This window comes from Acipenser ruthenus, chromosome 46 (genome assembly GCF_902713425.1).
Source record: "Acipenser ruthenus chromosome 46, fAciRut3.2 maternal haplotype, whole genome shotgun sequence".
Lineage (NCBI taxonomy): Eukaryota > Metazoa > Chordata > Actinopteri > Acipenseriformes > Acipenseridae > Acipenser > Acipenser ruthenus.
In genome coordinates, this window is record NC_081234.1 from 4,702,407 (window position 1) to 4,959,754 (window position 257,348).

General features: G+C 42.3%; 6 protein-coding genes and 1 long non-coding RNA gene across 7 annotated transcripts; 5 read left to right on the forward strand and 2 right to left on the reverse strand.

Annotated features, from left to right (window-relative positions):
• Positions 1–9,074: 9,074 nt before the first annotated feature.
• Positions 9,075–46,646, forward strand: LOC117397888 (U5 small nuclear ribonucleoprotein 200 kDa helicase). Its single transcript, XM_059013508.1, has 45 exons — positions 9,075–9,399; positions 12,532–12,695; positions 13,229–13,400; positions 13,836–14,028; positions 14,651–14,706; positions 14,873–14,971; positions 15,096–15,248; positions 17,177–17,276; positions 17,790–17,926; positions 18,560–18,643; positions 21,098–21,271; positions 21,484–21,621; positions 22,273–22,428; positions 24,558–24,728; positions 25,231–25,424; positions 25,801–25,924; positions 26,153–26,302; positions 26,791–26,901; positions 27,033–27,164; positions 27,341–27,529; positions 27,998–28,195; positions 28,630–28,782; positions 29,028–29,108; positions 29,389–29,472; positions 29,704–29,810; positions 29,954–30,072; positions 30,280–30,434; positions 30,868–31,057; positions 31,179–31,352; positions 32,028–32,188; positions 32,965–33,192; positions 34,134–34,325; positions 34,715–34,893; positions 35,195–35,346; positions 36,569–36,677; positions 37,405–37,513; positions 39,132–39,321; positions 39,703–39,867; positions 40,340–40,461; positions 40,932–41,075; positions 41,413–41,589; positions 41,733–41,893; positions 42,702–42,783; positions 43,050–43,142; positions 45,659–46,646. Exons 1-45 carry the CDS (start codon positions 9,355–9,357, stop codon positions 45,806–45,808), a joined length of 6,417 nt encoding a protein of 2,138 aa, XP_058869491.1. The 5' UTR covers positions 9,075–9,354; the 3' UTR covers positions 45,809–46,646.
• A 1,689-nt stretch (positions 46,647–48,335) lies between these two features.
• LOC117962608 (probable cytosolic iron-sulfur protein assembly protein CIAO1) lies at positions 48,336–59,582 on the reverse strand. Its single transcript, XM_059013663.1, has 7 exons — positions 59,171–59,582; positions 57,741–57,889; positions 54,469–54,580; positions 53,992–54,080; positions 51,641–51,842; positions 50,422–50,509; positions 48,336–48,968 (listed from the first exon to the last, which is right to left on the reverse strand). Exons 1-7 carry the CDS (start codon positions 59,307–59,309, stop codon positions 48,734–48,736), a joined length of 1,014 nt encoding a protein of 337 aa, XP_058869646.1. The 5' UTR covers positions 59,310–59,582; the 3' UTR covers positions 48,336–48,733.
• Positions 59,583–59,830: 248 nt separating this feature from the next.
• On the forward strand, positions 59,831–71,617 carry LOC117397810 (transmembrane protein 127). Its single transcript, XM_033996686.3, has 3 exons — positions 59,831–60,749; positions 62,116–62,280; positions 68,688–71,617. The coding sequence occupies exons 1-3, from the start codon at positions 60,506–60,508 to the stop codon at positions 68,996–68,998; spliced, it is 720 nt and encodes a 239-aa protein (XP_033852577.1). The 5' UTR covers positions 59,831–60,505; the 3' UTR covers positions 68,999–71,617.
• A 5,349-nt stretch (positions 71,618–76,966) lies between these two features.
• LOC131720976 (stAR-related lipid transfer protein 7, mitochondrial-like) lies at positions 76,967–96,479 on the forward strand. Its single transcript, XM_059013588.1, has 8 exons — positions 76,967–78,506; positions 82,553–82,728; positions 84,815–84,864; positions 88,918–89,028; positions 89,880–89,962; positions 90,200–90,299; positions 91,850–91,934; positions 94,494–96,479. The coding sequence occupies exons 1-8, from the start codon at positions 78,076–78,078 to the stop codon at positions 94,664–94,666; spliced, it is 1,209 nt and encodes a 402-aa protein (XP_058869571.1). The 5' UTR covers positions 76,967–78,075; the 3' UTR covers positions 94,667–96,479.
• Positions 96,480–117,972: 21,493 nt separating this feature from the next.
• LOC117969782 (vitamin K-dependent gamma-carboxylase-like) lies at positions 117,973–159,307 on the forward strand. Its single transcript, XM_059013560.1, has 15 exons — positions 117,973–118,229; positions 121,305–121,511; positions 131,018–131,176; positions 134,109–134,274; positions 135,704–135,782; positions 138,876–138,982; positions 140,185–140,348; positions 144,205–144,491; positions 145,527–145,658; positions 147,511–147,662; positions 147,931–148,100; positions 148,555–148,685; positions 149,406–149,553; positions 151,110–151,305; positions 155,166–159,307. The coding sequence occupies exons 1-15, from the start codon at positions 118,199–118,201 to the stop codon at positions 155,323–155,325; spliced, it is 2,289 nt and encodes a 762-aa protein (XP_058869543.1). The 5' UTR covers positions 117,973–118,198; the 3' UTR covers positions 155,326–159,307.
• Positions 159,308–159,702: 395 nt separating this feature from the next.
• Positions 159,703–189,951, reverse strand: LOC131720995 (uncharacterized). Its single transcript, XR_009319803.1, has 3 exons — positions 189,806–189,951; positions 176,576–176,663; positions 159,703–159,901 (listed from the first exon to the last, which is right to left on the reverse strand). It is a non-coding gene; the product is annotated as an uncharacterized LOC131720995 (long non-coding RNA).
• Positions 189,952–209,254: 19,303 nt separating this feature from the next.
• On the forward strand, positions 209,255–216,023 carry LOC117397934 (S-adenosylmethionine synthase). Its single transcript, XM_033996907.3, has 9 exons — positions 209,255–209,468; positions 211,423–211,500; positions 211,664–211,786; positions 211,892–212,004; positions 212,112–212,255; positions 212,518–212,736; positions 213,152–213,334; positions 213,568–213,701; positions 214,436–216,023. The coding sequence occupies exons 1-9, from the start codon at positions 209,375–209,377 to the stop codon at positions 214,536–214,538; spliced, it is 1,191 nt and encodes a 396-aa protein (XP_033852798.2). The 5' UTR covers positions 209,255–209,374; the 3' UTR covers positions 214,539–216,023.
• Positions 216,024–257,348: the final 41,325 nt, after the last annotated feature.

Sequence of the window (257,348 nt, forward strand, 5' to 3'; positions counted from 1 at the left end):
ACTGATACATTTTCTACATGTTCTATACATGCTTAGCATTTAATATCAATCTTTGGAAAGCCTTTGCAGTGGTCATAAAAGGGGTTGGGTGTATAGGGATAAATATCCATGCTATAGTTATAACATTTCATATGTCTACCTGGTGGCACTGTGTGCTAGTCTAAATTACCCAAGAAGGGCAAGTTAAAAAATAATCATTGCAATACCATTGGAATGGCAGTATATCAAAACTTTGCATAACCAGTAACACATCACAGCATGTCAAGTAACACAACAAGACCTGCAATGGCAACACAACTGATATGGAACAAATATTGCACATGACTAGTCCTGATAAAGTTGCACACTAATCCATATCCTGCCCTGCAGGATGCCTGGATGATCCAGCACTGCAGTGCATTGTCTACAAGGAAACATGCCTCTTCCCCAGGGTTTTTCTTCCAGGGTTTTACATGCCTCTTCCAGGGTTTTACATGCTTCTTCCAGGGTTTTACATGCTTCTTCCAGGGTTTTACACTTCTTTACACTCTGTGTGAAGAAGTGTCTCCTCTCTGTCCAAAGTCTATCTCCACTTCATTTCCAACTGTCCTCTGGTCCTGGTTTCTGTTTGTGCTTATTGTAAGTATTGGTTTGGTTGCTATATATAAATGGCCTCTCTCCGTACATATCCATGCAATTGTATATTTAACAGCTCATTTAATTATGGCAATTAAGAAACGTCTCTCAAAACAGAAGCCAGATCTACTCTGGGACACATGCTTTCTTGTTTCTGGAAATATAAAGGGTCAAGTACGCATCAGTTCATGATGAAGGTTACAGTGACAGTTTAATAGGAACATGTTTGCAATGTACAATGGGGTTTATCTCATACAGAAAGGAAACCAGATGCAAATTCTTATGTAGTTTAATTTCTGTATATCTGAATTGCCAGCTCTTACTTTCACTGAAAATAACTGACAGAAAGATACAATTGATGACAGGCAAATAGGTTCAGGCACATGAAGCCTGATGAAATATGAAAACCCCACCTTTCAAATTTAAGATAAATTATACAAAGAACTGTTCCTTTGTGATACATTCCTTCTTTAAAGGTGGGTGCAACACTGTAGCTGTCCTCTCCCCCATCCCTTTGCAGTTTAAATTCCTCCTAACAGTAACACACGTACAATGAAATGAAATGAGGGTATGGAAAGGGCTCCCTAGTCCTGGTGTTGAGGCAAAAAAATGGGATGCCTTAAACCCAGTTTGACAAAGTTTTGAGAATGATCGGCTACTAAGAAACGGACGAGCTTAGCTGGGCTGAATGGCCTCTTCTCACTCGTACATTTTCTTAAGTTCTTAATATTTCATCTGGAAGGGACACCAATAGAGACTTGGATACCAGTGGTCCGAAATACTGTATGTTTCAAAGCTGATAAAACTTTGAAATCAAAAGTCTAAATCTAATTTTACACCTTAGTTGCAACACCTTTTTAAAAGAATGAATTGCTTTGGGGGTGAAAGGACAGCTGCCAAAATTGTTCTTTTACTTTGAAAAATTGTTGTTTTATCGAATGTAGTTTTGCCAGGCAAACAGAAAAGCACATAACTTTATTTTAACCTATGTTTTCAAATATATTGTTTGTTCAGAAACTGGACCTTTTAGACTCAAAATACAAAAGAGCTGATAGAAAACAATGATAGTTTTTAGGTAGCTTCACAATGTGAACAAAGATACTTTTTTATTTCTGTTTTTCAGGAGGAACAATGGAAACTGCAGGTTTCATTCCTTTTTGAGGAACATTACAACATAAATGAGATGGTATAGCACAGGTTTCAGGAGAGATACTGTATAGGCTCCTTACCTAATGCTTAGCTTTGTTGATGTCCCATAGCAACCATGTCACAGATATATACAGTATGTAATGGAGGCTAGATCAGTCAAGTTTATTTTATATTAGTGAGCCTCAGCGCCATCTAGTGCTCAGCAATGTATTGCCAGCAATACAAAAGGAAACTTCATACGAAGTAGCTGATCACTAGATGGCACTGTCTTTCACTTCTCTGAATCACTGATCTAGCCTGTGTTACACAACTCTATGGCAGGCAACAAGAACTGAAGAGCAGCTCCTGAACTTAAATACAGACTTACATTAAACACACACACACACACACACACACACACACACACACACACACACACACACAATTTTAATGATCTTAAGAGTGAGTGGGGGATGTTACATTTTTTCAAGCATCAGTTCACTGTATTTTCCTTGTATACCGTAATGTTAATAAGTGACTCTTGCTGGTATTTACAGACCTCAATTAGCTCTCTAATGTTACCATAAGTAAAGCAGTCCAGGATCAGTACTACACTGGGACTATGAAGCCAGCCGTTGATGAGAAATGTTTCAAATGTAACTCTTTCTCAATGTCTTCAAAGACTAATAGTCGAAACGTTTGTCATTGCAGTTTATTTTAGTAACTCTAAATTTACCACCACTGAGCGTTTTTTATAGTAATGGATGGAGGACTAAATATGCTTTCATTCAAAATTCACACCTCATCGAATTGCTCTTTGTGTGAAACAGCTAAATCATGACTAAACTCCAAAGTTTTTATTTTCAAGTTTGGAAACACCAGCAGTCTTATTTTCAAAGCAATGTCAATGATGTGGTCCTGCGTTCAGCACAGTCAGGGAGGGCTCCTTCACTTTGTATTGAGATCACTGTGAACAGCACCCTGTGTTCAGCACAGTCAGGGAGGGCCCCTTCACTTTGTATTGAGATCACTGTGAACAGCACCCTGTGTTCAGCACAGTCAGGGAGGGCTCCTTCACTTTGTATTGAGATCACTGTGAACAGCACCCTGTGTTCAGCACAGTCAGGGAGGGCTCCTTCACTTTGTATTGAGATCACTGTGAACAGCACCCTGTGTTCAGCACAGTCAGGGAGGGTTCCTTCACTTTGTATTGAGATCACTGTGAACAGCACCCTGTGTTCAGCACAGTCAGGGAGGGCTCCTTCACTTTGTATTGAGATCACTGTGAACAGCACCCTGTGTTCAGCACAGTCAGGGAGGGCTCCTTCACTTTGTATTGAGATCACTGTGAACAGCACCCTGTGTTCAGCACAGTCAAGGAGGGTTTCTTCACTTTGTATTGAGATCACTGTGAACAGCACCCTGTGTTCAGCACAGTCAGGGAGGGTTCCTTCACTTTGTATTGAGATCACTGTGAACAGCACCCTGTGTTCAGCACAGTCAGGGAGGGCTCCTTCACTTTGTATTGAGATCACTGTGAACAGCACCCTGTGTTCAGCACAGTCAGGGAGGGCTCCTTCACTTTGTATTGAGATCACTGTGAACAGCACCCTGTGTTCAGCACAGTCAGGGAGGGCTCCTTCACTTTGTATTGAGATCACTGTGAACAGCACCCTGTGTTCAGCACAGTCAGGGAGGGTTTCTTCACTTTGTATTGAGATCACTGTGAACAGCACCCTGTGTTCAGCACAGTCATGGAGGGTTCCTTCACTTTGTATTGAGATCACTGTGAACAGCACCCTGTGTTCAGCACAGTCAGGGAGGGCTCCTTCACTTTGTAATGAGATCACTCTGAACAGCACCCTGTGTTCAGCACAGTCAGGGAGGGTTTCTTCACTTTGTATTGAGATCACTGTGAACAGCACCCTGTGTTCAGCACAGTCATGGAGTCAGTGAGGGTTCCTTCACTTTGTATTGAGATCACTGTGAACAGCACCCTGTGTTCAGCACAGTCAGGGAGGGTTCCTTCACTTTGTATTGAGATCACTGTGAACAGCACCCTGTGTTCAGCACAGTCAGGGAGGGTTCCTTCACTTTGTATTGAGATCACTGTGAACAGCACCCTGTGTTCAGCACAGTCAGGGAGGGCTCCTTCACTTTGTATTGAGATCACTGTGAACAGCACCCTGTGTTCAGCACAGTCAGTGAGGGTTCCTTCACTTTGTATTGAGATCACTGTGAACAGCACCCTGTGTTCAGCACAGTCAGGGAGGGCTCCTTCACTTTGTATTGAGATCACTGTGAACAGCACCCTGTGTTCAGCACAGTCAGGGAGGGCTCCTTCACTTTGTATTGAGATCACTGTGAACAGCACCCTGTGTTCAGCACAGTCAGGGAGGGTTTCTTCACTTTGTATTGAGATCACTGTGAACAGCACCCTGTGTTCAGCACAGTCAGGGAGGGTTCCTTCACTTTGTATTGAGATCACTGTGAACAGCACCCTGTGTTCAGCACAGTCAGGGAGGGCTCCTTCACTTTGTATTGAGATCACTGTGAACAGCACCCTGTGTTCAGCACAGTCAGGGAGGGTTCCTTCACTTTGTATTGAGATCACTGTGAACAGCACCCTGTGTTCAGCACAGTCAGGGAGGGCTCCTTCACTTTGTATTGAGATCACTGTGAACAGCACCCTGTGTTCAGCACAGTCAGGGAGGGCTCCTTCACTTTGTATTGAGATCAATGTGAATAGCACCCTGTGTTCAGCACAGTCAGGGAGGGCTCCTTCACTTTGTATTGAGATCACTGTGAACAGCACCCTGTGTTCAGCACAGTCAGGGAGGGTTTCTTCACTTTGTATTGAGATCACTGTGAACAGCACCCTGTGTTCAGCACAGTCAGGGAGGGCTCCTTCACTTTGTATTGAGATCACTGTGAACAGCACCCTGTGTTCAGCACAGTCAGGGAGGGCTCCTTCACTTTGTATTGAGATCACTGTGAACAGCACCCTGTGTTCAGCACAGTCAGGGAGGGCTCCTTCACTTTGTATTGAGATCACTGTGAACAGCACCCTGTGTTCAGCACAGTCAGGGAGGGCTCCTTCACTTTGTATTGAGATCACTGTGAACAGCACCCTGTGTTCAGCACAGTCAGGGAGGGTTTCTTCACTTTGTATTGAGATCACTGTGAACAGCACCCTGTGTTCAGCACAGTCAGGGAGTCAGTGAGGGTTCCTTCACTTTGTATTGAGATCACTGTGAACAGCACCCTGTGTTCAGCACAGTCATGGAGTCAGTGAGGGTTCCTTCACTTTGTATTGAGATCACTGTGAACAGCACCCTGTGTTCAGCACAGTCAGGGAGGGTTTCTTCACTTTGTATTGAGATCACTGTGAACAGCACCCTGTGTTCAGCACAGTCAGGGAGGGCTCCTTCACTTTGTATTGAGATCACTGTGAACAGCACCCTGTGTTCAGCACAGTCAGGGAGGGTTTCTTCACTTTGTATTGAGATCACTGTGAACAGCACCCTGTGTTCAGCACAGTCATGGAGTCAGTGAGGGTTCCTTCACTTTGTATTGAGATCACTGTGAACAGCACCCTGTGTTCAGCACAGTCATGGAGTCAGTGAGGGTTCCTTCACTTTGTATTGAGAACACTGTGAACAGCACCCTGTGTTCAGCACAGTCATGGAGTCAGTGAGGGTTCCTTCACTTTGTATTGAGATCACTGTGAACAGCACCCTGTGTTCAGCACAGTCATGGAGTCAGTGAGGGTTCCTTCACTTTGTATTGAGATCACTGTGAACAGCACCCTGTGTTCAGCACAGTCATGGAGTCAGTGAGGGTTCCTTCACTTTGTATTGAGATCACTGTGAACAACACATTGGATTCTAACTTGGCTGCAGTTACCACACATCACACGTCTCTGGTCTTTATTTGATTTCAGCTCATGAGCTCATTGTTTTGAAACAACTCTCTATTCAGCTCCCTATCTGCACATTTCCCAGTACAGTACTACTTGGCATGCAAATCGCTGGCGCTCCAACAGGTGATAACGGGGACACAATGGGGCCATTCAATATGCTGGGAATCAGGTTAAAAACAGCCGGCTTCATGAGGAGCCAAAAGTGTTAAAGTAGGACTTAGTTATCTGATAGCAAAACAGTTTTCAGTGTGTGCTTATTCCAGGAGTTCATTCCTCCCCCATCCTTTTTTAATGCACTTTTTACTGAAGTAAAAGCATAGCAAAGTGTAATAAAGCATAGGGAAAGCAGGCAAAGCAAAGGTAAGCATTCTAAAGACCAGAGAGGTATGGTAAAGCATATAAAAACCATGGCAAACTATGGTATATTATAATGGGGAAAGCATGGGGAAACTGCAAACTAACCATGCAAAATTACTGTGGTAAACTTTCATAAGAGTGATATCATTGGTAATGCTTTCAGATCCATTGTCCTGCAGTACCCTTTTCACTGTAACTTTGTATCTTAACATTTAAAGATGTTTGAATATACAGCATTACAAAGCTGGGGTATCTAACTTGCTTAGGGCTTTTTCTAATTTAATATTGGCTTTGCGGGTCATTGCCATTGATTGGTATTCAATTGTAAAGGTGAGGGAAGGACAGCTTTTCTTGTTTTGAAATCAACACATTCCCATGGTGAACTCCCCAAGAGTGCAGCTAGTATTACTATTACTAAGACCAATGTGTCATTCCAACCTGCAGAGCTGCAACACACTAACCTGCCAACTCTAAAAACGCTGCTCGAGACTTTTAAATATCCATCTCACCCAGGAGGAGGCTATGACACTGCTGAGAATAGTGATGATAAAAACTTCAACAAGAACATGCCGTTTCCGTGTCTTTCTTCAAATAACCCCGCCCCCTCCTACAGTTGTAACCCCACCCGCAGCGTGCCCTGAAGCCTAAAGAATGGAAGAATGCTGTCATCATTCCTATAAGTAAGGCAGGAAAGGATCTGGGTAAAGTGGGATCTTATCGACCAATAGCATTGACAGCTACTATATATAAAATTATGGAAAGGATGGTGTGTGAGAGAATGTGGTATTAATGAGTGATTATCAAAGTGGCTTTCGTAAAAATAGATCGATGACAGATCAGCTGGTAAGATTGTCTTCTGAAGTCAAGGAGGCATTAAGTGAGAATGAGGTGGTTGGGTGGGGCAGTTTTTATTGACATAGAGAAAGCGTATGATATGGTCTGGAAAGAAGGTTTAATATATAATGTAGCATCATTGGGGATAAAAGGGAGGACTTTGTGGCGGATCAGAGAGTTTCTGAAGGAAAGAGGATTTAAAGTGAAAATGAAGGGGAAGTTCTCTGAAAGATTTGAAATGCAAAATGGAACTCCTCAAGGAAGTGTTATCAGCCCTTTGCTATTTAATATAATGATAAATGATTTAGCTGAGGATATTTTAGTAGGATCAGAAGTATCTGTAGGTCTGTTTGCTGATGATGGGGTTATTTATAAAAGGAATAAACATACTGAAATAGTTAGGAGGGAATTGCAGGAGGCAATGAATAATCTGGAAAAGTGGTCAAATAAATGGGGCTTTAAAAATCAGTAACATTATTTTCACGAAGAAGAAGAGAGCAGGAGAAGTTAAATTTATTATACCAAGATAAGATTCTTAAAGAGGTGGAGGAATTTAGATACTTGGGAGTGTGGTTTGATAAAAAATTAACTTTGGGAAAACAAATAAATTCTGTAATAGATAAATGTAAAGGAAGGATAAATATTCTAAGAAACATTTCAGGGACGAGTTGGAGAGCAAATAAAACTAGTATGATGATGATATACAGAGGGTTAATTAAGAGTATAATAGATTATGGAAGTCGGATTCTAGTGGGAACTTGTAAAAGTAAGATGGAAAAATTGGATAATTTGCAAGCTAAAGCAATAAGGGTGTGTATAGGAGCTATGAAATCTGCTCCAATAAATGCTATGCAGGTTTTAATAAATGAGAACTAAGGAGAAAATGGCTAAGTATAAAACATTGGATAAAGGAGGCTGTGTGGTCCAGTGGTTAAAGAAAGGGGCTTGTAAACAGGAGGTCCCCGGTTCAAATCCCACCTCAGCCACTGACTCATTGTGTGACCCTGAGCAAGTCACTTAACCTCCCTGTGCTCCTTCTTTCGGGTGAGACGTAATTGTAAGTGACTCTGCAGCTGATGCATCGTTCACACACCCTAGTCTCTGTAAGTTGCCTTGGATAAAGGCATCTGCTAAATAAACAAATAATAATAATAATAATAATAATAATAATAATAATAATAATAATAATAATAATAATAATAATAATAATAAAGGCTAACTCTCTGCATACAGAATTTACTCCTTGGAAAAACATGGAAGATAGGTGGATTAATCATTATAAAAAGGAGCGGTGGGAAACAAATGGGGGCACGCTGGAGTATTGGGTGCAAAAATGGATAAATGTGTTGGGAATGGAAAATCTGAAGTTGGTAAAGAATGTTAATATAAATGTGTTACCAGGATGGTTGATGGAAAAACAAACTGTTGTATAGAATTGAGTGAGCAAGTGAAGAAAGGAGGGGAAAAATGGAATTGAAAAGAAAGAGTCAAGCTTTTGTAGAGGAGAAGAGTATGGAAGCAATATGTACATATACAGATGGATCCAAATACAGGAAGAGTTGCAATGGCATATTATATCCCAGAACTAGATATCTGTAAAATAGTGAGGATATCAGACCATTTATCAGTATATGTTGCAGAAATGGTAGCTATACTATTTGCAGTAGTTAAAATAGCTGAAATAAAGCCTAAAAAAGCAGTCATATTTTCAGATTCTTTAAGTGTACTTATTGCATTAAAAGGGGAGTTTACTAATAGAAGAGATATCATGTTTGAAATAATGCAACAATATAAGGAATGTGCAATAATGGGGATCAAAGTGATTTTAGTTTGATAGGTTAAGGATTGGGCATAGTTCTTTAAATGAACATCTGTTAAGACTGGGGAAACATGAAGATGGAAAGTGTGAAAAATGTAAAGTAGCTGAAACAGCAGAACATTATTAAAGTGTGAGAAATATGAGGAGCAGAGAAGGAAAATGGAGAGGAGGCTGAGAGAAATGGAGGTATATGAGGTCAATATAAAGAACTTGCTGGAAAAAGTGGAAGGGAGACTGAATAGAGAAAAGATACTGACGAAATATATAAAGGAAACAGGAAAAGAAGTGAAGTTATAATAAATAAATATAACAGAAAAATAAAGTAAAACAAAGACAGACAAAGGACTACAGATAGAGGGCGCTAATCATCTAAAATAATAGCTGGAATGCGCCCTATAGATTAACCAGAAGAAGAAGAAGCGTGCCCTGGAAGCGGAAGTACTCTCTTGGCTCTCCCCGTGGTGGTGTGTTTTTGAAACGCAGCACCAACGCGACTAACAGAATAGAGTGGGGATTTTCAGTCGCTTATTAGCGGAATACGTGGAATAGGGATAATATAGCGATACACACACCAACTCGGAATAAAAAGAAGATCAAAACCACACAGCACAGATTATCTTTTCCCTGTTCTCTGCAGAAACACGGAGCCGGCAGGCCGGCCACATAGTACCAAACAGCAATGGCGGATGTTACCGCTCGTAGCCTGCAGTATGAATACAAGGCGGTAAGTAGCAGAAACAACATCGTTATGCATGGAACTGTAATGTAATATTCATTCATCTAACACACAGCCGAGATCGGGCTTTTAGAACTTGAGTTCAAAGTCGGACAACCGAAGTCTGTAACCCGTACTGCTTGATCCAGACAGTCATATAAATAATACAACGATGCTCTGTTTTTAACCATAGTGTGGGTTTAGATCAAGGAACATCTGATTAAGAGCGTTGGAATTGCAAATCGAATAGGCTTCAACACACTTCAACATAACACACTCCTAGCATAGTACTACCAGTCTGTGTACACACACTCACACTCACACACTCACACACACACACACACACACACACACACACACACACACACTAACAGTAGCAGTTACTGTGCTTGAATAAAACAGTTCACATTGTTTACTTTCTTTCAAATCGGCGCTTGGTCTTTACTGTATCTGAGAAATTCTGGAATAATAATGTAAGGTTTATTACTTTATATGCGTAATGTTAAAAGGGAAATGGTATGTAAAGCGGACACTAGCGTGTTGTGAACTGGCACCCCCTTCTATTCACATGTGGCACACTGGCCTCAAATGTGCAAACACTTGTACAATCTGAGGAGCATACCCAGTCGGCTCTTGGCCTGGTTGTGGTAACACCTTTGGGTGGAGGAATCACCCACCCTACATAATTCCTCACAGATCCGTTTGAAAGGGGCAAATTGAACCACAACCGCCACCAACATTTATATATTTTGCTCTTGAAGTGGCTGCCGGTAGCTCTTGCATCTCCAGGGACAGAAATAGGATTCATTGCATAACAGGATCCATTCCTGGATTTGATACGAGTTTAATAACACACCTGAGTTTACCTGTTAACTGGGGCTAATCAAGCTCCTAGTAAAACCTGGAATGTGTGAAACTGTTGTGCAGTAAGAGTTTTATTTCTATCCTTGAGCTCTCTGCATTTGACAAGTTACATCAATAAACTGTTAAACAATGGACTATTCAACTAAGTCTGTGTTTTCTTATTTTTTATAACATAATAGTTAAAACACTAACCTGAAATACTAAACTGTCCTGTGAAACATAAAATGTTTTTTTTTTTAAAAAGTGATAATGTCTTGTTAATTATAATCAATTCTTTTTATGAACAAATATGTATGTATTCACATTCTAGACATGTTACAGAGAACAATTATTTTGTCCCCACAGATGTGTAGCGTATAAATGTGGGCTTCAGGTAAAACAAGTTTCTAGTCTTTCTCTGTGTTTATGAGTTCTGCAGGAAGTCTTTAGCCTTTGGCATTTTTATTTGTACATCACTTCCTGTTCCTGGGACAATCACAAATGTTTTATGGGACATTTTTATGCAAAAGGTTTGGGAATGCAATAGTTTAGATTACCCCATAACGTTTTAATTGAATAATAATGAATCCCACAAAAGTAAACTCTGCAAAAACTTTGGTTTTATAAACAGGGACAGAGTTTCAGTGACATTTCTGATATGAACACAACATAAAAAGTAGTACATATGAATGTATTTCCAAAAGTCAGTGTGTCCTGGTTAGATCACATCTTATTAAAATATAGACTACAGACTATACAGGCTGTATATGAGTCAGGACTGGAATCCAGAACCGCTCGCACAGTATTATGCATGGTTTGCATAGACTCATACACATGATGAGCTATTTATCCTTTAGCTTTAGAATAACTTACTACGCAGGGAAAATGTGTAACATTACAGTACTGCATGTTCATTATGTCTAGTTTCACCAAATATAACAGCTTTGATTTCTACAGCACATACAGTACGCCATCCTTTATCCTCAGTACCAGAATGTTGGTCATAAATTCACTTACAAACTTTTGGATAAGAGATTTACAGAGTTGGGGTAACTCGCTACTTAACAGGTTACTGCAATAATATTACTTTTGTCAATAATGAAGTATCATAACGAGTTACCTTTGTAATGGGAGTAATAATATTACTGTTACTTTTCGCAAAAAGAAACTCGTTTGTCTCGTTACCTTTTCTCTGCTGTACACCTACATTAGTGGTCTTTATTTTTTAACCCCGACGCACCAGACTGCTCTGATGTCCGTGCCTCACCACCGGTGGCGCCATCTCTCTTCTGGGATGTCTCATGGCAATAATAAGCCATGGGGCAATCATATCAGTCTTTCTGAGCCATTTGAATAAGTGTAGGCACTAGGAACAAAATAAAATGGTGTGCCTACAGGCCAAATTTGAGTATATATTTCAAAAACGTTGTACAGGAAACGCGCCTACCACCTGATATTTTGAAGTTTAATACTAGGACAAGATGGAGAGCGTGCACACTTGACTCCGTACCACGTTGTATGCTTGCTTGCCTCTCTTGCTTGCAGAGGTGGCCACATTTATTGCATCACCCCGTCATTTTTACATTTACTTTTTTGTTGATTTGTGGTTTTATTGAATTCTAACATTTGTTGATTTTCTCTTCATACTGAAATTATTGGAAGTCAGGAAATATACAGTACATTGTTTATGCCAAAAATGAAATGTATTTATACTACAAACATTTTAAAAACCTGTTTGACACAGTTAATGAGTGAATTACCAGACGTATAGTTAAAAAGTAAACAGTAGTCACAACAAGAGACAAGAGAAAGAAATATAACCTAATACAATGAGTAATATAACACGCTACTTTTTTATTAAATAAGTAAGGACATTATATTGCCTTTTCCTGAAAAAATGAATAACAAGTAATCAGTACCGTGCCCAACTCTGGAGATTCAGCCTTTTTATAAAACCACACACAAAACAGTACTTGTCATTTCCTTCTTTCTTTATAAATATGAATTTAAAGTATACCTCTTTGCCCTTGTTAAGAGTTTGTGTAGTTTCCAGTGTGTTTAAATATTTTCACAGTTTTTCACCTCTCCTTTTCTACTAGAAATCACAAAAACACTGACAAGGATAACACCCCAATATTTTGTTTCACATAACATTTAAAGAAATATTGGAGATGAGAAGTTTCAGCATGAATAAAATGATCATCTTTAAATATTTCGGGTATATGAATGTAGCTAAACAGAATGCTCTGTCAGGCATGTGGAGGCCAGTTTGGGTTGATGCTCTTTTTCTTCCCCTAGAACTCCAATCTTGTCCTGCAAGCAGACCGTTCTCTGATCGACCGCACCCGGCGAGATGAGCCCACGGGAGAGGTGCTCTCCCTGGTGGGGAAGCTCGAGGGGACGAAGATGGGAGACAAATCCCAGAGAACCAAACCACAGCTGCTGGAGGAGAGGCGGGCAAAGTAAGGGCGATGCTATATTGAAATGTGTGCAGGCTTCAGTTTAGACTGCTCAATGCTAAGCCATCCCTCAAAAGTGCATGGAGTTTATCACAGTATATTATATAGCTGGAATGAACATGGGTTTTTCATATTAGAATATTCTTTCAAAGTACAATCGTATTATAATTCCCACTGTGTCTGCGGGGTAAGAGAGTAGCACTCTTGTGTGCAGTAGCATGTTTAATTCTTTCCGACGTCTTTATGCATTGCTTTCTTTTGCGTGATATATTTGATACACGTATTTATAAATCAGTTAAATGAACACACGTGTTATTTTGGTCACTGAATCCATTCCAAGCAGTCTTTAGTTGAACGTTCCAATATTTGTTCTAGCACTTATGTGTGAGTAAATGGGAAGTCCGTTTTCACAAAAGTTACAGTACTATTTCTATACAAGACTTCTTTTTGATCTGTTTTTGTACCTAATGAATTTGGATAAGTGTTGTATTGTTTCCCATTCAATTCCTCACTGTGTGAACCTGTGTATTGTGCAGGAGGAGAAAGAGAGACGAGGACAGGTATGACATCAATAAAATGAAGGGGTTCACACTGCTGTCGGAGGGCATTGATGAGATGGTCGGGATAGTCTACAAGCCAAAGACAAAGGAGACCAGAGAAACGTATGAGGTCCTGCTCAGCTTCATTCAGGCTGCTCTAGGAGACCAGGTGAGTTTTCATTCCCGCTTTACAAAAAACTACACTTAGCACTTGGAATTTAATATATAACATTGAATAAAACAGTGACCTCTTTAAGTCTGGTCCTATTTAAAATCCATTTTGATATAAATACACTCTTATGTTAAACAGTGCTCTGACAGCTAATAATCCCTCTCTAAAACAGTTTACATGAGATTCATGAACTGCAAACCTCATTTAAGTAATCAAACTTAATCTGAAAAAACAATCCTTCACAAAATAGGCTTTTAAAGTTTTGTGAATAAGACCCTATTTCACAAACTCTGCAACCCCAGCACATTCATTCCATTTTCAGAACGTTAACCATGGATGCCAGCTGAATAAAAAGCTGTGCAAATGCAAAGAAATATAATGTAACGGAATTGGATTGTGATTCTGTGAGCGGTTTGTGTTCCACCCTGGCAGCCCCGTGACATCCTGTGTGGAGCCGCAGACGAGGTCCTGGCAGTGCTGAAGAATGAGAAGATGCGTGACAAGGAGAGGCGCAAGGAGGTGGAGCAGCTGCTGGGCCCCACAGACGACACGCGCTACCACGTGCTGGTCAACCTGGGCAAGAAGATCAGCGACTACGGAGGGGACAAGGAGCTGCAGAACATGGGTGCGCTGAGCCGGGTCCTGCTGCCGAAGCCCTTTGTCTGATTGCACCTTGATGTGGCGTGACCCACAGAAAGAGGACATGCTTTCAATTATTTTAAGATGAAAGCGCTGTTGCTGTAAAACTTCCTGTCTTAGCCAGGCTTGAGAGTTACATTAAGCCTAAAAGCTCTAAATTTGCCAGTGTAATTAGACCTTTTTAAAGTAACCTTTTATCATGATTACATGTTTAACCATGCCTTGCAGGAGATGCATATCCCCAGCAACAGGGATAAAGCTGAGACATCTATCTAAATAAGTGTCACACTTTAGAGAGGTGGTTATCCAATGTGATGACATTATGTTAGGGTAGTCTTTAGCACCCGTTAATAAGAGAATCAGAATATAATGAGGCAGTCGTTACCTAACCGCGAATGCCACTCTTCCATTAGAGAGTATTAGTCTTGTGTAAAGAGGAACCTGTCCATCCATACGGCCATCTGTACTGCATGTCACACGTGACATTTTTACATGGCGATACAAGAGGTGGATGTGATCTACTTTTTCATTCTACTGCTAGCTCTGATTTAGTCTTGCTACAGCAGTGCCATTGGATGTACATTACTAATTGTTTTGTTGTGTTGCAGATGACAACATTGATGAAACCTATGGAGTTAACGTACAGTTTGAATCTGATGAAGAGGTGAGTTTATTTTCTAGGTTCTGTATAACCTAATTTATGGCTTTAATGTTATATTCAGCATAATGTGGTATCTCCCTAGTAGGTACCCTTAAGACTGACTGACTTTATCGGGATGGCCCAGAGTGCTGCCCTTGTATATCTCTAATGTTTGTGTGTTTTCTCTCAGGTGGTGGATGAGGATGCGTATGGAGAGGTGCGGGACGAGGCCTCTGATGAAGACACAGAGGGAGAGGAGGCAGACGAGCGCTGTACCCTCACTGCCAATGTAAGTAGTGCTTTTTTGATTTTATTCCTCATCCTCTTCACACTTATTTTCAGCTGTTATTACTCTAGCCTGTAACGCTCCTCTATTCCCTGGAATTGAATGAGTTATTCTTGTATGTTTGAAGTTGGGTGCAGCCGGAGATGTGATGAGCACAAAAAAGAAGGACCTCCACCCCAGAGATATCGATGCCTTCTGGCTTCAAAGGCAGCTCAGCCGTTTCTATGATGACGCCATTGTGTCTCAGAAGAGGGCAGATGAAGTGCTGGAGATTTTAAAGGTAAGAGCGTTTAGGCTGAAATACAAGGGACGCAGTTGTGTTTGTGTGTTTTGAACAGGTGCAGTTTCTGATCAGCCAAACCTCTCTGCCAGCTATTGCTGCAGAGCCTCAACATAACAAGCATCTGTCATAGAGTTTACTTTAAAATGAAACTGCAATGAAAGGATGGATGGTAGAAGGAAGTAGCTAAGGTAATCATTATACAAACACGCAATGTTTATAATTAAGGCCCTGTGAAAATCGCAGAAACTTTCTTTAAAATTCACGGCATTGTCACGGGTAGAGTATCGTATTTCACGGATTGTGCACGGAAATATAAAATAAATTACGTGTACAGATTATTATTTTTTTTTAAATGAATATACAGATAAATGCACTGATACCAAAATTAACATCAAAGTTATTCAAGCACTTTACAATAGCTTGTGAAACGATGTTGTAATTAACAGCCTGTAGGTAAAGTGCATCTGCAAGGACAGCTTTCAGTTCTAGTACGTCAGGTGCATGTTCACCATAGGTCTTGCAAAACAAATAAAATGTGTAACCCATGCTGATCTTGTGCATCTGCCGACTCGTCAGTGTGACCTCTGACAAGCAACCAGACTGTTTTATCAATTCCATAATCTCCTGCTTGTGATACTCGGCAACTTTAGATAAGTATTCTCGTCTCAGCTGGGCTGATGAAGGAATCACCATTTGCTACACTCTGTCTGAAGAATTTCCGTAACTTTTGGTAGTCCCATTTTTCAAAAGGGATATTTGCACAAACGCCTCTGTCAGGTCAAAATTTAATAAGTGGACTTTTGGACTATGGAAGGGTTAGGGTTAGCGTTTTTTGTTTCTTTGCAAGTAAAGCATGCCTGTCAACAGACGAGTTTCGGTAGTGATCTACAGTAACGTTGCAGGACACAACAAGAGCTTACCTCCATCGCTATGTAAAACTCCTGCTGGATACTGCTTTATGTGGTCTGCTGCAGACACATTTTTAGCCTCCATCCATTTTCTTGTTTACAGTGTGTATTATTTTAATTTCCCGCTTAGATTGCTTATAGTGATAATCACTGCACAGCACTGTGTGCATGGCGAATATTACACGCAGGCACAGAGCTGTACAGTTTCGTTAATGTGACTTTTTTTTTGTATGAAATACAAATAATTATGAAATTGTTATTCTTAAGAATATTGTAAGAATCGTGGTATTGGGCTAATTTCACAATTTCCGCGCAGCCCTTGAAATTGCAATTTTCACAGGGCCCTGTTTATAATACAGTAATCCGTTGTGTATCTTCTTCCAAAATGGCTACAGGAAAGCGAGTTGTGCTTATAATAGAAAAAAAAAAAATTCTAAACCTATGCATTTTGCTACTGTGTAAATTAGACACTAATGTAAGTGTATACAGCACTGTGACAGGGAGGATCTTGCGAGATGTGTGCCTTTGTGAAAGCAGCTGGGACACGTAACAGTAGACGCGTTTCTAGGCAACCAATTGAGCAGGAAGGCTTGCCCGGTGCTGAGCTGATCAGAAGGTCCTGATTGGTTGGGGGGCGTGTCCGGGGAGCCTGTGCGCAGCTCGACGCGATTGCACTCATAACGACGCAGACGGGCGCTGAGCAAAATCGAGGAGAGCGTCCGCTCCAAAGGAAAATGACAATAAGGGACCTAGAGGAGCTCCCTAAGAAAAGCTGAATCTCAAAACAATAGTAATTGTTACAGCTGTGTATAATGGTATTTAAAACAGGATTCATTTATCTGTCTTTTTACATATCCACCCTTCCCCTGTCCCACCACAGTCGGATACGCGACGGACTCCTGTATTTTAAGGCAGCAACTTGAAAAAAGCACAATGTTTTGTTTATTAAAGCTATAGCGAGATTGTAGATGAATTTTGCTGCTTGTTAGTTAGTCTTTTTTTATTTTTTTTCCCCAGACTGCCAGTGATGACAGAGAGTGTGAGAATCAGCTTGTCCTCCTTCTGGGCTTCAACACCTTTGACTTCATCAAGATCCTCCGGCAGCACAGGAGGATGAGTAAGGCTTTAATATTACTGTATACAGTGTGGGGAGGGAAAGGTATCATGAAGTCTTACTCCAGGTGACTAACCCCCCCCTTTCCCAATGGAGATTATAAGTGATCTTGGAGTTGGGTCGCTTTTGAAAGTGATTCCAGCTCTTCAGACCACAAACTGAGACCAAGAACCCTTCCTGTCTCCTCTTCTGAAATGCACTCTTGCATCTGTCTCCAGTTCAGCTATCTTTCCCAGAAGACATTTGATCTAAGCTCTGCTCATATTGTTCAGGCAAACAAATAATTGAATATGAAAAGTTGTCCTCCTTATCAAGCACATAGGCTCAGTGCACTCGCACCGTTTGCTGTACCCTACAGTAATGCCAAGTATCACACTGTACTAAACTGAATGAATGAATGGTGTTTCAAGCTACGTGAAAGCTGAGATCGTAACTGTTAAAATGTATTCTGTAAACGAATAGCCATGTTTTATGTGTCGTCTCTCTTAATTCATTTTCTGCCATGTGTTTCTTCAGTCCAGTACTGTACCATGCTGGCCAGTGCCCAGAGCGAGGCTGAGAAGGAGAGAATCATGAGTAAAATGGAGTCAGACCCGGAGCTTTCCAAGGTCCTGTACCAACTGCAGGAGACTGAGAAAGAAGACATCATTCGGGTGAGAGTTAGATTCATCCTATACGTGGAACAGTGACTTAGCACTACCTATTCTGTCATATCCTTGTGATCTCTATACAGTACACAGTCCAATACAGAATGTATTATATAGGCATCTGGAGTTGCCAGCGAATAGAAAGTTAATGCTTCCTCATTTTAAAATATTGTTTAACCCTGCTGAGAGAGTGCAGTGGCACTAGAGACTGCAGCCTGCTTGTGCCTGATCCGGTGCAGGCATCACACACGCACTGCTCCAGCTTGGGGGAGTGATTCCAGGTGAAACCTGGCTCCCCTCGCTGGGGATGCTTATCCCCTGGCCACTAGATGTACTGGAGGTGCCTGGAATCCAATTCTGATGAAACCTGGATTCGCATTTTCATGAAACTGATGGCTCTGATTTTGTCTTTTTAGACTTGGTGGAGGTGGTGTGTGTTACTAACTTATTCATAAAATATTTGTTAGTTGTTGAATTTGTTGTGTGGGTGTTAGATTTGTTTTCCCCAGGACGAGGGAATTCAAATATGAAGAGGTGCTACGATAAATTAAATTAATCTGTAGAGGTGCTAACAAAAATGAAATGAATTCACTGGATACAATTGCTTCTGTCCTGACTCCAGTTACCTTTTCCCTACAGGAGGAGAGATCCCGGAGAGAGAGGGTTCGGAAGTCCCGCATGGATAACGACCTGGAGGCCGTGGACATGGACCAGCAGGGAGAGGTGAGGAGTAACACAGGCACTGCTCGCCTCAAGCAGGTGTCTGTGGGTTTTTAAATATTCATCTGAATTGCAGATCCTTGCTAAATGCACAGTAGTTTCAAGCAACTTCCTTATGAAAATGCATAAATCTGTTCCTCAATTGCATATTACAATTAACCCCTTCACATTTTTACTTTTGTTTTGTAAGATCATAAAATAACAACAAAAAAAGAAGCTTACTCTTAAATATATTCTACCTTTTTTAGGATGTATTTTTTCAACAGGAGCACTTTTTAAAAATAGTTAACCCTGGGGTAAACTAAAGGGATTTAGTTTTTCACAATTTTACATTAGTTATTATTAGTATATTTTTAATTGGTCATTAGCAGACACTTTTATCCAAAGCGACTTACAGAGACTAGGGGGTGAACTATGCATTAGAACTGCTGCTGCAGAGTCACTTACAATCGGACCTCAGTTTTACATCTCATCCGAAGGACTGAGCACAAGGAGGTTAAGTGACTTGCTCAGGGTCACGCACAGGCAGTCAGTGGCTGAGCTGGGATTGAACCAGCAACCTCCTGATAACAAGCCCCTTTCTTTAACCGCTGGACCACAAAGCCCTATCTAAATGTAATTATTGAACCGATAGTTCTTATACCCAACATGACCAACCTCACCACATGAGGAAACAGTAAACAACAGCAATGAAAATGTCACCATTCATTAATTAAATATATGTAACAGATAGCATCACCTCTACTTCTTAATCATTCAGCAAATGCATTTACGTCATTATAATAATTAGGACTTCTATTTTTCGTTTTTTATTAATTTCATTTTTCAGTGCTTTATTTTTAGCTATTTTCGAGTTTCTATGTAGATTCCCCGAAATGTTTTTTTTTTTTTCGGGGTTCGTTTTTTATATACTGTATGAAATTATTGTTTTCGGTTACTTTCCAAAATGCTTGGACAATGTTTTCATTTACAATATGTATAGTAACTTGACAGTACTTGCACATTTAAGTTGTACCTTCTTTCCTTTGCTGTCTTCCACAACGAAATCCCTACGGTCACGGGCACATTCTTCTGGGGTTTTTGTGTGTCTAGGCATTTTTTTTACATTTCAACACAATTTGTAATTCTGCTTTAAATCCTCCCTGTCTAACTGTAATACAGCTTTAAATCCTGCGAACAAGCCTCCATTTCTAATTGTAATCTCGTTTTAAGTCTTGCAAGCGGAGTCTCAAATAAATGTAGAAATTTGAGAAGGAATCAATGATAGATACAAGAAGGAGGGACATTGCCCAGCTGCACTGCTCAGCTGTCTCATTCACTGACCCACATAGCTACTCGTAACTGCTGTGTGTACACAACCAACCAATTCACAGATACTCGCAGTACTGCATTTCATGCAAGACATACTGCATTTTTTAACGGAAATACAGGGAGCGCCTAATCAAGTGTTTTTACATCCATTTTCGGATTTCACTGATTCTTTTCAAATTTGCGATTTCTGTGACCTTGTGTACTAAGTACTTGTATGTTATCTTTATTCTATACATTATTAAAGGTACAGTAATAGTTATTAATACCTGTTTGATTATCCATACAAATCCATTATGCGAACACCTTGTTTAAAAGATTAGTCTGTGCATTGCCAGAGGCTCTCTTGGCAGCCATTTCTGTGTTTTTTTGTAACCTAGATAAGCTTTTTTTCACAGCTAGCCAAACAGAAGTGATAGGGGTGGGACGTAAAACACGTTTTAAAATGTTTGTGTGTAGGTGCTAGACTTCCGCAATTCAGTTTTAAGAAACTTGCATGGCTCTCTAAAAAAAAATACCTGGAGTGCCTTTCTAGCAACAGAACGAACAAAGGAAAAATAAATAAAAACTGCTGTCCAATGAGCAAAGTATAACGGCAAAACTTGTTGTCCCGATCGTCGGGCAATACGAGTTGCACACCCCGAGTAGCTTTTTATTATTTATTTATTTATTTATTTATTTATTTATTTATTTATTTATTTTTATAATGGGTAACCATTTGCTGTGTTTCTTGGCTATACGCCAATTACATTTTTTTGTATCGGGTGTTTTATCATTTTTTATCAGATATTTTTATAATACAGCTCTAATGCATATAAAACAATGTCATTCCCTGCTTTCTACATTTGGTTATTACGTTATGTGTCCGTCCACAATACAGATTTAGAAATACAAATAAAAATATGAATCATTCATAGCCTCTCCTCCTGCTTACATTACATTCTATTTGTGTTTGACATGTATAATAAACTGTCACTATCGAACTTAATGAAAAAAAAACACGGTATAAAACAAAGTCTTATTTTCACAGATTATATAAAATAAACTGAAAGAATGAATATGCTCAGAGATTGGTGTACATGCATATACTACCGACTGGTACTCGTGTTAAATGCGTTGCATGTCTTTGTGTTTGTCTGTTTCCCGCAGTCGCTGGCCCCCCGGCAGGTGCTTGACCTGGAAGACCTGGCCTTCTCACAGGGCAGCCACTTCATGGCAAACAAGCGCTGCCAGCTCCCCGACGGCTCCTTCAGGAAGCAGCGCAAGGGCTACGAGGAGGTGCACGTGCCCGCCCTCAAACCCAAACCCTTCACAGAGGACGAGGTACGAGCAGCAAGCAAACACGGGAAGGCTGAGTCGCCACACCTCTCATTAGAAACAAAATGTATTGACCTGCCCATTTAAGTGCATGCATTACACAATATATAAACAGATAGGTTGAATCTCCATATACATCACACTTTGCACTGTATCTACTTTGTATACAATTCAACTTTATAACAAATCTGCTTCATTTGGGTTTGCTTGTTTTTTAGGTACTGCTTCCTATTGAGAAGCTCCCCAAGTATGCCCAGGCAGGGTTCGAAGGGTTTAAGACTCTGAACCGCATCCAGAGCAAGCTGTTCAAAGCAGCCATGGACACTGATGAGAACCTGCTGGTCTGTGCCCCAACGGTGAGCATCCGCCTGCTGGTGGAATACAAAAAACACAATCGCAGAAACTGCAAGGCTTGAAGCTTTCCAGAACCCCTGGAGTGTCTGCAGGAAACACATTGCTTTACCTTTGCTGCCTTCCATGTTGTTCATATCACAGCAATATATTTTTCAATGTAATCCAGATTGTTTTGGTATTTTTATACTCGCGTCATGGGTAAATTAATTAATTAATTTTTTTATTTATTTTAACTTTTACTCTGGAACTTTTGTCAAGGGGATCATTTTCTCCTGAACATTGCAGTGTATCCAGATCATGTTCCCACGTGCAACAATGCCGTGCTCTGATTGAAATGAGTGGGAACAGAAAACCAGCTCTGTTGCAGAAGGGAGCGTGATCTACATACACTGCCATCTTTATATAACAAATTCTCTTTCATCTGGCGAACGCTCCCTCGTAGGTGTTGAAATGTATTCCCCAGTTATTACAAATAATGCTGCGATACTGACAACACGGGACGCAGCAAAGGTAATGTAATGCGTTTCTTGCAACCGCTTCAAGGTGCTCTTGAACAGTGTGCAGTGATTTCTGTGCTTAAGTTCTTGCTCATGTTTAAAGCGCACCCCTATGAAAGCCCCCTCTCACACAAGACTCTATGTGCTGACCTGTAGGGAGCTGGTAAGACCAACGTTGCCCTGATGTGCATGCTGAGGGAGATCGGCAAACACATCAACCTGGACGGCACCATCAACGTGGACGAGTTCAAAATCATCTATGTCGCCCCCATGAGGTCCCTGGTACAGGAAATGGTGGGGAGCTTTGGGAAGGTAAGTCTGTCCGTTACCTTTTAAAAGCAGTAAGGTAACCCTCGCTAACCCTTCATGCGCAGCACAGAAACCAGGACCAGAAGACAGTTTGAAATGAAGTGGAGAAAGACAGGGCAGAGGGTGGGACACACTTCTTTAACCCTTTGCGGTCCATTTATTAATTGCGCGTCAGGCACGCCAGGTCTAATTAATTTTCACACGCGCAGTTAATTTTATACACGCTGTTTAAAAGTATTTTTTTTCACAGTCAAACGGGTTTAAATGGCCCTGCATATCAACAAAGCACTCACTAGGCATCTCCAGCCCCGCCCCACCCTTTCGTTTGCTATAGCGTTCACCTATGTAAGAAATAAATAATAATAATAATAATAGTCGTACATACCGATCGATCATCTCCGGATCACTCGTTTTATCACCAAACTCCTCAATAATGCGATCCAAGTCATTATTTTATTACTATAACATCTCAAAAAAGCTCTGCAAATGTCTGTGTTTTCTGTGTGCTGATTCAGTCAGCCAACTTGTTCACTTACGTCCGCCCCCGTTATCTGATACCTGATACCATGTATGACTATTCATGAGATACGCCTTTTTAAACAGAGTGGTAAGGGTATGGAGTGGGTTGATGCTGGGGTTGGCCGATATAGCGGTATTGTTGTTATCTGTGCTTTCCAATGCCGATAAAAATATAGTCGCAAATAAAATGGAATGATTTTTTAAATTTTTGGTCCACCCTTATCTTGTGCATAAAGTGAACTGAAAGTATTAAGCATTGGACTAATCCTTTTGAACTTCATAGGGCGGTCAATAGGTAGTACATATTAATATTTACATTACAGTCTATTTCAATTTAATTACAGAACTCCTATTTTATTGAATGCCAGGTCAACCATTTAATCAATCAGGAGTCACGTTACCTTTTTAAAAAGGTTCATTTAAATTGTTCGATGCAAGCGATGTATAGATTCCAGTGTTTAGAACACAGGTTTCAGTTTGCTAACGGCAAGTCATTTACCTTATTTTCTTAACAATGTGAATTATCCGTCTTTGTGTTATGTAGAGTATTTCACTAGTGTTACTATTCCATTGTAGTAAAGCAGCCTACAGACCAAGTGCCTTGAACTTGCCCTAGGGCGTTACACTAGCTATATAAAAAAAGACAATTAAAAAAGTGAATGACCAATTATTATTTTTATTTATTTTTTCACCCAATTTGGAATGTCCAATTTTATGTTTTTTCTCCTCAACGCAGCGGGTCCCCACACAGCACAGCTATTCTGAGGGCGTGTGAGCATCCTTCGATCTCACAAGCCTAAAGCCATAATCGCTTTTATGCCGAGCAAACGAGAGCACAGGTGGGCAGGCTGCCGATCTCGGAGAATAGAGATCAGCCTTGCTTTTTATCATCTCTGAATGTGCTCCAGTAGGGTTCGCTGTTGCGCGATGAGGGAAGATTCCCTACCGGATTCCCATCCCCCACCCCGGGAGCATCAGAGCCAATGTGACGCCCCCCTTGGAGTCCCCAGCAAAGTGCAGCCTCTTTGCACAGCCCGGACACGAACTTGCTTTTAATAGAATATTAAACTATTTACTTGCCCACCGTTTCTCTTGTTGTATGTTAATAAACGTACTTAGTTTATACTTAGAATCCAAGTAACTTACGATGATAAAATATGTATGTGTCGGCCATGGCCTTAATAGTATACGTGAAAAAGCTTAGAAAGGAAAGCTTGTTCTGATTTGCCAATTATTTAGACGTACAGTATTAGAAGCATTTTGGGCCTGTAGTATTATATGAAAACAGCTTTTAAAAGTGCTCTAATTCTATGTTTTAACGTACAGTTGCGATATATATCGTATATATCGTCTTGAACATCTAAAATATCATGATCTGTTTTTTGAGGTATATCACCCACCCCTAGCTGATGCCGAGTCATTGGGGTCCTTTAAGAAAGAACTAGACCGGGATCAATCAGCTGTTAAGATCTGGACAAGCACTGATGGGCCTCCTCTTGTTTGTAAATGTTCTTATGCCGCCTCCTGTGTGTATTAAAAAGTTATTGAATAGAAGGTGTTAATACACGACTCTTTCAATCTGTTCCAACTAATGCGGTTTGCTTGTGATTCAGCGCTTGGCGAGTTACGGGATCACGGTGTCGGAGTTGACTGGGGATCACCAGCTGTGCAAGGAGGAGATCAACGCCACTCAGATCATTGTGTGCACCCCTGAGAAATGGGACATCATCACCAGGAAGGGAGGGGAGCGCACCTACACCCAGCTAGTGCGCCTCATCATTATCGTGAGTCCACATGCCTCCGTTCCTCTTAACATGTTTCTCCTGGATGTGTACGATTAAGGTTACAGCCCACAGAAAAACTGCAAGACCAGCACACATTTTAAAACTTACCATCCTGGTTTACTGCTCCACACATACAGAAATGTGCAACGTTGATCATTTTTATACTTGTTTAATTGTTTGTTCTACATTGAACTGTAACCTGAGTCATAGGTGTATTGAAGTTGATGAACCCTATGCAAATGTAAACATGATGTAGGAACTTTTTTTTTTTTTTGGTGATACCTTAATATAATCAGATACAATATGTATAAAAAATAGTTATACAGGTATACAATTTAACATTATAGCTTATCCTGTTAAAATATATATATTGCCAAAAAAACCCTTGTTGATGTATCTTCTGTTTAAAAAACAAACAAACAAAAAAAAAACTTTTCAATGCACTGAATGAGGGGGAGACTGACTCTGCACAGTGAGGTTTACCTGCTGTACCCTTTCCCAGGATGAAATCCACCTTCTTCACGATGACCGTGGGCCAGTGCTGGAGTCTCTGGTGGCTCGAACCATCCGCAACATCGAGATGAGCCAGGAGGACGTGCGGCTGGTCGGCCTGAGTGCCACGCTGCCCAACTACGAGGACGTGGCCACCTTCCTCAGAGTGGACCCGGCCAAGGGGCTCTTCTACTTCGACAACAGGTAACGTACCCGCCTTCACATGTAGCACCTGCTTTTTGTTAGGATGTTTACAATTAAATAGGAGGTGTACAATCTCTGTCCTGGACGGCCATTTCACTCCAGGTTTGACAGATTAAAGGATATAATGAACTTCTTCGCAGTCTGGATGGAGGTTAAATGACTCCGTTAAACAATTTAGAACAGGGCTGGAACAAAGATCAGGAGTGGAAGGGCAAACTTTGGCCATCCCTGATAATTAATGGATCCAGGTTTTGACAATTTTCAGAGCTAATCTGTGAATGAAAAAATGATTCAAAGGAAATTAAACAAAGTACATACGCACTCCTGAGTGTTTAATAGTTCTGGACCCTGTTAACACTGAAGGGTTTGTTTCCAGTTTCCGTCCAGTACCCCTGGAGCAGACATACGTCGGCATCACCGAGAAGAAAGCCATCAAAAGATTCCAGATCATGAACGAGATTGTCTATGAGAAAATCATGGACCATGCTGGCAAAAACCAGGTAGGACTGACCAGAAGACATACTATTCAGCCGTGTAAAGACATATAAAGTATGTTCCATGTTGGTATTTATTTTTCTGTCCTTATGATGCCCTGTTCATTTATTTGTGTAGAGACACACATCTAGACACACACCTACAAGCACTGGTAGAACCAGAAGGATTATTATAGGGTAAACAACCTCAGAAGTGTGGGGAGTAAGAATGAGAGCTAATGCCCTTGTTTGCAGGTGCTGGTGTTTGTCCACTCTCGGAAGGAGACTGGGAAGACAGCTCGAGCGATCAGGGACATGTGTCTGGAGAAGGACACCCTGGGTCTTTTCCTCCGGGAGGGCTCTGCCTCCACTGAGGTCCTGAGGACTGAGGCTGAGCAGTGCAAGGTGAGGGGTTCTCAAACCCACTTTCATCTTATGAAGGTTCCTTGACTGTATTGAAAGCTTGTGTTTTATATGTTAGTCTAATAAATGTATTCATCAGTGGACATGTGATGAAGAAAAATGGCCTACTTGACAGTGATAGTTTTTAAGTCCTATTAAGAGGTTCTATTTACTTGTATAAAAGTGGAATATACATATCCTACCCCAGATCAATTTAAGGTCATGTGATTTTTTTTGGTTTCCAAATTTAATATTTGTAGGTTTCTGCACTTTGACATACTGTACTGTCTTCATATTTTGTACAGAGCTGTATTCTATGATTCTCCTTTTTTTGTTCCGTTATGGGTGTTGTCCAGTAAACATGACATTGTGGAATACACCTTAAAAAACAATGGAAAATGTAACATTTGTTTCTACTGGGTAGAGAAAACAATCAAATAAAATGACACTTGTGCTTTTCCACTGAGCCCGTATGTCCCATTTATTACCAGAACCTGGAGCTGAAGGATCTCCTTCCCTACGGCTTTGCGATTCATCACGCTGGCATGACAAGAGTGGACAGGACGCTTGTTGAGGATCTGTTTGCTGACAGACACATTCAGGTAGAGTCACAGCTCTCCACAGAGCATCATTGTATCTGTTTAAATCCAGGGTATGCTCTTCAGAGTACTGAGTGTATCTGTTTTAGTTAAAGTTCAAAGTCAGACTATGCTAACGTGCCTTCCTGTTGTAGGTGCTGGTGTCGACTGCCACTCTGGCTTGGGGTGTCAACTTGCCAGCGCACACCGTCATTATCAAAGGGACACAAGTCTACAGCCCTGAGAAAGGGCGCTGGACTGAGCTTGGGGCTTTGGACATTCTGCAGGTAACTCTTTCAGTGCATTGTTTAAACCTGCCACATCAGGTCTTCTATTCAGAATTTAGATTATTAATCGAGGTGAAATATGAGCTGTGTTTGTAGTTTGTAAGTTGAGGGCAGGTGATTTTGTTTCGTTTAAGTTTCATGAGGAATCCTCCTGATTTTGTGTGTGTGTTTTTCAGATGCTGGGTAGAGCTGGTCGCCCCCAGTATGATACGAAGGGAGAAGGTATCTTGATCACCTCCCATGGTGAGCTGCAGTACTACCTCTCCCTGCTCAACCAGCAGCTTCCCATTGAGAGCCAGATGGTCTCCAAACTCCCGGACATGCTCAACGCAGAGGTGGTCCTGGGAAATGTGCAGAGCGCAAAGGTAAGCCGTATCCTGTGTTTTAACCCCGGCAACTCGATGATAAAATATGTTGGTTTGTAATAACAAGAGATCCTGTTCATATACATTGATGTTGACCTATGTCATAAAATGTTTTATATTTTCACAGAAGGATCTTTGCCACCTCACACCGATGATTAGGTGTAAATAGTATGTTAATGTCTGATTTAGATTAGGTGAATAACAGTAATTCATCCAGTCATAGTGCAAGCAGCAAAGAGCATGTGAAACAAAACCGTCTGTCACTACCATTATCAACGGGAATTGCCCTGAAGTTGCCTCATTAAATGCAACAATAGTCTTGGTCTACACAGAACATCTTGAAGTGTTCTGTTAAAGTGAATGGTATTCTACCCTGGATATTGAGCTGCAGCAAATAAAAACTGTAAATGCTAAATAAATTTGTAGGACATCCTCCTCACCCTGTCTTGTCTGCGTGTGTCTCTTTAGGACGCAGTGAACTGGCTGGGCTACACCTACCTGTATATCCGCTTGCTGCGTAACCCTCCCCTCTATGGGGTCTCCCACGATGAGAAGATTGTGGACCCCCTGCTGGAGCGCCGCCGCCTGGACCTCGTTCACACTGCCGCCCTCGTCCTGGACAAGAACAACCTGATCAAGTACGACAAGAGGACCGGCACCTTCCAGGTACGCTCGCCACCTCCAGCTGCTCTGCATGCTATAGCAAGAGGAATGCTGGGAGAAATTTCAAATCGTACCTTTTATATTCCTGTTCAGACACAATTTCCGTAAAAACATGGTAGTATTTCCAGTTCCAGATTTTACTTTTGTATTTATTTCAAACTGTACATTGAAGTCAGTGTACAGTGCGCCATAATAGTTGTTTCCCATACATCAGTGTACTACAAAGACTGAAAGATTTTTGGACTATAGACTTTTTTTTTCACAAAATCAACATCTTTCACAACTGTGATTGAACATCAAAAAGCAGTGGGCTTGCCTGTACTCTGTTGTTGCTGACTTTTCCACTGTAATGAGTGCTATACATGGACAGGCCCCAGTATAGTGGTTTGGTAGCCCTGAAACTGAAGTATGTGACTGTGCTTGTTTCTTTTGTGTAGGTGACAGACTTGGGCCGTATTGCCAGTCACTTCTACATCACCCATGACAGTATCCAGACCTACAACCAGCTGCTGAAGCCCACGCTGAGTGAGATCGAGCTCTTCAGAGTGTTCTCCCTCTCCTCGGAGTTCAGGAACATCACCGTGAGAGAGGTAACAGGCTGTTTCATTGTGTACTTGGTAAAAATATTTTATCTCCTGAAACCTGTTTGTGGACCATCTTATTCTTACGAAGCATCGGCAGGAATCAAACCATACTAATGTGATTAGCTGTGCTCATGTTTTCTGTGCTGTCCCAGCTCAGAGTATCAGAGAATTCACCCAGATACAAAGGGGTGATCCAGGGAAAGAATGCCCAGCAGACCTGGCCTACATTGATTCCCTTGTTTTTATTACAGGAGGAGAAACTGGAACTCCAGAAGCTGCTGGAGAGAGTCCCCATTCCTGTGAAGGAGAGCATTGAGGAGCCCAGTGCAAAGGTATGGCACAGTAGGGAGCTCATACTGTCTAATGTATTGATGCTTTGAAAGGTTGTCTGCTGTCAAGCGCCATGTCCACACATGTGTTTATGGTTGTACGCTATGCATTGGGCAATACACTGATACAGTAGATTGCTTTTTAAAAAAAAAAAAAAAAAACATTGATCTGATGGGGCCAGTGTAGTGTTGCATATTAGTCAATTACATCAGTTACACAAAAATAAAACTGCCGGCTGTCCTGTATCTGTGAATGTGACCCTGGGATTGAAATGTGTTTCAGATCAACGTGCTGCTCCAGGCATACATCTCTCAGCTGAAGCTGGAAGGCTTTGCTCTCATGGCTGACATGGTTTATGTAACGCAGGTGAGTAAAAAAAAAAAAAAAGCAACTGCGCTGAGACAGGGAGGGGTAGGGGAGTGTACAACTACTCACCATTACAGGAATGAGAAGAAACATGCCATACAGTATATATGTACAGCTACTGGCATTGGTATAGGACTGTTAGGACTTAGAACCTAGTCTTGTGGCTTAGCCTGTAAACTCTAATTGTTTCCCCTGTAAACTCTAATGGCTGTACTGGCCCTTCCTCTCCAGTCGGCAGGGCGGCTGATGCGAGCGATATTCGAGATTGTGCTGAACCGCGGCTGGGCCCAGCTCACCGACAAGACCGTCAACCTCTGCAAGATGATAGACAAGAGAATGTAAGTCACTTACTCCTGCCTTCCACCCCTGTGTGGCAAAAGTGAATGTTCACATCCAGCCGCTTCCATTTTGAGTGCATTGTCACTGTTCCCTGCACATGTAATCAGGCTTTTTTGTTCTCCTCGTCCCTTCCCCATTGCAGGTGGCAGTCAATGTCCCCGTTGCGTCAGTTCAGGAAGCTTCCTGAAGAAGTCATTAAGAAGATTGAGAAGAAGAACTTCCCATTTGAGCGTCTCTATGACCTGAACCACAATGAAATAGGTAACCAATCTGTTTTTCAAACCACCTGTTACAGCAAATCCAGGCCCTAAAGTATCTCCTGACTCCTCTAATAAAGCTGTTCTCATGTAAATTCCAATATTGTGTTCATGGTTTTGGACACTGGAATCTAAAGAGTTGACCTGTAGTTTAATTCTTATCTTGCTTTCAACTTAATGAACTCACAATTATCTCTCTCTCTTTCTTCAGGAGAGTTGATTCGAATGCCTAAGATGGGCAAGACAATCCACAAGTACGTCCACCAGTTCCCCAAGCTGGACCTGTCTGTCCACCTGCAGCCAATCACCAGGTCCACCCTGAAAGTAGAGCTGACCATCACACCCGACTTCCAGTGGGACGAAAAGGTGAGACCCTCTTCCGATTCCGCTGAATTCTGTATCTACTAAAATTACTGGCTTTTGAGTTTGAATGTATTCTAAAGTATTTCTATAAACATAGGGTAAACACAAATGTTAAAGGGTGCATAAGGACCTTTTTATTTTATTGTGTTACATGTTCCCATGTGTTACTACACCTGTTTACATAAACGTAAACAGTTGTAGCAACACATGGGAACATGTAACACAATAAAATAAAAAGGTCCTTATATACCCTTTAAGGCTAGTGCCTTCATCAGTATAATTCATCTTAGATTTTTATGTTGACAATTGTATAACAGTTCATCCAGTTACTAGTATCTGCTCTTCAAATGTGTTAAGATGGCTTTGCTGTGGATTGGAGCGAGGCACAGGCAGGTGCAATGTGTGCTCATGTGCTGTGTGTTTGTCTGCTCCCCAGGTGCACGCCTCTTCAGAGGCATTCTGGATCCTAGTGGAGGATGTGGACAGTGAAGTGATCCTGCACCACGAATACTTCCTGCTAAAGGCCAAGTACGCTCAGGACGAGCACCTGGTGACCTTCTTCGTGCCGGTCTTTGAGCCTCTTCCACCCCAGTACTTTATCCGCGTGGTCTCCGACCGCTGGCTGTGTGAGTGTCCTCACGATGGTTGCAAGTGCAAAGGGATCCTCAAATTGAATTACTACGTTCCACGTTTTGAATGGTTACATTGCATATTAATATAAATATGTATTTTATTTGTATTCTATAGCCTGCGAGACCCAGCTTCCTGTATCGTTCCGCCACCTGATCCTGCCAGAGAAGTACCCACCTCCCACTGAGCTGCTAGACCTGCAGCCCCTGCCAGTGTCTGCCCTGAGAAACAGTGCCTTTGAGAGCCTCTACCAGGACAAGTTCCCTTTCTTCAACCCCATACAGACACAGGGTAAGCCAGGCATCCGGAAAACAAACCGCTGCTGGATCAATACATGGGATTTTGTTAGTTTGTAATGACAATCCACATCTTCCAAATCGAAAAAATACTGAAATATCCCACCTGTGTTGTAAGCCCTCCAGGCGTGTGTGTGTGTGTGTGTCTATATAATTAGGGCTGTAACTCAATTTACATTTTGATTTGGTTAATTTAAGGGCATTGGTTGATTTACCAGTTGATTTAATCCGTGCACATTTTTAATAAAGTTAACAATCCTATAGCGTATGTCCTGCATAGTCGCACTTAAACAATCAATAGAATCTAAATAAATAAGCCCAATGGGAATTTGGTCTTTTTTAAAAGCTTTTTTTATTATTATTTTTATTTTAGTAACGGAACACATTTTCACTTTCGGGCCACTGTCAGTCAAATACCTGAAAACACAAGACAGCTGAGCCACGCTTCCATCGTCGCTTGTTTAATCTGCCATTACAGCTACCTACGTGGCTTCCTGTATTTCTGCTTTTATTCATTCGGAATCTTGTTTGAGGATACTGTGGCTATTGACAAGCGATTGCTTAACATGCTGTCAGTCAGAAGTCACAGAGCATATTATGACTTCAGTGAGCCGTTGCATCTCTGCAGGGTGGTTGGCAAGTTCATCTTAACTTGTTTGTCTCTCCCCAGTGTTCAATGCAGTGTACAACAGCGACGACAATGTGTTTGTGGGCGCCCCGACTGGCAGTGGGAAGACCATCTGTGCTGAGTTTGCCATCCTGAGAATGCTGCTGCAGAACGCAGAGGGGCGATGTGTCTACATCACCCCCATGGAGGCCCTGGCAGAGCAGGTAACGTGGGGTACCCTGGCATGGGGTTACTATCAGACAGGCATTTGGGGAATTGAAGGCTGTTGCATGGAATTGTACTTCAGTCAATTCTCATTAAGACTAACTTCAAGGGACCAGAAAAAAGTCTTATCAGAAATCCTTATCATGAACCTATGCCAAATATTCCTGTCGACGGCTGTATATTGAAGATATGTAGTACATTGATATTACTGCACATACAGCATTCACTGAACTGATACTTACATGTATATTTTACATAAACCACTTAAACTGGAAATAAGGCACACATACAGAGGTCTGTGTTGCAGCAAGATGGACTCTGGGCTGTAGTTCTGCTACAGCAGTTGGCAGCAGAACAATGATTCCATGCGTCTCCCAGTGCACCACATTTACTGTACTCCAGTATGACAACCACCGTCCTTCTTATCCAATTACATGCTTATTGATTTGTACCTGTTGGGGCTATGGAAATAACTTGAGCTAAAAGGAAATTAGCGCTAAGTGAATTTGTATTACAAGGTGCAATTTGTGTCATCCGAGTTTATATTAAGGAGAGTTGACTGTAAAATTAGATTTGTTTTACCTCTAATTTAATACAAACATTTTTCTGGCTTTTTGTCTGTTTTGTAGTCTATGTACACAGAATAATGTGAGTTTGAAATAAACTCCTGGTTGAAACAAAAAAGTGGAATGGATGATACAAAATGCTTGATATTATTGTGAAAGACAGAAAAGGGGCTTGTGTTTTAATGTGTTCTGCGGACCGCCTCCCTCAGGTGTTTGCCGACTGGTATGACAAGTTCCAGGAGACGCTGAATAAGAAGGTGGTCCTGCTGACTGGAGAGACCAGCACTGACCTCAAGCTGCTGGGGAAGGGTGACATCATCATCAGCACCCCTGAGAAGTGGGACATCCTGTCCCGGCGCTGGAAGCAGCGCAAGAACGTGCAGAACGTCAGCCTGGTCCTCATCGACGAGACGCACCTCATCGGGGGGGACAATGGGGTACGCTTATATACAAAGTTAAAGAGATACTGGGGTACGCTTATATACAAAGATAAAGATATACTGGGGTACGCTTATATACAAAGATAAAGAGATACTGGGGTGTGTTTAAATACGAATTACTGTCATTTCTAGGATAAAACCATAATGTGTGGATCTTTTATGTGTGAATGAAGTGGTGGCAATACATATTAGGTAAGATTAGCTAGAATTATTTTGTAGACTCTATGTACTTTAACACTAGAACCGCTGCCGGCAGTCATGATGGTTACATTTTAAACAACATCAATATTAAAATGAAAGACAAACTATCAGATACAACTCAAAAGTTTTATTCAAGCACATCATATCAAACACCTGCACAGCTGAAACGCTGTATTTAAATGAACAATTAAACAAAGGTTTTATTTTGTAACTTACCACATATAAGCACTACTTAAAAAAAATGAAAAAAATATAATAAAATAAACATTTCAAAAGAAAATATTCCAGGTTGAGCTGCAGCACTCTGCTGCTCTGCAGTCTTCTGATTGAAATGTTTTGAAGCGCTGTGGCTAGCTTCAAGATGAAATCTCTCCTATTGATATTTTCCCTGGAGCATTCATTGTACAAAATGAAGGAACTGATGGCTGCCAGGTCCAGTAGAGAACAGACTTGTATATCAAAATAAAATAGAATATTGTAGGTTATATTCAAAATAAAAACATGTATTGTAAAAGGCGTCAAAAAGACGGCTCTGGTGGTTCTAGGTAGAGGGGATTATAACTTTTATTTTATTTTTGCGATCCTGCCTTTTAAAAGTGAAAACCGTCAAAATGACTGCTGTGGCAGTTCTAGTGTTAAATGCTGTATTAATGAGGAATATACATATCTTCCCTCCCTGTGCAACTGGGTAAGCAATCTGGCAGTTTTTTTTACTTACTTTTTCTTCTTTTCCCCAGCCTGTTTTGGAGGTGATCTGTTCCCGTATGCGTTACATTTCATCACAGATTGAGCGTCCAATCAGAATCGTCGCTCTCAGCTCCTCTCTTTCCAACGCCAAGGATGTTGCCCATTGGCTGGGCTGCAGCACCACGGCAACGTTTAACTTCCACCCGAACGTGAGGCCGGTCCCGCTGGAGCTTCACATCCAGGTATGTTGTGTGTGTTAGCCATGGGGCTGCATATACACAGGGAGCAGTGCCCTGTGGAACCTCCTTCACAACTTATACTCAAACTTGTAACAAGTGTCTGTTTTCAACGGAATTTGTTCTAGTGCATTGGCCATATTTATCAAGGCTTCTTACTCTAGCAATGTCACCTTTTTTCTTCTAGTTTTGTAGCTATTGGTGATTACCGCCTCTTTACTTAGTTACTTCATTGTGCTCCGTCTTTAACAATACATTCTCGTTTGCTTTGTATTTTTAAAATTGAGCTTCAATGACCAAACAGTTTTGTTGTAGCCGAAGTCTGTTTGAACCAAGGAAAGAATGCATGGTGTACAGGTTCTCTACCTTGCCCTACCACTTTCTCTGTCCCCCAGGGTTTCAACGTGAGCCACACCCAGACACGCCTGCTGTCCATGGCCAAGCCTGTGTACCACGCCATCATGAAGCACTCTTCCACCAAACCAGCCATCGTGTTCGTCCCCTCGCGCAAGCAGACTCGCCTCACAGCCATCAACATTCTCACCTTCTGTGCCTCAGATGTCCTGCCACAGAGGTAAGCAGAAGAAAGAAAACAAGAAATCATTGATATTAAACCCAGACCTTCACCTTGACCACTCTGCTTCGAGGCGTGGCTTATGTTATTTTAATGTGGTGTTTTGCGAATGTTAATGTTAAAAACCCACTGTTAAACATCAAGGCATAAAGGTCAGAAGCACTGGGAAATGTTCCATGCAATGCTTTTTAAACTGAAAACCTTAACTCGCACGTACCTACATTTTGAGATGGGTGTCCTAAGGGTCTCTCCAATGTAAATCTCCTTGCGTTGTCTGACCTCTCCCCTGGCTGTCCTGCAGGTTCCTGCGCTGCACAGAGAAGGACCTGGCTCCCTTCCTGGAGAAGCTGAGTGATGCCACCCTGAAGGAAACTCTGGCTAATGGGGTGGGCTACCTGCACGAGGGCCTGAACCCCACCGAGCGCAGGATCGTAGAGCAGCTCTTCAATTCGGGTAAGCACTAGGGCTTGTGTCCACTTCTCAAATCCTCCTGTGCATTTCCATGTGCATGTGCAATGGGATTTCTTTGAGGCATTAAATGTCTTTTTTTTTCTACTTTCTACAAATCAGCTAAAGGAAGCTGATGAGTAATGGTTTTGTGAAAATATGGTTCTCCATGGGTGGGGCTTGTTGGAGGTGATTTTGAAAAATATATAGTTTTAAACGTTAAAAACATTTTGAAAAGATGCTGTGTTAGGGAGGTAGTGTGCGTCCCCCTCGATGTGCGGTCTCGACAGCAGGAGGAAACCGGAAGTCTGCCATCTTGGGTGATGCACGTAGCTGCAATGGCTCTGAGCATTTTAAAATAAAAAGCTTTCTATAAATTATCGCATATATGTCTAATATAAATAGGTCTTTTCTTCTCTCCTTAAATGCAATTAAAACAACCTGTTAATCAATTTGTGTATCTCAATCATAACTGAGAAACATGTGAATAGTAAAATTGGTTTTAATTTGTGTTTTTTCTTTCTGTGAAACCACAAAATGGGCTTTTAAATCATAAGTTTTGCTTTTTCATTTAAATGCTGAAGCGACTCCTCTTTATTAATTTTAATGCAGTTACTCGTCATAACGATTGTAATAGTGAGTCCAGCAAAATGCTTTATATTATTATAGCTTTAATAAAGATTAGTTGCTTAACACGTTGCGATCTCGTTTGTATGTTGTGCTTGTACTTTTAAAATGAAGTCTTGGCCTATTTAAAAGCCAATTAAATTGTTTGACAGAAAAGAAAAAAAAAACGAAGTTAAATAAATTACTAAATTATTTCCTATATATAAATAAATGTATAAGAACAGTGAAGCAATATGAAAAAATAGCATTGGCAGTATGATAATGGTCTATTTTGTTTAGAGGGTGAGCATTAATTGCATACTGAAATGTTATGCAGTGTATAACTATCCAATGACAATGATGCCACGTGACACAGGTAGGAAGTAATAAAAAAAATAAAAAACTGAGTAGCTGTTATTTGCAGAGACCCGCTTCTTAATATTTGATCAGCACATTTTTAAAAGATTAAGCAAAACTAAAAATGTTTAAATTTTACTAACGTTTAAACTCCTAAACAACTTGCATCCCTGATTGACTCTAATTTGTTCTCATAGGGGTGTATCTTGTTGATCTACATGAAAGGCGCTATATAAATGTAATTCTGTCTGCAATCCCCTCACAGGTGCTGTGCAGGTGGTGGTTGCCTCGCGTAGCCTGTGCTGGGGGATGAACATCTCCTCTCACTTGGTCATCATCATGGACACGCAGTACTACAATGGCAAGATTCATGCGTGAGTACTCTGACTACACATACATTGATAACTATATGAGGCTTACAGACAGGCATTGGGGGAATTTAGTTTAAACATCATGTGGTCATGGAAGACCACTCTTTATGAGATTAGATCTTTTATAATTACATCCATAACTTGTATAACACGGATAAACAATAGTAGTACTATTACTTGGTAATGAAGTCATAACAGAATTTTATTGATTTTAATGATCCATTATTTGTTTCACTGCACTGGCCGTGTGTATTTAGACATGCATGGCTTAATCTGTAAAACATAATCTTTCAAAGGTTATATTCAGAAGCAGTCCTTCAGTGTTAAAGCTCACTGTGTGCTTTCTCAATGTGAAATACCATTGACTGGCATGCTTAAGTTAGCAGTAACACTCGAGGGTTGTTTCTGAGAACGGCCTTAGCCATGTATGTCGAAGTACACGCGGAAAAGTCATTTAATACAAAGTTTCTGTATTTGTCTCCTATAATATTTCTTTGATCTTTAAAAAAGGAAAGAAAATCTAATGACAAGTCTAATATAATATATGATATTCCACACACACAGAGCTCCTGCCAGTTTAGCTCCATTAGCTCACCTGCTAGACCTAGCTTTGGAGCCAGGTGCACGATGCTGTAGTTGACTCATTGCTGAATCTGTTCTGAAGGTAACTGGTCTAGACTGGTGGTCTTTTGAAGAGTGGTTTGCCCTGTTCTAATCCAGTCTCTCCCAGGTATGTGGATTACCCGATCTACGATGTCCTGCAGATGGTTGGGAGGGCAAACCGGCCCCTGCAGGATGATGAAGGCCGCTGTGTAATAATGTGCCAGGGATCCAAGAAGGTGAGAACATGGCCAACACAGTGGTTTTAAATTGGAGACTGTGATTGAGCTTCACTACATTCAGGTATACGTGGCTTATTGGTCATAATACTGTACTTCAAAATGGGGTATATAACACTGACACATTTTCACCGGGACAGAGGTTTGAGATGGAAGATACTACGAGCAAAAAGAAAATAGATTGCACGTGGTATGTCTTCAATAAATGTGTGTTTTCGACTAATATTTTAATTACATTTTTACCAGTTTCAAAACGCTTGAGATGATTATACTTCTGAAATATATATATATTTTTTTTTAAAGGTAAATAAAACAAAAAATGTAAAAGTATTAGTATTGTGATTTTTATTTCTGTTTACTGGAGTATTTACAGAAAGATTGTGCTTTACTAATTTAGTATTCAATTATACAACGGTAACGTTCATGAGCAGCACCGAGCACTCTGAGCAGAACAGAACTCTCCACAGAGGCAGAATCGCCAGACGCCTGCCTAGGATTAATAGCCAATTAAGCTAGAAACATCGTGATGGCGAAGAAAATCTTTCGTGGGTGACGAAAATAAAATTGAAGTGACTAAAACATTTTATTCTGCGTCCAGTTTTACTAAAAAGGTCTTGATTTAAGTCTCAGGCTCCAGTTAAATTGGTCTGGGGTAAGACTGTTGCACAACCTTGGAGGTCTTGTGTAAGACTAGCCTTAACCTGCTGTTGCTAAGCATTGAAGACTGGTCATGCTTTCAGAGCCTGATAGAAAAAAAGTGGCTGCCAGCGAATCATAAGAAAATAATTATTGATGTAGTGTTCACAAAAAGTATGGGGTATCTGATTTCAAAACAGAATTTCAAAATAACACATACATAGAACTGGGATGTAAATGTGGGATGAAAATAGACATCCCACATGCGCCGATTACCAGATCGCTCCCTGTAATGTCCTTCTAACTGAGAGAATTTACTTCATTCACATACATTTTTGTAGTTTGTTGGGTTTTGCAATATTAGCTGAATATCCCCTATTTTTTTTGCGAGCAGTATATTTTGGTTAGTTGTCTCTTTAAATATAATATTAATTGACACAGTGTTACCATGGATCTGACTAGAAAACTACAATTTAGTGTGGCCAGTGAAATAAACACATTTAGCCTTTTATTGCCAAAAAACATTTTCATTTGTACTAGGACAGGATCATGTTATAAATGGTTAAATGAGTTAATTTTGCAGCTGAAGTTTTATAAAATTAATATGTAAATTGGACATAAATTTAAAAGATTTGATTTGAGTAACATTTTAAAAAATATGTGTAATGGCCGTCATGTGTGATTTATCAAGTTAGTCCATCTGGTAAAATGACTAGTTAAGTGAAGTCATTTCTGATTTTATTTTTCTACAAAGTTAAAATTCGCTTCTAAAAGTGGTTCAGAATGCATCGAGAGCATGTACAACCCCAGAGCTTCTGGAGGTGTAGGTGGCCCCAGACCCCAGATAAGATTGGTTTTGCCCCAGGAGTTTGTCAAAATGATCATTGGCCACTTTCACCCATGGGTATAATTTGCTGCTCCTTTTTGCTGTGATGTTCCATGCAGTGACCGGAATACTTCTCCTGTGTGCGTTTTGCGTTAGGATTTCTTCAAGAAGTTCCTGTACGAGCCGCTGCCAGTGGAGTCTCACCTGGACCACTGTATGCATGACCACTTCAACGCAGAGATCGTCACCAAGACCGTGGAGAACAAGCAGGACGCTGTGGACTACCTCACCTGGACCTTCCTGTACCGGAGGATGACCCAGAACCCCAACTATTACAACCTGCAGGGTGAGGGGGAGCAGTGTGGTGTGAACACGTTAGGAAGAATGAGTCTGACTTGCAACAAACACCAGACTATGTCCAGTGTTGTGAAGAGTGACAACTATATGTTCTGTTCTCTCCACCTATTTTACTGTGTGGGTGGGTCTAGGTGAGGGGAGTGAACAATGTGTGCGAGGCTGACTGGCTGGTCCCTCTGGGTGAGGGGAGTGAGCAATGCGTGAGGCTGACTGGCTGGTCCCTCTGGGTGAGGGGAGTGAGCAATGCCTGAGGCTGACTGGCTGGTCCCTCTGGGTGAGGGGAGTGAGCAATGCCTGAGGCTGACTGGCTGGTCCCTCTGGATGAGGGGAGTGAGCCATGTGTGAGGCTGACTGGCTGTTCTCTCTGCAGGCATGTCACACAGGCACTTGTCGGATCATCTGTCTGAGCTGGTGGAGCACACTCTGAACGATCTGGAGCAGTCCAAGTGCATCAGCATTGAGGATGAGATGGACGTGGCACCGCTGAACCTGGGCATGATTGCAGCGTATTACTACATCAACTACACCACCATTGGTGAGAGCTGCCTGCACACACTGACCGTAGGGGCTGGTTTCCAGTGTAAAAACCCTTACTTTAGTGTCCAGTTGGTTTTTCACATACATAATCAGATTTTATAATGTGGGATATTTGAAATCTGTTTGGTTCCAGATCCACATCTTGTACTACATGGTTCCAAAAGATCTCTTCAGTGGGGTATTGGGCATTATTTCAATACAGGATTTGGGAATTCACAATTGCGTGTTGTATTTATGTAAAACAATTGTCTGTAGCCGAGCATTTGAGCCTGTAGAATTTGACATCTGAGTTCCATGGAAATGAGACATGGCCTAGCAATTTATTTTTCTGTAGCACTTTTATTAACTATCAGTAAGTGCTACATAAACTTCTAATATCTTAACACTGAAGTTTTTCTTCATGATGAAATGCTCATCTGTACCCAGTAGACCTGATTCTGAAGTGTTCAAGTAATGTTTTGCTGTTGCAGAGCTGTTCAGCATGTCTCTGAACGCTAAGACCAAGATCCGAGGGCTCATCGAAATCATCTCCAACGCAGCGGAGTACGAAAACATTCCCATCCGGCACCACGAGGACACTCTCCTCCGCCAGGTCAGTCTGCCCGTCTGCCCTGCTGTCTGAGCGCACGTAGGCTTTCAGAGGGACAACAAGGAAATATACTTCAATAAAACAATCAATTTGCACACATGAGTAATGAATAACCAACATTACACATCTGGGATATTTTGATGTACTATTCAAAATGTATTAATTCATTTAATCATATTTGAAAATGTTCAGATGGTGAGACAATATTCTAGCATAGATATAAATGTGCACTCTGGGTTGGCATTTTCACAGAGTTGAGTCTGCATGAACCCAGTATGAAGTACAAAGTTGTGCTGTGAGAGTACAGGTTGTATGCATGCATAGGTTTAGATAAAGAATAAATCTACCACGAGAATGGTTCAGAATTTATTTGTTCCCCCCTCCCCCCCCCAAAAGAACTGGTCAACATTATAATTGATGTATTGTTGCTGAAGATGTTTAAGCCCATGTTTTTGGATGTCTTCTCCCCACAGCTGGCTCAGAAAGTCCCTCACAAGTTGAACAATCCCAAATTCAATGACCCCCATGTGAAGACGAACCTGCTCCTGCAGGCTCACCTCTCCCGCATGCAGCTGAGTGCTGAGCTGCAGTCCGACACTGAAGAGATCCTCAGCAAGGTGGGCAAATCGTCACTCACCCAGACTAGTCATGGAGGCTCATTCGAACATAGCCACATGTGCGCTAACATAAACCAGAAGTTAAATATTGGTCTGATATTGACAAATTATCTAAATACGTGTGTCAAAAGTGTAGTACACATATTGTAGCGGTTCGGTGGTTCACATTTGCCACATGTTAAATGAACTCTTTTTAATTCTGTTCCTCCTGAAGAACCTCCAAGTCCTAGATTTGCTTTTTATAGCCTGTCGCATACCACAGTGGCAGCAGTGAAAATACTGCCTCCCCTCACAGTGAATAACCATGTGCAACTGCTGCTTGTCATCTCTCTCCCAGGCAGTGCGCCTGATCCAGGCCTGTGTGGATGTCCTCTCCAGTAACGGCTGGCTGAGCCCTGCCCTGGCTGCCATGGAGCTGGCCCAGATGGTGACCCAGGCCATGTGGTCCAAGGACTCCTACCTGAAGCAGCTGCCATACTTCACCTCGGAGCATGTCAAGCGCTGCACTGATAAGGTGAGTCACCGCTGTCTCTCTCTTTAGAGTCTCTGTTTAGTCTATATATGAATGTTTGGGATACCCCTACACAGAGGTGTTTATCCAGCCCTGTAGCCCCAGTGGAGGTGTGACTCATCCCTGTGCTGCTTTGTGTTTCCCAGGGAATCGAGAGCATCTTCGACATCATGGAGATGGAGGATGAGGAGCGCAGTGGGCTGCTGCAGCTCTCCGACAGTCAGATAGCAGACGTGGCTCGCTTCTGTAACCGCTACCCCAACATCGAGCTCTCCTACGAGGTGGCTGAGAAGGACAATGTTAAGAGGTGGGCACGGCTCCTTCATATATTCTATTTACCATTCCTGTGTCAACATTAGCTAATGGAGTTCAGTGAACTCAAACGAAAACTTGCCTTTTAACTCATCACTGCAGACCCTTGGTATGTTACTACTTCATATGTTTTCTATTCATATTAAGTAGTAATAATCGATCGGTTTGTCAGTTCAAACCCTTACATTTAATACAGGAGTTTGTGTGCAGTGTCATTGGGCTATGGGAATTGTTTAGCGGGATTGTGCATCTCAGCTCTATCCTGTGCAGAATCTTTAATGCTTGACTAATTAAAAGTGAGCTGAGATGCATCAGTGTGTTGATGCTGTGTTTCATTACACAGGACTGAGCTGTCAGTGTGTTGATGCTGTGTTTCATTACACAGGACTGAGCTGTCAGTGTGTTAATGCTGTGTTTCATTACACAGGACTGAGCTGTCAGTGTGTTAATGCTGTGTTTCATTACACAGGACTGAGCTGTCAGTGTGTTAATGCTGTGTTTCATTACACAGGACTGAGCTGTCAGTGTGTTAATGCTGTGTTTCATTACACAGGACTGAGCTGTCAGTGTGTTAATGCTGTGTTTCATTACACAGGACTGAGCTGTCAGTGTGTTAATGCTGTGTTTCATTACACAGGACTGAGTTGTCAGTGTGTTAATGCTGTGTTTCATTACACAGGACTGAGCTGTTAGTGTGTTAATGCTGTGTTTCATTACAGTAGACTGAGTTGTCAGTGTGTTAATGCTGTGTTTCATTGCACAGGACTGAGCTGTCAGTGTGTTAATGCTGTGTTTCATTACAGTGGGAGTCCTGTTGTGGTTCTGGTGCAGCTAGAGAGAGAAGAGGAGGTGACTGGACCTGTCATTGCGCCACTCTTCCCTCAGGTAACACTTATCTACCAGGAAGCAGGAAATGTTTCTGTTTTATTTTATTTTATTTTTTTGTAGATTTTGCCACAATTGCATTACGTGATTTTGTACAGCAGTTTTCTTTGCCATTTAGTTATTTAGCATCAGCCAACTCAAAACATTTACAAATAGCCAAATGTTTGATCATTTATTATTTTTTTATATAAAAAGCTGTGTTGTGTTTTGTGTGTTGTATGTAAATCCTTCTCTGTCTCATAGCCTGTTCATTCTTTGCTTTCCAGAAACGTGAGGAAGGCTGGTGGGTGGTGATTGGAGACCCCAAGTCTAACAGTCTGATCTCCATTAAGAGACTGACTCTGCAGCAGAAAGCTAAGGTGGGTGTGAGAGGGTCCCAGTCTCATTGAATAACACTGTGTTGTACTGGGCGAGGTTAAATTAATTTGAAAGATTAATCACACAAGTTGCTTGCCCTCTAATTTTAACACTGAGAGTAAAATGTATTTTCAGGGGTGTAAAATGCAACATTACCTTGAAGTCATGAGTAATCTCAATAAATACTGTACAATTAATGCTAATGGGGTAGTGTGACAAGATAGCGTGTGTGGTGAAGTCAGGCCAGAAGCAGGAACTGAAACAGGTACTGCAGGTAGGGTGCAATGGTATTTGCGCCGTCTTTATTTTTAAATACAAAAAATAAAGTAAAAGATTTAAACAAAAACACTGCTCACAGAGCAAAATAAATATTTTAAATAAAACAAATCACGAACTCAAAAATGAATAGCTAATACAGGTCAGGCTGGGAAAATGCCTTCACTGATCCTGCATATGTTGTGTTTTTTTAATTTTCGCTCTCGCTCTCGTTCCTCCTCTGAACATCCACCCCCTCTGAGCTGAGAGTGGGTGTTTTATATTCGTGGCTGGAGCCTTAATTACCTATTAATAAATGACCTTATTAAGGCTCCATCCACATTTCCACGAGAGTTCTATGGAAGGGGTTTTAAACCCCATACCCACCTACTACACATTACAAGACCGGCTCTCTCGCCGGGTCTCAAACAGCAAATAATGAAAGAGGGACGGTGCTCGACCGCCCGCACATAAACACAATAATGATTAGGATAGACCGCTTCGTCCACCCGCCTACAAATACAATAATAATAATACAAAACATACATGTATACAAATAATAATGCAGGGGCGGGGTGTACTCCATCACAGGTAGGCATTAAAAAAGCTCCTTCCATTTTAACTGCAATGTTACGTTGAACTCCTGTACAACCACGCGTGTGTTCTACAAGGTTCTTTATTGGCTCCGCTAATTTCTTTTGACGTATCACACTGACTCTGCAAATGAATTACGTTACTTCTATTTTAACATTAAATTCTTAAACTCGGTGAACATGTTAAGACTTCAATATGAAGCCATACAGATAAAATAAGGACATGCATTAATAAGTTATAAAACAGTTTGTTTAATATTATAGACACCTTTTTTCAGCGCTTGCCTCTGACGATGGTTTCAGTTGGATTTGTAGCTGGATTGGGGTGTTTACGCTTCAACCTGTGTAGCTTCGAATTGTTCTTATTCTTAATGTGATTGGCTGCAAAGACAACAGGGCTAGCCAGAGACTGGATAATGTTTGTTGGGTTGGTTTGTCTGGTGTAGTTTCCTAGTAACTGAAGACATTGTGTTCTGGGAGACATAGTTGTTAGTGGAAGTTTTAGTGGAGGCGGGAGGGGAGGCAGGCAAGCTGTGCAGCAAAATTACTATGCGTAATTTGAATGCATAAAAACGGCAGGTACGCAGCTTATCTCGACCGCTGCATGTATCTATTTTACTGAAATCTGTCTCAGTAAAATGCCATGTATGAAACCAGACTCCAAGCATTCCCATCATCCAACAGAAAGGAGATTATGATCACTGTGACCCCTGAAGAGGAAGTTGATGATGTTTTCACTTCCGGGTGCACCTCCCCCATGAGGCCGTGTGTGTCCATTTTCTCCTGAGAGAAAACGACGGCAATCCACCTCCCCCTGCAACAAGTGCTGGCAAGCATATTTAATCCTGCCTGTGGGAATCTATAGCTAAAGCTCTTCTATCTGACCTTCGTTCCATAAGTAACATAACGGGAATCCTTTCCTATTTCCTCCATGGAAACCGCAAGATCCTCATTCCAACCCAGTCCCTCTTAGTCAGAGATCAGGAGAAAATCTTCCAGCCCAGAGAGGTTTTATGGCAAGAGCTCCTCTAACTGGAAAAACACTGGCAAGAGCGTGCCAGCTGAAAAGCAGGATTTAGGTGCTGTCCCCCCTCCAGTGGAGCAAATCCCAGTGATGCCTAAAGACCAAGTCTTCAGGAGTTCATGGAGGAGTTCTGGGCACAGAAACAGCCAGTCAGTCTGCTCTCTTGGGCTCACCGGGAAAACCGCTGCTCGCGTCGCTAGTCCTGCAGACTACAAGCCATTATACCCCTGAAGACATCCAGGACCGGATCCCTGCATGGGGAGGACGAGGGTGGTTCTCCCGAGACAAAGCGAGATACGTTTCTCATGCCAGCCCATGCACAAGTACAGCAGGCTGAGTCATCAGCTCAGATGTAGCACACATACACTTTCCCTCCTGCCTTTCCCTTCTAATATGTCAGGGTTTAATAATAATAGAAATGGCGGTGCAAGATTCAGTATCTACAAAAGGATTTTTTTTAGGTAGCTATATTGATATCTTCAAGTATACTGTAACAATAACACCTAAAACAGTCTTTTTGAGATCAGCATATAGAGTGCAAGTGATTACAGCAGTATTTTATAGTCTTTCATTTGCTTGAGAGGATTTAGTGCATGAAGAAATATTTCAAGTTTTTAATGTTGTGCTTTTTTTTTTTAAACTTCAGGTGAAACTGGACTTTGTCGCCCCAGCCCTGGGTGTCCACAACTACACACTGTACTTCATGAGTGACGCCTACATGGGCTGTGACCAGGAATACAAGTTCAGTGTGGACGTGAAGGAGGCTGACAGTGAGGGAGACAGCGACTCTGACTGATCCCGACACAGCTAACACACATTGTACCCGACCCTACGAAGAGGCTGTCTGGGGCATACTGTGGCTGTGTTGGTTTCTGTAGCTTAATATAGTGGGACTACCAACCATCTTGTTATTTAGGTTCAGCCTGGTCCAATGAAATAATGTGTTTTTATAAAGGTCTGTTGTGTTCTGATGATGCGCACAGAATAATCTCACAGTCCTCTAAAGTATAGGCTGTGAGAGCTGTTGTGTGCACTGGAAAGCAGTGCAGAATTAAATGTTCTATTTTTGTTCCCTGTCAAAATAAAAACCTAGACTATTGGTTGGTACTCTAGGGGTGCAGTTGAATACCACTTGCTGAATACTCAAGATGGTGAAATGGGACGATTGTCAAGCTGAGTTTGCTGGCTGCTTTAACAGCTAATGAACCAGTTATCTATCCTTTTAGAACATTTTAGTCTCGGCTCAGATAGAGCATTTTGGTGTTATTCTCTAATTTTGTTTTGACAGGTATTGCAGAGGAAGAAATCTGCATTCACATTTATTATATTGGTATGTTACCAAATGAAAATATGGCAAGCATAAACAACAAAATGTTCTGGTCTTGCTAATTTGTGTGTTTATGATTTTAAGCTCTTAGTTTGTATCCTCAAGAGATCCATCTCTTTAATAATACTGTAGTGTGGAGACATGACCCTCAGTATCTTTGTATTGCAAATAAGATGATGGATAGAAAGTGAAATGTTTTGAAAGTGAATAATCTTGTACAGGCTTCTTTTTATGTGTAACGAGCCCCAGGCTCGTTTTGTTTTTGTGCCGTCACTGCTGTCGACCCAAATAAAGGCTTAGATCACAACTGCTGTCCCGTGTCATCTCCTCATGTGTAGAATATGTAAGAAATGCATCAGATCCATTGTTCTGGGGCTCCTCTACACAATGACCCTTGTGGTTGCATTTGGAAAACACTGCTCCAAGTGCTTGTAACAAATGCACCATTACATAGGGTGACCAGATTTTCAAAGCTCAAAACTGGGACACATGGTTTAATTAGTCTTATCAATTATTTAACAATTTAAATAGAGGCTATGTTAATGGTTATTTAAATAGCCATCCTCTCACTCTTAGTATTTTTTTTTTAAGCAGCTAGATAATTTCAATACACTCCCAGGTGTATAATTTGTGGACAATTAGTTTAACTAGCCATATTGTGTTATATATACATATTGCAACTTTCATATTGAGTTTATTAATAATAATACATTAAATCATTTAATACATTACGGTTTGGCATTTCTTTCTTTTTTTACACACTCTGCCAGTCCCTCTTTCTTGACGTTGTTGATGTGCTTGCAGCCTCTCGCTGCTCTGCCTGGTGTCTGGGCTAAATCCTACCAGAACTGAACAGCTATGAAATGACCTTATTACACACAATTGTAGATTTATATTGAATAAATAAACCAAATGAAAACGCATGGCACACTGGGCAATAAGCACGTATGTCTGTTAATCACTTTATAAAAATAATGTTCTTGATTACCCTAGTACCTTGCTTTTTAGTTTATTTTGTTTTAACTGCAGGTGCTATAAACTAAAAGAACAAACAGAATAAATAGAAATGTTCCTTGTGGAAGTGAAACATGCAGGCGTGGCTGCTTGTTATTTTATCTGCGTACGAACGGCCGTCATCCATTTTGTCTCCCTCAACCCAGGTCAAAGCACGTCGACCCACATCTTGAGGTGGGTCACTGCGACCCGGGTATGACCCAGGAACGTGGTTTCACACTACGCGGGTAGCCAGAACCCGGATAGGAGTGCCGGAGTGAAAGGGGCGCTAGATACATTTTCCATATTTGCATATAATACTGTATCTGCAGAAGACTTGCCAGTCAAAATACCTGAAGTTTTAATTGCATTTAATTGTGATGTCCCTTATTTGTATACAAAATAAAAGACATTCTACAAAAAGCATTTGCCAGTTTTTAAAGGTGCAACTACACAATTCCTTTTTTTTTTGTCAAATTATTAAAAAGTAGTATTTCCTGCTCTTAAGTATATCAGTGACAAATGTAATCCATAAAAACTTTAAATACATACTCGTCTAGATTATAACCCCATATTCTGATACTCCATAACGCCAATGTCCCTGTCAAGTTATCATACAAGTGGTTTTCTAGAGACAGTAGATCTTTTTATGGTAACTTATGCTGTGTTTTGTAATTATAAGTAGGAAAACATTTTGTGATAGTGTTACTTTACACAGAGGTTTTTATTAAGTGCATTTAACAAACTAAATAATACTAGTTTGATTAAAGTGAATGTAACTAAAGATCATATTGCCCTGTAAAAATGTACACATTTATATTTCTGCTCCACTTTGTAAACAATGGCACTTAATGGAGCACAAGAGGTGATATTCTCATGCTTTTTACCAAACAAACCATCAGTACAGCATGACATGACTTTATTTTTGTTGCTTTCGAAAATGTAAGTTATATGTATTCCACTTTGAGAACATGTAAAAGAAAAAGGGACTGCAACACAAATCTCTCATAGTATTAATAGTTTGTTTTATACCATTTATATTGTTACTAGCCAACTTACATTGTACAGATATTTACAGAAAGTGGACTTGCATCCAGCACTGTAACAATTGGGATATTTATCTTTCAGTCCTATGAGTTTCATTCTGTAGGCACCTGTGCAAAATGTTACAAAAAGAAGAAGAAAACAAGTTACATTGTTTTGTAATTAATAGCTTTTTCTGAGTTTAATCAGGAAACAGAATCTGCTCAAAATAAGTTTAAAGAGACGTCATGTGATCAAAAGTGAAAACTTCAAGCCCTAAACATGGGATATTTCCATGCAGCTGCACCCTCCTGATAACGCTCTGCTTTACATGGCCAGCCACAGTCCCCAATGCTCTCTCCCTCTGCTGCTGCCTCCTCAGTGCTGTGGCTGGTAGCTCCAGATGCCAATGTCCCCGTCATCGCTGCAGGAGGCCAGCAACCCCACTTCTTTGGGGTTCCAGGACACGCAGTTCACATCCTGATCGTGGGCTTTGGGGACGTGGGCGGCCAGGGAGAAGGTGGGCTGGTGGGGGTCAGAGGTCGTGTCCTCCTCAAACACCCGGATGGCATCGTCCCCGCATGCTGTCGCCATGGCGCCGGACAGGTGACACCTGCCAGGGAAACAAAGCAGGGATCTCAGGCTTCATTCAGCAAGCTCGCCACTATTCCAGCTGCCACGCCTCATCAGTTTCACAGAAACTCACTCTAGCTCAAGTCGTTCAAGGGGAGTTGCTTCACTGGAAAGCCCTTGAAACAAGCTTTAAAATGATACGAATGCTACGAATGCTAGAGTAAAGCTGGGTCAAGTGTCAGTGTGGGGCATCAGTTCCACAGCTCTTCTGCATGCACACATCATCTACACTAGAACCATTCCTCCATCAGGTGTCTAAACCACTTCCCAGGATGCAGCCCAGAAGGATTTCAAATCAGCTTCCATACACTTTGATATTTTTAGTGTAGAAATGTCTATCCATATAGGCTCATCCATGACTAAAAGTAAAAATTATTCAGTGACAAATATAATGTAAAACATAAGAAACTAAGTCAAGCAGACAAACGTTTCAAAGAAGGCACTCGCCAAAACGTTTGCCTACTTACTTTCTTCTAAGTGTTATTCATAAAAGCTGCTCTACTTCTGAAAGTAAAACACAAGAGAATTGTTGGAGTCTGAAACCAACTCCTCAGTAATGTTGTTGAAGCAGACACCCTAGGATCCTTCAAGAAGCTGCTTGATGAGATTCTGGGATCAATAAGCTACTAACAATCAAACGAGCAAGATAGCCCTAATGGCCTCCTCTCATTTGTAACCTTATGTTCTTATGTTCTAAAAAGGAAGCACTTTTTCCATGTGGGTCTGTACCCATTACAGAATGCTCGGGTATATAGCCAAAGGAGGTTATGATGAGGCAGTACCTACACTCGTGTACAGGGTTACTGAACGACACGAGGAGCACTGTGCTGTAACACCTGCAGACCCACATCTGTAGTACTGTACCTTCAGGGATGTTTCAAAGTTAAGAAAACAGTCAACCAGTAAAATAACAAAATCCAGCAAATAAAGAAATGGTTATCCCTTCGGTCACAACAGACTGATTGTACAGCAGCTTGAGGTGTCTCTTCAATAGATGGTTTACCCTCCCCTGACTATCTGATGGTGTTTGCAATCATTCCCACCACTTCTGTGTTCTATTTCTCCCATCATGACTTTGCATTGTTCTGGGTTCTGTTTCTCCTGTATTGAAAGCATCTTTCTCTAAAGCTGCCTGAGCTTGTCTGGAGAATCCTAAATGCCGAGACTGAGCAGCCTTCCTCATTCCATTCACATCATGTGTGATGCTACTTTTCAACTGTGCTAGTCCAGCATTTAGGATTCCCCAGGGAGAGCTCAAAGCCAGGTTGGGACAGATTGAGAAAAAACACTAGAAACTCAAAATGGGAGCAACATAACCCAGAACTTCAGAATGACTGCAGAATAATCTCCTCTTCAGCACTGTGTTGATGTTACACAATGCTTGAATAATCTTCTCTTCAGCCCTGGGGTGATGTTACACAATGCTTGCTCACCAGGAGATGTCGTAGATGCTGCGGGAGTGGAAGCCAGACAGGGTGCAGATACACTTCCAGGTTGGGGCCGTGCCATTACACACCACACCTAAACGACACAGGAACAGACAGGTTAGAAAGCCTCATCTGTGTGCATTAATCCTAAAATCATCAACGTGCTGGGGGAAGGGGGTCGAGGGCAGTGTATGCTTTTGATTTTTCATATATCTTGAAATATTCACATGCCTTCATGCTCAGTCTGTCTCACCTTGCTCTTTCCCAGGCTCTCCCTGCTCAGGCTGGCTCTCCCTGCTCAGGCTTGCTCACCTTGCTCTTTCCCAGGCTCTCCCTGCTCAGGCTGGCTCACCTTGCTCTTTCCCAGGCTCTCCCTGCTCAGGCTTGCTCACCTTGCTCTTTCCCAGGCTCTCCCTGCTCAGGCTGGCTCTCCCTGCTCAGGCTTGCTCACCTTGCTCTTTCCCAGGCTCTCCCTGCTCAGGCTGGCTCTCCCTGCTCAGGCTTGCTCATCTTGCTCTTTCCCAGGCTCTCCCTGCTCAGGCTGGCTCTCCCTGCTCAGGCTTGCTCACCTTGCTCTTTCCCAGGCTCTCCCTGCTCAGGCTGGCTCACCTTGCTCTTTCCCAGGCTCTCCCTGCTCAGGCTGGCTCTCCCTGCTCAGGCTTGCTCACCTTGCTCTTTCCAAGGCTCTCCCTGCTCAGGCTTGCTCACCTTGCTCTTTCCCAGGCTCTCCCTGCTCAGACTGGCTCACCTTGCTCTTTCCCAGGCTCTCCCTGCTCAGGCTGGCTCACCTTGCTCTTTCCCAGGCTCTCCCTGCTCAGGCTGGCTCTCCCTGCTCAGGCTTGCTCACCTTGCTCTTTCCCAGGCTCTCCCTGCTCAGGCTGGCTCTCCCTGCTCAGGCTTGCTCACCTTGCTCTTTCCCAGGCTCTCCCTGCTCAGGCTGGCTCTCCCTGCTCAGGCTGGCTCACCTTGCTCTTTCCCAGGCTCTCCCTGCTCAGGCTGGCTCACCTTGCTCTTTCCCAGGCTCTCCCTGCTCAGGCTGGCTCTCCCTGCTCAGGCTTGCTCACCTTGCTCTTTCCCAGGCTCTCCCTGCTCAGGCTGGCTCACCTTGCTCTTTCCCAGGCTCTCCCTGCTCAGGCTGGCTCACCTTGCTCTTTTCCAAGCTCCTCCCTGCTCATGCTGGCTCTCCCTGCTCTTTCCCAGGCTCTCCCTGCTCAGGCTGGCTCACCTTGCTCGTTCCCAGACTCGTACTCCCTCCAGATCTTCACAGTCTTGTCGTCGCTGCAGGAGGCCAGTCTCTGGCCGCTCTTGTCGAAGTCCACGCTCCACACCGTCGACTCGTGACCCTCCAGGGTGTCCCGGCACACCCAGTCATCATCGTCCTCCTTGTACAGCTTCACTGAGTTGTCATAGCTGGCTGAAGCCAGGATCTGGGATGGGGAGGCATCATAAACACGGTTATACAGGTGTGTCAAAGACAATACTACAGGCGAGAAGATGCTGCTGCTGCTGCTTTCTGCTTCCTGATCACTTCTGGCTGGTTTCACAGACTTTGATCTTGGACTAATACACCCAAAGTAACATTAGTTAGTCCGAGATTAGTGCTAATCGGAGTCTGTGAAAACAGTCATTTGTGTGATGTTGTTCAAACTCACTCTAATGGTCTAAGCCAGTGGTGCGCTAACTTTTTAAATGCTGCCCCCCTTAGCATAAATACATAAATGGTAACAAACACATTCTTACAAGTTTTCAAAATTGTGCTTTCAGATACAACGTATGAATGTTGAAAAGGCGTATTGTAAATGTAACCAGTCTATAAATCTTTTTTTAAACTTGACGAGTCAACATTAGCTAACATTTCTAACAAATAAATCTGTAACACAATACTTGTAACTTAAATCTTTTTTTTTTTTTTTTTACCTAACAGATAATTCTGAAAAATATTATCGTTCAGCAATTAAATTTGAAAAAATAAATCTGTGTTTTCACTAAATAAATATTTATTTTACCAGCTAAATCTGAAGCTAAGTGAGCCCACTGAAGCGACTAATTTGGATTTGTAACGTATGCTGCAGAGCTGCTGTTATACTCTGAGAGCCAATCTCTCTCCGCTTCTCCGCCTCCTCTGCATACTACAAGCCAAAACAATGTACACATTTCAAAACTTTTAAGAATGTGTTTGTTAATATTTATGTATTAAGCTCAATCAGAACTTTTTTTTTGGTTAAATCTAGGCAAAAAAACACAATTTCCATTAAGAAAAACTGTTAAAATATAAATACATGGAAGCCGCCATTTCTGCTCTGTTCATTGCAGTTTCACTGACACACGCCACTTCAAACATAATTTCTCCGGTTCTAAAAGTCGAAATTTTTCTTAAATTCTAATTAATTAATTAGATTTTTACAGAACTGCCTCTAGTCCTCGTTGCACCTTACTGACTCTCCGCACCACTGGTCTAAACTAACTGCAATCAAACAATGTGACCTACAGCAGGGTCCCAGGATACAGCAGATTATCTATTATTAAAGGGTACATAAGGACCTTTTTATTTTATTGTGTTACATGTTCCCATGTGTTGCTACAACTGTTTACGCAAGGTGTGTGTATTGTTTTAATTGAAGGATGATGGGAAATGTAGTTCTAAGAGGTCCATGCAGTTACATGTGAAGCCATCTTGAGGCAGGGAATGCAATTTAAAAGTTTTAATTAAAAAGTGGTCAAAATGTAAAAAAAAAAAAAATAATAATTTAACACAATACGCACACCTTACATAAACAGTTGTAGCAACACATGGGAACATGTAACACCATAAAATAAAAAGGTCCTTATGTACCTTTTAAGATATTTCCTGAATCAACACAAATAAAAGGGGGAGCAGTAATGTTAATAAGAGGTAAGATTGTAAAGCCCTGGTTAGCACTCCTTTAAAACAGCAGTTCCTCAGGCGATGTATCAAATACAGAAATATTAAAAGAAACGTAATAAATGAAATGACAAACGTTTCGAGTAGAAGTCTGCCCCCATCCCCAACGAAATGTTCGGGTCATTCCGTGACAAATCACCCAGCGGGACACACCCTACCATCTCCCATTTACACCAGACTTGGTTATTGGGGTTGTTTCAGGCAAGCAAGCTCAAGCTTACATGTTTAGACTGATCAGGTCAAGTGGTCAAAAGTTATAGAGAGATCAAAATGTGGTTGATGGTACCCCCCCCCCCCCCCCCCCTTAACGTTAACCAACCTTTTACTCAAACGCGGTCTGTGCAGACTCATGGGAGCTGTCATTTTATTGGAAATCGCATGGCAAATTAAAAAAGTTCAAAAAATGCAGTTGAAAGAAAACAAAATAAGTTACACCCTTAACAAAGTTTTTACTTTTGACCCCTTGACCTGATCAGTGTAAAAATGTTATTTTGATCTTGTTTGCCTGAAACAACCCTAAGAACCAAGTCTGGTGTAAATCGGTTCGGGGTGATTTGTCATGGAATGCACCCCTTGTTTCTTTTAGTATCGCTACATTCAGCACTATCGAGTGTTTAGTAGTTATGGCTGATATAGAACACGTAAACACTTACTTCCTGGTTTGGGTGCCAGACGACATGCTTGACGTCCTGCGTGTGCGAGTTCACCACACTGACACACTCGTACTCATCCTCCTCGTCCACTGAAACACACACACACTCATCAACTCCTGCTTCAGGACAGGACTAAGTTATTGAGTATAATGCACATGATCTTATCCAGAAATCACATCCACACAATCATATCTCTAATATATTTTACTAGCAAACACATTTTTCTAACAAAACAATTCCCTAAATCTTTGGTTTGGCACTTCCATCAGCTATATTAGTCTCAATGTGCAGTTTTTAATAAATATTTAACAAGTACGATTTATGTAAATATTTTGTTAGCTATAATTACTTTAATAAAATGTGCCTAAATACATTAAACATGAGTTTAGCACACTGTCCACTTCTCTGATGGGAAGGGATGAAGGTGATGGTAAAGAGCTTAGTGTTTTAACTTGAGACCCAACACTGAAAACTCACCTTCCCAAACCCAGACGCTCTTGTCTCGGCTGCAGGTGGCCAGCAGGTTCCCGGAGGGGGCCCAGGCCACGCACTTCACTTCGTTTTCATGCCCTTCCAGAGTGGTCACGCACTGTCACACAGAGAGAAACTGCTTTTAAAACAGGGCTGCTCCAGAGTGGTCACGCACTGTCACACAGGGAGAAACTGCTTTTAAAACAGGGCTGCTCCAGAGTGGTCACGCACTGTCACACAGGGAGAAACTGCTTTTAAAACAGGGCTGCTCCAGAGTGGTCACGCACTGTCACACAGGGAGAAACTGCTTTTAAAACAGGGCTGCTTTCACTCTTGGAAGGATGATGTAGAGCACAGGTTTTGGTTAATATTAGTACATTCCACTGCCCACCTTAATGTACAGTTACATTTTGCTTATTACCTGGCTTTGAACTAATTGCAAACAGTTTTCTCAATTTCGGGCTTCGGGCGGGTTGTGTTTTTCGCTAGTTGTTTACTGTGAGTAAACTGTAATTAGTCACACTGGAGCTCTCCATCTCTCATCTCTGAACAACAGAATTAAGTTTCCAGCACAAGACAGTGCACTCTTATAGATAACTCATCTAAAACAAGTCACCCTTTCAGCAGCATCTCTTGAAAGCAGCACTCTGTAGCAGCCCTGCACAAGGACACAGGCTGCTATCCTTCCACCACACGTTCTAACTGAAGGGGACATCAAACCAATCTATGTTCTTTTATACATGTGGCAATAAGCCTGACCATATGCACTTGTTTCTGGAGCTGGAGCTGGAGCTGTCAACCCATCTCGGCCAAATCAACTAAAAAGCCTGCAGTTATTAGTGTGCAGGGTCTCCATCTCCACCCAGCCACAAGCCCTTATACTTCACATTTTTTATGTTGCAGACGGATGGATGAACAGACAGACAGACACCTCCAGTTATCCCCACAATCTGATAGTCTCACTAACTTGAGCTAGTAAAAAAAATCTTAGTACCAAGTTTCATGCCAATTGGACAAGCAGCTCTCCAGATACATGCAAACATGCAAGCATGCCGTTCAGATTGCAGCTGTGCGGACAGACAGACACCCCTACATCTCCACAACTTGATGTTCTCAACAGCTTATCCTACATAATGTTAATACCAAGTTCCATGAGACTTGGGTTTGCTGTTCTCTAGATCAGTGCTTCTCAAACTTTTTTGTTCGCGGACCACCTGAATTTTTTTTTTTATCTCGGCGAACCACACAATAACAGTATAGGTGACTGAAAAATAAGCACATAAAGAAAATCACTATAATACCAAGAATAACCACAGACTTACCTTTCTTTGTTTCAATGCAATGTGTGTCTGTTTCTCTGAGCAAGTAATTTTAAAATTGGAGTTTTAAAGAACGGTTCAAGTTTACTTTTCATTAACACGAATTTACCGAGAGGGGAAAAAAAAGGACTGTCTTATTTTTAAACTGATAATTACAGCAGAATTTGATTTCTGTGAATTAATAATCTGTGAAGTTACAATACATCCATGAGATACCAGCACAGTCAGAGCTACGTGTCCTGCTGTAATCTTTATTTGTAAAACGGAATGTTTGGATGCTGCACCCCGATTGGCTGTTGAGGAGTTTTTATCGTGCACAGCAGAATTCATTTTTGCCACAGCACAGTTCAATTAATACATTATCAATACACACATAAAAATGAGTGACATTCCTTGCGTCACATCTGATCTTTTCAGAGGCATGACAGTGTACAAGTGCATAGAATTACAAGAAGCTAAACCTCTGTTGGAAAAAAAAGCAAGAGAGACACAAAGATTTAACAAGTCAACAACTTAATGAAATCGAAGAAAACTAAAATTCTTGGGCAGCTGGTGTTTTTATTGATTTGATGAAACATAAAGAAATGGTAAACAACTTAAAAACAGTTTGTCTTGAAAATCTAAAGGGTCTGCTATGATAATTCTATGCTTCAGTGTGTAATTTGTCAAAGTAGTTTTGTTATGTTAGCCTCCGTGCTGGTCTCAATCGCTCTGTAAACAGTGCTGATATAAACCGCAATGACAGCCTGTTAGTGACCAAGCATTCAAAATGCCAATCATGTATTGTTGTATTAGCGTCTCCAGGTCAGCAGTAGTAATGCATGGATAGTGAACTTTGTCTTTACCTCCTTTTCTGTATATATGTTCATTATCAACAGTAACACATGATTGGCATGTTAAATGCTTGGTCACTAAGAAGGCTAACATTGCAGGTTATGTCAGCTCTGTTTACGGAGCGATTGAGACCGGCACGGAGGCTTCATTCATTTGAATTCATTACAATAAATGGAAACGTTGAAAACCTCCAGTTTAATGTTTACAACAAATAGAACTTTGTTTGAGGGACTATTTTTTCTCGAAAGCGTAAGGATGTATCTTTTTTTATTATTATTATTTTATCCATTTTATAAGTGGGATAACACTCCAGGGCTTGTGCGTTGTGTTGCACACAGCCGTATGTTAACGCAACACAATGCACGCCGTCTTGTACTTTACAAGCTTCTCTGTGCATGTGAGCGCAATACACGAAAACTCACTAATAATGAATACACTTAGACACTCGAAAAACTATATATGATGGAAAGTTTAGACTTTTTTTTTTTACTTGGAGATATTCTTCATTTATGCATTGTCTTCCTGCATCTGTAGCTGGGTTTTTAAGGTCTCAAATTTGGGGTTTGCAATGGGATCTATAAACTATGCTGCCGAGTCCTTTCCGTAATTATGTAACCTTTCCACGTACCACCTGAAGGGAGCCGGCAGACCCCAGATTGAGAACCACTGCTCTAGATATATGGAAGAATGTGTGAAGTCTGCTGTACGTACCACCTCCTCCTCCACTGTACCCGCTTCGCAGGAGATTACATCCCCAGTAGGGGGCAATAAGTAGTTAAATATCAAGAAAGCAAAATCCTAATGCACTCAGCCTTCTTAGGGATGTGCCTGTAGCAAAGGCTTTGAGCAGCCCTGGTGGGGGGTACAGTGAAAAGTGCACGACTGCACCCAGTGTTTTCAATTGGGTTTTCATCTGTGCATATTTGAAAACAAACTCATTTTTCTCACAGCAGAGTCTGAAAGTCCCAGGGATGTAAATAAGACTCCTATTGCATAGCAGTTTTATCCATTCCAGGTTTTACAATGAGCTTGATTAGTCACAGTGTATAAGTAACAAGCTTAGTTTTGTCTTACGATCAGAGTCTTATACCCATCCCTGCTGTCCTAAGCTTGTCTGAGCATTACCTCAAAGTCGTCTTGCTTCTTCCTCCAGATGCAGGTGGTGGCGTCGAAGCTGGCCGAGGCGAGGTAGTTCCCGCAGGGAGACCAAGCCACCTTCCGCACCGTCCGCTGGTGACCCTCCTCCAGGACCGACTTACACACCCACGAGTCACCTGAGCAGGGCAGACACGCACACATACACACGCACATTAATATCTAGTCTGTACAGGAAAGATAATGCAGAGTTGCATTGCCTTTTCACCCATTCCAGGTTTTACTATGAGCTTGATTAGCCACAACATATAGGTAACAAGCTCAGGTGTGGCTTGTTAAACTCACAGTAAAACCAGAAATGGATCAAACTGCTATGCAATGGGAGTCTTATGCCCGTCCCAGTGATGCTGCAGTGCAAATTGTTCAGTGCAAATTGTGGTGTTAGCAGCACAGCCCCAAATGCGTTTCTTACAGATTCATTTCCGGTGAATGCTTAATTTGTGTTCATGCGTGCAATGGACTCTTTGGAGATGTGTGTGCAGGAGGAGATTGTGATCTCAGTCATGTACTGGTAACAGTATTAGATCGCTGCATTCATTATACTCCTTTTGTTGATTAGGAAATATTACACTTTTTTTTCCAGTGCAGTTTGTACCTGTTAGCAAATGCAGTTACTAACTATTGAGGATGTTTTCAAAGCGTCTGTTTAACTCCTACTGCTTTGAAAAAGAGAAAAATCCACGTCCATGTTACAAAACTGAGAAACAATTTGAAAGCGCTCGCTAGTCTGATAATTGGATTTCTTAATTGTCCCTTTTCAAAAAACAGGAGTTAAATAAAGGACTAGAGTATCGTTTATATATCCCTAAACACAAAAGCATAGTAAATGTAGCCCAAAAATGCATAACTACAGATTGAACCAGTGTGAACAGACATCAACCGCCTCGGCTTAAAATTCCGCAATTAGCTGATGGAAACGGTGATGAGCATGACGTAGAATTTACATAACAACACACAATAAGAATCAGCAATGGAATGTTTCATCACCATTTGATTCTCCACATATACGCTGAAGTATGATACTGTGAAGGAACGACAGAGACAGACACTCCCATATACCCGCACAATCAGACAAGCTCAATAAGTGATGCTAAATAATGTTAATGATGATACTGTACTAAGTTTCATGACAACTGAACTAGCGATTCTGTAGCTCCAGATATATGCAAACAGGATTGCAAAACAGTACACAGCTTTTAAATAAACATGTAGTATCATGTACGAACTCCACATGCTTGCAAGAAAACCAAACTGGTACAGTAACATTAACTTGCAAGAAAACCAAACTGGTACAGTAACATTCTCTTACAAAAGAACTGTAAAATCAAGTTGCAGTTGGTCAGTAACAATGTACTAGCTTTCTGCCTACTGAATGTATATACAGTGTAGACTGGTCCTACCCTCTCGCCCCCATATGCGAATGGACCGGTCCCCTCCCGAAGAAGCCAGCAAAGTTCCTTTGGGGTTCCAAGCCACGAACCAGCACCTCGAGTCTGGGTGCGCAGTGAACTTCGACACCAGCTTCAGCGAATCCTTCATATCCAACTAGCACTAGTAAAAAAACTTGACACCAGGGATATTAAAAGTAAAAAATGTCAAAAATACTACTTAGCAGCCACAGCACAACTGATGCACCAATCTGCTTCTCTACGCTCAAATGTAAACTTTGTAAACACTATCTTTTGATGGCAAACAAAATAAAATAGAACGTTTTCTGGTGCTTTCTTTTAAGCAGAAACCATGCAATTATGTCCTCTTCCTCGCATGCACGGTACAGATAACTGCATCACACCATCTGCATTATGGGAAATTGAGTTTATGCCAGGGTTACATTTTTACAAGGGTTGTTTTAAAATCTTAACACGCTTCAATTAAGCACCCCCAGATTTGTTTATTGACAATTCGTTTAGCTTGAATCTGAACAAATTATACATCGAACGGATACTTTAATGTAACCCGTGTACGTTTTTAACAGCTGAACTACAACTCCCAGATTGCATCTCTTTGTCATTTGAACACCACCCTCGTGATATAGTGACGCATTTGAGGAACGTCATAATATGTCCCTTCTCGGAAACAGGAAATACGGGCAGAAATAGGGGGTAGTGTTTTTTTGTTTTTGTTTTAGATAAATTGTAAAGAATAATAGAAAATTTCTTTCTGTAGAATTTTAACCTGTCATAAAGCGATTTAAGTGAATACAGAAACGAACTGTATTTGTATTGTTCTGTAGGGATTTACTGAATTGTCGGTTAATATAACTGAATTATATCCGATTGTGTGCGGCAGGCCGAACACTGTTGTTATGCAACGCTGCATTGTTCTTGTAAATATAATGTAATGTAATATTTGTTACATGTAAAATAAATTTAGTCCCTCATAGTAGTTTAATATGAGCGTACATTGAGACATTTAGCGAAGAAACAATCCGAATAAATTTTATAGTGTGTAACTAATTGCTTTAATAATATTCTAACAACGTTCTAATGATTTTAGACTAAGTGAGGTATTTGAATACAATATTGTGTATATATTAGGACAGGGTTTGTTTTTGTTACTGGGCTGGAGATTATCTCGGCGGTCTGTTTGTTTTTATTTATTTATTAAGCAAAAGGGATATATATAATTAGATTAAAATAATCTAACTGACGCCGACATTAAAAGCATCTGTTCTCAATAATTCGGCATAGCATATTTGTAGGTGCAGGTACTGTGTATTTGACGAGTAGGCTAACATGTATGCACCACCGGGATCTGGACTGCAAGGAAGCCGGCGAAGGAGGGGGCCGGGTGGAAGCGCACTCCCAAAGCAGCCGGAGAGGAGCCTGGCGTCGGCACTACCCGGTGCCCTCTCCATCACTGCGCTGTGTACGGCGCTGGCAGAGCCTGCTTGGCTGCGGGTTCACGGGGGCACCTGTCCTCGACAGGAGCTGGGGGTAGCTGATGTTCTGGGATACGTGGACACCAAACTACTTGAAGGTACGAAACAATACTGCAGTATGAAAATGTTCCCCGTCCTTCAGATGAGAGGTAAAACCGAGGTCCTATTGACTCTGCAGCAGCTGTTGATAATTCATTATTATTATTATTATTATTATTATTATTATTATTATTATTATTATTATTAGTTTATTAGCAGACGCCTTTATCCAAGGCGACTTACAGAGACTAGGGTGTGTGAACTATGCATCAGCTGCAGAGTCACTTACAACTACGTCTCTCCCGAAAGACAGAGCACAAGGAGGTTCAGTGACTTGCTCAGGGTCACACAATGAGTCAGTGGCTGAGGTGGGACTTGAACCGGGGACCTAATTCATAGTCTCTGTAAAGTCGTATTGGATAAAAGCGTCTGCTAAATGACTAATTAATAATACCTGAGATGTGGAAAATCAGATAAAAAGCAGTTCCTATTGTATCACATTCTTATATTAAAAAATATATAACTTTATATTTTATTAAAGAACGGAATTATTATTATTATTATTATTATTTATTTCTTGGCAGACGCCCTTATCCAGGGCGACTTACAATTGTTACAAGATATCACATTATACATTATTTCACATTATACAGATATCACATTATTTTACATGCAATTACCCATTTATACAGTTGGGTTTTTACTGGAGCAATCTAGGTAAAGTACCTTGCTCAAGGGTACAACAGCAGTGTCCCCTACTGGGGATTGAACCCATAACCCTCCGGTCAAGAGTCCAGAGCCCTAACCACTACTCCACACTGCTGCCCATTACTTAGTTTTTATTAAGTTATCCTTATCGTTCTTTAAGAAAGTGACCTTGATTTATAATACCTACACAGCATAAACTGGCAGGTTTTGTTTTTTTAAACACTTGGATTTAACGCTCAAACCAGAACCCCTAGCTGTGGATATGTTATTTGAAAAGTAGTTTAGTGATGAGTATTACACATTGCAACCGTCGACTGGGGTGAGGTATGGGACACACCGTCAGCATTTGTAGGCTAAAAATGTTTGTATAAAAAAACAGTATCAGGTTAAACACCAAAAAAAAACTAAAAGGGTGTACAGGAGGTTTGGAGAAGATTTAAAGACATTTGTCTAGTGTTAAAGATGGGCAGGATCAGTGCAGAATGGTATGAGGACCCTGACAATAGAGTGGTCAGTGATTGAATAGATGGACACTGGTCAATTTTCCAGGGCTCTCCAGGTCAGGTCTGAGGAATGCTGGCAGGGCTGTCCTCTGTTGTTGATTTTAATAGAGGGGACCTCAGTCACCAGTGCTCTCATCCTTTCATGAACATCAAAATTCATCACAAAATGAAAAAATCACTTTCCAAAACCGCACCCTGTTTTGTTTGTCTGCAGATTACTGTATGAATCCTCAAACGATTCTCCTGCTCCGTGTGATTGCTGCCTTCTGTTTCCTGGGCATCCTGTGCAGTCTCTGTGCCTTTCTGTTGGACGTCTTTGGGCCAAAACACCCTGCCCTCAAAATCACCCGCCGGTATGCCTTCGCCCACATCCTGACAGGTAGGCAGTCCTGCTTCCACAGGAGCCATTCCACAATGGCACGCAGACTACACCTCTGTCAAATACCTGGCATTCTATGGCATTTTGATGTACCTCAAGCATATCACTAAAATTAAGCATTGGCAAAACTTGTCTTCATTTTAATTAATGCTCTGCAATTGTGGGGCCACAAAAGCTAAATAGTCTAAAGTAGTCTCCTAAGAAAAACACTTCGGCTTAGGGAACAACCTTGTTTCATCCATTTATAACTCTGTGTAAAAAAAGTGCTTCCTACCTTCTGTTCTAAACTTACTTTTGCTCAGCTTCCACTTATGCCCTCTTGCTCTTCTCTCTGTGTTAAATTTGAAGTAGTGTCTTGGGTTAACTTTATCTATACCATTTATGATTTAAAGCCTTCAATCAAGTCCCCTTTTTTCCTTTTTTTTCTCAGCTGAAGAGATTTAATTATTTTAACTAGTGCTTGGACAAATATCTGAATATTCAAATGAATATTTTTTTTTTACATGTATTCAGAAACAAATCAGATGTATGTATTCGCTACAAATGACAAATACCTTGCACTTATTTACTGTCGCATCAGAATTTTTGTGACAGTTTCAAAAAATGGCAAATGAAAAAGAGCACTGTGTGATTTTATATATATATATATATATATATATATATATATATATATATATATATATATATATATATATATATATATATAAACATAATCAACACAGCAGCTCTTGAACCTCTATTTAAAAGTTTTAGACAGCAAAGAGTAAACAAACCAGATTATGTGTGCACACATAGTCCTCTGTGGAAAGCATCTGGGTCAAAAAAGCATTGTGCTTCTTTAGAGCGAGTCAGAATCTCATGGGACAGAAAAAGGCAAGTACCTCATTCTGATGCCTCGCTTAAACAGTGCCCAACTTTGTGAAAATGTTGTGTAGTGATTTTTATATAGATTGTATATATTATATATTTTTTGTTGCGACTTTGTTACGTGGAATGTAATAAATGAGAACCAAAGTGGTGTTTTTTTCCCCTTCACTTTATAGCGCCATTTCCACTTTTCTTTTATTTGAAGTGTTTAAAGTTACATTTCAGTTTCCGTTTGCTTGTTCAGCTACAGAAAGGCACAAGTAAACCTCATGTTGTTACTTTATGAAAGCGTGTCGATGGCCATGGTTTACTGTGCTATTTGGCATCCTTTGTTTTGTAGTTAATTCACTGGGGTAAAGTAAGTCCTACATAACTTAGAATTTACTGCTGGGATATTTTTCTATTTTAACATGTTACATATTGTAAGGTCTTGCTGTAAAATAAAGGCACACACACAGAGGCAATGGCAACCCCCCCCCCCCCCCCCCTCCCCTGCTGCCTGCGTTCAGAGCAATATAATGGCTTTTATTACTTTTTAACAAACTAACTAATATCCGAACTAATATTTAAATTACGAGCGAATATCCGGACATGAAAATCCCCTGTTCATCCCAGCACTAATTTGAACCTGTCCTCATAGCTCATGTCATTAAGTCCTGGAATAAGCCTAGTTGCCCTTCTCGAGTGCAGTGATGCCTTTTTTGTCATGAGGTGTCCAAAACGGCACACAGTATTAGGTGTGGTCTAACCAGGGCATTGTATAATCTTAGCATAACCATTCTAGAGTGGGACTTTATGGTAAAGGAATACTGCAGCTACCAGTCTCCGCTCTAACCAAGGAGTTTAAGTGCGCCAAGGTCAGACTGGAAATTACATTAGTAGAGTCACGCGACAAATGCGTAATGGAGGTAGCACCTGTGTTGAAAACTGGAAAAAAGTGGGCGGCAAAGAAAGCTGTAGAGGATGCAAAGGCTGCCCTTCGAATTGGTGATATCATATTAGCCAAGGACGGTTTACTTGGCGCCATGACCAGGTGCTGCGATGTTTGGCCTTAGCACTGGAAGACAAGCGTAACATGACCAATAAGTTGCCACCTGTTCCATCAGAACATTACAGACAAAAGACAACATTCCTTCGCCCAGGAGAGCAACCACCAAGAAAAGGTGTTAAAACCAATCCTCGCCCAGGACAACTGGAAGCTGCTAGAGACTGGAAAATGCTGGCAGAAGTTGGTCAACGGCTTATTTTTCCACCTGAGATTGCCACCACTAACCTTCGACCAGATATTGTCTTGTGGTCTGGATCAGCACGCCTTGTTCACCTAGTAGAGTTAACAGTGCCATGGGAGGATGCTGTAGATGAGGCGTATTAGAGGAAAAAACTGCGGTATGCTCAACTAGCCACTGAAGCGGAACGGCGAGGATGGAGAGTACGCGTTTACACAGTGGAGGTGGGTTGTCGAGGATTAGTGGCACACTCTACAACCCGGTTTCTCAGAGATGTCGGATTCAATGACCAAGAGTTGCGTTGCACAGTGAAGAACTTATCTGAAGCAGCAGAGAGGAGCAGCAACTGGCTGTGGTTGAGACGGAAAGATTCTGGCTGGGGATCTCAAGCACAATAGAAAGAAACGCTGAGGATGGAAGGTGCCCAGTTGAAGACCCCAGAGATGTACCATACTTAGCTCAACCCAGACAGTTGTCATGCTGATGCGCTGGGGAGACCGCACTGTGGTTGATCCCCGGAGCCAGCATTGCAACCGTTGTGTGTGCTGATGCGCTAGGGAGGCAATACGCTGATCCCTGGAGCCAGCATTACACTTCAGCCATCAACACCAGAAGGATATCTACATCATCATATGGAAGGAAGCGCAAATGGATGGAGACACAGATGGATCACATTAGTTTACTGCAAAGCTGCGTCTTAGTTGGTGCTTATCTTGGCGAGAGCCGAGTTCAAATCAGCATGAAGTTTTAACATCTACTCTCGTGTAATGGAAATCTAGATGTGTGTTCCACGCTATTTTGCAATATAGCCTAACCTGTTTGCCTTTTTAATTGCCTCACCACGTTGGCGAGATACTTTTAATGATGACTCCACTATAACCCCGAGATCCTTTTCAAAGTACTCGTCCCATTCATTTTATACTTAACAGATTATTATGCCCAATATGCAATACTTTACATTTCTTAACATTCATTTGACACAAGTTTGCCCAGTTACAGAGAAGATCCAGATCCATTTGAATTAGCAGGTCTGTGGATTCAGTCCACTACTCCCACATGTTTGGTATGTAACAATCTTGCAATGTGGTCTAAAGCACCTTAAGCACCCTTGGAGAAATCATGTCAGGGCCTGGTGATTTGTTATTTTCTAGCTCCTGTGGGTCAGGAAGCAGCCGTTTACTGTATCAGTCAGTTCAGTTTGTAAAGACCAATTTGCACAGGACAAAAAATCACCACATAAACAGGTGGGTTTGGAATTTTTACCGACACTGTTGAAATTTTGTCCCTTGTGAACCGTCCATTTATTTTTATCCCCGATCTTTTTCTCATAGGTCCTCTGTTTTTTTACAGGACATTGGGACCTTCTGTAAAATATCAAACTCAAACGTCCTGTGTCTTTTTTTACTCATGTGCAAATCGACCATGTCAGTGTTATGTTCGAATTGATATAGCATTTCCGAGGTATTCGCCTCAAAGCAATATCAGCCTTCACGATAAACCGTAATATCATATTAAAATTGGTATGATCTGTCCTGAGATTCTCCAGTTCATTAAAATGCTATGATTGTGCATAACCAAATTGGGGTCGGACGAAAATACAAAAATACTATGCTGATGATACCCAGCTATATTTGTCCCTAAAACCAGGAATTTCTTCTGCCTGGGTGTTATTAGCCTTACAGACCTCAAGCATTGGATTCACAGAATCTTCTAATGTTGAATTCAGATAAAACAGAGGTTATGCTAGTGGGATCACAGAACCAACTAAAAGGAAATGTGGGATTAAATGAGCTCAACCCTTGCAGTCTCTCATCAAAACTTTAACTAGAAATTAAGAGTTTGGGGGTCATCTTTGATCCTGATCTATCATTTGAGAATCATATTAGGGAAGTTATTAAATGATCTTTTTACCATTTGAGAAATATAGCCAAACTTAGACCAATTATTTCTGTGTCTAATGCCGAGAGACTAATGCATGCCTTTGTTTCATATGGAATTGATTATTGTAATGCACTTTTTTTCTGGTGTTCCAAAACGTGCGTTATCCCGCTTGCAGCTTGTTCAGAATACCGCTGCTAGAATTCTGACTAAAACCAGGAAAAGTGAACATATTACCCCTGTTTTGGCCTCTTTACACTGGCTCCCTGTGTAGTATAGAATTGATCTAAAGATTTTGCTGTTAACTTACAAGGCCCTGAATGGATTAGCACCCAGTTATTTGCAGGAGTTACTGACCTAGGTTATTTCTAGGGTCAACAAAAGCAACACGGGAAGTAGGGCTCTTTCTTGCAGAGCGCCTATGGAATGCTCTGCCTTCGTTTGTCAGGGAAGCTGGGATCATTACAGTTTTCAAGTCAAGACTAAAAACGAATGTTTATAAAATGACTTTCTTATCTTAGTGGGTTTTAATGTAACTTTAAAATTAATGCTTTTGTGTTATTATGTGTATACTGTTATGTAAATATGTTATTTAAATGGTCTGATTGCGTGACATGCTATACAAATGTATTTTGGTTTGTTCTTTTTTCTGCTTTGTACTGTGCTTTGTGATACTTTTGTATAAAATGGGCTATATAAATGCAATAAATAAATATTTTAAGTATCATTCTGGGCACGTGATCGGGTAAACGCCATATAAAATGCACATAATTTCTTTGAATTACATTACTAATGCTAACTAAGATTTAAAATATTTAAATTAAATAAAAAAAAAAAATCATGCACTTTTCCCTAAATTAGTAAAAATATTTAAGAAATGAAAAACACGTCAGTCAAAACAAGAGCAATGTTTTACATTTTTCCCAATGAACAAATAAAGAAAGAAATGTTTGTTTTAAAACAGTGCTGTGCCTAAGATATTCTCTTTACAACCCAATAATGCTCACACAGGCTTTCTCACCCTTTTCCTTTTCCCTCTTACTGTCCACTCCCTGTCTGGAGCGACCAGAAATATCCCGGGTTTAAAAGGCATGTTATATGCAGACTGCCTAAATAAAAAATATAATTTATTCAGTCTTGAACAAAGAAGACTACGCGGCGATCCTATTCAACCATTCAAAATTCTAAAAGGTATAGACAATGTCGACCCGGGGGACTTTTTCGACCTGAAAAAAGAAAACCGGACCAGGGGTCACAAATGGAGATTAGATAAAGGGGCATTCAGAACAGAAAATAGGAGGCACTTTTTTACACAGAGAGTTGTGGGAGTCTGGAACCAACTCCCCAGTTGTTGAAGCTGACACCCTGGGATCCTTCATGAAGCTGCTTGATGAGATTCTGGGATCAATAAGCTACTAACGACCAAACAAGCAAGATCTAAGTGCTTTTTGATTTAAATAAATAGTTGATAAAGCTGGTAATCAAATGTTTGGTTTTATTTGAATATAGATGACTAAACAGTAATACTGTACAGATTTATGAAACAAGATTACTGTATGCAGTCACTGTGAGGCGGCCTCTTGCTTTTTAAAAAAAAAAAAAGGGTTAAACGGTGAAAACGGACATATGTTTTTCAAACCTTATAAATAAGTTCAGGTGCCAATAAGAAAAATATGTTTAAGAATGCATTTAGCTAACACGGTCAGTACTGAGGTTGCCAAAACAATCTACAGGAACACTGGTAGTATACACGCTTATATTCCTACTGGTTTTAACCCAAATTATTTATTCTAATCTGGTACAAATAAGGAAAGTATTCAAATATTATTTAATATGTTTGATTTTATCTTGCCTTCTTTCCATATAGTTTGTTTCGCCAAGAGATGTTGTAGAACTGCAAGTCGCTGCACTAAAAGTCAGATATTTTTAGCGTTACAGTGGTATAAAATTAGTATTAACTTATGCTGGGTTTAGCTGGCAAACCATGCAGGCCCAATAACTAACAAACAAGCAACAACACAGCAGCGCCGCTGGTGTTAAATATCCCTTTTAGGGTTAACTATTTGCATACGCAAACTACCCAGCAATAATGATAGACAATTACTTTACGGAAATTTATTATTTAAAAAAAAAAAAAATCTATCCCCAAAGGATCACACGAAATACAGCCCATTGGTATGGAAGGACACATGACTCAATAACTGTCCAATTCATTTGGTAGAGCTGGAGGTGAAAAATTGCCCAGCGCCCATATTCTCATCACACCAGTTTAAATGATCTGTTGTCTTGCAGAGAAGAGGCTTGTGGCTGAGACTGACTTTCAGCAGGGAGCGGCAGTTCTTATTGCAGAATAAAAGCTAGGATATCATGCACAACAGTTGTCGGTACCATTTTTCTCTCATTGACCTAATACTGCTGTTTTGTCTCCTGTGATAGTTCTGCAGTGTGCCACAGTGATTGGGTTCTGTTACTGGGCCTCCGAGTTGATCCTGTCCCTCCAGCAGCAGCACAGGATGTACCACGGCTCTCTCATCTACGTCACCTTCGCCGTTAGCTTCTACCTCGTCGCAGGGGCTGGTGGAGCTTCCATCCTGGCCACAGCTGCCAACCTGCTGCGACACTACCCCACCGAGGAGGAGGAGCAGGCTCTGGAACTGCTTTCCGAGATGGAGGAGAGCAGCGAGACCTACCCCGGGGACTACGACCTTGCCAACCAGTTCCAGCCGCCCCCCGCCTACACCCCCTAACTGCACCAGCGTGCCGAGGACACTGCGCACTCACAACACAGGGACAGTCGCCACAGGACTGCCGGACATCCAACTGCTTATCCTGGCCTATTGATGGTGATATATCAGTAAAACCATTTATTTCGGTGGTTCTCAACTTTGGTCTCCCCTGATGATGCTGCATTCACGCTAAACTAAGCCCCCGTTGGGAATGACCTGCATTGCATCCCATTTTTTGCTCCAATTGGGGCCTAAAAGAAGCATTTTTATTAGCTTGGTAGACAGCATGTTTCTAAAAGACTATCTAAATCTGCCTGTCAGTACTGCATTTCCTTGTTCACTGCAGAGGCAAGCAATTCAGATTTTGAGCTACTGAAATAAATCTATAAAATAATTATTAAACTACTTTTTTTATTGCCATTATGTATCTAGGAAAGTTGCCAAAGTGACTCTTCCCCAAAAGTACTTAACGATCATGCGTTGGCAGTAGTATGAAAATATTGTGGTAATCTCAATTGGAGAGTGAAACTGGTTTGAGATCTTTGTTTCCTCATGTGGTAGAATGCTATTTTGATTGCTGAAGTTTATGAAAATAATTATATTGAAAATGAGTTAATATACTACAGCAATTACTGTAGCAAAATACTTATCCCCTTTAAATACTTAAGAACATCTTTTCATAGAGCTATTGTATCTTTTTTTTATTTTTTTTATTTTTTTTATAAACCAGATTCACTTGTAGAATTACCCATGTTTAAACAATTGGCACCCACACAATGCTGTGCTGTGCAGTTTTTCAATCCCCTTCCTGTTGCCATGACACCTCTAGGTGGCACTGTTCAGTGTGGGTTCCCTGAGTACCAAACACTCAAGACCGTGACACACCAGTGCCACTCTGCTCTAGAGAGCACAAATTGCACTAGGAACTATGAACAGGGCCTGGGATTGTATTGCTCTGCATTGCTACTGTAGATTCCCTGGTGGCATTGCACTTTCTCTTCTGATTTCCAAACAGCATTTATTCTCTAGTCTCTGCATCTGGGCAGCAGTAAAGGGGGAACAAATCTGAGAAAAGGCCCAATATTATAAAAATTGTTCTATGAAACCAGCCAGTAGTCCTAAACTTAACTATAACTATACATTGTAACAAAATAAATATTATCTATAAAGGATACATATAACGTAATTATACTAATTAAGGCATGGCTTAAGATTACAACATTTTGAATTAAATACATGGAAATGAATTATTTCAAGTGGTGATGTACTACAGCTTTAGCTCTTACAGATATTATATACCCTACAATAGGTGCATTTATATGCACTGAATCCAATTGATTGTCATTCCACGATCATGTTTGCAACAGATTTAGGTAGTGTGATTGGGTATAAATATCTACTGGAGGGGATTGTCTGTTTCAAATCAAATTCAGATAGACTATTTTAGCACTAGCCCCTCCAATAAGCATCTAGGGTTTGCTATAAACTGACTCAATAATGCCTCAGAGAAACTAGAGAGCATGGGTCAGCATTAATAAATAGACTCATAACCTCTTCCCTCTGTCCCAAGATCATAACATAGGAGGCTGTGTGGTCCAGTGGTTAAAGAAAAGGGCATGCAACCAGCCACTGACTCATTGTGTGACCCTGAGCAAGTCACTTAACCTCCTTGTGCTCCGTCTTTCGGGTGAGACGTAGTTGTAAGTGACTCTGCAGCTGATGCATAGTTCACACACCCTAGTCTCTGTAAGTCGCCTTGGATATAGGCGTCTGCTAAATAAACAAATAATAATAATAACCTCTTCCCTCTGTCCCAAAATCATAACCTCTTCCCTCTGTCCCAAAATGCTGCTTAAAGGCTGCGGTCCAGGGGACAGAGAGCGAAGGGCCACCTTTATACTTCCTGTACAGATTGCTGCCTAGTACACAGCAAATTAGTCCAAGCTCTGTCCATGTTGCCAACCCCTTAATGAGGTGAGGTTGCTTCTTTTGTGCTCTAGACCATGGGATGTTAACACTTAGCATGACATGTCATCAGTCAGGCTGAGTTGCCATGTAAATTGGGAGTTTTTTCCTAAGGCGTAACATGGTGTTTCAGTAGAGGCTTTGTGTATGTGTGTGTGCTTGCGGGGCATTCAGTAGGCTTTACTGCAGATTAAGGGACTGAGCTGTTAACTTTGGGTTAAGACTTCCACTGCTTTTTCGGGGCAACCTATCCGCAGAGCACTAGCTATACTTTAAATTGGCTGAACAAGTACATGGATTTGTTTATTATCGGTTTGCTACTGCTGTTCAAAAAACACTTTGTACCCTCATCACTGCTGCAACACAAGCTCCCTGTTTTATATTACATGTTTATTTTCCATGCATGGTTTAGAACTGAAAAGCCTGCTTCATCTAGACATTGTTATAGATTAGCGAAATTTGTAATCATCGCTTTTTAATTTAAAGAGTGTGATCTGATTTGTATGTTGTTTATTATTATGATTATGTTGGTGTTAATGCAAGTGTGAATTGTGAGATATAACTTGATTCTTGTGCATAAAGTCTGTACAGCTACAGCCTAAATGTCACTTTGTTTTTTCTTACGTTTTTCTTTTGTTTTTACTGGTGAAGAATAAAAAGAATCACAGGAATAAATTCTTACTCTTTTTAGATTTTTTTTTATATAATATCGCCCAGTACAGTCAAAGCCACTTACTGTAATCTCACTTAATATCACTCCTGTTAATGACACCCTCTGCTTATTCGCACCACACTGAAATGTCCCGAACAGAATACTCATAACCGATTTTCCACCCCTCTGGGTAGTATTGACCTGTTCTGACAAATAAAGTAACACAGTATAGCATACAGAACACTGCAATGTGTGTGTTTACTGTATATTGAATAAACATATTAATTAACTCTACTGTAATCCATGCAATACCTGCAATAGTTCTTCTGTGTTTTAATGTTGGTGAACCGTAATCCATGCAATACCTGCAATAGTTCTTCTGTGTTTTAATGTTGGTGAACCGATAGTCAACTCTGCTTACCATTCTATTGCTCGGTCCCTTTGAAGGTATATTAAAAGGGTTTTGACAATTGCTATTTTTGTTCAGAAACAACCCCCCCAAAATACAGCTATGTATGTGTATAGATAATTGATTTCTTAAAATAACTTTTCAAACATTTAAGTATGGGTTTTGAAAAGAAAAGCTGGATCACCAGGCAGATATTTAAAGGTGTGATGAACAAGGCTTCAGACATTTTAGCACTGGGGTCCACAAAGTGTATTGGCCACTGACACATTTGTGTTTTCTTGATAAAGTAGCGAGCCAATACCAAAATAAAATATAAAATGACATTAACATCAGCGATTTAAGAACACACAGTGGTAGAATGTACTGACTTTACTAATAAATCACTAATGCAATATTGGAGATTGTCAGTTTGCCTCGCAGGTCTAAATTTGCCCAGGGCATGGCTTTGAGGACCACTGTCTTAGCAGAACAACATTCCCTTGTGTGTTAGACCATTTAGTTTCACAGGCTTCATTTATTTTTGTTTATACAGGTAAAGCTTCTTTATCCTGTCGCTAAACCACAGATACGGTAGAAGTTCCATCATGAGGTGTTGTTTTAATATTGCCTGCAGATGTTTTAAATGTTTCACAGCAACCTTATAGACGACATAACCCAGAGGGTCAATTGCAATTTCAGCACTCCCTCGCTATAATGTCCTTCATTATAACGAACCTGGCCCCTGGACCCTAAATAATAACTAAAAAACTAAAAAAAGACCATATAAACACAGACTGTCAACATCCCGGACTGTACGCACGGGATGCCACCTGTGTACCTATGCCTCTGAAACGAAAAAAACATTTCCTGTTGCAACAAAACTGGAAATTCTATTGATCGTTTTGAAAAACGGTGTAAGGTATATCTCTGTCGGGAATATAGGTTGTCAAAAAGCACAAGCCAAAGTTTTTTTGGCTTGTTCAGTAGCCATGCGGCAAAGCCAAATTGATTAAAGAATAATAATAATAAAAAAAAAACAACTGGCGAACTTTTCATGTCAGGTTGATTTGGAATAAAAACTCAGTTTGGGATTCTTGCATGTATGATTAAGATTTGGTGCACTTTGAAACAATTCATGTCAGATTGATTTTGAATAAAAGGTCAGCTTCAATTCAGGATTTCTGCTTTTTGTAATACATTTAATTATTTAACCAATAGGATAAAGCAACGGCAGAAAACTGCATACATGAAATGAACATGTGCATGTAATTCTACTTGTATTCACAATCTCATCTCATTAACTTACTCCAACAGTGTATCGTTCATTTTGATTGTCCTTTTGCTATAACGAAGCCCTTGATATAACAAACAAATGACTTGGACCCCAACAGGTTCGTTATAGCGAGGGTGTACTGTACTAAACAGTATGCTAGCTAGTATGGTAGTATCTGAGGATCATCTCCACATACAGTGCCTATAGTAAGTATTCACCCCCCCTTGGACATGTTCACAGTTTGTTGTGTTACAACCTGAAATCTTGATGCATTTAAATGGGATTTTTTCCCCTTTGATTTACACAACCTACTGAACACTTTGAAGAGGCAAGAGAATTTTTATTGTGAAACAACAGTTAATGAAAAATAAAAAAACTGAAATGTCTTAGTTAGATAAGTATTCACCCCTCTGAGTCAATACTTGGTATAACCACCTTTGGCAGCAATTACAGCTGTGAGTCTTTTGGGGTAAGTCTCTACCAGGTTTGCACATCTGGATCGTGCAATATTCGCCCATTCTTCTTGGCAAAATTGTTCAAGCTCTTGTCAGGTTGGATGGGGATCGTTGGTGGACAGCAATCTTCAAGTGTTGCCACGGATTCTCAATCGGATTCAAGTCCGGGCTTTGACTGGGCCACTCTAAGACATTCACTTTCTTGTTTTTAAGCCACTCCAGTGTCGCTTTGGCTGTGTGCTTGGGGTCATTGTCCTGCTGAAAGGTGAATCTCCGTCCCAGTCTCAGGTCTTTTGCAGACTGAAGCAGGTTTTCCTCAAGGGTTTGCCTGTATTTAGCTCCATCCATTTTGCCCTCTACCCTGACAAGCTTCCCAGTCCCTGCCGATGAAAAGCATCCCCATAGCATGATGCTGCCACCACCATGTTTCACAGTAGGGATGGTGTTACCTGGGTGATGTGCTGTGTTGGGTTTGCGCCAGACAACGCTTTGCATTTAGGCCAAATAGTTCAATTTTTGTTTCATCGGACCACAGAATCTTTTGCCACATCTTTTCAGAGTCTCCCACGTGCCTTTTTGCAAATTCCAAGCTGGGTTTTTACATTACTTCCAGCTGCTTGGTTGTTGGTTAGCGGTTTGTAAATAACTTCTTTCATTTGGCCCAGGGGATTTGTTTATTTTAAGAGCTCCTAGTCCCTTTAACACTTCTGCCTCTGTTATGCTAAAGTTATTTAAAACTGGATAGGAACAGGTCAACATGTGGGGCATGTTGTCCGTATCCTCCTTTGTAAAAACTTGTGAAAATTAATCATTTAATATAGTTGCTATTTTTTCACTTCGTCTATAATTTTGCCATTTGTATCTCTTAGACATTTGACCTCCTCTTTGAATGTTCTCTTGCTGTTATAATATTCAAAAAACATTTTGGAATTGGTTTTAGCCCCCTTAGCAATATTGATTTCTCTCTCTCTCTCTTGGCCTTTCTAACTTCCTTTTTGACTTGTGTTTGCAGTTCCAAGTACTCTTTCTGTGTACTTTGTTTTTGGTCCCTTTTAAACGCTCTGTAAAGTGCCTTTTTTCGCTGAATATTTTTTTTAATTGATCTATTAAACCATTTTGGCCATTTTGTTTTAGATTTAGATTTGTCTACTTTTGGGATGTAATTGTTTTGCGCCTCTAGTACTACATTTTTAAAAACCAGCCATCCTTTTTCTGTGGATGTTTTCTCTATTTTAGTCCAATCTACTTCTCTTGTTTCATTCCTTCATAGTTTACCTTTCTAAAATTGTAAACAGCTTTAGTCATTACTTTTGGGGTTTTAAAAAGCACTTCAAATGAGACCATGTTGTGGTCTGAGTTTGACAATGGTTCTCTGAACTCTGTTTTAGTTATTCTGTCTTCGTTATTTGAAAAGAAAGAAATCAAGGCATGCCTCCCCTCTAGTCGGTGGCTTGACAAATTGCATTAGGAAGCAGTCATTTGTCATTTCCACCATTTCAATCTCGTCTGTCGTGCTCCCCACCCGGTTTTCCTATTTTATATAGTTGAAATCCCCCATTAGTATGGCTTCTCCTTTGCTACATGCATTTCTAATATCATTGTATAACAGATTATTTTGCTCAGTGTCTGAATTTGGCGGTCTATAGCACGCCCCTATTATTATGTCCATTTAATTTGTGTCCGTTATTCTGACCCATATTGATTCTGTGTTGTTTTTTCTTCCGGATTTACCACCTGGGCTTTAAGTAGGGTTGCCACCTTTGAGATATGAAAATACCAGACGCCCCATCCCCTCCTATTGTCTACTTCTTCATTTGTCTCTGCCATTGTGACTAATGTTACAGTATGCTACATAATAGTTTCGCGCTTAACGTTACAGTATGCTACTTAACAGTTTCGCGCTTCTTCATTCAAAGGGCTGTCAAACGTAACAGCAGCGCGCATGCTCACACCAGATAACACACAGCGGTGAGCACACAAGAAAAACATAACGGTACAGCGATTTGGTGGCTTACGTTGTTACCTCAATTCTTTCTGGTGCATTTACACACCGCTGTGTTATAGTATTTGAATTTCACTCATAGAAGCACAACATGATATATTAAATTGTTTATTGTAACACATTTTTAAGAATCGATCCAATAGATTAGAATGCTTAGAATTACCAGACGTCTTCCAAAAAAAACGGACAGGGGGTCAAAGTACATAAAAGTCGTTGCCTTTGTTTTGATGTCGTTATTTTTTGTTGATTTCTCCCCCTTCAGTTCTAGTTACAACACTAACTGTTTCACAAAACAAAGACTTTACCCTGGCTAAACTCGTCAAATAAAATGAATAATGATTGCGGTGATTAATTACGTGTTTGCATTAGAAGAGCACTACTTAAAACGCAGAGCAATTCATTTGATTCCGCTGCCTTCACTCTGCACGTCACTTGCTGGAGTAGAAAGAAGTCTCAGTTAATTCAGCTCGTTTCAATTTTTAATACAAACAGAGTCGACATAAAACATATTCATATTTAAAGGCAGGAAGGGCCTACATTTGTAAAAAAAAACAAACAAAAAAAATACAGAAACTCTAGATGTTTTAAATAGCGATATTAAATTGAAATACAGACAGCAGCCTACTAAACACATCAATCACTTGACATTAAGTAGACAGTAAAGATTTTGAAGAGCAGAGGCTATATCAGCGGGACTTGGAAATGAATGTATGCACACAACGAGGGGTGAAATGCATTTTATTTTGCGGCATAGCAACGTGAAAAAGGGCCTAAATAAATAATTATTAATATGATTTTAACCGAGGCCTGCCTTGCATGTTGAGCGCATGGTTTCTTGTTCAGAGGCCCGCGGTTGTTGCCATGGTTACGGCCACCTGTCTTTTCTCATCCGCTCAGTAACAACTAGGTCAGAGTTCATGCTGAAGAAGCTTATGGCATAATATTTCACGTTCCAGTAAACACAAGCAACTGACACAGAATTTAAGTTCGTATGTGTATGCAGTCAATAGTATTAATTCGAATAAAAAAACATGCAGGCAAAAACAAAACCGTCCATTCAACTTTCTCCAGGGCTGAGGAAGGGTCCATTATCACAAGTGACGCAAACAAAATACGCCAGTAAATTCTCAATCTAGTTTGCTAGTGGGCGTGACTGATTATGACGGGCAGCTATTTGGAACAATAAACTGCCGAGTTTGTTGAAAAGATTTAGAAGCAACCAAAAGAATTTAGAGGCGGGCTTCTGACGCCGGGGGCGTGGTCGGAGGCGAGTTCCTTGCGCAGAGACATGTGAGTCTCCTCTGAGAAGCTGAGGGAGGACAGTGAAGGGTAGAGCGGGGCTCGGTGTGATTTAAATAACCAAAACCATCAAGTGAAACCCATTCGGAGGGCCGTGGTACGTTCATAGGTACATATCGTTTATTTATTGGTGGCCAGCTGAGTAGAGAGCGTAGACAAGAATTGTAAAGTAAAGTAGTGTGGGCAGATGTCACTGTTGTTGCTAGTTTACACGGTGTTGTTGATTCTTTAAGTCCGAGAGGTAATGTGTGTGACAGCTCCGTAGTATTTAACGTGTAATATTAATATAACTGCGTTCGTTTATTTTTATTTTTTTTAATTTTGTTAGTGCATGAAACCGGTACACAGTCATTACAGCACGTATAATTACTCTTGTAATAACGGTGTTTAATGTTCACGTTTATACCGTGACATCATACATGTAATTAAGAGAGTTCCAGAAGTGCGTCCATTAAAGAAATCTGGGTAATTGGGTATCTTAAATTCACTGAGGCGTGGTGTTTTGAACACATGGTCAGAAAAGGCGCTATATTTGTGCATTGACGTACCCGCACCTTAGTGACAGTCGGAATGTGTTGACCTATCTATGCTTTCACTTCTTTAAGTTTGGTTTCCTTGGATTTTATTTTTGCACAGCTAAGGTTTCCGTTAGGAACAGCAGCGAGAGGGCCAGAGTTTAATCTGATTAAAGATTTAGCACGAAATTAAACACTGTGCCGCACACAGGCAGGAAAAGAAGTGACGTTTTGCACTTCCTGTAATTTTGAAGGAAGTTGCCTATGTCTTGTTTACTTTCTTCTCATGAGTGATCCAAGTGTTTGCCTAATTAAAAAACAGTTTACTATCAGGTCAGATTATAATATTTGTTATTGTGGATTGCCTTAATGCACATTTCACATACCTATTGTACCAGGCAGACTTCTGCAAACCTCAGTCCATGTGTTAACACGTCTGGTTATTGCAAGTGTGTTCAAGTGCAGTTTGTATTTGAAATTTGAGTTCTCCTGGCCGTTCTTGTAATTGGAGATTTAATTTTACTGTTAAACTAAATTGAACAGTTGAAGATGTTTCAGTCTATTCCTCGGAAGCCAGCAGTAAGTGGTCTGTACTGGTACTGTGTGAACTCGACCCGCCTCGTTACAAGCTCTTCTGTCAGGGAAGGCAGTGGAGCAGCGAGTTGGCTGGGCAAGCGGGTAGGATGGGCTCTGTGCTGGCTCCAGAGAGGTCTGGAAGCTGGCAGCGGCGAGAGGAAGAAAGAGATGGTGTCCATACTGGCTAGCCAGTGCACCTATGTGACAGGCCAGAGGCTGCGGCGAGCATTTCAGATAGGCGAGCTGTACAGCAACCTGTACTCCGAGAGGTCCCGCCGGAGCTTGGTCAGCAGCCTGTGGCGGCGGTTCCAGAGCAGGCATTCACAGTCCTGCAAGCTGCTGGCGGCCCTGGCTGGCGTGTTCATGTGGGAAGAGGAGAGAATCCGAGACGAGGAGTTACAGAGGTACGTTTGCTTTAGTAACAGGTTTACAAGACTTCTGATGAGCCCAGTTAGAATAGTGGGGTATATGACAGTGATCAAGTACACAGACTCTCTCTCTCTCTCTCTCTCTCTCTCTCTCTCTCTCTCTCTCTCTCTCTCTCTCTCTCTCTCTCTCTCTCTCTCTCTCTCTCTCTCTCTCTCTCTCTCTCTCTCTCTCTCTCTCTCTCTCTCTCTCTCACCTTTTAAAGAAATGTGCACTGAGAGAATCACTGGCTCAAATAGCGATTAAATGCAAGGTTGTGCAATTTCTGAAAAAAAGTTATTGTCCAAGGGACAAAATGCTAGAAAAATCTACTGCTCCTTCTTAAATCTATTTGCCCCTCCCAGTCGCACAAAAGCACACCTCATCTTAGTTTGTTGCATCACAGATACGAAATTATTGACAACTATGACTGCTGCTTTGTGGAATTCTGATTTTTTTTCTTGATGTTCTTTCAGTTTTATAACTCTATAACCTGTCAAGTTTCTCTGTATTTTATACTGTTTTTCTGCCAGAATGCATGCGATATTTACAGTAGGCTCCATCAAATTCTGCAAAGACATTTTTTTTCTTGTATTTCTATTATGTACTGTTAAAAAAAAAAGTGTGTGTGTTTATATATATATATATATATATATATATATATATATATATATATATATATAATAAATAAATAAATATTTTACAGCTGTTTTTCCTCGGCTAACATCTTGTCCTATGATGGCTAACTTGAAGGGCAACATTATTTGCTTGTACTACTCTCATTGAAAAATCAGTACATAAACAAGTGAATCCATACACATTGCCATGATATTTACAGTCTGTTTTATTTTAAAATAACATATTGTACAGATGTCATATGTTACATTTCATTTCTATCATTATAAACATATTTGTCAGTCTTCATGTTTTAGTAGTTTCACAAATCGATGGATTGTGCATATCCAGTAAATAACTTACACATCTTCTGTTCAAATTTAGTAAATTTTTTAATATAGCGCTTAAATCTAAAAAAATATGGTAAATAGCAAACTAGGTTTAGCAACACTAAAATCGAAAGGAAAAAAAGCATTACATTTTTTGCCAGGGAAAGTTTGTCTTAATGCTTCTAAACAGTAAACTACATTTGTGTTTTTTTAAACATCCCAACAAGTACATTGACCACGAAGTGTTATAAATTACACAACATGATTTTTTCAAATTCGCTAATATCTTAGTGACTGTTTTTTGTAACTTTATTAGATTGCAGGATTTAAATGTCAGGTTCATTTATTAAGAAAGCAGTATCGCTTACTTGCTAATTTACAAAAAACATAACTAACACCTGTCTTGGCAGGCATTTCTGGGTTTGTTTGTAACCAATAGAAGATCAGCTTGTTCAGCAGCTAACCAATCAGATGTGATAGGGGTGGGATGTGAACACTTTTTAAAATATTTTTGCTTTGATGTTAGACTTCTGCAGTTCAGTTTTCAGACCCTTGTGTGGCTCTCTATGAATATACCTGGAGTGTCTTTATAGCAACAGAATGAACACCGGGAAAATAAATAAATAAAAACTACTTTTCTGATGGACAAAGTATAACGGCAAAACTTGTTGTCCCGGGCGTCGGTCGATACGAATTGCACGCCCTGAAATGGGAGTTGTGTTTTGGTCCTGTTTTAGGGTTTGATTCAGCTTGCCCACAAATAGATTAGTGTCTCCCACCCAAGGACTATAGTTTAGCATTTGAAAGTGATTGATGCCAGAGCAATGTGACTTGCTAGTGTCACCTTAGCCTGAGAAGTGAAGGTGCTTATCAAGATTTGAGTTCATTGGTAGTTCAAACAAAAAGTAATGAGCTTTCTTTTGTATCTTGACCTTTTAGAGGGCATTTTGAAAGCCCTTCTCCAGAAGTGGGCCTTGTTTAGTTGGATAAATTGCTCTCTTTGGGTAGCGCACAGGTTTTCAGTTAAGTGTTACGTTGCAATTGATCTGACGTGTCGTACTGGCATTCAGTCCCAACACTGTTTTATATATTGGAAATTCCCAATGTGTGTAAACTGATGCAGAATGTTTTACTGTTTGTTTTCTCTGAGAAGTTTAGGTAGGTGTTTTTTTGAGTCCCTAATACAAAACCTGAAAGAATAATATCCAGCCCCTTGTCTCTCTACCTGGAGCGGCTTGTGTCTCCAGAGAAGCTGTAAGAAAGCATTACAGTGTCATGTGACACTCCTGGAACTCGCAGCACCCGCACTGCAATGTTAAATCAATAACGGCACAGAAACGTATTTGTGCAGGAGGATTAACTGAAGGTCTTTAAGAACTCATTGATTTTAAAATCATTCCATTTTAATATAAATTATTTTTTAAATAAACCAAATTGGCTTTTGTGAATTTGATTGAAAAAGTTTCATTATTACAAGAGGACAGAATATTAGTGATGTATCTTGCACTGAAGTGTAGCATCTGCAAGAGCAATTGATACATTTTCTTTACTAATTGCTCCCAAAATCAATACCAATAAAATAAAAAAAAATGTAATTCATAACACTGAGGTGTATGAGTCTTTTATATAGAAACATGACACCTATGAAATGATGGCAATACATATGATTCAGTGGAATTAATTTTTCAGCTCAGTGTACTGCTAATTGAACATACTGTGTTTAAAATAAATGTGGTGTCAGCATTCCGATGGAGCAAAAAGCACACAAACAGATAACCACACCGCACATTAAAGACACTGCTTTAGATCTGGCCTTAATGTCTTTCCTCTATCCATAGATACAGTCCTGCTACAGTGCTGCTTGGATTAATCCTGTCTAGTTATTCCGAGGCGGTCATTTGCAATGTTTGTCTTGTCAGAAACGGGCAGGTGGTAATGTAGAGCAGGAGATGAACAGCAAAGCCCTGCTGGCTGGCACAGTCCATCTTTATCTTGGCTCTTGTTTTGCATTGTCATTGTGCCAAAAGCGGTTGGGTCTTTTGTAACTCAGATTGCAGAAATTTACCAATAAACAAGCTATTTAACAAGATTTAAATTTGCAGACAATGTCCCTGCCCTCCCCCTGGTTTTGTAACAGCAGCTTTTGTACTTGAGGCTCATTCAGTGACACAGGGAAACAAGGCCTTGCTTTTAAAGCAGAACCTAGTCCATGCATTTTTTCTCCCCACACTAAGTCCACATTAATTGACAGACCTGTTCTTCTTTTTAGCTGTTTGGAGGGTTAACACTCTTCTCTAGTGTCCTTCACATTGGGCACTCGTATGGTAACTTCTCCAGCATAGGAAGTTGGATAGACAGATGTCTGCCAGCAGTCTTCACTGGGGCTGACAGGGTCCCCCAAAACGCAGGATCTCGATCTGCTGCGATGGAAGCCAGCAGGACTTCTCCCACTTTCTAATAAACGACATACAGTAACACATCCACAATTAAAACACTAAAAAACTCAGCTGAATGTTTTGGTTAATGTACACTGTAAAAGTTTATTTGCCTCTATAAGCTAACATGCTGTATTGTAGTGGGGCTGTTTAGTAATAAGCCTTTTGACTTTCATGTACAATTTCTGTAAATCATTTCCTCAGCTCTTGTGGGTTTTTGTTGCAACAATTTTTTTTTTTTTTTGATCATTGGAAACTGAGATCAATTTGTTCTTTTGCCCGTTCCCTCGCTGGTAAAGGTCAGCAATGTGCAGGAGAAAAACTCCTAAGTCCTTTTCATACACAACTCAGTCCAAGTACTTAGCGGAACTGGTATCAAAGAGAAGAGCTATTTATATAGTTCAGCTCCTTCCAGCAAAGACATTGCATAGCTTCCTGCATCACGCTGACCACAGTTTGGCAGTGTAAGTGAGTTACTTGCAGTGTAAGAGCTATCTGGGGTTCATGCTTGTTTTTCTGTCATTAATCTGAATAAAAACAAGAAACTTCCTAATCTGGTATACACTTTAGTAAATTGATGAAAGCAGACATCTAAAATGTATGTCTCCTAGACTAAGAATTGTGTTTCTTTCAACTGAGACCTGGTTAAATGTGCTTCCCCTGCAGGTGTGCGGATGACATGAAGAACATTGAGAGGCTGACTGTGAATGCAGGAGGGGGGCAGGAGAGGGAGGAGGAAGGGCTGCAGCAGGGGGCCCGGCCCTGGGAGAAGGTCATGGACAGGAAGAACTTCCGTGTGTGGAGACGGCCCATCGTCGACAGTCCCCTCTATGAGTACCGAGGTGAGGACCATAACCCTCCATGGCTGTCAGAGGGGGAAACATTTAGTCTTGGTCATGTGGTTTCTGTATTTATTATACATGGCTGAATCCCTCTAAATAACTGGATTGGCTTCGTCAAAGGACTGGTTTCACAGACCCTGATCAGCACTAGTTCTCGACTAGCTAATGTTGTTTTAGGTAAGGTGATGCTAATCAGGGTCTGTGAAACAAGTGAAATATTTTGATATAAGCGTATGTCAATGGTATTTCTTTATTCTCTAAAAAAGTATAACAGTATTACAATAGAGAATACAGTACTGTATCTTAGGAGTGAATTAAACCCTACACCTAAGGCCCTACCCATTTCACAGCTGTGAAAAAAGTGACACGGACCGTGAAATTCATTCTTCATGGTGAAACTCGGTCTTCACCATGAAAACTGGTCTGCACTGTGAAATCTGGTCTGTTTTGTGTTCTTGTACCCTGCACTAAAATCCAGTGAAGTTATGTGTACCGTTACAGGTTCCTGATGTGATTAGTAGCTTGTTTGAATTTAAAAAAGAAAGCTCCTCCTGACCTGGACAGGATTTATTGATTGACACTCGACGGCAGGCAGGCACCACTTGGCGCTCTACTCACTGATTGGTAGATAAGGGCGTCCGGGGCGGTTTTAATATCCTCGAGATCTCAACTGAAATCGTTAGGCAAGTGAAAATGTTGTAAATTGAGTGTCCATAAATCTACAATAATTACTGCAGCGGATAGTGTAAAATAATTTGTAAGCCAAATTCGACATGATGGTGTACCAGCTGCAGTATTTAGTTTTATCCCATACACCGAGCAATGATCCAGCGCCATTTAGACAGACTAGAGCCATCAAAGACACAGGCACCGCAGAGACAGGGAATGAGTAAAGAAACAGCTGCAGCATGCAGCATGCTCCGTGCTCACATTCAACCACTGACTTAAGGAAGTAACTTTGTTACTCGTCTGCTTTTGTTAACTTCAGGGCTTTAAATGTTTATATTTTGCTGTTTTTAAATACATGTTCATTGATACACCACTGTGAAATTTAAGATTTAAATAGCTGAAACCAAGATTTTTTAAATGTACGACAATTTACAAAAATGGACCGTGAATTTGGTAGGGCCCTACCTATACCCCCACTAAATTGCCAACAAAATTGACTATAGAAATCATCTTCCATAGGGCTGCCACGATTAAATCGATTCTTCGATCGATTCCATTCCTCATTATATACATCGATATAGATACTGGATAATCGATTCAATAATTACATTTTTGAACCCGCATAATAACGTTATTTAAGTTTATCAACGACACTGCACCGAACACACTGCCTTGCTATTTACAGTATTTTTGCCAGACAAGCAGTGGGCGTGCTCTTCTTTTCCTGCTCATGTTAACTAGCATCTGATTTGCTGGTCCCATCCTACCAGCGAATCAGTTTTGAAAATGCTTTGCAAGTACGCCCCTTGAATATTTTAGTAACATTCCTGTAGTATGTTAAACTTGCTTTAGGCTTGTTGTGAATGTTGTTGTTTTTTTTTCTCTTGACGATACCAAGGCGTGATTAGCCTTTGCATTCAATTGTTGTGCACAAGCTTTTACTTTACAGCACTGATATTAAAATAATCACGTCGGGGGGGGGGGGGGGGGAGATTAATGTTACGATATGTATGTGGGCGGTACAATCATAGATATTTATTCAAACGATTGTATTTTGTGTGCCCAATTAATCAATTGCTATTTTAGTCTTAACTGACAGCCCTATTCCATACAGTAGAATGTTTTCTTTATTTCAGACATAAATTACAGAATTTTACTTTTGACTTATAAGACCTATTGACAAATGTAAACCAATAATATATATTCTGTCCCGTTTCTCAAAATAGTTTCTATGTGAACATACTACTGGAATGACTGTACCATACAAGCACATACGCTTATTCTACATAATTCAGTAATTCTGCAGTATTTTGAATCTGTACACCCATTTTTTAGAGTTTCATTTACTTGTTCCCATGAACTTGAAGCAGATTAGAGACCATTTCTTTCAAATGTCTTTTTTTTTTTTTTTTCCCAGTATTTGGAACCTACACAGATGTCACTCCAAGACAGTTCTTCAATGTACAGGTAACACTTTACCTTGAGGTGAAATTTATATTTAAATAAAAAAAACCACGCTGGATTTAAAGAGTAAGTAATAAACATGTCATCACTTCCTGCAGTGATTTAGAGGACAGATCTCAAACCACAGTGCACTAGAGCAGCCATTTTGAGAAGAGCTTTGAAACAGACTTTAAAGTTATAAAGCCCCGGTCACACCTGGAACGATAACGATAACAATTTTGAAAAATCGTTCCAGTTCAAATGAATGGAGGATAACGATCATTGTTAACGATAACGATGGCTATCGTTTCCATCGCTTTCAGAGCACTTTTTTTTTCCTGCTACAACGATAACGATAAATATTCCTGGCCAATCAGAGTTGTATTAAATGTGACATCATCACCTACCTGGTGTTATTTTGTATATTATTTTAAACACGATGAACAGTAAATAAAGGTATTGCAATGATTTACTACAGAAGACTGCCCTCTACTGTTCCACCACAGAACATCACGTCGGAAAACTGGTTCCAGTATACATCAAGGAATCTTTTTTTTTTTTTTAATTGTTATAAATCATTTGATAAACGGCCATTAATGTATAATTATAGCACAAGCACGACGTATGTTGCTATATGCTCCATAAAGACATGTCAGTCTGCATATTGTATTTGCTTTTTTATGCTTTTAATAATAATAATAATAATAATAATAATAATAATAATAATAATAATAATAATAATAATAATAATAATAATCACCATCAGTATAAATATGTATATAATTTATGGAGTATCGTCTATCATCATATTCAGTAAGGTGTAGTCAGTAATACATACCATGTTTTTTATATTTTACTTTAATGGGAAGTGGTTGTACCCAAGGAGACCGTGCATACTTCCTTGAGGCAATGCCCACGGTGTAATTTTCAGCACTTTTATTGCAACTGGTACCCCAGTTGCAATAAAAGAATAATCTGGTTAACACATTTCTTTTTTCCCTGTTTATTTAATATATCATTTTATACAAGTAACAGGTAGAGTTCATTCTTAAAATTTAATTACATTTCTTTGGATGCAAAGAATTAAAAGGCAGTATTTAGAAATCTTTGTAAACACTCATATTCATGTTCTGTTTGGCAAAGTCATTATAAATAATGCAAAATAGTCTGCACTGCAAATGTTTATGATGTTACTATTTACTTCCCACCTCAGTATACAGTGCCTTGCGAAAGTATTCGGCCCCCTTGAACTTTGCGACCTTTTGCCACATTTCAGGCTTCAAACATAAAGATATGAAACTGTAATTTTTTGTGAAGAATCAACAAGAAGTGGGACACAATCATGAAGTGGAACGAAATTTATTGGATATTTCAAACTTTTTTAACAAATAAAAAACTGAAAAATTGGGTGTGCAAAATTATTCAGCCCCTTTACTTTCAGTGCAGCAAACTCTCTCCAGAAGTTCAGCGAGGATCTCTGAATGATCCAATGTTGACCTAAATGACTAATGATGATAAATAGAATCCACCTGTGTGTAATCAAGTCTCCGTATAAATGCACCTGCACTGTGATAGTCTCAGAGGTCCGTTTAAAGCGCAGAGAGCATCATGAAGAACAAGGAACACACCAGGCAGGTCCGAGATACTGTTGTGGAGAAGTTTAAAGCCGGATTTGGATACAAAAAGATTTCCCAAGCTTTAAACATCCCAAGGAGCACTGTGCAAGCGATAATATTGAAATGGAAGGAGTATCAGACCACTGCAAATCTACCAAGACCTGGCCGTCCCTCTAAACTTTCAGCTCATACAAGGAGAAGACTGATCAGAGATGCAGCCAAGAGGCCCATGATCACTCTGGATGAACTGCAGAGATCTACAGCTGAGGTGGGAGACTCTGTCCATAGGACAACAATTAGTCGTATACTGCACAAATCTGGCCTTTATGGAAGAGTGGCAAGAAGAAAGCCATTTCTTAAAGATATCCATAAAAAGTGTCGTTTACAGTTTGCCACAAGCCACCTGGGAGACACACCAAACATGTGGAAGAAGGTGCTCTGGTCAGATGAAACCAAAATCGAACTTTTTGGCAACAATGCAAAACGTTATGTTTGGCGTAAAAGCAACACAGCTCATCACCCTGAACACACCATCCCCACTGTCAAACATGGTGGTGGCAGCATCATGGTTTGGGCCTGATTTTCTTCAGCAGGGACAGGGAAGATGGTTAAAATTGATGGGAAGATGGATGGAGCCAAATACAGGACCATTCTGGAAGAAAACCTGATGGAGTCTGCAAAAGACCTGAGACTGGGACGGAGATTTGTCTTCCAACAAGACAATGATCCAAAACATAAAGCAAAATCTACAATGGAATGGTTCACAAATAAACATATCCAGGTGTTAGAATGGCCAAGTCAAAGTCCAGACCTGAATCCAATCGAGAATCTGTGGAAAGAACTGAAAACTGCTGTTCACAAATGCTCTCCATCCAACCTCACTGAGCTCGAGCTGTTTTGCAAGGAGGAATGGGCAAAAATGTCAGTCTCTCGATGTGCAAAACTGATAGAGACATACCCCAAGCGACTTACAGCTGTAATCGCAGCAAAAGGTGGCGCTACAAAGTATTAACTTAAGGGGGCTGAATAATTTTGCACGCCCAATTTTTCAGTTTTTTATTTGTTAAAAAAGTTTGAAATATCCAATAAATTTCGTTCCACTTCATGATTGTGTCCCACTTGTTGTTGATTCTTCACAAAAAATTACAGTTTCATATCTTTATGTTTGAAGCCTGAAATGTGGCAAAAGGTCGCAAAGTTCAAGGGGGCCGAATACTTTCGCAAGGCACTGTAATTGTGTGCCATATCAAAAACATTAACCTCGAGATAAAACTAATTCATTACTAACATTAGTACACTTTTTTTATTATTAAAGCCAGCATAAAAATGATCCAAAGGGACTCTATAACTTTCTGTTGCTTTGCACTTTCTGACTCTTGTGTTTTCCTTTGGTTTTCTGTTGCTAGTAAGAAATGTATCAAACACCGAACACATATTCAACCAGCCGCTATTACTGTTAATAAAATGCAGCCGCGGTAATAAACAAAAACCGTCAAATTATTGAGTATTGTGATGACTATGTATGTTTACCGGAGCATTTATACTGCTAAAAACACAGAAACACTGTGCTTCACTGATGAGACAAGTTGAATACAGCAAAGATCACGAGCAGCACAGAGAGCTCTCCAGGCACAGTCGCCAGAGCTTCACCTAAATATCAGAGTGGAAATCCACGCAATAGAAATAGTGCATGCGTACAGGTGGAAAATGTGGACGTGATAGATGCTGTGTTTTTTTATTTTTTATTTTTTTAAATTAGCCGTTAACTTTGAGCTGCTAAACAAAGATTAAATATGTATACATCGTGGTTTAGAGAATATATAATACCATTAAAATTCAAGATCATTATTTTCTCTTACTTTCATTTTTATTTGTGCATTTCTGAGTCATCCTGCATACCTCCTATGATGACCCTTGGAAGTACTCCCAGGGGTACGTGTACCCCAGGTTGAAAACCCCTGCTCTAATACAACAGGAGTATTTCTTTATGTTCTTCATCACTGTCCCTCATCTTGCTGGAAATAAGTGGGCGTGTACTAAAAAGTTGATTGGCATTTGCTGTACAATACATCTGAGCCCTTTTTCGTTCTGGTGTGACTGTTCCGTAAACGATTTATGGTTATCGCTATCGTTATCGTTCCAGGTGTGACCGGGGCTTAAGTGTAAAAAGTTGTCAGGATGTGAACAGTAAGGAAAATTGACAGGTATGTTATTTAAACAGTTGTAGCACTGTTGTAGTTGTAGTGTTTAAACGTTGCACTTTGCATTTTTCAACACAAATAGTCAGAATTCATAAGCAAGTGATAATTAAGATTTAAGTTTCGTAAGAAAAGATGGTAATGAAACTCAAAGAATGAATGATATGGAACAGTCCGTGGATTCTGTATAAGGGATGCTGTTTAGACGCGTACATCTCTGCATGAATAATCTTGTTTAACTCTCCATTTCTCCCTAACTCCAGCTGGACACAGAGTACAGGAAAAAATGGGATTCCCTGGTGATAAAACTGGAAGTGTTTGAGAGGGACGAGGTGTCGGGATCAGAGATTATTCACTGGGTCACACACTTTCCAGTAAGCTGCTTTGTTTTTTTTTTAGCACAATATTTGCTGCATTTTTTTTTTTTGTTTATTTAGGAGACGCCTTTATCCAAGGCGACTTACAGGGTGTGTGAACTATGCATCCACTACAGAGTCACTTACAATTACGTCTCGTCTGAAAGACGGAGCACAAGGAGGTTAAGTGACTTGCTCAGGGTCACACAATGAGTCAGTGGCTGAGGTGGGATTTGAACCGGGGACCTCCTGGTTACAAGCCCTTTTTCTTTAACCACTGGACCACAAAGCCTCTTTTAAAAGCATACAAAACTGCTTTAGGATATGAATATTGCATCCTTTTACAAGTAAGATTGTTATGTCTGTTAAAGGTGGCATTAGTCCCCTTCTGTCCTCAGGCATATTACACACTTGTCAAATTTTTAGAAATCCGTATGTTTAATGGCTGAACAGAACATGTCTGTGCGTGCTAGGGGAGAGGAGAAGGTGCTCCCTCTTTTTTTAAAAATATCTCTTTTGCTTTAGCAGAGCTTGAAGGTATCTTTTATAACCTTCTACTGCAAGCAGGTTTTCATGCCCTTGGGCATCAAAAAGGAACTGTGCTCTCCGATAAAGCTGGGTGTTAATTAAATGACTGTGCGTAAATATGATTGAGACACATGGATACCCAACTATGTTTATATCAATCGTAATATTCTCTGTCAATCATTTTGTAAACCATTCTGTGGTGGTTTTCATCTCAACTTAAAAACATTACAGCTGGAAATGATCAACACTGGTTAATTATGGGTTTCTATAGTAAAACATAATTAAAGTAACAGAACTGTAGAAAACAATGCTATTGTAAGTTTGTTGTGTGTTTCTTGCAGTACCCCATGTACTCCCGTGATTATGTGTACATCAGGAGGTATAACGTGGATGTGGAGAACAATTTCATGGTGTTGGTGTCCAGGTGAGAAGGCTCTGAAATCATGAAATCGTGCTTTTATCTCTATGATAATTCTTGCTTAATGTGCAGTATAACATGGGTTCAAGTGCAGCCCTCATAATTTAATATTATCTCAAACTATTTGAAGTTTCAGATTTTATTTTGCTTTTGGTGCCAGGTGGAGCACGTTTGTTTTGCCCGACTCGCTTGTTTGCCTTTCGGTTGTTTTAATTCTCTTTTATTCCATTTTCTAACCAACAGGGCAGTAGAGCATCCGACTATCCCCGAGTCCCCAGACTTTGTGCGGGTGAGGTCCTACCAGTCCAAGATGGTTATCAAACCCCACAAGTCTTTTGATGAGGTGAGTTTTATATAAACTGTCATTTGAAACAACAACCTGTTAAGTAAACTTTGCTGTAGTTTAAATAGAGAGGAATAATGATTGAAACAAGCAAGGCACTCTCCATATTTACATTCCACATTGATTAGGCAGGAAGTACTCTGAGGCAGAGTGGGGTGCGTTGTGGAGGTTGTAGTTTTTTAGTTTGGGTAATTTAGTAGCATAAACATTTTAAAGTATCTATATTATAATGTATTAAATGATTTAAAATGATCTAAATGAATAATTCTAGACCTTTCTGTTTTTCCATACCCAATATAATTTGAACTTTCTGTCTGCTTGCTTGTATTTTTAGTCCAGCCTGATTTCCTGTGTTTTTTTTCTTTAAGCCTGTCTTCGTAGTTCAGTACTTTAGTAGGTGCAGGTCATGGTTATATACTTTTTCGTGATACTTGGGGTGGAGCAAGCCCATCCCATAAGTGAAAAACGAAAGAAAACGGAGTACAAATAAGTTTTAACTTGGGACTTCCTTTTTGTATTAAAACACAGAATAAAGAAATAAGAAGTAAAATAACTTGCCTTTGGGAAACCTTGCAAAGTTTGGATATTGAATTTGTAGCAGCAAGTCCTGAGCGGTGCCATGTTTGTGTGGAATACCATTGCCTAGTGAACGCCATTTTTGAAGAGGGAATTGTTAAGCTCTCCATTTCTGTAATTCTGGTAATCGGAGCACAAGCACATATGACTTGCCATGTGTCTCCTATTAGGCTAGTTGGGACTTTGCTGAGGGAAAGGGGAGTATATTTGTGCTTGTTTGAGTTGGTGTACTTTTCTGAATCTATTAATTTGGAGAGAGAGAGAGTTGAAACATGACTGAAAACCTTGGTTGCTTTAAGCCAGGTTGTTTCTTCAATCCTGCATTTTAGGATGTTTCTTTTTCTGTTGTAAATAGTTATAATAGTGTTTGAAGTTCTTCTTTTGTTTTGTTTGTGTTCACCAATTATTTGCTTAATAATAAAATAAGTATTTGGATTGAAATCGAGACCTTCTGTTCCTGTCTGCTTCCTCCTTGCACCTAACATCACACCCTGGGCCATCACCACAATACTGACAGCACCATTTATTATTTACAGTCTTTGTGGGGATGTACAGTATGGTACTAACAAAGTAGAAAAGGACATTTGGCTTCATTCCATTTAAACAGAGTTTGTACAATGTGACTGGCAATACTGCTGTAACATGCATGCATGCCTCTCTTACCTGTGACTGGCAATACTGCTGTGGCATGCATGCATGCCTGTCTTACCTGTGACTGGCAATACTGCTGTGGCATGCATGCATGCCTCTTACCTGTGACTGGCAATACTGCTGTAACATGCATGCATGCCTCTCTTACCTGTGACTAGCAATACTGCTGTGGCATGCATGCATGCCTGTCTTACCTGTGACTGGCAATACTGCTGTGACATGCATGCATGCCTCTCTTACCTGTGACTGGCAATACTGCTGTGACATGCATGCATGTCTCCCTTACCTGTCTGTGTTAAGTCAGCCTCTGTTCTTGTTTGCAGAATGGATTTGACTACTTGTTGACCTACAGTGATGATCCCCAGACGGTGTTTCCTCGCTACTGTTTGAGCTGGATGGTGTCTAGCGGTAAAGCCCTCAAATTGCATATTAACTTTTTACAGTTTATTTCATATCTAGGGGTGTAGAACAGGTGAATTGCTGTCTTTGATACTTTAGCAACACTTTGGGTAGCACTTGAAAAGCTCAGTACACAAGCTCTTCCTGCAGCCTGCTGCACTGAGTGAGTGTCCTGGTGTTTTATGTCTGGAGCGGTCTTTAATTTGTCAGCTGTGGTTCAGATATTAAATCACCCTTAATTACCTTAGTGATCCTATTATATTAAGGCCTGACATATTCATGAGACTGGCACTTTAGCTGTACTCTGTTATTACAATGCCTGCTGTTTACATTGGGGAGCTGGCTTCTTATTTTACAGGACGAGTTCCCGTCCTGCTCATCCCTGCACGACATTAACTATACTGCCAGCTGCAGGGATTGGCACTGCCAGCACCAGCCCAGTCACAGTAATATGAGATGGGGGACCACTAGCCCAGGCACAGTAATATGAGATGGGGGACCACTAGCCCAGGCACAGTAATATGAGATGGGCGGGGGGGACCACTAGCCCAGGCACAGTAATATGAGATGGGGGGGGGGGGACCACTAGCCCAGGCACAGTAATATGAGATGGGGGGACCACTAGCCCAGGCACAGTAATATGAGATGGGGGACCACTAGCCCAGGCACAGTAATATGAGATGGGGGACCACTAGCCCAGGCACAGTAATATGAGATGGGGGACCACTACCCAGTCACAGTAATATGAGATGGGGGGGGGGGACCACTAGCCCAGGCACAGTAATATGAGATGGGGGGGGGGGGGGGGGACCACTAGCCCAGGCACAGTAATATGAGATGGGGGGACCACTAGCCCAGGCACAGTAATATGAGATGGGGGACCACTAGCCCAGGCACAGTAATATGAGATGGGGGGGGGGGGGGGGGGACCACTAGCCCAGGCACAGTAATATGAGATGGGGGACCACTAGCCCAGGCACAGTAATATGAGATGGGGGACCACTAGCCCAGGCACAGTAATATGAGATGGGGGACCACTAGCCCAGGCACAGTAATATGAGATGGGGGGGGGGGACCACTAGCCCAGGCACAGTAATATGAGATGGGGGGACCACTAGCCCAGGCACAGTAATATGAGATGGGGGACCACTAGCCCAGGCACAGTAATATGAGATGGGGGGGGGGGGGGGGACCACTAGCCCAGGCACAGTAATATGAGATGGGGGGACCACTAGCCCAGGCACAGTAATATGAGATGGGGGACCACTAGCCCAGGCACAGTAATATGAGATGGGGGACCACTAGCCCAGGCACAGTAATATGAGATGGGGGACCACTACCCAGTCACAGTAATATGAGATGGGGGGGGGGGACCACTAGCCCAGGCACAGTAATATGAGATGGGGGGGGGGGGGGGGGACCACTAGCCCAGGCACAGTAATATGAGATGGGGGGACCACTAGCCCAGGCACAGTAATATGAGATGGGGGACCACTAGCCCAGGCACAGTAATATGAGATGGGGGGGGGGGGGGGGACCACTAGCCCAGGCACAGTAATATGAGATGGGGGACCACTAGCCCAGGCACAGTAATATGAGATGGGGGACCACTAGCCCAGGCACAGTAATATGAGATGGGGGACCACTAGCCCAGGCACAGTAATATGAGATGGGGGGGGGGACCACTAGCCCAGGCACAGTAATATGAGATGGGGGGGGGGGGGGGGGGGACCACTAGCCCAGGCACAGTAATATGAGATGGGGGGACCACTAGCCCAGGCACAGTAATATGAGATGGGGGACCACTAGCCCAGTCACAGTAATATGAGATGGGGGACCACTAGCCAAGGCACAGTAATATGAGATGGGGGGACCACTAGCCCAGGCACAGAAATCTAACTTGATACAAAACAGTATTCAGTAAAGCTTAGTAATATCCACATTTGGAATGTTAACCAAATACTTTGGCACAAATTGACGTGGCCATGCTTTCTTATGTGCATAATTTCTACATATCTCTTGGTTCTGCTTATCCATTTTAAGCTAATATTGGGGCAATGTGCTTTTAGGGAAAAACTGACTGACTGGAGGGTCACAGTGAGAAGTGCTGCTTGGAGTTCCCTTTTAGTGTGTGTTTTGTCTGTATAACTAACAAACAAAAAAAAACACAACCTCAAAATGATCACAAAATATGATTGTTGAACTGAAATGACTATTGTATAAGTAAATATACCTTACTGTCAACCTTTCTACTGTATGTGTAAAGAATTACCAGTACAGGGGTATGCGTTCTGTCACACTTGTCACAGTAACATACAAACATCTGCTTTTAATCCCTTACAGCATATCATTTCTTTGGCATAGCAATCCCCTGGTATAAAGTTGCTTATGTGCGCAGTCAAACAAAACATGTGTGGTACCTCTTTAGAACAGAATGAAAGAGGGGAGACTTTGTTATGAAATGTATCCACCAGGGGGCGGTTTGGTATTGTAGTGGATTGGGAGGTACTAATTAACATTTCACTGAATATGTCCGGTATATACATTGTTTGATTATTTCTTTTTCAGGAATGCCAGACTTTCTGGAAAAACTGCACGCTGCAACTCTCATGGCTAACAACATGGAGCTGGAAGTAAGAGACTACATCTCGATAAAACCAGTGGAGAACAAGCCCACTTCGAACCCGGAGCGCGTGCCTGAGAGCAGCCGCAGCGGGCAGCAGCAGATGGAATATGCATAGCACTGTGGAGCGACAGACGAAGAATATGGAAACCAAAAAGTTAAAACACATCTCTTGCTGGAGAACACAGATGTATTTTTTTTGCACCAGGGAGGTTCAGCTGCAGTTGCCAAGGCAGCAGAGACTTCTAAACAAGGCCAGACGTCGAGGTGACTGCTTGCATTTCCCTGCAGCGGGGCAGAACTGAGCTCTGGTTATCCTCCCAGCTGTGAGAAAACCCCCTGCGTCATTTAAACGTGTTCAAGTGTGGGAGAGCGCTTTTCTGATGACTAGCACTTCAACCGCAAGGCTGTCTCACATTTCCAAAATAAAACCAATAATAAAAAATAAATAAATAAATAATTTACCCCCTTTTAAAACAAAAAAAATCAAAGTGTTCTAAGTGCTGCCCAGTGATGACTTTTGACTCATGCAACAACAGATTTACAAAACTGCTTGCTTCAGACTCTGAAGTGTTTTTTATAAAGGCATGGCAACCCTGGTTAGGTTTTAATTGCTTCTACCTTGATTTCTGGAGAGTGCAGGTAACATTAGTCTGCCTGCCACTATATATTACTGGAGCTCTTGCTATCAGCTGATGCATATCGCAGTGCTTGCATCTCCTCGGATGAGGCAGATTGATGTGGCGGCTAACAAGCTAACCTGCCTAGTGTTGGAAACTAAATTAGTTGTGAATAGAACTAGACATGTTCAGTGGCTGTGCTGTATTGGATTTGTAGCCCAGCGCAGCTTCTGGGGTCAAACAGTTTAATTCAGGTCTATGACAATACTGTGTTTCTGGTTTTAGTTTTTTTTGCAGTGCGTATTAACAAAAGCAGAACATTTTGATACTGACTTTTTTTTCTATGAAATAAAAAGAAAAGCAAACAGCAACAAAAAAGCATGTTTTTCTGCAAACTGTTCACCAGTGAATTGCAAATGTGTTAGATTTATTAAGCGGTTTTGAAGGCTTTATAGCTGAAAGAGCCGTGTCATTTAAACTCCTTGGGTGGAATGAAAACATAACCGTTTCATGTGCTTGTCCTAACACCACTTGAAAATCATGAATTAAATATAATATTCCTAAGGTCACAAAGCTTTTTACCTTTAGATACTGTACAAATCTATTTGGTGTTATGGCTGTGTAAAAATAGCCTATAAATATTGTGGGGCAGCTAACAGTACATGTGTGTTTGAAGAATGAGGTTTAATATTTAACCTCAAAAGAATGGCATGGTAATACTTTTGGATCTAGGGCACAGTAATTTAAGTAGCAACTTAAGCAATTACAAGGTACATCTATTTACATTATTTAGTAACTAGTGTTACCAAAGTAAGCCATAGGGGTAATACTGTTAAAGTTGCACTGTAGGGCACATACACTGTTATGAAATTACTGAATAATACCACATTGTATGCTTTAGTTTTCCTATTAAGGGATAATTAGAACATATCGATTCACTTTTAAAAGCACTGTATAACATAATTACAGCAATTACTAAGTAGATACTGTAGGCATACCCTAAAATAAGTCTATGGACTCCACAATTACACTAATTGCCAATTAATTACGATCGATACAGTGTGCTGTGTGACTGTGTTCCCAAGGTTTGTGAGCTCCATCCAGTGTGGGTGAAGTTAGCCACATTGCATTATAGCCATTTGCTATTTTGTCTGTGTGTCTTATTAACTGCCAGTGTGAGTTTCCTTTCACATTTGTTGCAGCTGATCGGTGTGCTGTGTCTGTTTCAGTGAAATGTAAAAGCAGTGTTGGAGACTGTATCATCACAATGCATTGGCTAATTAAAGTGTGGTGGCGTATGTGTAAATCAAACTGATGTGAAAGTGGTTTGTTTTTTAAGCATCTCTTTCTCCCTCAATGATTCTTCAGACCCCTCCCTGGCCGTTGTCACCTTGGTCCAGCCACAGGTACAAATCTGGAGTGCCACATCTTGTCCCAGAGCTGTCAGCTGCACAATGGGGTTGTCTGTTGTAAAGTAGTATTTGTTCTTGTGTCCATTTCCTATTATGCAAACATCAGTCATCTCCTGCCCCCTCTCGCTGATTCCAGGGGTATTTTCCTTCTTGCTGTATTGGAAGCCTCAAGCGGGTGTCTCGAATACAAATAAATGGAGCACTTGACATGAACGTGGACAAGCAGACCAGTCATAATGCTCTAGTAGTTCAATCTCAAATATTAATGCTTCAGTGTTATAAATAAATCAATAAGGTTACCAGAATTGGGTGTTTAATTGTAGCTGATATAATCCACAGTGCCCGTTGCTGGTCATACCTGAAACAGGGTTCTTCAATCTGTTTTTTGTGTCTGAGGTTCTCATGAAAAATTGGAGATTGAGGATGCAGATGAAGTTCTACTGTCAGCATGCAGCGTTCCCTTTTAATATCAGGCAACTGATTTCATTAGTGTGACCAGAGTGCTGTTTGCTGATGAAATGCAAGCTGTATAGAAATTATCCATTTTTTCAGTTTGATTTCTGGACTTGTTTTATTCCACCATTCGTTCATTTCACTCCCTCCTCCCACAACATCACTTTTGAAATCTGTTCCATTTCAAAAACCCTTTATTTTTTAATTTTGTCTTTTGTGACGGCCTTTTCCCTGTAGAGTCCACTTAGGACCGCAAGAGGCTCCCATGCCATTAACAAATAGAAAATGAATTAAAAGGAACAGATGTTGGCAGACAAAAGAGGAAGAAGATAAATGAATTTGGTCTGCCCGAGTGCATTTATATCGTAAATAATATTGTTAGATGTGTGTGTGCTGAATCTGAAATCTGTTACCAGCCGGCTCATGTGTATACTGCAGCTGGAGAGGGTTTGGATTTAAATGGAAGGGGGAACTACACAGTGTTACTATCCTCGAATTATGATGCAGACATCAGAATCTCATCTGCAACTGCAAAGAATAAGGATAACTTTTCTTTAACCTAAAAACTGCACATTTGAAACCTATGCAGATAACGGAAGTGCAAAACACACGTGCTGTTTTATTAGCTACAATCAGTTTAGACAGGTAAGGCCAACAGAGTTGAAAGGGGGGCGTGAATATCTGCAAGAGGAAATCAAGAACTGTACGATACATCTGCAGGTCACTGTTAGCAGAAATATTTCGGTTCACTTGTGTTAAAAATACATTTTCACACTGCTGCTGTCGGCTTGCATTTCATTATGATAGCAGCGTTGATTAGGGTTATAGATCAGTTCAGAATAGCAAGTCTGTAGTGCAGTCCCTGCCAGTGCTTTGCCACAGTCCAGTAACGGGTTTGTGGAATGCCTGCGCTCCTCTTCATTGCTGATGCAGTCATTTTCATTCATATTCACCTTGCCAGATGAATTGACCATCCTGTACAGGGGAAGATTCATCGAATTCAGGAGTCCTTGGTTCTGAAGATATAGACTGCCTTGCAGTTTGGCTGAGCTAGCACACATTCTCCAGTGCGCATTGTTCTCATCCCCCCTCCCCCTCCCTCCTGTGCATCAGCCTGAATCTTGGCAAGGGATATAGTCCTGTTAAGAATGTTTTATTTAGTTCCTTCAAAACCTTGTCAGCTTAAAAAACACATTGTCCCATTTCAGCCATTACAGTCTACTGCCACACCCAGGTTTTTCGCATGGCAAGCCTGTTCCAGTTCTATCCCCATTTGGTATTTGGATCTTGCATGTTTGTGACCGGCAGGTAATACAAAATGAGTGCTAATCAGTGTTAGTGAAACCAGCCTTTAGACTTCCTGATAGTCATTTTTTTTATTGAGTAAAATGTTGTTTTTTTCTTGTTTAATTTGCTTGACTGCTAGTGAAAGAATGCTGTGTTCAGACGGGACGATGTCCGTGCTGCAGTAAGTTCCCTTCCGAAGGGAGATTGATTTTTCTTGCTTAGTGTAATTAGCCTTGAGAGAGAGGGCATTTTTCCCATCCATCCACAGAACAAAATATTGATTTTCTTTTTTTATTCCGTGTTTGAACATTGATATTCCAGTTTGTCCTGTTGGTTCTGGGAGTCATTTCATTTTACAAGAGTTTTTAACCTCTGCCTGTCCTTTCAGCTCATCACGGTCTACATTCAGAAATGGTGAGTTTTGGCCTGTTAAAAATATAATACCTTTGTTGTGTAATCAAGCATAGTAAAAGTTAGAGAGGACCATTAGCCTATGTTCTTCTTATGTTCTTACATCAAAGGAAACCATTACAAAAAAAACCTTATTTTAATTGAATTGACTTTTGTAATGGCCTTTTGACCACTAGGGACTGTAGATTGATGGTATCCAGTGGATATACTGTATACAATATGATGCATGTAGCTGCGTTCCTACGTGTGTTTAGCTTAGTCACTTTTACTTTCCATCTTTACAGGGCTGACCCTTTTTTGTAACTTGGCCCCTTTCATCTTTATATGGCTGGTCCATTTATTCTACCTTAGCTGTTTTCTACGACTGAAATGTTTTTCAACAGTTGCCAGAGATCATAAAGTGTTTGACTGAGAAAAACCTTGTTTATGCTGTGGTGTACTTTAAAAGGGCCAGACCCACACAAGATTTGAAATGATAACCACTGGGGGATCCTGAGTGACGCATCTGGTACAGTCAACCTCGGTTAAATCGACTGGTGGATAACTCGATACAGACAGTCGTGGTCCCGGATTTTTTCCATATAAAATATATGCATCCTGCCTCTTAATTCGACACGTATTGCCGGTACCGAAGGCATAAAAACTATTAAAAAGACTAGTGGATAGGGGTTTCCGAGCGGCACATCTGGTAAAGGTGCTCCTCATGGAGTGCAGGATGCGCCCTATAGCCTGGAGGGCGCGGGTTCGTGTCCAGGCTATTCCACTGCCGACCGTGGCCGGGAGTTCCCAGGGGGCAAGTGGAGAGGGCTTAGGTCGGCCAGGGTGTCCTCGGCTCACCGCGCACCAGCGACCCCTATAGTCTGGCCGGGCGCCTGCGGGCCTGCCTGTAAGCTGCCCAGAGAGGCATTGTCCTCCAACGCTGTAGCTCTGCGGTGGCTGCACGTTGGGTCTGCAGTGTGAAAAGAAGCGGTCGGCTGACGGCACACGCTTCGGAGGACAGCGCGTGTTCGTCTTCACCTCTCCGGAGTCAGCGCGGGGGTGGTAGCAGTGAGCTGAGCCTAAAAATAATTGGCTATTTTTAAATTGGGAGAAAAAGATACAATTATTGGCGACTACTAAATTTTAAAAAAATAAATAAAAAAATAACCACTGTGCCATAGTTTCAACTATGTTGTTTTTTGGAGAGATGGTGTTTGAGAGTGCGCAAAAAGCTTGACAAGCTGCACATTAACCACTTGCACAAATTATGGAAGGAATGTATTAGTTTCTCAGGCTATGACACATACTTTAATTAGTAAATAGAATGTAGAGCTGCATGCAGTTGTGAAAGCAGTTTGAATGCAAACCAGGCATTTCAGCTGTCACTTGGGACACGCTCAATACATTCGCTCAGTGCTTGCTTTAATAATGAGGTTTAACTTTTCCAGTAGTTCATTCGTACAGTACTGATCCGAAATATCAATTCACCTTGCTTGTTCAGTAGTTTATTCAACATACAGGTTGTTTTAAAATATGGCTGTGAAAAAGAGAGATCATATATTTGACATCTTGGACTGGCCAGAGAACATACTTAACCCCAGGGATTCAGACTGCCTTGGCTCAAGGTCCCACTGATAGTAGCTTTCCTGACAGGACCCCCACCTGATTTTGTTTTACTTTAAATCCCTTTATTGAGACAGGTTGTTTGTACAAGTAGAAATACTATTGCTTTCAGTGTCATCTCTCGGAGGTTTGAGAAGCCGCTCCACAATGACTGTACTGTTGGTATCCAAAGATATCAAGAACTTCTACCGAAAAAGAGCGCCAGTACAGTTCCAGGAATTGATCTAAGGACAGACTCACTCTAACTCATTGGAGCAGCACATTCAAAACAAAAAAAACAACAAGCTCACTGGTTAGGCAGTGCATTATTTGGTAGGTTCCGTTGCTTCAGAACTGAATTCATCCCAATGTTTGTCGCCACACAGTTATTTCTGCTTTCATATAAATTCACTGCTGGCTGTGGACTGCTATCGGGCTGCCTGTGACACTAACTCAGCTCTGCTCCACCAGCTCTGCAGTATACTTTAACAAACCCTTTAAAACTAATGCCACCATTGCAGGGTCACATGACTAGAAATGGTTAAAAAAAACAAACAGAAAAAGAGGTCTGTAGTTGAAGTCAATAGTGCCTCTCTGACTTCCCCTGAAATGGGGGGCCAGCCACAGCATCACAGGCAGTTCAGCTGGATGAATCATTTTGAATGAGAGTTTAATAAATAAGAGCTTAGTGGAAAACTGTTCCTCCTGAGTTGAAAAACTGACAAAAAAAGTGCCTACTGTCTGTCACTTCTTCAACATTTGCCAGCTCAACTCCAGTCAATGTTTGTATAACAGTATAGTGTACTGTAGCATACAGTGGTTCTCAAAAGTATTCCCCTGCCACTTTAACCCTAACCCTAACCCTCTGAAACGAACCACACACTTCAACCCTAACCCTAACCCTCTGAAACGAACAGCACACTTCAACCCTAACCCTCTGAAACGAACTGCACACTTCAACCCTAACCCTAACCCTCTGAAACGAACAATACACTTTAACCCTAACCCTCTGAAACGAACAACACACTTCAATTTAAAAGCAGCAGAAGAGCAGCATTTTACTACGAGCAAAACTACAAACTTTACAAAAACAGTCATGCTTTTGTGTTTAAAGTGTATACTAAATAACAATGTTGATATTTTTATTGTATTCAGCTTGAAATGAAATGGTTTAAAATGGATGGAATAAGCAAGTAACATATAAATGACATTTTAGAACATTAATAGTTTTTTTTTTTTTAATTCCAAGCAGTTTTTAAATATAATGCATAAACAGCGTTACAAAGCAGTATGTTCACAAATAGAGCACCAGCCATGATCAAATACATGATTTATCAATATTTTTTTTGAAGTGGTGACTAGTTAAAATTGGACTCAACTTAGTAGTCATTCTACCCTGAGAATGAAACCCAATATATTTTTGTGTGTTTTATTCAAAAGTTTTTTTAAACTCGAATTTCCTGATCAATAAATTATTAGTGCCAGGGTGTGCAGCAGTCAAAAGGGTCCCCTTATTTTTTGTTCCAACCTCATGCATAAGATTACAAATTAAAGCACACCTACAACACCACACTGCACTGCAGCACGCTGTGAAATCTGTTGTTTCATTTATCTAATTAGTTAAAGTAGTAACTACTTTTCAAAGATGAATGTATTGGACTTCAATTGGTTGTCCATTTGGTTGTCCATTTTATCAAAATCAGACCACTTACCTAATAAACAGCTTGGCATCCCTGAATAGATAATCATACACTCTATATGTCAATGATTTAATAAGAAAATCATCTCACAAAAGTGATGCTGCCCCAAACTCGTATCCATTTCCTACGAAAGACGAACGACCCCAATCTGCTGAATAGACAATTATTCCTTCTGAAAAATCAGTGTTACACAGGCTTTGTGACAATCCTTTACCTATGAGATTCAGTGCACAGGGCAACGCTAATATGCTTCCCCACATCAATTTGTCTTTTCAAGTGATTGCTGGAATATACTGTAAGCATGGCAAATAATAACAGAGGAATGTTATAAAGTACTCATTTATTTTCAATACATTTTTAATATATATAAAAAAGATCCTGATGTCAAAAAAGGCATTTACATATTTTTACAAATGATAGCTTATTCCAAACTAATACAATTTTCAATTGAAAAATAATAACTCAAAGAATGTAAAATAATTCAATATGAATTCAAAAACCATATTGCATTATTTTGGTGGAGGTAATTTAAGCTAAAAAAAATGCTGTCTCAATTAATCAGATGCAGGTTTACAGTATCTAACTCGTCACATTTTGAGAATGATTTCAATTCTGTCCCAGTATCTGTACTTGCAGTGAACGCTGCTTTCGGAGAGACCTGTCCTCTAGATGAACATTTCCTCTTCAGATCAGTCAGATTTATTGATTGTGATTGGGAGTGGGGGCCGAACTGTTTGAAATGCATGCAGCTTTCTACTTACTCCCTAAGGGAGAGTCTCAGAGGCTAATAGAGGAGCTTGACTGAGTGTCATTAACAAGATCCATATACTTACCAGTATCTTACACAGCCACACACACATGTTGGATCTTCCACGATGAGAACTGCATGCTGGAAAACCTCAGGCTATTGTACAGTAAGGCTGACTTCAAGTAGAATAATTCAAGTGTCCCAAACCGATCAGTTATATGAACATTTTAACAATTTCCCCAAACCTTCAAATATCAGAGCTATAAATGATTGGTTTTAAAGTTCATTCGATTCTATACAAGTTCAGATGGGGCAAAAAGATACAGCAATGTATTTCTTACTTTTCAATAAAAACTGGTCAACTTAACACAGCATGCAGTACAGATAGGCCCTGCATTCTTCCTGAGTTGCTCATGGATGACACTGCACAAGGTTATTTTTTGTCTGCACTCATATAGATGTCATGTAATAGAAGTACTCCTGTTGAACTACTTTATTTGTTGTGGATTCAGGATGCTAACAACTTATAACAATATACTGGTAAATGGCAGATACGTCTCTAGGGATTGAGATATACAGTCCCGATGGCAGATATGGTAATGCACACTGGTAAGCTCGTGGTACCATGTCGGTACCTGTGTCTGTTTAAGTAATAGCTTTGTAAGTAAAGGCTGTCTATTTGTCTGTCCCAGTGCTTATCTATTTGTGACTAAATTATTATTTATTTTTTATTATTTATTTATTTGGCAGATGCCTTTATCCAAGGTGACTTATAGGTGTTACAGGGCAGTACAGGGTTACAATGCAAGTGTAATATTTAAATACAGTATAGTTTACAGTAAGTGCAGTAATACTACTAAAATACAATATGAACTAGGATGCAGCAATGTAGGATTACAACAAGTTACATCTACAATGACATGTTAGTGGTTCAGTAGTGCAAGGATAATGCATCAGCTGAAGATCCATTAACATGGTGCTTTGGTCAGGCAAGTCCAGTGCATAGTAGGAGGGATGGGGGATGGATGTTGCTACTAGATTCAGAGGTTATGAAAAACAAGGCTTTATCACTAACAAGAAAAGGGATTTTCTGCGTAACCCTGTCTGCTTGATGAATTGAGTTGAGAATGTAATATGTTATGCTTGCTTTCTTTTAGGATGCCTAAAATGTATATTTTTACTTGTTTTCAACTCTATAAAAAGTTGCAGATTTCAAGTTAGCTAGAACATGTTATAAATAAAATATACAAATATACTATGAAACTGTACTGCTTCAAATGGTGCTGATCCAAGCTGGTCTTATGGTTACCAACAGTAGTTTTCCCTTAGAAAAGTTTTTTCAGCATACCACGATAAAAGCTTAGCATATTAAGTATCGTAAAGCATATTAAAAACAGAGACAAATCCTATATATATTAAGCATGTTAAAAACGTTGTAAATGCACTGATATGGAACACGCCTGTGTTGGCTTCCTGGCTGGTTTATAATGTAAAAGTTCCAGCAGAGTTTTACAGAAGCAGAGTTAAATTTACTGCAGTACTAAATTCCACTGATGACAACAGTTAATCAGCTCTAGGATTTCACAGTACAGTTTAGGCGCTTTCAATTGACTGGCTTTTGTCTTGATGCAGCAGAAGCAGCTCATGAATCACCATTGCAATCTCTATTGGAGTAAATGAATTCCTACACACAGTAGCGCTGAGCTTGTACTGCACATTATGTCTATTCCAGGGTTTCCCAATCCTGGTCCTGGGGACCCCCTGTGTCTGCTGATCATTTGCTTAATTTGACCCTTTTACTTGTTTTCAGCTCTTAAACAGTCGCAGATTTCAAGTTAGCTAGAACATGTTATAAATAACTTGAACTATGCAACTGTTTAAGAGCTGAAAACAAGTAAAAAGTTCTAATTAAGCAAATTATCAGTTCAATTAGTTAAGTAATTGAGAGCTCGGTTGGAATGAAAACCAGCAGACACAGGGGGTCCCCAGGACCAGGCTTGGGAAACCCTGGTCTACTATTCCATGCATGGTCATTTTGCTGTTTTCCCATGCCTTTCCCATGGTTATACTATACATTGACCATCGTTTACCATGGTTTTAAATTTGCTTTACCACACCTCTCTGGGCTTTACATTGCTTGCCTATGCTTTATCATGCGTTCACTATGCTTTATTACACTTTGGTATGCTTTTACAATGGTATGGTTTGATATGCCAAGTTTCACTCATTTGTCTTGATATAGGCAATCCTAAAAGAAAGGAAATGGCATGTTAATGGACAGACACGATCAGTGCATAAAAATACTATTTCACTTTAATGAGGGCCCTAAAAAAGAGTTTAGAAAACAATGTTGGATAGCATTAATAAACACTTACTGTGGTGTACCACGGTAAAAACATAAAGCATGATAGCACAGATATGTTAACGTACTGTAAATGTATGGTATAAGAACATGAAACTGCAAATACACTGTGCAAATTCATCACACTAAACTTTAATCAGCAAGAATGGATAGTTCTGGTAAAGCACCTCATCCGAAACTAAACATAGTAATACTAAAATAAACTTTTTAATTCTTTGTGAAACGTTTTATATTACAGTGGCCATTGAAGACATTGAGAATGTTTCTTTTACTTTTACCATACAATACGTCATGTTAAAATCCCTGGTAAATCCATAACATTATTGTGAGAAAAGGATAGGAAACTGTTACTAGGGGGAGTCTAATAGTTAAGATAAGAATAGTTGAATAGGTTGACTAGTCGCTGCTATGTCTATGGCTCTATTTGTGAACATCATGCTTTGTAAAACTTTGCTGTTTGTGCACAGTATTTTAAAACTGCTTGGAACTAATCACTAATGTTTTAAAATGTAATTTACATGTTAATGGATTGCAACTGTAACTGCACTTCCATCCATCTGAAACAGCACGATTCATGATTACTTCACAATCACGGGATGTGCGATTAGTCAGCTACCGGTTTCTGACATCTACTATCATTTTACTATTCAACTAGTCCACTACTTCCAACTGTTACTGTTCAAATTTACCATTGCAAACTTTTATAAGGGAACTGATCAGCTTAAAGAGTAATTGTGAAATTTCTGAAACAGGGCCTGCTGGGCAGATTTAACTGAGCCGCCTGAACCTCCAGACCCCCTACACAGGGATTTAACTGAGCTGCCAGGCCTCCAGGCCTCCAGACCCCCTACACAGGGATTTAACTGAGCCGCCATGCCTCCAGACCCCCTACACAGGGATTTAACTGAGCCGCCATGCCTCCAGACCCCCTACACAGGGATTTAACTGAGCCGCCTGGCCTCCAGACCCCCTACACAGGGATTTAACTGAGCTGCCTGGGCCTCCATACCCCCTACACAGGGATTTAACTGAGCCGCCTGGGCCTCCAGACCCCTACACAGGGATTTAACTGAGCCGCCTGGGCCTCCAGACCCCCTACACAGGGATTTAACTGAGCCGCCTGGGCCTCCAGACCCCCTACACAGGGATTTAACTGAGCCGTCAGGCCTCCAGACCCCTACACAGGGATTTAACTGAGCCGCCTGGCCTCCAGACCCCGTACACAGGGATTTAACTGAGCTGCCTGGGCCTCCAGACCCCCTAGACAGGGATTTAACTGAGCCGCCTGGGCCTCCAGACCCCTACACAGGGATTTAACTGAGCCGCCTGGGCCTCCAGACCCCCTACACAGGGATTTAACTGAGCTGCCTGGGCCTCCAGACCCCCTACACAGGGATTTAACTGAGCCGCCTGGGCCTCCAGACCCCTACACAGGGATTTAACTGAACCGCCTGGGCCTCCAGACCCCCTACACAGGGATTTAACTGAGCCGCCTGGCCTCCAGACCCCCTACACAGGGATTTAACTGAGCTGCCTGGGCCTCCAGACCCCCTAGACAGGGATTTAACTGAGCCGCCTGGGCCTCCAGACCCCTACACAGGGATTTAACTGAGCCGCCTGGGCCTCCAGACCCCCTACACAGGGATTTAACTGAGCCGCCTGGGCCTCCAGACCCCTACACAGGGATTTAACTGAGCCGCCTGGGCCTCCAGACCCCTACACAGGGATTTAACTGAGCCGCCTGGCCTCCAGACCCCCTACACAGGGATTTAACTGAGCTGCCTGGGCCTCCAGACCCCCTACACAGGGATTTAACTGAGCCGCCTGGGCCTCCAGACCCCTACACAGGGATTTAACTGAGCCGCCTGGGCCTCCAGACCCCCTACACAGGGATTTAACTGAGCCGCCTGGGCCTCCAGACCCCCTACACAGGGATTTAACTGAGCCGCCTGGGCCTCCAGACCCCCTACACAGGGATTTAACTGAGCCGCCTGGGCCTCCAGACCCCCTACACAGGGATTTAACTGAGCCGCCTGGGCCTCCAGACCCCCTACACAGGGATTTAACTGAGCCGCCAGGCCTCCAGACCCCCTACACAGGGATTTAACTGAGCCGCCTGGGCCTCCAGACCCCCTACACAGGGATTTAACTGAGCTGCCTGGGCCTCCAGACCCCCTACACAGGGATTTAACTGAGCTGCCTGGGCCTCCAGACCCCCTACACAGGGATTTAACTGAGCCGCCTGGGACTCCAGACCCATACACAGGGATTTAACTGAGCCGCCTGGGCCTCCAGACCCCCTACACAGGGATTTAACTGAGCCGCCTGGGCCTCCAGACCCCCTACACAGGGATTTAACTGAGCCGTCAGGCCTCCAGACCCCTACACAGGGATTTAACTGAGCCGCCAGGGCCTCCAGACCCCCTACACAGGGATTTAACTGAGCTGCCTGGCCTCCAGACCCCCTACACAGGGATTTAACTGAGCTGCCTGGGCCTCCAGACCCCCTACACAGGGATTTAACTGAGCCGCCCGGGCCTCCAGACCCCCTACACAGGGATTTAACTGAGCCGCCATGCCTCCAGACCCCCTACACAGGGATTTAACTGAGCCGCCAGGCCTCCAGACTCCCCTACACAGGGATTTAACTGAGCTGCCTGGGCCTCCAGACCCCCTACACAGGGATTTAACTGAGCCGCCAGACCTTCCAGGCTCCCCTATATGGGCTCTGCTGTATAGGGCAAGGCCACGCCTGCCAAACTCCCCTGTCTCCTGTAAATTATAGCAGCACTTTAGCTAATGAAACAGTTTGAGGCAGGCACTAATAAAAACCCATTAAGTGGATAAAGCCATTTCCCCTAATTAAATTAAAGTGTTCCTGCCGTGGACCCACAGGAGCAGTGTATTAATATTTATAAAGTGCGGACCCAACTGGCTCAACCCCCCAGGAAGAGAGAGCTCCCTACAGGCAGCTCTGGAAGGGTGTAAGGAGACATCCCAAGGCTTGCCTGCCTTCAGTCCAGACCATCACCAGCAGGGCATGGACGCACACGGCAGACAACCCACTCTCCTGGCTCAGGAATCACCGATACCAGCCTCCGAAACCAGAGCTCCCCCGAAAAGGACAGAGGGTATACCAGGGTTAAAATTTAATTTGTTTATTGTATTATTCTTATATTTCTAATTTTTCTTCTTTTGTTAATCCAATGTCATACAAGATATCTTAGACTTAGAGTTAAGTATTTTGGCTGGAGAAAAAATAAGGGCTTTATTTTATATGATTTAATGGTTTTTGGGTATAGCATACCTCAAATGTATGTTTTAAGCATTCATTACAGACTGCACAGTAAAAGGCTCAATAAACAGGACAGTCTTTGTCTTGGAGCCTGTATAGCTAGGGGAGACTTGTTAAAAGGTGTGGATGTTTTTTAAATGTATGTTATAATTTGAGAGGAAGTTGCTGCACCACGATTGCAGATAAAATTGTATGCACACTTCACCATTAGAGGTGAGATTGTCAAGTCGAGGTCAACAGAAATACTGTACCAGCCCGAATCAGAGGTCAAGACAAGCGGGTTTAAAATTAGAGACATTGGTTTAAAGTAAAGAGAAGGAAGCTTTGTGTTCAAAAGGGGTAGGGGGAATTCTGCTTTACAAAAAGTTGTGGGAATTCAAATACCTATATTGTGATTTCTAATTGAATTCCACTTGGAATTATTCCTTATCAATTTTGCATTTATTCAGCTGATATTGTTTAAAAAGAAAAGAATCCTGCAAGTACTGAGTTAGCAGCTCTCTGGCTGGAGACGACGCTCCTGAGAAAACACAACGGGTCGTTGCAATGATCTGGGCGGTGACGGATCTGAATACCACAGTCCTTTAATGGTTTAGCGGTTTATCAATCACTGTATTAATATCACTAAATACAATCATAATATCAGGTAAATCAGGTCTGCGAAGGGAAGGGTTAGGGTTAGGGTGGCAGCATTCGTCCGCTTTTTAGATCATTAAACTAGTAAAGCATCTGATCATTAGACAAAGAGATTGCAAAAATAACATTTCTATCAAAACTTTCCACTTATTTATCAGTGTTACTAGTATTTGCTTGTTTATGGAGGGCAGTTAGATGAATGCTTGATAATATTCATGGTATTCCTAACCTAATCTTCTTTACAGGTTTGCTGCGCAGAAACCAAACCCTGTTCCCTTTGCAGCAGAAACATTGACGCAGCTCCCCGCCTTGCCAGGCTCAAGGTCTTTACACCAAAGTGCACCATTTTATTATTAGTGAAGAGAGAAGCAGCACAACCAACAAAGACATGGTTCTTAAATGTGCCTTTCGAGGTACTGGCATTATAGCATTTTTTTTTTCTTTTCACAAGAAATTACGTTGGCGTAGGGAGACCTTGATAAATCTAACTCCTTGTGACTAATATGTAAGAAAATGTTCTATAATTCTAATCAGGCACAGTTTGTGAGATATCTTCTGTAAAATATATTGTCTAAGGTTATACAAATTGAATATTATAAAAAATATTACATCATTAAAATATAGCTTTCCCACCTAGATTCCAAAGTCTTAATAAAGACTGAATATTTTCTTCAAGTCAGTTTTGTTTGTAATATTTTGGAGCTGAGAAACATGTCGGGTTTGTCTGCTATTTATCAAGCACAGAGGCAGGTGAGTACACATTGGAAAAAACTATGTACACTATGCTCAAGCAAATTTTATTGAGATATTTATCAAAATACAGGAATATACATGACAGTTTATATTAACAAATGTGTATGTGTATGTCAGTTTATATATTTTCATATATACGAAATATAATAATGAAACATTAGGTGTTGTCATAAATGTACAGTAATACTGGGTCATATATCAACATATATGTTTAGTTATGTGATAACCTGTATATATATAAAAATGTTATATAGTATTAAATAACTATATACAGAATTTTATGCTAGTTTCTCATATACAGACAAATCTGTTCCTGTCGCATATAATGTTTTTTCATTCTTTCTGATGGCAATGTGATATAAAAAGAAAGTATCCTATCCTATTTTATTCAGTGCTTCAATATTATAATGATTTATGCTGATTTCCAGTGGTCTCATATGGGAGGGGTCTGTACTTCCCACCTCTATCAGAGGAAGGCGGTATCCGCTTTGTATTTGTTTCTATGAATTGACACAGCACAATGCTTGTCTGACTTGACATTGTGAAAAGAAAGCCAGTGCAGCCCTTCACAAAGTGATTAATCAGAAGCGATTGTGTCAGTGTGTATTATGACTGGATAAGAGTCCTTGAATATTGCACAGACCTGTGCTGCTGTAAAGGTTCTACAGTATCTTGCTGTCTTGCTTCAGTGACAGATAATATTGCTTTATTTGAGTTGAAATGGTTTCTACATATTGAATTAATTTTTTTCCTCAAGGTAGATTTTCATTACCACAGCAGAGACTTGCTGCTGACTTGCCAGGACCTTATAAATGGGAAATTTAGCAAGCAGATAAACTCAAAAAACAAAACAATCTATTTGTATTCTGTTTAATTGTATAGAAAAAATAAAGAGGAGGACATTCATGTCACAAAACTAGAACCAAACAACAAGATAGTTCATTCACGGTCTCTTAAGCTTTCTACACTTTGTATTTTAGCTGGCAATAGTCACACCACTCCTTACAAAAAAAACAGCAGTTGATTAAAAGCTGGAGGAAACCATTTTTCATCTTTAACCAAGATTAGTTTTTTGCTTCTCAAAATCATATTCACTGCAATGTGGACAGCATTAGTACCTCTCACCAGTTCCAACACAGAGACCTCAGAGGTGTAATCACCCTGATTTAAAACAGACCAAAGTATTCGACTGAGTGCTTTAAGGGTGTCGCTGCTTATTTTTTTTTATTTCAAAACTGCCAAAAAAATATAGGTCTCTGTATTTGTTTTTGAATCCCATATGGAGGATACTTAGAAAATACACAGTACAACAACATAGTTCAATCTACAGTTCAATAAATAATATGGTTCCCTTCACATTTTTTCTGCACTTTTAAGGTTACAAGTAAAAGGAATACGATTTTTTTTCCTATATTGGGGTAATTAAGCATAACCAGCCGATACAGAGGGTATCACCAGGGATTCCAGACTGTTCTTTCGGTAGCCTGTGCCGGAGGAGTTTGTAACATTGCTAGTTTTTTTTTTTTTATCTACCAGTTTTCTTTTCACAAAAAAGGACCTCGATAACCTATTAGTCTATTAGTACCAAAACCATCTTGATTGTGTTAAAAACTGTAATTGTCAGAACTCTTAGCAGTGCAAGTGTGATGTATTGCATGACTCCCACTCACAGAAAGAATAATGCGTAAAAGCTCAAGCAGGGTATTAATCCTCTTTTGCACAGGGGTTAAGAAGTGCTCTCAGTGTCTACAGCTGTGTTTGTCTAATTTGGAGTCATTTTGCTGCAGGCTCAAGCCATTGACTGAAGCTTGTGTTCATGCAGCCCTGGAATTGTATCAGAAAGCCACACAAGCCTCTTCCTGCCAGGCACTCCATTGTGCTTGATCTAACCATGTGATTAAACACTGTGGCCCATGGTTAAGTCAAGCACCTTGGAGGGCCCTGTGCATTAGCATCACATCACACATTTGTTACAAATATTTCGTTTTATGTTTGGCAACAAAATAAAAGTTCTGAACAAGCGCAAAACCTTGAAATCCTCATTGTAGTATTACATCTTTACCATTACCAGCAGTGGTATGTCAACTGAAGAGTTTATATCAACTGAACAGCAGAAATGAATAGATCAAGGAAACTTGCAAGTAACATTCTTCAGAAACATGTTATTTACAAAAAAGTGCTGTGATGTACATGGGTTTTTCTTGTTTGAGTTTATCTGTCAAATTTTAAACTAATATTCTACTATATAAAGCATAATGTGTTCCATACTACATTAAAAATGTATTCCAATAAATACCCCATTAAATTACCTATTAATGAAAGGAGAGTAACACTCTTCTGTACAGTAGGATGTGTGTTATTTATTTCAGACTTCTTTTATGACTGTGTCCTTTGCATGATATTGTCATTTATAAATTCTGTTATTTGAAAGAAAATGAATATGGTCATTTCTGCCACCAAATATATTTCAAGCAAGTTCATCAGACATTATCTGACTCATGACATTATCAATCACCTCCCTTTAGTAGATCTGGCTTACAAAGAATACACTCTCATGTTGCGGAGAGCTCAGGGGAGCACTTCTAATTGTGTTTGAGAGCTGGGATGGGGTGGTAGCAGCCCCTTCCCTTTGTGATGCAAAACTGAAATCCTGCGGGAAAGACGGCACAACATAGAAGAAAATCCACAAGACAACATTCAGTCAATGCCCTGTACACTCAAACTGAACCAAAGGCTCTTTTCATTCAGCTGTGCAACTGGCCTAAATGATGAGAAAAGAAGAACATGTCCAATTTTCATGAATTAACTTAATCTCCATGTTGGCGATGACCCAGACAAATAACAATAGCAAAAGCTAAACATGTGCAACACTTATCCAATCACAGTCGGAGCAGATAGGTGCCCAAACAAACTGTTTTTATCAAACAGACATTAACAAAGAGAAGTCAGAAGGCAGAAACTGAACAAAACAAAGTCCTTGGCTCACGCTCACTACTACCAAAATTATTATTATTATTATATGTACAGTACAGTAACTGAAAATACATTTCTACTCTTGAAGCATTTTTATTACAATTACATTTTTTTATATAATCATTTGTGCTTTAAACTTTGCACCACAGAAGGTCATTTTTTGTGAAACTTTGTTTAGGTTTGGCTGATATAAATAGTCAATTTGCAATGGACATTTCCCCTCCATAAATCCACACGCCCTCAGTGACATCATCCGTAAGTAACAGTGCTGCCGCATAGTGATATCTGCAAAGCACAGCCAGATTCAGATGGAGAGTCGTAACTGGGGTTTGAAACAAAACCTTGTACTTATTTGTAAAGCTCTACTTTTGCATTTTTTAGGCTTGATATGCTGAGGAGCTGTTAATGTAAAATATAATATAGGGTGCTGCGCGTTTCAAGCTGATATCCATTGCACAAGATGTCAGAGTGGGTACCCACGAGTGGGCTTACTGGCTGCTCTGATATTGAGTGGGGAAAACATACCAGTATATATACTATATGTTTTATAATATATAGCTAAATAAGAATAATGAAACAGCATGGCTGATTTAAATGTGATGTCACCTCCATTCTATAGAGGCTATCTGATATATGCCATCTCATACAAGCTATCTGATTCAAAGACTTTTCAGGTGGCTGTAACACACTAATATCGGGATCTACTATATTATAATATTAAAGTAGCTATGAACAGGGGTAGCAGCAGATAGTTGACTAGACAAATAGTAAAGTGACAGTCGACCTCAGAAACCAGTAATCGACTCATCACACGCTGCGTGATTGTGAGTCATTGTGACGCATGTGGTTTCAGATGGACAGAAGTACCAGTTGCGGTTGCAATCCATGATCATGTAAATGACATTTTAGAACATTAATAGTTTAATTACAAATTGAAACAGTTTTAAAATATAATGCATAAACAGCAAAGTGTTATGAAGCAGTATGTTCACAAAGAGAGTACCAGACATGATCAAATACATGATTTCTTAATATTTTTTTTTACAGTGGGGACTTGTTGGGCTATTCGACTCTGTCAAATTAGTAGCCGGTCTACACCTAGAATGCACTGCATAAATATTCCGTAAAGGGTTATTCATGCAAAATAATAAACCATCAAGCCACTGACAGCGAACATCATAAGCAACATTTACCCTTGCATTACCACGGACACTTTGTAGCAAATCAGCAACTAACACAGTGTACAAAAAAACTGTGCTGGTTTGTAGTGCATGGGATTGGAGCCATTATTACCCATTAACCCCACTTAGACCCTTTGTTTACCATCATGATATCTCAAGAGAGCAATGGTACCCTAAAAGTCATAATCTCTTTATTACCAATGCAGAATGAAACAGGGGGATACAACTTTGATATATTACAGAATACATGTCAGGGATGATAATGTGCAGAATGAATGAAAGAATGAATCATGAAAGCCCAACTACATAAAAGTATGTTCTGCATATAGCAGGTGTTTCTCATTCCTTCTCTCAGCTCTAGAGATGTAATTAGTAACCTTGTACAGTGCTCCATGTAGCCTGTAAGACTCAGAGTGCCAGAGAGCAATGAAAGGAGGAGAGGGTATGAGTTCCTGTAGCTGCAACCACACTGTTAGGGAACACAAACAAACTGGGGTGCCAAAGGGCTCTTCTGTCTATCTGATGGATTACTGCAAGGCACACAGAAGGTTAAACCCTTTACTGCCACTCAGCATGTAGCTCCTTGCGCAATGTTGTGGCTGGATGAAGTTGAACACAGGTAATGGTAATGGTTGCTACAGTGCTTCCTCTTTATAAGGTGGCCCGTTATACTGTGGAACAGGTTATAAGGTGGTACGGTCATGGCTCCCATTTGCCCCATAATGCCATTACACTAACACTAGTATTCTCGTTATAAGGCGGAACACAAACAGAGCGGTCTCTTAACTACGGCTCCTGACTACAGCCTTATAAAGGGCAGCTCTGTATTTCTTTTGATTTAATGGGTGCGCTCATGATGTTTTTTTTTTTCTGACCAGAGAGATCTGCATGCTTTTCATGATCATGATGCATGCATTCAAAAAAAAAAAAAGAGTTGGCCAACTAATTGACATGCCTCAAAAACACTGCAAGACGTGCTTCGATAATGATTTCGAAGTTTCTGAAATCTGTCTACTTGCACACTTTCAGCACTGACTGGTACAGCCTACAAGTTCATAACGTATTAACTCATAGGAAGGGCTGTATTTTTTTCACGGTAAAGAATTGCTTATTTCAAGGTCTAAAAATAAGCATTTCAAAATATTTCACAATTAAACACAATATTTATTAAAACAGAAAAAAAATTGCATCATCACATTCAAATTTGATAATTTTCTCTAGTTTTTATACAACAAAGGTTTCTAAATATTTAAGTGCTTACCTGAAAACCAGTGAATTATCAAACAAAATGAAAAACATAAATACAAGTAAGAATAACAACAGCGCGATCTTTTGCAGAAATATTTCTGTTATTTTACAATACAATACAAGATTTATTTCTATAGCGCCTTTCAAAGGTTTTTACAAAGGAGGATTTGGACACATGCCCCACATGTTGACCTGCTCCTATCCAGTTTTAAATAACTTTAGCATAACAGAGGCAGAAGTGTTAAAGGGACTAGGAGCTCTTAAAATAAACAAATCCCCTGGGCCTGATGGGATCCTCCCAATAGTACTCAAAGAAATGAAAGAAGTTATTTACAAACCGCTAACCAAGATCATGCAACAGTTTCTTGACAAAGGGGTTGTACCGACAGACTGGAAAATTGCAAACGTAATACCGATCCACAAAAAGGGAGACAAAACCGAACCAGGTAACTACAGACCAATAAACCTGACTTCTATTATATTATTATTTGTTTATTTAGCAGACACCTTTGTCCAAGGCAACTTACAGAGACTAGGGTGTGTGAACTATGCATCAGCTGCAGAGTCACTTACAATTACGTCTCACCCAAAAGACGGAGCACAAGGAGGTTAAATGACTTGCTCAGGGTCACACAATGAGTCAGTGGCTGAGGTGGGATTTGAGCCGGGGACCTCCTGGTTACAAGCCCTTTTCTTTAACCACTGGACCACACAGCCTATATGTAAACTTATGGAAACTAAAATAAGATCCAAAATGGAAAATTACCTATATGGTAACAGTATCCTGGGAGACAGACAGCATGGTTTTAGGAAAGGGAGATCGTGTCTAACTAACCTGCTTGATTTTTTTGAGGATGCAACATCGACAATGGAAAATTGCAAAGCATACAACATGGTTTATTTAGATTTCCAGAAAGCTTTTGACAAAGTCCCACATAAAAGATTAATTCTCAAACTGAACGCAGTAGGGATTCAGGGAAATGCATGCACATGGCTTAGGGAGTGGTTAACATGTAGAAAACAGACTGATTAGAGGAGAAACCTCAAAATGGAGCGAGGTAACCAGTGGTGTACCACAGGGATCAGTATTAGGTACTCTGCTATTCCTAATCTACATTAATGATTTAGATTCTGGTATAGTAAGCAAACTTATCAAATTTGCAGACGACACAAAAATAGGGGGAGTTGCAAACACTGTTGCAGCTGCATGTAGGCAATAAAAATGTACATTATAAATATCATATGAGAGATACTGAAATTGAAGAAGAAATCTATGAAAAAGACCTAGGAGTTTATGTTGACTCAGAAATGCCTTCATCTAGACAATGTGAGGAAGCTATAAAAAAAAGGTCAACAAGATGCTCGGATATATTGTGAAAAGTGTTGAATTTAAATCAAGGGAAGTAATGTTAAAACTTTGCAATGCATTAGTAAGACCTCATCTAGAATATTGTTTTTCAGTTCTGGTCACCTCGTTACAAAAAGGATATTGTTGCTCTAGAAAGAGTGCAAAGAAGAGCAACCAGAATTATCCCGGGTTTAAAAGGCATGTCGTATGCAAACAGGCTAAAATAATTGAATCTATTCAGTCTTGAACAAAGAAGACTACGCGGCGATCTGATTCAAACATTCAAAATTCTAAAAGGTATTGACAATGTCGACCCAGGGGACTTTTTTGACCTGAAAAAAGAAACAAGGACCAGGGGTCACAAATGGAGATTAGATAAAGGGGCATTCAGAACAGAAAATAGGAGGCACTTTTTTTTACACAGAGAATTGTGAGGGTCTGGAACCAACTCCCCAGTAATGTTGTTGAAGCTGACACCCTGGGATCCTTCAAGAAGCTGCTTGATGAGATTCTGGGATCAATAAGCTACTAACAACCAAACGAGCAAGATGGGCTGAATGGCCTCCTCTCGTTTGTACACTTTCCTACGTTGGTATATTCTTACTTTGCGTACTGTGCATGACCAAAGGACCTCATCAAAAACTGCTATCTGTTTTTTTGTATGATAAAGTACGTGTTTTGTAAAATTACATTTTACTCGTAATAATTCGTTTTATATTAAATACAGACAGCTGGTGTTAACGAACGGTAAAGTGTACTATTGAGCTAGGTACATTCCTTTAAATAAAAAAAAAAGCAAAAGATAAAAAAGGCAACTGTACGCAGACTGCACATTTTGTAAATTGAATTGTAGCGTTTTCTGACACTAACCCTTAAAAAGTTAAGTACACCTTTGTAAAATTATTTTGCAAAGGTATTATTATTATTGATAATTCCTGGTGTGAATTCCGATCATGTTGTTTATATTAGTTTAAAAATAAGTAATGTTAATTATATTACATTATTTTAGTTCTCCTATACATTTTTAGAATCTTTTCAAACTACTCTTACATAACCACCACGACAAATTGTTAACTTGACCAAAAAAAAAAAAAAAGGTAAATGTACATATGTTTGACAATAGGAACATCACATCGCAATTGATTGCACCTGTACCAAAATATCTCAGCGTACCACTTTCTAACATTACAGGTCAAGTTTTGACGATGCACTTTGTACCGGTTTAAAACACTACAAACCGGTAGCATAATTCGGGTTACACCGGTAAACGTCATTTAAATCAAAACGGGTTTCGAATATATATATATAATTGTGGTGTTAAATTTAAATGGTCTGTTTTCTGGGAACCAAACAAACACAGATAAACACTGTTCGCTTCAGACAAAATATCTAGGAGATCTTTTCTAGGAAACAACTTGCCGTAAATTGAATTGCCTCCCTGCTGCAAGACTTGTATGCCACTTGCGACATTCCTGGTCTGTTTTCGGTCGCCCGGTGGGGTTTTTTTTTTTTTGGGAAAGTTTCTGAGAGTGTTTACGTGTCGCGGACGGTTTCACCAAAAAACATCCCAGTCCGAGAGACACACACCAGCCTCTGTGAAGCGAGAGCGCAGGACGACACCGACCGAGTGACACTGCCGGGGATGGAGACAGTGGCACGCGATAGTTCTGCAGGTAATAATAATATACAAGCATGTGCACACAATACTTTAAACACTTGATTATTTAAATTAAGATAGTTAAAATGCAGTAGCGTACTTGAGTTTGTTATGTTAATGTGTCATTGAGTAAATTACAATTTAAAAATTATGTTTCACTTTCAGTTTCAAAAAGCAGAATAAATAGGTGAATACATACGGTACGGTTCTTTATTTTGCACGATGCTGGCTGCAGTTTTGTTTAATTTATGTGTGATGTCAAGCCTCACCTAAACAGCATACCTGATTAACGAGGTAAGTTTCGACGAAAAGCTTTCGAATTCTGCAACGCAATAAGTACTTCGATGGAATACAGTTTTCCAACCCTTTTGTGTGTGAATGTCACGCACTGCTAGCACACGTGGGTATCTAATAATAAAGAACACAGCTGAATGTTGTGTTATTTACTTTTGTTGACATGTATGTATTATGAGCAAACTGCACGATTTAAATGATATTTAGACCTAGTATATGTTGTTAAACGTGAATGAGATTATTAGTGATGACACTATGTAACACAATTTTTGTTCCTGGGTAGTAAGTGTTATTTCCTAATTGCTTATGCCTCAAAAGTATAGAAAATGGCTATTATTCCCCACAAACTTTGCTTTTGTGACCAGGACAGTGATATTTTGAAATTTACCTATTTCCAATGAGAAAACGGGCCAATTTGTGTCTTTTCGTTCACGTAAAGTCAGAAAAAAACAACATATGAATCCAAATTAATATGTATTTATACTAAAGTAATACAAAAATGACTACAAAAGATTTAGAAGTGAGTAGTTTTTCGAGATTTACGATTATACTGTAAATCACTTTCACGAATCAGCCCCCAAATGTAGTCTCCCATCATGTTCTTGGTAGCGGCGTTATACTGTCCTTGGTAGCGGCGTTCAAAGTCCAGTATATCCTGGTGGAAGCGCTCGCCTTGCTCCTCCGAGTACGCTCCCATGTTCTCCTTGAATTTATCAAGATGAGCATCAAGGATATGGACTTTGAGGGACATCCTACAGCCCATTGTGCCGTAGTTCTTCACCAGAGTCTCAACCAGCTCCACATAGTTTTCGGCCTTGTGATTGCCCAGGAAGCCCCGAACCACTGCGACAAAGCTGTTCCAAGCCGCTTTCTCCTTACTAGTGAGCTTCTTGGGGAATTCATTGCACTCCAGGATCTTCTTTATCTGTGGTCCGACGAAGACACCGGCTTTGACCTTTGCCTCAGACAGCTTAGAAGGTACTTGAAGGCTGCCGACTCCTTATCTAGAGCTCTGACAAATTGTTTCATAAGGCCCAATTTGATGTGCAGTGGTGGCATCAGCACCTTCCGGGGGTCCACCAGTGGCTCCCACTTGACGTTGTTCCTCCCCACAGAGAACTCGGTCCGCTGTGGCCAGTCCCGCCTGTGGTAGTGCGCCTTGGTGTCCCTGCTGTCCCAAAGGCAAAGATAGCAGGGAAACTTGGTAAAACCGCCTTGGAGACCCATCAGGAATGCCACCATTTTGAAGTCTCCTATGACCTTGATGCCATCTCAGAAAAATGCAGATATGTATCCACTTAGGCAGCTGGAACTAAACTGAACTGGTGGGCTTAAGGCCCCTGTATTTATACTACTATTTATATTACTGGAAAGTTCTAGAAGTTACTCCAAGTTTATTCAGCACTGAATCTATCTGGAATGTTCTGGAAAATAGGTAAATTTCAAAATATCACTGTCCTGGTCACAAAAGCAAAGTTTATGGGGAATAATAGCCATTTTCTATACTTTTGAGGCATAAGCAATTAGGAAATAACACTTACTACCCAGGAACCAAAAAAATAATAATAATTGTTACACTGTGTGACTGGTGCTGGGTGAATTCAGATTGTAAAATGTTTTCAGATAGAGATAGCAGACAGAGAAGCAGAGGTGGTTGCATATACCCGCTGGCGGCGACGTTTAAGTGAATGCATAATAATGTTTAGAACTATTTCTCCCATCTAAGCTTGGGTCACGCTTTATTTTAAGTGTCTTTTTTAGTTTATTAACTGTTAACAAACATTGTTCATTTTTAGGTTAGGGTTAATACAAACCTGATTTAATTTGCTAAACATTACTACAGTAACAATCTGAACCGATTTCAAGTAAATGATCGACTGGGTGGGTATTGATTAACCATAGGGCTCCATGTTTGCATTTTTAGCTGGCTTATTTCCATCCCTGTATCTCTGCAAAGACTGCCAATTCTTTTCACTTAATAATCCAGCACATAGTTCAAGACTCCCATGGTATGGTCGACTCCAGCTTTTAGTGTGAGTTTAATTACACACAATATGCCACTTGCATTAGGAGTACTGCAGATCTCCTCTTTACTCTGTTTGGTGTTGCTGCCGGTTCTCTCTAATCTATAACTTTACCTCCAACCGCACATTAAACCAAGGTCTTAGTCTTTAGAAGTAGAGTTGTTTGTGGTTGCGTAGGTTCCTTTTCTTGCTTTTTCAACGTCAGCCTTTTTTAATGTTTGTTCTTTTTCTTGGTGAGAACGGTTTTACATTTTAAAAGATGTACTTGTAGGATCATCAGAGAAAATATTAGACTACTGTAAAGCCACAAATATTTGTGAGCCTGTTGTTATGCACAAACATTTTTGGAACAAATATCAAACTTTGTATTGATATATTGCAACAGGTTGCCAACATTTCTGGAGAATAAATAGGATTTATGGGTGTGATTCACCAAATATTTTGGTCGCAAATATTTATAGCTTTACAGTATTTCCCCCCCAAATATTGCTTTTATTATTCTTATTAATAATAATCTCTATTCTGGTTTCTATAAAGCAACTAACACATCTCATTGTACCTGTGAAATGAATGACTTCACGTTACTTTACATCACATGTCTCATTATATCCAAAGGTACTAATTTATATGCGTCTGTGTCTCTTACAGGCACTGAAATACATTTCTGGCTTATAGTCTGCCTGATTGGAAATGAACTCTGGACTGTAATCGTTCAGTGGTGCTGTTACTGCATGTTTAAAGTATATGTTTTGTTTGTTTATTTCATTTCAAAGGGGCTTCTCTCATTGTGTCCTCCAAGAAAAAGGATGTCCACAGCAGGGGGACGGGGACGGGGACGGACAGAGGAGGTGCTGGTGAGAGCCGCATGAAGCGCCTGTTTGGATTCGAGCTCTCTGACGTGTCGAGCTGGCAGAAGTTTGTTTGCCTGTTAAACAGACCCACCGACCCTGCGTCCTTGGGAGTGTTTAGGTTCCTCTTTGGTAAGATGGGGCGGGGGGGTGGGGGGGGTTCAAAATGTTTACTTTTAACCTTCTGTTTGAACTCTTCACCCTTTGAAGACCAAGCTTGTTGGACCACATCAGCATTCATAAAATACAAAGTATTTTGTAGACCGCTAAATGGAAGCAGTGAGAACTGTATTCTAACCAGAAATACTCTCGGCAGCCCAGAGTAGCTTCTTTATTTTTTTGATCTAATGACACAGCACGGGATACTGAAGAGCATGAATCCCACAGTGAAGGCTGAGCTTGTTGCCCTGCAAGCATGCCTCAGCCTGCCCTGGACTGGAGGGATGACCCTTTTTCTTGGGCTGTGAGAGAGCAGTTCAGTCCTTGGGCTGTCTGTCTGCAGCGGTGCGCAGAGACAAGTGTATTGCATTGTGTGACGGTTTTGTGATGCTGATTACACTGCTGCCAACAAAGGGCTAAAACTGAGACCACCAAGTGCACTGTGAAGCTGGATTCGAACCCAGGCCTCCAGAGACTAACGGGTAGAATAGCTCCTCTGCTTGCTGCTGGGTAAAGAATAAAAAAGCATCATGCTGAAAACACTCTTGAGCTGTTCCCATATTGCCATTCGTCACAATATTGATAAAAGGCTAAGAATTGCTGGGGATGCAATATAAATTGCTGCTGTACTCATTATATTTTATACATGGAGAGGATGCCAGCTCTTGATTCTCTCTGCTTCCCCTCTGGTGTGGCTTTGCCGTCTCACACAGTGCATTGTGGGAAGTGGTAAGCCGCTGTTCAGAGTAGTGATTTGTGTGCCGGCTCCTCCCACTGCCATGTGGCTTGTAAACATCTGGACTGTGGCTGCTGACTTCTGTTTTCTGAGCAGCTGGTGGGTGCTGTGATAATTGCTCTTATTTCATGCCCGCACACGCAGTACAGTTTGTGTCTGTGGGCTTGGGTATGAACCCGTTGGACAAGAGCAATAGCTAACGGTAGGGTTGGACGATAATGACGTGCAGCTATCGATTATCGTCTGTAAATTATCACGATAATCATGGTTATCGGCCGAATAAATAAAATATTTTTATTTCTTGTAATTTATCAAATTTATACTTGAGCAGCATGACAACCGTCAGTCTAAGTCACTGAGTTTAGAAGAAAAAAAACCCCAGCATGCACTCCAGGTGGGTGCCCAGAACAAACGGAGTATAAAAATACACCTATTGTAATTTGTATGTTAATAAATTATGAAGTTTTTGTATAAAATAATATATAGTTGTTTCTTATTTAAACATTTTTGTTTTTTTCGTGTTTATTTTCATTAAAAAAGCCTCCAAATGTATTAATATAACAAAGCAAAATTGCTAACGTTACCTGGAACTATTTTTTTTCTTTACTTGTGTGGCGAATCTGCCGTTAAGAGAATCAAACTACCGGCAGTTTTTTTTTGTGTGTGTTTCTGTATATAGAGTTGTATACTATATGGTTGTATGCAGACAGTTTAATAAAACCAACTGCATATCCTTCCATTAAAAGTTAACTATCTTCTATTTATGCAGCTATCCTTTTTTACAATAGCAACACCATGGTAACAGATTAAAAAATATATATATTATATAGTGCCTTGAAAAAGTCTTTGCACCCTTGAATATTTTGTGAAAGAACAATTATAGAAATATTCAATAAGTAATTAAAAATAAAAAACCAAAAAGTCTTGATTGCATAAGTCTTCACACCCCTTGAGTCAATACTTGGTGCAAGCCCCTTTTGCAGCATTAACAGCCATGAGTCGTTTTGGGTAAGTGTCTACCAACTTAACACTGCAGTCTTCAAGTCTTGCCACAGATTTTCTATAGGATTCAGGTCTGGGCTTTGACTAGGCCACTCAAGGACATTCACTTTCTTCTTGCTGAGCCACTCCATTGTTGCTTTTGCTTTGTGTTTAGGATCATTGTCCTGCTGAAAGGTGAATCTTCTCCCCAGTCCCAGGTCTCTGGCAGACTGGAACAGGTTTTCCTCCAGGATCTGCCTGTACTTTGCACCATCCATCTTTCCCTCGATCTTGTCCCCGCTGCAGCAAAGCATCCCCAAAACATAATACTGCCACCACCATGCTTTACTGTAGGGATGGTTTTAGCAGGGTGATGTGCCGTGTTTGGTTTACGCCACACATATCACTTAGCATTGAGACCAAAATGTTCCACTTTGGTCTCATCAGACCACAAAACCTTCTCCCACATGCGTGCAGTGCCCCCTAAGTGTTTCTTTGCAAAAGCTATGCGGCACATCATATGGCTTTTTTTCAGCAGTGGCTTCCTTCTTGCCACCCTCCCATACAGGCCATGTTTGTGGAGTACTCTTGAAATTGGGGAAAATGTTGACTGTTCAACAATCTCAGCCAGAGACTTCTGTAGTTCTTTTAAAGTAATCTTAGGCCTCACAATGACCTCCCTCAGCAGTTTCCTTAAGCTACGGCTACTGACTTTGGAGGGACGGCCTGATCGAGGCAGTGTCTTGGTGGTGCCAAACTGTTTCCACTTTACAATGATGGACCTGACAGTGCCCCAAGGGATATTCAAAGACATTGAAAGTTTCTTATAGCCTTCCCCAATCTGTACCTTTCAATAACTTTTGGCAGCTCCTTGTTCGGCATGTTTTGCCATTTGCTTCAGATTCACTTCATACAACAGAAACAGCTTGATTCTTCATCCAGAAGTATTCGAATCAGTTGGAACTACTGTGATTGGACACAGGTGGGCTCTATTTAACTTATTATGTGCCTTATTAAGGCAATTTGTTGTACCTGAGCTAATTTGGGTTTGCTATGACAAAGGATGTGAAGACTTATGCAATCAAGACTTATTTTTAATTACTTTTTGAATATTTATATAATTGTTCTTTCACATTGAAAGTGTAGATAATGATCAATGCATTTTGAATTGTATTTTTTAGGCAGCAGAATGTGAAAAATGTTCAAGGGTGTGAAGACTTTTTCAAGGCACTGTATATATATACTGTATATCATGAGGGTTCTGAGCACCCGCTTATTTGTCTCCATGCGGTATATGGGCTGCAGTATAGTACTCATGTCTTTACTGTAGTTTAAAATAAAGAAGCAACACATTTGTTTTGGCTATATTACACGTGTGCCATATGGTTGTGTTTTTGTTTTCATTTTGTAATTGCATTCAATTTACGTACAAAAAAAAAATCCTGTGTCAAAAGTACCACTTTTTTACAGTAATTTTACAGTGAGCCAGCGTTTTTTTTTTAATGTTACAAACAGCAATATTTGTGTTTTCATGTTACAGAACCAGTCATGCTTTGCCAGTGTACAACTTATTATCAAAATGAAACCATAACGTAAAGTTAGAAGCTTAAGCATATTGTTTAAAATCAGTACTTAACTTCCCAATGTACGCAGTGCTCACACGATCATGTTTCACGCCTCATACAGACAGTTCAGTGCTGCTTACTGCTCAATGCAGAGCCGCTTTCTGCTTCATTGGGTCACGGATGATAATTTTGATTATCGATAATAATTTTTCAATGCGATAAAATGATCGTGATTATCGATTATTGTCCCAACCAAAATGAACGGAAGCGCAACACAACTTTCTGCTGTCTAGAGCACACACGGGATGTAAATTCAGCTAGGAAAGGTTTCTTCAGACGCCAGGGCAGCACAAACCCCCTTGTCCTGCAGAACTACCTGCTTCAAATATGAACTAATAAAACTGCTAACATTACAGAAGTTCCAATCCCCAGCCACTAATAAGTCTCCCCGAAGTATACAGTGATGACAAGAAGAACAAGACTCTAGCCTGATTTCTGCCATCTCATAATTAAGCACCCTCGTGATCTGAGCTTGTACGAGTTATAAAATCCACAACTATATCAGCTTCAACTTCATATTATTATTATTATTATTATTATTATTATTATTATTATTATGGAAACTACGTGGCCAGACTCTTAATGGCACCCTTCACTTTGACTGCTGACCTAGAATGGCCACGATATTGAGATCATGTGACTTTTTGGTTTCCGTATTAAAAAAGAGCCCAAGATAATGCCTTGATACTCGGTCCACAGCTGTATTTTTCTGTTTTACTCATTTGATCTCGCATGACGTTCTTTGAATACAGCACTGGGGTTGCTTTGCTCCCATTTCTAGTTTTAGTAACAAATCTCAGCTGGGTGGAGGTGACTGGGTCAGGGGGCAAGTTCATTATTAAGCACTGTCATAACCGATCCTCTAGGCTAATGTACAGTATACAGCGGGCACCATTCATATTTCATTGCTTTATTTTTGAAAGCCTTTCTACTAATTTTTTACCATCGTATATATATATATATATATATATATATATATATATATATATATATATATATATATATTGAACTCTATCCAGAAAGTTAGTCAAACAGATACTAAAAAACACATCGCTGCCTGGTACGACCATGTTGACATGAAGACAGATGGATGTGGATATTCTCTGTCCCAAAATCAGAGTCTCCTGGAAATATATTTATTTGCTAAGTGTATTTTTACAACATTCAAGACGTGGGCAAAGATGTTTCTAATTCCTACTACTGAATCTTTTAGTCCCGAGTACCATTATTTAAAGATGAAGACATTGGCAAAGACTTCTCAACCAAACGTCTGTCTTATTTTTTAAACAAGGGATAGTTTTATTTTATAAGCCACAAGCCCCTAGCATTTTACAGCACGAGAGAATCCGCCACATGTTTATAAGGGTGATCCCAGGATAACCACTGATCCAATCCCTTGATGCTGTAAAATTCTCAGAGACAATCCAGCTGTGACTTATCCCTGAGGGGTGTAGGTTAATCAAATCAAATAGTTTATTTTTGTAGCTGTTTAATCAAATGTATGGAGCATTCTAGTATTAAGCAAGATGTGCAAAAGACCATGCAAATATAAGGCAGGATTAAAGCATAGCACAGAACCACAGAGAAATGTGTTGATATCTCATTTAAAAGTCATACGTTAGTAGTGGTTAAAAGCATTCCTGTATGAACAAGAAGTGTTTCTTAGATTTTTGGGTTTTTTTTAAAATTTATTTTTATTATTTTTTTTGGTGCTTTGTCTTGTATCATGGTAACCCTAGCAATCAGATCAGCCCCTTCCCTCACCCCAAGTTACAAGTAAAATGACCTCTTCATCCCCAAGGCTTGTTGGAGCTGCAACAGGAGATTTTCTTTCACTGGGTCAGTATGTTTCAAAGAAAGGTCCGTTTGTTCAGACTGCAAGTCTGAAATGTAGATGTACTGTATTTGTGTATTTTGAGTGTCCAAGAAGGAGAACAAGTTAGTGAAAGTTAAGAGGTTTAAAAGACTGCCTTGTTCTTGTGTTGTTTTCTGATCTCAGGGGAGCTGGGCATGCCAAGGCTGTGTATAAAGCAGGGGATATAATTTCACTGGCTTGACTGGGGTATAGTGGAGGTGCTTGTATGTTTGTGTATCACAGTTGTACATACAGCTCTGGAAAAAATTAAGAGACCACTGCAAAATTATCAGTTTCTCTGGTTTTACTATTTATAGGTATGTGTTTGGGTAAAATGAAAATTTTTGTTTTATTCTATAAACTACTGACAACATTTCTCCCAAATTCCAAATAAAAATATTGTCATTTAGAGCATTTATTTGCAGAAAATGACAACTGGTCAAAATAACAAAAAAGATGCAGTGTTGTCAGACCTCGAATAATGCAAAGAAAATAAGTTCATATTCATTTTTAAACAACCCAATACTAATGTTTTAACTTGGGAAGAGTTCAGAAATCAATATTTGGTGGAATAACCCTGATTTTCAAGCACAGCTTTCATGCATCTTGGCATGCTCTCCACCAGTCTTTCACACTGATGTTGGGTGACTCTATGCCACTCCTGGCGCAAAAATTCAAGCAGCTCGGCTTTGTTTGATGGCTTGTGACCATCCATCTTCCTCTTGATCACATTCCAGAGGTTTTCAATGGGGTTCAGGTCTGGAGATTGGGCTGGCCATGACAGGGTCTTGATCTGGTGGTCCTCCATCCACACCTTGATTGACCTGGCTGTGTGGCATGTCCTGCTGGAAAAACCAATTCTCAGAGTTGGGGAACGTTGTCAGAGTAGAAGGAAGCAAGTTTTCTTCCAGGACAACCTTGTACTTGGCTTGATTCATGCCAAAGCTGCCCGATTCCAGCCTTGCTGAAGCACCCCCAGATCATCACCGATCCTCCACCACATTTCACAGTGGGTGCGAGACACTGTGGCTTGTAGGCCTCTCCAGGTCTCCGTCTAACCATTAGACGACCAGGTGTTGGGCAAAGCTGAAAATTGGACTCATCTGGGGGTGCTTCAGCAAGGCTGGAATCGGGCAGATTTGTCTTTGTGATGGACGCATGAATCAAGCCAAGTACAAGGTTGTCCTGGAAGAAAACTTGCTTCCTTCTGCTCTGACAATGTTCCCCAACTCTGAGGATTGGTTTTTCCAGCAGGACAATGCTCCATGTCTCTTAATTTTTTCCAGAGCTGTATATCTTGTAAACTGCTTCTAATGGTGGTGAAACCTGGTTGAGACATTCTTTGCACACGTTGTAGAGTATTAGAATATGGGAATCCAAGTCAGTCTTCACATACATACTATATATCACATTTCTGAATGCAGTATGTCTGAATAACTCCCAGTCCAGTTGTGGTGAATTTTGTTTACCACAAGAATCAGAATCTGGGAATGTATGAATGAACCAGGCAGTCTCACTTACAGTCTGACATACACATGTTGTGGCTAGAGGTCGTGAGATGAATGTTTCCTACGGTCCTGTTTTAATGGTTTAAAATGCAGGGTATTCAAAGCAGCTAGTTTAAAAAAATATTACAGGACCCTGTGGGGAATATGTTCAATCTTTTAAATGTTTACTCACTAATTGCAAAATAAATAAATAATCCTTGTAAAATAAATATCTCCTTTCATTCCTTAAGAAATTGTTGGTCGAATATCCTGTTAAGAATGGCCCTGTAGAGTCTTCACTTTTGAAAATGTTTCTTGTGTAACATTGGTTTGTTTTGACTGGACAGGGATGCACACTTTCAGAATGCATGGCAGGGATTGGTTTGTTTTGACTGGACAGGGATGCACACTTTCAGAATGCATGGCAGGGATTGGTTAGTCTTGACTGGACAGGGATGCACACTTTCAGAATGCATGGCAGGGATTGGTTTGTTTTGACTGGACAGGGATGCACACTTTCAGAATGCATGGCAGGGATTGGTTTGTCTTGACTGGACAGGGATGCACACTTTCAGAATGCATGGCAGGGATTGGTTTGTTTTGACTGGACAGGGATGCACACTTTCAGAATGCATGGCAGGGATTGGTTAGTCTTGACTGAACAGGGATGCACACTTTCAGAATGCATGGCAGGGATTGGTTAGTCTTGACTGGACAGGGATGCACACTTTCAGAATGCATGGCAGGGATTGGTTAGTCTTGACTGGACAGGGATGCACACTTTCAGAATGCATGGCAGGGATTGGTTTGTTTTGACTGGACAGGGATGCACACTTTCAGAATGCATGGCAGGGATTGGTTAGTCTTGACTGAACAGGGATGCACACTTTCAGAATGCATGGCAGGGATTGGTTAGTCTTGACTGGACAGGGATGCACACTTTCAGAATGCATGGCAGGGATTGGTTAGTCTTGACTGGACAGGGATGCACACTTTCAGAATGCATGGCAGGGATTGGTTAGTCTTGACTGGACAGGGATGCACACTTTCAGAATGCATGGCAGGGATTGGTTAGTCTTGACTGGACAGGGATGCACACTTTCAGAATGCATGGCAGGGATTGGTTAGTCTTGACTGGACAGGGATGCACACTTTCAGAATGCATGGCAGGGATTGGTTAGTCTTGACTGGACAGGGATGCACACTTTCAGAATGCATGGCAGGGATTGGTTAGTCTTGACTGAACAGGGATGCACACTTTCAGAATGCATGGCAGGGATTGGTTAGTCTTGTCTGGACAGGGATGCACACTTTCAGAATGCATGGCAGGGACTGGTTAGTCTTGACTGGACAGGGATGCACACTTTCAGAATGCATGGCAGGGATTGGTTAGTCTTGACTGGACAGGGATGCACACTTTCAGAATGCATGGCAGGGATTGGTTAGTCTTGACTGGACAGGGATGCACACTTTCAGAATGCATGGCAGGGATTGGTTAGTCTTGACTGGACAGGGATGCACACTTTCAGAATGCATGGCAGGGATTGGTTAGTCTTGACTGAACAGGGATGCACACTTTCAGAATGCATGGCAGGGATTGGTTAGTCTTGACTGGACAGGGATGCACACTTTCAGAATGCATGGCAGGGATTGGTTAGTCTTGACTGAACAGGGATGCACACTTTCAGAATGCATGGCAGGGATTGGTTAGTCTTGACTGAACAGGGATGCACACTTTCAGAATGCATGGCAGGGATGCTAATTGCTCCCATTTGTTGTGGGACTACATATTGTAGACGTTGATGTTTTTCAGCACAGCAGTTACAACATGAACAGACATGCATTAACAACATGAACAGATTCAGTGTAGTTATGGGTCCTTTAATGAGGTGACAGAGATTGAGAAAAACTGTACCAACGTTTAAAATGGGACTAGTAATTCAATACAACGTTAATATTATTTTGCCTATATAATATGAATTATGTGCTGATCATGTCCATTTGTACGGCAAACACGATAACTGCCTTGATTTTGATTTTCACCTGTTATCATTCACAAGCTATATATTGTAGAGATGATATTGATATACAGTGAATCATTCAGAGCATGTGCATTTTTTTCATTGTCTGAAAGTTTTGCAAACAACCTTGTTACTCGAACAGCCCCCCAGTTACCAAATCTCTTCTGCCCTTCAATACGAAATGCACTAACCAGCCCCTCTCTCTGCTACTCACAGCCAACTACTGATCCTTATTTATGTTTAAAGCTACAGGGGCTGTATTGTATTTTATAAATAAATAAATAATAATAATAGAAGTTTCTTGATTGTTGACATTTCTCATCCATAACTATTAAACACTCAATAGTGATACATTTTGAAATACTAAAATAAACTTCATGAATTCAATGACAAACATTTTGATTACAAGTTGATTTAAAGACGTTGAGAGAGACACTTGTCATTTAATTCATTAAGTTGTTCTCACTTATCCGAAACCAGTTGGGACAAGACCCTGCTCAGAGTGCTGATCGCTGTCTAAACCACATGAAGAATGCAGAGTCTGGTTACGTTGATGCTCCACCTTCATCAGCAAATCTGTAGTAAACCTGCGGAATACATACTGAGACACTTCTCATAGTTTTCTACAGCTGCTATGCATTTTATTATGATAGCATGTCTCGATTTATAGTTCAGTTTGGGGTTTGTATCTAAACAAATCACTTTTCAGGGACATCCCTATGCCAGTTTGAATGTTTTCACTGTATTAAATGAAGTTGTATTCTTGTTTGGCAGGCATGCTGATGGTGGTTGACATTCCGCAGGAGCGAGGGTTGAGTTACCTGGATTATAAGTACCTGGATGGGATGGTTGTGTGTCGATTTCCCCTCTTCAACTTCCTGCAGCCCCTGCCACTGGACTGGATGTACCTGGTCTATGTCATCATGCTGCTGGGTAAGGCGGGTGGTGAGGGAAGCACTGCTCTGTGACTAGGTAAGAACTCCAGGGGGGGGGCATGACTCTGGAGGAGGGGGGGCACTGCTCTGTGACTGGGTAAGGACTCCAGGCCAGGGGGGGGAGGGAGGCACGGCTCTGTGACTAGGTAAGAACTCCAGGGGGGGAGGCACGACTCTGGAGGAGGGGGGGCACGACTCTGTGACTGGGTAAGGACTCCAGGCTAGGGGGAGAGGAAGGCATGGCTCTGTGACTGGTTAAGGACTCCAGGAGGGGGACATGACTCTGGAGAAGGGGGGGCACTGCTCTGTGACTGGGTAAGGACTCCAGGCCAGGGGGGAGGAAGGCACGGCTCTGTGACTGGTTAAGGACTCCGGGGGGGGGGGACATGACTCTGGAGGAAGGGGGGCACTGCTCTGTGACTGGGTAAGGACAACTCAACTTCAGGATCACTTATGCAGGAATGGGTTCATGGAAAAGTTTCAGTCTGGATTTCACTCCGGTCATAGTACTGAGTCTGTAATGACCTTCTCCTGTTTGCTCATACTGAACAATTGTCTATTTTAGTGTTGCTTGATCTTTCTGCTGCTTTTGACACCCGTGGAGCACAGGATTTTACTGGAGAGATTCCAGAATTCCATTGGCATTACAGGCATTGCTTCAGCAAGGCTGGAATGGTTTTGTTCCTGTCTATTACATCAGCACCAGTTTGTCTCTCTGGGTCAGTACTCTTCTGAGACGGGTGACATGAAGTAATGAGTTCCTCAGGATATGCTCCCCCGGATCAATTAACAAATAAAACATTGGATTTCACTGTTAAGCAGAAGGTACTCAAATATATTGTTATTGCTATAAAAAAGGCCAACAAGATGCTCGGATATATTGTGAGAAGTGTTGAATTTAAATCAAGGGAAGTAATGTTAAAACTTTACAATGCATTAGTAAGACCTCACCTAGAATATTGTGTTCAGTTCTGGTCACCTCGTTACAAAAAGGATATTACTGCTCTAGAAAGAGTGCAAAGAAGAGCAACCAGAATTATCCTGGGTTTAAAAGGCATGTCGTATGCAGACAGGCTAAAAGAATTGAATATGTTCAGTCTTGAACAAAGAAGACTATGCGGTGATCTGATTCAAGCATTCAAAATCCTAAAAGGTATAGACAATGTCGACCTAAGGGACTTTTTTGACCTGAAAAAAGAAACAAGGACCAGCGGTCACAAATGGAGATTAGATAAAAGGGCATTCAGAACAGAAAATAGGAGGCACTTTTTTACACAGAGAATTGTGAGAGTCTGGAATCAACTCCCCAGCTGACACCCTGGGATCCTTTAAAATGCTGCTTGATGAGATTCTGGGATCAATAAGCTACTAACAACCAAACGAGCAAGATGGGCTGAATGACCTCCTCTCGTATGTAAACTTTCTCATGGTCTTATGTTCTTTTCCTACTAAACCTGAGATGGCCGTGTCTGTGCTATCTCGGTGCCTGAGTGAAATTCAGTCATGGATGGCTGTAAATTGTCTAAAATCCCAGATAAGATAAGTTTAGCTGAATCACCCTGTATTGAAATTACCTTTGATAACAATCTTTTGACTCCTTTCAAACTTAGGAATTACTCTAGAACTGTGTTTGGACACCCACAGTAGCTCTGTTATAAAGCTCTCATTTTATCATTTGAGGAACACCACCAGATTGAGACCCATTCTATGTGATAAAGATGCTGGGATGTTGGTTCATGCTTTTGTTTGTCTCGGTTAGATTACGTAATGCTTTGTTTGCTGGCCTTCCCCATTCTGTAGTACATCAGTTCCAACTGGTTTAGAGTGCTGACTCGCACACGCCGTTCACAACACAATACTTCGGTTCTCCCTGTTAAATTCAGGACTGATTATAAGGCCCTTCCTATTTACAGTTAATGTTGGCTCCTGGTCGCACCTTGAGATCCTAGAAGTCGTTTGAAATCAGGAGGGGTGAGGAGGGCCTTTTAGTTGTTATGCTCCCCACTTTGAAACTGCATCCCAAATCATATTGGGAATGCTGCACAGTGAAGTCTTTTAAATTCAGTTTAAAAACATTTTTATTGTAACGTGCACTGGGATTCTCGGCAGGAAAAGCTCTATACAAGTGCAAATTGTATTGCATATTATTTCATTAGCATTAAACTGCAGCTAACATGAATGTGAACAGAAGCAGTTTTATTGAACAAGTATGTTTACTAAATGTAAAACAAAATTGCCTGTGTTGATGATTATATATGATAAGTCTATTGATTTGGTTATAAACAACCAAAAAAAGCCTTGCATGTTTTTTGCAAAAAATTCTCCGACAGCATAGAAAGTCTGTGTTTTTCCGTGTTATTCCTCAGCAAATGGATTCAGACTTGTTAATTTCCATCAGCAGCAGATTGAGACCCAATCGATTTCATTTGGGACTCTTATCAGGCACAGTGAGGAATGCGGGCTGGCAGAACTCGATCTCTCCAGCTGGCGCTGATGGTGAAAATTACCTTATGAGCTTCCAATGTGAAGGACGAGAGAAGCGGGTCTTAAATCCCAGAGCAGGGAAAGAATATGTTAACTTGTGAATAAATAAGTCCTTGACAATGTTTAGGTGATCCAGTGGCAGATTGGATTGTAGATTGTAGAGTAAGCGGCTGCAGCCCCGGTATGACGTTGAAATGAGATTGAATTTTATAGACCGATTTCATGGTGCAGATGGAAACGTGGCATTTCAGCAAACCCCTTACTCTGTGATGCTGGCCGCTGTCTTTAATCAACAAATGCTGAACTTTTGGTAGTTCCCAGATTTTGTAGACAGAGCTGTTCCACAGTTAGAAAACTGTACCGCTGAAAGAGTACTGAAGCCAAGTTTGGAAATGGATTGTAAACCCTGGCGATGCCACTCTGTGTCACCCCTCCTTTGTTGCTAGGTGCACTGGGGATCATGCTCGGCTGCTTCTATCGGCTTGCGTGCCTGATGTTCATCTCAACCTACTGGTACGTCTTCTTCCTGGACAAGACTACCTGGAACAACCACTCCTACCTGTACGGGCTCATTGGATTCCAGCTCACCTTCATGGACGCCAACCGCTACTGGTAACACTGCAGCCTCCTGTGTATACACAAACCACCAACCTCTACTGGTAACACTGAACACCTGCTTACGCACAAACCACCAACCACTACTGATAACACAGCAGCCACCTGCTTACACACAGACCACCAACCTGTACTGGTAACACTGAACACCTGCTTACGCACAAACCACCAACCTCTACTGGTAACACTGCAGCCACCTGCTTACACACAGACCACCAACCTGTACTGGTAACACTGAACACCTGCTTACGCACAAACCACCAACCTCTACTGGTAACACTGCAGCCACCTGCTTACACACAAACCACCAACCTCTACTGGTAACACTGCAGCCACCTGCTTACACACAAACCACCAACCACTACTGGTAACACTGCAGCCACCTGCTTACACACAGACCACCAACCACTACTGGTAACACTGCAGCCACCTGCTTACACACAGACCATCAACCACTACTGGTAACACTGAACACCTGCTTACACACAAACCACCAACCTCTACTGGTAACACTGAACACCTGCTTACACACAAACCACCAACCACTACTGGTAACACTGAACACCTGCTTACACACAGACCACCAACCACTACTGGTAACACTGAACACCTGCTTACACACAAACCACCAACCTCTACTGGTAACACAGGAGCCACCTGCTTACACACAAACCACCAACCTCTACTGGTAACACTGCAGCCACCTGCTTACGCAGACCGCTCATTCATTCAGAGACATGCCTACAGTGGATTATTGTAGTTATGCATTCTTGAGAGATATTTTTGATGTGATTTATTTCTCAAGAGCTGGCCTTTGATTTATAGAAAACGATTGAGTGGGTTAACACATATGAATGGCAGCTATTTTATTTAATCTTCATAACAATTTGTGCACTCGTATGCATTTCTACAATTTAGAAAATTTGAAAAATGATCCGCAATTCTTAAGTAACGACAATCACCGAGTTTAACTGGATGTTCATGCAAAACTACTGTGTAAAACTGGAAATGGAAAATGGAGTTTCTTTGACCAGCAGTACTGGAAGTCTTTCATTTCTTTATATGATAGGAGGTTTGTGTGTATTTCTTTATATGTTAGGGGTTTGTCAGGTGATTAGATCCTTTTGAAAAGTTGGACCAGCAGTGCTGCTCTGCACTTTACCATGGCTGACCTAGGTGAACTATAGCATACTACATAGCCATAAAGGCCCAGATCTAGCAAGCTCTTTACCCCAAAATACAAAGGAAAATCAAGCTGTAAATGTTATAAAACCAGTAACTGTGAGCGGCTGATCTGTCTCCTTGCTTTTCTGCAGTGATTTTGTTAGGTGTAGAACTGAGATTGTTGCATGTTGTTTGAAATTAAGCCCTTGTTGATGAAATAGCTGAACGTTGTGATGAGACAGTGACTGTTTCCACTCTGCAGGTCGATTGATGGACTGCGCAATGCTAAGAAGAGGAATGCCCATGTGCCACTGTGGAACTACACAGTGCTGAGGACACAGGTGAGTCAGAGCTCTCTGGAACTACACAGTGCTGAGGACACAGGTGAGTCAGAGCTCTGTGAAACTACACAGTGCTGAGGACACAGGTGAGTCTGAGCTCTCTGGAACTACACAGTGCTGAGAACACAGGTGAGTCAGAGCTCTGTGGAACTACGCAGTGCTGAGGACACAGGTGAGTCAGAGCTCTGTGGAACTACACAGTGCTGAACACAGGTGAGTCAGAGCTCTGTGGAACTACACAGTGCTGAGGACACAGGTGAGTCAGAGCTCTGTGGAACTACACAGTGCTGAGGACACAGGTGAGTCAGAGCTCTGTGGAACTACACAGTGCTGAGAGCACAGGTGAGTCTGAGCTCTCTGGAACTACACAGTGCTGAGAACACAGGTGAGTCAGAGCTCTGTGGAACTACACAGTGCTGAGAACACAGGTGAGTCAGGGCTCTCTGGAACTACACAGTGCTGAGAGCACAGGTGAGTCAGAGCTCTGAGGAACTACAGTGCTGAGAGTACAGGCGAGTCAGAGAGCTGCTGTATCAGCACAGGGCTCTGCCCATACAGGGAAGGTATTCTCAACTGAATATTACATAGTAAATATATTTAACACTTTCAGATTTTATAAGTCGTTCATTTTTCATGGTTTCGCAGTTGTTACTCCAGTGTACTATAGTACGGAACCCCTAAAGGGACATGATGTGAATTAAAAAAGATGTTTGTATGGTGAGTGTAACAGGGCGAGCAGCCCTGTACAGGGTTTATTTATTTTTAGAACGGGGTTGGCCCCGGCGGTTTTCCCCCTTGCTCTTCTTAGCAGCCTATGCAAGGGCAGCTGCGGACCGCCAGCATCTTGTCCTGGTCCGTCCTGTCTTGAAGGGAGAGGCAGCTCCTGCTCCTCTCCCTCAGGTGGTGGTGGAAGCAGAGGCAGCTCCTGCTGCTCTGCTCCTGGCGAAGGCGGCAGGGGCTCCTCCCCTTCTGGCTGCGAAGGCGGCAGGGGCTCCTCCCCTTCTGGCTGCGAAGGCGGCAGGGGCTCCTCCCCTTCTGGCTGCGAAGGCGGCAGGGGCTCCTCCCCTTCTGGCTGCGAAGGCGGCAGGGGTTCCTCCCCTTCTGGCTGCGAAGGTGGCAGGGGCTCCTCCCCTTCTGACTGCAGCGGGGAAACCAGCAGGCATGCTCCCTCTGCTGGTGGCGGCGATGGAGGCGGGACCAGCAGACACTCTCCCTCTGCTGGTGGTGATGAGCACAGCAGGTCTACCTTCTCTGCTGTGGGTAGTGGTGGCGGGACCAGCAGACACACTCCCTCTGCTGGTGGGAATGGGCGCAGCAGGCACTCCTCTGACAGGAGAGGGCAGTTGAGTGGGGAATGCCCCTGCTCACCGCAGATGGGGCACCAGCAGTCATGCATGACCGCCCGGAGGATGGCATCCCAGTTGCTCTCCCGCTCTGTGGCCGCGGCTGGTAGCTCCCACTTCTGGGGTCTCCCCCGGGGTACCTGCTCCTGGCTCGCTTGGGCAGCCCACTCCTCTCCCTGGTATTGGGTGGGGCAGATGGCCACGGTGTGCCCAAACTCCCCACAACCAGGGCACCACTCATCTACCACGTAGATAGGGCCGACGTCCCCTGGTGGCAGCTGTTGCTGTCGCTTTTGCTGCTTTCTGCAGCTCTTCCTTCCCATCCTCCTTTTCTTACTCTCCACGTAATAATCGAAAAAAAACGAAAACAATAAAACAATAAACTGCAATACCCTCTTCTGCCTGAGTCCAGGAGGCGCTGGTGATCCCACGCTGGACACCACGTGTGACAGGGTGGCTGGGCGGTGACGTCAAGACAGATGCAGGAAGTAAAAAATACTGACACCAAGCAAGTACTGTAGTTCAAAATAAAGACGCAGCGCGCCGTTTTTATTAACAAAAATAAATAAAATATTCAAACAAAAACACTGTGCTCAAACAAAAACACTGTGCTCACAGAGCTAAAATAAAACAGTAAACAAAAATAATCACCAACACAAAGTAATAAATAAACTATACAGGTCAGGCTGGGCAGTCGCTGTCACTGTTCCTGTATATTAGTTTCGTTTTCTCTCTCCTCACTCTCTCTGCTCCTCTATGACACCCACCACGAGCGCAGAGAGCTGCAGGGTTATATACCGTGACCGAGGGGTTTAACTTGCTGGCAATTATTCTATTACCCCTCGGCCACAATCTGCACAAGTTTTCTAAATTAAACTGCTGTGGATGGGGCTACCCATCCACGCTACTAAACAAAACAAAACAAACAAACAAATCGGCTACGCCGTCCTAAATACATAAATAACAAAACAATAACCAAACCCGCGGCGTTTCACCGTCATATTTATAAACAACACGATAATAATAATAAATAATAATAATAATAAAATACAAAATAACACGGGGGCGGAGGGGGAAACCCCGTTCTAAAAATAAACAAACCCTGTACAGGGCTGCTCGCCCTGTTACAGTGAGCATGAGATAATATCTTACTTACATTTTCCTTCTTATGGCATAACAACTGTGCTCATGCTATGTTAATGGAAATACATTATTTATTGCATCCATTTGTGTTCTGTTACTGTCTGGAACTTTGTACCTGATTACAAAAGCAAATGCGAAAGGAGTCATTTGAGTTTCAGGATTTGCGACTTATTTAACTTGTACTCACAAGATACTACCCTTCTTTTTAAATTCACATCATGTGCCTGGAGGGGTTCTGTACTGTAGAGCCAGCGTGCACAAATCTGCTTCAAGAGGTCCAGAGCCTCCAGGTTTTATAGGCAATTAATAATGAAGTGATTTAGACCTAGAAGGAGGTTAAAATGGGTTAATTAGGAACCAGCATATTTCTAAGGTCACAAGATTGTAAAATGAGAAAATAAAGATAGAAGCTAATCTGGAACTATAGGGAGAAGTAAACAACAAACTATTTTTATTGCACGTGTTAAACGGGGGCCCTGCAGTTCAGCTTTAATAAAAGATGCAGTCAGAATTAGTCATTCATTTTAAGGTAAATAAGTTTGCTTTGAAACACCCAGGTGTTATTCAGTTTTCGAATGCAATGTTGTTCATCTCCTCTTGTTTTTAGATTTTCATAGTCTACTTCATTGCCGGGATCAAGAAGCTTGATTTTGATTGGATTGAGGGCTATTCCATGCATTATCTTGCTAACCATTGGCTGTTTGATCCCTTCAAGTAAGTGCTTCCTTTTAACACAAGCCTGAAAGAAGATGTTTTAACATGTGCTGTTATCTATATAAACTGTTAACATAAAGTTATGGACAGAAATAACTACTGTTTTGTAATGGAATTGTTTTGAGTCCCGTTTACCACCAGGGGGTGCAATTTATCTTATAGTAGAACCTGAAAGTCAAGAACGCCACACTAACTGATCGGTCAACCGGACCCACTACTTGAAACTGGAATCAGGGCTCCTTTTAATAACCAGGACCGCTTAAACAATAGCGCTCCTGGCTTATTGTTGTTGTTTTATTTTAAATATTATTATTGACAAGCTGACTTATTAATACAGTATATAAACATGAAATCACTGGAAATAATTCAAGTTTCAGAGTTCATGTCATTTCAAACTAATGAACAACCTCCATTCCTGATGTGTTTATAACTTTGAGGTTCTACTGTACTTGTTTAAAGTAATTGTAAGAAAATCCATGAAACTCATTTTGAATTTTCATAGCTATAGGTGCAATTTTTAAACAAGCTCATGTTATTGCCCACATGTGTTTTCATTTGAAAACACATGCATCTGGTAGTACACTAGGTTAAAGAACTTCTCAGTTTTCTTGCGTTGCATTCCAGGAACTCTGTTACTTCCTTGGTCATGTCACCCAGCAGTTTCCTCTGGGTCAAAGCATGTTACTGGCAGAAAGCATGTCGGTCAGTTGGTTATTTTCAGGGAAAAAGCCATTGAAGGGGTGGGAACAATTTCAGCCTGTTGGTGAATTGACCTAGGCAGTGCAAGGCAGTTTAAAAGCATGGCTTGCAAACAGAGATTTCTTTAACCCAGATTAGTAACAAAATGACTGGTAAAACATGTGTTTCTTTCAAAACTGCACTTTGAAACATATATAATGAATGACATTCATGGAACTGTTTTGTTAACTACTTCAATGTCACACCTATGTCCATGTGAGACATGACATACACAGTTGAAGGAAGGGGTGGACGGTCACAAGGAATCCTGTTTCTCTTGGTCCTTTTAAGAGCATTCCTAAAATAGTATTCCTGTACAAGGAACCGGTCCAAAGATATGCAGTCCAAAGAGGCAAATAAACTGTATGCTAACCCTGTACATGCTGCCTCCAGTGTATAGTCCCACACAAATTGAATATAGTCCAGGTTTTGATTGCTCATGTGCTGTGGTGCTGCTGTTCCAGACTGGTGTTCTCCGAGGAGATGACCAGTGTGCTGGTGGTGCATGGTGGAGGGCTTGTCCTGGACCTCACAGCCGGGTACCTGCTCTTCTTTGACGCCACGCGCCCCGTCGCCATGGTCTTCGTCAGCTACTTCCACTGCATGAACTCCCAGCTCTTCAGCATCGGTGAGCTGCTTTGGAAATTTTGAAAACTATGTGAGCTCTATGGAGCACAAGGAGTCGCTCCTATGGCTTGCATACAAGTAGAGCATAGATTAGAAACTTCACATGTTAGCTATGCAGTAGCAGAAGGGTTTTGCCTTAAAAGCTTAGCATCTTTATGAAAAAATACAATCTCTTTTTGTAAAATTGTCATTGATTCCTGAGCTTTAGCAGTTTTTTTTTTAGCATAAAAACATATACAGTCAACCTTGGTTAACATGACATCCCATGGGATGCCATTTAGTGTTGACTTATCCAAGGTGTCGAGTTAACCACGGGTGCACATGAGCCATGCCATTAACATGCATGTAATTAACAGAACTCACACGATTATTATTATTATTATTATTATTATTATTATTATTATTATTATTATTATTATTATTATTTATTTCTTAGCAGACACCCTTATCCAGGGCGACTTACAATTGTTACAAGATATCACATTATACATTATTTCACATTATACAGATATCGCATTATTTTACATACAATTACCCATTTATACAGTTGGGTTTTTACTGGAGCAATCTAGGTAAAGTACCTTGCTCAAGGGTACAGCAGCAGTGTCTCCCACCGGGGATTGAACCCACGACCCTCCGGTCAAGAGTCCAGTGCCCTAACCACTACTCCACACTACACTATTACAGTATTTGCAAGTTTATTTTTAATTAAATGTCCTTATGAAAACAGTTGAAAGAACTGCAGTGAATGAATCAATTACAGTACAGTACTGTACAAACTTGGTACAACTTGTATTCTTCGATTTAAATAAGAATTAATACAATAACTACAGCGTTATTTTTATGAAAACAATCCAACCTCAAACTCTGCACAAACTGTTGACTATACTTTGTTATTGGCTTGTACTGTGTAATTTGACAGCTTAAATATCAAAAGTTAACAAATGTACATCATACAGAATTAACTCGGTGAACAAAAACAATAAGCAACTTTCAGTTTCACACAGAAATCGGGCATTGTCGATTTGTTTCGCATGCAAAAACACACGCTTAGAATGTTCTGCTGACAAGCTTGTTATCCCGAATAACCTGAGGTTTTAAAGCCAATTGAACGAGACCTCATTTTTTAGTTCTCACTCATTGTGCAGTGCACTGATACTGTAACCAGCTGCACTTGGTGAATGAACGATCCGTTTCCAGTCAGAGTTCAGTCACGAGAAACGAGTGTTGAGTTATCCACTAGTCATGGGTGTTTTTTTTTTTTTTTTAAATAAATTTAGTAATTGCCAATTGGTTTTACCCTATTTTTGAAATGTCCAATTGTAGTTTTTTAGACTCCGCTCACCACTACCACCCCTGCGCCGACTTGGGACGGCGAAGACGAACATACGCTGTCCTCCAAAGCATGTGCTGTCAGCCGACCGCTTCTTTTCACTCTGCAGGCCCGCCATGCAACCAACCCAGAGCTACAGCGTCGGAGGACAATGCAGCGCTGGGCAGCTAACAGGCGCCCGGCCAGTCTGCATGGGTTGCTGGTGCGCGGTGAGCCGAGGACACCCTGGCCAACCTAAGCCCTCGCCCCCCGGATGGCGATCGGCCGGTTGTGTGCCGCCCCCTGGGAGCTCCCGTCCACGGTCGGCAGTGGAATAGCCTGGACTAGAACCACCGATGTCCAGGCTATAGAGCGCATCCTGCACTCCACGCGGAGCACCTTTACCAGATGTGCCGCTCGGGAACCCCTATCCACTAGTCTTTTTAATAGTTTTTATGCCTTCGGTACCGGTAATAAGTGTTGACTTACAAGTAAAACGTGGTGTCGAATTAAGAGGCAGGATGCATATTTTTATATGGAGAAAATCCGGGACCAAGACTGTCTGTCGAATGAAGCGAAGGTATCGAGTTATCCACCAGTTGAGTTAACCAAGGTTGACTGTATATTGTGACAGGGTAGAGGCCCTGCACACTTATAAGTGGGTGTTTTGTGGCTGTGTACTTGTTAATTGTTTTATTGATTTAATCAGAAACACCTGCCTGTAATTAAGCAGGCAGGTACGTGTGTGTATATATATATATATATATATATATATATATATATATATATATATATATATATTATATATTTATATACAGTACTGTGCAAAAGTTTTAGGCAGGTGTGAAAAAATGCTGTAAAGTAAGAAAATAGACTAATAGAAATATTGCTTTCAAAAATAGACATGTTAATGGATTATATTTATGAATTAACTAAATGCAAAGTGAGTGAACAGAAGAAAAATCTAAATCAAATCCATATTTGGTGTGACCACCCTTTGCCTTCAAAACAGCATCAATTCTTCTAGGTACACTTGCACAGAGTCAGGGATTTTGTAGGCATATAGTCAGGTGTATGATTAAACAGTTATACCAAACGGGTGCTAATGATCATCAATTCAATATGTAGGGTGAAACACAATCATTAACTGAAACAGAAACAGCTGTGTAGGAGGAATAAAACTGGGTGAGGAACAGCCAAACTCAGCTAACAAGGTGAGGTTGCTGAAGACAGTTTACTGTCAAAAGTCATACACCATGGCAAGACTGAGCACAGCAACAAGACACAAGGTAGTTATACTGCATCAGCAAGGTCTCTCCCAGGCAGAAATTTCAAGGCAGACAGGGGTTTCCAGATGTGCTGTCCAAGCTCTTTTGAAGAAGCACAAAGAAACGGGAAACGTTGAGGACCGTAGACGCAGTGGTCGGCCAAGGAAACTTACTGCAGCAGATGAAAGACACATCATGCTTAGTTCCCTTCACAATCGGAAGATGTCCAGCAATGCCATCAGCTCAGAATTGGCAGAAAACAGTGGGACCCTGGTACACCCATCACTGTCCGGAGAAGTCTGGTCAGAAGTGACCTTCATGGAAGACTTGCGGCCAGAAAGCCATACCTCCGACGTGGAAACAAGGCCAAGCGACTCAACTATGCACGAAAACACAGGAACTGGGGTGCAGAAAAATCATCTGGCATCTGATTGGCCCCAAATGTATTCTGCAGCATGACAACGACCCCAAACATACAGCGAAAGTCATTAAGAACTATCTTCAGCGTAAAGAAGAACAAGGAGTCCTGGAAGTGATGGTATGGCCCCCACAGAGCCCTGATCTCAACATCATCGAGTCTGTCTGGGATTACATGAAGAGAGAGAAGCAACTGAGGCTGCCTAAATCCACAGAAGAACTGTGGTTAGTTGTCCAAGATGTTTGGGCCAACCTACCTGCCGAGTTCCTTCAAAAACTGTGTGCAAGTGTACCTAGAAGAATTGATGCTGTTTTGAAGGCAAAGGGTGGTCACACCAAATATTGATTTGATGTAGATTTTTCTTCTGTTCACTCACTGCATTTTGTTAATTGATAAATATAAACTATTAACATGTCTATTTTTGAAAGCATTCTTACTTTACAGCATTTTTTCACACCTGCCTAAAACTTTTGCACAGTACTGTATATATATATATATATATATATAGCAGGGCAGAACAGCTTGTTAGGTGTCTGTGTTAAGGCTAAGGATACCTGTGGGGGCAAACCTTAAAAGAAAGGCAATGTGTGTGACTTGTTCTAGTGAACGTCTGTATTGTATGTGGCAAAGTGAGGTTTGTTTTGCCACATTCTGGGACCGTTCACACGGTCTTGTGTAAAATGAAGAACTCTCACAACAGCAAGTGCATTTATTTTCAAACACAAAATAAACAAAACGAAAGCCTAGCTTCAGCAAGGAGTGCTTAGCTAAACATTTACAAGTTCTAGCTAATATACTGGATGGCCAAGACATTTACCAGTAACCAAAACACTCATGAGTGTGTTGCTCCTCTCTGCAGGTATGTTTGCCTACACCATGCTGGCCACAAGCCTCCTCTTCTGTTACCCAGACTGGCCACGTCGCTTCTTCAGCAAGTTCCCAGCATGCCTCAGCGGAGCCCTGCCCACGGTGATGCCCGCCCCACAGCACAGCCCCTCGTGTGTGTACCCTGAATCTGAGTCCAGCGAGGCTGCCACCCTGACCAAGCCCACCAAACTGAGCCGGCGGCACCGACTGGGCGCCCTCTTCACAGTGCTGTACATCACAGAGCAGTTCTTCATGCCCTACTCCCACTTCATCACTCAGGTAGGGGCGGCATCCCGTCTGCAGCTCATTAATCCAGCCACGCCCTCCGCTCTAAACTGTCTGCTGTGCTTAGCCAGTTGCAGCCATGGCCAGTTAAACAAATATGAAGTGTGATGCCTTGTGCTCTGCGCCATGATTGATGTCAATGTGATGTGGGGTTTGCTTAACTAGAGGGTGTTATCTGACTAGAAACTGGAATTTCAGAGATTACTACTGAAATGCAATGTTTTAACCAGCAGGTGTCGCTCATGTTAGGATTACCAAGTGCGCTAGGCTTCCATTAAGTTAGTCATAGATCTTATACTGTACTGCATTGCAATAACACCTTCTTGCTGATTTAATTTAATAAGTTGTGCTAGAGATATCAATGCTTAAACAGCTGTAGAATTTTAAAAATGTAAACCTACCAACTTAGAGGCTTTCTGTACAAAATGCTGTTTGTTTCAGAATCATGGAAAACTGTAAAGCCTGGTTCATACTTCTGTTGCAGATAAATGCTATACATCAGGCACAGACAGCGAAGCTGTGCATCTTCACTATTTGCTCTACGGTAACGGGACGCATCGTATCTCGGCCCTTTTGACTGCGCAAATTGGTTGCAGCTGTTGTTCATATTTAAATGCAGACTATTTGCGAAATGCACTAAAAAAAAAAAAATTCAAAGCGATGTCATATCTTCTCCCTCTCTTCTTGCATTTTATCAAGTTTAGAATCATTCTGAGCAACATAAAAGCCTTAATTAATTTTGCTGCCCTTCCAGAAAGTCTTGTGATGCTCTGACCATGCAGCTTCAGCTCTGGCTGTACATGCTATGCCAATGAGCAGGGGAGCCAGATTCCCATAACACTATAGGCAAGTAGATTGCATGCACAGCAGCACTGAATTTAGCTAAAAACAGGGCTTAAAACATCATGAAAAGGAACGGGAACAAATTGTAGCTGTGTAAATGATTCTAGATTGGTTTTCTATAATTTTTTACCACATATTTTAGTTGCAGTGCTGTATAACTGTGCATGATTGTTCCTGGGTCCTCAGGGCTACAATAACTTGACCAATGGGCTGTACGGCTACTCCTGGGACATGATGGTCCACTCCCGCTCACACCAGCATGTCAAGATCACCTACCGGGACGGTGTGACTGGAGACATCGGGTACCTGAACCCAGGGGTGAGTGGACAGTGCACTGAGATCCATTGCACAAATGTCTGATGCAGTTTTAGACATTTGCTATGTATGCATGTATTGACCAGTTTTATTGGAATATTGCTGACTGAGTTAGTGAAGCCCTGGGGCAAGTTACAATATTTCAACAGATATTACAGACCACAGTCACAATTATATTAGTACGTTATTATATAAAATGTTTGATAACTGCTGCTAACCGTTTTCCATTTCAGAAACATTTTCAGCCACCAAGGAAATCCCACAGTATTTAGAATTCATACAGATCTGTTCTGAAACGTGGCAAATGAAATATAAAGTTTACCCACCAGACACAGACATGTGTAATTGAAACACCAAACGGAGGGTTCAGAACCAGACCAGACCCGTTGCTGTCAGCAGCCAGACAGTGAGGGGAAGCGACCCAGATTTAAAAAGCAAACAGAATGCAGGGTTGTATATTCAGAAGTGTGGAATGCAAAGAAGTTAGGATGAGGTTGTGTGATGCACGGGCGAGACCGCACTTGGAATACTAAGCTCTCTTCTTGTCCCCTGTGGAGGGGTGGTGGGCACACTGACGCACAAGGGAGACAGAAGGTTTTATTTGAAACGCGGCTTGGCGCACTGATTTATTTTCGCCACAAGGTGGCACTATGGTACTGCTACAGAGCACAACCCAGTACCAGCAATGGTAAAAAGGTTGGCAGGTCGTAGCGCACACGCAGGTGCTCAAAATAATAATGAAAGCAAAAGGCGAAAGAAAAAGGGAAAATAAAACACAGTAATAAAACTACAAATTAAAGGTGCTGTACTCGGCAACGTTACCCTGACTGTCGTTAACCGCACTGCCCGGGTCTCCGTCCTACACTCACCCATTCCCTCAACCTGCTTATACTGTTCGGGGTTCCGCCCAAGTTTTTCCCCGCTACTAAAAATTCCTTTTCTTTTCCTTTTTAATTAGTTTGTTGTTGTGCTCATTCTTCTCTGGTCGTGCTCGGTCCGGCAGCAGAGCTTCCGCCAGCTGGCTCGTTTCGTCTTAGAGGGGCAGGCTGAGGGAACAACAGCGTTATCTTATAGGGTCAGCAATCCCCCAAGGCCCGCCTCTCAGCCACTCAGAGAGAGGGAAAGCCAACACACCCTCTTCCCCACCTCTCCGTGTCACTGACATGACTGACAGGCAGATCTACGAGGCTGCTGCCCCCTTCCTGCAGTACCATGCATGTGCCAGATAGTCAGCACAGATCTCCCCTGTTACATTCTCTCATTACAAAAAGGACATTGAGTCTGTCCAGTGAAGAACAAAGAAATGAGTTATGAAGGTTGAGGGAATGGAATTTGTTTAGCCTAAACCAAAGAAGAATTAGGGTTGACTGGATTGAAGCTGACAACGTTAAGCCTAGGCAATGCCTAGGGCTATTCTTTTTCAGTTTTCTATTTTTGGTCATGTGTTGTACCTTTTAAAGTTATATTGAGCCGACTCTTGGAAAGGGTTAATTTGTGAAACAAGCTGTCCCGTAACTTGAATGCGACTATGGTTCTGTTTCATTGAGAATGTAACAAAAAAATAAAAGGCAGCTCCTCATTTTTAATTCAAACCGAACACAAAAAGTGAGTTCAGTTAAATTGTTTTTCCTGGATTTAAGATCTTAATGATTCATTGCAAAAATGTGATAACCTGTTTTGCAATTAATAGTTTCCTCTTAATCACGATTTAATTCAATCAGTTTAACTTCACTTGCTGTTTTGCGTTCCACTTTTTTACAGAGTGGTGAGTATAGGGAATGGATTATCAGGCCGTGTTGTCGGTGTTGAATCACTGGGATCTACCACTTGACTGTGTGCTCACTGCTGCCCCCAGGTGTTCACCCATAGCCGGCGCTGGAAGGACCATGGTGATATGCTAAAGCAGTATGCCAGCTGCCTGAGCCACCAGCTGAAGAACTACAACATCTCTGAGCCTGAGATCTACTTCGATATCTGGGTCTCCATCAATGAGCGCTTCCAACAGAGGTGAGACAGGGAGTGTAGCCAGGCCTGGAAGCTGTGGCGCCCCCTGCAGGAGTGGGTGGTGTAACAATAGTCTGAGCAGTACCCTTACAGTGTCAGCACGCTGGTCAATGCATTTGTGCTATTTTAATGTTAGTTCAAAATATGTATTTTGCTAAATTTGTGCCACCATTTTCTGAGAAATAGATCCTAATTATTATTTGTTTTACTAGATAAGATGGATGGGTGGCTGCCCTGTGTGTTTATTGCTATTTGTTCATTTTCCTGTCAGGATCTTTGACCCGCGGTTAGATATTGTGAAAGCTGACTGGTCACCCTTCCGCCCCAATCCGTGGCTCATGCCCTTGCTGGTTGATCTTTCACCTTGGAGGACAAAATTCCAGGAGATCGAGGACACTCTGGACAATCAGACAGAGGTGGTCTTCATCGCTGATTTCCCAGGTTTGACCTCTTATCATTTTCTGGTGACCCAAGCTACTGTGTACTAGGTTGTGATTATGCATTTGAAACTTGCTTAGCAAGTTACGTTATCAAAAAAAAAAAAAACCTTATGAAAAGTCCCTTAATGTCTGCAACACATCTGTCCCATAGAGACTACTGGTAGCCATTCTTTCAGTGGATAAACTAAATAAGATTTAATACCGTGAAAAATCCCAGAATATGAAAATTTTCCTCTCTAGCCAAAGCTGTTCCGGTGGTACTATACGCTGGGTTTGATGCAAGATTCCAAAATCTTTATTTAAAATATTCACTCGGGACCACCGAATATGAAAAAGCTATTCCATACTAGATATCTCATCGCTTGTTGTATAAATTGTAGTGTTTTACATTCTAGTTTATTCCTGAAATGGTTTTGTTTTTTTTCCAGTAACGGTTTGATCTGTATTCCTTACAGGGCTCCACCTGGAGAACTTTGTGAGCGAGGACCTGGGGAACACGAGCCTGCAGGTGCTGCAGGGAGAGCTGAGCGTGGAGATCGTGGAGGAGGGGAAGAACTACACCATCAAGGAGGGAGAGAAGATGCAGGTACCAGCCTGGGCTCAGAACTCGCTGAACTAGTCTTGCTGAACTAGCTCTCTAGATTTCTCTTTTACTAACATCACTTCTGTGCACTGTGCACTGTATATGCAGAACAGGGGGGCTCTTCTGGATGTCATTGTTACCAGGGACATTTTGTTTAGCTCATTTTACTCTTAAGAAATGGCTTGTCTGTTTTGTATGAATATTATTAATTCTATATTCACTTCTCCTTCACCTTTTATGATGCTTCCAATCATTTTGAGTGGTTCTGAGTTCTGTTGCTCCATTACTCTGGGTCAGATCCACCTGGGCTTATTCTGTATCTGTACAATCCTAGTTTCCAGCTGCTTTTGAGTACTACTTGATTCCAAAAAAATCACATGGGACTGTGCTGGTCCCACTTGGTCCAGAGTATTAGTATTAAACAAGTGGAGCCTGCAGAAACGAGAGGGAGGATCGTGTGAGTTGTTTGTAATCAGAAAGTGCTCATAAGGAGCTAACAACTAGGATTCTACAGACCCAGATAAGGACAGATGAATTGTGATGTAAAGATAAATGGGTAAACAGTAAGTAGCTTACAATTTAATTTTACTTCCCCCCTTCAAACTAACTTGAAGTGTTGACAGGTTTTAAAGGTGGCGCCTGTTACATTAATGTGTGTGTGTGTGTGTGTGTGTGTGCACGTGTGTGTGTGTATGTGTGTGTGTGTGTGTATGTGTGTTGCAGCTGCCTGCGGGGGAATACCACAAGGCGTATACAGTGTCTCCAGGGCCCTCCTGCTTCATGTACATCTACGTCAACACCACAGAGATGGCTCTGGAGCAGAACCTCACCCGGCTGCACGAGCTGCAGGAGCGAGTGCGCAACGGCACAGGTGAGCAAGCAGGGACCGACCCACTGCTGTCTGCACAGGGACCCCAACACAATCGCAGGGGGAAATTAACTGCAGGCTGCGCACAGTTTTTCTCGTAAAAAACGTTTGGTCAACAGCGGGCATATATATATATATATATATATATATATAGGATGGAGCTTTGTTTTTGTTTTTATTTAATCTTCTACAAGATGGCAAAACTAAAAATGGAAATCAAATACTTTTTTCTATGGCCCCCCCCCCCCCCCCCCCCAAATTATGCAGCAACGTTGTGCAACAGCTTGTATGTGTTGTAAACTGTTCCAGGCATATAAAGTAAATGGTAAAATGCTATTTGCTAAAACAACTGATATTACCAATCAGTAACTGAAAACAGCTGTCAATCAGTACGTTTACATGACAAAGCGTTTTCCGAAAAATGAATCAGAAAACTGATTTTCTTAAAATGTCACTTTTCTGTGTGTACATGATTAACTATAGAAAATCTAATTAGAATTCAACTGTATACATGGATTGAAGTTATCGGAAAACAAAGGATGTTTTCGCATGCAAAGTACTGTAGTAGCCCAAGTACGATTTGAACAGACCGGACATTTCTGCGACAGAACAGAGACCAATCCAATATACTGCTTTATCGAAGTGTCAGGTCTTAAATTCAAAGATTACTATCGTGTATCTCTATTCAGATTCCCCACAATGTGCAATCAGCCTTTCCAACAGCTCATCCTGTTCTATATTACCAGTTTCTTTTGCAGACATTATTTTAAATGATCACGTCATTTTAAAGCTGGAAAACATTTGCTGCTTCAGTATGGGCTATTAACAAATACATACTTTAACATATGTATTACTTTATCCCTAACTAGACAAATGGATGCATGCAGACTGACTACAGATTATTATTATTTTCTCTGTTTTCTAAAACCACGTGCAGGAATGAAGGTCAAAGTTTACACATGTGCAGTACGCTATCGGAATAGGTTTTCCGAAAATTGTGTTTACATGATCTACATTTTGTTAGTTTTCGGAATTTAATCGCACATTTCAAGGTGCTGTTTTCCGAAAACTGACTTTTGGAATATTCCGATACATTTTCCAAAAACTGTGTTTACATGACTTTTGATATCGGAATTAGTTTTCAGAAAAATATCGGAATTCTTATGCTCATGTAAACGCACTGAATGAAGAAAACCTTCATCTGCTTTATCTGTCTCCACCACAAGAGGTCGCTGTGTCACACATTTCCATGCACACATAATGTTGTTATTCCTTTCTATACACTTTGAAGTCTGTTTTATTTATTATTCCAGTAAAAACTGCTTATTGCGCTTTTGAATCCTTACAGATTTAATGAGCTTAGAGCGTGATTGCTTTAAAAAATGCAGTTTAAATGTTGAAAAACTAGTAACAACAACTCTGAAAGTTAATGTAAAGATGCAAAGGTGTGGCTGAGTTTTAGAAATTATCAAGAAACCACTACAAAAAATGCAACTTATGTTTAATGATCTCTCTCTCTCTCTCTCTCTCTCTCTCTCTCTCTCTATATATTTGTCCAGAGACGGAACCTCTTCCTCCGGAGTTGCAGCCCATTCTGAACGGCACGGGGACCGATGTTAACGTGACTGACCCTGTGCTGAAGGCGTTTCTGAGGAGGCAGAGGAAAATTGAGGAGATTCAGAAAAGACGGAATGCCACCATCGTCGATCGATTCACTCGTTTCACTATTAAGAAGTATTACCTCCTCAGGAGAAGGTGAGCAGCAGTCATATTTACTTAAGTGAACTTTGCAGCACCCAAAAATGAACAGAGCCCTCAATCTGTACCCCCTTATACCTCACTGTACCAGAACCCCCAACCTCAATGTGTACCCCTCTATACTGTGAGAGCCCCTAACTCTCCCTCAATCTGTACCCCTCTATACTGTGAGAGCCCCCAACTCTCCCTCAAATCTGTACCCCTAACTATACTGTAACAGAGCCCCCAACTCTCCCTCAATCTGAACCCCTCTATACTGTGAGAGCCCCTAACTATACTGTAACAGAGCCCCCAACTCTCCCTCAATCTGTACCCCTCTATACTGTGAGAGCCCCTAACTCTCCCTCAATCTGCACCCCTAACTATACTGTAACAAAGCCCTCAACTCTCCCTCAATCTGAACCCCTCTATACTGTGAGAGCCCCTAACTCTCCCTCAATCTGAACCCCTCTATACTGTAACAGAGCCCTAACTCTCCCTCAATCTGTACCCCTCTATACTGTGAGAGCCCCTAACTATACTGTAACAGAGCCCCCAACTCTCCCTCAATCTGTACCCCTCTATACTGTGAGAGCTCCTAACTCTCCCTCAATCTGTACCCCTCTATACTGTGAGAGCCCCTAACTATACTGTAACAGAGCCCCCAACTCTCCCTCAATCTGTACCCCTCTATACTGTGAGAGCCCCTAACTCTCCCTCAATCTGCACCCCTAACTATACTGTAACAAAGCCCTCAACTCTCCCTCAATCTGAACCCCTCTATACTGTGAGAGCCCCTAACTCTCCCTCAATCTGAACCCCTCTATACTGTAACAGAGCCCTAACTCTCCCTCAATCTGTACCCCTCTATACTGTGAGAGCCCCTAACTATACTGTAACAGAGCCCCCAACTCTCCCTCAATCTGTACCCCTCTATACTGTGAGAGCTCCTAACTCTCCCTCAATCTGAACCCCTCTATACTGTAACAGAGCCCCTAACTCTCCCTCAATCTGAACCCCTCTATACTGTGAGAGCCCCCAAGTCTCCCTCAAATCTGTACCCCGCTATACTGTAACAGAGCCCCTAACTCTCCCTCAATCTGTACCCCTCTATACTGTGAGAGCCCCTAACTCTCCCTCAATCTGAACCCCTCTATACTGTAACAGAGCCCCTAACTCTCCCTCAATCTGAACCCCTCTATACTGTAACAGATCCCCCAGCTCTCCCTCAATCTGTACCCCTCTATACCTCACTAACACAGCGCCCAACTCTCCCTCATTCATTTCAAGACAGTATAACAAGACAAAAGAAAAGGCAGTTTTATTAGAAGACCTTGAATCAGCCACAGCATAACACAACAGGCCACATACACACATCTTTCCAATTAGACCAAATAATGTATGCAGAAGAGTTGCCAATTGGAGAAAGACCATGCAGAGCAGATCTAAGCAGAAAGCTTGAATTTCTGAGCCTTGAGAAAGAAAGAATGAATTCAGATGTGAACAAGCCCTTTGAAAACCGCAAGCGCTCTCGGATCAGCTAGAGAGGCATGTATACACAGTAGGGGAGCAGAATGATTAGAGACGTTGTCTTGGTGACTATCTGGAACTACAGTTAGTCTTCCAGTTAAATAGCATGAATGCTTTTTACAGTGTTTTAGTTGAATACCTGTTTGGGGTGTTAAACATTCTCTGTGTGTCATAATTGTTCCTAAACATTACACCATTTTCAATGATATTCGTGTAAATGTAAATGCTTGCTGTGGTGTTTATTAGGGGTATAATGATTAATTGTGCATCGATGAATCATGATCCTTTCTTTACATGATAGCCTATATCGTATCGTAAGTGTATTGTTTGTATTGTGATACAAGACCAAAAGCACAGCTTGGCTCATTGTAGTTCACATATGATTCTTGAATAAAGAATATTAGAATATTTTTCTCTTTTAACACAATAGTCCGTCATTAAATTACCATTTGCTTTTATTAGGCATCATATAACTATCAGGACCATCCCATGTATCGTGATACATATCGTATCATGACCTGCATATTGTGATTCTTATCGTGACCTTAGTGTTACACCTAGTGGCTATACAGTTGGATGTGTGTAGTGTAAGATTATTTATTCAATATTTATTTAGTTTTTTCCATGTCCAAATAAGCATTGTACACATGTAGTCTCGTCCACATTAATGTTGCAGCGCATCATAAAAAAGAAACAGCGTTCTGAAGGAGTGCTTTTCACGATGGGTTCTTTGAGTTACTTACAAGAATTCCCAATATGTTGAGGTTTAAACATGTTTAGTCCTATAGTTTAAAACCTTTTTTAAATTAAACAAAATCTGACATCCCTAACACGTGCTTCTACACTCATTTAGTGTTGGTTGTGAGCTGTTTGGATGGTGTCTGTGCTCTTGTCCTGTTTCTCCTCAGTGTTGGGTGGTGTCTGTGCTCTTGCCCTGTTTCTCCTCAGTGTTGGATGGTGTCTGTACTCTTGCCCTGTTTCTCCTCAGTGTTGGATGGTGTCTGTACTCTTGCCCTGTTTCTCCTCAGTGTTGGATGGCGTCTGTGCTCTTGTCCTGTTTCTCCTCAGTGTTGGATGGTGTCTGTGCTCTTGCCCTGTTTCTCCTCAGTGTTGGATGGCGTCTGTGCTCTTGCCCTGTTTCTCATCAGTGTTGGATGGCGTCTGTGCTCTTGCCCTGTTTCTCCTCAGTGTTGGATGGTGTCTGTGCTCTTGCCCTGTTTCTCATCAGTGTTGGATAGTGTCTGTGCTCTTGCCCTGTTTCTCCTCAGTGTTGGATGGTGTCTGTGCTCTTGCCCTGTTTCTCCTCAGTGTTGGCTGGCGTCTGTGCTCTTGCCCTGTTTCTCCTCAGTGTTGGATGGCGTCTGTGCTCTTGCCCTGTTTCTCCTCAGTGTTGGATGGCGTCTGTGCTCTTGCCCTGTTTCTCCTCAGTGTTGGATGGTGTCTGTGCTCTTGCCCTGTTTCTCATCAGTGTTGGATGGTGTCTGTGCTCTTGCCCTGTTTCTCCTCAGTGTTGGATGGTGTCTGTGCTCTTGCCCTGTTTCTCCTCAGTGTTGGATGGCGTCTGTGCTCTTGCCCTGTTTCTCCTCAGTGTTGGATGGTGTCTGTGCTCTTGTCCTGTTTCTCCTCAGTGTTGGATGGTGTCTGTGCTCTTGCCCTGTTTCTCCTCAGTGTTGGATGGTGTCTGTGCTCTTGTCCTGTTTCTCCTCAGTGTTGGATGGTGTCTGTGCTCTTGCCCTGTTTCTCCTCAGTGTTGGATGGTGTCTGTGCTCTTGCCCTGTTTCTCCTCAGTGTTGGATGGTGTCTGTGCTCTTGCCCTGTTTCTCCTCAGTGTTGGATGGCGTCTGTGCTCTTGCCCTGTTTCTCCTCAGTGTTGGATGGTGTCTGTGCTCTTGCCCTGTTTCTCCTCAGTGTTGGATGGTGTCTGTGCTCTTGCCCTGTTTCTCCTCAGTGTTGGATGGTGTCTGTGCTCTTGCCCTGTTTCTCCTCAGTGTTGGATGGTGTCTGTGCTCTTGCCCTGTTTCTCATCAGTGTTGGATGGTGTCTGTGCTCTTGTCCTGTTTCTCCTCAGTGTTGGATGGCGTCTGTGCTCTTGCCCTGTTTCTCCTCAGTGTTGGATGGTGTCTGTGCTCTTGCCCTGTTTCTCCTCAGTGTTGGATGGTGTCTGTACTCTTGCCCTGTTTCTCCTCAGTGTTGGATGGTGTCTGTGCTCTTGCCCTGTTTCTCATCAGTGTTGGATGGTGTCTGTGCTCTTGCCCTGTTTCTCCTCAGTGTTGGCTGGCGTCTGTGCTCTTGCCCTGTTTCTCCTCAGTGTTGGATGGTGTCTGTACTCTTGCCCTGTTTCTCCTCAGTTTTCTGATGACGGCAATCGCGCTGCGGAACCTCGTGGTGGGCCGGCCCCCCTTGGAGCAGCTTGCCCAGGAGGTGGCGTACGCCAACATGAAGGCCCCAGAGGAGCCTGGGAGCAGCGAGGCGGTGAGGAAAGACGACAGTGACCACACCGAGCTGTGACCTGCCTGCCCTCCTTGTTACTGACGCCCAGTGTTTCAATCACCACATAACGGACAGTGTTTCAATCACTACAAACTTACTGCGCTAGATTCTCAGAGCTGTGTACTGTCTTTTTTTTTTTTTTTTTTTTTTTTTAGCATCAATAGAAAAATATAAATAAATCTGATGGTAAAAAAAGGAACTAAAGGAAGGACAATAAACGTAGGGGATTGTGGGTAATCCAAAGTTCTTTTAGAATTGTAAATGGTGTTCTTCCCTTCAGACAAAAATATGAGCGAACAATGAGATTAAGTAAATAGCTTTGAGAATCTGACTCATTGTCTTAATACAAATTTAAATCATGTTGCATTAGCCAATTGGAGAAATGTAATTGTGTAGACACAATTTTATTTGTATTATATATATTTTTAATAATATCCGAATAATAGAAAAAATCCATTTAAAAAGACAAAAGTTTTCCTATAAAAGTGTCCAAGTCTCTTCTGATTGTATCCACGTTGTCTCTGTCCTAATCATGATGTTAATATACTAGTACTGCACACTTTAGACAGAGCAGGCATTGTTTATGTGATGACACTACTGCAATATAACATATCAAGTCGTATTATAGTGATCTCAACCAGCAGTTTAACTGTCCTCTGCACTGTCCACTTAGTTCACCTGCATTTCTGTGTCGTATGCGTTACAAACACGCCCTCCGAAGCTGGCTTGAACATCATGATCGTGACTGTTTTAATGTAAAAGAGGGTGAGAGAGATTGTGATGCTGCAAAGCAAGACCCCAGATACCTGTGAATACGAATGGGGCAGACCAGCCCGACCTTGTTCATTCTCCAAGCCATGTCAATGTGCTTCTAATGTGTGTTGAGAGTTAAAATTAAAACTAATTGCATAGCATCATGAGCCATACCAGGTTGAGATGAACTGGAAAGCTACGGTGAGCCGAATTTAAGATCAGGGTTAAAATTGGTCCATCTCAAACTGTTATGCTGTAGCAGTCTTATCTCCATCACTGGTATCAGATTCTCCCAAACCAGTTTTAATTTCCCATAAATCAAGACGAAAAATCTCATCTATCTCATTCAACTGCTGCAAATCCCATTAAGAAACCATACACCCATCACGTTTGCTCTGTAGTTTAAATCACTCTGGATCTGATGGCTATTCCCATCTCAAGGCTGTCTGGTACAGATAATACTGGATGTGCGTAAACATTTCCACGCACTGAGCCTCGCAAATGGATGCTCGTTTACAGACTGTTCGATGCCAAGTTAAACAGGCAGCGGTTACTTACAATAAAGGGACGGACGGAACACCAAGAGTATAATTAGGCAGCTTCATTCATTGAATTGATTGATAGATTTAAGGTTGACTGAGGGACATAGTCTTTGCTGTAGAATCTCACATTGCTTAAGTAAAAATCTTCTATATCAGAGATTTAAAGTGATTCTTTCCTACTAGAAATGTCTAACAATGCACAACAGTGATCCTATGATTAGGTTATATGCTATTTAACACGGACCATCTTTGGATTTGAAAGATTCCACTGCGCTGATCTTTCGTTATAGAGAAGGATTTTAGCCCAGCGTTTTCCATGTATGTGGCATTGGTGTCCCGTGAAACTTGAGTTCTTCCTTTCTTGAGGTCCAGGCCTTTCCTGTGGTTTATTGTAAGATGATGGCTTTCAGGAACAGTGGAATCACTGGAAACTTTATTCCAAGACATGCTGTTTGAGTGAGTGTCGATAAACGTTATCTGAGGCAGTGGTGCTTCCTTGTGGTTCTTACTGTCCTGTACAGACCTTATCTGAACAAGCTGCTTCTACACACTGGATACCTGGGTCTGCTTGAAAAAAGGCTCTGGTCCGCTTAATTCAATAAGTACGGAACTGGTTGCATCAAACACCTTGTGTTCAGTGTTTCTTGAGTTTTAATGGTGTTGCAGAAATCAGCTGCACAGTAACTAATATGTATCTTAAATGTGATGTACTTAAACATAATTAGGGCTTCTAGTTTTCAGGTTTTATTTTTGATCACGTGACGTCCCTTTAAACATATTTTGAGCCGATTCGCTTTCTTAATCAAACACTAATTACCAAAGGAAGTTGTTTTACCCTCATATCTTGATTGAGTTCACAAACGACATGCATTGATCTCACCTCGTTCTATTTGAACCTGCATTTCAATCTGGCTCTGATCACTGAATTCATCTTATTCATTTCCACTGCGTCAGTTTGTAGTAGTGCGTCGCTAATTTAAACAATCTGGTATTCAGTTAAGGCTTAACAACTATTAATTAAGGTTTAAAGGGATAGAGAGAGATGGGAAATAAAAACTGGAAACTAGAAGCCCTGAACATAATGCTTCAGTTGATTTTTGCATCCAGACCCTGGACTGGAGAGGATTGAAAGAGCCAAAGTGAGTTAGAGTGTTTAAAAAAAAAAAAAAAAAGACAACATTCCAAACCAGTCTTTAGAAATGTTTGCGAAGGGCTGCATGAATGCAATCCCTGTGTAAAAAACACAACGTTACTCAATATTGCATCAGATTAATCAGGCACTGCTCAGGTTTTATAACCTCTCGTCAGCAAAGATCAATCCATGCTTTATTATCTGTGAAGAATTTCAGAGGTGTCTTTTGTTGCATATTGTTTTTTTCCCAGTAGTTTTGATAAGATTTCCACACAAAACATTTAATATCTGTTCTTTCTGTACAGAAAGTTCTGAACCATGGTGCAAGAGTGCCAAAGTTACAGGCTTTTTACATGTGCTGTCAGTGTGTCTCAATGATTTGTGTAAGGCACAGTTTCCTCAGACCTCTATCAACGTGGAACAAAAAACAAAAACACATTACTGTTACAAACTATATGAGTACCCTGCTTTGAATATACTACTCCGGTCATAAAGGAAACATTACAAACTATATGAGTACCCATGCTTTGAATATACTACTCCGGTCAAAAAGGAAACATTACAAACTGTATGAGTACCCATGCTTTGAATATACTACTCCTGTCATAAAGGAAACCGCACAGCCGGGCAGATGTTGATTTACAGCTGCTAGATGTCACATTCATTTTTCAATATAATGCATTCTGGTGAAGCTAGCAGAGAAAGTGATTTAACCTGAGCCAGAGTACCTTGACGTGATTGTTCTGACAGAAGGGGAGCTCCGGGCAGGTGAAGGACAATCTCAGGGTGATGCCAGTGCAGATTCAGAATCACAATGTATTTGTTGCTGTTCTGTAAGGGATGGAGTGGATACTGATTGTTTTGCTTGCTCTGCCCTGAGTTAGTTTCCTGATTCATGCACCTTCACTTTTCAAGCATACCTTCATTGTTCAAGCATACCTTTGTTGTTCGCTAGTTGACTTTCTTACTTAATGATAACAGATCTCTCACATTTTACAGAATATTTATGTACTGCGGCCCTCCTGAAATCATCACGTGGCCCCCTCTTTGGGAACCACTGGTGCCCTGTTCTAGTTTAATAAGTAGGGAGGGACTGGGTGTGAGTTGAGAATAGGAGCTTCTGGAAGGACTTGTGTGGGGGTTTCATTAGGTGGCTGTAGACCCTCCATCCCTCCTTTGCCTCCCTCTTTTTTTGTTTTCAGTCAAGGTTACATCACAGTAGTTTTAATTCCATGTTGCTCATGATTCTGTATCGAGTCGATTGTTGGGACAATTTTCCATGGGGCTGTTTGTGCTGATTCTGCCTGCATTGAGAACCCCTCCTCAACCATTCCCTTTACTGAGGACCATCGCTGCAACAGCCTGCCCAGCCAAAAATGTCAGCAACTGACAATATATACTATTGCATTTTATGAAAAGTATATAATTGTTCCTTTTTTCAATTTTTAAAAAGGGAATGAATAACTGCAATGCAAGTAAATGAAAAGAAGCCCACACTTTCATCTTTTTTTAAAATGCAAGATGAAAATAAAATGTATTTTAAAGTTGTTAATAAAATGCGCTATTGTAAGAATTCATCTTGTCTGCTTTATTTGTTTCTGAAAAGATAATAGTAACCATGTGTGATTGAACTGGGTAAGGGATCAAGGCTGCTGTTTGTCATTTGCAGCAACAAATCACTTTATTTTTTATAAGGGAGGTAACTGAGCCCTAGGGATATGTTTGTAGGAGTTTATTTTATAATCTGGATAATACTGTTTTCCAAGTGAATGGGGAAAAAAAACAAAACAAATATGGCACTTAACCCTTTTAAGCAAAGTTAGGCTTTGTTCTTCAAGCTGGCTTCTGACTCCTCTGGTAAGGTAAAGTTATGGAGGAGTATGTAGAAGTGTGGCAAAGTGGTTTGCAGTGTGCAGGTGTAGAGGTGATGCAATGCTCAAACAGATGACAAACAACAAAGTTCACGGTCCAGACAATTCTTTATTTGTTTTTATAATCTAGGTCGTTTGTGGACCGTAAATAATAAATAATAGTACACTTTCGGGTGGTGGAAAGTGCAGGTGCTGAAGTGTCCAGTTCATTAGTGTGGGTGTGTGATGTCCAAGGATGAAAGTGCTGGCAGTAGTGCGGCAGCTCCTTGGCGTGACAGATCACTCTGACCCCGGTCCTGACAATAAACAAACCAAAAGCAAGTAAGTAAATAAAAAACATGCACGCACGCACGCGGCTGAACAACCCAGGTTTAGTGTTACCTCAAAGGCCCTGCACTTACAAAATGACAGCCCTTATATACTAGGAGACTCCGCCCCATGATCAGCGCGACTCGGCACACCTGCCAGTTGTCTAATGCAGCTCAGCTGATCACAGTAGTCTTGTCCCCTAATATGATCATTCCGCCCTGCACTAAGATGGCCGACTTCCTTTTCTGCCCCTCTCTCCAGGCCGGCCTGTCTCGGTACAGACGTGCAAGTACCCTCTTGGGTCGGGAGGAAGATTTGCAGCTCAGATCCTCTCGCTCTCTGTCACAGGGTTCTTTGTACCATCCTACTGTACAGAAGCTATGGCACAGGTGAATGCACAGAGTTCAATAGCACCTCTGAAAGAGACACAGACCCAGAACAGGTGAATGCATAGAGTTCAATAGCACCTCTGAAAGAGACTCTGTCCAACACAGACCGGAGAGCAGCTCTCTAGTGGTATGTTTACTAACATCCCCTGCGAAGGAGATACAGTGGAGGCGTATGTACAGATGACACACTTGACCCATGTTTGACCCATGTTTGCAAATATCTGCAAAAGAGCTTATCCAGTTGACGTGACACTGTGGCTGGTAATGCTTACGTTATTGAGAATATCAGATTCTGGGGTATAGGGGGGGTGGCTATATGTCCGTTCATCCATCCGTCTGTGTGTCACACTTACATGATTGCATTAATCTGGAGAATTGCTTATCAAGTTGTGATTAAACATTTCATTCTTATTCTGTACTGTTAAATGTCATGGTCAGCAGCTTGTTCATTATACTGATATTTCTAATTCTGAATTGACAGTCATGCTGGGGAATGCACGTTACTGACATGCAGATTCCATATTGCACACACCATGAGCTATATAATGCATTTTGTTTCTAGTATGACCTACATTCTCACTAGTTACTGTAGTGGAACTTTCCTTCTAGTGTAATTGCAGTGCACTTTCACGTTGTTCAGTAACAGCTGTGGTTCAATGGGTTCATCTGAGTTGTAGACACAGCTTTAGACAGCAGAAACGAATGTCCTGCATGTTTTTGACATGAAAAAAGAAACAAGGACCAGGGGTCACAAATGGAGATTAGATAAAGGGGCATTCAGAACAGAAGATAGGAGGCACTTTTTTACACAGAGAATTGTGAGGGTCTGGAACTAACTCCCCAGTAATGTTGGTGAAGCTGGGATCATTCAAGAAGCTGCTTGATGAGATTCTGGGATCAATAAGCTACTAACAACCAAACAAGCAAGATGGGCCGAATGGCCTCCTCTCGTTGGTAAACTTTCTTATGTCCTTATGTTCTTATGTCCATTCCATACTATTTCTGCATAGTGTTCATTGCTGGGCAGCTCCAGTAGTATGATACATTAGTAGAATGGTTTCACAGTGGTAAAATCCTATTTTGACATACCAATGGCAAACCATTGTCATACTGTGTCAGTACCAGTGTGAAATGCATGCTCTAAATCCATTGTGTTGCTGTGGCTGGTAATGCTGTTGTCTGCTTATGGTCCTGCTAAACTTTATTCAGGATAACGGGCGGAGGCTGGGTGTGAACCAGCAACCCTGCACACAACAAGCAAGCGTCGTCACATCTATGCAAAAGAGCCGGACTGGCCTGCACTCGTGGTTATAGACCCTGTAACCTCATCTCACCGGCAGGGGCAATGCACCACACAACGCTGCCTGTTACATATACAGTAGTGTGACAGGAATGACGAGTGGTGACGTCAGGCAGAAGCAGGAAGGGAAAATAAAACTGACACCGGGGAAGTACTGCAGTACAAAAGGCTTGCGCCGTTTTAATTAAATAATCCAAAAATAAAATAAATATTTTAAACACAAAAACACTTGCTCACGAGCAAAATAAAAGGGGAAACAAAAACAAATCTCTGACACAAAATAAATAATCCGATCCCAGGTCAGGCTGGGCAGTTGCTGTCACTGTTCCTGGAATCTTTTAAAATCACGTTTCGTTTCGTTTCGTTTCGTTTCGTTTCTCTCCACTCTCGCTCCTCACTAACACCCACACCGAGCTAGAGAGCTGGAGGCTTTTTATAACAGGTGACCATCTCCCGATTAGCAACAAATTAAATCACCTAATTAATTCGGGAGATGGTCACCTTCTGCACGAGTTTTAATTATGTTGTGGATGGGGCTTCCCATCCACATTACTAAAACAGTATAAAATAAACAAACGGCTACGCCGTCACTAAACAAAACAATAACAAACATACAGCGCTCGCCGACATACATATAATATACAAAACATTACTAAACCATAATAAACATAAAACAATAATCTGCACAGGGGCGGAGGGGACTCCGTTCTAAACTAAAATAAACAAAACAATGTACAGGGCTGCTGGCCCTGTTGCAAGTAGCAATGGGATTTATTACACTTCTACGTACTTTGGTTTATTGTCCTCGTACTGTGATCATGCTTCAAAACACTGGATCTGCAATAAAAGGAAATGGGTGCTGGTGGGTGTAGGAGGCTGTGTGGTTTGGTGGTTAAAGGGCCAGGAGGTCCCCTGTTCAAATCCCAGCTCACTCACTGACTCACTGTGTGACCATGAGCAAGTCACTTAACCTCTTGTGCTCTTGTCTTTCGGGTGAGATGTTGTTGTAATTGACTCTGCAGCTGATGCATAGTTCACACACCCTAGTCTCTGAAAGTCGCCTTGGATAAAGGTGTCTGCTAAATAAATAAATAATAAAAAACCTGATGATCAAAAGACCTACAGCACGTGGAGTGTACAGTATGTGGAACACATGTGGAAGGGTTTCCTGAGAAACCTGGTCTACGTGTGACAGTGACATAATGAAATAAACATTTTATAATAGCCTTTGTGAACAGTGAATGGGTTGGTAAAATAAATCCCAGACAGTCTAAAAGAATTGGGCAGCAGTGTGGAGTAGTGGTTAGGGCTCTGGACTCCTGACCGGAGGGTTGTGGGTTCAATCCCCAGTGGGGGACACTGCTGTTGTACCCTTGAGCAAGGTACTTTACCTAGATTGCTCCAGTAAAAACCCAGCTGTATAAATGGGTAATTGTATGTAAAATAATGTGATATCTGTATAATGTATGTAAAATAATGTGAATCTGTATAATGTGAAATAATGTAAAATGTGATATCTTGTAACAATTGTAAGTCACCCTGGATAAGGGCGTCTGCTAAGAAATAAATAATAATAATAATAATAATTGAATCTATTCAGTCTTGAACAAAGAAGACTACGTGGTGATCTGATTCAAGCATTAAAAATCCTAAAAGGTATACAATGTCGACCCAGGGGACTTTTTTGACCTGAAAAAAGAAACAAGGACCAGGGGTCACAAATGGAAATTAGATAAAGGGGCATTCAGAACAAAAAATAGGTGGCACTTTTTTGCAAAGAGAATTGTGAGGGTCTGGAACCAACTCCCCAGTAATGTTGTTGAAGCTGACACCCTGGGATTCTTCAAAAAGCTGCTTGATGAGATTCTGGGGTCAATAAGCTACTAACAACAAAACAAGCAAGCTGGGCTGAATGGCCTCCTCTCGTTTGTAAACTTTCTTATATTCTTATGAGACTGAATAGCTCTCTCATCCCTCAGAGAAAACAAGGTCCCTCTCATCCAGGAGACAGAACAGCATTGAAGAGAAAGAGCTCATCCAGGACAGACTTGAGACATGGAGACTGAACAGCACATCCCTGAAGAGAAAGAGCTCATCCAGGACAGACTTGAGACATGGGGACTGAACAGCACATCCCTGAAGAGAAAGAGCTCATCCAGGACAGGCTTGAGACATGGAGACTGAACAGCACATCCCTGAAGAGAAAGAGCTCATCCAGGACAGGAGACATGGAGACTGAACAGCACATCCCTGAAGAGAAAGAGCTCATCCAGGACAGGAGACATGGAGACTGAACAGCACATCCCTGAAGAGAAAGAGCTCATCCAGGACAGGAGACATGGAAATTGAACAGCACATCCCTGAAGAGAAAGAGCTCATCCAGGAGAGGAGACATGGAGACTGAACAGCACATCCCTGAAGAGAAAGAGCTCATCCAGGACAGGAGACATGGAGATTGAACAGCACATCCCTGAAGAGAAAGAGCTCATCCAGGACAGGAGACATGGAGACTGAACAGCACATCCCTGAAGAGAACGAATACATTGAAAAGGAAAAAAAACAAGACAAAGTGCCCTAGTCACAGAGCGTGGAATGAAAGTCTGATGAGGCCACCACTGCAGAGTTCTGTGATACCTGTGATTGGCTGCTGGTGCATGAATCACACTGTGTAGAATCAGGCTATGCAGTCACATGTCTATATGGTACTATCCTGCAGGAATTACAAGACAGCCACAGTCTGTGAACTGCATCAGTGTTGGCAAATCTGAAAAATGAAAATATTGTACTAGAGCCTCAAAATGATTGTATTTCACGAAAAATGATTGTACATACAATGAAAAAAAAGCACTCAGTTGCAAACAACTACCCAAAAGGACCAAGTGTGACTAGGCCCTATATTATATTTAGGGCTTCTGTTTTTCAGTTTTTATTAATTTCATTTTTCGGTGCTTATTTTTAGCTATTTTCGAGTTTTATGTAAATCTTTTTTTTTCAGGGCTTTCGCTTTTTATATATTGTATGAACGTATTGTTTTGGTTACTTTCCAAAATGCCTGGCCATTCTTTTCTGTCACAATATGTTTCGTAACTCAACAGTACTTGCACAGTACTTCTTTCCTTTGCTGTCTTCCACAACGAAATCCTTACGGTCACAGGCACATTCTTCTGGGGTTTTTGTGTGTCTAGGCATTTGTTGTTTTAAATTCTCACTATCTAACTGTAATATAGCTTTAAATCCAAGCCTTTTCCAATAGAAATGTAGGAATTTGCTGCCAGTCAGTACTTGGTGTGGGTTCAATGCATTCAGTACAAATCATTTACCCCACTGCACTGGGAAAGATAGTATGTTTTTGTTTTTTAGTAGTAGTATTTTTTTTAAATGGGAAGGGGTGGAGTCAATGTGAATTGAATAACCGTTTTCAGTGTTTTTCCGGGGTTTATTGGCTATAAACCGATTTCATTTTTTTGTATTGAGGGTGCTTTATCGGTTTTTATCAGTTAAAACTGAAACTCAGAAGCCCTAATTATATTACAGGCATATAACAGAAAAACTAACGAACAATTATACAAATGTTAATTTTGTTATGTTCATATTTGCTCTGTTAATAAAACACTAAGGGATTGACTAGCTTGTATCCCACCATGATAAGCCACCCCTGGAGTTTATGAGAGGCTTTTACAGCACTGACAAACCCCTGGATTGCATTGAGCACATTCACAGTGGATTAGCCCTAAAAACAGGTTGCTGATGCACTTCATGAAGATTCACCAGTATTGTGAAATGCTCTAATAAAATCCAGCCGTGATGAATCCCTGGCAGGGTAGGGTTCATCAAATCACCCGAGTTCTGTTTCCTGTGCAGATCCTAATGGCTTCTCTTTAAGCCTGTGTGGATGGAGGCTGCTTGGCTGGGCCTGTGTTGTGCAGTGCTGCAGTGCTGCTGTGTGTTTGTGTGGACAGCCACGTGGAGCTGAGGAAGAGCGAGTCACTGCTGTTTGTTTACAGAGCTGGTGTTTACAATGACACAGGCAGAGGCTTTATTCAACTAGTGCAGGAGGCAAGAACACTGATAAGATTTATTTACAACAAAGATATATAAATCTGGAATAAATACAGTTCATATACAGGTACAATAAACAAACACATACAGTAGCTAGTTTCTTACAAATAAGTAATACATTAGTATGTGAACAATACCAATGGAGTTGTAAACTTAAACATATCAAAACACTGTGTCTGAGAGCTGATATTGTCTAATATTGCAGTGTGAACAAATAAAGGAGGGTCGATTTCCTTCCAGTTTACCAAGATACTGTTTTGGAAACCACTAATAAAGGGCCACTTTTCGTTAGCAGTTACTGTTCAAATGTTTTGAAGTGAAAGCCATTACTAATGAACGTTAAAGGCATCTTTTTCTGATTGCAGATACAAATGCAGCCTTGGGTACCTTTAAAAATCAAATAGCTTCAAGAATTTAGCTTTTTATATTCCAATACACCATGAACAGGTACAAATGTTCTGTGTTTTTAAATTCAACATTTATTAACATGTGGGTTAAAATTATTCAAAATACCCGTCTACAGCAGAAACATGTTCCCGGCTTTAAGCCGCACTTGTCAACAGGAACGACCTTTGGACCCTCAGGCTGTAAGAGTCAAGTCTTTCCCAATGGCACCCTCAGGAGTCGGCTGATTAGGATGATAGGGCATGCGAAGTTCAGAGGGGTTGCCACAAGTTGGCTTTGTAATGTCAAGTGGTACATTTCACAAAGTATGCTTACATATTCAATATTTTTCAATTCCTATAGGACTCCTGACATATCTTAAGTTCATTACCTGAACAAGGAGCAAGCTTGTGGCACAATGGAATTAGAGATAGAAAAGATAAAGGGAATATAAATCATCAATAGCATATGAATAAAGACTGACCAAGTTCAAACACAGTGGGTGAAATCAGCTTGTATCTTACACCTTGTACTATATTACCGGATTTTAATCATTTATAGTTAGGTACAAAATTATGAAACATTAGAGATACAATTCATGTGATAAACTGCGTGACATACTGTACCTTGCAGCTGGTATTTACCCCCCCCAGGTCAGAGCAGCTTGTATCTTATAGCAACCCATATAATATATATCTTTATAATATATAGTGAGATAAGAATAATTAAATAGTTTACTACATGTACATGTTTATTAGAACATCAAAATATACCAACGAGAGGAGGCCATTCTGACCATCTAGCTCTGGAAGCTGATTGATCTCAGAACTCAATTTGGGTCTTAAAGGAGTCAAGTCATTCTGTCTCAACATCATGACTAGGCAATCCATTCCATACCCTCACCACTCTGTGTGAAGAAGTGTCTCCTTCCCTCTGTCCTAAGTCTATCTCCACTTAACATGTTTCCTCTGGTCCAGGTTTATGTATTGCGCTTAGTATTGGTTTGGGTTAACAATGTCAACTCCTTTAAGATTTTAGAGAATTTAATCATGTCCCTGTCAGGATGTGAGAGGGGCGGTAAGGATACAATGTCCACAACAGAGGGTGTATTTCCAATGGTCTGCTTTATTAAACTGTCCCCTCTACTAGCAATGGTATGAGGGATGAAATGGTGGGCTTGAGGTCCCAGAAATCATAAAACAGTCCCGGGGTGTACACACGGGGGTGAAGGGTGTGTAAGTGGAGGGGCAGTCACAGATGATCCGGGTGGTCATGCTGGCTCTGAGGCTTCAGCTCCCAATCAGTACTTGCCTGCAAAAACAAAACAACAGCGCTCCGGCTTCTCACTGTCCCAGCGTAAAGGGGTCGTACTTACATAGCTGTGTCCCCTTTGTATTGCTAAACTCCTTCCTGTGATCAGTACGGCATCACGCTCTATCCAATCGCCATGTGCAACCCAGCTGATCACAATAGAGCTGTTGTCTTACACAATGTAAAGGAATATCCCCTAGAAAGTGTCCCGAGGGCATCAGATGATTCGTAGGCATTTACTCCCACCTTTCACTTCCAGAGCTCGGCAACTCTACGAAATCAAGCCACCCTGTCCCTAACCCAACTCCAACTCTAACCTTAAGCATCCCCTGCCCTAAAACCTAACCCTAACCCAATAACTAACCCTAAACCTAACCATTAAGAATCATCTGATGCTCAGAACACTTTCTAGGGGATATTCCTGTGTGCTGCGCAGTCTTACAGCTACGCCATTTCACTAAGATGGATGGGTTCCGTCCTACCATCTAGTGGCCCATCCCTGGGAAGGCGTACCACCAACCTTATTTAGCCACAGCGCTCGAATTACAGGGGGCAGGGGCCGGGGCCCCCTTACTTCTCATCAGGGATGCTAGAAATGTGTTTGCTGGGGGAGGATTTTCTATCTTGATGGATATTTCTTGTTTTTATATTTTGTGGGGAAAGTCAGTTTTTGGCAACATAAGTAAGACAGTTAACAACACCACTGAATTAGCTTTACTTTTACACGCTTTGTATTTCAAATATTTGCGGGGCGGGCGTTGTGGATGTGAATGCGCTTTCTGCAGTGTACATGACAGCATACACATCCTCTTACTGCCAATCAAACTGCTGTTTTGGCCACGGGCAGTATGAATGACTGGAGATGCAACCAATCAAACTGCAGTATGAATGGCAATGTATGCAGCAAGAGACTGTACAAGTGAGCGGGAGTTTTAATTTCTCGCGAAGAGTCGTGATTAAGAAGACTGGACTGGACCGCATCGGGTGATAAAAACTGCTCCGAAAGTTTTTTTTTCTTAAATACCTACTTGTATAAAATTAATAAATTGCAGTGACTAGCAAAATCATACAAATGCTTGGTTGGTCATTCATTTAGGTGAAAGCTGGTTGCTCGACTGAACCCTTTTGCTAGATTATCACCCGATCAACACATTGTCAGCGTCCAGTTGACCCGAGAAGTATTTTTGCAGAAACACAGTTGTTTGAGGTGGATTTCCTGCATATAAGCATGTTTAGACGATGTCGTCTTCTTAAAAGTAAAGTAGAAGTAAAAACTAACTGAAGGGCTTCATCTTCCACTTCTGCGACTGCCATGAATACAGCTCCTGTATTTAGAATGAATCTACAGCTGGTGCTGCATTTCTGAACGTGTGTAGGGGTGCTGTGTTAATGTGTTAATGTATGCTTGTCTTGAATAGTGCTCCCGTATTCATAATTACTGTTTGAGCCGCTGCAGCATGTATAGGGGGCTTTGTTAATTTAGTTTGTCATCAGTTTGTTTAGTTGGTCAGTTAGTTTATTTATTATTATAGTTTATTAGCATACACTTGCCGACTGCATTTCTTGTACTTATTTTGATCATTTCATATTCTAGTGATCCGTGCATGTGTGTTTATGTGCCGTATTCCCTGCTGTCTGTTTGTGTTTGCATGCTCTGTGTGTTATTCCCTCCCCGCTGTATTCCACCATTGCTTACCTTTGTTTGTGTATTCCTGTACCATGTGAGCTGCTGTTTGTTTGTCTGCCCTGGTCTGTTCTCATTGGTTGTTATCTGTGCATCTTCATTGGTTGTTGTTTGTCTGTCTGTGCCCATTGGTCCTGGTGTGCGGCTGCGGGCCAATGGGATGTGTCTGAAGCCTGGTATTCATTTGTATAAGGGGGCGGACGAAGCCTATAAGAAGGCTCACAGCGCCGTTCTAGGAGTTGTTGTTGTGCTGGTTGTCAGTGTCGGAGAGGGAAGTGCTGCCGTCCCAAACGCACCGGCAGTCTTCCCAGCCGCCCTTCCCCCATATAGGTGGCAGGGGTGCTGTGCCTGCTGGAAGTATGGGCATTAAATGGTGTTTTGCTCCCGTCTGACTTCCCACCACCAGTATTGCCACTGCCAGCGTCACCACTGCTCGAGTGCACACACGACCGACAGCATTGCCACCCTCTGTAAAGGCACCCCCTTACAGGTTAAACGGGCGCCCCGTAGCAGAATTTCCATGAGAAGACTCCACCCATTATCAAAGCTTTATTTGATTTATTTTTTCATTTCTCCCCGTCTAAGTTTTGTTGTCTTTTTCATTGTACATCACGAGTTGGCTCTTATGACCAAGACAAAGGTCAGTTATACAAGCTAAAAAAGGACTATATTAAATTAAGTCAATGGTAATTAATAATACAATATTTACTGTGTTGACTCGCTTTCTTTCCTTGAAGAAAAAATGTAAGCATAAAAAAATCAAATATGACAAATATGTTGATTTTGTATCAATAGTGCGTCCTGGAATATTGTGATTACATACTGGAGTTCGTATATGTGAAGAGGAACACATTGATTGGCTGTGCTAACAGTCACTTCGGGCTCACATTTTAGGGTCCTCCTACATTTTGTCCCATAATTCAAGAACTGCTTCACACCCTTGCAGGTCGGGAGGTAGATTTACAGTTCAAATTCATTCTCTCACATTCACAGTCCCCCATAATTACACTATGTAACACAGTTTTTGTTCCTGGGTAGTAAGTGTTATTTCCTAATTGCTTATGCCTCAAAAGTATAGAAAATGGCTATTATTCCCCACAAACTTTGCTTTTGTGACCAGGACAGTGATATTTTGAAATTTACCTATTTCCAATGAGAAAACGGGCGAATTTGTGTCTTTTCGTTCACATAAAGTCAGAAAAAAACAACATATGAATCCAAATTAACATGTATTTATACTAAAGTAATACAAAAATGACTACAAAAGATTTAGAAGTGAGTAGTTTTTCGAGATTTACGATATACTGTAAATCACTTTCACGAATCAGCCCCCAAATGTAGTCTCCCATCATGTTCTCGTTATACTGTCCTTGGTAGCGGCGTTCAAAGTCCAGTATATCCTGGTGGAAGCGCTCGCCTTGCTCCTCCGAGTACGCTCCCATGTTCTCCTTGAATTTATCAAGATGAGCATCAAGGATATGGACTTTAAGGGACATCCTACAGCCCATTGTGCCGTAGTTCTTCACCAGAGTCTCAACCAGCTCCACATAGATTTCGGCCTTGTGATTGCCCAGGAAGCCCCGAACCACTGCGACAAAGCTGTTCCAAGCCGCTTTCTCCTTACTAGTGAGCTTCTTGGGGAATTCATTGCACTCCAGGATCTTCTTTATCTGTGGTCCGACGAAGACACCGGCTTTGACCTTTGCCTCAGACAGCTTAGGGAAGAAGTCTTGAAGGTACTTGAAGGCTGCCGACTCCTTATCTAGAGCTCTGACAAATTGTTTCATAAGGCCCAATTTGATGTGCAGTGGTGGCATCAGCACCTTCTGGGGGTCCATCAGTGGCTCCCACTTGACGTTGTTTCTCCCCACAGAGAACTCGGTCCGCTGTGGCCAGTCCCGCCTGTGGTAGTGCGCCTTGGTGTCCCTGCTGTCCCAAAGGCAAAGATAGCAGGGAAACTTGGTAAAACCGCCTTGGAGACCCATCAGGAATGCCACCATTTTGAGGTCTCCTATGACCTTGATGCCATCTCAGAAAAATGCAGATATGTATCCACTTAGGCAGCTGGAACTAAACTGAACTGGTGGGCTTAAGGCCCCTGTATTTATACTACTATTTATATTACTGGAAAGTTCTAGAAAGTTCTAGAAGTTACTCCAAGTTTACTCAGCACTGAATCTATCTGGAATGTTCTGGAAAATAGGTAAATTTCAAAATATCACTGTCCTGGTCACAAAAGCAAAGTTTGTGGGGAATAATAGCCATTTTCTATACTTTTGAGGCATAAGCAATTAGGAAATAACACTTACTACCCAGGAACCAAAAAAAAAAAAATTGTTACACGGTGTTATTCTTTGTTTTATCTAAATAGATTCAGTTCTTTCATCCTATCTTCGTAGCTGATTGCTGAACAGTGTGTTGCATGTTCGTGGGAAATGCGAGACTTATGAAAAGTAAATGATCTGTCTATACTGCTGTGGTGCATATCCCCTGAATATGAATACCTGAAAGTGTATTAGTATTGTAACTGGACTAATTAATGCAATCTCTGTGTCTTGAGAAAAATGGTCTCTTTCCTGGCAGACGCAAGGAAGACATAAAGCATCTATGTCCCGGGTGGAAAAGGACATTAAGGGGGTGATGTAAGGATACACTCAAAGTGATTTGTGGGTGCAAGCCCCCCATAATGTTGCCGTAAATCGTGTTTAGCAGCCATAAAGTCTGATGTTACCAGTCGCTAAAAATGTAAAGAATGGTGTTCACCTGGCGTTCTGCACCCGCTATCAAATTTGCACTCAAATGAAGAAAGCAGCATGGAATTGGGTGGGATCTGGATACTAGGCGGGCACAAACATTATAATGTGATGTGAGGATTTTGCCTGGCAAATAGGCATTTGCTGACCCTCCAAAAACTTTACACCTCTTCTTACAAGGTGCAAACCATTGTAGAAGTGAGTAACTAAGAGCTGTATAAAAGCACACACCTGCAGAGACCTGTCATTGGCTTCAGGATGGCTGCTGTGGTACACTTCCTGATGCAGCGACACTTTGCTCTTGTTGAGGAGAGGCAGGAACACTTTCGGAGGAGAAAGGCAAGACGAAGAAAACCCTGCATATTCAATCCCAGGGTCACTTTGTTTGGGATGCCGGAGGATGCGGTGCTAAAGCGCTATCGTCTCACTCAGCAGGTCATCCTAGACCTAATAGCTGAATTGAGGGATGAGCTAGACCCCCGCGTCAATCTAGAGACCGCTATCCCTGCACATGTGAAAGTGCTGTGTTCTCTACACTACTAAACCTCTCCTTTCAGACGACAGTTGGAATGACTGGAAAAGTGTTTCCCAAACTGTTTGATTGGCAACCCAAATGAATACAGAAATAGTGAACCCATGACTCACAATCATTCACTATTCAGTGTTTCAACATAAATACTTAACCAATCAAAAAAGCGACGTTTCATTTATATGTAACTACACTACACTATATAAGCATTCAGACTTTGATAGTTTTACAGGTTGCTAAAATGTTTGCTTTTATTAATTATTAGTATAAAATGGTATTAAACTAACATACCAATTTAAAATTGTGTTGAATACCAGTTTTAATTTTCAAATCAACACCAAGCACTGCAAACATACCGACAACCTGTCAAAGATTAGGCCAGTCAGTCACACCTGACACTTACTACACTACACGTTACATACATGGTCACAACTGAAAATACTGCTTCACACAGATAGGTGGTGGTGGATGGCAGTAAAATTGAAACTGCCTTACCAGCGAGTTCTGGGTATTTGCCTACAGCAAGGAGCCACACCTTCTTCAGAGGTAAATTGTTAAATGTACCTTTTACTGACAGATCGATGAGCTGTGACTCCAGTTTGTATGGCATAGAGAGATTTGCTACATCCACCGCAAAAGAATCAGCAGCCATACTCATCATGTGGGTTTCTAGGAAAGTAGTCCTGAAGCTTATCATAAAGGGCTTTTAAATGCTGGTCAATTACTCTTTGGTAATGCAGACATCAAACTCCTCGGTCTTTTCAATACATTCAGACAGAAGTGGGAACATTTCAGAACGACATTCTGTCATTTGTTTCTGCCACAGTTGCAGCTTTACTTTGAATGCCTCAATTTTGCAGTGCTGCTCAAAATATTACCACATTTTCCCTGCATTGCTAAATGTAATTAGTTTAGGTAAGTGGATAAATCTGCAAGGCATGCCAGCTAAAGAAGCCAATTATTATCTTGAATAAAATCAGCAAGGGGTGCTTTTTTCAGTGAGGAAGGAACGCACCTCTTCTCAAAGCTCAAATAGATGCTGCAGCATCTTCCCACAGGAAAGCCAATGTATTTCAGTGTGCAGTTCATGATTGGCTAATTCACAGTACAAACCTTAAAAGCAACGTGCATTTAAAGCACCAGTCTCAATATAGTTCACAACCTTAACTGCTGCATTTACAACATCATGAAGTTCAATCACACATGTTCTACAGGTCAGAGCTTCACAGTGTAGAAAGCAGTGGAATTACTTTTAACTTTTCTGCAGCACTAGCACCCAGGATTTTGCTGCACATGTCGAGTACCGCTGGTAATATTAGTTCCTCAGAAGTTGTGTGCAGTTTTTTGTTTTTTGCAATATGCAATATGCATTGCAACCAGGTAGGACACATTCAGCGCCTTCTCTGAGACAGTGACTGATTTTTTAAGAAAGTCTTGCTGTTTAGTTCATTGATCAGCTTTCTTCTGGATGCAATCTGGATGCCGTGTCTCAAAATGCCTCTTCAATTTGGATGGCTTAAGCCTTTCGTGAGCCAATACTACACAATAAATGACACACTGAGTACGTGGATCATGCTTATTTCCAATGTAAGAAGAAATAAAGTTAATATAAGAAGGAAGGTAATTGCGAGGATTTTTTTCTTTGAGCTGCAAGTAGGATTAGACATTTTTCGTTCTGCATCCATTTTAACAACTGTTTTCAAAATCACAAGTAACCGCAAATAAAATGTCTTCTTACGCTTTTATTTTTCAGTTAATGTTTACATAATTACTGCTAATGATTTGTATGCAAATTATATTTAATTTGAATATAAGCACAAGAAGTTGTATAGCGGTGGCGGTACTGGCCTACTGTGCCCTCCTCCCCCAGTAACTACCACCTCCCCTCTTTTGAGTACCAACTTACCTCCTTTGCCTCCCCTCACCGCACTACCCTCCTTGTCATCTATCGTCCCCCCAGCCACCCTCCTCATTCTTTGACCATCTTGACTGCCTCCTCTCCTCCCTCTCCCCCACACTTTCATTCTCCTAGGTGATTCCAACCTCCACCTACATTGTTCACCCATTGCTTCTGCCGTGCCCTGTTTAACCTCCTGCTTCTCCCCCCCCCCCCCCACTCACACATCTGGTAATACCCTTGACCTTATCTTCCTTTCCGGTTGTAAGGCATCATCATCCATCAGAACTGCCCCTTGACCTCCCTCTGACCATTTTTTCTCTCCCTTACCCTTACTTTACCCCCTCCCCCTCCCTCCACCCCTTCACCCTCACTCCGTAATTTCCGTACCCTTAACACCGGTTCCCTGATCTCCCTCTCTTCTTCGTTGCTTCCTCTGATTTCTCCTCCCTTCACCCGGACTTAGCCCTGCCACCCTATCTACTGCATTATCTTCTTCCCTCAACTCCCTAGCACCCCCACATCCTTATTCTCCTTCACTTAGGCCTCCTCAACCTTGGCTTACGTCTTACCTTAAAATGGAACGACGTTCCTTGCGTCAGATTGAGCGACTCTGGAAGTCCTCCCCCTCACCTTTGAACTTCCAACCCTACCACGCCCTCCTCTTCAATTTCCACTCTACTCTGGAACTAGCCAAACACGATTACTCCCTAACCCTCATAAGTGCTCTGGCCCCACATCTCCGTCACCTTTTTTCAACCCTCAATAAGCTACTCCATCCTCCTCCCTACTCCATCCAAATCTCCATCCCTCCCAACCCTCATCGCTAGTGATCCCTCTCACTATTTCACCACCAAAATCTCCCCCAGACTAGCCCCCACCCCAGCTTCCCATTCCACCTCCACTTGCCCATAATGCCCTCTTTACTGCTTTCCTCCCCACATCCTTACCTGAACTCTCCTCCACCATTGCCAAGCCCCACCCTACCTCTTCCCCCCTGGACCCTGTCCCTGCCTCCCTCATACCCTCACTCCTCCCTCTTATCCTCCCTTACCTAGTCTCCCTCTTTAACTCCTCTCTCTCCACTGGTATCTGTCCTACCATCTTCAAATCAGCTACCATCATCCCTCTGTTAAAAAAACCCTCTCTTGACCCTGCCTGCCCAATCTCATCTCCCATATTTCTCAAAGCTCCTTGAGTGGTTAGTCCACTCACGCCTATCACATTACATATCCGTCAATTCCCTTTACCCCCAATTTCAATCTGGCTTCCGTCCCTCCCATTCCACTGAGACCGCCCTCCTCACTGTCCAGAATCATCTGGCCAACTTCTCCCATGTCGGCCTCTCCTCAATTCTCATTCTCCTTGACCTTTCCTCTGCCTTTGACACAGTCAATCACCCCAGCCTCACTTCACCTCCCCCCCCCCCCTCTGACTGTCGGTGTCCCCTAGGGCTCTGTCCTGGGACCCTTGCTATTTTCCCTGTACATCTCACCCCTTGAAGCTCTTATTTCCTCATTTAACTTCCCCCATCATTTCTTTACTGATGACATCTAGATTTTCTTTTCGTTCCCCTCTTTTACCCCCGACCTTGCCGCCCGTATATCAGCTTGCTTGGTTGCTATCCAGTCTTGGATGGCGCACCTAAACCTCCTCATCAACCCATCTCCCTCTTTTCCCCCACCCTGCCCCACCATCTCATTCCCTCCCTTGTCCCTCATTCCATCTCTCTCTCTGCTTGTAACCTTGGTGTTATCTTCGACTCTACCCTCTCCTTTTCTGACCATATCTCAGCCATAACAATCACCTGCTGTTTGCACCTATTCAACATCCACAAAATATGCCCCTCCATTTCCTTTTCTGCTACTAAACTCCTGGTCCACTCTCATTTTCACTCGCCTTGACTTCTGTAATTCTCTCCTCCTTGGCCTCCCCTCCTATGCTTTTACACCATTACAACAAATTCAAAATGCCTCTGCCCGTATCATATTCAACCTCCCCCGCTTCTTCTCTACCTCCCCTCTCCTCCTCCAGTTACACTGGCTCCCTGTCTATTGTTGTTGCCTGTTCAAATTCCTTACCTTTGTGTACAAATCTCTCCATGGTCTTGCCCCAGGCTGCACTGATCACATACTATGTTCCTCCACGTCCCTTACACTCCCAATCCCTATTGTCCCTCTCTGTCCCACCCTCGACTTGTGCCCAATCCCGTTTCTGTCTTCTATATATTCTTAAGACATTTCAGGTGGCTGTATCACATCAATATCTATTAAAGGGGTTCAAGCTAATGAAATAATTCCATTAATCTTACCTGTCGGGTATTTCTCTATGAATGAAACATTATGGCAAGCATACCTTTTCATTCTGTAGAACGATGCCTTGCTTGGGATCTGGCCCACACCACTTGCCCCCTGGAGCTCTCTTTCCTCTTATGGCTACCAGTCTGAAACATTTGAAAGCATGTCAGTCCCTAGGGTAAGTGGCTGGTTATTTAATGACAGGGCAGAAGTTGTTAAAAGGTGGACAGAGTATCCTAATACTTGGAGGCTAGCGTATATGCAACATATATCAAAAACAGGCTATCTTACATGTGAGGTAAAGGACAAGAGTCTAGAACAGGGGTTCCCAAAGTGTGGCCCTGTCGTCTGCGGCCCTCGTCAAACACTTGTAAGATTTTTCTATATTTTCTTGGAAAGAAAAGACGGGCCTTACAAGTTAATTTTCTGCTCAAAATTAGCTACTGCACCGCGCTACTGTAACAAGGATTTCTGGCTCCTTTTACACATGTGGCCACTCCCCAATTAGCATCAGTTACCTAACTGGGGAAAGGCCACACCTGTGATTGCTGACAGGGACAGATTTAACCCCATCCCTGCCACCCTTACATTCCCACACACACACTTTACACGGGCAGAGGGTCCGCCCTGCCACACAAGCCAAACAAAAGAAATGACCTTCAAATTGCACAAGTGATCTAACATGGGATTCGATGAACATGGTAAAAAATAGAACCTGGCAACAGACAAGTTCATTTCTCCAAACAACAGCAATGTTCAAATACACTATATTAGGAGGCTGTGTGGTCCAGTGGTTAAAGAAAAGGGCTTGTAACCAGAAAGTCCCCGGTTCAAATCCCACCTCAGCCACGGACTCATTGTGTGAACCTGAGCAAGTCACTTAACTTCCTTGTGCTCTGTCTTTCGGGTGAGAAGTAATTGTAAGTGACTCTGCAGCTTATGCATAGTTCACATAACCTAGTCTCTGTAAGTCGCCTTGGATAAAGGCGTCTGCTAAATAAACAAATAATACTATGGTAGTTCCGGTAAAGGTGAGATATAACATTTTTGGCCGTCACTTATAGGCTACATTTCCAGCTTGTCATTTACCTGTTCCATATGGTACAAAATCCTGAGACTACATTAAAAAACATCCTGCAAAACCCTTCCACTGGTCAGATTGATGTTTTAATCATCAAGTAAAGTTCAGCTGGGCAGGTAACCAGTACAGATCACTCTGACACTCTGCAGCTCCATGTCATCACAGAACAGGTTGACCTGCTTGTACCAAAGATGATTTCCCTGCCTGTGATTTTACTACTACCATGTCTTCATCCAAACAATGTGGGGAAGCTATAAAAAAACCAACAAGATGCTCGGATATATTGTGAGGTGTTGAATTTAAATCAAGGGAAGTAATGTTAAAACTTTACAATGCATTAGTAAGACCTCATCTAGAATATTGTGTTCAATTCTGGCCACCTTGTTACAAAAAGGATATTGCTGCTCTAGAAAGAGTGCAAAGAAGAGCAACCAGAATTATCCCGGGTTTAAAAGGCCTGTCGTATGCAGACAGGCTAAAAGAATTGAATCTATTCAGTCTTGAACAAAGAAAACTACACGGTGATCTGATTCAAGCATTCAAGATCCTAAAAGGTATAGACAGTGTCGACCCAGGAGACTTTTTTGACCTGAAAAAAGAAACAAGGACCAGGGGTCACAAATGGAGATTAGATAAAGGGGCATTCAGAACAGAAAATAGGAGGCACTTTTTTACACAGAGAATTGTGAGGGTCTGGAACCAACTCTCCAGTAATGTTGTTGAAGCTGACACCCTGGGATCCTTCAAGAAGCTGCTTGATGAGATTCTGGGATCAATAAGCTACTAACAACAAAACAAGCAAGATGGGCCGAATGGCCTCCTCTCGTTTGTAAACTTTCTTATGTTCTTATGTTCTTACCTATGATTTTACTCTGTTTAAATGTTCAATCGTATTTTGATGGCTGCTGGAGAAACTCATCAAAATGGCAGAATTTTTCTTTTTTGTTGAAATTCAGTGCCACACATGTGCTTTTCAGAGGTTGCTGAGTGGCAGTCTAAACTATATTAACCCGAGTTTGAGAACCATTGTCCTCAGACTAGGCATACGGTACACATTTAGTATAGCTTGCTGGCCCAGCTCAGCCAAGAAGGCTTTACAATGGGATCCTGTCATTCAAAACATGGGAGGGTGGGAGGCTAGAAAAGAAGATCCCAGATTGTAAAACCAAAGGCTCATGAGAGAGAGGAACAAACAATCCATAGACTACAGTCATGTGAGGTGATGGGGGCGGGGAATACTAGATAAGCAGAGTCTGTCAGGCGGTGGGGGGGGGGGCACCCCCAAATAAGCAATCCATTCCACTCCCACTAATCTCATTTTAAAGCAAGAAAGCAAAAAAAAAAAGCAGAAAAGCAAAAAACTATCAGCGTTTGGTGATTTACAGTACAGCTTCTGATCACTTAACCTCAAGCCCTTTCTCTCTAGAAAGTTGACCAGCTGTCTCAGTGTGAGACCTGATAGCAGGTGATCTTCCTTCACTGTAGCCCAAGTCCTGAATGGACGATTGTGACAAAGAGAGAGTGAATTCTTGTTTTAGATCTCCCTTCCGACCGGTGAGGGCACTGGGGAGGAGGAGCAGGCAGAGCCGCGGTGCGCAACGTCACAGACCCGGTCGGGAAGCGCAGTGGCAATCACGCATTGGCTGACGGCGGTTGCCCTCGCTGACCAATGGGGACGGGACGGGGCGTACAAAAGGGGGCGTGGCCCGGGGTTCTGTTCCTTCTGGCAAGGTACAGTGCGTGTGAGAGAGAGAGAGAGAGAGAGAGAGAGAGAGAGAGAGAGAGAGAGAGAGAGAAACGAGGAGGGAAGCACGGGGAAGAACCGCCCGGCCGCAGAGGTCGAGAAGAGGGCCAACACCCGCACCCCAGTTTGTCCTGACTCCCTGCCTCGCTTCGCCCAAGGATGCCTGCCTCGCTTCGCCCAAGGATGCCTGCCTCGCTTCGCCCAAGGATGCCTGCCTCGCTTCGCCCAAGGATGCCTGCCTCGCTTCGCCCAAGGATGCCTGCCACGCTTCGCCCAAGGATGCTCGCCACGCTTCGCCCAAGGATGTCTGTCTGGCATCGCCTGGGGTTGCCAGCCGCTCCGCATCGCCTGGGGCTGCCTGTTCCGCATCGCCTGGGGCTGCCTTTTGCTCCACACAGGGTGCAGGGTGCGAGGGCGGACACCAGGGAGTCCTCGTAGTTTTCGGCTAACGCCACGGCCTAGTCAGAAAACCGGGATTCAGATGGGGGAGGCCATTGTGATGGAACAATTCTGCCATGTGGTCAGGGCTGAGACGCAGGCGTGGGTACGCCGGCATAACCCCACGACGCTGGAGCAGGCCGTGGCGTTAGCCGAAAACTACGAGGACTCCCTGGTGTCCGCCCTCGCACCCTGCACCCTGTGTGGAGCAAAAGGCAGCCCCAGGCGATGCGGAACAGGCAGCCCCAGGCGATGCGGAGCGGCTGGCAACCCCAGGCGATGCGGAGCGGCTGGCAACCCCAGGCGATGCCAGACAGACATCCTTGGGCGAAGCGTGGCGAGCATCCTTGGGCGAAGCGTGGCAGGCATCCTTGGGCGAAGCGAGGCAGGCATCCTTGGGCGAAGCGAGGCAGGCATCCTTGGGCGAAGCGAGGCAGGCATCCTTGGGCGAAGCGAGGCAGGGAGTCAGGACAAACTGGGGTGCGGGTGTTGGCCCTCTTCTCGACCTCTGCGGCCGGGCGGTTCTTCCCCGTGCTTCCCTCCTCGTTTCTCTCTCTCTCTCTCTCTCTCTCTCTCTCTCACACGCACTGTACCTTGCCAGAAGGAACAGAACCCCGGGCAACGCCCCCTTTTGTACGCCCCGTCCCGTCCCCATTGGTCAGCGAGGGCAACCGCCGTCAGCCAATGCGTGATTGCCACTGCGCTTCCCGACCGGGTCTGTGATGTTGCGCACCGCGGCTCTGCCTGCTCCTCCTCCCCAGTGCCCTCACCGGTCGGAAGGGAGATCTAAAACAAGAATTCACTCTCTCTTTGTCACAACGATGCAGAGGGAAAAGTGAGTGACCTGATATCTTCATAGACTTTATCCACAAGTTTAAATTCAATTATCAGCCAAAACTTTTCTCTTCTTGTCTTTACCTTTGAATGGTGATAGAGACTAAAACTATTTAAAAGACTTGAATAGCCACCTGTGTCCACGTAACTACAGCACTGTAACAATGCATAAATGACTGAAAAGAACACATTGAGATGTAATGTGTTACAGTAGATGAAATTAAACTGTTAATACCCAACAGTGCCAGCAGGCACATCCAGAGCCACAGCGCAGGCAGCCAGAGACTTCCTCAGTGTCGGGTATCACAGAATCTAAATCTACTCTCACTGTAATACCAGACAGGTCTTGCATCAGGGTATCTATCCTACAGTACAGTGTAATACACCAGCCCCCTGCTGAGAATTGAGCACTCAGATGGCTCTGGCAGCTCTCTGAACCCAGCTGTTTGCACACATCAACTAACACATTTTTAAAAATGTTTTATAGCAGTTTCTGATCTCTGTTTTAGTGATATATAATTAAGGGTCCCGATTTTCGGTAAAACATTTATTTACAGATAACTACCTGCGCAATTTCAGGTTCAAGTTGGCTGTATTTATTTTTTAAACAGATAAATGCAGAACACAGGCATGAGAATGCTTCCCACGGATTTGTTTCAGTTTGTATCTGGTTTGCTGCTGTTTGTTAGAAAAATTGTATTGCCGAATATGTGAAAGAATTGCCCGAATGTGCAATGGAAACGGGAACATAAAAGCTGCAGAGTGTCAGCGGACATTCAGAAATCCTCAGAGAGAATAAAACAACACTGAACAAGCAAGCAGCATGCAAGACTTATTGGAACCGATTTTTACCATTTCATGGTCCTTAAAATAAGTGCTGATAAATGAATTTTGTAAAAAAAAAAATATAGCCGAAAAATGGAAGCCCTACATATAGTAAATGAATAAGTCATTTGTAATGCTTCTCTTATTATAGCAGAAATCATTTCACACAGTTGGAGCAGCCAGAACCCAAACTGCATGCAATGACATCTTAGAACAACAAGAGACACCCTACACACCACATATTAACTCATAATAGGATGTCTTTCAGCAAAACCTGTGTATTTTAAAGAAAATGGATCCCACTTTAGGTAACGGGTATAAGGATACCTCAAAACTAAAAGGGATTCAAATTCCTTCCTTCCAAATGGTCTGTTATCCACTTGTAAATTAACCTTGAAATCGATAGAAGCTTGCTGTACCATGTTAAAAAGGTCTCAAAAGAAGATATGGAAAGGGTCTGAATATTTTGTCACAATGGGAAAGAACAGAAAGTGCTGTCTTTATAAACTAGCAGTTTGTACTGTAACTGGGAGCGGTGTTGCCATGTAATCCTTAACCCCCCACATTCTTTGCCCCTATAAGGAGATCATTGCTGGGAGATGCATGGGGAGCTTGGCTCTTCCTGCATTGACATTTCAGACTCTGTCACTGATATCAGAGGTAAGACTGTGTCACTGAGATTGCTGCACAGCACTGAAATGGATGGGAATGCAATAGTGCTGTGCGTGTGTACTGTCTGTTCAGCTCCAGACATTTGGAAGAGTTATGTTTCAATGAAGGTGCTTTACTCCCTGTTCTGTTCACAGTAGAAGCTAATCCCAGATTTGATGCAGTATTAGTTTTTCTTCAGTGTAGACACACTAAGGCTACATACACACACACTGCAGTTGGCTCGACAACCGTACAAACGGCACTCGCTGCGGTTGTTTGTTGTACACACACGTCTTTCATTACTGAAGTGAGTGCACTCCCTGTTTAAACAAACCACTGAACTTGGGCCATCATGACATGCCGATTGTGAGGTTTTGTGTGACAGCTGGCTGTCGTTTGTGTTTTTGTTTATGCGTTTGGAAGAAGGTTCTGTACGTAAACGATCGAGAGCTCGTCAAGCACAGCTCTGCTCTTTACTGCAAAACCAGCGGAGACGCCGTTCAGCTTTTTCTGCACCGCTAAATACAGTGGCGATGATCTGCAGCACCATGCCAGTAGATCGAAACATTTAGGCCATCTTCTGACCAGAAGGCTGGTGGAAACAACTTGAGTGGTTATACAACTGCACTTTGATTAAATATAAAAAGTATATTATATGTATGCACTATTTACCATTGTATGAATTTACTATTCATCAATATTACAAAATCAACTTGGCTCATCACGCACCTATATATATTTTTTTAGCCATGTTTATCACACGGAAATGTCTGATAAACAATGACATCATTAGTTGCGCAGAAATCCACTGAGCACCAGGTGTGGTTGTGTTAGTGCAGTTGTAATAAACACACACAGTTAGTGCGCATTAACTAACCAAACTGAATTAATAACCACACTCGATACTTGTTCCGAACAGGATTAACTAGTGCTGTTGTCACTGCCCTTAGGTGAACTCACAGCCGCGTTTAGCCTGTGTGTGCATGTAGCATGAAGCTGGAGTTGACTGTGCAGTGCAGTTCTTTGTACTGTACATGTGTAAATCTTTACATGCATGACACATGTGCAATCAAAAAAGTAAGTTGCATTATTTTGGTAATGTGGCTTAGTTTGTTTACACTCACACTAACGTGGGGTAAAAATGGTTCCAGTAGCAATGAATGCAGACTTGGAACTACCCCTGTAGGTGGATTAGTTAGTCCAGTTGTCAGTCACACTCAAAGACGCACTAATTTGATTTGATTTAATTTGAACACCTGTGCGAGCTTCCCTGTTGACTGTTGCATTGTGATGGGCAAGTTGAAACTAATAATCAAATAAGTCTCAATCTCTCACCTTTAGACCTACATTGCTAATGCAAAAAGCACTGGTGAGGAGCAGTCTAAGAAAGCAGCCACCGTCAGTAATTTATCACCCAAATGTGTATTACTACAGGTGGGAAATAAACGCATTTCTAGCAATAAAAAAGTGATCACAGAATGCTGTAATGTTATACTGGGTGGATTTTTACCATTAGAAGTGGGTCAGGATAAAACTGAAAGTGCCGCTGTGGCAGGCTGGTTGAGTCGTGACGTCAGGCCAGATGCAGGAACCAAACAAAACTGACACCAGATGCAGGAACCAAACAAAACTGACACCAGTACTGCAGTTAAAGGCGCTTGCGCCATTTTATTTAAATAATACAAAAATAAATGAAAAGTTTAAACACAGTGCTCACAGAGCGAAATAAAATATTTAAAGAAAACAAATCTCATGCACAAAATAAACAATACCGGTCAGGCTGGGCAGTAGCCTTCACTGATCCGGTATTTCTTTTAAAGTTTCTCTCTCTCGCTCCTCTCACTCTGTCCGCTCTCACTCCTAACACCCACCCGGAGTGCAGAGAGCTGCTGGCTTTTAAGCAGGTGACCATCTCCCGATTAGCAACAAATGAATCACTTAATTAATTCGGGAGATGGCCACCTTCTGCACGAGGTTATTAATTTGGATGGGGCTTCCCATCCACGCTGCTAAACAATACAACAAAACACACGGCTACGCCGTCAATACATAAATACAAATAAACAATAACAAAACATACGGAGCTTCACCAACAAATATAAATGTAATAATAAATCATAAAACACAAATTACAAAATAACACAGAGAAGGAGGGGGAGACCCCGTTCTAAAAAAAAAAACAAATCATAACTGTACAGGGCTCCTTGCCCTGTTACAGCCTGTGGCAGGGCAGGGCCCTGCCTGTAAATAATAGTATTGTGTGGTTTGGTGTTTGGTGGTGGTTGGCAGGGATGGGGTTAATTTCCTATCCCTGCCAAAATACATGTGAGAATGTGCCTGGAGCTAATTGAATAATTGATAATTAGCTCCAGCCACATGCTATAAAAAGAGAAAATCTTTTGTTTGATGGTGGGAGTTGGTGAGTGAATAGTTTGGTGTTGGGCTGCTTTATTTTTGTTAAAGGTTCAAGTTCAGTGAAGGCTCTGCCCAGCTTGAACAGTTTTTTTTTTTTTTTTTTGTGTCGTCACCCGCCCGCTTCTTTACACTCTGCAGACTCACCGTGCAGCCGCCTCAGAGCTACAGCGTCGGAGGACAATGCAGATCTGGGCAGCTTACAGGCAAGCCCGCAGGCGCCCGGCCAGACTACAGGGGTCGCTGGTGCGCGGTAAGCCGAGGACACCCTGGCCAACCTAACCCTCCCTCCCCCCGGGCGACGCTCGGCCAATTTAGCGCTGCCCCTTCGGAGCTCCCGTCCACGGTCGGCTGTGGAATAGCCTGGACTCGAACTGGCGATGTCCAGGCTATAGAGCGCATCCTGCACTCTAGCGAGTGCTTTTACTGGATGCGCCACTCGAGAGCCCCCAGCATGAACAGTTTTGTGTTTGTTTAACAGTTTTATTTTTGCTCTGTGAGCAGTGTTTTGTTTGACTTTTTGATTGCCTTTTGTTTATTAAACAGCGCAGCAGCGCTTTAACTGCAGTTTCCTTGTCTCTGAGTCTCTCTGCCTGCCGAATACCATCTGGGCCCGCAATGCTACCCTGTCACACAGCCCCTAAAAAAAAGTACAAGTAATAGGTTTTGTTCTCATAAACAGTCACTGTATTTGTTACTCGACACACCTCTATTATGCATTATTCTAGAATTTTTACTGCCAACGACTTCTATGATGATAATATATTTTTAGGACATGACCTGATCTGCAGCCCAATAAATTCTGTGCAGCTAACCAAATGGTTTTCACATAGCTGGCATGCTATATGCAGTTGATGTAGGGTTCAGTATCAGGGGTACAGAAATAGATACACCTGCCACAGCACTGTCAATGGACAACCAGGCAAATCTGCAAGGCGTTTAAACTGTTTGGGAGGGATGCGTCGTGACCACTCATCAATCAGCACCGCTTCAAATTCCTTCAGGGCGGGTGAAAATCTGCAGCAAAGTCTGTTCTCCCGAATAACCCACTCGTGAAACATTAGTCTAATGATGTCTGCAAGGATATTACATAACCCCAAGCCCTATACATGACACCACATTCGATCTGATCCCAGAAGACAAACTGCAGACCTAGGTAAAGTCTCCAGCCCCCCTAAGCTGGGACTTCATGATCCAGTCAGTGGGTACTGAGCTGCAATACAAATGTTTAAGGCACTCCTGCGACCTCAACAGAGCTGTCAAATATGACTTCTCTCTGAATACAGAGAGTACACCAGAGTGTAACTATTAACCTGATCCTCTGCAACATTCTGTCTCTAGTGAATGTAAGAAATGACGATATGCATCACTATAGTGTTGAAGGAGTCACAGGTTATTGGTTGCAGGTGTACCGAAGGCCAGAAGTATGGGGCCCAACATTTTATTTGTTACGTTCACGCAGCAGATTGCCAGCTTGCAGACTGCACTGCATATTCGTATATAATGAAGCACAAGTCATGAAGGCTCCCCAGGCTGGTATTAATTTGTTGTTTATTTGCTGCATTCAGTTGACTGGAAGAACACCATGTGCATGCCCTGGAGTCTGTATCAGAAGTAATCTAATAAGATATATTTAAAAGGCAGTTCAGTACTTTTCAGAAGTATGTTGTCATCTCTGCATGTGATTTGTTGACTGTTATAAGGTTGGGGCAAGTTATTCACCTGTAGCCCCAACCCAGAGGCTAGGTCGGCCAGGGCGTTCTCGGCTCACCAGGCCCCAGTGACCCCTGTAGTCTGGCCGGGTGCCTGCCGGCTTACCTGTAAGCTCACCAGAGCTGCGTTGTCCTCCGCCGCTGTAGCTCTGGGTATTAAATTGGGGAGAAAACTACAAAAAAACTAATTGGCGACTACTAAATTTTTAAAAAAAAAGCAATCTCTTAACTATACGGTTCACCAGGTGTAACCCTTCAAATTGGATACATCACTGATTTTAATATTTAGCTGTCAATCAGCTCATAGGAAAGTTTAAGCTTGTCTTTGCTGGAAATGACAGACACAAGACAGAAGAGTCATGGTTATCAAATGGGTGAACAAAACAGGTATTGTTAGTTTTGAACACTCCCCCAATACTGCATTTTCTAACAGATCAGACGACACAGTCTTCCCAGCTTTCTCAGGGGACAAAAAAGTATGAGACATAAGTAGTTTACATACAATAGGATTCTAGGTAAAGGGGAAAAAACATTGCAAAAACATTATACCATGGCAACAAGACATAAGAAACGATTTAGTGGAATTGAAGTGAATACAGAAAACAATCTCTGAAAATGTTAACAATATATATTTTTTGACATCTAAATAGTTTTCTTCACACAGAGAATTATGGGATGGGTTACCTAGTTGTGGATGCTGAACACTTACTTGGATCCTTTAAAACCCAACCTGACAAGGTCTTGAGATCAATCAACTACAGGGAACCGGGGCGAGCTTAGATGGGCTGAATGGCCTCCTGTCCTTCTTAAATGTTCTTATGTTCTTATACGTCGAATAGGGATGTCAATCTCAGAAATCGCAGGTCAGTGATTGTGAAGGTTTCAGATGGACAGAAGTGCATTTGTAGTTTAAATCTAATCTAGTAATATATAAATGGCACTTTAAACCAGGGTTAGACTCCTACAGAAAATAGTGAGTGAACTGTAAAGTACGAAGCAGGGTACGCATCCCAAGGACCCACTGATCCAGGTGACAAAGTACTATTTTGTTAATCAAATTTACAGCTCTACTCAGGGCGGATTAACTATTTCTCTACCCAGTTGATCCCATGTAAGCAGGGCCGGATTAACAAAGTCAACAAAATGAATACAGTTTAAAAATGCAAACTATATCTGATCCAATACACCAACATGGAACAATCTGAACAATAATGCTATGCAACTGTTTAAACGTTAAAAAAAAAATCTATTATTTTACATACTGTTTGGTTTGGTAAGTATGTCATACAAGTTAACTGTAAAGTGAGAGCAGAGGTAATTCTGCTACCACATCATGTTAAAAGCAGTGTGGACACAAGAGTAAAACAAATAATTATCCTTTGACAGAATACAGAACACAATATACCAAAAATAAATAAATAAATAAAATCCTCCCAAATACAATATTCAGTTCTCAAAAGAACACAATTGATAATACAGGGACGAGGCGCTTCATATAGTATTATATATTTTATTCATTGATTTGTGTTAAACAAAATCGTAATGAAAAATTGCACTCACCCCCAACCCCCCCCCCCCAAAAAAAAGTGAGTGGACGGTGTACACCCTTGAAAGAAAGTGAGTGAACGGTGTACACCCTTGAAAAAAAGTGAGTGGACGGTGTACACCCTTGAAAAAAAGTGAGTGGACGGTGTACACCCTTGAAAAAAAGTGAGTGGACGGTGTACACCCTTGAAAAAAAGTGAGTGGACGGTGTACACCCTTGAAAAAAAGTGAGTGGAAGGCGTTCATCTGCATTCACCCTCGAGTCTAACCCTGCTTTAAACCATTCATAAATAGTTTTTCAAAATTCCAAGCAGTTTTAAAATACAGTGCACAGACAGCAGAGTGTTACTGAGCAGTACATTCACCAATAGAGCCCCAGACATGACTTCTTCATATTTTTGTGGCGACCTATTTGAGTATTTTTGCCTCAGCTATTTGACTTTGTATCCATTCTACCCCTATTCTGTACACAGTTGCAAGTATGTCTCACATATTGGAGTGCAAATCTGATGAACCCGATGAGGTTGATTCAATATTTGCATGTGGCTATTTAGGATATTCAGGTTTGTAAATTCCTGGCAACGAAGGTAATGTTGGGTGATAGGTGTTTACCAAAGGTGCCCCACAATCACTTTAGGTGTCTGATTTCTTGGTTATTCCATAGTTCCTCTATACAAGTGTAACTGCATCCATAGACAGACCTAGCTTACATTCTAGTTTGTTAACATATCCACAAGTTAGTTTCCACACTGCCAGTTACGAGACTACCACTGCAGCAGTAGAAGGTGATGAATGTCAATTACTGTTTTAGCTCTGGAAGTTACAAAGGTCAACAAACATACAGATGGATGGTTGGATGCATCTTACATACCTAGGTATCCAACAGTATGCCTACCTGTTTTGTACCTGCAAAGAATAATGATATTGAGGTGATGGAAAAAAATATTTTGCTCTAAACTTTTACCACCCTGTATCATGATTTACTGGTCTATTTCCTCCACTGGCTGGTGTCTTACCATGCTTTCCCTAGGTTTTGCTACGCCTGGATATACTTTAGCCGTGGATTAACAAAGTCAAATCTGTCTAAAGGAAAAGCCTGTCATGAAAATCCTGGTCTTGTTAGTTGAGAGGGTAAGGACTTTACTGTAAGAGAGTGATGAAAGAGGGAGGCTGAGGAATGCCTTATCCTGCATGCTCATACGTAGCAGCACTGAAAGAGACTTTGTAATAAATGTAGGCAAACGGATTGACGCGATGTTCTTCTCAATGTCATGATATATATTGATGGATTGCAGCTAATCTTGGTAAAGCTAGACACTGCTGAGCCTGCAGCTTGGGGCTCAAAGACTACTGTGACATCACTCCCCATTAACCCATTCCACACCCTCACCACTCTCCTGAGCTCAGTCAGCTCCACTTCATTTCCATCTGGGTCCACGCTGGGTACACACAGGTCTTTGTTTAAAGTATTTTAAAGGGTTAACAGCCTAAACTCCATTAAAGTTATTGTAGATAACAAAATAATGTCATACCTTTGACCTGTTTTGCATTTCCATAGCAGGATTTCATTCTGCCACCATTTAGGGCAATTATATAAACGATAAACCCAAACAAGAAAGTCTGTCAAACTAAAAGATATACAGCTAAACTACAAGGGGGTTGAGAGAATGTTGTTGGGATAATGAATAGTAACATATGTTTGTTCATAACCATTTAAATTTAAAGTAACTACAATTCAGTCCATAAGTACACAGTACTGTGCACTTTTGAAGCCTTCTTAGAGGAGTTCACATAGCTAATCCAAACCATTACTTTAAGTGCAGTAACAGAGTTCTGAGATCAATCAGCTAGGAGCCGGGCGAGTTTAGATGAATGGCCTCCTCTAGTTCATACGTTTTCTTATGTATTCTCACACAGTTGATTGACCAAGTCCAAGCAGGATGCCCTTGCACAGTTTTCAGGTACAGCAGTAAGCAAACAAATGTCCTAATATAAAACAACCCCAACAATATTGGGAGTAACTGGTGATAACGAGTAGTGCTTTACCTGATGAGCGGGATGAGTGGCTAGTTTGTAACCGAGAAGAATGTCTCTGTTCCTCTTAATCTTTCTCATGGTTCGATGCAGTTCCAGGACAGAAGGACAGATTATTTACAGAGAAGTTCCTATACTGCTGCTCTGGCCCTGTACAATAGAACAAGCTTGTATCGTCAGTAATGCCATTGGTCAGTTTTCCTGTCTTTGTAGGGCCAGGGGCTATTTTATTGGCTCTAACTTGGAGCCGTAACAACTGGGATTGGCTGACATGCTGACATGGTAGCAGAATCAGAGGTAGGCATTGCAAGGGTTAAGAAGATCCTCCTGCAGCCAGTGAGAGCAGAAGTAGGTCACGCAGCCATCCTGTCCATCACAGTGATGGAAAGAGCAGCATTAGAGTGGTGTACTAAGAATACTGCAGCACCACTGTCAAAACAGAATCTATCTGTGAAATAAACATTCTAGAATTCTAGAATACTGCAGCACCACTGTCAAAACAGAATCTATCTGTGAAATAAACATTCTAGAATTCTAGAATACTGCAGCACCACTGTCAAAACAGAATCTATCTGTGAAATAAACATTCTAGAATTCTAGAATACTGCAGCACCACTGTCAAAACAGAATCTATCTGTGAAATAAACATTCTAGAATTCATGTTTAATGATATCCATGATACATTTAGGCCATTGTTTATGTTTGTATCGAATATTGTTTAGGGTGCTGTATGATACAAGCTGATATCCACGCCACAGAGCGGCTACCCATGAGTGGGCTTACTGGCCACTCTGACCTTGAGTGGATGAAAATCAGCATGCATCATACATAGCACCTTACACTATATGTATTTTTAACATATAGTTAAATAAGAGTAATTTAAGTATGGTGAATGCAATACAAGCCATCTGATACAAAGACATTTAAGATGGCTGCATCACATCAATGTCAGGTTGTACTGTATACAGCTATGGACACAAGTTTTGCATCACCCAGAATTTTAGAATTGAGACACCGGTCATTACAAAATAAAAATAAAAAAAAACAAAAAAACCATATGAATATAATTTAGATATTTTATTTAACATCATGTAATCAAAGAAACTACTAAATTATATTTCAAAAGTCTAATGGAAGTCATAATAGTAGTACAGTATTTAATGTTAGATTTCGAAATGTCAATTTTTTAAAATTTCTGTCAGTTTTTTGTTTAGTATATGGAAAACTATGACACAGTATGCAATTCAATATGACAATTTATTAATTCTATAGGGTAATGCAAAACATTTGGCCAGCGCTATACAGTATAATTGTTGTTTTGGGTTTCTTTTCACAATTAAAAAAAAAATCTACAAACAGAAAACTCATTCTGTTACAGAAGCTCATGCCATTACAAATAAATAGAATTAAAATGAGTAAATAATAGATTGTAATGCAGATTGGCACAGAATAATCAAATTGCTTTGCTCTGAGTGCTGTTTGCATCCCCAAAGGCATAGTTTATATCATCTACTCTATGTTTTCTTAATATTTAATGTCTTGCTTTCCCAACTCACTTCGGCACACGCCTTACACTTTGGGTCTTAAATAAACTTTTGGGCTGCGTGCTGCTAGTCTTGTAAGATTAGAAGGTTCCTTTCACAATAAATAAATACACATCACTAATGTTACAAACCTAGTGTGGAGCAACATAAGACTATAAAGCTTTTCAGGCAGGAAATCTATAGTATCATTAATACAAGCTCTTGTACATCGCATTTATTCATTGGTCAAATCGACAAGCCAATTACTGGCAAGTTTCCATCAGCCTATAAGGTATATAATTCGCTAACTCAGGCCTGCCGTGCATTTGAATTACCACCTCCTCCCCAGCCAGCACCTCCTCACTCCCAGCCTCGTCCTGAGGGGCCTCATATTTTCTGTTCACCGGGATGAACACGCCACATAGATTTATTATTTTATTTTTTGTTTTTTAGCAGACGGCACCGAGATGCTCTGAAGGATGAGGCTGTGCTCCACCTGTTTTTCTTCAACTTTATTTTTTTTCAACCATTGTTTGTGTTCAATGTTTTTTGGAAATCTATAAAATTTGTATTTTAATAAAGATGGTTATTATACGCAAGATTGTCCTGACTGCATATTTATAATGTCTTTTAACCTGTGAATTGCAAAGCACTGAAGTAGACTGTACCTCACACGACTGATTAAGTGCTCTCCCTGACAGACTTCAATAGAGGACTGATAAGAACATTAGGCTGGCTTTATGAATGCCCGAGTGATGACTGTATGCAGGGCCGGATTAACCTATACACAAATTATGCTATAGTGTAGGGCCCTCAGCAGAACTGGGGCCCCCGCGAGGTCGTCGTTTGTTTGGGACATTTTACAAAAACTGCATGCGGGCGGACGGGCCCACACACACAGGAAGAGAGGACCACAGAAGCTTGCTTTCGGTTCATTTGGCTCTTTATGACGGCTAGCTTTTTTGTAAGTCTGTGATCCAAAATGCATCATGTTGTGTTCTATGTTAATTAACATGATCATGAACAACAGTGAGATTGAATTATTATCACTTGAATGTGATTTATATCGTATGGTATAAGTCAGTAAAGCATACACAGTTTAACAAGCCTCATGCCCAGCTGTGATCAGCAGAGAGAAAGCAGACATAAAGTGCTCCGATAAGTGATCTAATTCAGTTCAATGACGCTTTCTCATTATTACTGATTGGCACTGAAAAAATGCGTAAATTGAAATTGAAGTAAAAGTGCAACACCAATCACATTGAATATAAAAGCTTTTTTTTTTTTTTAAATGCAATTGTCAAGTCTGCAAAACATTAAAAGTCCCTATTTTTGGTTTGAAACTGGAAAATTAGTGGTTACCATGCACAGGCAAAATGGAAAATACTGTAAAGTGACTGCATCTGTATTTGTTTTTGTCTTTTGTTTGATTTTTTTGTGCTTGAACATGTATTTAAGAAAAATAATACCATGCTCAGTTCTTCTCAGTGCTGTGAAAGAGCGGGCTGGAACTGTCCATTTTGCACTCCGCTCCATCAATCTATCCCGCTCCGCTCCCCCGCTCTATCTACAATTGGCTCGCTCCGCTCTGCTCACACTCTCTGTCTCCAACACAGGGCCGGATTAACCAATATGCCAATAACACCATTCACCATAATATGCATAGGGCCCCCAAAATATGGGTTAGCGTAGGGTCCCCTTGTCCTTTAATCACGCCCTGACTGTATGGACCTTTCTGGAGAACAGACTTTGCTGCCTGGAAGCCCTTGATAAACATGAGGAATAGTCACATAGGCCCCAAAATAATATCTGGTAGACTTTGAATCACAGCTGTCCTGGAAGCCCATGGTGGCCCTGCTCCCAGTGTGTTCCTAATGTCCACCTCTTAAGCACTGATTTAAAATACAATTTGGTAAAGGCAGCTCCATGCTTGCCAATGACGTCTGTCCACCTGCTTGCGGCTAAACCCTGAGCAAATACTGTATAATACTGTCCTACCTGATGACAATCAAACCATAAGTGAGATGGATCATCTGAGTTTGTAGATACAGTGTTCACAGGAAACAACGATAAGACAGTATCCTATTGGATTTCGTTTTAATTGCTTGCCCCTTCAACATCTTTCCACGGACAAGAAGCTGCTAAATGAACACAGGCCCCCAGTAATTGAATAATGAAACGTTGGCAGTGCAGCATCCCAGCCCGTTTTGAACATAATCCTGTGTGGTGTAATTGCAGGCTGTTGGTCGAGGGTTCTGGTTTCCATGGCAACCCAAGGTCCAGACATGTTATTGAATTGCAAATCCAATATCAGTGAAGTAAATGGTAAACAGAATTAAAATACAAACCATTAATTGATCTTTAGCAGAAGAAAAAAGTCACGTTGTACACGCTTTGGGTCCAGCACATGATACTATTTTGTAGCAAAAAAAAAAAAAGAGCATAATTTACTTAAAAAAACATTAAGAAAAAACAATATACCTTTCACATAATAAGGCACTGTGAAAGGGTGAGTGTCCCCTTGTAACGTTTGTGCTGAGGCGCTGTGTGGTGGAGTGATGGTCCCCTGCACAGAGCAGTCTTTGGGGTTAGATGTGATTTTTACTTAAGGTATTTTCCTATCCAACTATTAACTCCTATTTTTTTAAACAGGTAAAATGCCTATTGATTTTACAAAACTAGACAGCTGAGTGATATATTTCAGGTTCTCTTAAGAACTCCCAAGGTGCTTGTTTCCCATTGTGTAGCCCTGACATCATTTCAGAAAAGGATCAGATTTTATTAAAGACTGGAGAGGGAACACTAGAACAGCACACTACCCTGTCAATTCAACCCTATAGACCAGCACACTACCCTGTCAATTCAACCCTATAGACCAGCACACTACCCTGTCAATTCAACCCTATAGACCAGCACACTACCCTGTCAATTCAACCCTATAGAACAGCACACTACCCTGTCAATTCAACCCTATAGACCAGCACACTACCCTGTCAATTCAACCCTATAGAACAGCACACTACCCTGTCAATTCAACCCTATAGAACAGCACACTACCCTGTCAATTCAACCCTGTTGCTGCTCTTGTTTAAAACTCCCTTCAATAAAGACCTGCAATAACAGTAACACTGCCCTTATAAAAGTGTACCGCAGTATTCTTGCCCTGTATTTTTGCAGTGCTTTTCCCATGGTTATACTCTGCATTTCCCATAGTTTACCCTGATTTGCCATGTTTATTAATATGCTTTACCATACCTCTAAATCTCAAAAATGTTCAAAGGGAAAATATCTATATGTTGTTGGTAGCTATAATATAATAATGTTCAATAAAATAAAATTCAATTATTACCGAAACCTTTTAAACCACATTTATATTTTAACCTAAACCCTAGATTCATCAATATGCCCTGAGAAGGCAAATCTGCATTGTAAACTTCCTGTATTAACAGCAATTCTGGAAGCTGAGATGACGTCACCTGATTCAAAAGTAGTCTCTGTTTTAAACTCCTATCCACTCTTAACTGCAGGACTGGCAGTGGCACATGATGTAGTCTGAGCCCTGTTTTTAATTGGAGGAGCCCAGAGCCTCCCCTGGGCTCCACTCACAGCCTGCTGAAGCAGTGCTTTACTGAGTATGTGCGGTTATGAGTAATGTGTTGAATAAAAAGTGAAAAAGTGTTTTGCCTGTACACTGAAATTGAACAGCAGTTTCAGCAACATTTGTACAGTAACGCAGTTTCAGTACAAAAATGTCTCAGTGGAGAAACAAACTGTCACTTGCTGACAGGGTAAAGGTTCTGGAAGCTCAGCAGAACCCCACATCGTCTCTGTCCTCCGTTGCTGCTCAATTTCACATCTTCAAAAGCCAGGCAGGGAGGATAAGCGAAAACAGAGATGCTATTCTGGGTGAGTGGCGATCAAACGCAAATCGCGAAATGAAAAGGAAGCGCAAGGGGAAAGACAGTAATGATTGTAGAGGACTCACTTTTCATTTGGTTTCAGCAGGCTGTTGTCAAAGGGGCGCGTATATCAAAAGTGCGGGACCTCGCTGTACATAATGGAAATATATCCAGTGAACACAATTACAGCACTGAAGTAAGACTTGATTAGCAATAACTGTTTTGTTTGGCTTTATATACTTGTCCACATGTGTTTCTGTGCTCTTTATCTGCTGCACTAATGGACTAATCCGACTTCTCATGTTGTTTAACTGCACTTCTCTTTAGCTTGACGTTAAGCAGGACAGTTGTTCACTCCACCGGGGTGTCCCTCTTAAGCGGCTTCGACTGTATTAATTTTACATCATAGCCCTCTGAGCTGCACTGTGACATCATCACCCTCTGAGCTGCACTGACATCATCACCCTCTGAGCTGTACTGTGACATCATCACCCTCTGAGCTGTACTGTGACATCATCACCCTCTGAGCTGTACTGTGACATCATCACCTTCTGAGCTGCACTTGACAGCATCACGCTCTAAGCTGCACTGTGACAGCATCACGCTGTGAGCTGCACTGTGACATCATCACCCTCTGTAATACCTTTGTAGAAAAGTAGGCTCCTCTGACACATCTTTTTGCTTTAGGGTTTGTACTTGTGCCCTCTCTGACTTAGAAGTCACCAACCGCCACTGTTCTGCATGCTTTACAATACTTACCAGTGCTTTACCGACTTCACTGTGCTTTATCACACTTTGCGTTGCTTTTACGTTGTGTGTGTGGGAATGTATAGGGTGGCAGGGATGGGGTTAAATCTGCCCCTGCCAGCAATCACAGGTGTGGCCTTTCCCCAGTTAGGTAACTGATGCTAATTGGGGATTGGCCACATGTATAAAAGCAAGGAGAAATCCTTTGTTTAGGGGGGTTTGGAGAGGTGGTGTTGAGGTGATCGCGTGATCACATGTACAGGGTTTTTGGAGAGCTTAGTCAGTGAAGGTGAATGCCCAGCCTGACAAAAGAATGGTTTTGTTTAACCTTTTTTTTGGCCTTTGTGCCCTGTTTGATTTGTGTATTTTGTTTAATAAACGTGCGCAACATCACTGCAGCATTGTCTGTCTCGTTCTTGATGCTATCCTGCTACACAGCGATTAAGCACAGAAGAGTGTTTCATAAAATGAAAGACAAGTTACATCCTGACACACCTATACATTTTTTCAGCACGGAGAATCCGCAATGAATGAATGATTTATTGATTGCAATTGCAGATGATTTAATGAACTGTGATGGGCGCTCAGGGCCCGATGACTGTGGTGGGCACTCAGGGCCCGAGTTAATGATAAATTTGGCCGGAGGCCTCGTCCATGGGTGCTCGATGGTTACCTGCGTGAGGCCGGCTGGAAAAACATGTACAGTTACATGCATCACAGTGCCGCAGAGGAAGTGGCTATGGGCAACCTCCCCCCAAAAGACGAGGCCGCCAAACTATGAACGGAAAAATAATAATAAATGATTAACACACCCCACAGTGGCACACTGCCACCTACCCCCCAAAATATTGAAAATGTTATGAAAATCAGCAGCTGAGACACGGCCCGTCCCCCAGAGCATGACTGCGCCGGGGGAGAGAGCCCAGCCTGTCCAACCCGACCACTCACCCTACAGAACTAAATACGAACCGCTCAGCACTCAGGTAAGGAAAAACACCCTACTCACATATTTTTAATTTTTGATGTAGGGTGAAACCTCAGGGAATCCGTGGTTGAGGGCAGCCCTTCCTCCAGGCTCTAAGCGGTTGACTTCCGCTTCGGTTTCCCAGCGTGTGACTGAGAGCCCGAAACAAAAGAAGCGGCATGGGAGAATAACACACAGAGCCTTTATGCGCTTGCTGATGATGAGTTGGCCAGAGGCGGACTCTCCTTGCAGAAAAGCAACCAAGTTTACAATTTTTACCAATGCAGACATTTCTCACTTTTGTATGGTGTGATGCGAGAATGACCTACTTGAAGATTAAATCTTACAGTTATTTGCAAATTGAATGTAAATCGGATAATCCCAATGTGACTCATTGCAAATCTGATTTACGAGCCTAAACCGCTCAGTTCAGTAGATCCCAAGTTCAAGTCACAAATATTTTATGTAAACTTCAGATCTTATGCAGATTTCCCTTAACATTACAAGGCACTACATGGTACTCCTCTTAGCAATTGACTAATATTTAATGTATTACCTGTTTAAAATCCTATCATGTGTGTTCTATGTGATTCTCTTTTGTTGTTTCTGCTTGAATGTTTATTTGCCATGCTTACTAACTATTCCAGCAAAGACTACTTCTGAAAAGACTCCTAAGGGGTGTTTTTTTCTGAAGTGAAAGGTGGAAGCATGTTAGCTTGCGCTGCCAAAAGAGACCCGCAGCAGAAGTATGGTGCACTGAAACTGATATGCTTTGCCGCCTCACTTCAGAAAAAACAGCCTTCAGGAGTCTTTTCAGAAGCGTGTTTTACTGGAATAGTTAGAAAGTACGGTAGATCAGTGTGACAAAGAGAGAGTGAATTCTTGTTTTAGATCTCCCTTCCGACCGGTGACGGTGCTGGGGAGGAGGAGCAGACATCCCCAGGAGAGGTGGAAGCCGGCCATCTTGGAAGGGGGGCGGGTCCACGGTGCGCAACGTCACCAACCCAGACGGGGAGCGCTGTGGCAATCGCGCATTGGTCAACGGTGGTTGCCCGCGCTGCCCAATGGGAACGGGACGGAGCGTACAAAAGGGGGCGTGGCCCGGAGTTCTGTTCCTTCTGGCAAGGTACTGCGTGAGAGACGGTGAGAGAGAGAGAGAGAGAGAGAGAGAAAGGAAGTAAACGGACGGAATACAAATAACGAGGGGAAGGGAAATAAGAAGGAAGGTTGTGTGGCACAGAGGTTCCCTGTTAACCCCTTGTTTTATTGCACCCATTAGAGCACTAACGGGACGCTCCGGAGTGAGACGGGAGGAGCGCAAACCCGGAAGTGCTGCACTGGCTCCATTATTTTCTGTTGTGGCACAATAAAGCCGCGGATTATAACTAAAAGCCGGGATTGGTCTCTTTTATTCTTCCCACCACCCACTCAGCCATTCCTGTCACACGTGGTGTCAGAAGTGGGATGGACCCCACCACTTTATCCGCGATTCTGGAGGCGTTGGACAGCCGGAGGGAGGCTGAGGAACGGAGGAGGGAGGAGCGGTACACAGCCCTCATCGAAAGGGTCGGGATGGGGATGACGTCGGCGGCAACCGGCCCCGTGATGGTGGCCCCGAAGGCCCGGGCTCAGAAGATGACGGCGGAGGATGACCCCGAAGCCTACCTCGTAGCCTTCGAACGGCTGGCTACCACCGCAGCATGGCCCCGGGAGTACTGGGCAAGCCAACTTGGCCCCTGCTTGATGGGAGAAGCGCAAGCAGCATACCGGGCCATGACTGATGAAGACGCCAGCCAGTACGAGGTAGTGAAGCAGGCTATCCTCCGCCGCCTTAATATCACGGGGGAGACCCACCGAGTCCGCTTCCGGGAGTTCCAGCGACCAGCAAACACCCGGCCCAGGGTGGTGGCCCAACGATTGTGCGACCACATGGCGCAATGGCTGAACCCCAGCCAGAAAACTGGGATCCAGATGGGGGAAGCCATTGTAATGGAACAATTTTGCCATGTGGTCGGGGCGGAGACGCAAGCGTGGATACGCCGGCACAATCCCACCACTCTGGAACAGGCCGTGGCCCTGGCGGAGAATTTTGAGGACTCCCTCGTGTCCGCCCGCTCCACGTTGCTGGACTGCACCCCTCCCTCCTCTACCAAAGGACCACCACCGAACTTCGCTCCCGGACCACGACCCAGCAAATCACCAGTCCCGTCGGGTCATCCAGCCCCCTTACCGTGGAGGCAGAGGTTGGCCCCCAGCTGGGGTAGAATGGCTCCCCCTGCCCCGCTGACATACCAACAGCGGGACAGATACGTACCATCCTCACCCTCTGCCCCTCCAATCTGTTTCAGGTGCCAGCAGTCGGGACATATCGCGAGATACTGCCCGGCCGCTATGGAATGCGATGTGGCTGCGTGTCACCTGGCGTCTGAGACAGGTAAGAAATGGGGAAATGGTCGGGAGGGCCCGTGTATTGTTGATGTGGCGCTGGGGAATGTGAGTACCCACGCATTAGTGGACACAGGGTGTGAGCAAACTCTGATTCGAACAGCTCTCCTTGGCGGTATGTCGTGGCAGCCACAAGGCCAGGTGGCGATCTCCTGTATCCATGGGGATACGGCGACATACCCCACTCTAAAAGTATACTTATCGGTAGGTCCGATAAAGCGCCACCTAGTAGTGGGGGTGGCCGAGAAGTTACCACACCCAGTCATTCTGGGTCGAGACTGGCCGCAATATAAAGATTTACTAAAAGCATCGGCAGCCTCGACCACACGTGTAAACACGGCAGATTCCCGAGGAAAGGAAGTCATTGGCACCGTTTTTCCTTTCCACGCCGAACTGTTTTCTCCCCTTTTCCGTCCTAGGAAAACACGTAAGGAGAGACGGAAGGAAAAGTGGGAGGGCGCATCGATGAGACACGGCTGGGGACTGGCGGGGGAAGGTTCTGATGGTCCCAAACGCCAATCGAAGGGAGTGGGGACACAGTGTGACCGGGCGGGCGAGGTTACTGGACCCTCGAGGGCAGAGACTGCTCCAGCCCCCGTCGATATCCCGGACGTGTGGGCCTCAAGCGCGGACCTAGTGTGGGAGCAAAACAACGACCCCACACTGGTGCACGCTTGGGAACAGGTCCGGTCTATCGAGGGTAAGGATGTTGATGGCATTGGGACGCTGGTATATCCTCATTTCGTTGTAGAGGGGCACTTGCTATATAGAGTAAACCCCGCCCCGGGCACAGGACAGCCTGTCAAACAGTTGATGGTTCCCCCGTCCTGTCGACCAGAGGTCATGAGGCTGGCGCATGACGTCCCCTTTGCAGGACATCTTGGTGTTGACAAGACGAGGGACAGGATACTGGCTCGATTTTATTGGGCAGGGCTCTACACCGAGGTGGCGAAATATGTAGCTACCTGCCCGGACTGTCAGAGAGTAGCGCCGGGTCGAGTGCGCCCCGCCCCTTTGGTCCCACTGCCCATTGTCTCCATTCCCTTTGAACGCGTTGCAATGGACATAGTTGGGCCAGTGCTGCCTTCTGATTCCGGGTACACACACATATTAGTGATGGTGGATTATGCGACGCGGTACCCGGAAGCAGTTCCGCTGCGGTCCACTAGTGCCACTGCAATTGCGAAAGAGTTAAGTCAGATTATGGCTAGAGTAGGGATCCCAAAAGAAATATTAACTGATCATGGAACAAACTTTTTATCGAAAACGCTACAGCAAGTGTATAAAATTCTAAAAATACGTCCCATCAGGACGTCGGTTTATCATCCCCAAACGGATGGACTGGTGGAACGTTTTAACCAAACTTTGAAGCAAATGTTGAGACGGTTTGTGAGTCAGGAGCAGAAACATTGGGCCACTCTTCTCCCTTATCTCCTCTTTGCAGTGAGAGAGGTGCCTCAGAGCTCAACGGGATTTTCCCCCTTTGAGCTGCTGTATGGCCGGCAGCCACGGGGCATCCTCGACCTGTTGAGGGAAGGTTGGGAAGAACACAAGGGCTCCTCTAAAAATGTAGTGCAGCATGTGCTCCTACTGCGTGATCGCCTTGATTTAATTGGTCGATTGGCTCAAGACAATCTTAGATCGGCTCAACGTCGGCAACAGCAGCATTACAATACTAATGCACGAATTCGAACTTTTCGGCCCGGAGATAAAGTGATGCTGCTTCTCCCGTCATTGGAGTCAAAACTGTGTGCTAAATGGCAGGGGCCATATGAGGTGATACGGGCTGTAGGATTAGTGAATTATGAAATTAGACAGCCTGATCGCCGGAATAAAACAGAAATTTATCACGTCAATTTATTAAAGCCCTGGAAGGCAAGGGAGGTCTTATTCATAGCCCCAGGCGAGATGGAGGATGACTTTGGACCCTGTATAGAGGCCCCTAGCCCCAGCCAGATTTCAATGGGGGGACAGTTACTTCCGGATCAGCAAGTAGAATTACGTAAGTTGATTGGGAAATTTGGGGATGTGTTTTCTGATGTGCCCGGCAGGACTAACCTTACCAAATATGCTGTTATTACTCCGCCAGGTGTCACTGTTCGGGAGAGGCCCTACCGGATCCCAGAAAGTCGGCGGAGTGGCGTCCAGAACGAGGTGAGGGCGATGCTTGAACTTGGGGTCATTGAGCCTTCCAGAAGTGAGTGGTGCAGTCCTATTGTTATCGTGGCCAAGAAGGACGGCACTAATCGCTTCTGTGTTGACTTTCGAAAGGTCAATGCTATCGCCAAGTTCGATGCCTACCCCATGCCTCGGATCGACGAACTCCTCGACCGACTGGGAACGGCCAGGTTTATCTCAACTCTGGACCTGACGAAGGGATATTGGCAGATCCCTTTGACTCGTGATTCATGTGAGAAAACTGCATTTTCAACTCCGGATGGTTTGTTCCATTTTAAAACCATGCCGTTTGGGCTACATGGTGCGCCCGCTGCCTTTCAGAGACTGATGGACGAGGTGTTACATCCCCATCGTGAGTATGCAGCAGCGTATATTGACGATGTGGTTATATATAGCTCCACCTGGAGAGAGCATGTAATTCGACTGGAAGCCGTCCTTCAGTCTCTAAGGGCTGCTGGGCTAACAGCTAACCTGAGGAAATGTGCGTTTGCTAAATTAGAAACACAGTATTTAGGATTTATCATGGGGAATGGACGGGTGAAACCCGTGGCCACCAAAGTCCAGGCTTTGGTGGATGCGGCTGTCCCCAAAACCAAATCCCAGGTGAGGTCACTATTGGGATTGGCTGGTTATTACCGCCGCTTTATCCCCGAGTATGCCACCGTGGTCAATCCTTTGGTAGACCTCACTAAGAAATGTGCACCACATTTAATTAAGTGGTCAGAAGAGTGTCAGGGGGCGTTTGAGACCATTAAACAAAAACTGTGCCAGGCTCCTGCGCTAATAGCACCAGACTTTAGCAAGAGATTCCTCCTCCATACTGACGCGTCAGAGGTCGGTTTGGGGGCGGTCTTGTCCCAGAGAGTTAACGGGGTGGAGCACCCCATTCTGTATATCAGCAAAAAAATGCTTCCTCGGGAGCGCAACTATTCGGTTGTGGAGAAGGAGTGTTTAGCCATTAAATGGGCAACTCACTCCCTTAGATATTACTTGCTGGGACATTCATTTGATCTGGTCACGGACCACGCCCCACTCAGATGGTTAAGCACTATGAAGGATAGCAATGCTCGAATAACTCGGTGGTATTTGGCATTGCAGCCTTATATGTATCATATGGTGCATCGTGCTGGGAAAGATCACCAAAATGCGGATTATTTTTCCCGGGAGGGGGGAGTAATGGGAATGGTAGGTTTGGCCGAGTGTTCCTTCGGCTCCACTCTGAGCGGTGGGATATGTGACAAAGAGAGAGTGAATTCTTGTTTTAGATCTCCCTTCCGACCGGTGACGGTGCTGGGGAGGAGGAGCAGACATCCCCAGGAGAGGTGGAAGCCGGCCATCTTGGAAGGGGGGCGGGTCCACGGTGCGCAACGTCACCAACCCAGACGGGGAGCGCTGTGGCAATCGCGCATTGGTCAACGGTGGTTGCCCGCGCTGCCCAATGGGAACGGGACGGAGCGTACAAAAGGGGGCGTGGCCCGGAGTTCTGTTCCTTCTGGCAAGGTACTGCGTGAGAGACGGTGAGAGAGAGAGAGAGAGAGAGAGAGAAAGGAAGTAAACGGACGGAATACAAATAACGAGGGGAAGGGAAATAAGAAGGAAGGTTGTGTGGCACAGAGGTTCCCTGTTAACCCCTTGTTTTATTGCACCCATTAGAGCACTAACGGGACGCTCCGGAGTGAGACGGGAGGAGCGCAAACCCGGAAGTGCTGCACTGGCTCCATTATTTTCTGTTGTGGCACAATAAAGCCGCGGATTATAACTAAAAGCCGGGATTGGTCTCTTTTATTCTTCCCACCACCCACTCAGCCATTCCTGTCACAATCAGACAATAATTAAGACTCCTGTTGTGTAAAAGTTTGCGCCATTCCCAGCTTTCCTGTGAGCTACTCGTCCCCAGTACAAAAGCTGGGTGGTGTGTCTTATTAAGTTCAGGCCTAAACTAGTGTCAGACAAGTTATGTAACTGAAGGTCTTTTAAAGAGTAAGTAATGGGGTTCCGAAAAATATAGCGTTATACGTCTCTGTGTGCTGCTACAACTGTTTAAATAATGTACCTGTCATTTCTCTTTTCATTGTTAACATCCTGACAGCATTTTACACTTATAAGTTTAAAGTCTGTTTCAAAGCTCTTTTCAAAATGGCTGCTCTAGTGCACTGGGGTTTGAGATCTGTCCTTTAAATCAGTGCAGGAAGAGAGATTATATTTTTCGGAACCCCGCTACTTACTCTTTAAGAATTCTCAAATTGATAGTTTCTCAGTTTTGTACATTCCTGTAGAATGGTCATCTTTCAAAAAACGAGTTACCGGATTCTGCTGAGCCAACACTCTGGTTTGAACGATCGGCCCACTCCAACTTTTAGCTGAAAGTCACATTTTTACCATTCATTTCAATAACCAATGAACAAATAATACATGAGGGGAAATATTGCGGCTCACATAAATAGAAATAAAAAGTGCTTAGAAGTGGTTCAGGGTCAGGGTCAGGGTCAGGGTCAGGGTTATCTTCGGTTCAGATAACGAAGACGTGGAGTCTGGTGGTTTTGGATCAGGTGGTACAGAGTTCACAGTCTGAGGGATTATGCTTTCCTGTTGTTATGCTTTGTCAGCCACCTGCAACACTGTAAACCCCTGTCCCAACCAATAAAAACTCTGACCCATGAGCTGTTTGCTTCGCTGTCATCTAAGCACACTGTATCAGTAATGCAATCTAAAGCCTGATTCACACAGAACTAAAAATCACCAAATAATCAGGTGGTTTTGGGATTTTTACTGACATCGATGAAATTTAGTCCTGCGTGAACCGTCCATTTCTTTTTATCCCAGATATTTCTCAGAGGTCCTCTGATTATTTTACAGGACATCGGGACCTTCTGTAAAATGTAAAACTCAGGCTTCCTGTGTCTTTTTAGTCCCATGGGAATCGACCATGTCAGTGTCATGTTACAATTGATATAGCATTTCCAGGGTATTCGCCTCAAAGCAATATCAACTTTCGCAATCATTGATATGATCTGTGCTGAGATTCTACAGTTCAGTAAAACACAACAATTGGGCATTACCAAATTGGGGACGGGTGAAAATACAAAGCATAACTGGCAACTCTTAAAAAATGAATGCTTTTAACGGTGCATTTGAAGATATGTACGGAAAAACATATCACTCAAAGGATGAAATGGTTATTGTAGCCTTTGGAAAAGAAGGTACAACAAAATTAGTTATTTAAATCTGGTATTCTGCCCTTTTTTGCCACCTGCCACTTTTTGCTTCCTTCAGGAACTGCGTATGCTCTGTGCATGCTCTTTTGCTACCTTTGCACACTGCGCATGCTCAACACTATGCCAGAAATAGCTACCCAACCCAACCAAGAGATTAAAAATATTTAGGAGATAAGATACTTTAATTTCTGCCACTGTGTGATGGTGAATATGCTCGGAATGAAACCCACTCTATCACGAGTACCCTCGGAGCATGGTAAAATTGCAATTATATAATTTTAAACATGAGCGGGTTAATATAATTAGGAAAAACTTACCTGAGAAGGGGTGTTCCTAGCGCTGGGTCCAGTTTGATTGAAACCTGTAAAAAAATAAGTATGCATGGATTTTGAAGTTTTGCGGTGACTGTTTGTGTGGATTGCTGAGAATATGTGCACATATCCTTGGCAATGACATAATCTGCTACAAGCAAGTTTATTCATTTTAGGCTCAGAATAATATTTAGTTAAAGGAAAAGGTTAAAATCGCTGGATAATATATTTGAATACAATTTTAGTTTTGAAGATGGTATCGGCGATCTGTAGGTTTGGGTAGCCCTGGGATATTAAGTTAATGACGTAAGGTTTTAATATAGCCGGGAGTGCACCCAATACAAGTACATGGGGTAATGATAAAATAGGGTGTATTCAAGGTTAAATATAATGCCTCATTTTTCCTACTGAATATACAAGTAGCATTTCCTGACCTCAAAATACTTGCCACAATTTAATACCATTTTTTTCCTACAGAATATGTAGGGGTGGTATTTTCTGATATTTGCATAATGCCTAAATGTAGTCAGTTAAAATTACTGTGGAGAGGTCTAAATTTAGTATTTTGAGATCTATATGATACAGGCTATACATAGGAAAGAAAAAAAAAACACTAAATGGATCAAAATGGTTGCAGCAATTTGGAGAAGATAATAATCTACCGTCACAGCAGCTATTAGAAGCACACGCGCTCACGTTTAAACATGTCTCCGCCCACAAGCAACGACACAACGACAACCAACGAATCACTGACAGTCTGCTGGAGCGACAGCCAATCACAGAGTTGAAGAAAATGATCTTGTCTCCTCTCAATGACGTAAGATAAAGACCATAAAGCCCTGTGAAAATTGCAATTTTATGGGCTGCGCGGAAATCGTGAAATTAGCCCAGTATCGCGATTTTTACAATATTCTTAAGAATTAATAATGATGTAATAATTATTTGTATTTCATACAACAAATAAAAATAAATCACATTAACGAAACTGTACAGCTGTGTTATGTGTGCCTGCGTGTAGTATTCGCCATGCACAGCGCTGTGCAGTGATTATGTTACTATGTGCAATCTAAGCGGGAAATTAAAATACTACACACTGTAAACAAGAAAATGGATGTCTCTGAAAAGGCTAAAAATGTGTCTGCAGCAGCGATGGCGATAAGCTCTTGTTCTGTATATCCTGCAACGTTAATGTAGATCACTACCGAAACTCGTAATTTATGTTATATTTCAGTGCACACTCAGCGAAATGCAATACTTTACCTGTGACAATGGCGTGAATTTTAAAGAAGAACAGTTTTTTTTTGTTTTTTTTTAATAATAATAATAACAGAAACGCAACAGTCATAGACCGATCCTCTGGATTTCAGTTTCATTTTCTTTTAGCGTTTCTACTTTGTTAGTCACGTGCTTTTGTTAACCTCAGGGCTTTAAATGTTTACATTTTGCCATTTTTAACTAGATGTTCATACTTTGTTACACTACCGTGAATTTAAGATTTAAATAGCTGAAACCGTGAAATGTAAGATTTTTAAAATGTTTTGACAGTGAAATTTATGAAAATGTACCGCGAATTTGGCAGGGCCCTAGGCATAATGAATGTGTCAGTAAAATAAAATAAAAACCATGGAAAAAAATAATAAAGTTTGCATACAAGTGTTCTGAGTTTCACGAAGATCCGTCTTCATACTATGTTTTACCTTCAACAAGTAAACAAGAACAAGATTTTTCCTAATCTCGGTACTAGTAATTCACCTAAAAATAATAATAATAAAAAAGAATTTAAAATCTTAAAAGGAGTTGACATGGTTAACACTCACCAGTATTGTAAGCTCAGGACAGGCCAGGTGAGGGGATGGACAGTCATAAGAACATAAGAAGGTTTACAAACGAGAGGAGGCCGTTCAGCCCATCTTGCTCGTTTGGTTGTTAGTAGCTTATTGATCCCAGAATCTCATAAAGCAGCTTCTTGAAGTTGGTTCCAGACCCTCACAATTCTCTGTGTAAAAAAGTGCCTCCTATTTTCTGTTCTGAATGCCCCTTTATCTAATCTCCATTTGTGACCCCTGGTCCTTGTTTCTTTTTTCAGGTCAAAAAAGTCCCCTGGGTCGACATTGTCTATACCTTTTAGGATTTTGAATGTTTCAATCAGATCACCGCGTAGTCTTCTTTGTTCAAGACTGAATAGATTCAGTTCTTTTAACCTGTCTGCATACGACATGCCTTTTAAACCCGGGATAATTCTGGTTGCTCTTCTTTGCACTCTTTCTAGAGCAGCAATATCCTTTTTGTAATGAGATGACCAGAACTGAACACAATATTCTAGCATCTTGTTGGCCTTTTTTATAGCTTCCCCACATTGTCTAGATGAAAACATTTCTGAGTCAACATAAACTCCTAGGTCTTTTTCATAGATTCCTTCTTCAATTTCAGTATCTCCCATATGATATTTATAATGCACATTTTTATTGCCTGCGTGCAGTACTTTACACTTTTCTCTATTAAATGTCATTTGCAATGTGTCTGCCCAGTTCTGAATGCTGTCTAGATCATTTTGAATGACCTTTGCTGCTGCAACGGTGTTTGCCACTCCTCCTATTTTTGTGTTGTCTGCAAATTTAACAAGTTTGCTTACTATACCAGAATCTAAATCATGAATGTAGATTAGGAATAGCAGAGGACCTAATACTGATCCCTGTGGTACACCACTGGTTACCTCGCTCCATTTTGAGGTTTCTCCTCTAATCAGAACTTTCTGTTTTCTACATGTTAACCAATCTATGTGCATGCATTTAATCTTTTATGCGGGACTTTGTCAAAAGCTTGTTGTGTTGTTCAGGCTGAATCACTTGGATTCTTTAAGTTCTGAGAGAATCAGCTACCACAAACCGGATGAGCTGACAGGCCTACTCTGGTTCGTACATTTTCGCATGTGCTTGTATATTAAAGTAATGCATCCAGTCAGCTGAACTGGTCTAGAGGATTATACTCATTGGTTAGAGCACACTGGGGTGTGCCGTGGAACCTTCTGCATGCAATGGTTTAGCGCGAGTGCAATGCTTAAGCAGGTGACAATGGCCTTGAAAAATGTTAAACATGAAACACAAGGATGACTCAGCATTAATAATCTTTAGAAAGGCGTTGTTCAGATTAATTTAGTAATTCATAAACAACAAAATGAAATACCTGAGCTCCGCAGTTGGACAGGTATAACATGTTCGTTGTTTGTTTGTTTCCCGTTTTAGACCATCCCAAGAAAAACTTCACAACTGCTAAGGGCATTTCATTTTCTCGTGTGCTTAATCTACACACATTAACATACCCTCGTGTGTTTAATATGATGTGAACCGGTTCCACTGTGGTATCATAGCGTTGCAAACTGTGAAGCAAAGTAAAAGCATAGTGAAAGCAGGGTAAAGCAAAGGGAAGCATGGCAAAGCAGAGGTAAAAACGGCTAACCTTTGGCGAATGCTTAATAAAAACAAGCAAAAGTCAGGTCATTACCGTGCACTTAGTGTGTTCATCTTTACAGGACTGCTGTTACATTTTAAATACGGAGTGGGCTCATATACGTTATTTTGTAGTATATATAACAATATTATATACGTACAACTGTGCAGCGCACGACATTGCGACATATGTTTGCTGAGGAACAGGTTTACTAGCAAAGTTACTGTTTCATCATTATAATGCAGTTTGCATGCACCCCGAAAGCTAATTTATTTTTTACGACAAAGCCAAAAAAAAAAAAAAGCTTAAACAATATGGTTATACTTTAAATCTACGAAGCGTGTTTGTTTATTGTCTAGTGCGTCGTGAGTAATGATCAATTATATTTAAGCATCTTGCTGTTATTACTCGTTTTTTGATTTCTCGCAATGAACTTGATATTGTTGCATGATCCGACAAAAAGGCCCGTGCCATTTTTTTCTGAACTGTGTCCATTAGTAACCAGGTTGTTTAATGTTCAGGTTTGCTATTGCAAAACAGAAACGTTCCTGTTAAACAGACAATATTTGAGTGTTTGCAGCTAGTTTATAAATCGTTTTAAAAAAAATAAGTATATTTTCTATGTTAACCCCTCTTATATTTTAATGGTTCCGCCCAGGGGCAAAGCGCTCGGCCACACGCATGGCTGACGTAACCAGCGTCTTACTGGCAGATAAATACTCGTGCACTGAGAGCGAGTGTTCATTCAGCACTGGATCCGGCAGACAGAAGGAAGAGTGCAGCACAGCCAGCAACGTTACCGAAACAAACACACGTTTCTAGATAAATATATTCACGCACATATAAGAGAAAATGATGAACGGACAGATGAACGGTTTCCACAACTCTCTGATCGAAGAAGACTGCTTTCTTTTCACTTCGGAGTCTGTCGGGGAAGGTCACCCCGGTGAGTTTTATGGTGATGCTTGTCGGCCTTTTAGCGGTAAAGGGGAAACTCGTTTTCTCCGCGTTTTTAATACCCTTCAAGGTCCTGACGGTAATTGGGATGTTAGTTATATTAAATACGTCGTCACAGTACTTCAACATTTTTTTAATTTTTTTTTAAATATATGAATATGTCTTTATCGGGGCACGAAGTTATGAAGTACCGGGCATTTACAGTACAGACTGGTGTCTTTTCAACACGTGTTGCAGTGCTGGTTTGTTATGAGATTATCTGAAGGTTATCGAAACCGTATCGAATATCTCATAATTCTGCTTAAGGCCATTTTTGTTCTCCTAAAATAATACATTTGAGGTTATTAAACGGAGTTTTAAGGCTAATTCACTAGTATTGTATTTAATAGACTAATACAGGAATTGTATTAATTTTAAAATGCCCGTTGTAATACGGATTAAACGTGACACATTTTTTAAATATATTTTTATAGCACAGTTTAGCTATAATCTCGGCGCGCTCAGATCCCGGTTTTGGATTTCCTGTGGAATTGAGCGCGTGGTCGACAGACAAGAAAGAGCCGCGCTGCGAGCACGAGATCAGGCTGCAGGTTTTTTTTTTCTAGAAACCCGAATGCGCGTTCTCGCTGGCTGGATGAGATTAATCATAGCCGGACTCTTCGTTATTTAATTTTAATGTCAATTGCATCCTTTCTAAACTCGCGACTGCCTAATAAACAGTTCGCTGCCTCTGGCTGTCATAAGTTGGAAACCTGCATGATGCAATATGCATTGCAGTTGCTGTGGTTAGAGGTGTGTGTATATGGCGGACTTCATTCTTGATCTACTGCTTTATAAAAATGCAAATGGCGCCGTTTGTAAACCATACCTCCACCTCCGTCCTCGCTGTGATTGCATCAGAATTTACTGCAAAAAAGAGAATAAAAGCCCGTAGTGTTAGTGTTCCCTTCAATGCATGGTTTTGTTTTGTCAATGACATGTAACCGTCATCATGGCTACCCTCCCGATGATGTTGCGGCAAAACTTTGGGGGCAGGGAAGATGAAGACGCATATTTTCATGATCTGCGCTTTAAATATGAATTGGTCTTGTTGCTGCAGCGTTGCCTTTCTCTGTACCAATTTAAATGTAGCATCGTCTGCTATATTTCTGTGGAATCCCTTTGTTTTTAAATTGTACATATACTGCAAACGTCAATGTTTAACGGATTTAGTAAAGCATAAATTGCCACAAAATAGGGATATCTTATTGAAGGGGCGTTTTACGAGTTTAGTTGGCAACACAAAAACCCAATGGTTGCCAAGTTTTCCCACAAATGTATTTGCTGACTGGACCAGAAACTGGATCATCGTGTTGCAGGTTTTTCAGCCAATCGGCAGCTTCGTGGGCGTTTACTTTGGGTACCCTTGAGGCAGAGCTCTCTGGTGCAGTGCATTTAAATATACATCTTTGTTTTGCCCTGTTATCGTTGTACAGGCTAATCTCATACACTTCCAAAGACTAAAGTTAAACTTCTTGTGTAATAAAAGATCCAAGTGGAATTGCTTCAGTGTTGTGAAGGTTAAGGCAACCCCACCCGGATCTAAAATGTCGACTTGTCAAGTTGTTTGTTTTAACTTCATTAAATTACTTAACATCAATGTTAATTACTACATTGTATGCCTGTGAATACATGCCATGTGTATCTTCACTGGAGAACTACCCAAATATTAACAAACCGAGACATTGTATGCTTAATGCAAATCAAGGCACAAGTAACGAAGTTCACTGTTGGAAGTTAAATCCCGGGTTGTTTATATAAACATTAATGCTGGATTCACAAGGGCTTTAGGGTAATGTGACACGAGGCATGCTCCTTTTAGTTAATACATTCCCAATGCACTGAGGAGTAGTGTGGATTCAGAACCAAGTATTTTCATTTATATTTTGTCTTTCTTTTTATAGATAAGATTTGTGACCAGATCAGTGACGCTGTTTTGGATGCACATCTTAAGCAGGACCCAGATGCCAAAGTTGCGTGTGGTAAGATCTTTTGCTTTATTTTCAAAGATGCTTGTGTTATTTCTCAGATGCTTTGTTTAGCGTTCTTGTTTCAGAGGTATACATTATGCATCTCCCAATTGAGCTGAACCCCAATATTCTCTCCTTGTTTATGTGTGTTATATGTTCTGTTTTCTTTGTGCAGAAACTGTTGCAAAGACTGGTATGATCCTTTTGGCTGGTGAGATCACATCCCGGGCCAATGTGGACTACCAGAAAATAGTCAGAGACACCATTAAACACATTGGCTACAATGATTCCTCCAAAGGTGAGCAAATGGGGATAAGTGATTCTATAATCTATGTGAATTGCACACGATTCCTCTGCATGTTTCTCTTGGGTAGGTTCTTAGTCTATGTCTGTTTCTTTACAGGGTTTGACTACAAAACCTGCAATGTGCTCGTGGCCCTGGAGCAGCAGTCTCCAGATATTGCACAAGGTGTCCACCTGGATAGGAATGAGGAGGATGTAGGTGCTGGGGATCAGGTAAGAATCGCAGAAATTAAGCGCAAGAAAACTCAGTAATTTTCAAGTAATATAGCTATATTTTATCTACTGCACACTTTGTAATAAGCTATGCATTTTATTTCTAGGGCTTGATGTTCGGCTATGCTACAGATGAGACTGCGGAGTGCATGCCCCTCACCATTGTCCTTGCCCACAAACTGAACGCTAAGATGGCTGAGCTGCGTCGTAATGGCACACTGCCCTGGCTGCGTCCAGACTCTAAGACTCAGGTAAATTGCCATGATCCGTTTATCCAAGGTCATTGCAAGCAATATTAATCTCATTCAACAGCAATAGAAAAGCAGGGCATTGTGATCAGCTGTTGTATTTCAGTGAATTTATAATTGCTGTAAATGGAGTTGTTTCTTGGATACATTTGCTGTCCTTGCCTATATATAGTTCAACCTCCTGAGGCAGGCTTGGTTCAGAGTTGAGCATGGAGATGGCTGTTTGGGCTTGCCTGTAAGCCGCACTGTTCTCCACCTCCTGCAGGTGACGGTGCAGTACCGTCAGGACCGTGGAGCAGTGATCCCTGTCCGTGTCCACACCATAGTGGTCTCTGTGCAGCACGATGAGGATATCTGTCTGGATGAAATGAGAGATGCCCTGAAGGAGAAGATCATTAAGGCGGTGGTACCCTCTGTGTATTTGGACGATGATACCATATACCACCTGCAACCCAGTGGCCGCTTTGTCATCGGAGGACCTCAGGTGAAACTAAATGCAGTCAAAATAAATGTTATTCAATTTGAGAGTTCTCCAAAGCACATTCCTTGCCTCATCTTAATTTGGGATATGAAAATATTTAAATTTTAAAACTATCAATAAACTGTAGGTCCAGTGGTCTGATTGCAGCTAGATAATTTGTTTATACTACAATACAAAGGGAATAGGATAGAATAGGTACACCAACTGCATCTGTAGCATTGACCCACATTAGGTTATTTTTGTTACATTTTAAACTTTTAAAGATCTTCTTTTAGATGTAGGAAAAGTGAAGTAACTGTTTTGAGGTAAGAAAATGAATTGCATAACCTTGGTTAGCACTACTGTAATGCCTACAACAAAAAGCTTTGCTCTGTCATAAGACAACTCCCTTCTAATTTAAGTTTCTATTCATTTTCAGGGTGATGCTGGTCTGACTGGCCGCAAGATCATTGTTGATACCTATGGAGGATGGGGTGCCCATGGGGGTGGTGCTTTTTCAGGGAAGGACTACACTAAAGTGGATCGCTCAGCTGCCTATGCTGCCCGCTGGGTTGCGAAGTCCCTGGTCAAGGCTGGGCTCTGCAAGCGGGTACTTGTCCAGGTAAGGCTTGCTATCTTTACTTTTTTTTTTTTTTTCCTGAATTAACCTGGACCTTTCCCAGGGCAGTCCTTGAGCAATTTTGTTTGATGGAAAAATAAGTTCTAGTTGGAATCTAATCTAGCTCTACAGGGCTATAGCATGTACCGGAATATGGATGTTGGTAATGTAGTGCATGAGCTTGTTTCAGATTCTTTGTTAAAGAAAAGTGCAAATGTTAACTATTTGTAATGTAGGTTGCATATGCCATTGGAGTGTCCCACCCGCTGTCCATCTCGATTTTCCACTACGGGACCTCCCAGAAGACTGAGAAAGAGCTCCTGGAGATTGTCAAGAAGAACTTTGACCTCCGACCTGGAGTCATTGTCAGGTAAAGTGAACGGTTCCCGCTTGGCAGAGCCTTGCCAGCTCATATGTAGTGCATATCCAAACCTTGCTAGAAGACAGGGGTAGCAGTTCATATGCAGAGAGGTGCTGTGAGGGCTATTTGTTTTTTTTTTTTGTTTTTTTTTTTACTGACCATAGACTAACTTTGTCTTGGAGCCCCTAGGAAAGTAAGTAAAGTACTTCTCTAAAATGTGTAGACAAGAATTTTTTTATAACCAGACAAGAGCAGTGGTTTTCAAGCACTGCACTAACCCACATCAAAGCTGATACAAATACAGTGAAAATGCATATACTAGAACCGCATATACTACCCCCGAGTGGTACGAGTGAGGGGAACCTAGTTTGGAAACTGCTGGTCTAGGTAACTACAGTATTTCTGTTGCTTCTAGCACATAGAGAAGCAGATATCATTACCATTTGTGTAGACTGACAGTTAACTCTGTTCACAATAATGGAATGCCCAATTTACAACAAATCCAAGAAAATGTCCTTTTATTCTGGACGTGGCAGCTCTGCTAGTGTGGTAAGTTTTTTTTTTTTTTAAATACACCCACTCGCCTCCCTTTTTTTTTTTTTTTTTTTTTCTTCTGTATTTTTTTTTTTTTTTGGGGGGCTGGGGGGTTGGTCTGGCACAAAGGGTAAGTATAATATTGCTGAACCAGCATCAAAGGAATGTAACATGTGATCACTTTTAAATGATTGACTTCTGTATTCTAGGGAGTTGCAGCTGAAGAAACCCATTTATCAGAGGACTGCTGCTTATGGCCACTTTGGTAGAGATTCTTTCTCTTGGGAAATGCCCAAAAAACTCCAATACTAAACAAGTGTTAAGCTTTTTTCCCCCAGGCCTGTTGGTGTATACTACAGAGAAGCCTGTCAGGCCTTTAGGGGGAAGAGGCCCCCTCGTTCCCAAATTAATAACTTTCTGTCTTCACTCCCTTTTCATTTCATTGCCACTCCAAACAGTTCAACCAATGCTGTACTGTTAGCTTAGCTTGTATGTATATGGGACCATTAGAAAGGATCAGTATTTTGACGTCTGCTCTTCTGGGTATGCATCCTTTTTGCAGGTTATGTAATTGCCTTTTTAAATTTTAAACTGGCATGTGGAAGCTGCTTCACGATCAGTACTAATGGATAAACCTAGTCCTGCTTTTAGAATGTATCCTTTCACCTTTCTTCCCTCTGCACCCCTCTATTTAAGGTAGTGATAATTAGAATGGTCCTCTTGACTACGTTAAGTGGTAATGGAAATTGCAATGCGCTAAATTTTAAACCACCCCTTCTAATTTGAAAACATTGATTGCTCATCTGCCTAGTTTTAATACGCTATAGGTTTGTTGCAGAGTCTTTTAAAACTGTAGTGGTTTACTTTTTTGCTTCTGACTGGTGGTTTTAAGCTTGTTTTTTCTTCTGTATTCTCCCTCTCTGGTCTCTTGTTGGAGGATGTACGTAATGACGGCACAATTGCAATGAGGGTTAATCAAAACAGCTATGCATCGTAGTTGTAGCACTAGCCAAACCTGGACTTGTGAAATTTTCCAACGCAGGCCCTGGCTGCCTTGTTTGTTACACAGGGAAGTCAGAAGGTCTTATTCCCAAGGTCTGTAGGTTGCACTCTGGTACTTTTGACCTTTTTTTTTTTTTTTTTTTTTCTTTATAAGAAAGTTAATTCCAAAAACTGCACAAAATAAGTACTTTTTTAAAGGGTATTTTTATTTAAAAACAAAAGCTCTTGCCTGTTGACAGCTAGTGTGGATACAGAGAAACTGGCTACCATTATGGCAAAAAGGTGTTAAGCAAACACATTAATACTTGAACATTTCTTGTTCCTATTTATTGTATTCTGAAGCTGGGCGTACATACAGAGAAGCCTGTGCTTTTAGAAGGCAGCTGTCTTACTCCAAAAGGCTTTTTTTTTTTTTTTTCCCGAATGTATAATTCCTTGTTTCCAGCATTCCCTGGTAGGCCAAGGTGTCCTACAGAAAAACCTTGGGTTCCACCTACAGGGGGTCTGGCTGGTGTCGAAACACTTGAGGGGACAGGCAAGCAGGGCCACAGACTTTCCTGGGAGAGGCAGATTTGGCCGGTGTTGTACAGAGAAGCCGGCCTGTTTACATGCTCTCTCCATACTTTATAAAAAGGATCAGTCTGAAGGTTACTGTTAGCATGAAGTGCCTTTTTCTTTTCTTTTCTTTCTTTTTTTTTTTTTTTTTTTTTAAATTTCAGGTTATTACGTATGTCTTCTCAAAAGTCCAAAAAATGACATGTCAATATAAATAAAATGCTAGATCCTTCATGAAAATATTGTGTGGTCTTTTATTTAACAACATTTACACCAAATGTGTGTTCTGGTGGTAGTATCTCAAAAAACAATTTAGTATATTGCTATAACCTTGCTGCTCTAGGAAGTATTGAAAGTAAGGGTGGCGGTGCTGGTTTCACACGGCAGTACTAGCCTGCAGCTGTTTAATCAGGTCAATAAGTAGGGCTTCTGATTTGGGGATTAAATGTTCAATTTCTAACCCTACAAGGAATATTGGAACATTTTGTGTTAAGTGATTTAGCCTAAAATGTGTCCAATGTCGTTACTAATGCAAGTGTCTTATAAACTTTGGCTACAGTGACTGACTTCTGGTTCTTGTTCACTAGACCCACCTTCAGGGTAAATGATTTGTATTTGTCAAAATAAAGCTGTGACCACTGTCTTTAATTGATCTTGTGACTATTCAGATTCTGGTATTGCCTTCTGTCCCAGTCAACAACAAGGCAGGCATTTAGGTGCAAAACTATATGTGGGTAAGCCCTAAGGTTAAGCACCAGCTTAATTTAGCCCCATTAACTTTTGATGACACTTTTTTCTAGTTTCACTGAACTATTTATTGTTGATGCTTAGGATGTTAGCTGAAATTGAGTGCAGGATGTTTCCTACAGCCTGGACGTCTCTGTTTCGAGACCAGGATATTCCACCGTCGATTGTGGACGGGAGCTCCCAGGGGTCGGTGCACAATTGACAGTGTTGGCCAGGGTGTTCTTGACTCCCCACGCACCAGCGACCCCTGTAATCTGGCCGGGCGCCTGCGGGCTTGCCTGTAAGCTGCCCGAGCTGCATTGTCCTCCAACGTTGTAGCTCTTGGGTGCATGCTGAGTCCCTAGTGTGAAAAAAAGCAGAGGACAGCGTGTGTTTGTTTTCGCCCTCCTGAGTCAGTGCAGGGGTGGTAGCGGTGAGCTTAGCATATCAAATTGGGAGAAAATAATAAAAATAATTGGCAATGACTAAATTTTTTTTAAAAAAAAAGTGTAGTAAACGATTTTAAAATCTGTCCTACTGTTGGTTCTGTATGCTGTCATTGTTCAGTTCATCAGACTTTCTTAACTTTGTGTGATCCCACAAGATACAACACTAGAGCAGTCTATACTGTCAAAGGTGACTTCCTGAGCATGTTTTTCATTAAATATATATTTCTTCATAACATTTTTTAATGTTTGTCATTTATTTTCTTTAAAGAACTACTAAAAGCTAAATGCATAGGCTTACCTTTGAGTACCAATCCATGAGTTTTCTATGATGTGTTTTCAGTATCAGCTGAGTTCCTTCATGCAACCTCTCCCTGTTGACTTGTAGTGCAGCACTGAAGTACCTGCAAGGAGTGATCTGTACATTTTCTTCACTAACAGCGTAAAAGAAAAATGGCCATTAAAAAATCTAACTCGCCTTTACCATAATGTTTTCAAATAGGAAAATCTGAGTCTCCAAAAAGAGCAGTATGCATTAGAATTATTTTGTTAGCACCAACATGTACATTAAGAACACGTATACTGGAAAAACAAACAAACAGCATTTAAAAGAGACAAGTGCACATAGTTGTGAATTGAAAATGAAACTGTATTGAAGTTACCAGTAATACCTGTATGAAACGGCAAACCAGTTCAACCCTCCTTGACTGAAACCAGTATCTAGCATTATGTTGTTGGTATTGATTTCTGGAACAAACAGGTGTAGTGGAACATTTTTACATGTAGAGGAGATTAGGGGTGTGATTATATAAAATGCTTAATTTATTTTTCTATTATGTCAATAGTTTGTTTGATAAACAATTCACCTCCTTTAAAGCTAGGTAAGTGCTGCATGCCAGCACTGTACACACACTTAGGTAACAAAAGAGTCAATTACAAGCCTTATACAATACACACTCACCTGAAGAAGCCAATTACATTCTTATAAAACACACACCCATCTGAAGAAGCCAATTAAATTCCTTATAAAACACACACCCATCTGAAGAAGCCAATTACATTCCTTATAAAACACCCATCTGAAGAAGCCAATTACATTCCTTATAAAACACACACCCCTCTGAAGAAGCCAATTACATTCCTTATAAAACACACGCCCACTTAACAGGAGTCTGATGACTAATACAGAGTAAATATTGCTTTATAACATCACCAGCACCTGGGCATGTAAACAAGGATAGAGAGTCCTGATAAAATATTGATAGTATGAGTTAATGTAAAACAGCCTTGCTGTATTAAAGTTTAACACGTAAATAACTCACAATTTACCCCATGAATGTTCACATTTCATTCTTTATAAGAACATTCGACAGTGCACCTGGTAGGCTACGCCATGCTCTGTGTAAAACGTGCTTTCTTCCTTCTGTCCTAAGTGATTTGTACTGCGCTTCCATTTATGTCGTCCCATCCCATTCCGTGCTCATATTTGCTATCTACTTTAAACCCTTTTACCCAGTGCTAATTGTTTGCATTTGTTGTGGCTGATACAATAAAATGATTGCTTCTTTTTGGGGAACATTTGTTTGGCATTTGTTATAAATTGTTTTGTGATTAAACTATTGGTTTTAATCTAAGCTGACTCCTTGTATGTGTGTATGTGTTGTGAAGCTACTCGACCATTGCCAATTCAAAGTTTGATGTGTTCCAAAAATGTGTAACTTTTTCCTTAGGCGTAATCTCCCAACTTCAACCTATCTCCTGTAACCATGGTTACTGTGAACGCTGACCCATTTCAAGTGCTAGCGTTTTTCTATACTTTGTCTGGGCTACACAATTATGTTTAGAGATACATTATTGTAATTTATTAGAAAGCTGATTTTGTACATTCACCAAAGGTTGAGCTGTAAATGTAAAATCATAGGCCTGCACAATGACACATTTTTATTTATTCATGTATTTGTTTGACAGAGACCACTTACAATGTTTAACATTTATGACATGTCTTAAGATGTGCACCCAGATTTAGCTATCAGTTTGTTTTCATTGTCCCGGGACAAACACAATAACGGAAAAAGAAAATAATACAAATAAAGTAACATTTACAGAAGGGAATATGATCGTGTATCAGATAAATAACGCAAGACAGCAGCAACCTCACATCCCCAAAAACAACATTGCTCCAAAAGACAATCTCAACACGCACCCAATCCGGATCAGAAACATCCACACTTCCACAATTCTATAATGACTGTATACTATACAAAAAATATATATTTAGATACAATAAAATACATCTTCTCCCAATTATATTTCAAAATAAAAACATATATTAAATTAAATTAACATTCACACGCACACATTGCTACTATGACAGCCGTCTTGATTGTATAAGAAGGAAAAATAAAATAGAAAAATAAAAAGGATACGGAGAGAAATGGCAGATGAAAAGATGAAAGACACATCAGACATAAAAACAAATGAAGAATTATAAACATTTAAAATACACAACTAACTAACTAACTAATAAAATAACACAACGCATAACAACACAGAAACACCCCAGGAAAAACAGCCAGTGTCCTTTCCTGATGTCCTTACATGATTGCCGCTCACACCAGCCGGGAAGATGAATCCGTAGCAAATCCTTAAGGATGCAGTAGAAACAGGGGTGGGATAAAGACAACAAAGTCAAATGTGTGTTTTGTGGCTGCCTTTGCACAGCCACACAGTGTTAATTGGGGATTGTTTAATTGAAGTGTGGAATGTGGCCAGGTGGTAATTGAATAATTGATTGTCAATGACCTTGGGTCACACGTTATATAAACAGGTTAAAGGGTTGTAGTCTGTCTGTGTGAGGCGTGGAGGAAGCCTGTGGGTACAGACTGGGTAAATAGAAAGGTATTGTGGTACTTGTATTGAATAAGTACTGGTAAATGGTTCAGCTCTCCGGTTTTGATAGGCAGGACTGGGAAAAGCTTAGCTAAGCACTCCTTGGTGGAGCTAGATTTTTGTTTTGTTTACTTAATTCAGATATCAGATTTGTAATAGATGCCGCCCTGGAATAAACGGCACTCTCAATAATGGAACATGTACATTTTTTCCCCCTTTCTGATATGCAAGCTCACCAGCTTTCAGTTTAAAAGCTAAGTTACAGGACTTCTTCGCCATCCTGATCAAGTTGTATCCACAGAAATAAACTTCAATATACGCCTCCCTCAAATACAGTAAAAAAACACAATAAAAAAATGGTAGTACTTCAAATTACCACCACTCTTGAATAAGCGCTGCAGCTGTTTATAGCAATTTAAAATAAATGCTGCAACATTAATTCAAAGTAATACGGTATACAGGCACCGCTCTGTTTCAACCTATCTGTGGTCAAGAGTACGTCTCATTTTACTCTAGAAGATTGTGAAAAGGTCCTGAAGGTGTCAATTCAACCCCCACTTTGCCACACAGTTACTGATTCATTTAACTAGTCAATAAAAACATACTTGTCGGCTCTCAGGTTATTACTCATGGTTTGTGAAAGTGATTTCAATACTATCGTGTAAGCTACTTCTCTTTGATATACACACTGCTGTGCAAAAGTCTTAGACATGCTGGATTTTTCTACTCTGATGCATTATGAGCACCAACAATTTACTCAAAGCCTCCACCAGTGTTTTCTACTATTATAACAACCTTGACTTGCATAAAGAAGGAAAAGCATTGAGTGAAATAGCTCGCATCGCTCGATTTTCAAGGTGTGGTATCCGAAGCATAATCAACAAGTACAGAGAAACATCATCTGTAATTGACAAACCCAGGACTGGAAGACCCAAATAGCTGTCTAACAATACTTGAAGATAATATCCTTAAGGAATAGAAAGAAGACAAGCATTGAATTGACAACAGAACTGGCAGGAGGCACAGGTGTCATTATCCATCAAATCAACAGTACAGTTGTTTAGTGCACTGGCATTACAGGTATATGGAAATATTACTATACCATTGCAGATGCTAGAGACGCAACCCTAATCAATGAATCGATTATTTTGCCATATTAATTATTTTGACAGGCTTAATTAAACACAGATTGGTTTTAGAGCCACGCGTAGCTGCCTGCTCAGTATCACATGCTTTACATACGTATTCATTTTGTGGTGAGAAACGGCAAAATCTAATGAAGAAAATCAGATTGCCTTTTAATAATATTTAAATAACCAAAGTGCTCTCAATGCATGGGGTGGGGACAATTTCATTCTCCAGGGAAATGAGCAAGGAAGTGTGGGACTAGCTGAAAGTATAGGCATGCTGGTATCATTTCATTAAATACAAATACATACTTATTATGTGCTTCTTTCAAAACTGCACATTTGGGACCTCTGTAGTGATTAGAAGTGCACGGACAGGCAGGACATGACAATATGTTGTAGCTACAACCCCCTTCCTCTTGAACTGGTGAAAAAGCAGCATTTTGTCACCCAGAGATCCACTTGTTGGTAAGATTTCACTGGGGCCTGTCCGAACCTTGTGTGTAACCTGCAATGCACAGCTTCAATAAAGTTTTTTCTTCAAGCATGGTTTCTAGCAGAATTCTGTTGGAAAAGCCTTTAGTTGTTTTGTATATTCAGAGGAATGGCTTACAGTGTAAGTGAGGGTTTCTTATACTAGAAATAGTGGATAATCCGGTACATTAAATAATTGTTATAACCCAATAGTGATTAAAATGTTTGCTGTGCTAAACACTTACCAGTGGTTTTACTATTACACCAAACACCTACTCAGATATACAATTGTTATGTTTAGTCAGATTTGTACTGAGGAGTCGTGTTTGCAATGTCTGCATTATTATAGCTGTATCATTGAGCTGGGTGTGCAGTAGTATAGCTGTATCATTGAGCTGGGTGTGCAGTAGTATAGCTGTATCATTCAGCTGGGTGTGCAGTAGTATAGCTGTATCATTGAGCTGGGTGTGCAGTAGTATAGCTGTATCATTCAGCTGGGTGTGCAGTAGTACAGCTGTATCATTGAGCGGGGTGTGCAGTAGTACAGCTGTATCATTGAGCTGGGTGTGCAGTAGTACAGCTGAATCATTGAGTGGGGTGTGCAGTAGTATAGCTGTATCATTGAGCTGGGTGTGCAGTAGTACAGCTGTATCATTGAGCTGGGTGTGCAGTAGTATAGCTGTATCATTGAGCTGGGTGTGCAGTAGTACAGCTGTATCATTGAGTTGGGTGTGCAGTAGTATAGCTGTATCATTCAGCTGGGTTTGCAGTAGTACAGCTGTATCATTGAGCTGGGTGTGCAGTAGTATAGCTGTATCATTCAGCTGGGTGTGCAGTTGTACAGCTGTATCATTGAGCTGGGTGTGCAGTAGTACAGCTGTATCATTGAGCTGGGTGTGCAGTAGTATAGCTGTATCATTGAGCTGGGTGTGCAGTAGTATAGCTGTATCATTGAGCTGGGTGTGCAGTAGTACAGCTGTATCATTGAGCTGGGTGTGCAGTAGTATAGCTGTATCATTCAGCTGGGTGTGCAGTAGTACAGCTGTATCATTGAGCTGGGTGTGCAGTAGTATAGCTGTATCATTGAGCTGGGTGTGCAGTAGTACAGCTGTATCATTGAGAGGGGTGTGCAGTAGTATAGCTGTATCATTGAGCTGGGTGTGCAGTAATACAGCTGTATCATTGAGAGGGGTGTGCAGTAGTATAGCTGTATCATTGAGCGGAGTGTGCAGTAGTATAGCTGTATCATTCAGCTGGGTGTGCAGTAGTACAGCTGTATCATTGAGCTGGGTGTGCAGTAGTACAGCTGTATCATTGAGTTGGGTGTGCAGTAGTATAGCTGTATCATTCAGCTGGGTGTGCAGTAGTACAGCTGTATCATTGAGCTGGGTGTGCAGTAGTACAGCTGTATCATTGAGCGGAGTGTGCAGTAGTATAGCTGTATCATTCAGCTGGGTGTGCAGTAGTACAGCTGTATCATTGAGCTGGGTGTGCAGTAGTATAGCTGTATCATTGAGCTGGATGTGCAGTAGTACAGCTGTATCATTGAGAGGGGTGTGCAGTAGTATAGCTGTATCATTGAGCTGGGTGTGCAGTAGTACAGCTGAATCATTGAGTGGGGTGTGCAGTAGTATAGCTGTATCATTGAGCGGAGTGTGCAGTAGTATAGCTGTATCATTCAGCTGGGTGTGCAGTAGTACAGCTGTATCATTGAGCTGGGTGTGCAGTAGTACAGCTGTATCATTGAGCTGGGTGTGCAGTAGTATAGCTGTATCATTGAGCTGGGTGTGCAGTAGTACAGCTGTATCATTGAGCTGGGTGTGCAGTAGTATAGCTGTATCATTGAGCTGGGTGTGCAGTAGTACAGCTGTATCATTGAGCTGGGTGTGCAGTAGTATAGCTGTATCATTGAGCTGGGTGTGCAGTAGTACAGCTGTATCATTGAGCTGGGTGTGCAGTAGTATAGCTGTATCATTGAGCTGGGTGTGCAGTAGTACAGCTGTATCATTGAGAGGGGTGTGCAGTAGTATAGCTGTATCATTGAGCTGGGTGTGCAGTAGTACAGCTGTATCATTGAGAGGGGTGTGCAGTAGTATAGCTGTATCATTGAGCGGAGTGTGCAGTAGTATAGCTGTATCATTCAGCTGGGTGTGCAGTAGTACAGCTGTATCATTGAGCTGGGTGTGCAGTAGTACAGCTGTATCATTGAGTTGGGTGTGCAGTAGTATAGCTGTATCATTCAGCTGGGTGTGCAGTAGTACAGCTGTATCATTGAGCTGGGTGTGCAGTAGTACAGCTGTATCATTGAGAGGGGTGTGCAGTAGTATAGCTGTATCATTGAGCGGAGTGTGCAGTAGTATAGCTGTATCATTCAGCTGGGTGTGCAGTAGTACAGCTGTATCATTGAGCTGGGTGTGCAGTAGTATAGCTGTATCATTGAGCTGGGTGTGCAGTAGTACAGCTGTATCATTGAGAGGGGTGTGCAGTAGTATAGCTGTATCATTGAGCTGGGTGTGCAGTAGTACAGCTGAATCATTGAGTGGGGTGTGCAGTAGTATAGCTGTATCATTGAGCGGAGTGTGCAGTAGTATAGCTGTATCATTCAGCTGGGTGTGCAGTAGTACAGCTGTATCATTCAGCTGGGTGTGCAGTAGTATAGCTGTATCATTGAGCAGGGTGTCTGCAGGGGTTTGGGAATGTGATTGGGGGTAGTGTAGTGTGGGATGGATGGCAGAGCCAGCCATGTTTTGACTGACAAGAAAAAAGCAGAGCAACCACATGCTTTAAGAAAAAAAAAATTCTGAATGTAAAACAATATTTTCTGGCTAGAGACTGTATATAGGAATTAACTGCCGCCAATCAAAAGTTCCTGAAAGCTAAGGACAAGAGCCAAAACCTAGCAAGTCAAAATGCTGGGATATATATTTATGTCAACTGTTTTTATTGATCCCGTTCAGCAACGGGAGGTATTGATATGGTAACAAGCGGTGTGTCTGTCGCTTAGTCAGAAGTCACAATTGACTCTGGGCAAGTAGTAGTAATAAAGCTTTATTTAGCTTTCACAGTGAAGCCCTATTTATATACAGACTTTTCTTATTGTAGACGCTGTGCATGCAGTCCCTGCTGGAATGGCCTTTCCCAGCTGCCTTTATAAATAAACTGCCCTGCCTACCACTAATCATCTTTGACGGACAGGATTATAAACCAATCGCAGCCTAGTGACAACCTAACAAAACATTGACAAAGCCAGATTTACCAGGGGAAGCCTCACAGTTATTAGCGTGTCAGGCTGGTTGATGTATTCCTAGACCCCTGTTGAGAACTAGCAGCTGTGCTACCCATACGCACGACTGGATACACTACAGGGAGCACCTCCCTAGACACGTTACGACAGGAGGCTCTGCTGTAGCTCATGAAAGCAGGCGCTCTGATGAAAACACAGTGTGCTTATATTTTCAGCTTGAGCTTGTCATGTAACAACCTTATTAAATATATATCTTTAAATTACCCTTCATGGAAATATGTTGTAGAGAAAGGGATGATTAATATTTACCAGAGACCCCCAACTCATTGCTTATTTTTTAAAAACCTCAATTTGCAGTGTCCTTTGCCAAACTGCTTCTTTACAAATTCATTTTAAAAACAGGGTGTGGACAGGCTGGCTGTAGTAGTGACGTCAGACCCAGAACAGAAACACACAGAGTGGTGAGTGAATTGTTAATTGCGCTGTTGCGCCAGGTTATTACAAAACAGAAAGTAAAAAGGTTGAGCAAAACACTGAACTGATAGACAGACAAACAAACGGTGGACGAACCCGAAAACAAGTATCGTGCAAATCCTTTCGCATGAGTAGCATTTGTTTGTGCTTTTTAGTTTTTAAAGGAGGCTGTGTGGTTCAGTGGTTAAAGAAAAGCGCTTGTAACCAGCTTGTAACCAGGAGGTCCCCGGTTCAAATCCCACTTCAGCCACTGACTCATTGTGTGACCCTTAGCAAGTCACTTAACCTCCTTGTGCTCCGTCTTTCGGGTGAGACGTAGTTGTAAGTGTCTCTGCAGCTGATGCATAGTTCACACACCCTAGTCTCTGTAAGTCGTCTTGGATAAAGGCGTCTGCTAAATAAACAAATAATAATAATAATAATAATAATAATAATAATAATAATTATTATTTTCTCCTTCTCTCTCCCGTTCTCCACTCCCGAACACAACAACCCCAAGTGAGTGAAACGTGCACCTATATATACACAGTTGTGCCGAGATTCAATTACTAATTAATCATTCACTTGAATCCCAGCACGTGAACTAATTTGTGTACTCCCCATGCTCACATACTATTACATACTTTATCTGCATGTGAAGTGATTGTGCAGTCCCCGTCCCTAAATACATATTATAACTCTCGTGTTACATAGCCTAGTTTATATCCCGTGCACCAATACATATACATCAACATTAACACACCACACGCAGCATAACAAACAAAATACACACAGGGGCGGGGGCACTCATTCACACAGGGATATGGCTTCAACAGCTCCTGCCTCCTCCATCCAGCTTTGGAAATCACAAGGCATTTTACTGTTACTTTAAAAAAAGGGAGGGCTGGGTATCTGGAAAGCTCTGTAAAAGAATTTGAGGCTGGATTTCAGGATGCCGGTGCTGTCAGAGGGGTGACTGCAAAGCCTCTGGAATGCCCCCTGCCTGATTCCATTAGATGGGCCAGATCAGAGCATGTCTATGTTAAGAGCCTGCTGAGATAGACTGATACTGTGGGAAACAAAGACTGATCAGTTTTGATTTGGACAAACCTAAATAACAGCCAGTGTGATTGAGACGCCAACATATTATGTAATATGGGTTTATTATAAACATCTAAATAACTGGTATGACAAGTTTATTCTTATATATTTCAGTGTGGCATACGTTTCCCAGCCCGGCACACGTTTCATCATGTTTCACTGTTTTAGATGTAGAGTGTCCCATGATGTTTCCTCAACTCCCTCCAATCCCATCAAGCCAAGTTACACCTGAGACCTGAACAGTGAGCTACAGGGCCCTGGAGGAATAACACTATCCCTGGAGATGTTACCGGGTGCCCTGACCAGCGGGGGTGCTGCAAAGGCCCTGGAGGACTAACACCATCCCTGGAGGTGTTACCGGGTGCTCTGACCAGCGGGGGTGTTGTAACTTGGTGTGGAGAAACAGTTCCTGATGATTTTGTCAACCCAACCTGTGTGAGCGCCAAGCTAATACAATGCTGCATGTTGTCATGACTGCACACTACAGCCGAGCCTTTAAGAGGTGAGCTGCTTTGGGATCCCACATATCTCTTTTATTTGAGAGTTTAATTTAAACATTCACAGTCTTCTCAGAGATAAAGCAGTTGATGCCTGAAGGCATTACACTCTACAAATTACTGGCTGTATAGAAGATGTTACATAAGTTTGTTGCTGCCAGATTACCTTGCATGGAAACAGGCATCAAAAAACAAAAACATCTTGTTGGGTGTATCCTTTCAGAATAAATCAAGCTATTAACCTTTTATGGTCCGCCCAATGTTAAAAATCCTGCCGGCGACCTGGCCCTTTAACTCTTTTCACTCAGGCACTGTGAGAGACAGCTCTGCTTGCGGTAGATGACTGTAGATAGCCTTGAACGCGAGTGTTCTGGAATGTTGTTGCGGCGCTGAAGACAGACCTACCTCAGTGCAGTAAACAAACCTTTTCACACAAAATCTTTACAAAATAAGAGAAATGGCAACATCGAAGGCACAAGGACCTATTTTCCGATAAATATATATATATATATATTTTTGTTTGTGGATCAAATGCACAAGACCAGAGCTGTTTAGGGTTATGTTGCCCTGGTCGACCACCTTGCTGGCCATTCGAGCCACAGTGAACAGCCCCATCTTGAGCCACATGATCAGGGTGCCTGGGATAAATAATTTGAATGCTTTTTTTTTCTTTATGTTTTCTTTTGCACATTTTTAATTAATTTGTCTTTTTGGTTGCTTTTAGTCCCTTTTGTATATATTATTCTTTATTATTATTATTATTATTATTATTATTATTATTTATTTCTTAGCAGACGCCCTTATCCAGGGCGACTTACAATCGTAAGCAAATACATTTCAAGTGTTACAATACAAGTAATACAATAAGAGCAAGAAATACAATAACTTTTGTTCAAGCAAAGTACAAGTGTGACAAACCACAATTCAATAATACAGCAGATAATAGTGATAGTTACATCAGGATATGATTAAATAGTGATAGTTACATCAGGATGTGATTAAATACAAAGTACTACAGGTTAAACACTTGGCAGATTACAGTATTCTGAAGTACAGGATTAAATGCAGTAAAATAGGGGGCAGATAAGTGCAAAATAAAGCACATTTACATGAAGGGTGATAGTGTCCCAGGATACAAAAAGAGGAGTTCTACAGGTGCTCTTTGAAGAGGTGAGTCTTGAGGAGGCGCCAGAATGTGGTCAGGGACTGGGCAGTCCTGACATCTGTAGGAAGGTCATTCCACCACTGCGGAGCAAGGGTGGAGAAGGAGCGGGCTCTGGAGGCAGGGGAGCGTAGCGGAGGTAGAGCTAGTCTTCTAGTGCAGGCGGAGCGGAGAGGTCGAGTGGGGGTGTAGGGAGAGATGATGGTCTGGAGGTAGCTGGGTGCAGTCTGGTCAAGGCATCTGTAGGCTAGTACAAGAGTCTTGAACTGGATGCGAGCGGTGATCGGGAGCCAGTGGAGCGAGCGGAGTAGTGGAGTAGCGTGGGCGAAGCGAGGCAGAGAGAACACCAGGCGGGCAGCAGAGTTCTGGATGAGCTGGAGCGGACGGGTGGCGGACATATGGCCATAATTCCTTTATTTATTAAACAATTTGTTTAAAAAAATTCCATGTTCCCTACATTTCATTGTACACTGTCAGATCTGAGCTGGCCATGCTAAAATATTTTTTACAAACAATAAATAATGTGTTTTTTTTTTAAAAAGCATGTCTATTTTTCTGTGGTTTTTGTTATCTGTACTGAACAGGGTGAGTTTCAGACTATTTCACTTTTTTATGAAAGCCTCGTGTGTGCACATCCACGTGTTGCTACAACTGTTTAAATAACGTATATCTAATTTTTTATTTTCATGTTTAACATCCTGACAACTTTTTACTTAAACTTTAAAGTCTGTTTCAAAGCTCTTTTCAGACCACTCTACCTCACTACTTACTCTTTAAGGCTTGTGATTGAAATATTTTAACCTGTTCTCTTAACTTTTTTTCTGATGTTTGCAATCACTTTGAATGGTTGTAGTTAGTCTTTTTTTTAATCATATTCTCCATTGCTGCAATGTACTGCCTGGCTGTGGTTCTGCTTTTTTTGTTTGCTTCCTGATCTTGATAAATCTTGTATGGCCTTTATCTTCTACGCTCTAGACAACCGAGTTTAAAAGACATGTAACATTTGTAACTATGTGTACTTTAAACAGAATCAGAAAATCTGAGTAGAATAACATTACACTACTAAACTCGGATGAGGTAAGAAGTTGATTGGTTACTCAATATCATTACTGCGATGGTCACTGCCAACACTGGTGCCACACTTAATGCTATTGAGGCTCTTTCTCACTATGAAGTTTAAATTGGTCAACTCTGAAATCAGGAGTTTATTTAAAAGATATTTCAAAGCTGGTTAAGGTGTACAAGGAAATAAACCAACTCCTGAGTGGATAAACGCCGAAGTCGGTACCACTGCACTTGTTAGATTGACGGATTCAAATCATTTGAACATTAGAAGAGCCGATGGCTGTCTATTCAGCAACACCGAGATATTTAGTAAGAGGGGTTTGAGTCGTGGGGTAAAAAGGACAACAAACACTCTCAGTACACAGCAGGAGGTTTTACGTTTTTGACGTAAGTATCCAGTATTTATGTGTTAAGACTACACCAAATCTTAATTTCAGTTACTGGCCTTTGAATGAATACTGAGTCCTGTAATTCAGCACTGTTAGCAAGTCTTTAGTTATTAAACTACATATATTGGAATTTGTAAAGACCACGTTGTGAGTAAAGTCATTCTGACAAGTGGAGCAGCAGAAATATGAACTATTTCCTCTTGGGCTGTATATATAAGAAAGGTTACATTCGGACAGGCAGTGCAGTGGAAGCTTAAAGAGCCCCCTGCCCTGCAGCTCTAATGAAGGACTACGAGAGTCCGGAACCTGCTTTGACTGTGCTGGGTGATCTGCAGCATCCCCTTCCTGAGACAGCAGCACACTAAGTGGTCGCTGGGCTTCATCATGGAAACATGTCCTGTATTTTTAGATTTCTCAGAGGTTATATAACCAGGGAGGGAGCTGATTGGTTTGAGGTGGGAGGTGGTTCACAAATCCCACCCCCAGAATGTGTGCCCCTCCCCCCAACATGTTGTGTTGCCATGTGCTCCTGGATTTTTAAAATGAAAATCTGGATTTCCATACCAAACATGAAATGGTTCTCTCTTTTGATAAACGGCCAAATTCGTACTCATACTGCACACCAAACTGGACTCGCCCCTAGTTCCAGTGTGTCTTCAGAGGATCAAGAGAAGTGTGAACATTAGTAGGAAATCTGTTACATGATCTGCCTATTTAGCAAACTTACAAGCAACAGAATTATAGTTCAAAGTACAAACGCTGCCAAACAAACATCTGATGCTATAAAACAACAACTGTCCATCAGCAGGAAATGGAGAGGAGGGGGGTACAGATGCTTAACATATGACTTGAATACAAAAATGACCAGGGAAAGTGAACACAACTACTCATATATTTATGGACCTTGTGAATTTTTAATTCTGAGCAAAACTGGAGGGAGAGTTATAGATGGCAGTGAGTGTATTTTATAATTCCATCAAACAATTTTTCTAGGAATCCCCATCAGATCCCACAGATGGAACTATAGCATTAAACGCTTCCTGTCACTTGTTACCTTTTATAATATGTACTGTTTACCTTTCAAACATGTTTTCTTCATCCGAAATCCATAGAGACAGCAATACTGGTTCCATACACAGTAGAGATACAAGTATCAGTGTGAATTGAGTAGTAGAGATTGTTGTTTATACATAACATGTTCCTAGTACAGTAGCTGACTGATCTCAGAACGTTGTCAAAGTAGGTGTGGTGGCCAAAAGCCCTTAATATATATATAGTGTGTGTGTGGGAAGGTAAGGTTGGCAGGGGTCACAGCTGTGGCCATTCCCCAATTGGGTAATTGGTGCTAATTGGGGAGAGGCCACATGTATAAAAGCAACCAGAAATCATTTGGTAGGGTAGGGTTTTTGTATTAGTTTGTCAGCATAGTAGTGAAGGCTAATGCCCAGCCTACACTTAGTTATTCTTTTGTTTAAACCTTTTATTTTGGCCCTTGTGCACTGTTTGTTTTGTGTTATTTGTTTAATAAAGTGCTCATCAGCACTTTAAAACTGCAGCTTTCTGTCTCTGGGTCTAATTCCTGCCGGTAGCCAGCCTGGTCCGGGATGCTACTGCAGTGGGGTCCTTTTTATTTCTGCATGGGCCATGCCACTTTACCACCCACCACTTCACTGGAATCAAGGATGAAGAGACACAGGGAGACGGTGTGGAGCTTCACCAAGCCTCTTTTTTTATTTGGCAACTCTGTTAAACACAGACAGTAATGGACATTCTTCCTCGCACTGGGCAGAGGAAGTTTAATCGCCTATCCTCCTCTGAAGCACACTGAGGTGGATGGAAAGACTCCAGTTCCACAGACTGATTCATGTGGAAGGCTGTGATCACCCTGTGGAGGAAAGCAGGGTTTGTACGCAGTGACACCCTGCTGCCATCATCCCAAATACGCATGCAGGAGCTGTGCACCGACAGCGCCTGCAACTCACTGACCCGCTTTGCAGAGGTGAATGCCACGAGGAAGACTGTCTTCATAGACAGATACTTCAACTCTATGGAGTATACGGGCTCAAACAAGGCCTTCCTGAGAGCATCCAGTACAATATCAAGGCTCCATTCGGGGGAAAACAGTCCTCCTCGGGGGACATAATCACCGTGTGCCTTTAAGAAACTGGGTAGCCAAAAAATGCACACCCAGAGATACCGAATTCACAGGGGCATGGCATGCAGAAATAGCCGCTAAATACACCTTCAAAGTGGAAGGTGACCTGCCAGCATCAAGCAGTTCTTGCAGAAACTGTAAGATACCTGGCATGGGGCAAGAGATTGGGTCATGACTCTTAATCATACATCAATTCTGGAAATACTTCCACTTGTAGGCGTACAATGACCTAGTGGAATCTGCCCTAGCAGATGTAACCCCGGGGACTGTAGGCCACCCTGGTGGTTGACATACACCACCACTGTCATGTTGTCCGTCTGGATCAACACATGTTTACCCCTCAGCACCGGGAGGAAGTAGTGGAGAGCAAGGGAGACCGCCTGCAACTCCAGCATGTTTATGTGCATGGACGCCCAGCAGTCTGACCAGGATCCGCAGACTCCTCTGCCTTCCCAGACCGCCCCCCAACCCAAGCTGGAGGCGTCTATTGTGGGATCTACAAGACAAATGGCTTGCTTGCACAGCAAGGTGGCCACGTCCTTCTGAAGTACCGAGGCCTGGAGAGGGTCTGCCTTGCATTCCCGGTGGGATTGTTGCAGGATCTCCTCCACGGCTGGCCCAAAAGTATGTCCTGGGAATATTGGCACATCTAGGAGTGCAGCTTTATCCATGTTGGGAACCCTCGCTTGCGACAGCCACAGCTGTCTGCGAGCCACAACCAAACTAGCCAGGCTCTGGCCAAGGGCTTGCCCTTGTAGACCGGAGATCTGGAGCAGTGTGCTCGGCACGAGGCGTAATTCGGTGGCCATCGGCTCTGGACGTAAGATCTCACGCAGTACGTCGTCCATGTAGGCCGTCAGCATATCCGCCAGACGGGTTACATGTGCCTCCACTGCGTACGCCCTCTTGAGGTGTGTCTCCATCACCCTGCATTGCTGGTTCGGGCACACCGGGTCTCTGGCCAATCCTCCCACCGGTGGAGCCTTGACCAAGGCCGCGATGGTGGAGTCTACTGGGGGAAACCCCGCCAGGCCCAGTTTCTCCACGCCTTCCAAGGAGGCAAGCTGTGCGGCCTGCTTCAGCACACTTGGAGCTGAGGCCGGACGATCCCAAGAGGTGCATACCTCCTCCATGAAGTCTGGGAAGGCTGGGAGTTTCTGAGGGCGAGAAGCTGTCGCCTGCGTCCGGAATACGGACCGACGTGGTTCTGCCACTGGTGTCCAGGGACGCTCCATAAGTGCAAAGGTCAAGCTAGACAGTGGTGGTACGCTGGCTTCCGAGGCAACCTCGAAGCTGGGTTCTGCCTCGGCAGGGGGCTCGGGCTCCCCTCCTACGTCCATGACAGAGAAAAAGGAGGCCCAACCCAGGAGGCTGCTATAGAGAGCGTGTACTCATGTGCCAGCTGGGACGCTTCTTCCCGTTCACCCTGCTCTCCCCTTGGGAAGGGAGGGTACGGGACTTGGGGCAGCATTGGAGCTGGGACTGCGGCCAGGGCCGCAGGTGTCTTTTTAGATAGGAGCTCCAGGACCTGGGCTATCTGAGCCTTCATGTCCATAATGTCCCCGGCCTGTTTGGATCGCTTCACCAGTCTCACTTGCAGAGATGGGGAGCGACTACAGAGGGCCTGTGCATGGGGAATATCCAGCAGGAGGTCCTAGGATAGTCCGTGGAAGAGGGGCTTTGGGGCTCCGAGAGCCGCCGATGGTCCGGCCACAGGGGACGCGGAACTCGCCCTCGAGGCCCTTTCCAACCGGTTTTCATTCACCCGGGGCTGAAAAGCCACACAGATGCTCTCTCTCTCGAGGGCCAAGGTGGTGTGCTGGACACACAAGCACTGCGCACACAGGGTATGCCTGTCCTCCTAAGGGATTTTGGCCCTGCAGGACATGAAAGCGTGAAACCCGGCCTTGCTCGTCATTGCGGTAGAGTCTGCATACAACATGCCTTTTAAACCCAGGATAATTCTGGTCACTCTTCTTTGCACTCTTTCTAGAGCAGCAATATCCTTTTTGTAACGAGGTGACCAGAACTGAACACAATATTCTAGGTGAGGTCTTACTAATGCATTGTAAAGTTTTAACATTACTTCCCTTGATTTAAATTCAACACTTCTCACAATATATCCGAGCATCTTGTTGGCCTTTTTAATAGCTTCCCCACATTGTCAGTATCTCCCATATGATATTTATAATGCACATTTTTATTGCCTGCGTGCAGTACCTTACACTTTTCTCTATTAAATGTCATTTGCCATGTGTCTGCCCAGTTCTGAATGCTGTCTAGATCATTTTGAATGATCTTTGCTGCTGCAACAGTGTTTGCCACTACTATTTTTGTGTTGTCTGCAAATTTAACGAGTTTGCTTACTATACCAGAATCTAAATCATTAATGTAGATTAGGAATAGCAGAGGACCTAATACTGATCCCTGTGGTACTCCACTGGTTACCTCGATCCATTTTGAGGTTTCTCCTCTAATCAGTACTTTCTGTTTTCTACATGTTAACCACTCCCTAATCCATGTGCATGCATTTCCTTGAATCCCTACTGCGTTCAAAATTAATCTTTTATGTGGGACTTTGTCAAAAGCTTTCTGGAAATCTAAATAAACCATGTCGTATGCTTTGCAATTATCCATTGTCGATGTTGCATCCTCAAAAAAATCAAGCAGGTTAGTTAGATATGATCTCCCTTTCCTAAAACCATATATTGTTACCATATAGGTAATTTTCCATTTTGGATACCTTATTTTAGTTTCCATAAGTTTACATATAATAGAAGTCAGGCTTATTGGTCTGTAGTTACCTGGTTTGGTTTTGTCTCCCTTTTTGTGGATTGGTATTACGTTTGCTATTTTCCAGTCTGTTGGTACAACCTCTGTGTCAAGAGACTGTTGCATGATCTTGTTTAGTGGTTTGTAAATAACTTCTTTCATTTCTTTGAGTACTATTGGGAGGATCTCATCTGACCCTGGGGATTTGTTTATTTTAAGAGCTCCTAGTCCCTTTAACACTTTTGCCTCTGTTATGCTAAAGTTATTTAAAACTGGATAGGAACAGGTCGACATGTGGGGCATGTTGGCTGTTGTTAACACATGGCTGGTTGGCTGTTGTTAACAACCGCGCTGCAGCTAATCAACAGCACGACCCAGTAAAGCAGGGTCGTGCAGTCTAATACACAGACAGGGAAGCACAGCGGCAGCCAAACAAACCCAATCCAGCTGCCAGATGGAGTCTGGTGGAATCACACGACAGCGGGGATGCGGCTAGACACAAGGGTGTCTAGCCTGGACTACGTGCAGTCACACGACGGGGCACCGCGTAGCCTACAGCGGAGTGGAGCACCGTCTACAGGCATAGGGCATCGAGGCACCGAGCACTGTGTGCACCGAGCACCGCATGCACCGGGTACTGTACACATCAGGGAGCTATCCGCACCAAGGGCACCGAGCACCGTACGCAACGAGTGCACTAAGCACCGTGTGCACTGTGTGCACTGAGCACCACGCGCACAGAGGCACTGAAGTACCAAGGGCTGAATGTGCACCGAGGTACTGAAGCACCGGGGGGCAGCTGAAGCAGCAATGCCTGCCCTAACCGCGTGTAGTCACACACCTGGTCAGCGTGTAGCGTATACCAGGGGACACACAGGCTGAAGCCATGGGGGGCGAATCTGTGGATGCACGCTGCTGCTGCTGCTGCTGTTGATTTTTCAAAGGCCAGACGCACCGAAGTGGGCGGACCGAGGCAGCCGGCGAGGTCTACTCTGCAGCGGGTCTAGTAAATATACAGCCCGTGGAGCCATGACAAGGCCTGCTGTTTTTATATATATTTAAACTGGCACCGTCACACTCAGGGTGGCACCATCGTTCTGCCTGAGAAATGTAGTGTAAATAATAATAATATATGTGTAGAATGACTTTCATCAGTGTTTCAAGCACTCAACAGGATTATAATACGTTATTTCACAATGACGTTGATTTTATTACAAAGCCCAGACTAAATTGTCGGCTATATTGTATTGATTTCAATATGCTGCAAAAACTGCGGGTCTGGTGGTTGAAGAAGCAAGTGCTTACAACTTATTCATTTTTACGATTCTGCAGCCGAAACACCGTATGGGTATTTAATTCAAATATTTAGTAACACTTAAGAACAGACATGCACGAGATATTCACATACGAAGAGATATCACATACAGAGAATTGTGAGGGTCTGGAACCAACTCCCCAGTAATGTTGTTGAAGCTGACACCCTGGGATCCTTCAAGAAGCTGCTTGATGAGATTTGGGATCAATAAGCTACTAACAACCAAACAAGCAAGATGGGCTGAATGACCTTCTCTCGTTTGTAAAGTTTCTTATGTTCTTATATTTAAATTTGAATTGCAAAAGCTGTTCAAAAAGCGTCTATGGCGGTGCTAGTGTTAAATCAGTACTGCACAGGCAGTCGACTCACATACCACAGATAGGAAAGCAGCAGCCTGCAACGTGAGAAAAAGGCTGAATCAGGAGTCACTGATTCCGTGAAAGCGACAAGCCAGCTTTCAGCCTGAAAGGCAAGAGAACTGCATTTGACTCAAAAGCTCTTTTTCACAATACGCTCAGATACCAATATAGAGGGTCTTACCTTACCGTCTTGAGGGGCAAAAAGAGGAGGAGCATTCTGCGCAGTGACTATTTGATACCTCGGGAGGCGGGACTCCGCAGATGGCCTGCTTCTCATTTCCAGTTGTGATTACAAGCACATGTTTTTCTCTCTTTGTGAACTGTGGTATTGTTTGGCAACGTCGCCACTGCCAGCGTCGCCACTGCCAGCATCGCCACCGTCAGCGTCGCCATCGTCACCAGCGTCTCACGCATCCGCCACTGCCGAAGTGCCCAGCGCCGCTGCCAACGTCGCCACTGCCGGAGGACCCAGCATCGTTGTCAGCATTGGGAACATGCTCTATAGCAGGGGTCTCCAACCCTAGTCCTGGAGAGCCCCTATTCAGCAGGTTTTATAGGTGTCTTTACATCATCAGTGGCTAAAGATCTGGAACACCTGTTAATCTTTACTAATTAAGCCAATAATTGGTTCAATTAAGTAACTGAGAGATTGGTTGAAATGAAAACCAGCACCCACAGTAGCTAACCAGGTCCAGGGTTGGAAACTCCTGCTCTACAGAAAAGCCAAAATATCAGAAGTGTAACAAAACTTGATTTATGGAAATGGAAAAGTACTGTACAGAATGTGCAAGCACAGGAAATTTGCAAAACGTATTTGAACTTGTTTTTTATCAGTATAATTGGAATAATTAACAAAGGGGATCTGAAAATACAACACAAAAGTTTGTGTCTCAAAAGACAAGCAGATTCCCAAGAAAACTGCAGCTCCAACAAGGCTCTTAATGTTGCACAAATCAACTAGGGGGTGTGAGGGGGGCGGGTGCACACGGAGGAGCTAGGAGAGGCAGGGAGAAGGAGGGATGGTCTCAAGAATGTCTAAATTAAACACATCACCCCCGCCCCCCGACCCATCCCTTTAGCATGTGCGCAGCTCACTCCTGGGGTGGGTGTGTCCGCAGAACACCAATCTTCACCAATCACAGGCCAGCTGGCATGTGACATCCTTATACAGTACAGACACAGTAACCTGAGACATGCTGCAACTCACAAGTTACATCATGGAGAAGTATGCAGAGTCTTTGATAAGTTTCCCATAGTAAAAGCATAGCAGAGTGTAATAAAGCATAGTGAAAACATGGTAAAAACATAGGTAATAACTGCAAAGCCCAGAGAGGTGTGGTAAAGCATATTTAAAAAACTATCTATCTATCTATCATCTATCAGCCCTCAATATGCTTTTTTTTTTAATTCTTTTAGCAATATGTTACTAGGTTGACTACAGCCCTTTTTATCTTATACAGTATGTGCATGGACGTATAATGTAGGTCAGCTTTGCACTACTAGTCTGGAAAAACAACAAAACATTAATCTCTTAAATGTCGCCACCTGTGATTAGAAATTTATTACCTGTGGAAATTCAGCTTCCTGTAATATTTATTGTACTCTCAAGGACAGCAGCCTTCCATGAGATGAATATTAATAAGCAGTAACTTTCACAAGAACAGCCACTGAGCTAGCATCCATGCCCATTAAGGCAGATTCGGAATTGTGTTCCCACAGAGCAGATTGAATGAATTACCCTGCAGTGACGTGTTTTAAAACATTATTATCATTTCTGCATTTTTTGTATATGGTATTGTGGCAGGGCAAAAGCCCTGCACGTGTAAATAATGTATTGTATTGTGTGTATGTATAGTTTAAAAATATATATAGAATAAATGTGCACTAGATATGGCAGGTTTTTGCAGTTATAAATAAAGTTGTGAAGTTTTGAATTTAAGTTTGGCAGGGATGGGGTTAAATCCAACTCTGCCAAATCCATGTGCAGAATGTGGCTGGGGCTTAATTGACTAATTGATGATCAATTAAGCCCAGCCACATGGTATAAAAAAGGAGCTGGAAAGCCAGTTCGGTTGGTTTTTGTTTCAGCAAGCATGCAGCCTCATTACTGTGTGGAAAGGCAGTGTGAGTGAGTTGTATAGGGATTAATTTAGGGGATTTTGATCCCACCCCAGTTTATTTTAGTGTGTCAGAGTAGGTTCCGGAGCGGGACCTCCCTTTTAGTGGGAGCAGCGCTAAGCCAGTGTGTGGCAAACTTTTGTTTTTAGCTGTTTCTCACTGTGTTTTGTTTTGCATTTTTTTTGAGCTCTTATTTTTATTAAGCTATGTCTGTGTATGTCCTCCTGCACTAGGGCTATCATTGCTGGTACCCTAGTGGCAGCCACCTGTCATAACATTTTGTTTACTTTAATAAAATCGTGACGCCTGAGTGGCATTGTCAGCTGCATCCCTCTGTCTCTCTCTCATCATTCAGCGGACACCCACAATTAAAGTAGCAGGTACTAAGACCCCCTGTTACAGGTATGTATATTATTATTATTATTATTATTATTATTATTATTATTATTTATTTCTTAGCAGACGCCCTTATCCAGGGCGACTTACAATCGTAAGCAAATACATTTCAAGTGTTACAATACAAGTAATACAATAAGAGCAAGAAATACAATAACTTTTGTTCAAGCAAAGTACAAGTGTGACAAACCACAATTCAATAATACAGCAGATAATAGTGATAGTTACATCAGGATATGATTAAATACAAAATACTACAGTTTAAACACTTGGCAGATTACAGTATTCTGAAGTACAGGATTAAATGCAGTAAAATAGGGGGCAGATAAGAGCAAAATAAAGCACATTTAAATGAAGGGTGATAGTGTCCCAGGATACAAACAGAGGAGTTCTACAGGTGCTGTTTGAAGAGGTGAGGCTTAAGGAGGCGCCGGAATGTGGTCAGGGACTGGGCAGTCCTGACATCTGTAGGAAGGTCATTCCACCACTGCGGAGCAAGGGTGGAGAAGGAGCGGGCTCTGGAGGCAGGGGAGCGTAGCGGAGGTAGAGCCAGTCTTCTAGTGCAGGCGGAGCGGAGAGGTCGAGTGGGGGTGTAGGGAGAGATGAGGGTCTGGAGGTAGCTGGGTGCAGTCTGGTCAAGGCATCTGTAGGCTAGTACAAGAGTCTTGAACTGGATGCGAGCGGTGATCGGGAGCCAATGGAGTGAGCGGAGTAGTGGAGTAGCATGGGCGAAGTGAGGCAGAGAGAACACCAGGCGAGCAGCGGAGTTCTGGATGAGCTGGAGCGGACGGGTGGCGGACGCAGGGAGGCCAGCCAGGAGGGAGTTGCAGTAGTCTAGGCGGGAGAGTACCAGGGCCTGGACCAGGAGCTGGGTAGCGTAGTTGGTGAGGAAGGGTCGGATTCTTCGGATGTTGCTCAGGAAGAATCGGCAAGTGCGTGCCAGAGTGGAGATGTGCTGGGAATAAGAGAGGCAGGGGTCCAGGGTGACTCCGAGGTTCTTAGCGGAGGAAGAGGGAGAGAGTGTGGTAGATTCCAGAGGAACAGAGATAGAGAGATCAGAGGAGGAGGGGGAGGAGGAGGGAAAGAAAAGGAGGTCAGATTTAGAGAGGTTGAGTTTGAGGTGATGCGAGTGCATCCAGGAGGAAATAGCAGACAGAGAGGTAGAGATACGGGAGGAGATGGTGGAGTCAGAGGTGGGGAAGGAGAGGAAAATCTGAGCATCATCAGCATAGAAATGGTATGAGAAACCATAGGATGCGATGAGGGGGCCCAGGGAGCAGGTGTAGAGAGAGAATAGGAGAGGACCCAAGACTGACCCTTGGGGGACTCCAGTTAAGAGAGGGTGAGGTGTGGAGGTTGCTCCACGCCAGGTTACCTGGTAAGTGCGGTTGGAGAGGTAGGAGGAGAACCAGGCCAGAGCAGTGCCAGAGATCCCCAGGTCAGCGAGCGATGATAGTAGAATAGAGTGATCAACAGTGTCAAAGGCAGCAGAGAGGTCGAGGAGAATTAGGACAGAGGAGAGAGAGGCAGCTCGGGCACACTTTAGTGAGTTGGTGACAGACAGGAGGGCAGTTTCAGTGGAGTGAGCAGAGCGGAAGCCAGAGTGGAGAGGGTCAAGCAGAGAGTGGTTGGACAGGAAAGCAGAAAGCTGGCGGTGTACAGTCCGCTCGAGGGTTTTGGAGAGGAAGGGTAGGAGGGAGACAGGACGGTAGCTCTGGAGGGAGGTGGGGTCGAGGGTAGGTTTTTTGAGGAGGGGAGTGATGGAGGCTTTTTTGAAGGCAGAGGGAAAGATACCAGAAAGTAGAGAGGTGTTGAGGAGGGAGGAGATGAAGGGGAGTAGAGCAGGAGCAGCAGCTTGAAAGAGGTGAGTGGGGAGGGGGTCCAAGGCACATGTGGTGGGTTTGTGACCCTGGAGCAGGGAGGAGAGGTCAGAGTCTGAGAGGGGCAAGAAGGTGGAGAAGGAGAGCGAGTTAGTAGGGGATGTAGTGGGTGTAGGGGTTGGAGCAGGAGGGGGTGCGGGGGAGGGAGAGGTGTTAAAGAGTTTGCAGTCATCAGGGGAGATAGAGGAGTGAGGAGGAGGGGGGGAGGGTTTAGGAGGGAGGAGAAGGTAGAGAATAGTTTACGTGGGTTGTTAGTGGAGGCTTGGATTACAGAGGTGGGAGGCAAAGGCAGATATAAAATCAGCTTTGTTAGCAGAAGAGTGACAGTTCGAGAGTGTGCGGGAGGGGGGGGAGGGGGGGAGAGGCAGAGAAATTAGGTTAGAGGGGTTGGAGGAGCAGCAGCGGAGGGAGGGCAGAGGACGAGGACGGGAGGACCGAACAGGGATGTGAGAGACAGTCATAGCAGGACAGGCAGGACAAAAGGCACAGTAGGAGCAGTGGGGTGGAGGGTACAGACCTGACTAGTAGATAACTTCTTCTAGAGCCCCGTTAGGTTCGGATCTAGTCGAACAGCATCACAGCGCAGGCCTCCCCTTGCTGGACTCCCACAGCTAGACTCCCGGCTCTTTTGTTGAGGCTCTTCGGTTTGCTGGCACTTCTTGCTTGCGCCGAGATGTATATTACCAAGGTGTAATATCACAGTCCTGGATGGAAGAATAGCAATTCCGATTCAGTACACAGTCACAGCTTAGTACAGTGTTGACACGTTATGGTGCTTTTAGAAAAGATCTCTTTTGGTAAATATCTTTGGTTCTAAGGCCTAGTTTGTGTTCCTAGGTTGAGGTTGTATTAGTTAGTTTAAGCTAAAATGTCTAGTTTGGGAGAGGTTACTTTTATATAAATAAAGCTGTCTTGACTGGAAGCTGCTATGAGTTTACATTGCAGGAAGGTGGAAGCTTAGCAAGATGAATCAATATTGGGGTTTAATAACAGTTAGACTCATTTTTCTTTCTGACAATATAAATGCACTGTAGTTCAATAAATGTACAATCATATTAATTTCAATAGAATAATAGAGACATTTCTATATTCTTCTGTGTAATATAGGCATCCCTTTAGATTTCTACAGAATAATTTAGACAATACTCAGAATCTATAGAAACATCTGTATATATTTAGCTAAGACATTCGAAGAAAAAAAACGTATATAAATGATGGACATTTACAAAATGTTTTTGGCTTGACCATGACACGCTTGAGTGACTATGACTGAAGCACATGCACTTAATCACCTAATTAGTGAGACAGTTGATTGGACGCTGGATATGGAGTGATTTCAGCTGTTGAATTGCAAGCTTGAATAAAAGCAATGAAGAAAATCACAGAAAAAAAACAATATGCCACGTCTGTCAAGAGAGCAGCGCCTTCGTGCAATCTGCATGTTGGAGGCTGGACTAGGCCAGCGTACTGTGCATACTTGCCAACATTTGGAAACTGTTCAGCGGGACGCTCGTCCTCAGGGGGAGGGGGGATAAATTAATTTTTTTCTATGTGTAAATATCGGGACTTTCTTCCTATGCTTCGGGACGTGGGACATTTGCTAGGAAATCGGGACTGTCCCGACCATATAGAGACTGTTGGCATGTATGACTGTGGCTCGCCGTCTTGGGTGCTCACAGCCAGCAATTTCAAACCTGGCGAGACGGTATAACCAGACACGCTCTGTCAATGACAGGCCACAAACTAGGAGAGCAAAGAGTCACAACACCTGCCCAAGATCGACAGATCATTTTGCAGCATCTTTGTGATATCAGTTGTTAATCAGCACAATAAAAAGTCACTGCACCTGCTCTAAATCGGAGTTTGTCATTTTTCAATCACATCAAGTGAATTTTATCCAAATATAAGTGATACGTTTCTTTTGATGCTCAGTATATATATATATATATATATATATATATATATATATATATATATATATATATATATATACCCGTTTATTAAAAAAAATATTAAGTGATAACAAATCTGGATTGATAGAAATGGTAAAGCACTGTAAAAAGAAATTGGAGTAGCATAGGAAACTGTTGTGCAAAATTGATCTGACCTTTTAATAAGGTATAATGAGAACTATTAATACAGGGAATTACCAGAATCGGATGCTTAAATGTGAAAAAATAAGACATTACCTTTACTATAACTTATGTCCATATTGTGGAAATATATATTTTTTAACATAATCCAAATTGTTTTGATATTTTTGGGAGGCGAAAGATGATTTTTCTTCTAAACATACAAAAACACATTTCCACTACATAATCATATTGTTTTTGTATGACCAATACAACACCTAATATGTTTTCTTTCCATATGGAGGTAAGGCTGAGCAGGGAGACAGCAGGCCCTGATGCTTCCCTCTCTGGCTGCTCTCCACAGAGCTCAGCAGGGAGACAGCAGGCCCTGATGCTTCCCTCTCTGGCTCCTCTCCACAGAGCTCAGCAGGGAGACAGCAGGCCCTGATGCTTCCCTCTCTGGCTCCTCTCCACAGAGCTCAGCAGGGAGACAGCAGGCCCTGATGCTTCCCTCTCTGGCTGCTCTCCACAGAGCTCAGCAGGGAGACAGCAGGCCCTGATGCTTCCCTCTCTGGCTCCTCTCCACAGAGCTCAGCAGGGAGACAGCAGGCCCTGATGCTTCCCTCTCTGGCTCCTCTCCACAGAGCTCAGCAGGGAGACAGCAGGCCCTGATGCTTCCCTCTCTGGCTCCTCTCCACAGAGCTCAGCAGGGAGACAGCAGGCCCTGATGCTTCCCTCTCTGGCTGCTCTCCACAGAGCTCAGCAGGGAGACAGCAGGCCCTGATGCTTCCCTCTCTGGCTGCTCTCCACAGAGCTCAGCAGGGAGACAGCAGGCCCTGATGCTTCCCTCTCTGGCTGCTCTCCACAGAGCTCAGCAGGGAGACAGCAGGCCCTGATGCTTCCCTCTCTGGCTGCTCTCCACAGAGCTCAGCAGGGAGACAGCAGGCCCTGATGCTTCCCTCTCTTGCTCCTCTCCACAGAGCTCAGCAGGGAGACAGCAGGCCCTGATGCTTCCCTCTCTGGCTGCTCTCCACAGAGCTCAGCAGGGAGACAGCAGGCCCTGATGCTTCCCTCTCTGGCTCCTCTCCACAGAGCTCAGCAGGGAGACAGCAGGCCCTGATGCTTCCCTCTCTGGCTCCTCTCCACAGAGCTCAGCAGGGAGACAGCAGGCCCTGATGCTTCCCTCTCTGGCTCCTCTCCACAGAGCTCAGCAGGGAGACAGCAGGCCCTGATGCTTCCCTCTCTGGTTGCTCTCCGCAGGGCTGCTGTGCTGCGGCTGTACTGCAGAACATCTCCCCTCCATCGTCACGTGACACACTACAGACACCAGGCTGTATAAACCAGTGACATCTTTATTACTGCCAAATGCACAGCAATTGAAAATGCATACGTACAGCAGATGGCCACTTTATTAAGACCTGCACCTAATATCAGGGTTGGCTACTGTTTGCCCTTATTACAGTCAAAGCATGTTAATCCATTCAGTCATTGTTATTTTGTGAAGAGGTAGACAATGGATTGTGATGACCAATGCGTTGTTCAAACATGCTCAGCTAGCTTGAGATCCGGGTGAAGGTGTTGTGATATTTCTGTCGTTGCCATGGAGATGGAGACATTATCATCTTGTAGCCATCGTCACAGGGTAAAATGCTGCAATGTTGAGTGGAACAATGCTTACGGAAACTATGGAAGCTTTAAAGCTCTGCAGGGATCACATGTCACAACACATGATCAACCTAATTAGCATCTTTAATTCAGAGTGATGGCAAATCCAATCAGGTAGCCAGGTCCTAATAAAGTGGCCAGGCAGTATATGAAACTTGTACCTGCAAAAGATCTATGAACAAATGCGACAAACATGTTATGAATGCTTATAAGCATGGTATGACGATTTTCAAAGTGAAGGATTCTGAACATAGAATCTGTACACAGTTACATTTATAAGTTGTTAATGATCCTTAAATCCTTACACCCATAGCATTCCTTCTATCTCGCATGCACAGTGCCACTAGACCGGATCAGTTTTGATGCAGTCCGTACCTGCCCTTCTGCTGCAGCATCCAGAGACTCCTCCCACCTCTGCTTCCTGCAAGTCAGGACCTGTTGTGAGCTGTTCTGACTCGACACTGCCTGCTCTTTGCTGAGTCACTGTCTCCTCAGATAAACAGTGCTGTGCCAAGCACAGGCTAACAGGAAACAAATGTGTATGGAACAATGTAATCTTTTTTGTACGCCCACATTCAATGTCGCACACAAACACAAGGGCTTGATGCAAGACTGATGCAACATTGCCTTGCTTGGGAATGCTCTAGGTATCGCTTTTAAAAGTTTACTGCGGGGTACTGTAGGTGGAATTTGGCACACAGGTGGAATTTTGGCGCACAGAACCAGTTCGATGTTTTTGGATCTGTTTGTTGACATGGCTCTTTGGTTGAACAGAAAAGCACGGTGCAACCGTTCAACAAATCAGATTGTTGAAATAACACCTTGTGACAGAGATCGAATGAGTCTTAGTGTTAGATCTCCCTTTCGACCTGTGAGAGCACGGTGTACGAGGAACAGAGTACCCTTAATGAAATGGCACGACAATTTATTCCGTAGGGTAGATGGAAGTCGGTCAGTTCGGAAGGGGGCGGAGCTATGGCACCCGAGCTCAGTGACCCAGACGGTAAGCGGCGTGGCATCCGAGGACTGGAGGAGCGGATGCGCTCGTTAACCTCGGGGTCATGGGCAAGGGTATAAATAGGGGGCATGGCTTGAGTGATCTGTTCCTTTGCATATGGTTAAATTATATGACCAAGAAGGAGCCCGTTTGTGAGATCGACCGTGAGTGTTTTGTGTCTGTGTTCTAACACTGTGTGTCTTGTGTGTTGTTGTCTCACTAAAGATTACTGAGCACGATCCGGAGCTGCAGCCGCAGGCCAGCGACAAACCCGGACTTCACCACTCACCTTTTCACTACTGGAACTGTCTTTTGTTTTGCACCTTTTAGCACTTGAATCACGCACTGTCTTTGTGTTGGTGTTTAGTGTGGGTGTCGGAACGGGACTTTGGGGTTGCGGGTCAAACCCGTAGGATTATAACGAGAAGTGATACACGCCGCTGTATCACTTCCAGCATTATTATTAGTTACAGGTTTTGCCTTGAGGCTCTGGACATTTATTAATTTAAATAAACACCCTTGCACCTGTACCAACGTTTGTCTGTGTGATTCTTCTGCACTGCACTCACCTGCACGTCATTACCACTTTGCCACACGTGGTGTCAGAAGTGGGATGGACTACGCAACACTGTCGGCGCTGCTGGAGCAGCTGGACAGCAGACGGGAGGTGGAGGAAAGACGGAGAGAGGAGAGGTACACCGCGCTGATCGAGAGGGTCGGGCTGGCAATACCTCCCACAGCATCAGCGGAACGCGGCTTCATAGCGCCCAAAGCACGGACGCAGAAAATGACGGCGGATGATGATCCAGAAGCATACCTGGTGGCATTTGAGCGGCTGGCGACCACCGCGTCATGGCCCCGACAGTTCTGGGCAAGCCAGCTGGGACCCTGCCTGATTGGGGAAGCGCAGGCAGCCTACCAGGCGATGGGGGATGACGACGCCGCTCAATATGACCTGGTAAAGCTGGCTATTCTCCGCCGTCTTAACATTACGGAGGAAACGCACCGAGTGAGGTTCAGGGAGTACAGGAGGTCCCCGAACGTACGCCCCAGGGTGGTCGCGCAGAAGCTCTGTGACCACATGATACACTGGCTCACCCCGGCGCTAAAAACAACTGCCCAGATGGGGGAGGCCATCGTCATTGAGCAGTTTTGTCATGTGGTCGGCGCCGAGACCCAAGGATGGATACGGCGCCACAACCCCGACACCCTGGAACAGGCAGTCAAGCTCGCTGAGGACTTCGAGGACTCCCTGGTATCCGCCCAGACCGGGCTACTCACCCCGCTATCTCAACGGAGCGGCCGAGCCCCACCTCCTCTCTCTGCTCCACCAACCCCACCACCAGGACCGGTTCAACGACCTCCGAGAGCACCAACCCCAATGGGCGACCTTGCCTCCTCTTCATGGAGACCAAGGTTGGCCCCCAGCTGGGGTAGAGGTGCTGCCCCTGCCCCGTTGCCATACCAGCAGCGGGACAGACCATTTAACACTGTGCCCTCCTTTCCCCCTACCTGTTTTAGGTGCCGCCAGCCGGGACATCAGGCTAGGTCATGCCCATCTGCGATGGAGTGTGACGTGGCCGTCTGTAATCTGGCATCTGAAGCGGGTAAGCGAGGGAAAAATGGTCGGGAGGGGCCTTGTATTGTTAAGGTGATTTTTGGAAATGTGAAAACCCATGCATTAGTGGACACAGGGTGTGGTCAGACCTTAATTAGAGCATCTCTCTTAGGCGGTATGGTGTGGCAGCCACAAGGTCAGGTGGCGATCTCCTGTATCCATGGAGACACGGCAACATACCCCACAGTAAAAGCATATTTATCGGTCGGTCCGATGAAACGTTCCCTGGTAGTTGGGGTAGCGGAAAGGTTACCACATCCCATTATTCTGGGTCGGGACTGGCCCAACTATAAAGATTTATTGAAATTAAGGGCAGTCCCGGCCATACACGCAAATGTGGCAGAAAAAGTAGAAGGGGAAATGATTGGTAATGTTTTTCCCTTTCAAGCGGAAATGTTCTCTTCCCTGTTCCGGCCGAAAAAAACAAACAAAGAGAGAAGGCTGCGGAAATGGGAGGGAGCGTTAATGAGACAAGGCTGGGGGCTGGTGGGAGCCTGTTATAACGGTGAAAAACGTCAGTCGAAGGGGGTCGGAACGCAGTGTGACCGAGAGGGCGAGGTTACTGGGCCATCAAGGGCAGATGTTACTCCCGCCCCGCTCAATATACCGGACATGTGGCACTCGAATGTGAACCTAGTGTGGGAGCAGGACAATGACCCATCACTGGTGCACATTCGGGGACAGGTCCGGTCCATTGAAGGTAAGGATGTTGAAGGCGCTGGGGCACTAGTATTTCCACACTTCATTATCAAGGGGCAATTACTATATAGGGTAAACCTGGCCGCGGGCACAGGACATCCTGTAACACAATTATTGGTCCCCCCGTCTTGTCGGCTGGAGGTCATGAGGCTGGCGCATGATATCCCTTTTGCGGGGCACCTCGGAGTTGACAAGACAAGGGAACGGATATTGGCTCGATTCTTTTGGCCAGGTCTTTATAAGGAAGTGTCGAAATATGTAGCCACATGCCCAGACTGCCAGAGAGTAGCGCCGGGTCGAGTGCGCCCCGCCCTTTGGTCCCACTGCCGATTATTTCCACCCCCTTTGAACGCATCGCAGTGGACATAGTCGGCCCTTTGCTACCTTCTGACTCCGGGTATACGCATATATTAGTGGTGGTAGATTACGCAACGCGATACCCAGAGGCAGTTCCATTGAGGTCCACTAGTGCTGCTGCGATAGCCAAAGAACTAGTGCAGATTATGGCAAGAGTAGGGATCCCCAACGAGATATTGACTGATCATGGAACTAATTTCTTGTCAAATACGCTACAGCAGGTATATAAATTACTAAAAATACGTCCCATCAGAACGTCGGTTTACCATCCACAGACGGACGGTTTGGTGGAACGTTTTAATCAGACTCTAAAGGCGATGCTGAGACGATTTGTGAATCAAGAGCAAAAACATTGGGCATCGCTTCTTCCCTACCTCCTTTTTGCGGTGAGAGAGGTGCCGCAGAGTTCGACAGGGTTCTCCCCCTTCGAGCTCTTGTACGGCCGACAGCCTCGCGGCATTCTCGATCTGTTGAGAGAGGGGTGGGAGGAGCACAAAGGCTCGTCCAAAAATGTAGTGCAGCATGTGCTCCTACTGAGAGATCGCCTAGATTTGGTCGGTCGTTTGGCCCAAGACAATCTCAGATCGGCTCAGCATCGACAACAGCAGCATTACAATCAAAATGCATTAATCCGAACTTTTCGACCTGGAGACAAAGTAATGCTGCTACTTCCCTCAGCGGAATCCAAACTATGTGCTAAATGGCAAGGGCCATATGAGGTGATTCGGGCTATAGGAAAGGTGAATTACGAAATTAAACAGCCCGATCGCCGTAACAAAAAAGAAATTTATCATATAAATTTATTAAAGCCCTGGCAGGCAAGAGAGGTGTTATTTATAGCCCCAGGCAATATAGAGGATGATTTAGGGCCCGAGCTAGAACCCTCTAGCACAAAGAACATTTCGATGGGGGAACAGTTACTTCCTGATCAGCAACGTGAACTACGTAGGTTAATTGAGGAATTTAGCGATGTTTTTTCTAACACGCCCGGTAGAACTAACCTCGCTGAATATGACATTATCTCTCCCCCAGGTGTCACAGTGCGAGAGAGACCTTACCGGATCCCGGAAAGTCGACGGAGTGGCGTTCGCAAAGAGGTATGGGACATGCTCGAACTTGGGGTGATTGAGCCTTCCAGGAGCGAGTGGTGCAGTCCAATTGTGATAGTGGCCAAAAAGGACGGCACCAACCGCTTCTGCGTTGATTTCCGCAAGGTAAACGCTATTGCCAAGTTTGATGCGTATCCCATGCCTCGGGTCGACGAACTCCTAGATAGACTGGGGACGGCGAGGTTCATCTCCACTCTGGATCTGACGAAGGGATATTGGCAGATCCCGTTAACTCGTAGTTCTAGAGAGAAAACCGCATTTTCAACACCAGAGGGGCTGTTTCATTTTACAACCATGCCGTTTGGGTTACATGGTGCGCCTGCTGCCTTCCAGAGACTGATGGACCAGGTTTTACACCCACATCGTGAATATGCGGCAGCGTATATTGATGATGTGGTCATTTACAGCTCCACCTGGCGAGAGCATTTGGCTAGGATCACAGCCGTCCTTCAGTCTCTAAGGGCAGCCCGGCTGACAGCTAACTTGCGAAAATGTGCGTTTGCCAAAAAAGAAACGCAATATTTGGGGTTTGTAATGGGGAATGGCAGGGTGAAACCCGTTGTCTCCAAGGTCCAGGCCTTGGTAGACGCGGCAATCCCCAAAACCAAGGCTCAAGTGCGGTCGCTACTGGGGTTAGCCGGTTATTACCGCCGCTTTATCCCCGAGTATGCCACAGTGGTTAATCCCTTAGTTGACCTCACCAAAAAGAGCGCACCAAATTCAATTAAATGGTCAGAAGAATGTCAGGGGGCGTTTAATACTGTTAAGCAGAGACTTTGCCAGGCCCCTGCTCTCATCACGCCAGACTTCACTAAGAGATTCATCCTCCACACTGATGCTTCGGATGTCGGCTTGGGTGCAGTCCTGTCTCAAATGGTAGGCGGAGTAGAACACCCTGTTCTGTACATAAGTAAAAAAATGCTCCCTCGGGAGCGCAACTACTCCGTCGTCGAAAAAGAGTGTTTGGCCATTAAATGGGCTACTCACTCTTTAAGATATTACCTGCTGGGACACTCATTTGATCTTGTCACTGACCACGCCCCACTCAAGTGGTTAAGCACAATGAAGGACAGCAATGCCCGGATAACTCGGTGGTATCTGGCATTGCAGCCCTTCATGTACCATATGGTACACCGTGCAGGGAAAGACCACCAAAATGCGGATTATTTTTCCCGGGAGGGGGGAGTAATGGGAAAGGTAGGTTTAGCCGAGTGTTCCTTCGGCTCCACTCTGAGCGGTGGGATATGTGACAGAGATCGAATGAGTCTTCGTGTTAGATCTCCCTTTCGACCTGTGAGAGCACGGTGTACGAGGAACAGAGTACCCTTAATGAAATGGCACGACAATTTATTCCGTAGGGTAGATGGAAGTCGGTCAGTTCGGAAGGGGGCGGAGCTATGGCACCCGAGCTCAGTGACCCAGACGGTAAGCGGCGTGGCATCCGAGGACTGGAGGAGCGGATGCGCTCGTTAACCTCGGGGTCATGGGCAAGGGTATAAATAGGGGGCATGGCTTGAGTGATCTGTTCCTTTGCATATGGTTAAATTATATGACCAAGAAGGAGCCCGTTTGTGAGATCGACCGTGAGTGTTTTGTGTCTGTGTTCTAACACTGTGTGTCTTGTGTGTTGTTGTCTCACTAAAGATTACTGAGCACGATCCGGAGCTGCAGCCGCAGGCCAGCGACAAACCCGGACTTCACCACTCACCTTTTCACTACTGGAACTGTCTTTTGTTTTGCACCTTTTAGCACTTGAATCACGCACTGTCTTTGTGTTGGTGTTTAGTGTGGGTGTCGGAACGGGACTTTGGGGTTGCGGGTCAAACCCGTAGGATTATGACGAGAAGTGATACACGCCGCTGTATCACTTCCAGCATTATTATTAGTTACAGGTTTTGCCTTGAGGCTCTGGACATTTATTAATTTAAATAAACACCCTTGCACCTGTACCAACGTTTGTCTGTGTGATTCTTCTGCACTGCACTCACCTGCACGTCATTACCACTTTGCCACACACCTATAGAAAAGTGTGAAAAATATCCAGGCATCCTAGTTTTCAGAGGATGAGGTTGGTCAGTATTGCATTATTTAACAAATTCATATTTTAATATAGGCATAAGACTCTATGTGTAAACAGCCGATCAGCAATGTGCAAAATACATTTATAGATTTTATCTTGCTAACCCAGCCATTTTGCTGATATGGTTATGTTTTCCAGGGTTTATTCTAACATTGACTGTGAAACCTATCGATACTGCCACAACACCATAAATTCACTTCCTGTGGAACAGGTATTTGTGATTCCTAACAAGGTGGGTCCTAATATCTGCAGGTTTGTTAAAATGCGCTGAAGTTTATATGGGGACAGAATCTCTCTTAGGTAATCTGGCCGTTTTAATGCCTGACCTCCATAGAAAAGGATCAGTTTGTTAAATGAAAATATATTCATACACTTTTAAGTGTGTTAATGACATCTTGTCTTCATTTATTCTATTTTTAATATTTAGTGTTAAAATAGTTTGACAGAGCTGGGCTCTGCCACTTTAAGAAATGACGGTTTAGAGCTAAGAACTACACTACACAGAGAGCCACGGGGCCTAGTTGAAGTAATTAATCTGTAGCTCAGGGCAGTTGGTGTTTGGTCAAGGAAGAGAATGGTTCCTGTGTGTTCCTGGGATTCAATCAACGGCAGTTTCTTGCCTCGTCTGTCAGTTACTTTGAGGGTATTGTACCTTTTATTTAAAAGTGTTGTGTTGTGCAACGTGTAATTATTATGACTGTGGGTGAGTAAAATCACCGTTGAGAGATTATCTGCCATAAAATTGAAGACAGTTGTATTTGTTGAGGGAACAAAGGGGACACTACAAGCTTAGTTCTGTTTGTGTTTGCCACATGGACCTGCTGCCTCACTCCCAGTGGGGAAAGGGGATACCATCTTGGACTCCTCCTAATACTTACCCAGGCTGACCACCAGAGGTCAGCCTTTCACCACTTTGGATTCCTTATCGCTGGGGCTTCTAACCGGTAGGGGCCACCCTTGGCCCACACGGACATTGCTACTTACCTGTTTCTCCAACCCTTTGGAGGTGGCGCTGTTTAGCCACGTTTATACCCTACTGGGAACCCGGGACTTTCCTTTTAAAGCTGTGAAGTGAATATTTGTGTTAATTGAAGTGTTGCAGTGTGTCACAGGGAAAAGTACGTGTAAAGAAGGAAACTTACCTTGCCCTGTGGATTCCAGACGGAACAAAGTCTGTGGACTTCTGTTTGTAGAGTAGAGTGGGTGTTATAAGTGAGTAAGTCCCTGTAGCAGGGCGGTAGAGAGCCCTGCTGTGTAAATGTGTGTGGTTATTTTAGAACAGGGTTTCCCCTCTGCCTGCTAGTTTCCCCGCTGCAGCCAGAAGGGGAGGCGCCCTTGCCGCCTTCGCAGCCAGAAGGGGAGGCGAGGAGCAGAGCAGCAGGAGCTGTCTCTGCCTCCACCACCACCACCACCCGAGGGAGAGGAGCAGGAGCTGCATTTCCCTTCAAGACAGGACGGACCGGGACAAGATGTTGGCGGTCCGCAGCCGCCCTTGCATAGGCTGCTAAGCAGGGCAAGGGGGAAAACCGCCGGCTGAAAAGAGGGCCAACCCCAGCACCACCGCTGGTTCTGGCTCCCCTCCTTCAATCGCCTCCTGAGGGTTCGCTCCCGCCGTCGCCTCCTGAGGGACCGCTGCTGCCCTGTCGTGCATCGCCTGGGGATGCCAGTTTGCCGTCGCCCGGGGATGCCAGTTCGCCATCGCCTGGGGATGCCAGTTCGCCATCGCCTGGGGATGCCAGCCTCGCACCGCTCAGGGATGCCTGCCTCGCACCGCCCAGAGATGCCGGCCTCGCACCGCCCAAGGATGCCTGCCTCGCACCGCCCAAGGATGCCTGCCTCGCACCGCCCAAGGATGCCTGCCTCGCACCGCCCAAGGATGCCTGCCTCGCACCGCCCAAGGATGCCTGCCTCGCACTGCTCAGGGATGCCACGCCTGGATCGTCCGGGGCTGCCTGTTGCTCCGCATCGCCTGGGGTTGCCTGTTGCTCCGCTTCGCCTGGGGCTGCCTGTTGCTCAACAATGGCCTGGGGCTGCCTGTTGCTGCCTGTTGCTCCGCTTCGCCTGGGGCTGCCTGTTGCTCCACATCGCCTGGGGCTGCCTGTTGCTCCGCATCACCCGGGGCTGCCTGTTGCTCCGCATCGCCTGGGGCTGCCTGTTGCTCCGCATCACCTGGGGCTGCCTGTTGCTCCGCATCGCCTGGGCTGCCTGTTGCTCCGCATTGCCTGGGGCTGCCTGTTGCTCCGCACAGGGTACAGTGTACGAGGGAGAAGTGCCGTCTCCATGGCCAGGGGCTCCCCTCCCGAGTTTGCCTCCCAAGGATCCGCCGCTGCTGCCGTCGCCTCCCGAGGGTCCGCCGCTGCTACCGTCGCCTCCCGAGGGTCCGCCGCTGCTGCCGTCGCCTCCCGAGGGTCCGCCGCTGCTGCCGTCGCCTCCCGAGGGTCCGCCGCTGCTGCCGTTGCCTGGGGTCGTCGCAAGCTCTGCTGCTTCTAGGGTTGCTGCCTGTCCTGCTTCGCCTGGGGTCGATGAGGGTCCTGCTTCGCCTGGGGTCGCCGGGGGTCCTGCTTCACCTGGGGTCGCCGAGGGTCCTGCTTCACCTGGGGTCGTCGCCAGGGGCTCTGCTTCGCCTGGGGTCATCGCCAGGGGCTCTGCTTCGCCTGGGGTCATCGCCAGGGGCTCTGCTTCGCCTGGGGTCGCTGCCGGTCCTGCCATGCAGCAGGAGGTACTGTGGTTGGAGCCCCATGAAGGGGAGCTGCCAGCCATGAAGAAAGGAGGGGAGGTCAGGAGACCAGCTCCCCTAGCCGCATTTTCGCAGCAGGAAACACTGTGGCCGGAGGCCCATGAAGGGGAGCTGCCGGCCATGAAGAAGGGGGGGGAGGTCAGGAGACCAGCTCCCCCCGCAGCGGTTTCGCTGCCGGAAATTGGGTGGCCGGAGCCCCACGGAGAGGAACTGCTGCCCATGAAGAGGGGGGGGAGGTCAGGAGACCAGCTCCCCCAGCCGCACTTTCGCCGCAGGAGATAGTGTGGCTGAAGCCCCGGAAGAGGGAGCTGTTAGCTACAAAGAAGTGGGGGGTGGAGGACATTCCACCTTGGCCACCCCCGGAAACACCTTGCTTTCCCCTCTTCCGGGACTTTAAGACTGAGGGGGGAGGTGACCGTTGGGGCCAAGTGTGCGTTGCACAAGGGGGGGGGGATATGTAGCAGGGCGGTAGAGAGCCCTGCTGTGTAAATGTGTGTGGTTATTTTAGAACAGGGTTTCCCCCTCCGCCCGTGTTATTTTGTGTTTGTTTATGTATTTATTATTTAGATTTGTCGGTGAAGGGCCGTATGTTTTGTTTATAAATATGACGGTGTAGCCAAATGTTTATTTTGGTTAGTAGCATGAATGGGAAACCCCATCCACAGTAATTAAAAAAACTCATGCAGATTGTGGCCGAGGGGTAATAGAATAATTGCTAGCGAGTTAAACCCCTCGGCCACGATATAAAAAGCCTGCAGCTCTCCAGCTCTCGGTGGGTGTTAGAGTGGAGAGAGCGGTGAGAGAGAGTGAAAGCGAAACTGAAAGGAAAACGTAGGAACAGTGAAGGCAATCTGCCCAGCCTGACCTGTGTTGTTTTATTTATTTTGTGTTGGTGATTATTTTTGTTTACTGCTTTATTTTTACTCTGTGAGCACAGTGTTTTTGTTTAATCCTTTGATTTATTGCAGTATTTGGTGTCAGTGTTTTTAGTTCCTGCTTCTGCCGTGATGTCACTGCCCAGCCACCCTGTCACAGTCCCATAGAGGGAATAGGAATCTTTTGTTTTGTAACCCTGTAATAAAGCTTACCTGGTCCAAGAGCGGCCATTGCATTGAAATCTGACGTGACCCTGCCAAACACACCTCCCACTACAAATCTTTTACAATAGCTTAGAATTTGCTGGATAAGAAGCCTTAAAAATGGAAACATATAAGACTTCCTGTAACCCTAACATAGAGGCCATAGAGAAAACTTTCAGACTTCAGCAACATCACAGTGTGTGTTTTTGTTTGGCCCTTGTCCACATGTGACAAAAACAGCTTGTCATGATTAGGTTGCATTTTGAGTTTACCATCTGCGCACAAAAAACAGCAATGTTCTGTTAATCTAGGACTAATGGGGTGTGCCTTATTTGATTTGGATGCAAGCTATATTGTTCAAAGCTCCCCACTCCCTTTCAGTTTCCGTAGATTATTATTTCTTAGACGTCCTTATCTAGGGCAACTTACAATTGTTACAAGATATCACATTATACAGATATCACATTATTTTTTACATACAATTACCCGTTTATACAGTTGGGTTTTTACTGGAGCAATCTGGGTAAAGTACCTTGCTCAAGGGTACTCATTGAGCATTGCTTCCAAGCCTCTTCCTGCAATATCAAAAATGAGTTTGACTTTGCAAATGCTGGACGGGTGCCCTTTGGTTAGCCAGAGGCTCAAAGTGGGTGCTAATGTCTGGGTGTCAGAAAATGATTTAGGATTAAAGTGGACATGCACAGCCTTTGTTCTCTGTAGGGGAGATCATTAGGATACTGACGAACTGCAGTAATCCAAGCTCATAGTAGACAGTATGTTTTTTTCTCAGAGTGGGTATAGAAACAGCATGGTACACTGACTCAGTAGCTGTCCTGAGACTGGTTAGCAGGATATTTTAATCTACCCATCATGTTCAGATCATGAATTTTAAGTGCATAGACTGCTATTAATACCAGGGCTCAATGGCATGAGCTATAAAGATAGGCTGAACGAACCAAATCTATTGTTAAGAATAGAAAAATCAGTGGGAATTGATTGAAGGCATTTTAAACACTTAACCCTAAACAATACTTTAAGCGCAGCCCAGAAACCAGGACCAGAGGACACACTTGAAAATGAAGTGGAAACTTTAGACAGAGTGAAGGAGATACGTGTTCACATAAAGAGTGGTGAGGGTATGGATTGGATCACCTAGTCACGTTGTTGATGCTGAATCACTTCAATACTTTAAACCTCAACTTGACAAAGTTCTGAGATCAATCAACTACTTGGAACCTGAGGAGCTTAAAAAAAAGGGACTCATTTCTTCTCTTTCATATTTATTTCCACAATAACAGCACTGGTTTAAGGGTTAATATGCTCAATACAGTTTGTATCAATGGATTGATTTCTTATTTAAAATTTTATGCACCCTTCCTTATTAACCAGTGAAAAATCATAAACAAAATAAAATCAAATAAAACCTAAACTCTCAATGTGCAGGATTAACAGATTACAGAGCGGTTTACAATAGAATATGCTATGATATCCGGCAGGGACTCCTCTTCTTAATCACGCAACAGCGAACCCTACTGGCAGTGCTGATCTCTGTTCTCCGGGATCGGTAGCCCGCCCACCTCTGCTCTGCATTTGGACATTCCAAATTGGGTGGAAAATAAATAAAAAATAATAATTGGTCACTCTAAACTTAAACTAAAAACAACAAAAAAAGTACATATTGGAATTTTTGTAACAAAATCAAAGCAGCCCTCAGTCAGTTTTATGATACACTAAAGCATGAGGATACATGTGAACAACATTGTTCTGCATGTGTAAAAGACTTACCTTACACTGCACACATCCTACTGGAAACAACACACCACTTGACGTGCATATCTTTGATAATAGTTAAGCATTTAGGAAAAATGTGAAATGTTTAACACATGGAATGTAAACTATTACATTCCTAGCATCCAATAATATGTCACTGAAATGTCTTTCTTAGTGAGTTTCCTGGCTTGTCCTGCTAGATATTTAACTACTCCCTGTTAGGGGCTAATTATGGTTACATTTTTTTAAATGTTGACTAAAGTTTAAACCCTGCAGTTTCTGTGACTTGATTAACACTGTATAAGAACATTAGAAAGTTTACAAACGAGAGGAGGCCATTCGGCCCATCTTGCTCGTTTGGTTGTTAATAGCTTATTGATCCCAGAATCTCATCAAGCAGCTTCTTGAAGGATCCCAGGGTGTCAGCTTCAACAACATTACTGGGGAGTTGGTTTCAGACCCTCACAATTCTCTGTGTAAAAAAGTGCCTCCTATTTTCTGTTCTGAATGCCCCTTTATCTCATCTCCACTTGTGACCCCTGGTCCTTGTTTCTTTTTTCAGGTCCAAAAAGTCCCCTGGGTCGACATTGTCAATACCTTTTAGAATTTTGAATGCTTGAATCAGATCACTGCGCAGTCTTCTTTGTTCAAGACTGAATAGATTCAATTCTTTTAGCCTGTCTGCATACGACATGCCTTTTAAGCCCGGGATAATTCTGGTTGCTCTTCTTTGCACTCTTTCTAGAGCAGCAATATCCTTTTTGTAATGAGGTGACCAGAACTGAACACAATATTCTAGGTGAGGTCTTACTAA

What these genes read in the sequence shown, in the direction of transcription:
- LOC117397888 (XM_059013508.1), top strand. Translation starts at nt 9,355, where the DNA reads ATGGCGGATGTTACCGCTCGTAGCCTGCAGTATGAATACAAGGCG. An exon ending in ACCATGCTGGCAAAAACCAG is followed by an intron (nt 25,925 to 26,152) that starts GTAGGACTGACC and finishes CCTTGTTTGCAG; the next exon opens with GTGCTGGTGTTTGTCCACTC. An exon ending in CGCTGGAGCTTCACATCCAG is followed by an intron (nt 34,326 to 34,714) that starts GTATGTTGTGTG and finishes TCTGTCCCCCAG; the next exon opens with GGTTTCAACGTGAGCCACAC.
- LOC117962608 (XM_059013663.1), bottom strand. Translation starts at nt 59,309, where the DNA reads ATGAAGGATTCGCTGAAGCTGGTGTCGAAGTTCACTGCGCACCCAGAC. An exon ending in CGAGTCTGGGAACGAGCAAG is followed by an intron (nt 50,510 to 51,640) that starts GTGAGCCAGCCT and finishes TGTGTCGTTTAG; the next exon opens with GTGTGGTGTGTAATGGCACG. An exon ending in AGCATCTACGACATCTCCTG is followed by an intron (nt 48,969 to 50,421) that starts GTGAGCAAGCAT and finishes TTTCCCTGGCAG; the next exon opens with GTGTCACCTGTCCGGCGCCA.
- LOC117397810 (XM_033996686.3), top strand. Translation starts at nt 60,506, where the DNA reads ATGTATGCACCACCGGGATCTGGACTGCAAGGAAGCCGGCGAAGGAGG. An exon ending in GGACACCAAACTACTTGAAG is followed by an intron (nt 60,750 to 62,115) that starts GTACGAAACAAT and finishes GTTTGTCTGCAG; the next exon opens with ATTACTGTATGAATCCTCAA. An exon ending in CTTCGCCCACATCCTGACAG is followed by an intron (nt 62,281 to 68,687) that starts GTAGGCAGTCCT and finishes CTCCTGTGATAG; the next exon opens with TTCTGCAGTGTGCCACAGTG.
- LOC131720976 (XM_059013588.1), top strand. Translation starts at nt 78,076, where the DNA reads ATGTTTCAGTCTATTCCTCGGAAGCCAGCAGTAAGTGGTCTGTACTGG. An exon ending in TCCCCTCTATGAGTACCGAG is followed by an intron (nt 82,729 to 84,814) that starts GTGAGGACCATA and finishes TTTTTTTCCCAG; the next exon opens with TATTTGGAACCTACACAGAT. An exon ending in ACTGGGTCACACACTTTCCA is followed by an intron (nt 89,029 to 89,879) that starts GTAAGCTGCTTT and finishes TGTTTCTTGCAG; the next exon opens with TACCCCATGTACTCCCGTGA.
- LOC117969782 (XM_059013560.1), top strand. Translation starts at nt 118,199, where the DNA reads ATGGAGACAGTGGCACGCGATAGTTCTGCAG. An exon ending in ACACAGTGCTGAGGACACAG is followed by an intron (nt 135,783 to 138,875) that starts GTGAGTCAGAGC and finishes TCTTGTTTTTAG; the next exon opens with ATTTTCATAGTCTACTTCAT. An exon ending in TATTACCTCCTCAGGAGAAG is followed by an intron (nt 151,306 to 155,165) that starts GTGAGCAGCAGT and finishes GTTTCTCCTCAG; the next exon opens with TTTTCTGATGACGGCAATCG.
- LOC117397934 (XM_033996907.3), top strand. Translation starts at nt 209,375, where the DNA reads ATGATGAACGGACAGATGAACGGTTTCCACAACTCTCTGATCGAAGAA. An exon ending in AGATGCCAAAGTTGCGTGTG is followed by an intron (nt 211,501 to 211,663) that starts GTAAGATCTTTT and finishes TTCTTTGTGCAG; the next exon opens with AAACTGTTGCAAAGACTGGT. An exon ending in GTCCAGACTCTAAGACTCAG is followed by an intron (nt 212,256 to 212,517) that starts GTAAATTGCCAT and finishes CACCTCCTGCAG; the next exon opens with GTGACGGTGCAGTACCGTCA.